The 273,157-nt window shown below is 55.2% G+C and overlaps 18 protein-coding genes across 49 annotated transcripts; 8 read left to right on the top strand and 10 right to left on the bottom strand.

Annotated features, from left to right (window-relative positions):
- Positions 1–22,745: 22,745 nt before the first annotated feature.
- On the top strand, positions 22,746–24,811 carry LOC309601515 (zinc finger protein 703-like; the record flags this gene model as incomplete). The annotated part of the gene is made up of 2 exons (XM_082334552.1): positions 22,746–22,958; positions 23,381–24,811. 2 exons carry the CDS (start codon positions 22,746–22,748, stop codon positions 24,758–24,760), a joined length of 1,593 nt encoding a protein of 530 aa, XP_082190678.1. The 3' UTR covers positions 24,761–24,811.
- A 14,193-nt stretch (positions 24,812–39,004) lies between these two features.
- On the top strand, positions 39,005–53,282 carry LOC309601846 (erlin-2). 12 transcript variants are annotated; one of them, XR_014230595.1, is made up of 13 exons: positions 39,005–39,164; positions 39,271–39,352; positions 39,757–39,803; positions 40,282–40,343; positions 41,224–41,349; positions 43,324–43,397; positions 43,822–43,880; positions 45,129–45,220; positions 45,566–45,655; positions 47,951–48,030; positions 49,146–49,547; positions 52,146–52,437; positions 53,211–53,282. XR_014230595.1 is itself a non-coding variant. In XM_082335031.1 (11 exons), exons 4-11 carry the CDS (start codon positions 40,292–40,294, stop codon positions 49,353–49,355), a joined length of 783 nt encoding a protein of 260 aa, XP_082191157.1. In that variant the 5' UTR covers positions 39,005–39,164; positions 39,271–39,342; positions 39,757–39,803; positions 40,282–40,291; the 3' UTR covers positions 49,356–52,087. The 12 variants fall into 12 exon arrangements, 7 of the variants coding, with proteins under 7 accessions (XP_082191157.1, XP_082191156.1, XP_082191159.1 ...); XR_014230596.1 differs by having other exon boundaries at positions 49,146–50,764; XR_014230597.1 differs by lacking the exons at positions 52,146–52,437; positions 53,211–53,282 and adding an exon at positions 50,577–52,087.
- Positions 53,283–53,699: 417 nt separating this feature from the next.
- On the top strand, positions 53,700–58,769 carry LOC309601847 (pyridoxal phosphate homeostasis protein-like). 3 transcript variants are annotated; one of them, XR_014230600.1, is made up of 9 exons: positions 53,702–53,847; positions 54,287–54,394; positions 54,635–54,670; positions 55,266–55,341; positions 55,520–55,654; positions 55,848–55,990; positions 56,636–56,734; positions 57,068–57,994; positions 58,229–58,769. XR_014230600.1 is itself a non-coding variant. In XM_082335038.1 (8 exons), exons 1-8 carry the CDS (start codon positions 53,752–53,754, stop codon positions 57,203–57,205), a joined length of 831 nt encoding a protein of 276 aa, XP_082191164.1. In that variant the 5' UTR covers positions 53,702–53,751; the 3' UTR covers positions 57,206–58,769. The 3 variants fall into 3 exon arrangements, 2 of the variants coding, with proteins under 2 accessions (XP_082191163.1, XP_082191164.1); XM_082335038.1 differs by having other exon boundaries at positions 57,068–58,769; XM_082335037.1 differs by lacking the exon at positions 58,229–58,769 and having other exon boundaries at positions 53,700–53,847; positions 56,636–57,162.
- A 5,954-nt stretch (positions 58,770–64,723) lies between these two features.
- LOC309601845 (adhesion G protein-coupled receptor A2-like) lies at positions 64,724–88,571 on the top strand (the record flags this gene model as incomplete). Of its 2 annotated transcripts, XM_082335029.1 has the most annotated exons (19): positions 64,724–64,941; positions 73,391–73,462; positions 77,775–77,846; positions 77,951–78,022; positions 78,302–78,373; positions 78,484–78,647; positions 78,724–78,937; positions 79,437–79,601; positions 80,193–80,394; positions 80,484–80,633; positions 80,767–80,928; positions 81,103–81,312; positions 81,385–81,586; positions 81,836–82,044; positions 82,182–82,309; positions 84,315–84,438; positions 84,604–84,749; positions 84,937–85,026; positions 85,315–88,571. In XM_082335029.1, 19 exons carry the CDS (start codon positions 64,724–64,726, stop codon positions 86,525–86,527), a joined length of 3,885 nt encoding a protein of 1,294 aa, XP_082191155.1. In that variant the 3' UTR covers positions 86,528–88,571. The 2 variants fall into 2 exon arrangements, with proteins under 2 accessions (XP_082191155.1, XP_082191154.1); XM_082335028.1 differs by having other exon boundaries at positions 84,315–84,749.
- A 562-nt stretch (positions 88,572–89,133) lies between these two features.
- Positions 89,134–92,245, bottom strand: LOC309601830 (transcription factor IIIB 50 kDa subunit-like). The gene is made up of 4 exons (XM_082335005.1): positions 92,081–92,245; positions 91,351–91,410; positions 90,682–91,003; positions 89,134–89,976 (listed from the first exon to the last, which is right to left on the bottom strand). The coding sequence occupies exons 1-4, from the start codon at positions 92,232–92,234 to the stop codon at positions 89,265–89,267; spliced, it is 1,248 nt and encodes a 415-aa protein (XP_082191131.1). The 5' UTR covers positions 92,235–92,245; the 3' UTR covers positions 89,134–89,264.
- Positions 92,246–93,153: 908 nt separating this feature from the next.
- Positions 93,154–108,646, bottom strand: LOC309601857 (rab11 family-interacting protein 1-like; the record flags this gene model as incomplete). Its single annotated transcript, XM_082335062.1, has 6 exons — positions 93,154–96,337; positions 98,347–98,452; positions 99,632–101,971; positions 102,952–103,747; positions 104,233–104,675; positions 108,300–108,646. The coding sequence occupies 6 exons, from the start codon at positions 108,644–108,646 to the stop codon at positions 96,119–96,121; spliced, it is 4,251 nt and encodes a 1,416-aa protein (XP_082191188.1). The 3' UTR covers positions 93,154–96,118.
- A 2,842-nt stretch (positions 108,647–111,488) lies between these two features.
- LOC309601481 (prolactin-releasing peptide receptor-like) lies at positions 111,489–114,202 on the bottom strand (the record flags this gene model as incomplete). The annotated part of the gene is made up of 2 exons (XM_082334507.1): positions 111,489–112,122; positions 113,790–114,202. 2 exons carry the CDS (start codon positions 114,200–114,202, stop codon positions 111,489–111,491), a joined length of 1,047 nt encoding a protein of 348 aa, XP_082190633.1.
- Positions 114,203–119,920: 5,718 nt separating this feature from the next.
- On the bottom strand, positions 119,921–126,979 carry LOC309601584 (beta-4C adrenergic receptor-like; the record flags this gene model as incomplete). Its single annotated transcript, XM_082334685.1, has 6 exons — positions 119,921–120,006; positions 120,352–120,445; positions 120,711–120,830; positions 120,940–121,022; positions 121,251–121,351; positions 125,685–126,979. The coding sequence occupies 6 exons, from the start codon at positions 126,977–126,979 to the stop codon at positions 119,921–119,923; spliced, it is 1,779 nt and encodes a 592-aa protein (XP_082190811.1).
- A 14,370-nt stretch (positions 126,980–141,349) lies between these two features.
- On the top strand, positions 141,350–148,581 carry LOC309601909 (eukaryotic translation initiation factor 4E-binding protein 1-like). The gene is made up of 3 exons (XM_082335172.1): positions 141,350–141,550; positions 146,635–146,805; positions 148,179–148,581. Exons 1-3 carry the CDS (start codon positions 141,403–141,405, stop codon positions 148,208–148,210), a joined length of 351 nt encoding a protein of 116 aa, XP_082191298.1. The 5' UTR covers positions 141,350–141,402; the 3' UTR covers positions 148,211–148,581.
- A 6,462-nt stretch (positions 148,582–155,043) lies between these two features.
- Positions 155,044–157,302, bottom strand: LOC309601895 (nodal homolog; the record flags this gene model as incomplete). Its single annotated transcript, XM_082335140.1, has 3 exons — positions 155,044–155,196; positions 155,295–156,085; positions 157,050–157,302. 3 exons carry the CDS (start codon positions 157,300–157,302, stop codon positions 155,044–155,046), a joined length of 1,197 nt encoding a protein of 398 aa, XP_082191266.1.
- Positions 157,303–158,683: 1,381 nt separating this feature from the next.
- LOC309602034 (set1/Ash2 histone methyltransferase complex subunit ASH2) lies at positions 158,684–169,163 on the top strand. 2 transcript variants are annotated; one of them, XM_082335319.1, is made up of 17 exons: positions 158,684–158,835; positions 159,505–159,574; positions 160,356–160,501; positions 161,298–161,386; positions 161,752–161,846; positions 161,976–162,071; positions 162,292–162,387; positions 162,632–162,707; positions 163,412–163,429; positions 164,766–164,859; positions 165,230–165,447; positions 165,668–165,835; positions 166,194–166,387; positions 166,812–166,904; positions 167,230–167,328; positions 167,651–167,710; positions 168,128–169,163. In XM_082335319.1, exons 1-17 carry the CDS (start codon positions 158,693–158,695, stop codon positions 168,233–168,235), a joined length of 1,863 nt encoding a protein of 620 aa, XP_082191445.1. In that variant the 5' UTR covers positions 158,684–158,692; the 3' UTR covers positions 168,236–169,163. The 2 variants fall into 2 exon arrangements, with proteins under 2 accessions (XP_082191445.1, XP_082191446.1); XM_082335320.1 differs by lacking the exon at positions 163,412–163,429.
- Positions 169,164–169,329: 166 nt separating this feature from the next.
- On the bottom strand, positions 169,330–174,641 carry LOC309601534 (steroidogenic acute regulatory protein, mitochondrial). 4 transcript variants are annotated; one of them, XM_082334582.1, is made up of 11 exons: positions 174,278–174,348; positions 174,078–174,199; positions 173,366–173,494; positions 173,182–173,271; positions 171,838–172,010; positions 171,145–171,258; positions 170,753–170,880; positions 170,512–170,670; positions 169,895–170,079; positions 169,623–169,716; positions 169,330–169,532 (listed from the first exon to the last, which is right to left on the bottom strand). In XM_082334582.1, exons 4-11 carry the CDS (start codon positions 173,250–173,252, stop codon positions 169,425–169,427), a joined length of 1,032 nt encoding a protein of 343 aa, XP_082190708.1. In that variant the 5' UTR covers positions 173,253–173,271; positions 173,366–173,494; positions 174,078–174,199; positions 174,278–174,348; the 3' UTR covers positions 169,330–169,424. The 4 variants fall into 4 exon arrangements, with proteins under 4 accessions (XP_082190708.1, XP_082190705.1, XP_082190706.1 ...); XM_082334579.1 differs by having other exon boundaries at positions 174,078–174,641; XM_082334580.1 differs by lacking the exon at positions 174,278–174,348 and having other exon boundaries at positions 171,838–172,014; positions 173,182–173,494; positions 174,078–174,088.
- Positions 174,642–174,700: 59 nt separating this feature from the next.
- On the bottom strand, positions 174,701–185,126 carry LOC309601866 (G protein-coupled receptor kinase 5-like). Its single transcript, XM_082335083.1, has 16 exons — positions 185,008–185,126; positions 180,177–180,272; positions 179,916–180,028; positions 178,996–179,073; positions 178,662–178,762; positions 178,496–178,588; positions 178,352–178,415; positions 178,137–178,277; positions 177,868–178,058; positions 177,747–177,784; positions 177,433–177,522; positions 177,130–177,338; positions 176,911–177,048; positions 176,692–176,829; positions 176,466–176,597; positions 174,701–176,381 (listed from the first exon to the last, which is right to left on the bottom strand). Exons 1-16 carry the CDS (start codon positions 185,057–185,059, stop codon positions 176,262–176,264), a joined length of 1,794 nt encoding a protein of 597 aa, XP_082191209.1. The 5' UTR covers positions 185,060–185,126; the 3' UTR covers positions 174,701–176,261.
- Positions 185,127–186,693: 1,567 nt separating this feature from the next.
- LOC309601842 (U6 snRNA-associated Sm-like protein LSm1) lies at positions 186,694–190,090 on the bottom strand. Its single transcript, XM_082335023.1, has 4 exons — positions 189,958–190,090; positions 189,499–189,567; positions 188,403–188,518; positions 186,694–187,195 (listed from the first exon to the last, which is right to left on the bottom strand). Exons 1-4 carry the CDS (start codon positions 190,001–190,003, stop codon positions 187,025–187,027), a joined length of 402 nt encoding a protein of 133 aa, XP_082191149.1. The 5' UTR covers positions 190,004–190,090; the 3' UTR covers positions 186,694–187,024.
- A 144-nt stretch (positions 190,091–190,234) lies between these two features.
- Positions 190,235–194,945, top strand: LOC309601839 (BAG family molecular chaperone regulator 4-like; the record flags this gene model as incomplete). Of its 2 annotated transcripts, none has more annotated exons than XM_082335018.1 (4): positions 190,235–190,318; positions 192,224–192,484; positions 192,848–193,075; positions 194,170–194,945. In XM_082335018.1, 4 exons carry the CDS (start codon positions 190,235–190,237, stop codon positions 194,671–194,673), a joined length of 1,077 nt encoding a protein of 358 aa, XP_082191144.1. In that variant the 3' UTR covers positions 194,674–194,945. The 2 variants fall into 2 exon arrangements, with proteins under 2 accessions (XP_082191144.1, XP_082191145.1); XM_082335019.1 differs by lacking the exon at positions 190,235–190,318 and adding an exon at positions 190,814–190,881.
- On the bottom strand, positions 190,879–218,264 carry LOC309601840 (phospholipid phosphatase 5-like; the record flags this gene model as incomplete). Of its 6 annotated transcripts, XR_014230589.1 has the most annotated exons (12): positions 204,748–204,856; positions 206,092–206,238; positions 211,142–211,227; positions 212,601–212,663; positions 213,128–213,293; positions 213,898–214,208; positions 214,558–214,728; positions 215,127–215,251; positions 216,025–216,088; positions 216,341–216,431; positions 217,822–217,930; positions 218,200–218,264. XR_014230589.1 is itself a non-coding variant. In XM_082335020.1 (7 exons), 7 exons carry the CDS (start codon positions 218,262–218,264, stop codon positions 214,039–214,041), a joined length of 795 nt encoding a protein of 264 aa, XP_082191146.1. In that variant the 3' UTR covers positions 213,438–214,038. The 6 variants fall into 6 exon arrangements, 1 of the variants encoding a protein (XP_082191146.1); XR_014230592.1 differs by lacking the exons at positions 211,142–211,227; positions 212,601–212,663; positions 213,128–213,293; ... (5 more) ...; positions 217,822–217,930; positions 218,200–218,264 and adding exons at positions 190,879–191,764; positions 194,527–194,652; positions 194,941–195,394; ... (4 more) ...; positions 204,276–204,485; positions 206,700–206,788 and having other exon boundaries at positions 204,577–204,856; XR_014230590.1 differs by lacking the exon at positions 212,601–212,663.
- LOC309601838 (triacylglycerol hydrolase DDHD2-like) lies at positions 200,405–211,240 on the top strand. Its single transcript, XM_082335017.1, has 17 exons — positions 200,405–200,731; positions 202,007–202,197; positions 203,077–203,166; positions 203,544–203,664; positions 204,699–204,788; positions 205,999–206,134; positions 206,778–206,986; positions 207,133–207,203; positions 207,392–207,511; positions 207,724–207,819; positions 208,290–208,412; positions 208,519–208,674; positions 208,755–208,857; positions 208,941–209,105; positions 209,989–210,151; positions 210,445–210,563; positions 211,119–211,240. Exons 1-16 carry the CDS (start codon positions 200,545–200,547, stop codon positions 210,533–210,535), a joined length of 2,112 nt encoding a protein of 703 aa, XP_082191143.1. The 5' UTR covers positions 200,405–200,544; the 3' UTR covers positions 210,536–210,563; positions 211,119–211,240.
- Positions 218,265–221,952: 3,688 nt separating the features above from the next.
- On the bottom strand, positions 221,953–267,717 carry LOC309601837 (histone-lysine N-methyltransferase NSD3). Of its 8 annotated transcripts, none has more exons than XR_014230587.1 (25): positions 267,527–267,717; positions 258,217–258,944; positions 254,554–254,622; positions 253,937–254,096; positions 253,340–253,494; positions 252,006–252,509; positions 251,070–251,196; positions 246,973–247,073; positions 244,490–244,535; positions 243,765–243,895; positions 243,072–243,200; positions 242,267–242,393; positions 241,652–241,849; positions 240,882–241,052; positions 236,349–236,498; positions 233,821–233,977; positions 233,026–233,228; positions 232,443–232,555; positions 231,330–231,599; positions 227,692–227,808; positions 227,160–227,301; positions 226,459–226,565; positions 225,889–226,093; positions 223,456–224,261; positions 221,953–222,182 (listed from the first exon to the last, which is right to left on the bottom strand). XR_014230587.1 is itself a non-coding variant. In XM_082335011.1 (24 exons), the coding sequence occupies exons 2-24, from the start codon at positions 258,898–258,900 to the stop codon at positions 224,020–224,022; spliced, it is 4,308 nt and encodes a 1,435-aa protein (XP_082191137.1). In that variant the 5' UTR covers positions 258,901–258,944; positions 267,527–267,717; the 3' UTR covers positions 221,953–224,019. The 8 variants fall into 8 exon arrangements, 6 of the variants coding, with proteins under 6 accessions (XP_082191137.1, XP_082191138.1, XP_082191139.1 ...); XR_014230588.1 differs by having other exon boundaries at positions 221,953–222,179; XM_082335011.1 differs by having other exon boundaries at positions 221,953–224,261.
- Between the last annotated feature and the right edge of the window lie 5,440 nt (positions 267,718–273,157).

The following is a 273,157-nucleotide window of genomic DNA, read 5'->3' as shown; positions in this document are numbered from 1 at the left end:
AAGAACCAAAAAAGCTTTGCCCCGGGACAAGCTGCTCGTCTTCACTGGTGTCTCAGCGCGAGAGGGGAGGCAGAGGGGCAGGAGGACGGAGAGCGTCCGGAAAGCGTTTCCAAGGTTTGCTGCAAACCCTGCACCAAGGAGCGAGCTCGGGGCTCGAGCTCGGGGCTCTCCCCACCCCAAGCAGAGCAAAAGCCTTCGCTGGCTGCCCTGTGCTGGTCTCTGCTGGGGGGCCTGCCCCCAGCCCCAGCCCCCCTGCCCTTCCCGCGGGGGGCCGGGGCGGCGAGACCCTCATGGACACCCATTAACCCAGGGAGCTGCTTTTATTTGGGCTCCATGGCACAGTCCCCGGGAGATTTATGGCCTGAGTGCCTTTGATGTGGGCTCCTGATAAGCATCAGGAATATTTTCGTTTCATGACAATGTCAGCCAGTGCGCTCTGACTGAAGGGGGTTTATGGGCAGCAATGTTTCCTGCAGCTATTGAGCCGGCTGCCACATTCCTAGGGAAGGCCGGCCGTTAAAATAAAATCGTAAAACCCCCTCTGGAAGGCTTTATAAACAGAGGGAAGCTTCTCCTTTAAGGGAAAGGATTGGGGAGTATTTCCATTTCAATCAGGGGCATCTCTGGAACAAGACCACAGCCAGGGCTGCGCAGAATTTGTCAGGGGATTAGCTCAGGAAAAGAGGGAGTGCAGGATTTTTCCCCTTCGCACTCACTTGGCTGTTATTCCAAATTAGGCTGTTCGTGTTCTGCTCGGAGGAGGGTAATGAAAACCAGAAGGGAGCCGCGGCGAGAGCCTGGCTGGGGGCAGGGGATGGGGACGGGGCGCTGGAGGCATCCAGGCGTGCACAGGGCAGCCCGGGCACCCCGCTCCTCGAGCAGAGGGTGGGCGGCCCCGCTGCCGGCCTGGCCCCAGCGTGCAAGAGGTACACGGTGCTGCATGGTGCTTCGTGGTGCTGCACGGCGCTGCGTGGTGCTTCATGGTGCTGTACAGCGCTGCACAGCGCTGCATGGTGCTTCATGGTGCTGTACAGCGCTGCACGGCGCTGCGTGGTGCTTCATGGTGCTGTACAGCGCTGCACGGCGCTGCGTGGTGCTGCTCCTCTCCTCCCCTCGATGCTCTGCTGGGAGCAAACCCAACGGCAGGAGAAACCTCCACCTCGGGTGTATGCAGCACGACGGGCAGGGGGGTCCCGCATCGCCCCCGCCATGGCCTGGCTTTCCCACCGCAGCAGCCTCTGCTCACTGTCAACTGCTTCCCACGTGATTTATTTGAGGTTTACGCTCCAATCTGTAATGCAAAGCCACCGAGCGCATTTCTTCCGCCTTGTAATTAAGGCCCCCACCGCTGAAGCGCACACCTGGTATAAACAACTATAAAAATACACATGTGCAGCGCCAGCACTGTTTTTAGGTGCTGGGAACACAGCCCGGCACCGGGTGCCCGTCTGAGAGGCAGGCGAAAGCGGCTGTCCCGTCCTGAGAGGGGGGGACACGGCTGGATCAGGCCTTACACAGCCACTGAGGCTGAGTTGCAATTTTCCCAGGGTTTTTGGGATGCATTTTTGGGCAGGAATAGGTGTCCCTTCCTCACCCATCCTTCCCGGACATCCCGAGGAGCTCTTCTTCTCGAAGGGCATAATTCCAGGGCTGAGCTCCGGGCTTTAAAGACAAATGATTAATGCCTGATAGGTTCGAACTGCCCAGTGGTTGGGAGATTTATATAGCAATGGTTTTCCTGAACTTTACCAAAATACCATGGGCTGAAGCCATGAATACTAAAGCACACCGTCATTTGGGGGCAGTGAGAGCCCCTCACCCATGAGCCTCGGTGGGGATGGAGGGGAAACACCCGGGGCTGGCGAAAGCCCTTCGGTCGGGTGGTCGGAGAGAAGGAGAGCAGCAGCTCCGGGGGCAGAGGTTGCCCTCATTTCAGGTCCCAACTCTTCCTTGTGCCGGCTGGGAAAAGGGAAGGGGTTTCTGTGTACTGACCGAAGAGCATTTATCGCTGCCAGTGAAGGCATGGGAAGCAAGACCAAAGGGCTGCTTCTGGCTTTGAGCAATGTGCCCAGCTGAAAAATAGAGCCTCTAACTGAGGCTGAACGCTGCTGGAAGAGCCATGCCACTTCTCCTTAGAGGAGATGTCTCTCTGATGGCCGTGGCACCGCGCACAGCCTTGGCGTGGGGCTCCCTGCTGAGAGAGCAGCACCCGCATCCCATCCAGAAAGGGATCGGGCTCTGTCCTGGAAGCACTGGCGGCTCCATCCCTCCATCCCCCTGCTCAGGAGGCTCTTCCAGAACCTCATTCCCCCGATGATTTTAAGCTTTCTTCTCATTTCCAGCCTAAGTCTTTTTCATGGCTAATTTATCCCTTCTGTCCTTGTGCCAACATTGTCCTTTAACTTAAACAACTCATCCCCCTGCCTGGTCTTTACCCCCTGTGTGTTTATAAAGAGCGATCATTTCCCTGCTCAGCCTCCGTGCTCGCGGATAAACAAGCTGAACTCGGCTGGTTTTTGGTTGCTCTTTTCCCCAGCGCTGGCAGCCGCCGTCCTGCCGCCCCGCTGTCCCCGGCCCCGCCGGCCAGCCTGGCGCAGGACGAGACCCCATCCCCGCGTCCCCCGGGACCTCCAGCCCCCATCCCTCCGGCTACGGCAGCAAGGAGGGAGAGGTTTGGGGTGGGAAGCGTGCCTGGGAAGAGCCGCGTGCCGATTCCTACTGGCACCAGTGTGAGCACCGGCGCAAAGACTGAAACGAGATGGAGATGGGACGCCCTGTGCTCGGAGCATGGGAAGTTTCCCAGCCTCCCCGGCAAGCAGCACAGCAGGACAAACAGGTTTGGTGGGTGGCATGGAAAAGAAAAAATGGAAGGTCGGCCCCAGCATACCCTGCCGGCGTAAGAAAGTCCCAACCCAGCGCTGCTCCTCCTGCGAAGAAGCAGGTGCTGGGGCGATCGCCAGCCGTCCCTTTGCTGTTTCCCCAGAGGGGATGTCCCCACCGACATCGCTTTCTGCCAGGTCCCACCGGCATCGCTTTCTGCCAGGTGGTTTTGCAGGGCTTCCCATGCCCGCCCCGGCCGCAGGAGCAGGACAAGGCTCCCGGCCCAGCATCCCTCTGCCTCGGTCCATATTTCACAGGAGAGCAGATACCCATTGGCCATCTCACGGTAGAAAACCAAGAACTCAAAGCAATTTTAAATGAACTTTCAAAATGATGAACAAAGAGCCCTTGTCCGTGTTATACAGCAAATAAATCACATCAAAATGATAGTTGTAATTCCCAAAAGTACACAGAGAATTGATTTTCCGATGACATTTATCATGATAAACCGGTGCAGCAGCATACAGGCACATCTTAAGTTGCAGCTGGTTGACTCCCTCCCATTTATCTCCCATCCCATCTTCGCTGGCCACATTTGCACAGTTGCACAAGTGATTATTGCTCCTAAGGACAACAGTCCTGGGGCCGGTTTCAGCTCACCCCGTGCCAAAGCTCGGGCTGGGTTTGCCTTTCGCCCCACGCTGACTCAAGCCTCAGCCGCAGCGGGCGCGGGTACAGGGCGAAGAGGCGTTTTAATGGCTTGCCAAGCACAATGCCGGCACAGGCAGGCTCCCGAGCCATGCAAACTATTTCTGGGTGGACATGAAGCACCTCTGGATTGCAGATCAAAAGACCGGTTGAATCTGGGTTGGTTTAAGCCGCCCTCCAGCCCTGGGCTCTGGAGAAACCTCCCAGGACGAAGTGCCTGGAGCAGCTGAGCTGGACACAGTGTGGGGGCCGGGAGGGTCCCGCCCTGCCGGGGGGAAAGGAGCAGGGATGTGCCAGGTCCTTTGCCAGGGGGAAGGAGCAGGCATGTGCCAGGTCCTTACCTAGCAGAGCCCAGCAAGCGAGGACACTGAGCTGTTCGTGTTGCAGCGGGCAGCAGGCAGGCAGGGTTCTGCCCTGCAGAAATGCCCCAGCCCGCGGTGGCCGGGCCGATACCGCCATGAAACAGCCTTGGTTTGGTTTTGGCTCTTGCCCAGGAACCCCCTCGATTCCTGCGCTGCTGGGGCAGGACGGACAGGGAGCATCCTTGGCCGTGCTGGGCCCCAGGCATCCCAAAAAAGAGCTGGAGACACAGCTGGGCTTCTTAGCAAAAACCAAAACCCTTCCCAAAAACGAAGGACGTTCTCCCAGAAAGCGAAGCCAGCTCCATTAGGATAACATTGCTTTCAATCCCCAATCAGATTTTTAAATTATCTCTGGCCGTGGCGGTGTATATATCTCCCTTTGTCAGAGCCTCGCCAGCCTCTCCCGCTCGCCTTTATTTGTCTTGCTGCTGTTGCAGCGAAAATGTATTGGCTTTGCAGTTAGTGATTACACGTCATCACATACCCAATTTATAACACCATACCCCAAAGAACAGATGTAATAAAGCCAGGCCAGGAAACAGCAATGTTATAAAACAGAGCAGTCAACTCAGAGGTCCTTGCATGTGTGCAGGAAAGAAAATATTATAGACAGTGGTTTGGGGAGGGAGGGGTGCGGGGAGGCAGGGGACTCGTGTGCTGGGGACGGGGGTGGCACATCTGCGTCTCACTGGGGTGTGGACGGGGGGATCGGGGGTGTTCAGTCCCGAAGCCGCTGCCTGGGGTGCGGCGGCCGAGGCAGGAGGGTTGCGGGTGGGTTTGGGGGGGTTGCAGCACCCAGGTCTGGCTGGGGCGGCTGCTGCTGGATGGGCAGAGGGGTGACACGGCTTTGCCTCCAGCCGCGCAGGGGTTTCTCCCGGAGCCACACACAGAGTCAGGGTTTCCTCAGTCTTAGTCCCGTGCTGAGCCCTCAGCCCCCTTCTCTCCAAGGGGAGGAAAAGCGAGGGGGGCTGTTGTCTCCAAAAACTTTGATTTCCCCACCGCTGCCTTCCCCTGAAGCCCCCCAAGCCCCGAGCTATTGCACCAGGAGACACTCTCCAAGAAGACTTGCCCAAAGCAACAATTTATCTTCTGTTATTCACGGGCCAGGGAGACACGAACTCTCGCAGCGGGACCGGCTAATCACCGGCAGAGATAGAGGCAGCCCCATCCCGATAGCAGCATGGCGGCAAGGGGCTGATAAACCGGCAGCGGCAGGAGCGGGTCTCCGGCGGCCAGGCTCCCACTCCGAAAGCAACAGCGCCTCATTATCGGAAAGTTTTTTGTTTAATAATCCAGGGTAATAAAATGCACCTCTGGAGGGCTTTGCCCAGATAAAGGAATGTAAATCGGTGATAGAGTTTTGAATTTAGTTACCACAAAGAACGTGTTAAAGCCCATTGTTCCCCAAGCCTCCGCCAGTGACCTTGGCCATGTCTGTGCCGGCGGCTGGGGCCGGTGCCGCTCCTGCACCCCCGGGACGGCTGGAGGGAGGGATCGGCTTCCCAGTTGGAAGGACCCCAGGCTTTGCTGGGGAATTGGGGGGGGTCCCAAGGAGCTGGGGTCGGCCACGCGTTGGTGGTGGCAGCAGGACCGCCGGCGGACATCTGCCGGGGTGATGCGATTTATCCAGTGACAACAAAGGCAGAGCTTTGGGAAGGGGCTGGGGGAAAGCCCGTGTGCCCTAAAACTGGGTGCACCCAAATCCCCGAAGCACCAGAGGTCTGCCCGGCTGCAGCCTCATCCAGGGACTGAAATACAGAGCCCCGAGGCTTGCTGTAGGCTGCTGTTAAGAAAAAAGGAGTGAAAAACAACAAAAAAAATCTGGTCCTAGATTGTATATGTTTAGAAACTGATGTTATGCAAATTAGCTAGCTTCAAAAGCTAATCACTTTGAAAGGTCAAAACTCACATTCATAATCGGACTAAACAAAAAGCTAATTAGAGGCCTTTTGTGTGCCTAAATGAGGCCAGAGAATTCCCCCTGCTCCCAGGGGCGAGTGATGCTCAGGAGGGCTCTTGGCAGGATTATTCCTTCCGCGAGGTATTTACTAGTAAAACCCTCTTGCCGAATGAATGGAAATAATGATACAGAAATGGCACCAGACCCGAGGCGTGTATTAGTGTAACATTAAACTGCCGTTATGGACTGAAGCATAAATTCGAGAGAGGCCAGAGCTGGAGGGAGATGCTCTGAGCCAGCCCATTCTCGGGATGCAGCTGACACCCGCCACGTCCACCCCGGGCATCGGACGGCTGCTGCCTGCGGGAAGCACGAGGCAGGCAGCTGCCTGCACATGCAGGGGAATGGCGATGCTCTGTCCCCTCGCAGACGATGCCCAGGAGCCCGCGTCCCCTCCCCAGCTGCCCACGGCTGGGGGGCTCTGCGCTGCTCGGGGTCAGGAGAGCTCCGCGAGCAGGGGCCGGCGGCAAGCTCAGCTCCACCAGTCTGCACCCGTTGCAGATTCGTCCCCTTGGCTCCGCCGGTGTCCGGCGTGGTGCAGAGCAGCACACGCAGCTACCGCGGGCACCGCACCGGCTCCGGCGCCTCCCCCACGGGACCCCCCGGCCGGAGCCGCGGGCCCTCCAAGTGCATCTTAATGCTTCCCCAGGAGCAGCCCCTGGGCTCACCCCGGCTGTCAGCGGCACCGTCACTCCAGCTGGTCCGGAGCGCTGGATTCCTGTTGCCAAGATATGGATTTGGTTTTAATAACAGTTAGTGCAAACATTGTAAATTTACTGCTGCTAGAGAGAGTTTTTGAAAACGTCCAACTCTGGCTATAATTTTTCAATCGCACCAGCTGTTTGTGCTCTGCTCATACCTGACATGCTGCTTTGAAATAGCAATCACTGTATTTATAAGAAGGGAAGGACTCATAAATATGTCAGGAGTGGAATATACAACGCCATATTTCACCATTTTCTATTTTAAAATTGTGAGTTATGGCTACAGAAATGTGGTCCCATTAAAGGTGATATGATGTATTTTGTGTCTTGTTCAGGAGCCCATCCATCATTGAGACAATAAAGAAAACCGCACTTACTTTTTTTCCCTGTCGTCTGTAATTTATGATGCCCAAAAAGCTGTAACCTTTTGGCAGGCTTTGCAGAAACTGCTGCACTGTTAGCAACTAAATAACCTTTTATAAGGTTTTAAATGTGTTGCTACAGTCTCAATGCACTTGCTGTATTGATCCAGAAGATCCTGCAAAAAAGGGGAGAGGAACATGATCTATAACAGGATCGATAACAGTATATAGATTGTTGAAAGATGCTTCTAATGATTTTTGCCAGCCATCATCTTTCAATGTGCTGCTCCCCATCTTTTAGGCTTCAGTCTTTGCTCAAATTAATTAACCTTGCTCAGCGTCTCAGCGTGCCAGTGCTCCAGACAGACTGGGAGCACCACAACGTGTTTTCAGCCCGCGGGTTAACCGGACAGGGTGGTGATGATAGCACGGGCGGGGAGGCCCTGGCAGGGAGCAGCACCCCAAAACCAACCTGCAAACCCAGGTCCAGCCTGGGGAAAGAAGGATGGGAAGAAACGGGGTGTGCAGAAGCAGCCCTCCTTCTGCCAGGCTCCCACTGCCCATCCCTGCTTTAGGGAACGGTATTCTTATTTTTTTGCCCTGGCAAGGCGCTGGCCCTTCAGCTGAAGCACGGGGCATCCATCCTGCTCTGGGGGCTGGGACCTATGAATTGCACCCAGAACCTGACGCCACGCCGGGACGCGGGGCCCGCCGGCAGCGCGCCGGCTGCCCACGCTCCGGCTGGTGGGTGCGACGGGTCCACGCCGCGGGGTTTAATCATTAACCCTCGGCCCGGGTTTTAAAAGTGCTGAGTGGAAAGCAATTATAAGGCAGAAGTCTCCATGTTCACAGGGCTATTTAATCAAAAATAAAAGAGAAGGGAGCTGAAGTGGGATGTGCGTGGCTGGGCATTGACGGCGCGCTGCTCCCAGAAAGCACAGCTCCGCTTACCCTCCCCGCCGGCTTCCTCGCTTTGTCATTTATGTTTTCCCCCCAAAGCAGCCACCAAATCATTATTAACGTTATAAATAAAATGAGAGGGCAAGTTATTAAATGTAAAATATGTGGAGTCCTCCTCGAACTCACTGCGTAGTTCATAAATATGATGGCTTAATTTCATCTGTAATCCAAACGGCTGATGAAGCATTACACAGCTCTCTGTTAATTGAAGTTGTTAACAAAGCTGAAGAGAGAGATTATTATGTATAGACTTTTATCCTTCAGGGGTATCATCATAACAGATCATAAATGGAAATGAATTCATCGCTCCCACATGCCATTGCAGGAGCCCGGCGTGCAGTTTTATGCCAGGCGGGTGGCCGGCGCGGCCCCCAGGGATGGGATAGAGGAGGGGTCCCATCCGGGAGGGTGCCCGTCCCCTCCCGCAGCCCCAGCACCAAGCCCCGTGCCCCGGCCGGCCCGGCCTCGCCCCGCAGCTCTCCTCCCGGCACCTTCGGGATGAGCTTCCCGCAGTCCGGCTATCGGTTTGCAAAGCCCCTTGGAAGCCTTTAGCTGTGATGTGCGATCATTGCCATCATCTGGGGCACGCGATATATCAGTGAAGATGGAAAATCCATTCCCTCAGCCGATATATCCCGGCCGAAGCGCTCACGTGCGGGAGGATCCTCCGAGTTCAGGCCAGTTAATTTACTGCAGGGCACGAGGCGAGGTTCTGTGCGGGCACCCAGGGCTCAATATATTTCTGGGCTCCATAGACAAAGGGTCATTACTGTCTCAGACCAGAGCGTCTATGTTCTCAGCACGTTGCTTAAAGTAATAATTGCTTGGCTTCTAGTTAGTGATGGGTTGGTTGTGTTATGGAGAAGTAGCTGCCCGGTGTTAAAAGTTGTATGGCAGGAGAATACCCCTTCCTGCGGCTTTTCGTGGTTGCTCTTTATACCCTGCTTCTGCCCAGCCCTGGGAGATGCTCTCCCAGCGAGCGAGAGCCAGTGCCCACCCCGGCCCCCCGACTTCGCCCTCCCCGCGGCGAGGAAAGCCAGCCCAGCCTGTGTTTCTGGGCTGCGCTGCTTCCAGGTGGAGTTATGAAAACACACAATGCCGTTTCCTTCTCCTGGATCCCATCGGCTTTTTCCATCCAGCACGTTATCCAGGAAATTCTCGTCTATACCTTTGAGGAGTTACCGTGATTATCTGGAACACGTTACTTGCACACAGCAAATGCAAATTAATGTAGTCTTCACATTTCGCCGTGGCAATAAAGGGGAATGTTGACATCAGCCTGAAAGTAGAATTAACTTTTGCATTATGTGGTGTGAGAGCGAGGTGTTGAAACCCGTGTCCGAGACTTTCCAAGTCACAGTAAAGAACTGTTCTGGCAGCGCTGCAAAAACACGGCAGTGTTTCCAAAAGGCAGAGGTAAGCTGAGTGGTCTCTCTGTTCCAGACTGGATTATTGCTTCTGCTGGGCTTTCGAAACCCTGCCATTTTGTCTCGTTACCTCTAATGTGCTCTTTGGTTTATTGCAAGCTCATCTCCTTAAGAAGAGAGAGTTACAGCGCTGTCAGGCTCTGCTACTCTCCGATAAAGAGCCCGCTCCGTTCCCAGCAACATCAGCCTCCCCTCCCCGCCGTAATCCCTCCAACAACCCTCCTTTCATCGCAGCCACGGGAACCCTTTGAACCAGAGCAGACAAGGGCTGGAGGGACCAATCCTGCCTGGGCCCTGCCAGCTCCTTCGCAGCCATAACTCCGGCGGCTCGGTGTTAACACCTTGTTCGCGGCGGCGACGCGCACGTTACCGGAGCCCCTTAAATCACACGCCGAGGCTCAATAGGAAGGGACAAGGCTAAGAACTGTATTGATCCCTTCTGCAGTGCACGGGCATCCGCTGCGCTCCCAAATCCCATGGCGAGCACAAAACCTGGCGTGGAGCGGCCGTCGCCGCCCTGGCAAGGGCGTCCCTGGGGCTTTGTGCCCCCCTGATCCCCATCCCGCTCGGGGAGGTCGGTCCCACCACGGACATTTCGGGTCCCGGCGTGCGGGGGACGGGGATCTTGGGCATGGCTGTCGGGCGATTTCCGTGTAAAAGTGGGTCAGCTCCGATTTTCTGCCACCGGCCGTGCTGGGGCGAGGGCCAGCGGCTGGGCGAAGGGCGGCGGGAGCGGTGTGAGGCTGATGGGGATGAGAGCAGGGGCTGCCGAGAGCCGCGCTGAGCAAGAGCGGAGGGCGAGAGCGAGACCCGCGTGGGGACGGGCTCGCTGGGTCAAGTGGGCTTCACTTGCTCAGCAATTATATCCCATCCTTCTCTCCTCGGAGAGCTGAGCAGAAGGGTAAATTAGCCTGCGTGATTTGAATTAACCCCTTGTCTGCTCCAGCCTCGGTACCTGCGATGCGGGAGGCTGTTTGCTTAGCAGCATCCCACCCCAGGGTGGGAGCCTCCAGCTCCGTCCAGCACCATCCTGCTCTGTCCTGGCAGGGGACGGTCTGACAGGTCCATCGCACGCGACTGCTCCGCTGCTCCGCAAGCAACGCTGCCTTGCGACGAGGCCTGCTTTTATCCCTGTGCTGAGCCGCAGGGGCTTTGCTCTCGGTGGCTGCCTGCACGGAGCAGGGGGGACGCAGGGAAGGGGAGCGGGAAGAGTTTGGAAGAGGATCGCTGGACGTGCCTGTGTGCACGGGGCCAGATGCTGGCTGCAGGCTCGGCTTGGAAAGCACTTTCTTAATAAAGAGCGAGTTTAGTTTCATAGCCACGAAGGGCGGCCGTGTCGTTATTCAGCATGGGGCATATGAAACAGGTCGTTCTGCTGAGACCCTCAGGAGAGAGCAGAGCGCAATAACAGGAGGCTGAAGCGGCTCAGCCCCAGGACCGGGACCACCGGGACCAGGGGTTTGCAGGTGGTGCCAAGCGCGCAGGCGCACAGCGAGCACCCAGCCCCGCATCTGCCGAGAGCAGAGGCGAGGGGGCACCCAGAGCACCCCAGCACCTTTGCATGGGATGGGGGAGATGTGGGGACAGCTCCGGCTGCCCGCGGGGGCTCGTCGTGGCCCTTTGAGGGGGCAGAACCCCCCTGCCTGGCCGGGTAGGCAGCGCTCCAGGACAATTCGGGCTGAGCGGGCTGTGAATGAGGAAGAAGGGAAAACAAATGATGCCAGCAGCAAGTGAAGGAAGTGTAGGAGCATTATGTAAAATATTAAATTTAATGCTATTCCATTTTCCATCTCAGTTATTAAATTAACTGAGAACTATGCTTGCACTTAAAAGATTCCTGTCATATTTTATGCACACGATGATCTCAGAGTAATTCGTGTTAGAAATATGTCATGTTAAATTACAGATACCAATAAACCTTACTTAAACTCAGCATTGATCATGTGTGGGAGATAAACTCCGCAGGGCCAGCTCCCCCCCGGGTCGTGCACCCCCGGCACTTCTCCCCACGCAAAATGCACCTGGGCGGGAGCAGCGGGTGACAGCAGGGATTTGCTTTCCCCCCTCCCACCAGCACCAGCATCTCCCACCGTAGGGCTCGCAGAGTCAGCCGGGCACGGCGGGACGCAGGCACGGTGCTGCTTATCTGCTGGGGCGAGCGGGTGTTGCTTGACGTGCGTGGGAGAGCCGAGGGCGCCGGGCAGGGGTGAGGGGTGATGGCTATCCGTGGGGAGACGATACTGCTTATCGGCAAAAGATTTCATGTCGCCATATCGAATGTGGCACGGTGGGAGTCTGTCTCCTATTTGGTGTCACCTCTGCTTGCACTGGCCCTGTCTTTCCAGCTTTCCCCTTCTCGCATGGGTGGATGGAGCGATGGACGCGGCAGCCTCGCTTTCTCCGTGCGCTTTGCTGGGCCACGTAAAACCTGCTCCTGCTCCAGTGCTGAATGTGCCACTTTTCCGAGGGCCGAGGTGGCACCCGCGCACACAGACACCCCCATCCCGGTGTGATGGGGCTGCAGCAACCCCGAGGAGCTGGGGGCAGCGAGCGCTGTCATGCCCCTGCTGCAAATGGGGAAACCAAGGCAGGGAGGTCAGCCCCTGGGATGCTGCCCCGGTGGCACTGCACGTGTCGGGGCAATGCTGCCTGCTGAGGAGTGCCCCCCGAACCCCAGCCCATCGCTGCAGGACAAGTGGTTGCCCAAGAGCCAGTGGGCAAGTGGGCAGCAGCGGGCAGGCGGGCTGCCCCAGGCTGTGGCACAGTGCCTGGCTGGCCACGCTCACCGCGGGGCTCCCTGAGCCCTTGGAGCCGGCATCCATCCTCGGCACAGGCAGGGCAGCCCCGGCTGACAGCTCCGTGCCGTGAGAGCGAGCCAAAGCTGCATTATGAGGCGCCAGGCTCGGCGGGAGAGGAAAGGTGCTAATAATAGGCCTAGGCAGACAGGGGAGCAGCTCCCTCCCAGCCCAGGGTCCTGCTGCCGGCTGCAGGATGCGACCTCTAGTCATCAGCCGCCTGGGGGATGCTCTCCTGGTCCAGGACCCTGTGCGTGGAGCAGACCCCTCCACCAAGGCGTGAGGCCAAACGCCCCGCCAGCTCAGGGACTGCCAGGCTCAGGTGTAGAGCGGTGCAGGTTCTGTTTTGCAGACAAGAACGGTACAGACGTGCTCAGGGTGGATATGTGTGCTTGGTCCGGAGGGTCCTGGTGGTGCCCCTGTGCCGCCCACAGCCCTAGAGGTGGATGGACCCCGCTGGGGCTCTGCCATCAGGGCAAAGCCAGCGCATGGGGACTGCAGAGCCCTCGACGGGACAGCAGGACCAAGCTCCTTCCCAAAACCTGGCCTGCAGCCTCCCTGGGACTCGCCCCGCTCCCTGACTTTGCTCTGTGGTGCTGCCCTCGTGATCCAAGATTCAGCTTTTCCTTTATTAAAACAGTCTCTGCCTCTGTGTGCAGGAATCACAAGCTCCGGCTGCCCCGAGGCTGCTCCTGCCACAGCACAGAGGCTTTTCAAGAAAGTTTGGCTTCTGCCCTCCCTTGAATAGAGCCGCTTGTTCTCGGGAGCCGGTGGCCCTGGCTGCCTTCCGCCCGCTGCTGGGCTCCAGCACCCTCCTCCTCGCCAGCCCGGCCGTTTGCTCCGAAGCCTGGGTGCCAGAGACGCAGCGCATCCGGACGGATGAGGGCAGAAGCCCCAGTTGCTCCTCAGTCGTCTTCACCTTGAGTGACCTGACAGGAAAGCCCCAGTGTCCCCGGGGCCCGGTGCTGCTAATCCAGACCCAAAGAGCACCCGAAAGCTCAACCCGTTGGTTCCTTTTACCGTGTGAGCTACCGAGAGGCTCCCCACGGTCAATCCCTGCCGATGGTCACAGGCTTAAACGCGACCTGCCCAGCGCACAGCAGGGTTTGAACCCTCCTGCTAAGGACGTGGTGGCTATCAGCCCTCCATGTATGAACCTGGGGCTGTGGTGCAACCATCCCTATCGACAGCAACTTTCCAGAGCCGCCAGGAGCCATCTTTGGAGCTGCTCCCATGTTGTCTCAGCAGCCAGACAGGTGCTGGCAATACTGGTCTGGCGCTGGGTGCCAAGCACCCACAAGCCGGGCGCTGAGCTCTCCGTACCACGCAGCTGAGCATCCCTGGTGCCAACACAAACCAACATTTGCCACGGCCACATGGCACCACCAAACCGCCCGCGTCGGCAGCCGTGACCTTGCAAAGCTCAGCTCTGGTGGGAACCCCAGCCCCGCGCCGGGCACCCCACGGCTGCCGGGGCCACGGGTACCCCTCGCCGCAGCCGCCCACCGCCAGGGAGTAATTGGGTGCAGCAGCACATGCTGCAGGGCTGCTTTAATCCTGCTCCAGGTGGCTGCAATCCAGTGCAGGATTTACAGTGCCCTGACCCTGAGCTGTCAAGAAGGAACAGCCAGATTAATGGGGTGGGCGGGTTCGTGCAATAATCGTTTGTTTGATGTGACAAGCCTGATAGGCGTTGATTTACTTACAGACTGATAGGCTTTTAATTGAGCACCTCCGTCCCAGTCACATCAAAGGCAGAGGTTGACAAGGGGCCCCTTTTACCAAAAGCTCCCAGTGACTGACAGATCCTGGATGCTAATTCTCCCGGGGAGGGGGTTCCCTCTTTCTCTCTTCTTGTTTTTTCTTTTTTTCTCTCAGGATCGGCCAGGCGGGTGCAGAGAAAGCCCCTGTTCTTGCAGGAAGGGGTGCCTCTCTGCCCCCTCCCCATCACGCTTACCCAGAGCCCTCCGGCAAAGCCAAACCCTCCTGCACAACCCAGTCAGGCTTTTGTCCACCTCTGCGAGGCGTTTTGGGGTCCCTTGCCTCCTCCCCACTGTTGGCCATGATGCCCAGGCTGCTGCAGGCAGGAGGGCACCCGCTTCCCCGCCGCACTGTCCCCAGCACCGTCCCCATCACGGAGACGCTGCCACCTTGCAGCCCATCTCATCCCTGGGGATGCCCTTCCTCCGCGGGGGGCTGCCGAGCGCTCCCCTCCTGCCTGGCTCTCTACCCCCAAAACTCAGGTCTTGGAGCTTTGGGGTGGCTCTGGATGATAGCCCTCCCAAAGAAGAGGAGGGATGTATCCTGCTGGGTTGCCGCAGGCTCCTCGCCGGCGCGGTGCCACGCTCCGTGCTGGCACAGACAGGGCTGGGGGTCAGGGTGCACCCGTGCGCATCGGCACCGCACCTTGCACCCATCCCCAGAGCCAGCAGGGTGGCCCAGCGCCCTCGCCCCCATCACGGCACGCTTCGGACGGGACCACTGCGGCACCAACAAGAGCAGCCCAGGGCGGTCCCGGCGGTAGTGACCGTGGTTGGGTACGCGGCACACACCCATCACCAAACCCATCTCTGGGTCCAGAAAACGGACAAAAGACGGTTTAAATGATCTGAAAAGCAGAAGGCAGAAGCCAGTCCATGGCTGGTTTATCGGTGATTTTCTGTGTATCAGGGTGGCTGACCTGCCTTACCCGTACGAGAGCTCGTGGGATTCAGTTACCCACCGAGAAAGAGATTTTGCGAATTAGCTGTGGATGGGCAAAGAGAGAGAAAGTCCCGGCGGGGCGAGTGCGCGGGCACGCGCGTGTGACCGCGCACGCAGAGCCCGTGTGCGCCCATCGACCCACCAAACGGATCATGGAAAAGCCAAAGGAAAAAACCCCCGAGTGGCTCAGACATTTTGTGAAAGACTTATGGGAGATTATACTCTTAATGGGAAATTTAAGGAAGCGGGTGTAAATCACAGCTCTTTTCTCTAACCTGTGGTGTGGCATTCGCCTGAGCCTTTGGGCTGGATTAGCTCTGTATATTTATGTTTTAAAGTCTGATGTGTTTTTCAGTATCTAAATATAAATTATTTTTACTGTATCAATGATTAAATATTTTTCTTTGAGATCATAGAGTCCAAAAAAATAAATGTTTCTGAAAAGGCATTCAAAAATTTTAAAAGAAGAAAAAAAAATCCCTCTGAGAACCCCTTTTGTCATTTGCAACCAATAAAAATGCCTATTGTTATGAAGGGCTCATAAATAATCTGATTTTGGCATGCTTTCATACCATACAGAAAATGAATAAATTAAACTTGATTTACAGCCTTTTTCATTTGTATTAGAGCTGCTCCAAACATTTTATGTAACGTACGTGCCAGATGAGCTACACCAAATGGTTTGAGGCTCTGGTCCTGATATTATAGAAATTAAGTTGTTTTAATTTGCATAGTTTAATTAACTAATACTGGCAAGGAAAAAAAGAAAAACAGAGGTAAAAGTGATTTTTTTTTCCTCTGGGTGTCTGAGGACTAAATGAACCCACCGAGGCAGATCCCCCAAAAGCGCTTGAGCCGGTGCCAGCGCAGGGAAACGCCCGCGTCCCCGCAGCGCTTTTGGGGGGGCCGGTGCCGCTGGCAGCACCCGGCCGGCCCAGGGCCCCTTCCCACTGCTCCCATGGTGAGGGACATCGGGGGTCGCTGTCACCTCCCCATTTCACAGATGGGGAAACTGAGGCACATAAGCTCGGCACCATTACCGTGATGTTAAGTAAGACTGGCTCATCGGGGAAAATACCCCAAACCGTCCTTACTAACAACCCATCCTTGTAAAGGCCACCACTCTGATTGCGGCGGCAGAAAACTTAGAAATAAACAGGCCAAAAAAAAAAAAAAAAAAAGCCTGAAGTAAAGCCGCGGTGACCCAACATCAGCCCCGCCGCCCGTTTCGATCCGCTGCCCAGCCCCGCGAGGAGAGCAGAGCTTTCCTCCCCTCCGAAGCACTTTGGTAAGTGTGGGATGTTCTCCTCCCCCTCCTGCAATTTATCCCGGAGAATTTCACACCAGGAAACAGCTTCATTACATCAACAACAGGAAGACCCCACTGATTTGTCACACAGAAAAACAGCTGTTAGTCACACATCAAGGGAATAGGGGAGGAAAAAAACCCTCACCTTTTTTTGCTTTAATGTTCACGCCGTTCTTTAATGTTAATCGCTCTGCAGAGGAAAGCGAGCTACCCGGCTATTCAATAAGTAACCATCACCCAGTGAGTATCAGTTAATATCTAAGTGTCTTCCTGCTTTTCCTGCTACATGATTGCTTTGGAAAGAAAGATTAATTCCAACTTTAAAAAAGAAAACACTATTCTTATCATTGCCAGAAGTCTATATGGGTTTAAAAAAGAAAAAGCACTTGCTTGTCGTTTTACATCTTGCAATTTTGTCAGTTGTTTTAAAACATGTCTCCTGTAATAAATAAGATCATTTTTATGCACTTGTTCTGCAGCTAAAAGCGAGGCCTCAGCTCGCGCGGTGCTAGGGAGAGGTGGGACTCAGAGACGGGAGCGGGGCAGGGAAACCGCTGACTCGGATGCTTTTGCTCCCACGGAGACAGCTGGAGGGGCCGCGACTGCCATTGCCTCAGTTACAGGGTGGCTAAGAGAAGGTGATTTACCTATAAAATAGCAGGTATACAACAAGCACCGACACGCAAATAAAAGCTCAGCTTTTAAGAAGCCTCTTGGATCCCCATCCCGCCGCGATGGCCGTTGCCGTCCCCTGACTCCCCGCCGCCGGCTCTCCTGGGCTGGGACCTCGGTGGGACCCGACCGGGGACCCGCCGGAGCAAAGGCTGCCCCTCTGCCCTGTCTCTCTTAGCAAAGCTCCCCGTCCTGCCCTGTTGAGGCAGGAGATGGTGCCCATCCGCTCGGCAGGGCCGCCAAACCTGCTCCCCGCTGCTCCCCGCGCACCCCGGCAGCTCCCGGGCAGCCCCGCTTTTGCCAGACGAGGAGCGTTTTCCCAGTTTCCCTTAAACCACATCCAGCAGTGATGAAATGGGAAAGGCGTTTATTCCAGCAGAGCGAGATGCTGGAAGAGTTACAGCGATTTAAATTCATGTCTTATCCCACCACAATTTCCCGTGCAGGCTGCGGCGGTCAGATGCCTCTCTCCTCCTCCATCCGCGGAGTCTGGACATCGCTCCTTGCCCGCTCCGCACCCCCGGCTCCGCTCGGCCTCGGGATGCCTACGCCCGGAGCCGACATCAGTCCGTGCCACGCTGCGTAAAACACGACACGAAGAGCAACCTTCCGCATATCAGCAACACAAGAACACGTTGCAAAACTGGAGACGATTTTTCTGCTAAAGGGTAGGGCGAAAATAGAGAATAAAAGCACCAAGGGCCAGACAACGTGTTGTCCGCAGGTGCGCTTCTGCACTGTTACTGGCTGCCGACACAGGCAAGTGAAGGAATACGCTTGACTCCCTGGGAAAAACACTTTCTTTTGATGCAGGTTGATAATTTATGTATTTAATGCCGTGGTTTGTATAACGACCGCCTCAGAAAGCAATTTCCTAGAAGTCACGACTGCTGCCCTGGCCGTCACGAAGGGCACGCGTCCTGCGCAGGCGGCTCTGCGGGCAGGGCTGGGACCGAGGGGGTTCCAGCAGTCCCTGCACATCACTCATTTCCCAGCCGGCTTTTAAAAACTCCTCTTTAAAAATACCTGGGGTATCGTGTGTGCCTACTGTCCTGCACCACCCAGGACTGGTGGGACGAGGCTGGAAAGGGCCCGGGGAGCAAGGGGCACCCCCGTGGCGTGTGTCACCCGAAAGCCCCGCCAGGAGTCACCCCAAGTTGCTGAACGATCTTAAATTAAAACACAATTCCCTCTTCCACGGCCGTGCTTCGCGGGTTGCAAAAACGTCAGAGTCCATCGGCGCTGTTACGGCTCCGCGCTGGGGATACGTCCTTGGAAAAATAAAACCTCTTTAATAGCAGCCCAGGTGGGGCAAGCCCTGATTAGGGAGCAAAATATCATTAGTCATTTCTGAAAGCACTCACGGAGGCTTTTTGTCTTCTTTGGCTTTACTTTTATTCAAAATATTTTGCTTTTCATTCAGTGCCTGTGTTATTTTTATTTGGCAAGTGGTCTCGTTTATTTTATTTGAATATCCTTTGTGGCGGGCAATTTCTAAGCAGAGGGTCAGACTTGTCGTGGAGCAGAACTGAACGTGACACAGGGAAGTTTTATTTTCTCTCCCTCTGGTCTCTGTTTCCCTTAAGGAAAATGGGACCCACACAGATTTTAGAATTAAGAATATAACCAGAGACATCAACACTGAGCAGGATTCATCATTACCCATGATGACCCTTGGATGAAGTTTTAATCCGGCAAGCACAAGCCGAATCTAGAAATGTTCTCTGGATGTCCTCCGGAGCAGGATCAGGCCTTCGAAATGACCGGGCTCTGGGGAAGCGATAACCGCAGCCCTGGAGGCATCGCTTCCTCGCGCCCGCCCTCCCTTTCAGCATCCCCCGGGGGAGCCGGCCTCGGGAGCGCTGCCGCGTCGCCGCTGCTCTTACGCACTTGTCCCACCTTACTTTATGTTATTTTGTTAAGGCCGTGTTGTTGTTGGCGTCCAACTCGAGTGACTTTGAGGAAAGATTTTTTTTTTTCTCTTTCCTCCTTACTTGAATGGCTCCTTTGAAAGGCAGCGCCTCTCCGTTTACATCCCCGCTGTCCGGATTGAATCAATCTTGCGGTCAGCGTCGGGAGGGGGAAAAAAAAGAAGAAAAAAGCCTCACAAAGAGGGAAAATTGACAGGTCCGACCAGCGGCGTGATTGATAGCGGTTGGAGAAGCGGGTGCGACATCGGGCTGCACTGGGGCGATGCCGGCGCTCGCTGGGGAAATCCAGCAAAGCCTTTTTTCCCAGAACCCGGAGCAGACGGGCTTGGTGAGGGGTGGCCGTATGAACTTAATAATAGCAACACTGTTGGAACATAAAGCATCTGTCAGGAGTTAATATGATTAATTAGAGGTGTCTGTCTCTCTCCCTCTTTCCCCTCTCCCTCTCTGGGTAGGCAGGAGGGACCTGAAACCCAAAACCAGGGAGGGCGGAGGTGGGTCCGTGCCCTGGCGCTGGCCGGAGCGGACACCCAGCCGAAGCCCCGGGAAAGCTGGTTCCTCCCCACCAGCCCCGGCTCCGCTGCAAGCAATCGCCGTGCAACCTGCTATGGGCAAATGATACGCCTTCAGCCAGAGGTACATGAAGGAAAACACGAAAATGTCAAACATCCAGAGTCATAAACGTGCCGGTGGCACCCCACGCCGTCAGAGGGATGGGTTACCGGGCTCTCAATAGCCGATTTGTTCCAGATAAGCCTTAATTTTAGCAGTGCAGCGATGACATCTACACACTCATCCCTCCACTTTTCCGCACCCGAGCCGGCAGATGGGTTCAGCGTGTGCAGGGCAACACGTGGCTGCCTTGCGTTGCACGTGGAGCATCCTTCCAGCTCCTTGCCTTCCTTTCCTAAAGACGCCACGTTGCTTTTCTCCAGGCCAAAGGTTTTCAGTATTCGCCTCACCCCAGCCCCCAAAACTTTCTCCCATGACCCCCCATCCCCACCCCTTTGCACGTCTCTCCCCAAGCCCCCGTTCTCCCACCGGCTCCCAGCCCAGGGGAGCAGCTCCCCGTCCCACCATGACCCCGCAGCCGCTGCACGCTGGACGTCGCACCAGGCTGGGCGAGAGCTCCAAGATTTAACCTCAGCTCCTCATGGAAAGAGCCTGGCTGACCTCCGTGGGACGCTGGATTTCAGTCCCCCCGCTGCTGACTGCGGAGCCCCAGGGGTTTGTGAATGTAATTCAAAGATGTCTGGAAAGGTAACTAGAAATAGGACGTTAATTGTCAGGAAGCTTAATTAGTTATACAGCGGGCTGCAGCATCACTGGCAAAATTTTAAGACTCTGCAAACCAAAGAAAATAGAAAAGCTCTGAAAGAATGGAGTATTGTAGGTACGTAAGGGAATTGCCGCTTTTGGTGGGACCCGGGTTAAGATCGGCCCCATTCGCCGCGTTGCAGGTGCACTGGATGCACAGCCGATGGCTGCGTGTTTATTGATGGGGTGAAACGATCAGTGGCCGTTTGGTCCCTACCCCAAGAACAGAAAATGCTCTGTGGCAGCCAGCGCTGCTGCTGTTAAAATACTTGAAATGCTGGTGACCGCAATACATGCAAAATAAAAAAGTACGTATGCAACCTGTGCTGGCCTTTCAGGTTTGGGCAACACTGCTGTCCCACCAGCAACCCCAGCACTGCCCCAGTTTGCACACAGGTTGTCGCTGGGACCGGCAGAGACATCGAGCTGCCGCTGCAGGGAGACGGGGGCCTCGCTCTGCCCCACATGGGTGAGCACCCCCAGGCAGGGCGCCGGCAGCCCTCGCCTTGTGTGGCACCGGGGCGGGACGGGGCGCAGGGCCTGCACGCCGGGTGCTGGGTGCAGGGGTCGGGCTGGGCGCAGGGGCTGGGGAAGGTTTGGGTGCAGGGCAGGCAGACTGGGTGCAGGAGCCATTGCAGCAGCCATGGCAGCCAAGCCGTGCCATGCCATGCCATGCCATGCCAGCTGAGCCATGCCATGCCATGATACGCCATGCTGGCGTGCCATGCCAGCTGAGCCATGCTGTGCCATTCTAAGCTGTGCCAGCAGTGCCATGCCAGCCAAGCCATGCCATACCATGCCATGCCATGCCATACCATGCCATGCCAAAGTGTGCTAGCAGCACCATGCCATGCTACGCCACGCCATCCCAGCTGTGCCATGCCATGCCAGCTGAGCTGTGCCATGCCGTGCCATGCCGTGCCAAGTCATGCCAGCCATGCCATGCTCTGCCAGCTGAGGCATGCCATGCCAAGTTGTGCCAGCAGTGCCATGCCATGCTAGCTGAGCTCTGACATGCCATGCCATGCCAAGCTGTGCCAGCAATGCCATGCCAGCTGAACTGTGCCATGCCATGCCAGCTGAGCTGTGCCATACTGTGCCAAGTCATGCCAGCCATGCCATGCTCTGCCAGCTGTGCCATGCCATGCCAGCCGAGCTGTGCCATGCCATGATGTGCCATGCTATGTCATGCCAGCTGAGCTGTGTCATGCCATGCCATGCCATGCTCTGCCAGCTGTGCCATGCCAGCTGAGCTGTGCCATGCCATGCCATGCCAGCCAAGCTGTGCCATGCCATGCCATGTCATGCCATGCCAGCTGAGCCGTGCCATGCTAGCCGAGCTGACCGTGCCGTGCCATGCCATGCCATGCCAGCTGAGCCGTGCCATGCCAGCCGAGCTGTGCCATGCCATGCCATGCCATGCCAGCCGAGCTGTGCCATGCCATGATGTGCCATGCTATGTCATGCCAGCTGAGCTGTGCCATGCCATGCCATGCCACGCTCTGCCAGCTGTGCCATGCCAGCCGAGCTGTGCCATGCCATGATGTGCCATGCTATGTCATGCCAGCTGAGCTGTGCCATGCCATGCCAGCCATGCCATGCTCTGCCGGCTGTGCCATGCCAGCCGAGCTGTGCCATGCCATGATGTGCCATGCTATGTCATGCCAGCTGAGCTGTGTCATGCCATGCCATGCCATGCCAGCCATGCCATGCTCTGCCAGCTGTGCCATGCCAGCTGAGCCGTGCCATGCCATGCCATGCCATGCCAGCTGAGCCGTGCCATGCTAGCCGAGCCGACCGTGCCATGCCATGCCATGCCATGCCAGCTGAGCCATGCCATGCCAGCTGAGCCGAGCCGTGCCATGCCATGCCATGCCATGCCAGCTGAGCCGTGCCATGCCAGCCGAGCTGTGCCATGCCATGCCATGCCGTGCCATGCCATGCCATGCCAGCCGAGCCATGCCATGCCAGCCGAGCTGTGCCATGCCATGCCATGCCGTGCCATGCCATGCCATGCCATGCCAGCCGAGCCATGCCATGCCAGCCGAGCTGTGCCATGCCATGATGTGCCATGCTATGTCATGCCAGCTGAGCTGTGTCATGCCATGCCATGCCATGCTCTGCCAGCTGTGCCATGCCAGCCGAGCCGTGCCGAGTCACGCCAGCCATGCCATGCTAGCTGAGCCGTGCCATGCCAGCCGAGCTGTGCCATGTCATGCCATGCCGTGCCATGCCATGCCAGCTGAGCCGTGCCATGCCAGCCGAGCCGTGCCATGCTGTGCCGAGTCACGCCAGCCATGCCATGCTCCGCCAGCCGTGCCGTGCCATGCCGGCCATGCCAGCCGCGCCGTGCCGAGTCACGCCAGCCACGCCACGCTCGGCCAGCCGATCCGCGCTAACCGCGCCGTGCCGCGCCGTGCCGTGGGCGGCTCTCCCCCACGCGGCGGCGCGGCGCGGGGCGGCGGCGGCGGCTCGCCCCCCCCACCGGCGGCTCTCCCCGCCCCGGGGGCCCGGCCGGGCGCGGATTGGTGCGCGGCGCCGGCCCCCTCGGAGCGCGGCCGCCATCGGGGCTATTTGACGTGTCGGTGGGGCCGGGGAAGGGTTTCGTCTCGCCGGGGCCGCCGCCGCCGCCGCTCCGCCGCCCGCCCGGCCCGGCCCGGCCCCGCGGAGCCCGGCGCCCCCCCCCCCCCCCTTCCCCTGCCGCCGCCGCCCCAAATGAGCGGTGCCCCCGGCGGGCCCCGGCCGAGGACCCCGCCGAGCCGCGGAGCCGCGGGCGCCCCGTCGCCCCGGCCGCCCCCCGCCGACCCGCTGCGCCAGGCCAGCCGGCTGCCCATCCGCGTCCTGAAGATGCTCAGCGCCCACGGCGGCCACCTCCTGCACCCCGAGTACCTCCAGCCGCTCTCCTCCACGCCCGTCAGCCCCATCGAGGTCAGTGCCCGCCGCCCCCGCCCGCTCCCCCGGGGTCCCGCCCGGGGCTCCCCCCCCGCGCCCGGCGCTCCCGGCTCCTCCCGGCCGGGCTCATCCCGGTCCGGCGCTCCCGGCGCCTCCCGGCCGGGCTCTGCCCTGCCCGGGGCTCCCGGCTCTTCCCTGCCCGGGGCTGCCCCCCGAGCCGCTCCTTCCCCCCCCTCCCGCTGCAGCCCGGCTCCCCCCACCCCACCCCGGTCCTTCTCCCCGGCCGGGCGCATCCCCCCCCGCCCCGTCCCCGCCATCCCCCGCGCCCTGGCTCGGCGCCGGGCCCGGCCCCGCTGGACCCGGGGTTTTGGGGGTGGGATGGGATGGGGGGGCGGGGGGGAGGCCGGGCCGGGGGCGCCGTCGGGGTCCCCCCCTGACCGGCTCCGCTCCGCCCGCAGCTGGACGCCAAGAAGAGCCCGCTGGCGCTGCTGGCCCAGACCTGCTCGCAGATCGGCAAGCCCGACCCGCCGCCCTCCTCCAAGCTGAACGCCGTCGCCTCCGCCGGGCTGCCCGCCGCCGAGAAGGAGCCCGCCGCCCGCCCCGCCGCCCTGAAGCCGGCGGGCAGCGGGGACGCCCCGCCCGAGGACAAGTCCAGCTTCAAGCCCTACTCGAAGGGCGGCGGGGAACCGCGCAAGGAGGGCGGCGCGGACAAGGCCGGCTTTCGGGTGCCCAGCGCCGCTTGCCCGCCGTTCCCCCCGCACGCCGCCGCCTCGCCCGGCGGCTCCCGCGGCGCCTCGCCGCAGCACGCCGACCCCAAGGGCGCCGAGGAGAAGAAGGAGCCCGAGGCGGGCAAGCCCAGCCCCGAGGGGACGGGCGGGGGGCTGGGGCGCGGGACGGCGGAGCCCGGGGCGCACGGCGAGCCCCCCTCGGGCCGCAAGTCGGAGCCCCCCGCCCTGCCGCCCGCCGGCCATGTGGCCCCCGTCTCGCCCTACAAGCCGGGCCACTCCGTCTTCCCTCTGCCGCCCTCCAGCATCGGCTACCACGGCTCCATCGTCGGCGCCTACGCCGGCTACCCGTCCCAGTTCGTGCCTGGGCTGGACCCCACCAAGCCGGGCCTGGTGGGCAGCCAGCTGCCGGGGGCGCTGGGGCTGCCGGGCAAGCCGCCCAGCTCCAGCCCGCTCACCGGGGCCTCGCCGCCCTCCTTCATGCAGGGATTATGCCGGGACCCGTATTGCCTGAGCTACCACAGCGCCTCGCACCTGGGCTCCAGCAACTGCTCCAGCTGCGTGCACGACCCCGGCAGCCTGAAGAGCGGATACCCCTTGGTGTACCCCACGCACCCCCTGCACTCGGTGCACACCACGCTCTCCTCCAGCGGCACCCCCAGCCTGCCCGGCCACCCCCTCTACACCTACGGCTTCATGCTGCAGAACGACCCCCTGCCCCACATATGCAACTGGGTGTCTGCCAGCGGACCCTGCGACAAGAGGTTTGCCACCTCGGAGGAGCTGCTCACCCACCTACGGACCCACACGGCCCTGCCGGGGGCGGAAAAACTCTTGGCGGGTTACCCTACCTCCGGGCTGGGCTCCGCAGCCTCCTGCCACCTCCACCTCCCGCCCGCCGCCCCCGGGAGCCCCAACACGTTACCCGCCTCCCTCTCCTTGAGGAGCCCACACACTTTGGGACTAAACAGGTACCACCCCTACGGCAAGAGCCATTTGCCCACAGCCGGCGCCCTGCCGGTGCCCTCCTTGCCGGCCGCCGGACCTTACTACTCTCCATACGCGCTCTACGGCCAAAGACTAACTTCAGCTTCTGCACTGGGATATCAGTAACTACGGCAGCCCCTTCCCCGGCTCCAGCCTCCTCCTCGCCCCAGCCCCCCCGCTCCCTCCTTGGACTGTGTATTTATTTACTGTATGTTAGCTTAAAGCTGGGAATATAAGTGCATTAATACACCAATGAATCAATGGTATGCAAAAAGTCTGTGTCCAAAAAAAAAAAAAAAAAAGAAAAAAAGAAAAAAAAAATCCTTTACTTTGCAGGTGTGGGGCTTTTATTTTTCCCTTCTGTTTCTTTTGAAAGATTTTTTTTTTTCCTCCCCCTTCTTAATTTCCCCTGAGAAATTCTTGCATGACTCCTGACACACAAGGAAAAAAAAAAAAAAGCGCGTTTTTCCTCCTCCCCCTCCTCGTTTATCGTTCTGGGATTCTGTTCCTCTGCATTTGTAAAGTTAACAGATGTAATTTTTTTTTAATTTTTTTTTTTTTAAATTTTTTTTTTTTTTTTTCCCCCGCAATGACTTGGGGGGCGGCTGCGGCGGCCGGGCGAAGGCCTGGCCGGGCTGACCCCCATCCCACGCCGAGGGCTCTGCCTCCGCGATCGCCGCGTCCCCACCCGCGGCCGGGCCCCGCCGTGGGAAGCAGGACCGTGCCCCCCCCCCCCCCGCCCCGGGGGCCGAAGAGCGGCGGCTGCAGCGGGCAGGACCGGGGCGCCCCTCGGCCGGAGCAGCGGGAGGGCGGCGAGCGTGGCGGGTGGATGAGCTCCGGCTTGGTAAGTCTTATTTTGTTAATAAATGACTCTTGGTTATATCCACCCTGTGGTGTCTTCTCTCGTCCCTCCCGGCGCTGCCCGGGGCCGGGGGGGGGCTCCGTGCGGGGCCGCGGGCTCCCAGCACCATCTAGCGGCGGCGGTGGCGGCGGCTGGTCTCGAACCCGCGGCCCCCGGGGCTGGCGGGACCCAGCCCGGCACCGAGCGCGGCCCCGCCGCCTCCCCGGGCACGGCCGCCCGCCCCGGGCCCGGTGGCGGCTGCGGGGCGGGGGGGGTCCCGTAGGAGAAGAGGGGCGTCCGGGGCCTCCTCCGTTCCTTTTCCTCGCGTGTCTGTGTTTCCCGGGGAGGAAGGCGCCGGGTTTTCTCGCGCGTGGCGGAGGAGGGAAGGTTCGAGAAGGCGTTGGAGCTGAAATCGATGCAAAAAGCCCCGGTCCCCCCCTCCCGAGAGGCTGCGGGGAGCGGATGGCAATCCCTCTCGTAGCTGCAGCCGCCGCAGGAATTAAGTTTTAGGGACGGGAATTGCAATAGAAACGGGGTCCCGCTCCCGCGCAGGGTGTGCGTGGGCGGCCGAGAGCTGGCGCGGAGGCTTGTTCCCCCCCCCCCCCCGTTTAATCTTTTTGCTGTCTGTGCGAGGAGAGCGCGGAGGGGTTGATAAATGGCTCCGAAATTGGTATGGCTCCCATCCCTCCTGGCAGGGATTGCGAGCTGCCCTGCTGCGTCTGCCTCCGCCGCGCGCCGAGCCTGCGGCAGGCAGGGAAGGGCAGGCAGGAGGGCGGCCGGGCAGGGTGCTGCTGCCTGCCCAGCTGCCCACCCCACGCCCCAGGGAAGGGGCTCTCCCCAAGCTTCTATTCCAGTAGCACCCCAACCTTTGCAGCAGGACCCCCAGCCGTGCCCCCGCTCCCCCTTGAAATCCCACATGTTCCCATTGCCCCACATCACTTTTTTTTTTCCTGCTGTTGAGTGCTTTACTCCTGTTGCATTTTGGGTGAGTCATGCAATTAATCCCCATTAATTGCCTTCTCTATATTGCCTTATGCCCTGTGTTTAAATTCCTTTGTGTCCTTTGAGCCGAAAAATAATGCGCTTAAAACAGGGACTTGTTTTGCCAACGGGATTTTTAGTTTTCTGCCCGTTCCTGCGAGCGGGGCCGTAGGCGTGCGGCCGGCGGGGAGGGCCCTGGCTGGGGTCTCCTGCTGGAAATGGGAGAGGCTGGTGGTGCTGGGGACCGGTCTCCCCTCGGCTGGCCGAGGGGTGGGCAGCACCATCCCCGAGCTCCCCAAGGCTGGGGGGAGGCAGGTTTTGCGAGTCCGTGGCTACCTCTTGCCCTGCTGTGGATGTGGCTCGTGTCCGGCTCTGCCCAGGGTCTGCCCGCGCTGGCCCCGCTCCTTCGGGGTGGGATGTTTGCAGGATGAGGGCCTGGGGTTTGCAGGACTGGGTTTGGAGCAGAGGGGGTTTTGCTGCGGCCGTTTGCTCTGCCCGGTGGGCAGTGGCAGGAAAGAGGTGCCAGGCCTGGGCTGCCGCGACCGTGCCAGTGTCTCCCGTCCCGGTGTCTCCCATCCCCGTGTCCCAGCTGGCTGCTGAACCCTTTGGCTCTGGGCGTTGCAGCTGATGCTCCCCATGGAGCAGGGCGTCTCGGGGCGACGAGCAGAGCACTGGCGGGGCAGCTCCTGTGCTACCGTCCCCTCTGCCGCAGAGCTACGCGGTGGCGTTTGACGACGTGCCGGGCCCCCCTGCCCCTCGGGAGCATCGCTGCTCCCTGGCTGTGGCCCCCACTCCCACCGGTGATGCTGCTCAGTGTCGGCCTCGCTCGGGTGCTGCCAGTCCCCGGTGTAAATCACGGTTCCTCGGCTGCAGCTCCGAAATGCCGTGCCTGTCGCGGGTCCCTGCCGTGCCATTTTGTTCCACCGTGCTTCTCCCTGGCTGTAGCCAGGCGTCTCCGCCGCCAGCGCTGCTGGAGAGCCTCGTGCCGCGGGGCGAGAGGGCGATGCCGTGCTGCCCGCGGATGCACACGAGGCACGATAGCCTGGTGCAGCCGATGCTGGCTCTCGGGGCTGCTGGGGCCATGCCAGCCGGTGAGGAGCTGCCATGGAGCAGCCCGGACAGGGGGCGAGGGCTTGCAGAGCCTGCCATCCTGCCGGAGCCCTTCTCCCAGAGCAGGGCAAGCTGCCGGGTGCATCCTCCCCTTACGGCAAAGGTCCGTCTCCCCTCTCCCCGCAAACCCCTCCTCGCGCCAGGATGCTCCCAGCTCCAAACCCGAGCCCATGTGCCTTCCCTCCACCGACGGTGGGAGCTGGATGCTTCTCGGATACGTCCTGCTGTGCAGAAGGTTCCCCGAGGAATATTTTTTTCCCCTCCCTAAAGACTGCAGCAGCAGGGCCAGACTGTGTAAACACTGCAAAGTATCATCTGATAGCAGTCGACACTCGGGGGCTTTATCTGCTAGGGAATGATTGTGTTGCCAATATATTAAATAACTCCCTATCTAATGTATGCCCAGGTTACTGCAGAATTCATTTTATAATAAGAGCACTGGGATGCACTTTATTAATCATTCTGTCTAACAACCTGCACTTCACAGTTTCGGTTTGATTTGATTCAATCCTGTCTTTCTGCAAAATATATGGCTGAGTGGGTCGGATAATGTATGGCTTAATTTAGAGTTGTATGGGTTTGAATTACCATTTTCATAATGTGCTGTGCATTAATGTGTTGCATCATTTATACAGAAAAATGTGCGAGGTTTCAAACCTCTCCGGGAGGCAAAAGTCACCTAAAGGGAACGCGGAGCGACAAAAAAAAGGCCCTTTCAAACCCGGCTGGCAGGGGGTGGTTTGGGGTGGGAGGGCAGGAGCTGGGATAACACAGGTGGGTGCTGGACACGGGGACGGCGGGTTTGGGGCTGCACCCGCGGCTCCCCTCCCTATTGCACAACAGCAACTTCTCCAGCTTGCCCCGAGCTGCCGGGGACCTCCAGCGCTTGACTCGCCGGTGACCCCGGTGCCGGCGCTCGCCGCAATCGCACCCGCCGTCAGTCACCCCGCGCCGCGAGGAAAAAGCTCTGATTATCCAAATACAGTCATTAAAGGGGAAATGTGTTTTTAGGACTGTCAGAGTGATTAATGAGGGTTAGCAATCCTTGCAAATGCACTTGTTTAGTCTAACTGGCAGCCTCTATTTTCCTATTGATTTATTGCGGCAGTTGCCGGGGCTGCGGTGTGTGTGGAAAGAGCCGGGACGCGCCGGGACTGTGCGCTATTTAAACGGCGAGCATGCAGGGCTGCGCGGTGCGCGGCGGAGGGGCCTGGCCGAGCGGCACGGCGCGCTTTGCTGTGCTGGGCTGTCGGAGGCAGCCGAACAAAGGCAACATTATACCTTGTGCTGGGGAAGGAATGACTTGGACGCACATGCAGAACAGCTCCGCCGTGCTGCGTGCCTTATAAATATCCCCGTTTGTAAAGCCCGAAGCCCATCTGACCACAAATGATCTGTCCACCTAATAAATATGTGAATGAAAGAGCAAGGCCATATTTTTTTTGTTGTTTTCCTTCCTCTCCTGCACGCAAATCCCCGATGGCTTTTAGGTGATGCAGAGGTGTCTGCCCGCAGACGTACAAGGCGTTTCAGAGACCAGACCGGAGCACAAAGTCTTCGAGGGCTGGTGCGCGCCCGCCAAGAGGAGGTCAGGTCAGGATGCAGAGGCAAGGGCCGGAGCAGAAGCGATGGTGGGTGGATGAGAAGTTTCTCAGCTGCATAAAGCAGCTTTTCTTTCCGCGTGAGCCCTGGTGGAAGCCCTGGAGAATACGGGCTCTGTGTTTGTCCTCCCAGCCGGAGCGGTGCGGACATCTCCCGTCCCCCCGCCAGCATCCCCGCGCCCAGCCCGGAGGTCAGGGGTTTGCTTTGGGGTGATGCTTCGTGCTGCGTGTGCTGAGAGCAGACCCGGAGGGACAGACCTGCGCCCAGAGACGGCCCCGGTAGCCAACGCCACCGGCGGCAGAGCTCCTGCTGCCCGGGGCTGCGTGCTGGAGCCGGGAAGGGAGCAGCCGGTGACACGGAGCAGATGGGGCAGCCTGGGGGCACCGGGGTGCCAAGCCACTCCCCTGGTTTGCAGCCGTGAGCGTGGCCCCGCGCCGGAGCCCAGCGCTGCCCTGGCCCGTGGTTTGCCTCCAGCCAGTTTCAGCAGCGGGACAGCACGAATGACGGGAGGCCTTGGAGAAGAGCAAAGCCCTCGGGGTGCTCAGGGAGCTCCCTCAAGCCAGAATAGTGTGGGCAAGCGCTCGGGGTGCTGCGGTGACCAGGAACGCTGCAGGTGGGAGAGGGCTTTCATATGGCTTTGAAGCCACTGCTGTCACCTCCCTGGCCATAAATCGGTGTGCGCTGCGAATCCTCCTAGCGGCACCAGCGTTAGCTTGCAACAGCGATGCATCGACGTCTTCCCCACCATACCAGGACACTCGGTTTTGGCTGGTCACCAGTTACCCCACGGGAAGTGCCCAGTGTGACCCATGGCCACGGCTCCCCCTTCTTCTGCAATGTCTGGTCCTGGGTGCCGGAGCCAGCCGGCCTGCGCCAGCTCAGCGTGACGGTCCGGCACGGGCGCGGGGCCGCTGGCAGGCTGCAAAACACCCCGGTCCTCGGTCTGAGCCCAAGCCAGCGCTGGGCTGCAGCCGTTCCCTGCAGAGTGCAGCCCCGCTCATGCAGATTTACACCGGCGCGCATGTAAGCGATACTGTTCATTACTGTGATGCATGGTTAATAGTTATCTCTCTGTTTATTATCATGATGAATAACTGAAGAGTCGTAATTCTGTATACACAAATGTTTCAGCTAAATGCTCGCTGGAGAATGCTGGGGGAGACGCTCGGCTGACAGCTCAGTTTACAGAGTATATTCCTTTAGCTCAATTCACAATAACAAACAGATTTCCACAGACCATAATGTTTTCTAAGACGGTGTTTATGGAAACCTCCCAGAGCAGCTTTACCATGACTTCATCCCACCTTCCACTGCGGTGCACGAGATGGGATGGAGGGATGTGACCTCTGCAAGGACGGACCCACGCGGAAGGTGCCTTTGCAAAAAGAGACGGTGGGACGCCGCTGCCGCGCCGGCAGAGCTGACCTCGACGGGCTGAGCAGAGCTGGGTGGCACGCTCGACGCTGCGCAGGGTGCAACGCGACCTCCGCCAACGCCTTGTGGTCCCAAAGGGGTCATCCCTCCCGGCACCGAGAGCCAGAGCCCTCCCAGCCCGGCAAAACCCGGAGGCAGCTGAAGGACATGCAGCATCCCGGGCATCTGGCATCTTTGGGGGGCTTTATAACCGCCGGTAAATCCGGCCTCCTGCAACCCAGCTCGCGGACACCCCGCTGGATCAGGGAACTGAAATGGCCTTTTTGTGTCCCCCACGCCTGCAAGAGGGCAGCTCCCTGCTGGCACGCAGGGCCGCGCCGGTGCCGGTGCCCGCCGCAGCAGCTCAAGCATCTCTGCCAGCCACCAGTGCCTTACTGGGAGAGGGAGATGCTGCTGCTCCAAAGAAAAAGGGACCGGTGGGAGCCTGGAGGCACTGGTGCCGCCTCTCCATGAGCAGCTCCCGCAGGAGGGGTGGTTGGGGGGGCTGTGAGAGTGGAGGACAGAGGAGAGGGGGGGACCGAAGCATTTAAAGATGTGCTGGTTCTTTCTTGCTGAGCCCTCGCTGCCTTCTCTGCGCTCCTCTCCTCCTGGGGAGCGAGGAGAGGGGAGACTGAAGCACCCAAAAGATTTGCTGCATTTTTCTCTCCCGGCTTTTTCCCTCGCTACCACCCAGGCCCGGCCGATGCCGCACTCCTCTCCCTCTTTCCACCCTAGCTGGGCTGGGAGCAGGGAGCAATGAACCCTTTCACCGTCCCGGCTTATGGCCAGTGCCCGCCCAAGGACGGGGCTGCCCATCGCCCCCTCGGCGGCGAAGCCGGCGGCAAGCCCGGGAGCCCTGCTCCGCTGGGCAGAGCTCCTGTAGAAGTGACTAATTGTTTCTGCTGGAGCAATGGTTACCTTTGCAGGGTTTCATTCCAGTTCCCTGCACAGGCTCAGTGACGTCCACAGGGCTGGAGCGGGACGGTGGCCAGGTCCTCCCTCCGAGGTGGGAAGAGCCATGTTCCGTGGAAAATGTCTCTGACATGAAGCAAAGCGCGAGCCGAACTCGCGGGGAGCCGCTGAGTTGTCACAGGCGTGGAGCAACCTGAGGTTTGCAAGAAAATTATTGCTCAGCCTGCCCCAGATAACGACCCCTTGCATGGCAGAGCTGGGCAGGAGAATTTGCCGCCCCGGCTGCTGGGAAATGGAGCCGAAAAGCCCTTCGTTCCTTCTGGGGTTTCTGCACGTCTCCTAGGCTCTGGCTGAATTTTGTATTAGGAACAACGGCTCGGGAAGGGCTCGCTGGGTGCCCCCCTCGCCCGCTCCTCCAGCTGCAGAGATGTGCTCTGCCCTGATTGCCGCGCTGATAATTCACCAACTTTTTTGACTTGTGTGTGCTGGCGCGGCACCGGCAAGGGAATCCTGCGACACGCACCGGCGGACCCCTGCGCCCGCAGCCCCCGTGCCGGCTCCGGTCCACTGCTGGCTGATGAACCTGCCTGGCTTCTCCGGGGCAGAAAAGACGGGATTCTCCCCAGGGAGCACCGTAAGGAGAGCACCAGGCTGTCGGCAGCCGGTTTCCAGGCGTCCCAGCCCCAGCAGTCGGGTCACTTGCTGGTGCATCCTGGTGCGAGGCAGAGCCCGCAGCCCTCCCAGCCACGGAGGGAGCTCTCGCAGCGTTGGGGTTTATCCTGTCATTTTGGGGGTCTGGCTCACACTGCTTGAGCACTGGGGGTTTGCATGCAGCACCCAGCATGCTTGCAGATGAATTTGGGGGGAGATGGAGGCCAGGGCAGAGCCAGCGCAGGGCTGGCAGCTCCAGGGGCTTGGCAGGGAATGCTCCGTGCGGGCCAGGGCACGGGGAGAGCTCGGCACCGAGCCACGGCACAGCCAGAGGGTGGGCAATGGGCAATGGGCACAGGAGCCCCTCTGGCTCCTGGCCTTTTTTTGGTCCAGGTTGCCCCCCACATTGCACGCTGACACCCGTCTGCTTGCGCCCCAACACGGCACGGCGATGGGCTTTTGGGGAGAGGGGCCAATTTTCTCCGCGGTGCGAGCACGGAGCGAAGCGGGGTACCAGGGATGCTGTTAGCATCCCACATCCCACCACCACCCCGGGGTGCCCCTGCTCATCCCTCTCCCCCGTGCCCTTCTCTCCGCTGCCGTGAACGGCCCTTTTATCTCTTGTGTAGGTACAAATGGAGCTGTCAGATGCGATCAGCCCCACAATATGACAGGTTGCGGGAGCCGGGGCCCCTCGAACAGAGCAGCCTTGTCTGTCAGAGCCGCCTGACACTCCCCATAATGGCCAGATGGATGAGACTCTGAAAGTAGGGCCCGGCGCGTTTTCAACTCTATTTTGGGTGAAAACACTTCTTGAAAGATCTTGAAAGGAGCTGGCAGTTTAGTAGTTCAAATGATTAATGAGCACTGGCTCTGCCGGGTGGATTTCTCGCGCCGTGCCAGCAGCTGGGCTGCTCCAGCGGGCCAAGACACGCTGCACTCCCCCCGACTCCCCCCGAGCCCCCCGCGCCCCCCGGCTCCCCCCGAGCCCCCCTGGTTTTCCCGGAAATGACACCAACGCGACAGGCCCCGCATATGGAAAAAGTTAAATATAAATTACTGCTGAAAGAGGCCTCGCTGAGCGGAGTTAGTTAAAGATGTTTATGGATTCAGAAACATGGGCCTGCATATGTATTTAGGGATGACAAATGTGATTCAATAAGTAAGGAATTTCTCCGTGGGCTGAGGCGGGACCCGCGCGGCGCGGGCGCTGCTCTGGGCTCTCCGGCTCGGCCGCGCCAGCGCCATAAATCGTGCAGACAGGCTCCTTTTTCCTTCCTGGGCAGCTCAGGGTTTATTTTCATTTTTTTCCCGGATCAGACCAAGTCGCTGCATCTCCTGCGCTTGGGATGTGACGGGACCCCGCCATGCCTGGACCCTCCGCGTGTGTCCCCTGGGGCGGCTTCGGGGGACTCGGGGAAAACCTGATGGATGCTGCGAGTGGGTCCCTGGAGACTGCACTGTCCATGCCGCCACCGGTGCCAGGCACGTCCCCATCCCCAGGCTCTCCCGTCCCCCTGGAGAGCCGCGCTCGGCGGAGCAGCCAGACCCTTCAGGACTGTCAGCGGATGATTAATGACCAACAACCCCGAAACTGCCCCGATTGCCAGTTTGGGTGTTTGACCTGGTGCTTAATGAGTTCAGACATACTTCTGCAAGCCACTTTACACGGGCAGCTGGGCAGTCTCATGGAGCCCAGTGGGGCAGGGGCACGTGCGTGTCCCCCACCCAAACTGCCCCGTGCTCCGCGCTGCTCCTGAGCGTCTCGTTTGGGGTGTGCAATGTCGGGGACCACAACAAACTAGTGCAAGAAAGCCCTAAACTAAACTCCAGCTGCCGTGGCGTGGGCCAGGCAGGGATGCTGGGTCCATGGCAGGGATGCTGGGTCCCGAGGAGGGACGCTGGGTCCCGAGGAGGGGTGCTGGATTTGGGGTGACAAACCCCAGCGAACCTGCAGAGACGGGCAGCACAGGAGCCGGCCCCTCGGCTCCCCCCGGTCCTGCCACCTCCGTGGGGCTCGCAGGGAAGCGCCTTTCGGGGGGTCAGCGCCTGGCCGGGCTTTTGACCGACAGCCACATTCCTTTGTCCTGATTTTATTCATTAGCAGCGTTTGGCCTGGACACAGAGACAGCTAATGAGGGACTGAGTTTATTGCAGTTTGATTTTTCTGTTAAAACAATACAATAAAATAAATGCACTTGGAAATCTGGTATGTGTTTGTACATAGTAGATTTATGGCTCTGGAGGCTTCCAGAGAGACGCAGCCTTTCATTCCCTTCCTTATTGGAACAGATCATATTGCAGAGTTTAAAGGGCTCTGGAGTTGTGATTTATTTGAAGGGAGAAACTAGGGAAATCCAACTATCTGTTCCCTGGCTCAGATCATCCAGTAACTCCCCGGCCAAGGGGACGGATCTGCACCTCCTCCACGGATTTTTTTTTTTTTTTTCCTCCTGTCGCTTACATTATCCCGCTCTAAATATATCACCGAGACAGGGCTGACTCCTGACCTGGGCTTCAGCACCTCACCGAGGCTTCCCCAGCCCTTCCCGGAATCCCACAAATAAATCAGCCTCCTGGAGCCCTTTCCGAGCAGCTCCGTGCCGCTCACGGGACGGGACCTGCGTGGGGCAGGCACTGCCTTGATCCAGAGCAGAGATCAAAGAAGAGGTCTTGTTTTTATCTCCGGAATTGGGTGATAAATCTCTGCCACCGGTCCCTGGTTCCTTTCGGGGGAGCCCCTTCCCCTCCCTCGCTGCTCTCCCGGCATTTGCACGGCCCCTGGGCAGAGGAGAGCGCAGCGGCTTGGATCCAGGTCAGGATTCATGCCTGAAAGCCTTTTTCATGCGTTTCCTAACCCGCCAGCCCCTGCCTTGTTCCTGCGGCTCAGCCGGACCCGCCGATGGGGGGATGATGCTGCAGCTCCTGCATCCGAGCGGGACCGTGCTCCGGGCTGGGGCTGCCATGGCCGCTTCCCTCCCACCCTCACAGAGGAAAACTGGGGTTTGCCCCTCTCTGAGGTTTCCTGCACCCCAGGGATGAAGTTGTGGGGCAACTGGAGTATCACCACGATGGCTCGACACTCGGTGCTGCCATGGTGCACCCCAGCACCATCCCAGTCATCCCAGTGGTTCCCATCGGCAGAAACAGGGTGAGACTGTTTGCCCAGCCCGAAAATGAGCTTTTTCTAAAGCATTTGGCTTTAGAACTCTCTGGTTTTGGTGCAAAACCCCTCCTGCCCCTCCCTGGTCCTGGGCACCTCCAGGACATTTGGGAATGACCAGTTTGGGTCCCGCCAGCAGCATTCATCCTTCCCTGTGCCGTGTTGGGAGGCCCACGGGAGGAGATTTCCCTTCTCCTCTGCCATGACCATCTTGGCTGGGGGACAGACGAAGAAAAGGAAGGTTTCCAGCCCAGGGGGGCACCGGCTCTGGCAGCCGCTCTCCTCCTCCCGCCCCTGCTCCATCTCAGCTTCTCCAGCCCATGTTTTTCACAGGGTATTTTCTCCCCCTGCACACAGACGGGCTCTGTTTGCCATTAGCTTCCCCTCCTCTGCCCTAGGAGCTGATCCGAGTGCTAATTCTCACGCATGTTTTGGGTAAATCTACTTTCTTTCCCGGGATGAATTGTGGTTTCCAAGCGCCATTAATCATTTCCCTTTAGAAAACAGCGTCAGGGGGCTGGAAACATTGCTCCTTTATTTACTGGGAGGATGACCTGGCACGCTGGCGCCCAGCCACGGGGCTGGCGTCTGCGGGACGACGCAGAGCAAAGCCTCGGGGTGAGCTCCCCTCCGTTGTGCCGGGATGGCGGCGTTGGCTCCCACTGGGACCGTCCCCCCCCGAGGACAAACCTCCCATCCCTGAGGTTAGGGGCGAGCAAGAGGATGGAGGACTTTCCCGAGAGCCTCTTACCGGAGGGGTCGCTCCCCAGGGAGCTTGTGTGCACCATGAGATGTGTCGTGGCGACGGCAGAAATGCCAACCCTGTTCTCTGCCTGCCCCAATGCCCCTCAAAATGTCTGGGGCATGAAATCAGGACCCTCCGCTTATCGCCCGCTGGCGGGGCTCGGGTGGGCAGGGAGTCAAAGGAAACTTCTCCTGCCCCGATTGCAGCGAGGGTAAAGAGGTGCAGCAAGCACATGTGAACGGTTTCCTCCTTTCCAGCTCAGGACTGTCAGAGGATGATTAATGGCCAATGCTGCAGAACTGCCTTGATTGCCAAGTGCTGTATTGTTAGCACTGACATGTAACGAGCCCGGACATACTTTAACACAATTCTGCACCGTAATCTGCAAATAACGTTCGATAGACTTAATTTGTTAAGTATTTCCCCCCTCACAGTCCCTCTCCCCACCTCCTTTCCCTTTCAAAGCCATGTCAGAGCGGCCAGGGGCCCGGCCGAGCGCCCCGCAGCCCCCCAGCCCCGCTGCAGCCCCAGCGCTTGCCGGGGATTGCCCTTGCCGGGCTCGGCTGCTCCTTTAGGTTTTGGCTAGGGAGCAGCTTTCTCTCTTCTCCCCAGCCAAACCAAAAGTCAACTTTTTATGCACATTCAACCCTGTGCAAATTCAGTCCCCTGCTGCCGCCGCCGCGCTCCGGTGGGAGCTGCAATAGTTACTGGCAATTTTGGGGTTCCGCCAGATGACTTTGGGGCTCCCCAGGCCAGTAAACAGGTCACCACGCCAGCTGGCACCGAGGTGAGGGGCCCTTGCACCCGGAGCGGCTCCTGGCTCCCAGGTAAAAGCCCCGGCAGAGCCACGGTGAGTTACAGCAGCTCACGGAGCACGATTCATCCTCCAGGCACTTTACAAACATCGTATTAAATAGTTATTTGGCATCACGGTTAGCGAAGGGACGGGTTTGCCTTTTAAAGCAGCTTCCCCCAGGAGTGCCGGAGCGGCCCAGCCCAGGGAGGTGAGTGGGGCTGTGCCGGAGGGTGCTGGGAGCACCGATGGGTGGGGATGGGGATGGGGATGGGATGGCGATGGGGATGGAGACAGGGATGGGGATGGGATGGGGATGGGGATGCAGATGGAGACGGGGATGGGGATGGGATGGGGATGGAGACGGGGATGGGGATGGGATGGGGATGGAGACAGGAATGGGGATGGGATGGGGATGGAGATGGGAATGGGGATAGGGTGAAACTGTTGAGCAAGAGCTTTCCACCCCACCGCTCCGGCTGCACACGGAGGTAACCTTAAACGCCGAAGCAGGAACCGTGGGGACAGAGTTTTTCCACCCCTATTCACAACTGTCAGGCGGTGATTAATGGCCAACAGGCTCAAAATTGCCTTTATTGCCAGCCCGGCATTGTTACTTGTGACAGCTAATGAGGTTAGACAGACTTTTACACAGCGCTTTACGCGGGTCCCGGCGGAGCAGCCCCGGGGGGTTCGGTGCCCCGGGCGGGGGGACCCTCCCCGCTCCCCAGCAGTGACCAAGCCCGGGCACGTCCCGGGGGGGCTGCCAACCTGCCAGCCCCGGGTCGGGCCCCCGCAGGCAGGCTGGGACCGTGCCTTAACGAGAGCGCCCAGGGACCTTCCAACTTGTCTCAATTAACTTCGCAGTAAAACCCGCGAGATATTTTTATACGGGCTGCGCTGCAGCGGGGCGGGGAGGCACGGGGCAGGGATGAAAAAGTTTTCAAGTGCCGGAGAGAAGTGAGTGTAATAAACCATTTGTTCATATAAAAAAGCCCGTGCTGTTAAAAACCAGAGAGCCGCGGCACAGACACCACCGAATGTTCCTGGCTCCGGGTCCAGAAGTAACGAATTTTTTTTGCCTTTTTTTTTTTTTCTTTTTTTCAGGATTATTACAAATAATATTTACCTTTGTGCTAGTTCACATCTTGATGCTGTTAAACACGTGGCCGCAGATGGTTTCCCATTCAGGGTAATGATATAGCGCCGATGTTATGAAGCAAAACCTCGCCTGCGAGCCAGAACACCCCACATTTAAAAATCTATTACTTTTCAATATTATATGAATGTATTTTGCTTCAGCTCAGAGCAATTTCCTAGTTTACCCTTATTAAACTGAGAGGGGGCTGAGCAGAGGTTCTTGATTTATGAAACACATACTGGATTCATTAAAACCTTTAAAGATTTAATACATTTTATCAGGGCCTTAAATCTGGGCAAGCGTTTTAAAAAAAAAAAACCTAATACAGGGTGTATTTCATCTCTGGCACCCTTTTGCGCTTATTTAAGAGCTGTAAAATTTGGATTGACAAATATCGCGGATATTTCATTCCTTATTTCTAAACGGCGCTGAATCCTCCTGACAGGTTTGTTATATATAACCCTCGGAGATCTATCAAGTGTAAAGATCAAATTATTCTCCTTTATTGACATTTTATACATCTCTCCCATGTTTTTTAAGTCCCCTTCAACAATTATAAAGGTGGAAGATTTAATGTGTTTCCGCCCGGCCTGTCGCTTTTCCCCTTATCGCCCCTCCGCCTGCCCGAACAAGGCCCAGACGGGGAGCGGGGGGCTCGGTCGTGGCGAGTGGGGGCCAGGGGAGCGGGGCCACGTCGGAGCCCATGGGGGGCCAGTGATGGCCGCCACGCGCGAGCCAGAGGTCAGCGCAGGGGAGAACCTGCCGTGGGTGCCTCCCTGGGGGCAAGGCCCCCGCGGGGCCGGGCGGAGCGCCCCGCCACGCCGCCCTCCCGCTCTCCCCCGTCCTCGGAGCGGGGACCCGGGAGTGCGGGGGTGCGGAGCCCCCAGCCCGGCCCTGCGGGGCGAGGGGCGCTGGCGAGGGCGGGTCTCGAACCCGCGGCCCCGAGGTTCCCGCGCCTCCACCGCCCCCTGGCGGGGCGCCGCCGCGGCGGAAGGCGCGGTCGCGCTGTGATGACGTCAGGGCGACCGCGCCGCCCGGGAAAGCCGCCGCTGCCGCCGCCGAGCGCCGGGCATGGCCCAGCTGGGCGCCATCGCGGCGCTCTCCCTCAGCTTCCTCGCCGCCGCCTTCCTCTCGGCCATCCACAAGATCGAGGAGGGGCACATCGGCGTGTACTACCGGTGAGGCGGGCCCCGCGGCCTCCCCCCGCTCGCCCGGGCGGGCCGGGCCGGGCCCTGGGCAGGCCGCCTCTCACGGCCCTGTTTCCTTCCTTCCTTCCTTCCGCAGCGGCGGGGCGTTGCTGACCTCCACCAGCGGGCCCGGCTTCCACCTCATGCTGCCCTTCATCACGTCCTACAAGTCAGTGCAGGTGCTGCTGGGCCGCTGCCCTCCCGCCCGCCGGGAACGGGGCCTTGCCGCGGGGGTTGGGTCGGGCTCCGCGGGTCTCCTGCCGCCCCCGGCTCTGCGGGGGCGCGGGGTGGCGGCTTCAGAGCCGCTGTGGTAAACGCCGGGGCTGGGTCGTGGTGGCGGCGGCTGGCGGGGGGGGCTTGTGGCCGGTACCGGGGGAGAAGCGGCTCTCGGGGCTGTCCCGCTGAGCTCGGTGTGAGAGGCCGGGTGAGGCAGGTTGGGCCCTTGCTTTTAGCCGTTCCCCCGAGGGGTGCAAGGGGGAGACGTGGGCAGAAACCTGCAGCTGTTTTATATGCTTATAAACAAGCAGGATTTGTGCGGGGAAAAGCCTGTCTCTTAAGCCTCTTTTCTTAAACCTCTCTTCAGACCACGCTGCAGACAGATGAGGTGAAAAACGTTCCTTGTGGTACCAGGTGAGACGTTCAGCTGCTACCCCCCGCGGTCCTTCCTTTTTGCTAGAAACCTTTCAATCCTTTCCCTTTTTCCCCCACTGCTTGCTCCAGCACACTTTAAAACATGTAGGTTTGTTTTCATGGACTGGTTTTCTCACCACCACCGCAACTGACATCAGCGAAAGGCTCTGTAACGCATCGCCCGAGCTGACGAGCCCGGCTGGGCTCATCCTCAGTGTCTGCCCTGAGTTTTCCAAGCCTGGGCCTGCATTTCACGATCCAATTTCTGGAGACAGGTGTAATTGAAACCAGGAGCCTGGCGCAAGGAGTGGGGCGCTGGGGCTTTGCCGGAGCGCCGCAGCGGTGCTGCACGGTGGATGCCGTGCTCAGCCCGCTAGAGGGGAGTGTCCTCCCCTCAGAAGCTGCCCGGCTGCACAGGCAGAGCACTTGGCCTCCAGCAAAATTAATTTTTTTTTTTCCCTTTTTCTTTCTTTTGCAGTGGAGGAGTGATGATTTATTTTGACAGAATTGAGGTGGTGAATTTCCTCATCCAGAGCGCAGGTGAGTTCTTCCCCTGTGACCCAGCAAATCCCGCAATCCGGTGTTGTTCGTGCTCCTGCTAGTTTGAGATGAGGTGAAGAGGCTGTGGGTGGTTGCGCTTTGATTTAGAGCTGGGGTGTACCCTGGATATTCCCCTGTGTACCTTGTAAAGCCCCGTACTTCCTGGGCAGAAACTTTAAACCAGATCTCCCAGACATTTTGTGTGTTTATTATTTCTTGCACGTACTTGTTCTGTGCTGGTAGTTGCTTCACTAATACCTGAATACCATCCATTGCTTTTATTATTTGTATTATTGTGGCTCTACTAGGCTTTATGCTTCAGTGAAGAACTTCTGATTTGACTAATGACGTGTGCAAGAGGTAGGGGAGACAAGGTGTCTGTGAGCAGAAGGCTGGCTCTGAGGCCCAAGGAGAATGACCTGTGCAGCCCTTTTTCAAAATTCTTTGATTTTTAACATTCTCTTGGTTACAAGAGGCATAACTGCCTGGCTCATCGGCGGCCTGCTTCGAGACCTCTGTTTTATGCCAGCTGCAGGATGCCCTTCCCTCGTGCACAGGCCACACGGTCTCTGTATTCTGCAGCTCGGACACAAGCTATGTGTGTTTGTCAATAGTGTAGAGAGGGCTGTTATGAGTTAGATGGCCTTCTCTTTACAAAGCATGCAACAGAATATTGGTTAGGGTGTTAGAAAAGATTAGCAATAAGTAAAACTCCCCTGAACAAAGCATTTGTGGTGCAGGCTTCTCTTGTGGGTGGATTCCTCATTTCAGATTGGCGCCGCGTCCCTTGCTGCTGTGGCTGAGCCGTAAGGTTTTCACCGTGAGTGCTCAGCCCAAGCCGAGACAGCCCGGCTGTTAACACCAGTTTCTTCTTTTGTAGTATACGACATAGTGAAGAACTACACCGCTGACTATGACAAAGCTCTCATCTTCAACAAGATTCACCACGAGCTGAACCAGTTCTGCAGTGTCCACACGCTGCAGGAGGTCTACATTGAGCTGTTCGGTGAGCTGCTCTGACCTTTTGCTGTTGGGTTGATGGCTCCTTGAGTGATGTTTCTGATGGCTCTTTGCGTGGTCGGTTGGTGCAGAAGTCACTACTCCCCACTGATGGGCTTTTTACCTATTAATCCAGTGTGGAATCCAGTTTTTAATCCTGTTTGGAATCAGGATTGTTAACCAGCTACCGTCATTTACTCCTTGTTGTCTTTTGGTGCTGAGTGCTTCAGTATGTTGCAACAAAAATAATCCAAACCCAAACCTGCCAGTAGGAGCGGAGGCCTTTAGGGAAGAAGGGAGCTGTAATTCTGCAGCGTTCTTTGTGTGTTTAGCAAATGTGACTGGTTGAATCGTTGCAGGGTTTGCTAGTTCAGATGGAAAAGCCGGTCTTCTGCTCTTTGCTGTTACAAAAAGTGTGAGCAAGCACCCCCCGGCCTGTGTGTTTGATTAGCTTTGTGTCACGCACATTGCTGCAATGCCCGGGCGCTGCGAGTGAGCGCTGGAAAACAGGAATGCTTGGCAAGGGCCTGCTGACCTTCCCTCCCTCGCTTCAGGCCGCTGGGAAATCAGGCAGCCCAGATGCTGGGAGAAGGCATTGCAAGAGACTGTCTGAAGAAAAGTTGTGGTTTCTTGGTAGAAATAAACCAGTCACTGCCAGTGCTGAGTGTTTTGTTTATGGCTTTGGACTGACAAGAAATCCCTGCCAGCGTTTCAGCACTACAGCAGTGCTGACTGCGGGCAAAGCGTTGCTGTAAGTGGTTTTGGACCCCAAATGGACAGAATTTGTGCCTGAAAGAACACAGGGTGTTTGCAAACTCCTGTTCTCTGTTCAAACTGGGCTTTTCAAGAAGTCTGGCTTTCCACTTTCTGACAGGCCTCTGCACAAAATGCAGAACTGGGGCTCGGTTCCCCTCCAGTTCCTTTATGGGACTGCTGGCGGGTGTACTGGTTGTTTGCCGATGGAGCCTCCAGATGTCGGCAGCCGCTGACAACAACTGCTTGAAATGGACTCAAAGCCACTGATTTGCACAGAAGGAACTTGTATGAACTCCCGTGTAGCTCTTTGTTTGAGCTGCGCGCTTTCTGGCTCAGGAGTTCTGAAATGGGGCGCAGCCCGTTTCGAGCAGACGTACGTCATCCTCTGCCCCCGCAGCTGCGAGCAGGTGCAGGAAACTGATAACAGCTGTTTCCGAAACTCCTGGCTGAACTTCGTTATGAGCGTGAGTTCCAGAGAGCTAAACTGGGACCAAAGCAAATAATCAAGGAGTGCGATGTGATCGCTTTCAAGGCCATTACATTTTTATGTTCCCTTTGCACTTCTCGGCAGGCCCCAACTGGAAACACCGCTATCCTTAGAGCTTTTCATTGAAGCAGGGTTTTGGTTTGTATTTCCTTTTGAAATTTCTTAGCTACGCTGGAGTTAACTGTTACCCGTTGAGCCAAACAGACGTTACCGATGGATTTTTTTTTTTTTTTTGGCAGCCTATTAAAATAACTAATGCAGCCATTTCACATTTCTGCCTTTCCATTTTCTTCGTCTCCTGCTGGCACAGATGCAGTTCCTAATCAGTCACGATTTAGCTGGACCACGTTACTTCAGGATGCACTTGGGAAGATATCAATGGAGAAGTGCGTTAGGGCACAGATTCTTTGTTGTAAAGATGCTACTTCTGGCTCGGAAAGATTCCAAACTGCAGGTTGTGGGAAACTGGGAAGAGTTTCGTTTTAAGCTCTGCCATGTTCCTGTAGTCTGTCCCAAGCGTTTGCCGCTGGTCAACGCTGCTTGACGTGCTGAGAGAGATGGGAACCTGCCTTGGGGTCGGGGATGGTTTTTCTCAGCCCAGCACTTCTACATCAAACTTATATTTGTATTTACTTTCCAGGAATAAGAAATCTGAGCCGTTCCAGCTAATTCTGTACGTGTTGACAGCAAGCTGCCTTGCGGGGTTTTTAGTTACCTTTCTTTTTCCCCCCCAATCAGATCAGATTGATGAAAACCTTAAACTGGCCCTGCAGCAAGACCTAACGACAATGGCCCCCGGATTAATTATACAGGTAATCAGGATTCCACTTTGAGATGTCTAAGGTGCAGATCATAAGGAGGGGTAAGGGCTAAAAGGAAATAGGAAGCTGTGGAACTTTTTTAGAAAATTGCTTTATAATACAGACTTTGTTTAACTGGAGGAATGAGAACAGTATCCTTTCTGTCCCCTCTTAGCTTTGATGTGTTGGGTTTCTTTTGGTGTTCTTCTGGGTACTGCTTTAGCCAGGTTATAATCTCCTGTCACGTCAGGAGATGGTTCAGTCCTATGTTTGCTCTGTGGAGTTTGGACCTGGTCACAATTGCTGCAGGACGCGAAAGCTTTGCGTGGCAGAGCATGCCCTAAGCGTTAGCTCCCCCTTCTTCTGCAGCCTCGGGGACCATTTGGCTTTTGCTTGTTGGCCGCTTGCCTATGTTTTCTTCGGTTTCTCTTTCCAGGCAGTTCGAGTAACAAAGCCAAACATCCCCGAAACAATCCGGAGGAATTATGAGCTCATGTAAGTGCCTGAGACTCCCACCTTTGTGTTACCAAAAAGAATCGGTCATCCAGATTAATGTGTTTTCACAGCATGCAGTGATCGGAGTGCCCTCTGCCAGGCCTGCTCTCAGCCTCGTGCTGCCGTTCAGAAAGGGTCTGGTGAGGCTGCACCAGATGAGCACGTGTCTGTCACTGTGAGTGGCTGGCAGGTGACTGCGGAGTTAGAAGGTATTTCTCCATTTTGAACACTTGAGCGCAGAAATTATTTGCCCAGGGGCTCCTTCCTCTTGACGCTGGCCCTATTTTAAAGAGGCCTCCCAGAGCGTGTGAGTGAGTGGCAGGTGGATAGATTCCACCACTAATCCTGTTGTTTGACTAGGATGGAGAAACTGTTGATTCAACAGGCTGAAGACTTGCAAAGCTTTGAAATAACTTTCTTTAATAGCACTTGACATACTGATCCCTTTTCAATGCTCTGAGCCAGCTGCCTTCTCTTGCACTCGATCATTCAGAAATGCTTACATTCTCTGAGCGCTCTGCCAGCAGAGCCTGTGTAGGCCAGAATAAGATCCCTCCCGTCCATCTTGCTTCTCTAGCATTTCATATGAGCTTTTGGTATCGTGGTAAGTCATGTACGGTATGGTCGTGATAGGTAGAATCCCGATTAGCCTGTTATCTGTTGCCATAAATACAGCAGGATATGTGTTGAGAGAGACTTGTTCTTGGCCCTAATCTCTCTTTCCTGATTGGGAGCAGGAGCAGAGTATTTTATTTATATACACACTTCTAAAACTTCTTAGTGTGTGTACAAAACAGTAAGATGGAAAAGGCTTTAGCAGGTAAAATGCACAGAGCCATTTGATTGAATGAAGGGCGATTTCAAAGCTATATACTTCCAAACGAAGGAGAATAACTGTCTGTGAGGGCAAGACGTTGACAGGATTTTAATTTCTTTCTTTGTTTAAATAATTTCCTCATTAACAGTAGCCCAGAAAACTTAGAGATGTGTATGGTCTGTGACCTGCCTCTTGTAGAAGGCGTTACGGCAGCCCGCAGGGAGTGTTTCCCACTGACTTGGCTGAAAAGTCTTCCTGCTATGGAGGGGAGGAAAAGATGCTTTGATTTAGGAAAAAAGCTCTGTACATGCCCTCACTTTCCTGATTGCTGCCTGCCCTAAAGACGTGCCAACAGCTCATCCTGGAGATGTGGTAGGCCCCACCGCTTCAGTAAGCTCACGTTTTGTAACTGGCTTCTTCTGGCTCGCTAGGGAGAGTGAGAAGACAAAGCTGCTGATTGCGGCACAGAAGCAGAAGGTGGTGGAGAAGGAAGCAGAGACGGAGAGGAAGAAAGCCCTCATCGGTCTGTATATCTTTGCTCGAAGGCAGTAACCGTAGCGGGGTGTGGTGGGGTAGGCAGCAAACAGAACCCAGACACCGGGAGGGATGCACCGGGTTCGCTTTTGGGTGATCTTTCTGCTGCATCTCTTTGCTGCTGATCTGAAAGTCTTCCAGAGAAACTCAAGCGTTTCTCAGGTGGGTTCCAGCTTTGCCCACAAACGGAGACTGATGGCTTCTGAGGGCTGAAAATTCCTCCCTCAATTTATTTCCACCAAAAGGGGGTGGTGAGGACTTCCACGGGTGAAGTTGCTTCTGGCATTAGGAAGACTGCGTGACGACAATGCGGATGCGTTCTTTTTCATTTCAGAGGCGGAAAAAATCGCACAAGTTGCCGAAATAACTTACGGACAGAAAGTGATGGAAAAAGAAACGGAGAAACGAATTTCGGAGATTGAAGGTGAGTGGTGAGCTTTCCAAGAAGTAAATGTTCCATGGGGAATTTTATCTAAAGATCCCGAAGCAGTTCACCGTGGAGTTCAGTAGTTCTTGAAGTGCGTGTATTGACTATGTTCTTCAATCCAAGCTGACATTCACAGGGGTGAAGTTACTGGTCTGAAGTCTTTCATTTTAGCCCACGTATGTGGTACCTTATGTATTGCATTGCAGTTCTGAATAAATGGGTCTGAATACTCAGATTCTGCAGACGTTTTCGCAGCGTATTTTGCATCGGAGTTTTCAGGGGAGCAGATCAGTCAGGATAGTAGAAGGCGTTCAGGATACTTGGGCAATGACAAAGTTAGTGAAGCTTGACTCCAGATTCTTAGGTGATCCTTCATATAACGTAAGGGCAGGAGGTATAGTTGTCACAAGTACGGAGAAAGGGAACGGCAGGCTGGTGTCCTCCTAAAAGAAGTCATGCCGGGTTTTGGATAATGGCTGCAGGCTCTTACAGAGAAGTGGAAGCATCCTAAAATATTACTGTGCAGTCTTGTGGGGGCAGCCATGTCTCTTGATTATCTGCACTAGGGTAGGGCTGTGGCAGCTTTCTATCCTTTTCTTGCTTAGGATTGTTCTAGAACCTCTCTCTTTCTTGGAGGGAAGAAGAGGTATGCAAATTTAGCTTTAGTTTTTTGTGTAGCGTGAAATATTTAGAAAGCAAAGTCTGGCTGTTGCACACTCTGCAACAGCAGGGACCTCTTATGTAGCTTCCAGCTCTTAAAGGTTGAGAGAAGGGGAGGGGAGCTTTTTCTTTTGAAAATGTAGTATTTTGCTTTAACCAATAAATCTGTAATATCTCTGGTTAGTTTGCATTTTTGCTTTTTTATCCTCCTTTAGCTTTGCAGCTAACTACTTTTAGGAACTAGGATTGACCAGAGGCAGGAATAGGAATGCTTCTTTGCAGACTGTGCTTCTTCAAACTCCCTTTCTCAAGGTGATCTTTCTAGGAGGTTGTACTGTTAAGTTAAGAAGATGTCCCCCCACCCATCCGATACAATGCTTTGTCAAGGAAATTCCAGGACATGAAAAGGGGTCTGCATTTCCAGCTCAGAGTGGCAAGGCCTTATTTTTCAATTGCATTCATTATAGGCCCTGTCAAGCTTTGCAGAAGGCCACCGAGGAGCCAATTAAGAGTTTTACAGATCAGCAGCTTCTCATTAAGAAGCTCTTCACAGAAATAGAATGGTTTTTATTTCTTATAAATGTGTGTCACCGGGTGTCAGGCCTTCAGTTCAACTTTGTGCTGGCAGAGGATTCCTGTCTCCCTCGTTCTTTCTAGTGTCTCTGACCACTCTTTTTAGCCAAAACAGAGGAAGTCGTGGGCCAAACCATCCGATTGCTTACATGATTTTTAAGTGTAGCAGCTCCAAGGACTCCCTGCTAGTACAGGTAAACAAATGGTTTATCCGGCTGTGCAACTCTGAAAGCCAGACTGGTGTGTATTACAATCATGTGGCTCCCTGTCATAGAAGGAATATCAAGAGATGACATCAAACCAGCCAGACGACGCTCATCTTAGCCTTAACATAGTGGCCTGATATCATATCGTTATTATTTGGATAGGTAAAAAGTCAGAAGGAAAAAACGGAATGCAATGCAGAAAGGGGAAGCGTTTCTGTCCTTAAACGTCTTTGCCGGGAGTCAGGAATGTCAGTATCCTGCAGGATTAGACCCTTTACGCAATTGTTGATATTGCAGAGAAACAGCTCTCCGACATCTGTCCAAGGGGCAGAGCCTGTAAAGGTTAAAATCGCCTGCCTCTACGTGCCAGAATCTTAACCTCAGTATCCCAGACAAAATCCCATCTGGGGAGTTGCTTTCGCAGTCACAGGCTTCATCTGTGGAGCAGTCTGCTGTGCTGTTCTTGGAGTCCTGTGCAAACGTCGTGGGTAAATACCCCTTTTGCAGTGGAACAGTTGCTGCGTTTTCAGCACGAGAGTTAGCGGCTGGCTAGAGAAGAAAGAGCATTCTCAGCCCGCGTGACAGGGGTAGTAATAAAAACCTTATGTTTATAAAATGCTTTGAGGTCTTCAGCTGCAGATGCAATTTACTTATTTAATGCTATCATCCTGCAGCGTTTTAGATGTAAATTGAGATCCCGTTTCTGGGTTTCCCATTTTATTCCCTCTTCCCCTTGTTGCATCCCATACAGTTTAGATGTGGTACTGGCCACTTTAAGAAGTTTCCAGCTGCAAATGGTGCTAACGTGGCTGGAAATAAAAATCTGAATACGACAGCATGTGTTTTCTTCCAGATGCTGCATTTCTTGCAAGAGAGAAGGCAAGAGCTGATGCCGAATGCTACACTGCTATGAAAGTAGCCGAGGCTAACAAGGTATTGTGATTTCCTTACGCTGTGCCTTGAAGCAGGGCTCCTTACATTAGGCCGTATAGAAGCGCTCAGCAAAAGAGCAGTCTGTCTTCACTGTTTGCTTGTTGTGTCGCGTTGTTTAAGTCAAAAAGCAAAACAAAGCCATCTCCCCTCGGAAAAACTTATCATTGAGACTGAAACAATTAGATCCTTATTTGCAAATTCATTTTCTTCTCCGGACAGATAAATTTGTGTCAGGATACGTGAAATATCTGGTCATCTCTGGAGACAGCTCTGCTAGGCGCTAATGGGGCCACGGCTCCTTCTGTAGATAGGGTATCGGTTTCGGTGTTGCCCTTTCACACCGTTGTAGTCAGAAATGTCGATTCGTTCCAATCTGCAAGCTGGCAAGCAATCAAAGCAGGGAGATCTCTAGAGTGACAGGCAGCCTTAGAGTAAACAAGCATTCAGGTAGAGAACAAATGGAACTGAGCTTATACACCAAACTAAGCAGCCTGGCAAAGCCTTGGTCCTGCAAAAGAAAAAAAAACCAAACAAAAAAACCCCTGGAAACAGAAATTATACGGATCGAACGGCTAGGTTTGTTATTGCCACAGCAAGTTCCCAGGACATCCCAGCAGGAAGACTTTCTGTTTTGTAAGGGTCAGTGAGAATGGCCAGAGGTCTGGGATGTTTGTGCACAAGTTTCGTCCCAGTTATTCCATCCTCTCTGTTATAATGTCATTATCCTGAACGAATGAGCCCTGCTTTCCGAAACAGACTCGTCAATCTGCTCTCTGGAAAAAAGCCAGTTGTATTTCTCTTTCCAGTAGCTTGCGTTGCGAGGGCTTTCAGTGAGTTATGTGCTTTCGAGCATCTCCATCTCTGGTACGTTTGGATTGAACATTTCCCCAGCTGCTTCCATCACTTTCTCATTTTGCCATTTAGTCACTGGGATTTAGAGCTTTGCTTAGACGTACTGAAAGAGAGCTGCCTTCTGGGCACTCCGTCTTTTCGGCTGAAGAGAGGATGAGCATGCGTGCTAGCGTTGTGGAAAAGTGGATGCCTCGTGCACTCGTGGCAGAAATTTGCTTTTGACTGAATCCGAGCTGTTGGTGATCTGTTTTCTTTTTGTGCAGCTGAAGTTAACTCCCGAGTACTTGCAGCTGATGAAATACAAGGCTATCGCAGCAAACAGCAAGATATATTTTGGCAAAGATATTCCCAACATGTTCATGGACTATGCGGGAAGCCAGACCAAATTTGCAGAGGGACTGGCAGAAGGGATCCAAGAAGAGGATGGGGCAGGAACCAGTGAGGACACAAAACTACTTCATAACGTCAACTGAAAAGAAAGATTTCTATTTGTTTTATATCAAAAGAAACATGAACTGGGAAGTTCCTTTTTGTTTTCCCCCTTTGCTGTACTGAAAGAGATGGATCAGACTTAATCCTTTCAATCTTTTGTATGACAATTAGACACAAAGACTTTGGTATTTACGGGGTGCGTTTTCTGGTAACTTCTAAGCAACCAGCTCCAGGTATGTCCTCTAGATGCACCTCTCTCTGCTCTTGGACGTAGAGACCGAGTTACTCGGGAGAGGCTAGCTAGGCTATCTGTTCTGCAGCCAGCTTAGATGGGTACTTAATTTTGGATTGAGGTGGTTTGTAGCAGTTGGAAGTAAAGAAACGTTGAGGTTTTGGAGGGAGGGGAATTGCTGCTACAACTTGTTGTTTTGGTTTTTTCTCTTGTTGGAAATTTCGAGTACTTTATTTCAAACCCCTTTTAAAGGTGCTAGACTTTTGTACACTACGCGTGTCTGTTTGAAGGCCCGCACCTCGTCCAAAGGGCTGGTTACTGCCCGTGGTGCCGGGCGCTGGGACGATCTAACAGCCTGTGTCTGTGCTCCAGGTCTGTCCTGAGTGCAGGGTGTAGCAAATGCACAAAACCACCTTTTGCTGAGGTCTGAGCCGATGGTTTTGCCTCGGTGGGGCAGCTGAGACCGCGTGCACAGTGAGTTACACCAGTTCAGCTGCAATCCTGCAGGTTACCTAGTTACCACGGGGGGGATCTAAGCCTTAGACCATGTGTCACGCAGGTAGTGGCCCAAACTGTTCGTTTTCTGCATCTTAACACTGGTTTTTTGTTTTCCATTTGTCATATTTGGGGAGGGCGAAGGGGAAATCTGTGTTTTGAGGCTTTTGCCAGCGGTTTCGCTGCTCGGTGCGGGGCATGGGCCTGCTGGTGGCGGCAGTGTCCTGCCAGTGGGTAACTGGTTGATTTTCAGTGAAACCAGACTGCGAGCGTGGTACCCGGCACACTCGTCAAAGTTAGAAAAACTAGGGAGAAAAGAATTTTTGTCTCAGGGACCCTGACTTTGCAAAAAGCCTTGCTGGCGAGTAACTGCTTGAAGGACTAGTCCCATAGTCGCTACAGCACGTTGTCTGCCTCTGCAAGACCAACTGGATTTCAGTGTTTACAGTCTCTTATTAGAAAGAGGACGTTCAGGTAAACTGAAATGACTGGAACCGAGTTACTGTTGGGTTTGCTTTTTTTTTTTTCTGAATAGACCTTGTGAAAGGAAGATTTACTAGTAGCAAAGGACACGCAACATCATACTGAAAAGTCACAGGGCAAAGAAAAGAACCTCTTGTCTCCGAGCTGTCCAAAGATAAATTTTTCGCTCAGAACAATGCTATGTAAGGTACCTTTCACTTCGGAAAACTGATTAATTCTTCACATGCCAGATGCAAAGAGGTAATAGGGTTTTGTTTTACACACATGCAAAACTTGAGGGGGTGTTAAAGACAAAAGTTCAGGCCTGGAGAGAACATTTTTTTTTTTTTTTTTTCCCTCTCCCTAATCCATCTGCCACTTGGCAGGAGAGCCTGTTTATTAATTGCTGTTATAATTTGCGGCCAACATACTAGTATGAGATGATGCAAATGTGTTAACTTAGTTGTCAGAGACCAGCCTATTGCATTTACAATCTTGTGCCCCGAACGCTTGCTACGTACTACACTTGGTTTCACTCTTCAGTGTTTAAATATGCATTAGTCTTTTTAATAAGGCAATCACACTAAGATAGAAATCTGATGAATTTCAGCTGCTGGTTCCAGTATTTTCACTTCAGTTTTCTTTTCCCTGTTAGGAGAGTCACTATTGATACTTTAAAATGTAAAATAAAAGATAAGCGTCAGTTCTTGCTGGAGAAGAGTCCCACCTCCTATGCGTCTTCTTTCTGTTTGTTGGAAAATACAAGCTAAGGGAAGTTCCATCTCCAGACCTATGCACTACATTAGACAACACAGCAGTCAAAAAATTGCATCAATAAGTAGGCTGTGATATCACTGACTTTTATAAATAAGTCTCTGCAGGAAGATTATGAACAGGGAATAGCAGAAACTTAGGAAGGAGGTAATAGGACCTAAACCTTTGAGGATGATCTCCTTTGGGATTGTTTGACATTTCACGTTAGAGATTTCCGCTAGTAACTAAAACATACTTTTTACATGAGTATTTTTCACTAAGAAAAAGACCCAAATTAGCCAAAGTGGTGGCATAAAGTATGTTTTTGTATGACTTCACGGTAAGACAATAGTTTGGAATAAATAGGTCTTAATGATTTTTTTTAATTGAAGACATTACTGCTAAAGTATTCCTGTAATTTAGTTAAATTGCAATAAGAGTAAAAAAAGCAAAACCAATATTGAAATCATACAAGTCTTCACATGCCAAAATCCATCGTTGCATTTTCATTCAGGTTTCTTCATTATATGTATAATTTCCTTCATTTTCCAGAGTAGATCTGTCACTACATGTAAACCTTTATTCCATCTATCTCTAACTGATGTTTTATCCTAATTTCCATAATCTGAAATCTTGAAATGAAGATCTGTATTTTAAAACCACTCTGTATAACCAAGAAAATACAGGTTTGTGGTACTGCTGATACCTGAGAATTGCTGGCGGGAGGATGGTAATGCTTTACCAGTACAGTCTTTGATCTTCTTATGTATTGAATAAAAAGCCTTTTTATTTTGGTATTTGCTATGACAATAAAATGGCCTTCAATTTTAATACCAAGTCTTTTTTTTTTTTTTTTTCCCCCACGGATAACCTTTAACACAACGCGTAGATATATTTGCAGGGGAAGATTTACCAGGGGTAACATCAAGGCTGCTGCCGCTCCCATGGGAGAGCGTGGAGATGTGGGATGCTGGCAGACGCACGCCTGTGCCGCTGCACGGTGCCGGTTCTCCCTTTCCAGTGAGCAGGAGAGAGGAAAGCAGAGCTCCAGCAGAAGAGGGGCAGAGGTGTCCGTGTCGGCTCAGCTGAGGAATGCCGCGAGCGTCTTTCAGACCCACTGCGCTAACCGGATTGGTGAAAAATACGATAACAAGACTTCAGCGGCAAATACCTAGGATTTGGTAAAGTTTGCAGAAAATCATTGTCATGTTTTAGCAGACAAAGGGCAGGAACCTTCTGGGTATTTTTAAAACAGCTGTGTAAATACTGTCATTGCTCAGAATATGGGGAGGGAGAGTAAGTTCTGCACATTAAGGCAAATATTTTAGTTAATGGGTTCCAGCTGGCAGTTTCCCATTCTTTCCATCCGACTTGCCGCGATAAAGGCTGGCATTGTCCGCGGCGCTGGGGCCTCCCGCGCCCCGTGGCTTCTCCGGCTGCGTGGCTGCCGCGGGTGGCTGCGGAGCTTTGTGGCCGCGCTCCAAGCGCTCCCCACCGCCCGTCCCGGCCTTCGCAGCTCAAACCGGGACTGCGAAACAAGCGGTGTCGCCTGCCCTGGGTTCATGAGGTTTTTTTTTTCTGAAATAATTGAAATTTGCACCCTAGGAAGACTGCTCTTCTCGCGGGTGGGAGGAAAATAATTTTTTGGGGGTGAGTTGTGGACTTTTGTTTTGGGGGTGTTTTTTCTTGGAGCATGCAAGGTACGTGGGTCAAAATTAGTTCTGCAGTATGGTCGTGACGGGCAGTACTTGCCCGCTGAACAAACGAGGCCGCTGGCTGCCAGATTTCCTTTCCAGTCATGAGGGCCAAGGGTTTCTGCGGATGCCTGCCTTGGAGCCGAGGGAAGGTTCTCGCCCAGACCTCTCCAAAGCTGCAGCTGGTAGCAGCCGCCTCCTCTCCCCGCTCACCTGCAGCGGGGATGTCGGGGTGTTGACACCGCTCTCGTTTCTTGCAGCCGGGACCCCCAGCTCTCCCGGCCGCCCCTTGGAGCAGCATTAGGCCTGCGCCTCCACCCCAGCCGTCGCAGGTAGGGGGGTCTGGGCAGGTAGGGGGGTCTGGGCAGCGCCGGGCGGGAGGGGAACAGCGAGTCAGTCCCGTTACCCGCGGCACGGGTGGGTGCCTGCATTTGTCCCCAGTTTTGGCCAAAGGCCACAGAAGGCCTGAGGGGAGTGTGCGCGCGGCAGGCAGCCCCAGGCAGGCCCTGCGGCCCAGCCTTGCCCCTCAGGAGCCCGTGGAGGCTGGCGGCTGGCCCCAGGCGGCTCGGGGAGCGGGGGCTGCCCCGGGCTGGGCCCCAGCCCTGCGGCCGGGCCTCCGCGCCGCTCTCCGCGCCGCCCGCCATGGCGCCCGCCGACCTTCCCAACATGGCGCCCCCGCCCCGCTGTCCCGCCCCGCCGCTGCCATTGGTCGGCGGTGCGCGGCGGAGCGATCCCATTGGCCGCGGGGAGGGGGAGGAGCCGGGCGCGTGCGTGGCGGAAGGCGGCGGGGGCCGGCCGGGGATGTGGAGAGCGGGCATGGCCGCCGGGGACGGGCTGGGCCCGGCGCTGCGGGCCGTCACCGAGCAGGTGCAGCAGGCGGCAGCGCGGAGGCCGCAGGTGAGGGGCGCCGGGGCACGGAGGGGGCCGGGGTTTCGGGGGGGGGGGGGGGGGGGGGGAGCCCTTACCCCGCTGGCGTGGGCCCGCTCGCCATGGCGGCAGGTCCTCCGTCACCCTGGAGACAGCCCCCCAGCACCACAGGGACGGGCCCGCCGTGGAGGCGGCTGTCTGTTCCCCCCAGCAAAGGAGTCTGGACCCCCTCATCGTCCTTAGAGATCGACCTCCCCCCCTGCTAGAGCCAGGCCCATCACCCGACGGAGGGACGGGCCCCCCAGCACCGTGGAGGTCACCCTGACCCCCTCCCATGGCAGCCCCAGGCTGTGGGGTGATCTGAGCTGGGGTTGGGGGGCCTGGCTGGGCGCTGCAGGACACTGGGGAGAGCGTGGAACAGGTTGGAGCCTCCCCTGCACGTCCCACTCACCCTTGGGTGCTTCTGCAGGGGCTCCCGGCTGTGCAGCCGCGGCTGGTGGCCGTCAGCAAGACGAAGCCGGCAGAGATGGTGATCGACGCCTACAGCCACGGACAGCGCAGCTTTGGGGAGAACTACGTGAGTTGGCTGGGCCCCATGGGTCTGCGAGTGGGCCCCCACGCCGAAGGCAGGCGCCGAGCAGCCCAGTGCGTGTGGCCCTGCGTGTGGGGAGCTTGGCTTGGTTATAGCATCAGGCCCCTGGCCTTGTGTTAATGAGGCGCACGTTGGTCCCAGGAACACCCGTTCCAGAGAGACTGTTCTTACGGTGCAGGCACGTCTGGCATGGTTTTAACGAGAGATTGTCTTGAATTCTCCTAGGTTCAAGAGTTGCTAGAAAAGGCATCAGACTCCAGAGTAAGTACGCAGTTCCTTACGTGCTCGCTCTCCTTGTATAGGTGTGTCCTGAGAGCTGTTCAGCAAAAGTCCTAGTTTTTGTTAGGGATTTGGCAATGGAGGCTGTTTGATCCTTGTCTTTTCAGATAGATGGTGAGGTTATTCTTAGCTCTTTGCCTCTGCTCTGTTCCCCCTCCTTGCCTTGCTGGCTCCAGAGGATTCTGTGAATATGTACGCCTTATTCATAAAGTATTTTCCTGAACAGTGCTTTACCCTTTGTGCTTTCTGCTCTAGGAGATGCACAGTCCTCGTTTAAAAAAAAATGATAACACTCAGTTTGGGGAAAATATCATTTTATGACTGTTCAGTTACAAAAGAGCTTTGCCTTCCCCATGCACCGTGTCATGCTCTGCAGCCGCAGCCCCGTTCTTCTCCAGACTGTGAAGCAATCATCTCAGTACACACCACAAGCACTGCCTGAGATATGTCTTTCATGGTAAACAAAAGAAGAAGATTGGGTGTCTGGTATTTTTTTTGCAGGCAAACTAAGACTTAAGTACTGTGGGGAGGAAGAGGGAATTGTCATTCAAACCTCGCTGTTCCTCTCTGCTTTCAGATTCTGTCGTCTTGTCCAGAGATTAAGTGGCATTTTATTGGTCATCTGCAGAAAAATAACGTCAACAAGTTGATTGGTAAACCCTATTTAATTTTATGTGCAGTGACCCTGTGGGCAATAGTCTTCCAATGTTCAAATAATAACAACCTCATGTACGTTAACTCGCCAATGCCTGTCTCTGTGAGTGAGCTGAGTTGTAGGTCCAAAAATTTCTGTGGCAGCAGAATTGCCCTCAGCCTGTGCTTTCTCCCCAGCTGTCCCTAACCTGTTCATGTTGGAAACGGTGGATTCTGTGAAGCTGGCAGACAGAGTCAACAGCTCATGGCAGAAAAAAGGGTTGTCTCAGAAGCTGAAGGTCATGGTGCAAGTTAACACGAGTGGAGAAGACAGTAAGTGGCTTTTTCTGATGATATGCAGGTTTGTCCTGCTGACTTGATAGAAACAACCTGAATGGGATGGGTTGGCTTGCGCTCTTAAAATGTTTATCTAAGATGAAACTTGATCATCTGTTGGCTTCTGCCTGGCTGCGGGGACGGGAGGTCTCTGGCAGAGCTTGGCACAAGTCTCCCTGCTTTTTGCCAGGTAAGCACGGCCTTCCTCCCGGAGACACCACAGCTGCCGTGGAGCACGTCATCAACAAGTGTCCGAGCCTGGAATTTGTGGGGCTGATGACGATCGGCAGCATCGGGCATGACCTTAGTAAGGGGCCAAATCCTGACTTCCAGGTAAGATTTTCTGGAAGAAAACGTCAACTGTTGACTGGGCTCCCGTTACAGTCTGCTGTCTGTCCCAGCCCAACCAGTACGCAGTCAAGCTGTAAGTCTGGCTGCAGATTCTCAATGGAAACACCGTGTTCAGAGTAGTACAGTCCTCTGAAGGGTTGGTATTAACGCAGGTGTTAGGCTCATTTCTGCAGAGGCCAGGTGCCCATATGTATTTGGTTCTCTGAAGCCGTAGCCAGGATATCGGCAGGGCACCTTGCGCAGCAGTTCTTCTCCTGGATGCTCTGGTCCTGCTTTCAGATGAGGTTTCGGTCGGCCTTCCTTTGCACGCTGTGTGCACAGGGCCGCATCAGGCAGAGGAACTGGGTCTGCGTTCCTCGTCTGTCGTCCTGGTGTGATAATTGGATGTCTTCAGGAGATGTGTAGACTTGTTCGTATGTGTGTTGTCAGTAACGTAGCCTGTAATGGGAAATCTCCAGGCGCTGTTACGATGCTGCAGAGCAAGCTTCAGTGGGAAGTGTGGGAATTGCACGTTCTGTGTGAAGGAGGCTTCAAAGGAAGGCAGCAATCGTGATCTGTGAAACCCTGAAACTGAGCTGGCGTGGCTGTCAAGCATGTGATCCTCTTTTCTTTCCTCCTCCCTTCTAGATGCTGCTATCTTTGCGGCGGGAGGTGTGCGAAAAGCTGAATCTCCCCATTGAGAAGGTGGAGCTGAGCATGGGCATGTCCACAGACTTCCAGCACGCAGTAAGTCTGGTTTCCTTCTGCCACCCCTTCTCTCGGGAACCAAACATTCCAGCACCAGCAGCAGGCACCCCAAAGTCCAGCCCAGGCGTCATCCAAACGGGCCTCTTAGGCCTTGGATGGAGATACGGATGGTGCTGTTCCATGAAAAACAGCTCTCCTGGTCCTGGGATAGAGTTCTGGGGATCAAAACAGCCCCTAGCCGTAGCTGCGGATGGCGAGTATGTGGGGAAGCATCCTTCTGTGACATGGCGAGCATCGAGGTTGGTCACGGACTGTGTTGGCGGGAGTGGGTGGCCGCCCTGCCCTGAGCTCCTCCTTTCTGTCTCTTCGTAGATAGAGGTTGGATCCACAAACGTCAGGATTGGAAGCACTATTTTTGGAGAGCGGGATTATTCCAACAAAGCAGTCAGTGGCGAGGCCCCTGCTGAAACTAAAGGCAAAACGGAGACCTTGACAGCGCAGGGTCATTAGATGGAAAAAAAAGTGGCCTCGACAGAGGACAGATGATGGGAGACCTCACTATGCATTCTCACCTCCCTCCGTGTCGGCACCCGATCGTGATGGTGAGAGGGAATTCCTCATAACAGAACAGAGGCCAGAAATGCCTCGTCATTTATTGTGATTATAGAGTACCCGTAGAAACTGGAAATTTTTATAATCAACAAATGATAAGAGAATTTGTGATTGAAAGTGACTGTGGTATCTGGGCTCCTTCAGGGTCACTAAGAACAGTGACTTTTGGATAACTGGGTTGAACAAACTAAATATTTGTCAGGATGGAGTTGCTAATGAGCAAGATGTATCTGCAGCAGTGTCGATGATTATGTTTTCACTGAGGACTAAATTCTTCATTAATCAAGTTATAATCTTGCCAGAGACCTATAAATGTTCCCCCAAATAAAAGTTTTGCACGTGATCGCTACTGAGGGATGCTTACGTAGAAACTGTGATAGAGACGTACTGCGACACCGGAGAGACGATATCCATTTAAGCGGAGGAAGGATAACAGGCACCCAAGGATGGATAAGGAGCACGGTTGCCAGCCTGAGTTCGTGGCGTAATGTTTTGGATGCAGACTGCAGGTGTGGGAGTGTCTTTTCGGCTGAAGTTTATATCTGTCCTTTTCAGGCTGACGCTGCTGACTTTTCCCATTGGTTCCGCGGCCGCTCAGACCTTCTGGGATGCTTTCAACCTTCCCCTTCCCCTCTTGTGAAGTGGTGTTGGGAGTTATTTTCACCCTGTGTCGTAGTTCTTGATGCTGTAAGTTCTTTTTGGTCAGAACGGGGTTTTTCTGCAAGGTCCCTGGTCTACCATCAGCTTGCTGTTGCTTTCCAAGGCAAGTCACGTAACCCTTTGGTGCCTCCACCATCCCCTCTACATCTGTGTGAGGAAAACAGCGCTTGCTTGTCTCACAGGGCAGCGGCGAGCTTTGCTAGACGCCCTTTGGGAAAAGTACTTCAGAAAGTAAGGTATTATTATTCCACTGTGTTCTAGGTTCCTGAAAAAAAATCCAGCCGCCCCTGACAGAGCTTCTAGGCGATGTCTTAATATCTTAAGTGCTGGTCTAGCCTTCGCTTCTCCTGGAAGAGGGAAACGACTCTTTCACTGCAGTAACTGCTCCATTCGGGTGTGAGCAGAAGCTCCTGCGTTGTCACGTGCTATTTGGCCAACGGTAGCTGCGGCAAGTCTCTCGTAACCTGTGTTACAACTACATTTTTGGGCTTTTGTGTGCTGCTAAGAGGAGGAGACATTGGTTGCCAGCAGAAACCTCCTTCCCAGGCTTTGCTCTGTGTGCGTGTGGTTAAATCTAGCTGTTGGTTTGACTCTCTGACTGTAAACGCTGAATGTAAATGAAAAGAGTCAGCTCTAACACCAACCCGTCGTAGCTCCGTGGTTTAGAAGCAACATGCAGTCGGAGCTGCCCTCCTCGGCACTGCACCATGTGTTGTTTCATAGTCTATTAATAAGAAGTGGTGAATTTTAATACCATCTGTGCCAACTATAAAGCTATTAAAGATGTTATTTTTATGTTCCAGCGTCGTGAATAAATGTCCTGAGTTGTCGTTGAAGCTATTTCCCTAACCTGGAGCTGCTGTTGAGCGAGACTTGCTTGTCTCGGGATGGAGGGAGGAGGGTGGCTTGAAAGACAGCTGATACAGAGCTGGCAAAGAAAGTGAAGCTTTCTTTGATCAGAAGGAGGCAAAAAAACCCCTAATTGCCGGGTTGGGCGAGATGTCAGATGGCGTGAGCTGTTTCTGGAGAAGCCCTCTGGGTGGCACTGCTCCCCAGGTCCGGGGCAGCGCTCCTGCTCCACCGGAGGAGGGACAGCGGCTCCTCGGCTGCTTGCGGACAGGTAGGGATCAAAAATGAGTCACAAAAATAACTTTATTTTCCATCGGGTGGTTGAAGTGAATCCCTTCCTCTTCCACCTCTTTCCTCCCAGAATTTCAGCACCGTGCCCTGACCGCAAATCCTCGTGTTTGCAAGTTTCACAGCACTGAAAGCCTTTCGTTTATTTTACAGAACAAAGTCAGGACGCCCGTTCTCCTAGCTGAATTTCATTCAAATGTGCAAAGACTGCTGGTGTCCCTGCAGTGTTTGTTTGCTACTTGTACAATGTTGGCTAGAGCCCTCCATAGCACATGAGGGATGAAAGCGATCTCCCTGAGCTTGCTGAGCCTGATCGGGGACCCCCTGCTCTGCTCCCCCCTCGCTGAGCGCCCTGTCCCGCCGGCCTGCGGCTCCAAAACCGGCTGCGCTGCCGCAGTTCCTTCGCTCCGAGCGCAGAACCGTGGGGCGGGTTTACGTCGAGAATTGTCTTGCGTTGTGGCTCACGTCCCCTCTTGCTTTTCCTCTCTCGGGCATTTTGTGCTTATTTCCTGAGTTGAAACTGGACGCTAGCCAAGCTTAATGAAGTAGTAAATGGTGTAAACTGGGAAGCGAGTGTGCACGGGTGCTGTAGGGCAGGGCAGGGCTTGTCCTGGCTTCCGTGCCCTGGAGCTCTGACTGCACAGCGGTGTTTAAGGAGCAGACTGGCTCACGAAAGCGTGTGGTCTTCTGGTTTTCTGATCTCCCTGCATACTGCCTGCTAAAACATTTAGGGCTCCGTCAGCTCTGGTGGTGGCCTCCTGCCCGAGACCGTGGCAGAGCAGCGTGCGTCTCGGTGGTTCTGGAGAGCCGTGCGGCGCGGCGCGGGGGACGCTCTCAGCTGAGGGACGCCCCTCTCCCATCCAGCCGGATTGTGGCCGGGCCGCGCAGGTGGCCTGCGGGGAGCGGCTTGGGTGCTGCGGTGGCCGGCGTTGGGCTGTGACAAGGTGCTGGAGAAGAGAGGAGAGCAGTTTGAGCTTCTGCTCCCTTCTTCTGCAGCTGTTTCTCTCGCCCATCCTGCTCCCAACAGGCTTTTTTCTTCTGACTGCATCGAGCCCCAGAGCTTTGCCATGCCCAAGCCTCCCCGAAGCCGGTGCAGCGGGCACTGCCCGCCGGAGCCTTCTGTTCCTCCTCGGAGGGTGCGGAGCCGCGGTGTCGGTGACGCCGGACACCTGTCTGGGGGGAGCGGGGTGCGGACCACCCACTCCTTCCGCAGAGGTCACCCGGCAGATGGTAACTGTTGGTCACTGGAGTGGAGCCAACGAGCCGGAGATGAAAGGCTCCCTGGCCTCTTAATGAACCACTCCCCGCTCAGGCACCTCGGCCCCCTGCAACACAAGCTTTATTTACATCTATTAAAAGCACTTGGCCGGTTTATTGAAGCAGCAGTGCTCTCGCTCCCCGCTCCTCGGGGCAATGTCACTGTCAATATTTGCCTTGGAGGAATGCGTCCAGCAGACGAAGGCTTGTTCTGCGGCCTCCTCCCTCGTGACTTACAGCCCTCGCTGCCGGCCGATGGCGCAGGCGCCGTCCCCTCCCGGGGCGAAGGCACGGCCGCGGGTTTCCCAGCAGTCCCCTGAGGTGACACTCATTTCCACGCCGTCCCTCGGACGGGGGGCTGGCTAGGCTGACCCCCCCCAGAGCCGTGCCGGCGCGCGGAGCAGGGCTTCACACGCGCTGTGGAGAAAAACTCTTCTCGGGGGATTGGGGAGCGTCTGTGGGCAGACTTGGCTGCCTCTAAAAGGAATAAAGCTGTCAGTTATGCTGGATGGGGTGATGTGCTGCTGCTTCTCCTTTCCTGGCTCCTGGGGAGATTGGCTGGCTGGCTGAGGCCATCCTCATCCTCGGGGAAGCGCCGGTGCCGGAGCGGCAGCCTCTCCTGTTAGAGGCACGCTCTGAAGTTGCTGAGCTCCATAGGCTCCGGTTACCGGCGAGGTGAGAGTCCAGGCATCGTTGGCTCCCCTTCCTCCACAAAGCCAGGCTTGATTTATTTTTTATCAGATAATATCCTTTGTGTTGCAAAGTGTCTGGAGCCGAGCTTGGCCTCCCTGCCAAATCGCAGCGCGCAGCAGATGTGCGGGGAGGCGGCGGGGGCCGAGCGGGGATGGGCTTGGAGGGACCCGAGAGCGTCTGCTCCCCGATGCGCGGCACTGGGTGCCATGGCTGGGCTTGCTCCCGGTGCCTGGCACCCCGCCGTCTGCGGAAGGCGCAGGGTGCTCGGCTTCCCTGAGAAAATCAAGAGGTTTGGGTCAGTTCCCTGCTCCGCCTCGGGCTCCTGCTGCGGCCGGGGATGCTGCGGGCAGGTGAGAGCCCGGGGGTGGTGGGAGCAGCTCGGCCCCACGGCAGAGCCCGCTGCAGCCCTTCAAAGTGGAAAGTGTGTTTATTTCTGGGATATCGGGTTTCCGGCAGGAAGGCAGGCAACTGCCAAGGTTTTTATTGGATCCCAGTGAAAGGAATTGAGAGTCCTGTGCTTGTTGTCTTTCCCTCTGCCTGCAGTGGTTAAGGAGCATTTTTACCTTTGAATGGGAGCGAGGAGCAGGGGGATTTGGCACCCGGCACGTCCGTGGTGATGGAGTTTCAAACAGGTTGCCTCGTCTCCCGGGCAGGAGGCATCAGGAGGGATTGGGGCTGGGAAAGCACGGAGAGGGGCTTGGAAGTAGTTGAAAGAACCTGAACTCCGTCGGGCTTGAAGCATGTGGGAAGTGTTGCTTGAGCTCCTCTCCTCATAGCGGGGCTGGGGCCGGGTATTTCACATTTGTTACTAGTTTGGACAAGGTTTTGACTGTTCTTGGAGGTAATTTTATAGGAGACTGAAATTCTGAAGACCACGTACAGTGGCTTGATTGCTTCAACGTGTCGTGGAGACAGCTCCAGAGCTCTGATTGCCCTTGGATGCTGCCAGCACTGACCAACATCCTCCTGGGCCTGAGGTCCGGGCCAAGTCCCGTTCCTGTCCACGCACGGGGAGCTCTTGGCTTAATGCTGGGGTTTCCCAGGGCCCTTCTTGCCCAGCTGCAGAGCCGCTGCCCCGAGGAAGGGGCAGAAGAGGAGCAGCGGCTGTGGTTTGGATCAGGGTCAGAGCTGCACTTGGTAGGAACACGAGTGTGAGCAGCTCCCCTGGTCTCCGTGCGGAGGAGAAACATAAACGGGCCGTAAAGGCAACGTAGAATAACCCGGGGGTGAGAGTGCTCTGGAGCAGCAGGGCCACCCGCGGCGAGGTGCGAGCCCGGGCTCTGCTCGAGGTCCCTCCAGCCGCTCGGTGCCGAAGCCTTGGGCCGTTCCCTCAGGGATGAGGCACCGAAATCTTGTGCCTTGCTCCCAGCTCTTGCGCTGATGGGCACAGAGGGGAGCGGTTCTGCATAGTGGCTCCTAGGGTCCTTGCAAGCACTGGAGTTCTTGGAGACACGGACTTCTTAATTTAGGGCCTGATCCAGCAAAAGAAGGTGGCTGAGCCCTGTGCACTGCGGCATTTTGGGGTCATGTCTCTGTTTGATGCTAGGTTTGGTGTGCTATGAGTGCCTAACTCGGATGCCAGACAAGCAGTCTCTTCTCCATGTTGGTGGGGACACCCAGTGGAGCAGCGGGCTCCAGCCTGCGGGCTCATCTTCTCCAGAAGAAGGAGAGAAAAGCCCTCTTGCTTTCTGTAGTGTTTAAAGTGGGAGGCAGAGCTCACCATTTTGGTTTTTGGGAGGAGTTTCATGCTGTGCAGATGCTCGCAGGATCTCTGAGCGGATACTGGGCACAGGCGCTTTCCTGTTGCTCTTCCAGCTTCAGCTGCAGGGTCTGGGACCAGCATCCTGCAGCGCTGCGCACGGGAGGGTCATTTCTGCAGGGGAAATTTTGCTCAGTGGAAAAAAGGAATAAAAAAAAAAAAAAAAAAAGGAAAAAAAAGAGGGGAAGATGTGGGTACGCTGTTGATTCTTGGTTTTTTACTAACAAGATGATGCTGGTCTCCAGGCCCCTGGGGTCCCACGGCTGACCCCCCGGGGTGAGGGGGTGGGAGGTCTGCGGGGGGTGCGACCGGTCACGGAAGAGCCCGTGGGGCCACCGTCCTTGTCGCTGCCTGGCGGGAGGCGGCAAGGGCCCGGGCAGGGCCGAGTGCGGGTAGGGAAGAGCTGGAGAAACGAGGCAACCGCTGGTTAAGCGCTAACGAGCTTTGCCGGACCCTGCGCTGCCCAGGCTCCCAAACAAAAGCGCATGTGGAAACAGCTTGGGAGTGCGTGCTGATGAGTATCTCCTCTTTCCGACGCCCACCGCCAAAGCAAGATGTATTTATTTGGAGAAAGGAGTAAATTTCTTTTCCCCTCCAGGAACTATTGGTCCTGGAGAGAAACCGCATTCCCAGAGCTGTCCCTTGTCGTCCTTCCATGACCTTCTTCCTCTGCTCCCTGGCACGGGGTCCTGGAGACTTCATTGCCTGCTTTTGATCCCTTTTGATTTGAAGCTGCAGTGAGCCGTGGCCTCGGAGAAGCCGAGCCCTGGGGGGAGAGGGGGCCGGGGGCAGCGCAAGAGGGAGCAGGGATGAGGGAGGGGGGAGCAGGAAGGAAAATATTGAACTTAGTGTGAAAAGCAGTGAAGCAAACAGGGAAGGCAAGAAGGGGAGAGTGTTAATGGCGGAGCAGAGGCCAGGAGGGCAGGGAGCAGCGCGCCCGCGAAGTGAACTGTGTGAGTTTGTGCGGGGGGTTCCTCCGTGGCGTGGGGGCCCGGCAGGCGGTGGGAGGCCACAGGAGGGCTGGTGGGGCCACGTGCGTGCCACCACCCTGGGCGCAGCACCCTGCACTTGTCGCAGCTGGGATGCTACGGCGAGGCATCGCATCGTGGCCTATATGGACCACGTGTGCTCTGGACCCTGCTGAGGCCCAGGGCTCCAGCTTGGGACCAGGCGGGGCTGGAGCTTCTCGCGCTCTGGGAGGATGCTCTGGAACACGGGGGCTCCAGCTCTTGGTCCTGTGGGACCCCATGGAGCTCCAGCTGCTGTCCACGGGTGCTCCAGCTCTGCACCGTGCAGGACTCCATCTCTCTCCCACACAGGCTGCGGCTTTCAGGACCACTCGGAGCTCCAGCCCCGGTCCACGGAGGGCTCTCTCTCTCTCCCACGCAGGCTCCGGCTTTCCAGGACCTCTCCGAGCTCCAGTCCCTGTCCACAGGAGCTCCAGCTCTGCATCGTGCAGGACTCCATCTCTCTCCCACGCAGGCTCCGGCTTTCCAAGACCACTCCGGGCTCCAGTCCCAGCCCACGGGGGGCTCTGTCTCTCTCCCACACAGGCTCTGGCTTTCCAGGACCTTTCCAAGCTCCAGCCCCGGTCCACGGGGGGTTCCATCTCTCTCCCACGCAGGCTCCAGCTTTCCAAGACCTCTCCGAGCTCCAGCCCCGGTCCACGGGGGGCTCCATCTCTCTCCCACGCAGGCTCCCGCCCGCGGAGGGGGGCGAGGGGAGCCGATGCCCTCGGCGGGGCCGGGGCCGGGGCGGGGCGGGGCGGGGCGGGCCGGGGGAGGCGCCAGGGCCGGCGGCGGAGCGCGGCGAGCGGGGGAGGCGGCGCCGCCGGAGCCGCCCCGGGGAGCGGGGCGGCGGCGGGGGGCGCGGAGCCGGAGCACCGGAGCCCGTCGCCCGGGGCCGGGGCCATGCGGCGGGCGGCGGCGCTGGTGCTGCTGGCGGCGGCGCTGAGCGGCGGCGGGACGGCGCGGAGCTGCCCCGCGCAGAGCCTGGGCTGCAAGTGCGCGGCCGAGCGGGCCAAGGCGCCCGGCGGCCCCGCCGCGCCCCGACGGCGGGTGGTCTGCAGCGGCGGGGGGCTCCCGGTGCCGCCCGAGCCGCGCCTGCTGCCCGACGGCACCGCCACGCTGTGAGTACCGCGCCCCCGGGCATCGCCTCCCGCCCCCGGGTATCGCCCTCCGCTCCCGGGCATCGCCCCCCGCTCCCGGGCATCGCCCCGGGCCGCTCCGGCCGGGCGTCTGCTGCGGCGCGGCGCCTGCGGAGCGCTGGGAGCCCGGGCGTGGGGAGCGCTGAGCCCGCTCGGCGGCCCCGGGGCGGGGGCCGGAGCGGCGGGGGGACCCCCGCATCGCCCCACGCCGGCGGGGACCGCGGCTCCTCGGCCGCAGCCACCCACGGGCGGGCAGGTGCTGGCGGGGACGAGGGAGACGGGGGGCAAAGTCCCGCGGTGTCGGGGAGCGCGGCGCCAGCGGTTGCTTTCTTCGCTTACTTAATTATTTTTTCACTTCGTAAGTGAATCTGCAGCAACAAAAGCATTGCTCGGTTCTGCCTAACTGTTTAAATTGCATTAACGCGGGGTGTTGCGGCTATAGAATAACGGAAAGGAGCCCGCTCTCCCCACGGCGCGGCGGCAGCACCAGTTTAAAGCATGGACGTGAGCTGGAAATCCAGGAAACGGCTCCTTCTTCACGCTTCCCTCCGCCGCGCTTGCTGCCCGAGTGCTGGGGGAGGATGTTTTTGTTTGAAAGCGACTGTTCGCACTGGAAATATTTGCTGAAAAGAGATCGGGAGCAGTAAGTGGGCTTTGGGTTTGCGCAAAGGGTCTAAAGCTGCCGCTTGCTGCCTAAAAGCTTCCTTGCGCCCTCGGTGCCGGGGAGGGTTGGGGTTTCGGCCGGCGCTGGCAGCCGGCGCGCCTGCTCGCTGCAGCAGCGGATTGCAGGGTTTATTTATAACTCCGGAGGAGACGTTTGAATTAAAATCTGGTTTGGAGGGCAGGGCCGGCAGCGCCGTTGCTGGAGGGAACGTGGCTTTCACCCGGAGCGTCGTCCCACAAGGGTGCCGGTGTTTGCCTGCCCACGGCCTCGGCTCTCCGTCGTCTTCTCCTCAGGCGGGTTTTGTTGGATGCTGCGGGGGATCGGGGATGCGCGGGGCTGGGCTGGGGGCTGCCGCGCTCCTGGTCCCCTCCGCTCTCACGTGCTTGAACCCGCTTTGCCGCGTGTCTGCTTGCGCGCTGGAGCTGCTGCTATTTCTAAAGCATCTCTCGGTCCCCGTGTGCCGTGCCGCTGGCTGCAAAGGGGCTTCGATTGGGGCTGGCGATGTCCGCTTTGTGAAAACGGAGTGGCTGCCGAGGGGACCCGGCTGGTGCCACCGTCCTGCCCGGCCGTCGCGCGCGTGGAGCACGTTGTGGTGCGCGCCTGTGCTGAGCGGGCGCCACGAGCAGGGGCTGAAGTGCAGCCGTCGTAATAAAAGTGTAAATCATCGTGGAGCAACAACACGCGGCTTGTCCTGAGCTTCCCCTTGGTGGGGGACGCTGGAGGCTGCAGGGCAGGTGGAGGCTGGGCTCTCCGGTCGCGCTCTTCTTCAGGCGGGCTTTGCTCTTCACTTCTTGCCTCCTCTGGCCCTTTCTCGTATGTCAGCCCCTTGCAAATACCCGCGGGGACGTTTGAGTCCCTTGCCAATTTGTCTTGGGAAAAGCATCCGATTAGTTGCCTCCTCTCGTGCTTTCTCCAGCATGAGCGAGTGTAACCGCAGTGTTGAGTCCCACTGCAGGCCCATGCCGGCGGAGTGGCCGAGGTGGGACAGAGGGGTTTGGAGCCGCCTGTGCCGGGGCCGGCTCCCTCGGCGGGGCCGGGATGACCGTGCAGAAGCATTAGGGCATTACACGATCCCACTAAAACGTGACATGAAACCTACAGGCGCAGGCAGAAACCTACAAATATGCGGTGACCCTGGGCTCTGCTCTTGCGCAGTAAACGTGATTTATTCTAAACCCTTTCCAGATGGAACAATCAAAACCAGAGGCTCCGGCTTCGGGAGTGTCTCCTGGAGCTGCTGGGGTGCGGGCAGGGAGCGGAGGAGGCAGCAGGGCCCGGGCAAGTGGCAAGGGCTGCACGTGCCGTGGGGGACACCCCGCTGGGGACAGCCAAATTCTGAGCCCTGTGGGTGAGCCGGGTCCAAGCAGGGCTCCTCCGCGTGCCCCTGGGATGCTCGGGTCCCGTCCGTGCCCCAGGGATGCTCAGCATCAGTGTGGCCCCAGTCGCAGGAAACGCATGGTGTGTTTTGTGCAGAATAACGCTTAAAAGCAGAGCCGTCTTCTAGGCTTCGGCCGGCCTGGCCTGGAAGGAGGCGTGCGTTAGCGCTAACGAGCAGCGTTGATGCTGCGCACGGGGGGAGGCTGCCGACGCGGGATTGCTGCTGTCCCGGCCGCAGCTCCGGCTGCCGGGCGATGGCTGGAGATGCGTGGGCGGCTGGAGGAGGTCGGGCGGCTGGAGGAGGTCTGCCGCTCTGCGGGTCCCTCACCCCGGCTCTCGTTTGGCTTTTTCCCATACTCTCAGTTTACTTCTTTATTTATCTTTAATTATTAGGCCTGCGCTGAGGAATCCAAGGCTGCCTCCGTGGCAGCTGCTGCTTATTTACCCCCCACGCCTAAGAAACGTTCGCTGGCATCGCAGCCTGCAGACGGGCAGAGCAGGGGACGAGGGATGCCCGTGGCCCCAGGGACCTGCCCTGCAGCCAGCCCTGGGCTCGGCTGTGGTGTCCCGGCATCCCGGGGGATGCGGTGGTTTCTCAGGGGGAGCCGTCTGCCGAGCAGAGCCATGGCTCCCTTTCTCTTCCCTCAGCTCCTCGCAGGGATCCCTGCTTTGGGAAGAGAGCAAACCGGAGCCGAGGCAGTGCCCGCAGATGTGGAGCTGCAAAAATTAACTCCATGTGGGGAAGGCGCGGTGGCGAGAGGCAGACCCGGCACGGACGGGGGTGCTGGGAACCGGTGGCCCTGCTCTGTCCTGGTGGCGGGTGCGACACCTGGAGCTGTGGCGCTGGAGCCCCTCGAGCTGGCGGCAGGACAGGGAGACGAGGCACTTCGGTTCTTGCCTAAATATCCACAGCTGTCCCGGCCGTGTCCCGCCAGTCTTCGGTCCTGCCTGAGAAACTCATGCCATGGGGAGACCTGGGGCTGCCGGGACCGGTGCAGGCAGAAGCGCTGCCTTCACGGTGGAGCAGGCACGGGGAGCCGGCATGGGGACACGTGCGGGGTCCGGCGAGCGGGGTGATGCTCACAGGGGTGCGATATCCCGGTGCAACCTCAGCAGACGTTACAAGGTATATGCTCTCTGACACCCGTCCTGTTTTATACCTAGAGGTTAATTCTTGCCCCCCAGCTCATCGTGGGGAGGAAGGAGGGATGCCAGCCCTAACAGATTGGCTTGTCACCCCTTTTTGACTCGTAGCCCTGCAGAGCTCACCCGGCTGCGGCTGTCCCAGCAGAGCTTGCACCGATGCAACCTGGGGCCCAGCGCTTCCCCCAGCCCCTCCATCGGGGTCCAGCCTCCTGGGACCGTGGTCTTCCCGTGGTTTGGGGCCGGGGGATTTGGCACCTCTCGGGGACATCCCTTCGGTGCGGCTGCGAGGTGCCGGGGCTCTGTGTATTAACAAGGCTTTAATTCCCTCCCCCTCCAGCTGACCCCTGTGCTAATCGCCTAATGGAAAAAGCACTGTATCCCTAACGAGACCCAGATAGCCGCGCTGGCCGTGGCCAGCCCTGCTGTCACACGGGCGGGAGCCGAAACCTCTTCCAGATGTGGAATCCCAGCACAGGCCTCATTTATGTGCACAGCTTGATTGCACTGAAATTACAGATTGTCTGCAGGGAATAGAGGGCTTTGACTTATGACCAATTTCCAGTTCTACTTGAACTCCCCTCTCCGAGGCCAGTTTATCCTGGGCCCTGCAGATGGTTTCTTTCTCAAACCTTTTTCAGCTTTTTATTTGTTATTTATTGGGCTGCAGCTCCGGCAGGTTTGGTTTTTCCGGGGTTGCGGTGCTGCCCGGTGCATCGGAGCATCCCAGCCCTGCCGCCCTGCGCCGGCTCTGGAGGTTTCGCCCTCTCTCCGGGGCTTATTTTTGCTGTGCTAACAAAAGCCGAGTGTTGGAACAATAATTTTCACCATCCAAAATAGCCTGGCATGACGTGAGGCTGGAGGCAACGCCCCGGGCACGTCGCGGGGAGGGCAAGAGCCCCCGAGAGCCCAAAGTGGGGAAGGGGTGGCCCCGGCCATGGCGGGGGGGGGGGTCTCCGACCCCCTTGGGCTGGGAGCTGTGGGGTTCCCCCTGAGATGCTGCTGCCTCCAGAGCCCTTCCCGGTGCCGGAGCCTTCGGCACCTCTCGCCAGTCCCGGGGCCCCTCTTTTCTCTTCCTAAAATCCCTCTGCAAACCAGCGAGCTCTGCTCGGGGCGCAGCCTGCGCCATATCTGCTGCGAGCATATGCTTTGAATTAATGCACTTGGAGAGCAAAGCGTAGCCGGCCTCCCCACCCCCACCGCAGCCCCCCCTTATTAACCTCTGTGCCGCTGCCTGTGCCTTTCCCCTGCCTGCCCGGGCCGGGGAGCCACCGTCTCCCCTCATCCTTTTTTGGTTGGGTCCAGAGGAAGTTTATTGTTTCAGCAGCCCAGTTTCTGGAGCCGTTATTTATCCAAGTGGATTCCAGCACGCTTGAAAAAACAATCTTGTTTTTTTCGCTTTTGGCTCCTCTTTTTGCGATGAAAAAAAGAAGAAGGGGATCTTTCTATCTCCCTGCCTGCAACCTCGCGGGGTCCGAGCCCTGAGAGCCTCGGTGCGGGTGGGTTGGAGTGAGGATGCTGAACCCCTTCCAAGGCTGAATCCCCCGGGGACAGGAGGATGCTCCTCGAGGGGCTCCCTCCCGCCGCCCCGTCCCCGCCTGCGGCCACGCATCCCCCCGTCGTTTCCGTTTGACTCGACACTCTGGTCCTTAATCCCCGCATTGTCCGCAGAGACTTTTCCAGCCATCTCTCAATTAGCCGATTATTGTCCCGGCAGCGGGGCTGTCCCCGGCGGGCGATGGGAGCCCACCCGCCCACGCACCGCAGTGCAGGAGGGTCTCGGGGCGGCTGGGTGGGCTGAAGGCGCCGTTTTGGGTGGGAAGATGCTGGAGCGGCGCGAGAGTGGTTGGGTGTTGAGGGCTGGGGGCGTGCAGGGAGTCCCCGGCCCTTTGCACCGCGCCAGGTTGAGGGGGTACCTCTTGCCGCGGTGTTTACCGGCGCTGCCGAGGTGAGGAGTCCCAGCCTGGGCCGGAGCCAAGGCACAGCCAAGTGACGGCTCCTGAGGAACACAGCTGTGCTTTCATGGCCTGCCAAGCTCTGCGGACGGCTGGGACGTGGGGGCACCACATCCCCTCTGCAACCCCCGGCCCCGCGCGGACCTCAGCGAGCATCTGGGGAACCACCGCAACCCCTGCCCGAGGCGCTCCCCAGCCCACCGGCGGCAACAGCCACCGTGGCCACGGTGAGCCGGGGAGATCTGGGGGGCGGCGGGGTTTGCTTCCAGCCTCCCATCCACTTCCCTCCCCAGCCGATCCCTCCTCCTGGCCGGGCATGAGAGCGGGGGCAGCTCTTGGGGTTTGAAATCCGTCTGAGGGGTTCGGATCCGGCCCCGGTCCCGCATGCTGAGAGCTGGGTCCCAGTTCGGGGTCCTGCTGCCCCAGTGCGGCTCAGGGGCTGCTCGCCCCTGACCCCCGTGTGTTGGGTCGGGGTGGCCTCGTGGGCACGCTTATTCCATCATATTTTGGTGTTTCTCGGTTAATCTCCTGTAAGTGGATAGTGCACAGGGCTCTGCTGCCTGCGGACGCGTGGGGCCGGAAAGTCCCGTGGAGCCTGATGGGAACTTCCTGGGAAAAAAAAAGGAAAACATTTTGGAACATAATATCCATAAAAGTAGCAAAAACAAAATAAAACCGTGTTTGAGGATGAGAGTTGTAACAGGGGAACGTGACCCTGCTGGCTTCTACAGGATAGGGAAAAGAAGAACCAGGAATGCTACTCGGAAAGTTTTATCAGGAAGAAAACTTTCAGTTGAATTGTTACCGTCAGTGCAATTTTTGTGTGCCAAACACTCATTTTGGTCGAGGACCTCTTTTCCTTAAGGAAGGGCGGACCAGGCACCGAGCAGCGGGGTGTTGCAGGGGTAGGCAGTGCCTGTGGCTCGCGGTGCCCCCGTGCCGTGCCGGGGTCCTGGCTGTTCCCGCGCTCCCCAACAGCCGCTCCCAACAGGCTGACGGCTCCAGGGGTGCCTTCGCCCTCGGCCGAAGCACGCCATGGGGAAGGCGTCCTGCGGCTGCTTTCCCGGCCGTCGGCGGGCGGGTTCCTGGCCCGGCCGCCTGGCTGCAGATCACAGGGGAGGCCGATCCCATCGGGACCGCGGGAGCGTTGCCTTTTAAGGCGGGGAGTTCTGTTTTTATGGCAGAGGCGCGGATGGTCCCAGGGGTTCGCGAACAAAGCCAGCATCCCTGGCACCGGGGCTCAGCCCTGGGGGCGGCCAGGGGCTGCATTCCCAGCTGGACGCAGCTCTCCGGTGCACTGGGCCCCCGGTGCAGGCAGCCAGCTGCCTGCTCTCTGCCCGCTGCGCTGGTGGCACATCTGTGGTTGTAACCCCCTGCAAAGCCCTGGGAGCCTCTGGCACAGCGGAGTCCAGCTTGCCCGGGGTGCCCAGTCCTCCCTGCCCAAAGGGGAGGATCCATCCTGGGTGGGTGATCCTCCATCCGTGGAGGATCCATCTCCATGCTGGGGACCCCCCTGCCGCCCCAGGCCGGGACGCAGGACCAAACACAGGAGGTGTGAGACTGGAGTCTCGTGCACTCATCTGTTTTCTGCATTTGCAGCTCACACATCCCCAAAGGGTTGTTTCAGCAGGGTCCAGTGTGCACCCCAGCTCAGCCCCTGAGATGGGGGGGTTCTGCTCACCCCTGAGGTCCCCCCGTGTGCGCGCAGCCTGCGGAGGCTTTGCAGGGTTGTGAAATCCATTGCTGCTGGAATTAAAACCTTCTGGAGCTGTTGGGGCCAGCACGGCTTTGAGCAACAGCTGACGCCGTGATGGGGAATCAAGGCATGCCATGGGGCTGCCGTGTCCTGGAGCCGGGGCTGCTCCGGGAGCGATGCTGCTCCGGGAGCATCCCTGCTGCCCTCCGCTCTGGGCAGGGTCCGGGGCTGAGCCGGCCGCTGTCTGGCACCAGTGCTCGCTGCTGCTGTGCTGGGGCGAGCGGAGCCCCATGAAAGCAGGGTCCCTGCAGGGAGGAAAGGGTGAGATGTGGCCCTGGCCGTCGTGGCTGTGGCCGCCAGCGTGTGGAAGCAATTTGCAGGCTGGCGGGGCTGCCGGCCGCTTCCGCTCCCCGCCGCTGGCCGGGTCGCGGGGCCCCGTGGACACGGAGGTGCCCGGTGGCGGCTCCTCATTAGCACAGGATGCGGCCCAGGGCGCGGGGCTGCGCCGCCTGCCCCCAACCCTTCCCTCCCCACCACGCTTCGAGGGTTTGGTAGCTGCCCCCACTGCAACGCAGCCCCCCGAGCCGGGTCCTGGTCCTGCCCGCTCCCCGGGCAGCCCCGGCATGGGAGTCCAGCCAGGGAGAGCTGAGCGTGGCTGCCGGCGGCTGCCGCAGGGTGGGCGTTCGGAGGGGATGGAGCTCTGCAGCACACAGCCGCCATTCAGCCTGGCTGCAGAGCCCGCCTGTGTGTAAACAGCCCCGGCTCCGGCCCTCAATGAGCCCTTTTTTCCCCACGCCTCTCCCTGGCCAGGGCTGCAGGGTGCCCTCCTGGCCCCAGCTGGCGGCCGTCCCCCTCTGTTTTTGGATCACGTTTGCCAGCAGGAGCATCACCGGTGCCCGCGCAGACACCCGGGAGCGCTGGGGAAGCACCTCTGGTCCCCAAGAGCTGGCTCCCATCCCCAGGCCAGGTCTGGCTCTGCTAATTGCCCCAATGCGCTTTAATGAGCTCCTGGTTGAATTGTTGGGTGCTTGTGCCCTCCCTCCCTCTCCTGTCACCCCGCAAGGGCCCCTTTGGCCGGCAAAGCTATTTACTTTGGGATAAAATCTCAGCACTGGGAGGTTCCTGGGATGGCCGTGATGCTGTGACCGGAGGGTGGTCAGGCTGGTAGGGGGCAAGAGCTGAGGGTGCCATGGGGTCCCCTCCTGGCTGCAGGTCCTTGGGGTGCCCTCTCGGTGCAGGTGCTGGGGTGGGGATCTCGTCACCCACACGTGCAGCTCCTTACACCCAGGCCCAGGTACAGGAGCGATGCCCCAAGAGCCGGCACAGCCCCGGGCACCTCCAGCCCGGTGCTGCCATGCATGTGGACCACAGCGTGGCATCCTGACATGGCCATTGCATCCCATGTCCCCACCCAAGTCATGCAAGCCTGTCCCTGAGGCTTCACCATCACCACCACCGCAGCGGCACAGCCAGGGCTGCTGCTTCTCCCAGTGGGTCTGGCCGTCCCCGTTCCCCCTGCAGCCCCGCAGGTCACCGATGGGGCTGCCCAACAGGTCGAATAACAGGGCTGCCCCTCTCCCTCTGCTCTTCCCACAGGCTGCTGAGTAACAACAAGATCACGGTGCTGGAGAACGGCTCCTTCTTCGGGCTGCGGGCTCTGGAGAAGCTGTGAGTGCCCGGCGGGCGGCTGGGGGGTCCGGGCAGGAGGGGTGGGCAGCAGGGCGCAGGCAGGGCTTCTGCAGGGTGTGAGCCGGCAGCACCGCACAGGTCCTGCTCCCAAAGTCGCTCCTGGGTGCTGCAATGGGGCCAGGGTGCGGGGTTTGCCACTGGCACCCGCGGGCGTCCCGGGGACCCCAGGAGCCGCACTGGGGCGGGAGGCACCGGGGGGGCCGTACTCTGTGGGGGCCGGTATGAAAAGCGACATTGTCCCCCTGAACAAAGTCAACTTTCTTATCTCTCCATGAAAGGCATCTCTATGGAGGGAGCTGTAATAAGGGGAGATTTATGGCCCCCATATGGGTTTGATCTGTAGGTATGCAGGAGCGGGGACCGGCGCACTGAGGGCGTTTTGTTCCCCACCGTGGCCCCGCGAGGGTCTCGCGCATTCCTGCGCCGGAGCGGACCTGGGCGGGCGCCCGCTGCGGGACGCTCACCCGGTGTGACAGTGGCCTGGCTGCCGGCATCCGCGGGCATCGCGCACCGCAGCCTGCCTCGGTCCCGGGCATCCTCTGCAGCAGGCGGTGCCGGGGCTGCGGTTGTGGGGTCCCCTTCTGCTGGGCACCGGTCCCTGCCTTGCAGCGCCTGGCCCGGCGCTTTCCTGCAGGGCATCACTCTGGGTGCAGATGGGCAGGGGGCGGGTGGCCGGGTCAGCAGGGAGGTGAGGGCAGTGGAAAGTGCAGGCAGGGGCAGGCAGCATGCCTGGGGCTGCGGGGACTCACCGGGCCAGGTGCTGACCGTGCCGTGCTGCAGCCACACTGGTGCGCTCGGCCGGCGGCGGGCCTGGGGAGGGTTACAGCCCTGCCGAGGGTTCGGCACAGCCCCGGCACGCTGGCCCTGCCAGCCGGGGGGCTCACAGGGGGAGAGGGGGCTCCCCAGGGGCAATGGGACCCACACCGCCTGCGTTTCATTAGCCCGAACAAGGAAGCGTTTATTAACAGAGATCTTGTTCAAGTTACAGGGTGTGCACCTGCCCCGGCCCGCAGCGGAGCCCAGCTGCTCCGGCGGGCGTGGGGGCTGCAGGGCCACGCCGCGTGCTCAGTGCCCACTCGTGGCATTGCTCTGGGACGTGCAGCCTCTGGTGGGTGCCAGCCCCTGGGCAGCACCCGGTGCACAGCGCTGTGCATGGGGTGCATGGTGTCAGGTGGGGTGCAGGCACCCCGTGGTGCACGGTGCCTGGTGCACGGCACTGCGGGTGGCGTGCACGGTGCTAGGATGGGGAGCGGGCATGACAGCACGCAGTGCCTGGTGCACAGCCTTGGGGCTGGTTTGGGATTTTAAAGCCATGGAAATCCCTGTGGGACTGTTCTAGAGGTGAGCAGGAAGCAGCCGCCTTGGGGAACCTGTGTCCCTGCAGACCCATGCGGCTGAGTCCTCCCCAGTGCGGTTCCAGGCATGGGGTCGTCAACTCCTGCCTCCTGGCACCGAGCTCTCATTAGCAGGAGGGATTAATGTGCGCGCAGCCGGGGCCGCCGCGGGCGCTGCGCTCACCAGTGAGGGCTGTGGTGGAGCTGGGGGGCCGGCATCCTGGGGGACCGTGGCTCTGCAGCCCCCGGGGTGCCCGGCGTCCCCCTAAAAGTCTCCGTGCTCTGGGAGAGCAGCCACCCCGTGTCACCTCCCGCTCACCTCTGCCGTGCCGAAACCCCGCGCGGGTCGGAGGGGGAGCGCCAGTACGGCCGGGGGGGCCGTGGGCAGCGCTCCCCCGTCCCTGGCCGGCCAGCATCGCACCATGCCATGCCTGATTGCTCTCGACAGGAACCATAATTGTTTTCATCGGGTCGGTCCGGGGCCACGGCGCAGACGTGCCCCATGGAGGCTCTGTGCTGGTGCAGCGGGGACTCGGTGGAGGCTCTGGGAGCTTTTGGGACCCTATGCCCACCCCAGCTGCCCACTGTGGGTGCTGCGGTGTCCCACCATGACAGAGGGGAGCCATTCCTGGGGTGTCAGCGGTGTGCGGGGTGCCCCCATGCACCACCACCCCTCCGGGCTTGCAGCTTGGCATCTCCAGTGATTTGTAGCGGCGTAATGAGATTAATGAGTCTGAGCGGGGCCGGTATGCAGCCGGGGCGGCCGCGCTCATTAGCGCAGCCCCGCCTGGGAACGTCCTGCCCTCCGCCGGGGCCAGTGCTTCCCCCCTTGGGGCTTCAGGCTGTGAGGGGGCTCGGTTGGGTGACAGCAGCGATGGGGATGGAGTCTGTCCATTTGTCTGTCTACACTGGGCTGCAGCGGGTGCTGCTGCACACAGGGAGCTGCTCGTGTGGCTGCGGGCTCAGCCCCAGGGTGCTGGGCTCCTTGTGGCTGCACCAGGCTGGATCAGGCCCTCTGTGCCAGGGTTTGCTGCGTGCATGGAGGCTCGCTGCCTCGGGGCAGGAGGCGGTTGCTTTGCAGGGTCCCCAGGAGTGCGTGGTGGCAGGGGGGTCCCGGCATACACGTGGCAATGGGGGTCCCCGTGCACACGTGGCACTGTGCCGCTGCCGGCTCTGGTGCCTGCAGCACGTCACCCCGCCGGGGCAGGGGGAGGAGAGGGCTCGGGATCGGCGGAAACGCGAAGGCAAACAACTGTGGTGTGGAGAGAAGAGCCTTATCGTAAATCAGCAGCAGCAGCCCCGGGCCCCCGGCCAGCGGGAGGAAGTGACTGAGTGAGGAAGGCTCCCCGCCAGCCTGGCCGTGAGCCCCCGGGACCCGGCACGGTCCCCAGTAGGTCCCATCCCTGGCCGGTGGTCCCTCAGCCCCCGGCTGCACACCGGCCAGGGCCAGGGGCGCTGAGTTTTGGCAGCGATCGTGTTTTGGCTGCTGCGTCCCTGCAGGCCGTGCTGGTGGTGTGTGCTGGGTGGGTGTCCGGGGCGCGGGGGTCCCTGGGGGCCTCTGGTGGCCCCCAGCGGGGAGCAGGGCTGGTGCGGATGGTTTCCCTGGCCACGTATGGACGGGTGTTTGCAGGACGGGTGTTTGCAGGTCGGGTGTTGGTGCGGCGGGTGTTGGCGGTGTTGGCGCTGCAGGTGAGTGGAGCTGTTCCTTCAGCACCGGCGCTCACCTGGCCCCTCTGCCTGCACACCTGCCTGCACACCTGCCTGCACACCCGGCCGGGCACCCGGCCATCGCAGCTGCCAGGACATGCTTTTGCCTGTCGGGGAAGGCCAGGGAAGGCAGGGGTGGGCAGAGCTGTTGTGTTGGCCAAGTGGGGCCGGGATGATGCCGGCCGGGAAGGCGTCACACCGCGTTTCCCTTCCCTGGGGTTTGCAGCGCAGGGGCGTGCACGCCCTGCACCAAGCCCTGCCCGTTTGGGGTCAGCTGGGGACCTGCAGAAGCCACTTGGGTGAGTTTTAGCCCGGAAGGAGAGCATATCCCTGTGTTTACGGTGTGCAGGCAGCATCGCCCGTGGTCCCTCTCCCTGCGTGGCCCCTCACATCTCGCCGGTGGGACCCCTGCGCCCCCCTGTGTCCCCAGGTCCGCTGGAAGGGTTTGCACAACTCCCCCGTCCTGGGCTCCAGCTTGTGGCCTTGAAACAGGGGCTGCGGTTCATGGGGTGTCCCCAGGGCCGCACGCGGAGCAGCGGGTGACCCAGCGATGAGCACCGTGGAGCCTGCTATAAATAAACACAGCATTGCCATATGGTTCCCATTTCCTCTCCCAGCCAGCGCCAGTGCTCAGCAGGAGCCTCCTTGCCAGTCCGTGGGGCTGGATGGAGCGGCCAAAGCCACCGGTGCTCCCCGGCTCCCCGCCGCGCCAGCGGCCGCCCCGCACCGGCGCATGCCTGGCGTACTTCTGATTAGATACGTGCCTCCAATCAGGCTAATAAACCAAACGAGCTTCCCCCGGGTTGCAAAGCCCTTCTGGGGCCGTGCTGGCAATTGCAGCCTACTCTTATCCCGCTTGCAGGAGATGATAACTTGTCGGTATACGGCTGCTCTGGAAACAACTGTGCAGGAGGGGATGGCGGCCACCGCCAGCATGCATGGGCATGCGATGCTCCGCTGTGCATGCTTGGAGCGTGCAGAGGGGCTGGCGTCCCCCCTGCGAGCGACGGGGAGCCTCGCGCCTTCTCTGCGCCCTTTGGAGAGATAACGAGAGGGAAATGGGATGGAAAGCTGCTAATGAGGCTCCCGCGCAGGGTTTTGCAGCACCTGGGGCTGCCGAGGAACCCGTGTGTGGGAGATGGGGGCTGGGGGTTCGGGGTGCGCTCATGCCCTCGGCCCCACTGCGTTGTGTCTCCTGTGGACGGGGCTCCCTGCTGCACACCCTGAGGGCTGTGTCTGTCTCCCCACAGGGACCTGAAGAACAACCTGATCAGCACGGTCCAGCCGGGCGCCTTCCTCGGCCTCCCCGAGCTGAAGCGCCTGTAAGTGCTGGTGCAGCCCCCCCAGGAGCACCCGGGGCCGGCCTGGGGGGAGCGGGGCCAGCGGGGCTTCCCCAGCCCTGACGGCCCCTCCGCTTGCCTTGCAGGGACCTCTCCAACAACCGCATCGGCTGCCTGAGCGCCAGTGTCTTCCAGGGGCTCCCCAACCTCCTCAGGCTGTAAGTAGCTCCCTGGGGACCCCCTGGCCAGCCCCATCCCCTGGGTCCCAAGAGGAGCCCCCACCCACTGCCCTGGGGCATCGCTGGCAGTTTTGCACCCCAGGGCTGGCCCCGTGCCACATCCCGAGGCCAGCTCCTACCCTTTACCTCCGGATGGTGCTGGGGCTCGCGGGGCTGCAGTTGCCACGTGCCCACCCTCCTCAGGTGCCTTTGGGAGGTGTTGCCGCTCCCAGCAGGTCCCCGGTCCCCTCCATGCCGCCTTTCTCTCCTGTCCCACAGGAACATGTCCGGGAACATTTTCTCCAGCCTCCCGCCTGGTGTCTTCGATGAGCTCCCCTCCCTGAAAGTCGTGTGAGTTTGTGCCCCGGGATTTTGGCACCCACAGGGTGTCCTGCTGGAGGGTCTCAGGGCTGGTGGCGTGCCCCGGTCCCCTCGGCACCCTGTGACACCGGCCCTTGTAGGGACTTTGCCACCGAGTACCTGACGTGCGACTGCAACCTGCGCTGGGTGCTGCCCTGGGCTCGCAACCGCTCGGCGCAGATCTCGGAGCGGACGGTGTGCGTCTACCCCCGGCACCTCCACGCCTTCCCCCTGCGCAGCGCGCGGGAGAGCCAGCTCCGCTGCGGTGAGCCGGGGCCGGGGCGGGGGCGGCGGCGGCGGGCGGGGGCGCGGGCTCACCCGGCCGGCTGTGTCCCCCGCAGCGGGCGCCCCGGAGCTGCACACCCACCACCTCATCCCGTCGCTGCGCCAGGTGGTTTTCCAGGGTGACCGACTGCCCTTCCAGTGCACCGCCACCTACCTGGACAACAGCACCCAGATCCGATGGTACCACAACCGTGAGCCGGTGGAGGAGGACGAGCGGACGGGCGTCATTGTGGAAGAAAGCCTCATCCACGACTGCACCTTCATCACCAGGTCAGGGAATGGGGATGGAGATGGGGTTGGAGATGAGATGGGGATAGTGATGGAGATGGGATGGGGACAGAGATGAAATGGGGACAGGGATGGAGATGAGATGGGGATGGGGATGGAGATGAGATGGGGACAGGGATGGGGATGGGATGGGGACAGGGATGGAGATGAGATGGGGACAGAGATGGGGATGGGATGAGGATAGGGATGGAGATGAGATGGGGATGGTGATGAGATGGGGATGGAGACGGGGTGGGGACAGAGATGGAGATGGGATGGGGATGAGGACAGGGATGGGGATGGGGATGGGGATGGGGACAGACACTCGTAGCCGCAGGGCTTGCTGGTTTGCAGGTACAAAGTGCCGTGGGGGGGCTGCCAAGCATGGGCACCTCCTGTGCTTCATGGTGTGTGTCCCCACGCCCCCAAGCTTCGGGGGACTGCTGCTGTGGGTTTGCTGTGGGGCAGACCCGCCATGCCAGCCCATCCCCTCTGCCCGCAGCGAGCTCATCCTCTCCAACATCCACGTCTCTGCCAACGGCGAGTGGGAGTGCGCCGTCTCCACCTCCCAGGGCAACGTCAGCAAGAAGGTGGAGATCGTGGTGCTGGAGACCTCTGCGTCCTACTGCCCTGCCGAGCGGGTCACCAACAACCGCGGGGACTTCAGGTAGGGACCGGCAGTGGCGTGGCCACGGGGTGGGTGCTGCGGCGGGACGAGGGATGCACGTGGTGCGCGCCACATACAGCAGGAGCGGTGCGTGCCGGGGCGGGGGGCTCGCCGCAGGTGACTGGGCGTCTGGTAGCGATTAGCGGCCGCGGGGAGCGTGAGCGCCTTTGAAGGGCTTCCCGTGCCGGCGGCGCAGCCCAGCTCCAGCGGCAGAGGTGTTGGAATTTCTCTGGCACGAGACGAAAGGCTCCGGGCACCCGCCGTAACCCCGGCGGGGCCATTACTGAATATAAATTACTGGTATAGTCAATGTGGCTTAAATTAGCAGTGCCCCCCCCACACCCACTGCTTCCCTCTGTGCTGTGCTGAGCTGAGCGGGATATGGGACTGGGGAGGGGGCAGCTTTCTGGGGAGCATCACCCTCAGCCCCCCCGGAGCCAAGGGGAGGCAGGGGCTTGTTGGGGGGATTTGGGGGCTGCGGTGCCCACAGGCCGTGGCGTGGTGCTGGGCAGGGTCCGCACGGGGGGAGTGCAGCAAGAGAGGGCCGTTGGTGGCGAGTGCCCCGCAATCACTGTGTGCCCGCGCCCGCAGGTGGCCCCGCACCCTGGCAGGCATCACCGCCTACCAGCCCTGCCTGCAGTACCCCTTCGCCGCGGGGCCGGCCGGCGGGGGCTCGGCGGCGGAGAAGCAGGCGTGGCGGCGCTGCGACCGCGCCGGGCGCTGGGAGGAGGGCGACTACTCCCACTGCCTCTACACCAACGACATCACCCGCGTCCTCTACACCTTCGTGCTGGTGAGCCGGGGGGCCGGGCGGGGCTCGGCCGTGCCGGGGGGGCTGGCGCAGCCGGTGACCGTCCCCCCCGCGGCCGTGCCGCTCTGCAGATGCCCATCAACGCCTCCAACGCCCTGACCCTGGCTCACCAGCTCCGCGTCTACACAGCCGAGGCGGCCAACTTCTCGGACATGGTTGATGTCCTCTACGTGGCCCAGATGATAGAGAAGTTTATCGGCTACGTGGACCAGATCAAGCAGGTAATGAGCACTTCTCCTGTCCCCTGCTTGTCCCAGCCCTGCCAGTTATTTTTGGGGTGGAAAAGCATGAATTGGGGTGTTTGCCGCTGGGGATGGCAGTAGCTCTTTGCGGAGCCGCTTGCTGTCCTCGCAGCTGACGGACGTGATCGTGGAGATGGCCAGCAACATCATGCTGGTGGACGACCACATCCTGTGGATGTCGCAGAAGGAGGAGAAGGCTTGCACCAGCATCGTCCGCTCCCTGGAGAAGATCGCCGCCCACACGCTCAGCAGCAACTCCCAGCACATGGCGGTGGTGAGTGGGGGGCAAGGAGGGGGCCTGGCTGGAGATGGGAGGCTGAGGAGAGAGAAAGAGGTGGCTGGGCTGCTGGTGCGGGGTCTCTGCCCGTGCTGGGGGGTCTCTGACCATGCTGGGGGGTCTCTGGCCATGCTGGGGCTGATGGCCGCTCTGCGGTGCTGTGCCTGGCAGAACTCACGCAACATCGCCTTCGAGGCGTACGTGGTGAAGCCTGAGAGCTACGTGGGGCTGAGCTGCGTGGCTTTCCAGCGGCAGGATGGGGGTCCGGCTGGACGTCCCCCTCCTGCCGAGCGGGGGGCCGAGCCCATGCCCGACCAGCAGCTGAGGCTGCGCTGCACCACGGGGCGTCCCAACGTCTCCCTGACCAGCTTCCACATCAAGGTACGGGTAAGCTGGGGGACAGGGGGGTGCCGGTGGGGTGGCCCCTGCTCACCAGCAACCGTGCGCCCGCAGAACAGCATCGCCCTGGCCTCCATCCAGCTGCCGCCCAGCCTCTTCGCCAGCCCTGTCCCAGCCACGCCGCTGGCCGACTGCAAGCTCCAGCTGCTGGTCTTCCGCAACGGCAAGCTCTTCTGCAGCACAGGCAACTCCTCCCGACTGGCCGACGACGGCAAGCGCCGCAGCGTGGCCACGCCGGTCATCTACGCCGGGACCTGTAAGGGCTGCCTGTTGGCGGGGTCTTGGGGTGCCCTATGTGGGGCTTTTGGGGGGATGGAGCTCCATGGGGCTCCTTGGGCTGTGCCCTAGTGCTCCTGCAGAGCAAAGCCATCCCTGGGGCTCCTCATGGGGAGGTGACAACGTGCCTGTGGGATGCAGTGGGGGGTCCCCCATGCCCAGCCTCCTTTGGGGGTGCAGGCAGAGGGGTGTCTCTTGCCCTGCTCACCGCCTTTCTCTGTTGCTGCAGATGGCTGCGGAGTGGGAAACCTGTCGGAGCCGGTGGCCGTGTCACTGCGGCACCCCGGGGAGGGTGCGGACCCGGTGGCCGCGTACTGGAACTTCGAGGTGCTGGGGGGCATGGGCGGCTGGAGCGCCGAGGGTTGCCAGCTGGCTGCCCGGGAGCCCAACGTCACCTCCCTCCACTGCCGGCACCTCAGCAACGTGGCTGTGCTCATGGTAGGTGGGGGTGAGCAATGGGGTTGGGAGGCTTGCTCGGGGGGTGCGGAGCCTGCGGGCTGCAGGGGGTGGTGGGGAGGGACAGGGGGATGGGGACGGGTGGCGTGGGGTCTGACGGGCTGTGCTGTGCTGTGCAGGAGCTGAGCGGTTTCCCCAGCGAGGCGCGAGGCGCCGTGGAGGTGCTGCACCCGGCCATGTACACCTGTACGGCCGTGCTGCTGCTCTGCCTCTTCACCACCATCATCACCTACATCGTCAACCATGGGTGAGTCAGCATCTTGGCGCCAGCCTTGGCCGTGGTGATGGTTGGAGGGGCTGTGCTTGGGTGGGTGTCTCTGCAGGCAGCTGGAGGAGCTCCCCAGGCACCCCGGGAGGAAAGTGTGTGGGGATGACCATCCAGGGGATGACCATCCACGGGATGGCCCTCCAGGAGATGGGCTTTCAGGAGATGGGCTTTCAAGAGATGGCCCTCCAGAAAAGTGCTGCCACAGGAGCCCGTCTTGTGGCAATGGCTGGATGTGTCCTGCCGTTATGGTGATGGGGGCCTTGGGCTGGTTGGCTATGTCTTGTCCTGCAACGTGAGGCATGGAGGAGGCGAGTGGGACTTTGAGGGTGGGTGTGAAGACCCCCTGAGACCTGGTTGGGGCAGAAATGGTGAGCTGCTGGGGCTCAGGGATGGGGTTCCCCCATACCGGGGGCCAACGAGCCCCCCAGGCGAGGGGATAGTGGGGCAGCGGGCAGTGGAGCGGTGGCTGGGCAGGAGCAGGAGGGCCTTCCCTCTGCAAAAGCAGTGCCCCACGAGCGGCCGGGATGGAGCAAACAGGGCACTTTTAGCAAAGGGCAGGAGCAGGGCCAGCCATGCTGCCAGAGCCTCATCCCAGGCTGGTGCTGGGCTTCCTGCGGGGCCAAGGGCTCTCCCCCGCTCCTCCATCAGCCCTGCAAGGCAGCAGCGAGCAACACTCAGCAGTGGGTCCTGCTCAGAGCCCCGGGTGCCGCAGGAGCCCCTCACTCCCCGCGGTTAACACCGAGCCCACCAGGATGCAGAGGGGCTCCGGGCAATACTCGCTGCACAAGCCAGAGTGGGACAGGCCACTTACCAACCAGCTGCCTCCTTTAAAGCAGAAAGAACACAGAAATAGTTATATCTAACACTTAACGAGTACTTAATGAGATGCACGTAAGGCCAAAGTAAGAGCCTCCTGCTGTAAGTGAAACAAACACTAATGAAGCCGAGCAATGCTCTCGATCCGCATCTATTGCTCTGTTGGAAGAACCCAACAAGAACGATTATATCTAGCACTTAACAAGCACTTAACAAGATACATATAAGGCCAAAACATTCCTCTTTCTATAAGTGAAAAAAACCACTAATAAAGTCAAGCAACATTGTTAGCTAAATCTATTATCTATTTCTCAGGAAGAACCAAATATTGTATCTAACAAGTACTTAATGAAATAAATACAAGGCCAAACCATTCCTCTTACTATAAGTGAAACAAACACTAACAAAGTCAAGCAGCATTATTAGCCCACATCTATTATCTATTTCTCAGATATAACCCAATAATAAGTATTATATTTAACCCTTAACAAGCACTTAATGAGATGCACATAAGGCCAAACCGTTCTCCTTACTATAACTGAAATAAACACTAACAAAGTCAAGCAACGCTATCAGTCTGCATCTAGCTATCACCTATTTGGAAGAACCCAACAGTAATTATTATATCAAATACTTAACAGTACTTAATGAGATACATATAAGGCCAAGCCATTCAATTTATTGTAAGTGAAACCAGTATTAACAAAGCCAAGCAATACTATCAGTCCACATCTAACTACTACCCGGTTGGAAGAACCCAATAATAATAATAATTATATCTCACACTGAACAAGGGCTTATTTAGATAAATATAAGGCCAAGCCGTTCCTGTTGCTGTAAGTGAAGCAAACGCCAGCAAAGCCGGCCAGCGCTATCAGCCCACATCTCGCGATGGAAACGTCCCCTTCTCCGCATCCCAGCACCGGTGGCTCCTTGCTGACAGCCCCGTGGTTGCCAGCAGCTGTGAGTTCTTTGCCCACAGGCATGCACGGCTTCTTCATTAGCCACGCTCCATTGCCTGGGCAGGGATGGGCTGTGCCGAGCATCCCTCCAGGGCAGCGGAGGCAGGATTTGTGCTGCAGGAAAGGGCTCTCTCACGCGCTGCAAATAACGCTCCTGCTCGGGGCCGGGCAGGAGCTCACGGGTGCCCGTTGTGCCTCTCTTCCAGCACCATTCTCATCCCGCGGAAGGGCTGGCACATGCTGCTTAACCTCTGCTTCCACATCGCCATGACGGCCGCCGTCTTCGCGGGAGGCATAACCCTCACCGGCTACCTGATCGTCTGCCAAGCGGTAGGTACCAGGGGAGAGGGGACGGCCACCACACGCTGCCGCTGCCCGCGGTTGCTCTGCAATTTGCAGAGGTTTCGCCCTGCCGAGACCCGCAGGACGGTGACCGGCGGGGACACAGCCATGTCTGCAGCACCCCCCTTCCCGGCCATCGCCTCTCTCCTGCAGGTCGGCATCATCTTGCACTATTCCTCCCTCTCCACCCTGCTGTGGATGGCGGTGAAAGCCAGAGTGCTCTACAAGGAGGTAACCTGGAAGGCCCCGCGGCAGCCGGACGGGGACACGTCCCAGCCGGCCCCCAGACCCATGCTACGGTACGAACACCCCTTCCCCTCGCCCCGGCCCCGCGGGGGAGCAGAGAGCCACGGGAGCGTCCCCTGCCTCACATCCAGAGGCTGGGGCAGGACTTGCTCTGCCGTACAAGCCCGTCCTGCCCGCAGCCGTGCCGTGCTCTCCCGAGGGCTCGCTCCGGGTGTGCGGTGACACCGTTCCCCTGTGCAGGTTCTACCTGATCGCCGGCGGGATCCCCCTCATCATCTGCGGGATCACGGCAGCTGTCAACATCCACAACTACCATGACAACAACCCCTAGTAAGTGTCCCTGCTCAGCCATGCCTTCCTCCCCAAACGGGAGGCCTCCCTCCGCTGGGGCAGGGGAACCAGCAGCACTGGGAATCTCGGCAAGCTTGGAAAAAGCCGGTGAGATTTTTCCCAAGAGCTATCTATATATTGGGAAAAACCCAGCCAGGCAGCCAGCAGGCCTCTGCAGAGCCCGTGCCATCGGGGCAGGGGTGCTGAGCATCACAGTACCACACCACCTGGCTGCTGGCCGTGCAGGCACCCAGGTCTGCTCATCAAAGCCCCTTTCCTCCCGTACAGCTGCTGGCTGGTGTGGCGGCCCAGCCTGGGGGCTTTCTACGTCCCCGTGGCTTTCATCTTGCTCGTCACCTGGATTTACTTTCTCTGCACCGGGCTCAGCCTCCAGTGCCAACCGTCACGCCGGAAAGACATCCCCGAGCCACTGGAGCCACCGCCGCGGCTGGGGGGTGCCAGCGACCTCCTGACAGACTCCGGGTCCATCTCGGTCACGCTGAACTCGGGGCCACCCTGCCCGGAGGCGGACGGTGTCTACTCTCTGCAGGTGCAATTCTGGGCACTGGTGACCACCCACGCCTTGTACGTCGCCCTGTGGACGTTCGGCGCCATGGCTGTGTCCCAGCGCTGGTACTTGAATATTGTCTTCAGCTGCCTCTACGGCATCACCGCCGTGGCGCTGGGACTCTTCATCTTCATCCACCATTGCGTCCGGCGCCGGGATGTCCTCAACTCCTGGTTCTCCTGCTGCCCCTCCTACAGGAACGCCCTGCCCATGCAGGCATACGTCCACCCCGGGCTGGCACCAGAGGATGGCTCGCAGGTCTTCATCGGCTGCGACCCGGAGGCAGCTCGCTCCGGCGCCTCCTCCTCCTCCTCACCCAGCAGCACCGGCTCGGCTGGGGGCCGCTGCAAGCTCACCAACCTGCAGGTAGCCCAGAGCCAGGCAGACGCCCGCCCGGCCGCTTGCCTGGAGCCAGACCCTGCCGACGGCAAGACCACCGGCACCAGCAGGCACGCCAGCAACCTCCACGGCCGCAGGAACCACCGGGGCAGAACTAAGCAGTGCCGGGACGGGAAGCACCACCGCTTGAAAATGCTGCGGGGCCCCTCCTCGGAGCATCCCTCCAGCGAGAGCGGGAGCCTCCACAACAGCCACTCCGAGAGCTACCACAGCGGCAGGAACAGCCCCATCAGCAGCGGCTGTGCGGGGCCACGGGCCCCCCAGGACGGGGAGACGGTGCCCAGCCACTCGGAAGGCAGCGATGGCAGCCGGCGGGCGCCCAACTTCGCCGAGGCTCGCCGGAGGAGCGCCAGCAGAGACAACCTGCGGCAAGCCAACGCCGCCGAGAAGGAGGCGAAGCGCCGGTCCTACCCGCTCAACGTGGCCAGCCACAACGGTGGCCTCAAGGGCAGCAAGTACGACATCAACCTAGCCAGCGCCGACAGCGTGGCTGGGATGAAGACCGGCCTCTGGAAGAGCGAAACCACCGTATAAAGGTGGGGAAGGACCAGACGGCCGCAGCGCCGCAGCATTTTCCTCCAGGAGCCACAGTCGGAGCCGCTCGGGGCATCTGCGAGGAGGCGACGCTGCGGGAATCGCCACGTGCACTAGTGGGGACGGGCGGCACGGCCAGGGGCTCCAGCTCACCAGTGAGCTTGGCAATGCCAAGCCTGACCCGTCCCCCCGAGGAGGCTCAAAGCTTCCCGTTGCGGCGCTGGGGTCTCGAGGTGAAAGGCACTCCGTGCTCTTCAGCAGCCTGAATTGCAGCCGTACTTTAATCACTCCTGCATGTCACTTAAGACTGATCCTAAATGCTATTTTATAATATACAGAGGAAACAAATGTCTATTTTTCAAAGCTATATTATTGAATGTATATATGTATAGACAGATCAGTAAGTGATGCGAGTGCCTCGTTACCGACCAGTGTTCTCCGGGAGCGGGCATGCCCCCGGACGCTTTGGCAATAGCCCGCTCGTGCCGCGACTGCAATATTCCCGCCGAGGGGAACTACACCGGGCGCCTGTGCGATCCCAGCCTGAGCAAGCTGCTTTTGAGAGAGTCAGAGAGCAGCTTCTCCGTCTGAAATGTTTTTTTACATGCAAAAGTTTTTATCCGCGTGTGTTAGACGCCAGTGTTTAGCCCTGTGGGTTACGCGGCTGCCAAAGGAAAAGCCATATCGCAAAGCAAGCACAAGGTAAGAGCAGCCTCAGCTCAAGGCGAGGCGATTGTCTGCACTGTTTTAATGCCAGACACTAAAATCACGGCCAGAAAAGGCTCCCGAGCCCTCGGAGGTGTAAGCTATGCAATGGGGTGGCCTGGCGGAGCCACGCCGCTGCCAGGGCCGAGACTGACCCTCTCTGGCAAAGCACCAAAGAGCCGAGCTGTGGGCAGAGACCCAAAGCAGGTCCTCGTCCGTAACCCAGGGGTGCACGCTCAGAAAATACTTGGGTTTGCTCTTAGGGAGGCAGAGAAACCCCCCGGCTACCGGCCTTGCACTCGTGTAAGACGAGAGGGAAGCGCCAGGGAGCAGGGGCCATTCCTGGGAAAGTGGGAGAATGATGCCAATTAATTAGGGACCTTCCTTGGACAGTTCACATGATGCATTCAAAGGGCTGGAACTTGGATAAGCACTTATTTTTTTTCCCCATTTAAAAACAAGTCCCCCCTTTTTTCAAGCCTGCAGATAAAAAAGCCACCCTGCAGGCAGCAGCAGGCTCTGGGAGCCTTCCCCTGCCAGGTCCTGAAGGTTTCCTGAAACGAGAGGAGGTTGCGTACCCCGCAGCCGGGCAAGGAGCACCCCGTCCCTGTGCTGGTACCGTACCGTGCTGCCTGCTCCTGCCCACGCTGGACCGGGGCTGTGTTTCACCCCTCGTCCGGCGTTGAGCCCGGCTGACGCCGATCACAGCCGTAAGAGCGATGCAGAGGAGGTGGGATGGGAGCCTGGTGCCTTCTCCACCCTTTCCATCCTCCCCCCGCCTCATTTTTCTCCTCCGTACAAATGGGTTTCATTATTTAGCTACCTCCCAAGGGGTCCGAGGGCCGGGCAGGGAGAGCCACGAGGCAGCGGAGGAAAAAGCACTTAGTGGGGGATTTGTCTCACCTTCAGAAACCCTGGGGGAACCCTCACCCCTGGGCTTAACGCGGCTCTGCCGCTCCCCGCCTGCCTCGACTTCTCTGCCCAGCCGGCGGCTTAAACCACGTTCCATTAGGCCTGGTATTTAATACAATTGAAATCCTTATTGTCGATACCGCAGCCTGCACGGTCTTGCTGACGCTGAGTTGTTATATATGCTTGCTGCACTGTGACAGTATTATATAAAAAGCTTTGTATTATTAATTACACTTTTTTTTTTGTCTGTTTACATTACAAGCAAATGACATATCAACAGAGAGCTTCTTGCAATATACGTGGGGGAGGGAGGGGAAAGTATGCCAAAGAAATGTCTTTAAAGGGCTCTTTTTGCATTTTTATATAAATAGAATGTTTCTAGCAGATATGTTTTGTTTAATATATTAAAGATTTGCCAATCTGCCAACATCTACTGTTATTTCTCGCAGACTTTGCGTTCAAATACAGCAGACGGCCAGGCACGGAGAGGGCAGCAGCACTGGGCACGCACAATCCAGAGCTGCGCCTTTCCCACAGATTTCCAGCAGCTTCGCATCCCTTAATTAACCAAGGAGGGGGTAGTTTTCTCTCAGCAAGTTAAGGTGTCTCCTTGACCCTCACAAACCCATTCTGTCAAAGGAGGTGAAGCACGAGGAGGTGAAACGGTTCCCGGAAAAGCCGGAGCAGCGCTACGGAAAACCAGCACCAGTTGAAGGTGCTGGAGACCTTCCCCTGGGCATCGCCCCCGTTGTAAGCCCACGGGCTCACCGGACTCGCTCGTGATGCCGCCCCGCAGGACTGGGACTCACCAAAACACCTTTTACCAGAGGCTGCGAAGAGAGAGAATCCAGAAATCAGTCCTGGCACCTGCGCTTTTGTTTATTGCTAACAGAAATGTCACACAACCCAAAGCAGTTACTCCATAAAAAGCCCCATTTCGGTCCAAAACGTGAAAGGGGACATAGCCCCCTCCCTCCCCACAACCCCGCTCCCGTGGGCGACTGTCCCTGCAGCGTGCGATGGCTCTGTCACCATCGGGTTTCACGCTTTTGGTCCCACAGTCCCTGCTGCCCCGGTGCCTCTGGCAGCACCGTCCTCTGGACCACGCCAGAAACCATCTTCATGGCCAGGCCTTGGCCTTCCTGAAGGCCCGGATCTCCTCCGGGCCCCGCAGGTACTGCTCGATTTCGCTGTCGGAGATGGGCTCGTCGCCGGTGATGGCAGAGTCCGAAGCACTCGGGGCTGCCGTCCGCAGTCTCTTCCTTGGATTGATAAGGCAGGGCGGCAGCAAGGGCCTCGGGCCGCCCTCACGCTGGCGTTTCCCTTCCGAGGGACAGCCTTCCTCCTGCACTGCCCTTTCTGCCACCGGAGGAGAGCTGGGGGAGCCCTCGCCCGGGGCTGCGCCACGCTGCTCCTCCTCATCCTCCATGCAGAAAGCGCTTTTCAGCAGGAAAATTCGGTGTTGCAGCAGGTCCCCGATGTGCTTGACCACTGTTTTTTTGTCCACGTTAAACACCCTCAGCCACGCGAGCTGGGAGGCCATTCTCAGGAGGATCTCGAGAAGCTCCTTCAGCCTCAGGTGCGCTGGCGGCGGCAGATCAACACCCGCCAGCTTGCAGAACCGTGCGAAAGTGCAGGTGAGGCGGGCGGCGGGCTGCAGCGACTGCCATGACAGGAAAGCCGCAGCCGTGACGATGGGAACAGGGTGACGGCCGGTGACCAGCCACGTCTCACTGGCCAGCTCCACGATCTGCATCGTTCGGGAGACCATCTTTTCCTTGTCCTCCACAAACGGGGCAGGGACGTCGGCCGCGTGCTGGAATAGCCGAAAACTGCAAGAGCAAAGAGCCCATCGTTAGCACCAGGGCACAGGGAAGCCTCACCACGCAGCGCCTCGGTAATCCAGCTCAACGTGGGAGCTGGCTGTGGTAAGGTCCTTCAGCACAAACACACCCTCCTCCTGCGATGGGTTTCTGCTCGTGCTGCACTGCCCGCTCTTCAAACTGAGACGAAAGGGGCAGGAAGAGAAGAATCACAGCCCAGACTGTGACAAGGGAGGCAAAATGCCATCGCAGTCTGTAAAAACCCCAGCACGCACGTGGGCCATCACCCCCAGCCCATCAGCGAATGCCAGTCCTGCTCCCTCGGCTGCTCACGTCCACCTCCGGGCCACCCTGTTGTACTACGATCGCTGGATGGAGCAAGAACTCAGTGAAATTTGTCATTCAAGGGAAAACAGGCTGCACTCCCAGATCATGAATTTTGGATGCTGTCGTGCCAGTAGTGCCACCCAGCCTAACGGGCTCCGGGTAGATACGCTGCCCCTTAGCACGCAGGGCTGTGAGCTGTCCGAGGGAACACTTTTCCAGATGATCTGGTTTTGCCTTACAGCACTCAGCAACGACACGCCTGTGCTGTCACAGGTCACCCTGTGTGTGCTTGTGGACTTCTGCCCTGGCCACGGCTGCGTTTCGGAAGCTTTTCCACCCACGGTGTCAAACACAGGACTCTGAAATGGCTGAAAGGGGCCCCCTTACCTGTTCAGGTGCGTCTTTACCAGATCCCCCAGGCTCAGGGCCGGCACAGAGAGCCCGAGCTCCTTCTGAAGGCTCAGGTAGACGCCAGCAAACAGGTCCTGCTTTGCATAAAGGAGGGAGCAGATCGTCCCCATTGTCAGCGGCCAGTTGTGCTGTCGACAAGTCACAAAGACGCAGCAGCCTCCCAGGAGCTCCTTCTTCTCCAGACTGACCAGGTGGAAGGAGGGGTGCTGCAGAGCTCTCTGGAAGTACGACACCGCCGTTTCCTCAAACACCGTCGGGAGCTGGAGGACTTTACAGAGATCCTGGACCCGCCTGATCCCTGTGAGAAGACACCGCCCTTAAAGATCAGCTCAAGCAGCTTCTGATACACACCTCTCCTCAATATTACACTGCAGCCAGCAATCACCCTGCCCCAGGTGCAAGAGCAGACCAGCTCCTGCAGCCCCGCAGACAGCGTGCAAAGACCTCCCAAGTCCCTCAGGGCAGGTGAGGCACTTTGCTGAAAGCAGGCGCTGGCTGGAGGCAGAACTAACGGCCTTCTTCGTGCTTTACTGCCAGCTCCAAAGGCTTTTACCATTTCAGAGAGCATTAGAAACATGTTGAACCAACTACAGTAGCAGCAAGAGAGAATCGGGGTGTGAAGGAAACCGAACGGCACGCTCTTACCTCGCTGCAGGCAGCGGCTCAGCTGCTCTTTCTGGCCAGTGCTCTGGGAATACGCCACCTCTGAAAAACAGTCAGTGTTAGGCCAGATGGTCTCGCAGTGACTCTGGGAGACAGTGTCATTTAGATTTTGGGCAACCAGATGCCCACGGTACTGGATTTCAATCATCAGAACTGACAGGTCTTTGAGGCCACTAAACAAGAGCTGGTAGCGCAGGTTAAGCAATAGCGAGGAGCAGGACCCCTTAAAGCCATCGCTTCTCTACAAACAGAACCAGCAAACGGCCTCGGGGCTGCTCTGCTACACTTATAAGAGATTTAGATGCCAAAGAGCAGCTCGCCACCGGTTCCAAGCCTAAAACCTGGCAGAGAAGTGCTGTCGGTCTGACCCTATAATGGAAAATCCATGCTGGAATTTTGCTTAGGGAGGGAGGGGGAAAGCGGCTGGGCTAATCCTGGCAGCAGCCAGCATTGCCCTCCTCGCAGAGGCCTTTCTGCCGCCAAGAAACCTGCAGGCTGCAGGGCGTGGAAGGACAACGGCCCCTGGGCTGACGGAAACGGCTGCTTGGGGAGCGCTTTGTTGCTCAGGCCGACTCAGAACGGTCAAAACAAGCTTTTCACAGACAGTTTTGCCCCAGGCCGAATGCAAACGCTCTCGGGACGCTCGCCCCGCGCCCAGCCGTGCCGCTGACCCCGTGTGCCAGAGCCCCGCCGGGCCCGGGCCCGGCCGCACCTCGCAGGTGCTCCTCGTCGGTGTAGGTGGTGGTGAGGAGCCCCTCGGCGAGGACGCAGCCGCAGGCGGCGCAGACCAGCTGCTGCTGCGCGTAGTGCGCGTCCTCCACCAGCGCCGCGGAGCCGCAGCCGGGGCAGCTGCCCCGGGCCGCCATCGCCGCCGCCGCGCCGGGGGAGCGCTGGGGCGGGCGCACCGCCGCCCACCAATAGCGGCGCCGCCCGCGGTCCGTCCCGCCGTCCGCCCGGCCCAGGCGCCGCCCCCGCACGCCGCGTTCCGGGCCCCGCGAGTTCCGCCGGGGGCGACCCACCATCCCCGGGCAGGAGGCGGCGGCGGCGGCGGCTCCCCGGCACCCGCGGAGGGGAGAGGGACCGAGGGGACAAATCGGGGGGACAACACGCTCCCTCGCTCAGTGGGGAACTGCGAAATCATAAAAACCTTCCCCTCGGGAGACTCATCAGCCGCAGGTACTCGTCCCCGTCAGAGCTGTCGCTCCCAGAGCCCAGTGTGCTGGGGGGCTCTCGGTGGCCCCCCATTCGCCTTTCATTACCAGCAGAGGATGAGGGTGATGACAGCACTCAGGGCTCCTGCAGCGCAGATGGGTTTCAGGCTAAATGGCCCCAAGACAGCGGGAGGCTGATTTCCTCTCTTTTCATCTGCTGCCCACAATTTGAGGGCCATTACAATCAGGGGCCGAGGGACCAGTGCTGTGCCGGGGGTCACCTACCAGGCTCCTGGCCAAGAACCTCTCACACAATTTTTTTTTTTTTTTTTTCTTTACAGAAACTCTCGATTCTCGTGATGCGGATGAGCTCGTCCATCAGGTTTCCCCACCCTGCGAGGTGTTTATCATGAACTTCCTGCACGGGTAGCTTGCAGGGATGGAACTAGCCCAAAAATACCTTGAGGATGAGGAGTTTTGGGCAGCAGAGCTGGTCACGAGGAAGGGATGAGGCCCTTTTGAAACTGCTCTTTCAGAAAAAAAAAGACAGTGATCAGAACGCTGGATTTAAGGTATTTTTATTGTAGTGTTCCATGAAACCAAAAGGTATTTAAAAACAAACAGGTACCCAGGCTAAAAGCAGACAGCATAAACAGGGAAAAATACATTCAGATCTTTCAATAATAAAACAATACATTTGATTCTTAAGGCCCTTAAGGTGAAGCACCTTGCTGGACATAAAATGCCAGTCACCTTATGCCGAAGAAAGGCTTTAACTAGTACTGCCAATAAAAGACTGAGGTACAAGGCTTGTGCGATGCTTTCACGGCCACGGAAGTTGAAGCGTGGCTGGTGCAGGACCGTGACCCCGCAGCAGCGCCCGTGCTGCTCTGGCAGGAGGCTCAACACCTGCAACAACCGGAGAGAACAACCCTCGGGGCAAAAGCCAGATACAACCCGGGGTCCACCTCAACGGACACGGCTGTAACTGGCAAAAAAGGCTGCCAGGAGGGGATATTGCAAGTTTTAAGGCTTCATCCCTAAGGAGACCGCTAAGAGCCCGTATCACCGCTTTGTTTCTGCGCATGTAACTTCAAGAGGCACATTTTTGCCAACAGGAATGCACGCGATCCAAACTTCCTAAAATCCGTACTCCAAAAGCATCGCACGCAGCACCCTGGTGCCTCCAGCAGCCGGTGACTCAGTAGTACCCATATTGTTTTAAAATGAGGCCAGCAAAAAGCCAGAGTCCAGTCTTGCTTCCCGCGTGTCCAGTTATGACGACCGATAATACCGTTTTTGATTTTTGAACCGTTAAGTCACCGTTCAAAGGCACAACCGGTTTTTCTGACTCTCTGACCTAGAACATCAGAAAGCTGTGGAATAAAGTCTAGACAAGTTTATTAGTGAGGTATAGGCAAGGTTTCTTTCCAGAGATCCACAGAGGCACAAGGAGGAAACAAATTAATCCTTCATCTTCCTCACTATTTCAAGGCACGAGAAGCAGCAGCAGTTTTCAGTAAGGCCAACCGGTACCACGCAAAATTAAAACCACCAGCCAAGAGCTGAAGGTGCCGCTAAGACCTTCTGCGTTTCAGACCCTTCATTCACAGAAGAGGGTACAGCAGAAAAGAAATAACCCCTTCACTGAAAACATCTGCTCCAAATAGAAATAAAATTAGAAAAAAGTACCTGAAGTCTTAGAAGACTCTTAACGTTTAAGGCTTGTTTCAACTCAAGCTCCCCGTGAAGGAGAGCTCTGTCAGAAAAGCTCCAGACTTTGGTAGTTACTCAGTTTACAGTAATAAAAATGTAATTAACAGCATTTTTTGAATTTTCCAATAAACGTATACATCTCTAGGCAAATATATTAAACTACTCTTCGCTACAAAAATACAGTATTTGAGAAGCCTCCAGTAGTTTTCAGTGTTTTATGAAAATAGTAAGCAGACTACTAACAGGTTGATAGTCGATCCAGCTAGTCTAGTCCCTCAGTAAAGTGCTTTGCTGTAGAAAAATGGAGTGAGAAACTCACCCCTTCGAGCTAAGCCAGGAGTGACCCAATAGACCCTTTCAAATTCCGAAGGTAGGAGCGTTCGCTTTGGTCCTCTGCTACCCACTCTCGGTATTTCAACTTTCTTCTAAGCCTTTTATGGACTCTCGCAACCCTGATAAATCCCAGAGATGCAAAGAGGCATCTGATTTTTTTGATCTTTGACAAGGGCTCGCCAAAAAAAAAGCCACATTTGGTTTTTCAGTGGAGGAAGCCTGTTGTGGTGGCTGCTTGATAGCGCTATGCTGTTATTTGCCGTCCGATGAGATAGGGAGGAGACCATACCTGTCTCTATCGAGCTGCAAAGCAGCCACACATTAAGGAAGCAGACTGAGAGGTATCAATTGTCTAGCAAAACCAGAACTCTTTCTCAGCTACATAAAATTGTCGTTCCATTCTGAGCAGCAAGTGACAAAGAAAACCAACTCAGATTCGAGCACTAGCGTTGTCACTGCTCCCATCCCCAGGGGAGGGCGATTTGGTTCCTCTCTTGGCTGTATAAGGAAGGCACGAAAGAAAGCACTGTAAGACTGATCACCTTTGAAGGTCATTCCAAGGTAAGCCCCAGCTCCAAAATCGAAGGTATTCAAATTCAATAAACTGCAATGGCGTAAAAGAAAAATCATCACAGAACTCCCATGCAGCAAGATGCACGGGCCATGCGTGCGTACCGTGAAATCCACCTCTTTAAGACTACAGATCAGAAACCAGGCGCACCTTTGCCTCCTTCATTTGAACAACCTTCCAATCGGGAATTTGAAGTCTGTAAGAGAACAGCTTCTCATTTAAAATGCACCTTTGGCCCAAATTCATTACTACCATTCCTATGGTAGACAAATGTACCATGACATCTCAATGTTTCCTATACCAAAAAAACCTGTAAACCTTCCCCTCGGAGAACTGCTTTGAAACAATATGTACTTTACGAGATTAACTAAGCTTTGCTTCTTCCTTTCCAATCTAAGGTTTAACTTGCATTGAACTTTTAGGGCATTAATTACTTTTAAAACACAGCCCACACAGCCCTGGTCTGAAGCACACATCTTTGGACTTCTCCAGTGTAGTTATCAATATTTTTTTTTTTAAAAACAATCAAATCCTCAAGCTCTATGGTACAAGATTTTATATTGCACTACAACTTAAGATATGGAAAGAAGAGTAATTGATCTATCAAAGCTGCTACGAAACAAAACCATTAAAAAAAAAACTTCATAAAGGATCATCAGTGCCTTGCTGGCAAGCAAAACACATCAAACACCCTTCATCCTTCCTATCGCAATCAGCCTTTGGATTAGACGCCTGAACAATCTTCCCAAATAATGGAAAGAAACCAAAAAAATAAATAAGTTGACTCCACTTCTGGACTCCATATACAAGACCTGATGTGACTACTAATCAAACAGAGAGTTGCTCAAGGCAGAAACAGGAAAGAGGTCATTTTCTGTGGGCAGCACAACCGGTACCACCTACTTCACATCGTCTCCTTATTAATCAAACTTCACTGGCGGGAATTCAGTCCTTTGTTCAACCCACGTCCCGAGACCTTTTACATCTTTCCAGCTTTTTTGTTTCCAGACGTTGAGACACGAAGAATGTTTGGGGTTTCTTCCATGACTCTGACAAGCAAGTTATCGATGTAGTCTTCAAGCTCACGCACCTGGAGATCTTTCTTGGTAATTGTATCCTTCTGTTTCAAGACCAGCTGGATCAGCTCATCGTGCGTTAGCTGAGCATAAGCATAGGCGGGATCTGAAGGATCATATTTCTTTGAGAGAGAAGAAAGGCAGGGTCATTACAGACATACGGGCATTTCAAAATAGCAAGAGAATGATATCTGGTAGCTGCCTTGTGGGATTTAAAGAGCCAACAAACAACTTTACACATGGTGTTTGCAGAACCACAGCTGCTCTTCAAAAGTATTACTGTGTTTTGTATCTTTTTAAAAATAAGTTCTATCCAAACGACATTTCGGACCATCAATCATTAGCACTTTAGGATCAAGAGCAGCAGGCTGCCCAGGGCCAAGCTGCGCAACGGCCAAGGCGCTAACAACAGCAGAGAGGCCGGCAGGCCAGCCAAGCTTTCTGCTACGAAGCACCTTTCGAGCCATTGGCAAACCTCGCCTGGAAAAATTCATACAAAGCACTATCTACTCGTGAACTTCCAAGAATGCCGAATAGCCTTTTGAAAGTATTTGGAGGAAAAAAGAGCAACTGCCTCAGAGCAAGCGTGTGCTACTTAGGGCACAGCCACACAATTTATAGAGCTTAGGCAGTCTTCTCCAGAACAGAAGGCAGGCTCAGAGCGAGACAGATGTTATGGACCATAACCAGGCCATCGGTTTTAGCACAAAATCTTAGCATGATGTCAGCTCTGTAATTCAACTCTTCTCCGATTTATTCTGAAAGAATGTCACGCCGACTCCAGGCAGCAGCCCATCTAGCTTAGCGAAGACGCGTGGAAGTTACAGCCGTGCACCGTCAACTCCCATCGTTTACAGACGAGCACGGGGACAGCTATTGTTTAAAACACACAAAGACCAGGAAAGCCAAATTTGGGTTCAACAGCAAGAAACACCCACCGAGGCCTTTGGCGTTTCCCTCTTATTGTAGTTATCACTGTGAAAACTTTTTGGCTTCTCCAAAAAGTCTGCTTTTAACCTTTAAGCAAACTTGACAGGTACTTAGCAGCTTCTGCCAATTCCTCCAGCTACCTTCTCAGACGCTAAACCAGAGCGCCAGCCCAGGCTTTTCTTTCGCAGGGAGTACGCATACAACAGGCTCGTGTGACCACATCACGCATAACTTCTTATGTGGAATCAGAACGCCACACCAGAATACTAATTATACGTTTTCAACTCATTCAAAATAGCAACATGTCAGTTTGAATCATTTAACTCGCATTTTCGTCTTTTCCACTTACACCAGAAGGAGGCACTGCAGTTATTTTGGTACTAACTTTTCATTTTCCCCAAAAAACCCTTAGAGACAATAACGGTACCCAGGGTTTTTCCCTTCTGACGCAGAGACGCTTCTAGCCATTCTGATCAACACGACTTTTAAGCTATGCCTCAAGCCTGGAGGTCTCTTTTGAGGCCAAGATTATGCAAAAAACTCCTTTAAATCTGAGTGATTATGCAAGCTGCACGGCTACACTTTTAGGAAGCAGCTGTGCTTTAACGGCAGGCGCCTGGCCTCTCAATCTGCACAGGATATTAATGCAACACATGACAAGGCACCAGCCACCCTGAGGTTACTTTTCTCACCTTCTCGGCTTTAAGAGCCGCATACTTATTTCGGGAAGAAAATGAGCTTTGGGGACTCATCACGTCTGACAATAAACAGTGACTAATTTGTCCAGTCTGTGGTGCAGATCCAAGTTACACAGCTCCCACACCTCACCAACGGGACCCAGGGGTAGCACCACCCGCAAGTCACCCGTTGTTCCTGTAGCAGCCACCTCATGGCTCACACACATCCTGCTCACCTCTGGGGAGTCAGACAGCACCCCGCACCCCGCTGAGGATCCCCTCCACAAACAAGAGGCACCAATTCTATTATAGATCAGTTTGCAAGAAAAAAAAAATATTTCAAGACCGTCCCCACCTTTGGGGACTGACAAAAAGAAAGTTCATGCCCCCCACGGTCTAATAACCACTGTTCTTTTTCTGCTCAGGATATACGAGATATGAGCCCAGGCAAACTATCTTGAATACACAAACTCCGTTCAATTTACTGCTTAAGCTTTGGTTTAAAGCACCACTTTCCTCCATACCTTCACGTTCATCTCGAGCAGCTTTTCGTTCATAGTGCTGATGACATTCAGGTTTTTACTTTGAGAGCTATTTGCTGTGGCATTCATCGGCTTCACAGGATGGAGTCTGCAACATTAAAAAAGGTTAATGCTATCCAGGCAGTACATATAACACCAGCACTACACAGATCTTCAGACTAAAAACAAATATAGCAAGAAATCGGGAAAAATTCCTACCCTTCTCTATCTCCAGAGAGATAAGAGATTCAGCTTCGGGAAGACAAGGCATTTCTGTCTAAGCTATAGGCTTTTTATAAGCATACTCCAATTCTCTTTCTACTATCTTTATTGACCTAAGGTATTAGAGATAAAGAAGCAGTAACAAGGGAAATACATCCTGAATGGTATGTCACAAAAGAAAAGCCAGGTTGGTCTACATGAGAAGGCAGTACACAGCAGCAGTTACTCTGATCTCTCACGCACTAGTATTTGAGCCTGACTTTCCTAACGAGAACATATTTGTGGTTCTTGCAACATATAAATACTTCTACTACCCTGGGACAAGCATGTATTACATCTTTTCCAAGCTGAACTTATGCCATAAGCTGCCAAAAAGTGCTATCTTCATTTGCTCGAGCAGGATTTATATCGCCAATTTTAATACAGGAAAAAAATTTTACTTGTATCTCAGCAAATGCTGGCCCAGAGGCACCCTAGACCCTAGACGGAGTTCTGCAGATAAAGCACTGAGGGCTGACAGGTCGGCGGCACTGTTCCTCGGACAACGGTACCCCAGCAGGCAGGAGGAGCTGCAGACAGCTCCGGGAAGCAGCCACGCGTTCTTAGGAGAGGCTTTAGCTGCATCGCTTGCTGCGATTCACTTCGAGGCTGAGGAGCCCAGTTCTGCCAGGAAAGGAAGCATCCCAGTTTATCAGGCTTCCTGTGACCATTCTCCCGTTCCTGAGCAATGTATGAATTGTGGTCCATTTCCCCAATTTGATGAAATGACCCTATTTCTTAAACTGTGACCAAGTTTCCCTAACATTTCCCCTAAGAGGTAGCATTGTGATGAATGGCAGGTCCCCTCCAGCGCTCTGGGCGTCCCGAATAGCTATACAGATTCGTCTGGTGCCAGCAATGACCCTATGCTGGCGTGACAGGACCCAGGCCCTGACAATTCCACGGGACGGAGGCAGTTAAGGCTGTACGATGCCATCTCACTGCAAAGCACAGTAAATTCCTGCAGAAAAAGCAAGGCTCACATCAGCACTAAGACACTTTCTGTGTATTTCCCATATTCTCTCACCTGTGCTTAGGAGACACGGTTTCACCACTCTGCTGAGTTTGGTTAGGATACGTTTCAGAGGGTGAAACCCATGCCTGAAGAAGCTTCTTCTTGCCAGAATTTCCTGCTTTATCTGCGAAGCCCTCGGCTGTTGGCTTTTTCGGAGACTCTGCTCTACGACTTGGGGTGTCAGAGGGCAGAGAATGAGAGGAAGCGTAGGGCTGGGAAGGACTTGACAGGGAGGAAGAGAAAACAGAAGGCTCAAAGAAGTCACACTCCGCACGCTCCTCAACACCTGCGCTTATTTTCAGTTCTTGTTTCTCAAAACGGCAATTATGCTCCCTGGAATGAGACATCATACCTAAGCCTGAGTCAGCTACTTGGTTATTGACACTGTGAACATCTACTCTGGCAGGCAGCAGGGGTGGTTTGCTTGGCTTACAAGCACCAGGAGTGCTTCCTCCTCCTCCTCCTCCTGGAGCGGCCGGGGTTACGTGGGCTGCAGCAGAGCTATCAGAGTGCTCTTTCAGTTCTTCGTGCAAGGGCATTAAATCTAGGGACTGCTTTCCAGTCTCCAAAACGTTTTTATCACCTGCAGTGACACCACAGTTCTCCTGACAGTCACCCAGCAGCTCGTCATCGGAGCCTCCTTCTGGAATAACTGGAAGACCGGCCAGTTTCGAACCACGGTCTCCAGCAATGGGAATGGCAGACTTTAAATTTGTAAGACAGTCAAATAAATCGTCATCACCTTCATTTTTTAAATGCCTATTACTGCTGTCATCTCTGAGCATCACTGGTGGAGTGATAGTCTCTAATGAGCCACTTTGGGGGAGGCACCCACAAGCACCTGAGGCTTTATCATCAGGTAGCGGGAGCCCAGGCGCAGATTTTACGCCATTGCCTGAAGAAGGCACATCACTTAACTCATCAGCCTGAGAAATCAGCGGGCAATTTTTCAGCGTTAAAGGCAGCCGTGGTGCTGGCTTTGGAGTGACTAACACCTCACTGCCAGCCCTCCCTACATCGGCTTCCCAAGGGGACGGTGTGCAAGCTCCCAAGGTTGGTTTGGCAGATCCTACTTGAGAAAGTGAGTCATTTTTATCAAGTGGAGTTGCCTGGGGCTCTAACGTGGGCGCACGTTCTTCTTGTCTCTTTTCACCAAAGATCTCCTGCTTCTCATTCAGCTCACTGTCGGGGGAAGGTGGCTGTTCAGCACCGATCTCTGGCAAGAGGCTATTACTACACTTTGAGAGAGATGCAAAGTGTTTGCCATCCTTTGTGTAGAGTTCAGTATTTACGCCACCTACTTCCACACCACCCTGAACAGCGGTCTTGCTGTTTCGGATGGGACCTATGCTGTCACGAGAGAGTTTTGACGATGGGTAGCACCCTGCGTCCAGTTCATGAGCAAACCCTGCTTGCTCTTCTGTTGCATTTGAACCTGTCAATAACATTTCACTGAAATCAGAGCGCCGCTTTTCACGTTCCTGCCCACCCAAATCCTCATCACCTGATGTAACACCCTCCGATCCGTCAAGGAGAAAGGAGATAGATTTCCTGTGGCCTAGCTCACTTCTTTTCAAAGAAGTCTCAACCTGAAGCTGGGGAGAATTGCGCTGCTTCTTTGGAGCCAGACCAGGGTTGTCAGAAAGGGTGCCGAGAGGGTTTGACACAGCTTTGACATTACTAGTTAAAGCCACATCCGAAGAGCTCCTTAAAGCATCGCGACCAGAGTGTTTCAGCTCAGCAGGGTGTTCTGCTGAGGAACAATCTTCATCACAAGGAAGGCAGAAAGGGGAAGAACTAGCAACAGCTTTGAGACCCGGCGCATCTGGTTCCCACCCGAGCTTGGATACAAAGGGATTATTGTCATTAAAATGACAATCAGAGGGGAGGGAAGGTGCGGGTGGGCGAGAGAGACCCCGGGAAGCCTGCGTATCAGAGCTTTCAGGACCCTGGCCCCGCGAGCTCTGCCCCCATTCAGAAGCAAAAGGATTATTACCACTACCAGAGACCTGCCCGGGAAGAGGCGCTTTGGGAAAGGAGGCTGCAAGATGATGGGACGAAGGGGAACGGGCGATGCCTTCAGGATCCAGGGCTGCGGATGCCCTGCCCCACTGGGAAGTAAAGGGGTTCTTGCCATTCAAAAGCTCTGCAGCAAAAGGAGGAGGAGAAGTAATAGATGCAGGAGAACTAGTAATGTTTTCAGAGTCTGGCACTTTGACTTTTTGTCCCGTTTTAGAAATAAAAGGATTATTGTCACTACTGATACGGTGTACAGAAAGAAAAGCAGGAAGGGAATCAGGTACAAGAGTAGGAAGCGTGGCTTTGGTTTCCTCCTCTGAAGACACGCCCAGTCTGCAAAAAGGGACAAAAAACTCGCATGTCACTTGCGGATGCAACACAAGGCAGGAACAGACAAGCTTTAGCACCAGACTCCATCAACTCCTAACCCTGGAGATGACTTATGCTTGCAAGAGACCTCAGAGCCTATCTGATAAACTTTACATACGTAAACGTGTCTTTACAAAGCACTCAATTTATGTCAGAACATTTCTGCTGTAGAGTTTGCAGAGGTTACTGAGGTGGCTGCTTTTAAGCACTATCTCGTCTTTTGCACCCCAAGCAATTTCGTTAGTATGTAAGACACTGCATATGCAAGACGGTTAAACATGAGAAGCACTGAAAATAAGGAGTCAGACAGACACAAAACATAGCCTTATTAGTAAGACACACCCATATATATATATAAAAACACACACACTTTTTTTTAATATATATATATATAAAAAAAGGATAAAGGAGCAGAATTTCCGAAAAAGCCTTGTGTACAAATTCACGCAAGTGTCCTTCATGTTGCTGTGAACAACGCCAAAAGCAGAAGGGCTCCAAGGTTAACACTTTTGAAGACCACAGCCAAATACAGCAGAGAAAAGTAGAGATGTTAGAACTGGTATTTCAGCCCCTGGGTATGTTCAAGCCACACAGCTCAGAAGAATGTTAGCTTTTGCAAAAGATCCAGCAAGAAAAATCACCCCTACAGTACCTGCGAAGATGCCTGCGCTCAGAGAACCACTATTTCGGTATTGCTTATAAGGAACATCCCTTTATCAATCTCTTTTTCATACTAAGAAAGAACTCGGAGTTGTTATTTGTTATCAAGGGGCCCAATGGCTAGCTGAAAACCACCAGATACCCTGCAGGGCAACGCTCTTCTGCCACACACAGGATGCCAAGTGGAGAAGTGCTGCTCTGCGGCAGGAAGCAGCTTCGTTAAAGCCTGCCACCGCCGCTGCACATCGCTATTTATGTCAGCCTCTGAAGCAAACACGACTGACCTGGGCTTGACAGCTTTGGTCTTCGCCGGCGCAGCAGCTTTTTCAGGTTTCCGTTCTTCCTCGAAAGGGTTGAGCGGCTGCTTATTTGCAAAGACATCTTCTGCGCGGTGGCTGTCTTCTGAAGGATTCCCTCTGCTTAAATCTGCTGGAAGTTCAAGATCTTTGGCCCCTTGTTCACTCTTTTCTTCTGGAACTTTGTTTTCCTCATCCTGCAGGGTCCTGTCAGGAATATTCTCAGCTTCACTGGTCTTCACTGCTTCCTTCTTCCCTGTGACCAGAGAGAGCAAGGCAGACTTTTTGTGGTCTGTTTTTTTGGTCTCTTTAACAACCTCGACAGTTGGAGGAACGCTGGTTTCCAGGTATTCTTCACTGCTAAGCAATTTGTATGACGGCAAAGTCATAGATTTAAAGGTCTCCAAGGATGCAGACCCAGAGAAAGCATGACTAGGAGACGTTCTTCCTGTCTCTTCAGGTCCTTTAGGAGATCTGGAAGACAGGTTCTCTTCTGAAGCAAAGAGCTGCTTCCTCCTGAAGTTGTGAGGAGAGGGGGAAGAGGCTGGAGTGTTGTCCTTCGTCGTGCTCTCTTCCATATAAACGTGACTGCCATTGATACACAGACTAGACTTGGAAACAGGATCGCTTTTGGATTTAAGGCCACTGAACAAAGAGAGCCCTTCTTTCTTGGTGTGGCTAGTGGTGACTTGGTTTAGTGGCCTGCTGTCTAGAGTTGCTGTTTTACGAGATTTAAATACAGGAGAAGGAGAGGACTTCTCTTCCAGGGCGTTTCCAAAGGCTTCTGGAAAAAATAAACAGGGAGAAATTCAAGATGCAAGAACATCCTTTCCTCTGACACTCGCTACTGACAGCCTCAGTGCTTCACAGTCATTAATGGATCGCAGCAACAGAAACATCGCAAGTGTGACTATACCAGCCGCTTCCAAACCTTCTGGGCCCCCTACCACTGCCAGCCCTCAGCGTAACGGATCGCACGCGCCATTCAATGACCTAAAACCACCGCAGATCACTTACTGCGAAGCTGCACCGCCAACGCGCGCAGACATTGCTCATGCAGCCCCACGGTTTCTATGCTATCCCAAGGTAAGCTCAGCCGCGAGTGTCTAATGTCCTACGTGCATACCCACCACCGCTGACAGAAGTGACTTTCTATGGATTCGCTCAGTATGAAGACTTTAACTAGTACTCTAAGAAGCGTGAGAAGTACAAGCAAACCTTTGGAGAAAGGCTTTGTACTTCATCGGCGCCGTGAATGCCAATACTCACTTTCCGAGGTTGGCGAGGTCTCGGACTCCTCGTCATCCCATTGAGACTGGAAGTCGCTGGGCCGAAGCCGAACCCTCTCGGTGACGGGCTGCTGCGTTGGTAGGACTGACATGGACTGGGAGAGGGAAGTCTTCTGCAGGCCAGGTTTGGAAAACAGGGTTTTGAACTTTGATTTCTTCTTTTCCTTCTCGACCGACTCATCTTCGCTGTCAGCAGGGGAGTGAGTCGTGCTGGGAATGATCGCCGACGCCGTGTCGGAAAGGCCGCTGCTCCTCTTCCCCTTGATTTTGTCTTTGAGCTTGCCAAAGGGAGAGCGAGACTTGTCTTTCATGGACAGATCAAACATACTGGCTGTCATGTTGCTCCTCATAAACTGGATATCCACTTCAATCTCCCCTCTCTCCTTTTCCTTCTTCCCTGGTTTGGAGCGAAGCTTGTACCACCTGCAGAAACAAGGACGTTTCTTTTACAAACAAGTTCTTGAGAGGCATGGGTAATTTAGAACAACAGAGGGTGTTTATGTTTTAAAAACCAAATAAGCCTACAGTGTAGAAAAAAAAAAGCAAAGCCTTTAATCTTACAACTACGTCATAATCATATGGCCCCAGGTGCCAAGGAAAACATTTCTTATCGTAAATGGAAAGTTATTACTAAAATTTGTTTGAAAACCCAGACCAGGAAGGGTTAAAAAAAAAAAGAAGAAGAAAAAGAAACACAGCATGGAAATCCTGTATTTCAGCTCAGCCACTCTCTTCTGTGCTTTTATCTGGCTTCCCGAAAGACGCTCGCAGAGGCTAGGACTTTGAAGTAGGTATGAAAGAAGCAGCCTCCGAGAGCTGAAGCTGGGACCAGAGAGCTTGCGCTCCCGCCCCATGCCCTCATACCTTTCATTCCAGCTTCTTTTCAGTTGCTATCTTAATGCCTCTTAAGCTAAGGAACCCCTAATCAACACAAGGCGAGCCAAACCGAGCCTTGCAGACCGTCTGGGGATTTCCACTCACCTCTGCAGGCTCGTGACTGGCGTGCACCAGGAAGGACATTCATTACAGACAGAACCTTACCCCTTTCTGAAATGCAGCTCCAGCACATTAAGCGCTGCGTGTTAACTGCGCGCTCAGGGTATCCTAAACTGCAAAAACACCATCCGCATGCCGCTATCACACGTGCTCAATTACCACTCAATCACATTCGAACCACGTTAGGGCCGGCAGAGAAAATTATCAGCACTGCACACCAATACTTTTTTGTCTCTTGCTGGAGCCGCAGACTTCCCGACTCCACAGAACTGATAGGAAAAGCCGCCTGGAAAACAGTGGCTTCTTCCTCCTCACCAGCTGGTATGTGAAAATAAAGGGAGAAAACAGAGCATGCAAATCTTCTCCATCAAACGTGCACTTCATTCCTTTGAGGGTGCACTGGAAGCAATGGAAGAGAATGGGAAAAGGCAATTTGCTTCAGAGAAAATTCAAAGCTAATGAGCATTAACTGAAGGAGATGAATTCAGAAATCTGCTACAGAGAAACACGTGAGAGGGAAACGAATGCTCAAGCACCACGCTACAGTTAGATGTTCAGACCTGAAGCTTCAAGACACCAGCACCATGGAAGGGAATTTATAAGGAGATGTTAGGTTTTGTCAGGTCCCTAAAGATGCAGTCCCGCAGTGGCAGCAGCAAGGGAAGCACGAATCCTTTGCCGTTAATACAAGCCAGCACCAGGCACTTTTGTTCTAAACCGCGTGATTTCTAGGAGCGTCCCGCATTTGTACAGTTCCACAACAATTCATTCTGCGCGCTCTCTGCCCCGGGGAAAGGGCAGGCCCTGTCCGAATGGCATCCAAAACACAAACTATGTGTTCAGCGAAAGGCAGCTTAGCCCTGAAACACGGCCACCGCTTTGAGATTCACGCCGCTACGTCCACGTCAGAGCGGCGGGAAGTAAATAACGTACTGATAACCTCCCCCCCAAAACTACAAAATATAAAATCTTATTAATTTCATTTATTATGTTAGCGCGCACCTGTCAATCAACATGCATTTAGATTCCAAATAAAACCAGCCCTTTACAGGTATACGTCAGCAGGACAGCTAAGCGATGACAAAAGAAACAGGCTCCAAATAGAAAATGGAGGGCTGGGGGGCAACACGGGCGATTGGAAATATCAGAAGTTTTTCCAGGAGCATCGAAGCTGGGGTCCATCCCCCAGCCTCTACTTTCCTTTGGCCCAGACACAAAGAAAGCAGCCCGGGAGGAGGCGAAGCGCTCCCCTCGCAGGGCTGGCTCCCCGAACTCTGCTGACTGAGGGCACATCACGCTACGCAGTGTCAACACATTAGCGCTTGACACAACCTTAATGAGAGCCACCTTATAATTAAGGCTTCACAAGCGGCGACGGCTTTGTCAAGAAAGACGACGCAGATCTTTGGCCAAGCCGGTGTTAATACCTGCATCTGCTCTGGCGAGCGAGAAGAGGAAGGTGACTCACCGGCCACCTAAGCCACATTACAAGGCTGCTGACTCCCAGTAAAACCCTCCCAGTAACCACCCCTGGGATTTCAGCGCACCGTCCGGGTGTTTATGTTCAAAGGAGCAAGGATGACACAGAGCTGGCACTCGGCATTAAAGGAAAAGTCTCCCAGCTCGGTGTCCTGCTGATAACAGTGAAGGCAGCCCACATAACACTGAATTATCTACTCTTACACATGCTTAGGCTCTGCTAAGTATTTATTAAGAAGAATACATAAACAGCTGGCTGTAGCCTGCGTTCATTCTCTGTCGGACGGAGAAGGCATTTCAAATACATTAAGTTTCTCGGGTCAGCCTGGCTCTTCCCAGTGTACACTGTTAGCACTCGCATGTAAATATTTAAAAATCAAAGCCAAGTGCAAGGCAGGACTGGCTGAAAAAGCGCCGGCCGTGTTTCCGTGGGGCCAGCCTGGCAGGCGCAGGTGCCGGGACCCCCGGCTTCTTCCCAGGGGCAGGCACCCCGGAGCTATGGGGGACTGACAAGGTCAGGAGGGACCCTGCCCCGAGGGGTCACCCCGTGGGCCCTCGTGGGGCTTGAGGGGACCCTGTGGGGCACAGGGGTCCCTCACCAGATTCCCCCTGACCCCTGTGGGGCACGGGTGTTGCCATGGGGCACAGGGGTCCCTCACCAGATTCCCCCCGACCCCTACGGGGCACAGGGGTCCCCATGGGACACAGGGGTCCCCACCAGAACCCCAGTCTCCTGGGTAGCACAGGGGTCCCCATGGGACACAGGGGTCCCCACCAGAACCCCAGTCTCCTGGGTAGCACAGGGGTCCCTCAGCAGATTCCCCCACCCCATGGGACACAAGGGTCCCCACCAGAACCCCCAGTCTCCTGGGGGGCACAGGGGTCCCTCACCAGATTCCCCCCACCCCTACGGGGCACAGGGGTCCCCATGGGTCACAGGGGTCCCCCACCAGAACCCCAGTCCCCTGGGGGGCACAGGGGTCCCCACAGGACACAGGAGTCCCCACCAGATTCCCCCCGATCCCTATGGGGCACAAGGGTCCCCATGGGGTGCAGGGGTCTCCAGCAGAACCCCAGTCCCCTGGGGGACACAGAGGTCCCCATGGGGTGCAGGGGTCCCCACGAGACTCCCCCCCACCCCTATGGGGCACAGGGATCCCCACCAGAGCCCCCAGTCCCCTGGGGGGCACAGGGGTCCCTCACCAGATTCCCCCCACCACTACGGGGCACAGGGGCCCCCACCAGAGCCCCCAGTCCCCTGGGGGGCACAGGGGCCCCTCACCAGATTCCCCCCACCCCCACAGGACACAGGGGACCTCACCAGATTCCCCCCACCCCTATGGGGCCCAGGGGTCCCCACCAGAGCCCCCAGTCCCCTGGGGGGCACAGGGGTCCCCACCAGATTCCCCCCACCCCTGTGGGGCACAGGGGTCCCCACCAGAGCCCCAGTCCCCTGGGGGGCACGGGGGCCCCCACGGTGCCCGGGGCCCCCCCATCCCTCTCCCCGGCCCCCGTGGGGCACAGAGGCCCCCCCAGCCCCAGCCCCGGCCCCGGGCCCGGGCCCGGGCCCACCTGCTGTGCCGCCGGCCGCCGTCGGCCCGCAGGGCGGCCAGGTCGACTTCGGCGCGGCCCAGGAACTTGTCGAGGCCGACGAGGGCGCGATGCAGCACGGTGAGGCGGAGGGCGGCGGCCCGCGGCGGCGGCGGCAGCTCGAAGGTGGCCTCCTCCCGCCAGACCGGCTGCCCCTGGCACCGCTCCGCCACCGAGGTGGAGAACTTGTCGCGGCCCAGCGCCATCACGGTGTAGGCATCGCTGCCGCCGCCGCCCGCCGCCGCCTTGGCCCGCAGCCCCCGCGCCCGCAGCACCGTCACCTGGACGTGGGTGGGCGCCCAGGCCGGGGCCGGGCCCGGGCCTGACATGGCGGCGGGAGGGGAGCGGAGCGGGAGCGGAGCGGAGCGGAGCGGAGCGGGAGCGGCGGGGCCCGGTGCACTGCCCGGTGCGCTCCCGCCCCGCCCGATCGCCCCGCCCCTCTCGCGAGAGCACGGGGCGGGGCCGGGGCGAGGGGGCGGGGCCTGGGGCGGGGTGGGCGGGGCGGGGCTGCTACAGGTGTGTACAGGTGTGTACAGGTGTGTACAGGTGTGCACACAGGTGTGCGCCGGGGTGTACAGCGGTGTGTACAGGGGTGCGCACAGGTGTGTACAGGGGTGTGCAGGTGTGTACAGGGGAGTGCAGACAGGGGGGTGTGTGTGTGTGTGTACAGGGGTGTGTGAATGGGGGTGTGTGCATGTACAGGTGTGTGCAAACAGGCATGTGTGTGTACAGGGGTGTGTGTACAGGTGTGTGTACAGGTGTGCATACAGGTGTGTACAGGGGGTGTGCAGGTGTGTACAGGGGTGTGCAGACGGGGTGTGTACAGGGGTGCGCACAGGTGTGCGTACAGGTGTGTACAGGGGGTGTGCAGGTGTGTACAGGGGAGTGCAGACGGGGGGGGGTGTGTGTGTACAGGGGTGTGTGAATGGGTGTGTGTGCATGTACAGGTGTGTGCAAACAGGCATGTGTGTGTACAGGGGTGTGTGTACAGGGGTGCGCACAGGTGTGCGTACAGGTGTGTACAGGTGTGCATACAGGTGTGTACAGGGGTGTGCAGGTGTGTACAGGGGTGTGCAGACAGCGGTGTGTGTACAGGGGTGCGCACAGGTGTGCGTACAGGTGTGTACAGGGGGTGTGCAGGTGTGTACAGGGGAGTGCAGACAGGGGGGTGTGTGTGTGTACAGGGGTGTGTGAATGGGTGTGTGTGCATGTACAGGTGTGTGCAAACAGGCATGTGTGTGTACAGGGGGGTGTGTACAGGGGTGCGCACAGGTGTGCGTACAGGTGTGTACAGGTGTGCATACAGGTGTGTACAGGGGTGTGCAGACAGGGGGGTGTGTACAGGGGTGCGCACAGGTGGGCGTAGAGGTGTGTACAGGGGGTGTGCAGGTGTGTACAGGGGTGTGCAGACAGCGGTGTGTGTACAGGGGTGCGCACAGGTGTGCGTACAGGTGTGTACAGGGGGTGTGCAGGTGTGTACAGGGGTGCGTGTACAGGGCTGTGTGTGTGTACAGGGGTGTGTGAATGGGTGTGTGTGCATGTACAGGTGTGTGCAAACAGGCATGTGTGTGTACAGGGGGGTGTGTACAGGGGTGCGCACAGATGTGCGTACAGGTGTGTACAGGGGTGTGCAGGTGTGTACAGGGGAGTGCAGACGAGGGGGTATGTGTACAAGGGTGCATGTACAGGGCTGTCTGTGTGTACAGGGGGTGTGAATGGGTGTGTGTGCATGTATAGGTGTGTGTGCAGATATGTACAGGGGTGTGCAAACAGGCATGTGTACAGGGGTGTGTGTCCGTACAGCTGTGTGTATGTGTACAGGGGTGTATGAATGGGTGTGAGTGTGTGTACAGGTGTGTGTGTACAGGTGTGTGTATGTGTACAGGGGTGTGTGAATGGGCATGTGTGTATGTACAGGTGTGTGTGTACAGGTGTGCGTACAGGTGCGTGTACAGGGGCGTGCGCTTTTGTGCACATGTAGGGCTGTGCGTGTCTGCACAGGGCGGTGTGTGCGGGTGTTTGGGGGGGTATACAGGTGCCTGTGCATACGGGTGGGTGCGTGTCCAGGGGTACAGGTGTGGGGGTGTGCAGTCCAGGGAGCTGTAGGGTGACGGGGGTATGTGCAGGCGGCGCAGGGCCAAGCCGGCTGACCTGTCCTGGCACCGGCTCCGTCCCCTCGCCCACTCTGAGGCTGCAGGAAAAGTACAGGCGCTTCTCCGAAAACAACCTCGCAGGAGAAACGCCATTTCCAACACCCGATGTGATGAGAGCCGCGTGATTCATTTAATGAAACGGGCAGCTACTTACAGCCGTCACTCCAGCAAAATGCTTTTCACCCCTTCCTCGCGCTCCCACAGGCCCCTTTCCTTCATTAATTTAGAATAATGACACGAGGTCCCGAAGCGAAGCACACAGCCTGCCGCCCCTCCCGCGGGCCAGGCGCTGTGTCCTCCGGGAGCTTTGGTCCCCCATCCCATCCCATCCCATCCCATCCCATCCCATCCCATCCCCTGCTCCCTGGGAGCATCCACCCTGCACCCAGCGATGCTGGCGATGCTCTGGTCCCCCCCTCACCTCCTCCGAAGCCCGGCAGCCTCAGCGCGAGGCTACAGTGGCCCGTCGGACCGCAGCATCTCAGGGTGACTTGCCAAGCAGCACGTGCCGGGAGCAGCCAGCCCCGGGGCCAGCCCTGGGGACGGGGATGGCCCTTGGGCCGCGCGTGCTGCCCTGGGGGGCTGCCCGCAGCCAGGAGGGGAGAGGGCAGCCCTGTGTGGGTGCAGCCCCTGCCCCCCGGGGAGGTGCAGGGACCCTCATGGGAAGGATGGGTTTTGCTGGGGCTGGCGGGGCCGTGGGTGCAGAGCCGGTGACGGCTGGGGCGGCTTTGCAGGGAAAAGCTGTAGCAAATGCATTTTTGCTCGTGCCAGCTGCTGTCCTGGGGGCAAAGGGAGATCAGGGCACATCAGGAGCCAAGCCAAGCACCCCGACGCAGGGCAGGCATAGGGAAGGATGCTGCAGTGAGTGCTGCAAACCCCTGGGCAGGCAGGAGGACCCCATTCACCTCCGGTCCCACGGCAGGACAGGCGTCCCCAACCCCTCAGCAGCAGGGAGAGCTCTGCTGTGCACGGGACGAAGCGCACGGCCGTGGAGGGTCCGGGGAGCCAGACCCCAGCCTCAGAGCATGCCTTCGGCAGCCCTGCAGTTCTTGGCGGGGATGATCTTCCTCTTGCAGGCGAACATCTTGCGGAGTTCCCCGCGGAAGCGGTCGTGCAGCCAGGCGTAGAGGAAGGGGTTGCAGCAGGAGGAGCTCATGGCGAACCAGTGGCAGAGCAGCTGGATGAGGAGGAAGTAGTGCTTGTTGATGAGGTTGATGTCAATGTCCCGGATGATGTTGAAGACGTGGATGGGGAGCCAGCAGACCCCGAAGGCCGCCACCACCAGCACAATGAGGCGGAAGATCTTCCTCTTCCTCAGGCGGTCGAACTCGGCTTGGCTCTGCGTGGGGTGGCCGGGCACCACGCGGTTCCTCAGCTTCACCGAGATGCAGATGTAGGAGAGGGAGACGGCGGACAGGGGCAAGATGTAGGTGACGATCAGGGTGCCGTAGGCGTAGGCCAGGCGCTGCGTCTCCTTCTCCATCCAGAACTCCTCGCAGATGGCGAAGCCCTCCTGCTGAAACTCCACGTGGTACGTGTGGGCGATGGCGGGGGCCACCAGCCCGCAGGAGAGCAGCCATATGCCCCCCACCACGGAGATGCAGCTGGTGACCGAGATGCGCTTCTTCAGGGGGTGCACGGTGGCGTAGTACCTGCAGGGAGAGAAACTGGGGAGCCTGAGCCCCAGACCATTCCCCCACAGCCATCCCGGCCACCCCTGCGGTGCTTCCCGGACACTTAGCGAAGGCAGAAGGGCCGGCACGAGGGGCTGCGGGAGGCAGAGCCCCACCGGCTGCGGGAGCAGCTGCTGGGAAAGGGCTGGCTGGGGACAGGGGGGACAACGGCGTCCCCTTGCCCTGCCATGGGGCCCATGGAAGCACCAGGTCGATTCTGCTGTTTCGGGAAGCGGGGAGCCTGGCGGGGCCAGGCACGGAGCATCCCCCCCGTAGCCTGGCTCCGAACCTGCCTTGAGGACCACAGGCAGCACTGAGTGAATAACAATAAAAGCCAGCAACTCCTCTTTTACTTCCTCCTCCCCTGAGCATCTTCCACTCCTCTCCACGCTGCCTCATCTTACAATCAAGGGCTTGCCCTAAGTGAGCTCCTAGCAAGGTATCTTCAGTGACCGTAATTTGATTTTATGCAGCTCCTTCACATAGTAAATGCTCTGCCCCCGCGACAGCCCGTGCTGGCTGCTGCTTGGTATCGCGGCGTTTGCTATCGCAACAATTTGTATTGCAACGTTGAATATTGCAATGCTTGGTAGGGCAACGCGCAGCCCCGTTGCCCGTGCAGAGGCAAGCGCCGACAGCCTTTCGGCGCGTGCTTTGCTCGAGGGCTCACGCTGAAGTCGAAGACCAGCAGAGCCCCGGCGCGGCCACGTGCTGCCCCGCATCGGAGCTGGAGGATTTGGGCTGAAATCAGCCATTTGGGATAAATCCCAATGACATTTTACGAACACACTGAGGACAGCATAACCTGGGGGCTGCCTTTTTAGCAGGAGAAACATAAGCAAATCGTTTTCGCCCAAAAAAAGGGCTTTGTGGAAAAATAAAGGAACAACGCCAGCACTCCTGGGGACATCTCAAGCCCCCAGCGAGGGGAGCACGGCTCTGCCAGCAGTCCAGGCTTTCTCAGCTGTTCCGCTCAAATCTTCCCTTTTTATTTTTGCCCTTCCCATCGTGGTCCCGCCCGCTCTCCCCCAGGGGCAGAGGCAAAGCAGCGCGAGAGGCGCGAGAGGCGCTCCCGGCGCTGCCGGAGGTGCTGCTGGCATTGCACCCTTCCCCGCGGCGTTGCAGCATCTTTTATAAGAAGAGATCTCTGTGGAAACGTGGTTTTGATAAACCACGCCACGTCAGCCCCTGCCCAGGTGCACTCAGGGAGGCACAAGTGCTCTCCACCCGGGGGCCAGAACACAGCGTGATTTGGGTGCAAATTTATCCAGCAAAGTATGAAGAACTGGGTGCAAACTCCAACAGCCCTTTTGGGAGAGCCACGCCGGCCGGGAGCACAGAGCTGGGCGTGGACGCTCTGGGTTTCGGTAGAGATGGCTTCATACAGGCAGGCTCAAAACTGCACAACATTGCTTCCCAATGCAAAAGAGCAGCCAGCCGAACACCCTCACTACGCTTCCTCCGCCCGAGGCCGAGTCCCGATGCTAATGAAAAGGCTGCAGAGAGACTGCAGAGATCCCCTGGGTTTTTCCTTTTCCAATTTTGAGTGTTCGGCACCTAACACCCTGAGCCGAGCGAGCAGTAGCCTCGGAGGTACCGGGAGGACACATCTGGACCCCCACCCCCCCTGCCCCACCAGCACCTACCTGTCAACCGCGATGGCCGTGAGCGTGAAGACGGAGACGTAGACCGTCATGGGCTGCATCAGGAAGACGAAGTAGCACAAAAACTTCCCAAAAACCCAGCCCTGGGGGTTGAAAGCGTAGGCCAGGGTGAAGGGCACGCACGTGGCGCACATCAGCATGTCGGAGAAAGCCAGGTTCCCGATGAAGAAGTTGGTGACGTTGTGCATCTTCTTGGTCTTGCAGATGACGTAGAGGAGCAGGTAGTTGCCGAAGATGCCGACGAGGACGACCAGGGCGTAGCAGGGGATGATGAGGGGTTTGAAGGACTGGATGAGCTGCACCCCGGTGAACTGCGCGCTGGCGTTGGAGCCGTTCTGCAGGGCGAGCTTGTAGATGGTGGCGTTGGTCATGTCCCTGTCCCCATCGGGCTCCATGGCTGTGGCTGAGACCCGAGAAACCCCTCGTTTCACCCAGCCTCGGCACCCCAAAATCTGTCGGTTGCAGGTTTCAGGTGTCCGTGGGGTGCATCCTGCTCCTCATCACAGCTTTGCTGGGGCTGTCCTCCCCCGCAGCGGTGCAGGATCCTGCCCCGCACCCAGCGAGGCTCCTTGGGACAGCGGCTTCGTCCTGCAGGCTCCTGGGGAGGGAAATGGAAAATCAGGCTCGGAAAAGGGGTGATGCGGTGAGCAGCCCGGCGTCGGGAGGAAGAGACAGCCCCAGGCTCAGCAGCAGTCATGGCTCAGGGGGGAAGAGGAGAAGGAGAAAAGCAGCAGGGATGACCATGGGCTCGGGGGAAGGACTTACCAAAATCTGGCCTCATCAACACCCTTTTAAACGAAGCTTTTGCAGCACTCCTGCCTCTGCCCCAGCCCAGCCGGCGCGGAGAGGCAGCTGCTGGCAGGAGGAAAAGGGAAGCGGCAGCTGAGCCAGAAAATAGCTCCTAATGTTTCTGGAAATAACAAAAGACATTAATGGATAAACAAATAAAGATGCTCTGCTACTTTTGCACTGCCTCGAAGCCTCGTGCGCCTGCACCCTGCTCATCCATCCCCCTAACGAGATTAACCAGGCTCTCCCCAAACGCTAACTCTGGCAGCAGCCAGCCTGAGTTTCATTGCTGCTCCAATTCAGGGGGCTCAGCCAAGGTATTTTCACAGACCCCGGCACGGTCCTGCCGAAAGCAACGTTTTCATATAATCAGCTGTGAAGGCAATGGGACGGAGGGCAAGGAGGAAATTCAGGGACAAAAATTAGATCGGTCTTGGCAGACAGGTCCCTGCCAACCCGGGCTGCCTCCCGTAGGCAGCTGGGTCCTGCCAGGAGCCCCTCGCCTGCCGCCGGCCTCAGTGGAGCGCAGGCAGCATCTTTCCCATCCCTGGCACGCAGTGCTCGCTGCCAGACCCCTGGGACCCCGGGCACGCAGTGCTTGCTGCCAGACCCCCGGGACCACCTGCCCGCTGCAGCCCTCTCTTGTGGGCTGCTCCCACATCCCCTGCCTCCCTCCTGCCCACTGAATCATCTCACCATCCGCTGCAGTCCAACTTTAATTTCCTGGGCTATTTCCATGTATTATCTCCCACTCTTTTCCAGCACAGGACTTGCCACCCTGTTTATTTCTCCCTGTACTAGCTGTTATTTTCCCCTTAAGCCCTCACGTACCTGATCTAGTAAGACCGAAACCCACCCAGCAGATTTTGGAAGTCCCCAGGGGAACCCAATGGAGAGCTGCACCCGGCCACAGTTTTGTGACGCATCTCACCAGCCCCCCAAAAGCTCCACAGTCTGAATTTGCATTAATGGGGTTTTTAGATCAGCTTCCACGCACCCTGCCTGCTTCACCCCACGCGTTTGCAAGGCACCCCACCTTAAAGGATGCACTCGGAGACAGAAGAGACGTTTCAGAATAAAACCCCTCTTATCAAACGTTTACCACTGAATCCAAAGCCGTGCAACCGCCTCCCCCCGCAGCCAGCCCCGCACCGCTCTTTGTTCTGCTCGGGGAGGGATTTTGCCAGCTGAGCATCAGCAGGTAAAAATCCCCCTGTAAAAAAATTACCGCATGTGGAAGCCCCCTCCTGAGATACATCCTCAGCCCCGCACGCGTCCCCAAACCAAGGGCTGCTTTTCCAAATGAAGCACTTGCAGCAAAGAATTAAGTTGTGCCGCCCAGCAGCGGTTAAAGGCAGCCGCCTTCCTGCGGGCTGGGCAGGCTCCTGCTCGGGGGCTGCAGAGGGGAGCGGACCCCCCGGCCGGCTTGGCCGCGCACCCCATCTGCCTGCTGTGGCCATCCCTGCTGCTGGAGCGGGGACGGATCCTCCAGCCCTCCCGACGAGGAGGGGGACCAGGGCAAAATAATCTCAGCTGGGGCAAGTTTGATTTATTTTAATTTATACAATTAAGACAAGCTTCTCATCCTTGGTATGGGTATTGAGACATCAGAAAATGTAAATAATTAAAAGGTATTTGGGGAAATGCTCCCCCCATCCCCAGGCCTCCTCCTGCCCATTCTGCCCAACGCTGGACTCCTGAGTAACGGGGGGTTCATACCAGAGCCAGCTGGGCACGCACCCGCACCAACCGGGCACCCAAGGATATTAACAGGGTGCTCACGCGTGCGCTCACCGGGTGCTCAGGTTTGCACTACTTAACCCCTCATGCAATTAGTTGGGTACTCACGGGTGAACCAATGTGGTGCTCATGCGTCAAATAATTGGCCACTCACGCAGAAAATGTGTATTCCTGCATTTATTAATCAGGTGCTCATGCAAAAAGGCAGGAGAGGCTGCGACTTTTGCCCAGTGGAGGTGCGGGGCCACCCCTGAGCAGGGGAAGGCACAAACCTTTCTGCACGGGTAAAGCCTGGGGCGTACAGGTCTCGCACAACTCCCCTAGGCTTTAAGGTATGAGTGCGAACATCTGGAGGACAGGCACACAGCTGGAGCTGCACAGCACCGGGTGCCCAGCAAAGCCATCCCAAAACGGCTCCCAGCCCTGCCAGGCTGCCATGCTGCGAGCGCTCGGGGCTGTCCCATGGCTGAGCCCAGGACTGTTGTGCCCATCGCCCTCTGCATCCCCCTTCTCTGCCAAAACTCTGCTCAGTTATAGAACCATAGAATGGTTTGGGTTGGAAGGGACCACCTAGTTCCAACCCCCTGCCACAGGCAGGGACACCTTCCACCAGCCCAGGTTGCTCAAAGCCCCATCCAACCCGGCCTTGAACGCTTCCAGGGATGGGACATCCATAACTTCTCTGGGCAACCTGTGCCAGTGCCTCACCACCCTGAGTGAAGAATTTCTTCCTTAGATCTAATCTAAATCTCCCCTCTTTCAGTTTAAAGCCATTACCCCTTGTCCTATCACTGTGTGCCCTTGTAAAAAGTCTCTCTCCAGCTTTCTCGTAGGCCCCCTTCAGCTGCTGGAAGGCTGCTATAAGGTCTCCCCGGAGCCTTCTCTTCTCCAGGGTGAACAACCCCAACTCTTTATTCCCCAAAGAAAATCTTTAAGCCCCCAGGCACTGACAGTCCTGCGTTTGTGGCGCAGGCTGGCTTCCATCCTGCGTATGACTGCTACGAGGAGCTCGGGGCTCCCTCGCAGCCGGGTCATCCTTGCCCCAGAGGGAACGGAGCCCGTTTTGGTGCTGGCTGGGCGGACACAGCACCAGCCGCACACAGTGCGCCCAGGGGCCGCATCCTGCGCTGGGGCCCTCCCCAGCCGGCTGGGCAGGCGTGCAGCCCCACACGCTCTGTTTGTGCCTGTTTTGTCTCCATGACATTGAGACTCTTCTATTAATTACCTGGCAGTTGCCATGGTTATGCCAAAGCCCTCCAGGAGATGCTGCTGTGCAGGATGCCGGACGGGGCGAGCGTGCCGCTGCCAGGGGCTGCGGGAAGGGGGACAGAGCATCTCCCCAAGCTCCCACCCTTCCCGCAGCCGGGGCTACGCCAGCTCCAGCCCACAGACTGTGGCTCTCCAGGCTCCATGCTGTATTTGCAGCAGGGCCTGTGCATGCTGTCCTACAGTAGCTCATGTTGGGTGACAGCTCTGTCCCTGTGCACCCACTGGCAAGCACCCAGGAGTTAGTCCTTGCACACGGCGGGACTCCCACCGCTCTCGGGAAGGCACCGGCAAGTCAGCCGGCACCACGGCAGCTGCTTGTGCACTTTGCTGCTGGGCGCTTCCCTGACACGCGCTAGGAGTTGAAGAGACCACTGTGCAAATTCACTGGCACTGACCTTAATCTGCTTTCTGTTTCTTTTCTTCCTGGATTTCTTTATAGGGCTTAATCTGCACTCAGCGAGATGCCTTAATGGAGCTGCGGGATCACGCCGAGCAGCCAGCATTCAGCAAGCTTTCCAATTAACAGCACGTTTCATTCCTGCCTGAGGAATTAGGAGCAATGAATTCATCAGCCTTTATTCCTGCTCCTCTGTGGCTGGCACCCCTGCCTGCACCCAGCAGCTCCAGAGCACCTCTGGGACAGGCAGCGGGTGGGCTGCATTGCCCCCAGGCTCACGCACGACGCTCTGACCCCCAAGGGGCACCTTCAACCCGAGCAGCAGGGTGCAAGGGAGAACAGAGACAGGTCCTGGAGCTGATCCCAGTGGGGAAAAAATCAACCAGAATCACTTGTTTCAATGAGAAATGCAACGGTTGTGGCTCTGATCCTCTCTCCAGAAGCAGCACACAGTCTTGTGCGCTGGGAGCAAGGCAAGGGCAAAGAAAAGCAGGATGAGTTAATTGCTCATTATAGCTTTGCTCTTCCCCTCCTCTCCCCCCTCTCTCACCTCCAGAGCTCGGGGCTGTGCGCAGCGGTGGCTTTCTGCTCCCCAGCCCAGGGCACACCTCACCCACGCGCGGGGACGGGGCTCAGGGCGCACACTTGCCTTGCAGGAGATGATGCCCGAGAAAGCCCTTCCCAGGGCGAAGGCTGCGTGCGATGACCCTGCGATCCTGTCCCCTTGTGTCCCCGAGCCTGGGGCCGGGCACAGCCCACGCTGGGGCTGACGCGCTGCCAGGCTGCAGCCCATCAGGGCTGGCAGCTGGTTTCACCCAGGCCCATCTCCAGCCTCTCCCAAACCATTACAGCGTGACGACAGCAATCTTCCCTCCGCGCGCTGATCAGCTCTCATCTCTGTGGCTTTTTCTATTATAAGTGGGGGAAAATAAAAAAAATAAAAAAAATAATAAAAAAAAAAGGACTTGTGTGCTTCCTTCCCAGCCCACCCCACCTGCAGATTCAGGGCTCCTCTTTAAAGTCAACCTTGCTGCCAGCTAATATCATGCATATAATAGATTTGGGCAATTTTTTCAATTAGGAGTTTTAATTATATTATTTCAGTGGCTGCTTGTTCTGGGTGGCTTTTGGCTGTGTTTCCTGGACTGCCATGAAGACGGCAACACAACTTTGTCCTGTTGATCCAAGCAGGCGATGATCAGAGCGATTCCTACCAGGACAAAAGGACCCTTAGAAGGGAGCGTGCGGGATAATTGGTGCCAGGGCTGCGCAGGGGGGACGCGAGCACCTCGGCCTCAGAGCATCATCTCCTCCCCTAGAAGGGGTGGCTGAGCTTACGTGGATACGCAAGCCCCAAGGCAGAGGGTGGTGCAGCCTTCCTCCTCCAGACACGCTGGGGCTGGGAGAGCCCCTCAGCCCCTGTCCTGGCAGCGGGTAGGGCAGGGCGGCAGGCAGGGCAGCAGGCAGGGGAGCTGGCACCTCCCTAGGGGCTGCTCGCTGGGATCCCCGGCCCCCCAGACCCACGGGTCAGCAGCACGACCCACAGCACCAGAGTAATCGCACACATGGAATGAGTTTTCCCGAGAGGAGGCAGGGAGCCGCCGGCAGCAGCAGGGACAGGACAGCAGGCGAGAGCAGGCTAGCACAGGACCACCAGAGCACAGTCCAGACCAGCTCCGGGGTATTTGCACTTTCCCATTGTTATTGCAATAAAAGAGGAAAACAGAGCATTTCTGGGAGCACGGAAGGAATGGAGAGGGCAGGAAGAGGAGACAAGGGATGATATCCAAAGCCCAGACAGTTTGAGTCCCCCTGTAAAGATCTGTCCCATTCAAGGATCATCCCAGCGCAGGGTGTCCCCACCATCACGCCAGCTCCACTCCCAGAGCTGCGAAGTGTTCTCTGAGCTGCAACTATTCTACGATGCTCTAGCATCATCCTCATCACCTATGTCTTCCTCCGAGAGCTCTTCCTCATGGGCTTCGTACTTGGCATCATCTTCCACTGAGAAGAGGAGACGCAGGGCTGCAGCGGGAGGGGGAGGCGAAACCCCCCGGCTGCAAACACAGCCAGCAATCCCACCCCACGCCGGGACTGGGAACACGGACACCATCCCACCCCGTGGCAGCAAAGGCAGAGCGGAGAGCCGGCACAGACCACTGTGTCGAGCCCACGAATGCAAACAAGCCCTAAGCCCCGCCGCAGACCAGCGGTCCCTCCGTCCCCGGGGCAAAGCAGCCCTGTCGAGGGCACCAGCTGCCACTAAAGCCACCGTGGGACCCAGGAGCATCCCCAGCGCAGTCCCCAGCCCACGCGCTCGCCCTGGCCGTTGCAGCCCAGTGCACTCACGGGTGACGTGCTGCCCGCTGAGATAGACGGGTCCAGCTCCACACTTGAGCACGAAGGTGACGGGAGGGACCAGCTCCAGACCTTTGAGGCTGATCTGCAAAGAGTCGGAGCTCAGAGCCCCCTGAGCCCAGCCCGGGTGGGCAGCAGCCCGCATTAATCCCTGCAGCACCATCGCAGCACGAGCAGCTCCTCTGCACCAGGGAGGGGCTCACAAGCAGTCGGATGCACACAGCCAGACTGGGAAGGAGCCCCCAGTGTTGCCCAGAACTTTGACCACAGCTCGGTGGAGACCAGGCTCTTGGGGTGAAATTATCGCCCCGCAGCCAGGGGCTGCACACCAGGTGTTTGGCTGCCCTTACCATGGGGAGCACCGAGGTCCGCAGCGCCGCAATGGGCACCGGCTTGTGGTCTCCATAGGTGTTTTTGGAATCAACGGCCACCACGTGCAGCTCATCCCTGGCCTCGGCCCCCAGGCAGATCTGCAGAGCCAAGCAGAGACCCCATGGCAGGGAGCCCGGCTGTCAGCCGGCCCCGCTGCTGGGGCGCAGGCTCGCTCCGACGGGCTCTTTGGCAAGCCTCGGATCTCACCGTTCTCAGCAAGACCAGGTGCTCCAAGAAGTCATCATCCTCCTTCACCACGCAGCTCCGGGTGCCCGTGTTCAGCTGGCAGCCTGCGGGGACACAGCATCATCCGTGCGCGCATCTGCTGCTCCCCCTGCGCAAGCCTCAGGTGAGCCAAAAGCAAAGGGGAGGTTTCCTGGGTGCCCACACCACGAGAAAGGGGGAAAACACACCCTGTGCCCACACCCCCCGGCTGCCCGCAGGGCACAGCCGCTGCCCCCCAACTCCCTCCTGCCACTGGGTCCCACCAAGCCAGCCCGGGGCGTGCAGCTCCGTACCCCATAGGGCAGCAACAGGCCTCTCCTCCGACAGCAACCTGGAGAAGGGAGAGCTGCTCATCCTCCACAGCGGATCCAACACTGGCAGCAGGAACCAGCTCCTGGAGAACAAACCCCAGAGAAAACAGCGTTTGGCTGCTCTGCAGCAGCAACACGCAGAAGAAACATGACTTAGGAGCACTGAGAGCAAAATCTCCAGTCCCAAAAGCCCAGAGCTGGGACAGCAGCACGCAGGCAGCTTGCACCAGGACAGCAGTTGGACCAGCTTTCCTTGGGCAGGATAGCATTGCTAAGTGAAGAATAAAACCACTTAGCTACTTTGACATCCCCTGGGAACAGGAAAGGCCAGCTAAATGCATTTACAGACAAAACCAGCTCTAAGAGGAGAGCAGCCTCTGCAACAGGGGAGCACCGTAAGCAAAGGTAGCACAGGACACTTGGTGCACCCTCCCAGCCCAGAGCAATTTTGGCTAACCAGAGCAGCTAAAGCCTTGGGGAAGCATTTAGAGAGCACTTGGAGGCCTCTAAATGCCACACAAGCATCAAGCACTTTGCCAGCATTGGTGTTTAACCCAGCAGCACAACCCAGCACGGGAACTGGGGTGTCGGAGGGAGCTGCCCCCTGCCCAGCAGCAGCCCCAGGGGACCACAGGACACGTCCCTCCCCGCACGCTGCCCAGCAGCCCATACCCAGCCAGGCAGAGGAACAGCACCAAAAGAAGGAACACCAACACCTGGCACCTGCTGCTAATAAAGCAAAGGGGGACCCCGAGGGAGGTGCAGTTCAGGAACGCAGCGCAGGTGCTTCGGGAGGGCAGGAGGCTCCCCCCAGCTGGCACCAATGCACCCACCACCCCTCATCACCGCACACCCCCCAGGAGGACCTACAGCAAACAGTCAAGCTTGAAGGCAGAAGCGGCTCCACTTGAGCAAACTTTAGCTTGAGGGGAGACAAGGATGCCAGCCCTGGGAGTGGGACATGCAGGGACCTGGGGCCCCCCGTTCCCTGGGACAGCCCCGCTTCACCCCCTGCCCAGGGGTTTGCCTGTGGTTTGGGAAGTTCTTCATTAACACGGTGGCTCCTGGGGGGCTAAAGAGCAGCTCCCGGGCTGGTGTTGGCCTGTGTCCCCTCAGTGGGTCACTGAGGGTACCCCAGGGATGGTGAGGCCATGGCAGGGCTGGGGGACACACAGGACCTGCTCATGCTTGGGGTCTGCTGCAGGGATCAGAGACCACCCCCCAGGAGCCATCAGAGCCACCAAACCGACATCTGATGTTGTAAAATGGAAACAGTCACCGAGAGCTGCATTTTTCTCTTTATTCAGTGATTTCATCCTTGCTGGGTATTAACAGCAAAATGCGCCAAGGGAGGATCCTGGCAGGGGAGACCCCAAGCACCCCAATCCCTGGGGCTGCAGCCGGACCCCGCAGGCTCCATGGGGGAGCTGGGACTTCCCCAGCACCAGGAGGTGGCACTGGGCACCTCTGCACAGGCTCCTGGGGAGGGACGGGGTGGCCAGGACAGCTCGGGGGGCTGCAGGTGTGTGGCGTGCCCCAGTGCTCCGGGCATCATCCCAGCCCAGGCCTCTCTGCCTCTCCCAAGCAAATGTTCACACTGGTAAAAAACTCTTGATTTATGGTGGGATGGAGGTTCCAGCATTGCCAGGCTGCTGCCCTTTCGGGGTGCAGGGAGATGTGGCAGGGCTGGGGGCTGGCACCGTGGCACCCCCAGAGCACAGCTTTTCCCTGCCTGCCCGGTCAGCCAGTCCCTGCCAGCCACAGCCCCGGGAGCCCGGGCTGGGGATGCACGCCCGAGCCTCGGGCAGCCCCTCGGGAAGGGCATGTGGAAGAAACATCCCTCTGCTCGGCACAGATTCGAAGGCATCACACAGTTTCGAAGGTTTATTTCACACAGAGGGTGGGGGGAGACAAAACAGGACAAAAACTTTACAGTCACCGTGACATATTTACAACCAACATCATCCCCAAAAGTCACCATGCGGCAGCGTGGCGTGGGCACAGCCAGGAAGGCGAGCACCCGTCTGTATGCACACCCCGAGCTCTGCTCGCACCGCAGTGTGCACGGAGGAGCTGGACTGGCCCTGTCGCCGCTTCCCACCATGCTGGCAGCACAAATTGGTTTTAAAGCTAGAGTTTATCACCTCCCTGCCCTCACCCCACTGCCCCACGTACCCAGCCCAGCGTGCAGGGGCCTCGGGATGAAAACCACCCCCCTACAACGCTCTCCGTGTCTGACCCCGCTGCTGCTCCTCCAGCTTCATCTGAATAACTCCCCCATCCCTGAACGGCACGGAAACATGGACATCTGCCCCGAATGGAGAAGGAGAAGCAGGAGGAGATTTAACAAGAGCATAATTCACATTTTTTGCCCAGTCCCCCCTGCTTGGAGCTCCCCTCGCTCCCCTGTGCTTTTCCTTTGCTAAAGGTATCGCTGCGGCTCCCCGGATCGCACCCAGCCCTGGGAATGCAGCGGCTGGGGCAGGGATGGAGCAGAGATCCTGGAAAGGGCTCATGCTTGCAGGAGGCTCTTCTCCCTTCCCTGACAGGCTGTCCAAAACCTGGCTGAGCCCAGGACGATGGGGTCCTTTGGGAAAGCGGAGCCGCTGCCCACCGCATCCCGATGCCAGCTGCGCCGGGAAGCACCCCCGGGGTGGGAGCTCGCCTCCCATCTGCACCAGGAGCACAAGCACGTCCCTGAGGCTGCGCTCCCTCTTGGCGAGCAGCTCGGGAGCTTTCTCCCAGCTGGCTCCGGCTCTCCAGCACCAACAGCACGGAGGAGCTGGCTCTTCGGGCCCTGCTGTGACCACAAGCGCTCCTGAGGGAGAGCTCCTCTCCTCTCTGGGTCGGTGCCTGCACTGGAGGGTCCTTCCAGCGCCATTGCCCGCAGCACCGCTCCCCCGTCCCCTTCGCAATGCCCGGCTCTGCAAGAAGAGGGTGGGACGTGATGCAGCATCACCCACCGGGCTCAACCCTCGCAGCTGCATAGTGCCAGGGACAGGGACCCAAAGCCCCGGGAGAAAGGGGAGCAGCATGCACGGAGGGGGATCCAGGACTGGAGCCGGGCAAAAAGTAAGGTCTGGAGCTCCAGCAGCCTGTAAGCCAACGTGGCAGAGACAGCTGCCCCGATGGGGGTTAAAGCATCCCGGGGCAGGCAGGGAGGTGTCAGCAGACGGCTGGGCTGACGCCAGGCTCACGTGCCCCGAAAGCGGGCAGCTGCCTGCGGGCTGGCCAAAGGCTGCGCTCCCCCAGGGAAGGCAGCGGCCAAAGCGGGCAGAGGAGATGCTGCAAGGGATGATCGCCCCAACCCCGCCGCAGCGCCGGCTGAGGGGGAAGCACACTCACTCTCTTCCCGGCTCTCGGCTGCTCGCAGTCAGATGGAAGGACCCGCTGGCGTCTCTCTGCCGGCAAACCTTAAAGAGCAGAGCACAGTGCGTGAAGAGCCCAGACCTTTCCCATGATTTACCGTCCCGTGTTCCTAGGATGGGTGAATCCTTCCTCAAAACATGGGACTTCAGGAAACACTTTCTGGCACCTCTTTCTGCACATCTCTGCCGACAGCAGCTCTGCCTGGGTGTGCTGGCAGGAACCTCTCCTGCCTTCGGGCGTCAGGAGGGGTTTCGGACCAGAGAAAGCTGGGTAAAATCCACAGTAATCAGAATAATTCAAATTTTGTCATACTAATAAAAATCTCAGGGGGGAAAAACACACGCTGTAATTTGCAGAAGGAGGTATAAACCCGTGTAAGGGCGGAGGCAGCGGGCTGGCGGGGCAGAGCCATGGCACAGGCGTCCCTGCCAGCCCTCTGCCCCGGCACAGGGCTGCCGGCTCTGGGAAGCCCATCTCTGACCACAGGGCTGATGGCAGCATGGGACAGAGAGCGATGAAATAAATTTTCTTCCCAGAATAACACTCTGTCGGAAGACAAAGTGACCCACAGAACCCAGGCTGGCAACAGCAGCCCCCCGGCTGCCTCACCGTGGAGGGTCTCCCCGCGTTTTCCTTCTTTAACAGCAGAAAGTGGGAGCCGGGGGAGAAGGGGGGGAGTCCCAGGCTTTGGGACACGTTCGTGTTGGGCTGATTTGCTTCCCTATTCACCACCAGCGTTTTCTTTACCCAGGAATCGCAGACCCCGTCCTGGTGGGCTGGGGTGTTCCCAAGGAAGGGACAAGGTGGGACTGGGCTGGGACCCCAGTTTTGCCCCAGGGGCCGGGGTTTTAGGGCAACCTAAAGGCAGAGGGCAGTGGTTCCCAGCCCCGCACCCCAGCGCCTCTCCCATGCACCCCGGGCACTGCCCGCCCTCCGGCTCCGCGCTGTGCCGTCAGACCACGGCCCCGCCATCGACAGCCCCCCCCGGTCGCACCCCACAGGGCTGGTCCCCCGGAGCCCCAAAAGCGAGCACCTGCGGGTACCTACTCGTCAAGCTGTGAGCACAGCGTGGTCTGGGTGCCCTGCGGCCGGGACTCGCCCAGGGGCCGTGGCCGGTGGCCGCCACCCTGGGACAGGCTGGTCTCCTCCGTCCGGCTGCTACAACGGCTGCTGCTGCCGCTGCCCCGAGCCTCGCCGTCCTCCCCGGGGCACCCAGGGGCTGCCGCTTTGCTGTCCTCCGAGGGACCCCCCCGGGGGCTGAAGGCACAGGGGCAGCGCTGCAGGTCCTGCGAGACGGCGTGGAGCCGGCGGTCGGCACGGCGCGGGCAGCAGAGCAGCTTGCGGAAGGCACTTCTGAAGTCGGGGCTGCGGCAGTAGATGATGGGGTTGAAGGCTGAGTTGACGTAGCCCAGCCAGTTGAGGAAGAGGAAGAGCTGATCCGGCACCAGCGGCCGGCAGAAGACCTTGATGATGTTGGCCACAAAGAAGGGCAGCCAGCAGAGCGTGAAGGTGCCCATGATGATGCCCAGGGTCTTGAGCGCCTTGTGCTCCTTGATGGCCAGCAGACGGGAGGGCCGTCTCCGCCGGCCGCTCCTGGAGCTGGGGCTGGGGGGCTCCTGCAGGAACCTCACCTTGTCCTTGCCGATGAGCTGGACGTGCCGCGTGGCCACAGCGAAGACGCGGACATAGACGAAGATCATGACAAGCAGGGGCACGTAGAAGGAGATGGTGGAGGATATGATGGCGTAGGTCATGTTGGTGACAAAGTCGCAGCAGCGCGGGTCGTTGTAGCAGCGCACCGCCTGCTCGTCCGCCCTGTCCCGCCACCAGTGGTTCATGATGGGCAGGAAGGAGATGAAGGCAGAGATGGCCCACACCAGGCACACCACGGCCCGCGCCCTGCCCTTGGTGACCAGCGCCTCGTACTGCAGCGGCGAGGTGATGGCGAGGTAGCGATCCACGGCAATGGCGCACAGCGTCTCGATGCTGGCCGTGACGCACAGCACGTCCAGCGAGGTCCACAGCTCGCACACCATCGTCCCGTAGGGCCAGTGGCCGCTCAGCAGGATGGTGGCCCCGGGCGGCACCACCAGCAAGCCCATGATGAGGTCGGCGCACGCCAGCGAGGTGATGAAGACGTTGGTCATGGTCTGCAGCCGCGGCGTCTTGGCGATGGCCACGATCACCAGCAAGTTGCCGGCCACGATGACCAGCACGGTGAGGCTCAGGGCGGCCCCCACCGCCCACTGCCGGCTCAGGCTGCCGGCCCCGCTGCAGTTGCCGCCGCTGCCCAGCGCTGCCGCCCCCCAGGCGCTGCCGTTGCCGGCGGGCAGGGGACTCATCGCGGCCGGGCTGGGCCGGGGGGCTCGGGTCCCGCACCCCCGACGTGCGCTGCCCCGCTCCCTCCCCGCGGCCGCCGCAGCCCGGAGCAGCCCTCGGGGCGGACCGGCGGGGCTGCGGCGGGGCCGGGCTCCCCTCGGCGCCGCTCCCCGGGTCGCTGCTGGGAGGAGGAGCCTTTAAAGGCGTGGGGCGGCCCCGGGCTGCCCCGCTCCGGGGATCAATGGAAGAAGAGCGGGCTGCGGCACCGCCTCCACCCCGGCCGAGCACCCCCCGGCCCGCCCCGCTCCCCCCGGCAGCCCCACCTGCCTCCCAGCCCCTCGCCGTGCGCCCCTCACCGTGTCCTCCAGCCCCTCACCGTGCGTCCCGGTCCCACACCATCCGTCCTGGTTGCTCTCCACGCACCCCACGCCATGCCATGTATGCACCAGCCCCTTGCCATGCGCCCCTCACCGTGTCCTCCAGCCCCTCACCGTGCGTCCTGGTCCCACACCGTTTGTCCTGGTTGCTCTCCACGCACCCCACGCCGTGCCATGCACCAGCCCCTCGCTGTGCGCCCTGCACCTTCTCTCTGCACCCCTCGCCCTGGGCTCCAGTCCTTCTCCGCACACCTCAGCACCTTGCCCTGCACCCCTTGCTCTAAACCCCTGACCGCGCACCCCAGGACTTTGCTATGTGCCCCTCACCATGTGCCCCTCTCCGTACAGCCCTCACTGCGCTCAGGCTCGCCCTGGGCAGGACAGGCTGTCCCTGCTGGGGACAATGACAGCTCTGTCCCCCCAACAAGTCTTACGAGGAGCGGCTGAGGGAGCTGGAGGGGCTCAGCCTGGAGAAGAGGAGGCTGAGGGGAGCCCTCATCGCTCTCTGCAACGGCCTGAAAGGAGGCTGGAGCCGGGGGGGTCGGTCTCTTCTCCCCAGGAACAAGCGATGGGACGAGAGGGAACGGCCTCAACCTGCGCCAGGGCAGGTTTGGGTTGGATATTGGGAAAAATTCCTTCCCCGAAAGGGCTGTCAAGCTTTGGCACAGGCTGCCCAGGGAAGCGGTTGAGTCTCCAACCCTGGAGGAATTTAAAAGATGCGTAGATGTGGCACTTAAGGACATGGCTTAGTGGTGGACTTGGCAGTCCTGGGTTAATGGTTGGACCTGATGATCTTAAGGGTCTTTTCCAACCTAAACGACTCTATGATATCAGCAGAAGGATGGCAAGATGACAGCCCCACTCCAAATGACGACATCCAGGACATCTCACAGTCGCTATTTTACTTCCACATTTATTGCCCAAATCTCCTTCCTGGCGGATGGAGGAGAGCGGGCAGACCTTTGCTCTTCCCCCTCCTGCTTTCGGGTGGGTGCTGGTGTTTCAGACACCCCCACCCACAATTCCTTCTCCACTCACACATGGCAGCTGGGGGCCACCTCAGACTGGAAGGCACTGGGCTGCTCCAGAGCCCCAGCCCCACCACTGCCCCCAGCGCCGCTCCTGCTGAAGGCCCCTGGGCAGACTCCAGAGCGGGTAATTTTTTCACTATCAGCTATTTATACAAATACTGGAACTTCTAAGACAGGCGCTCTCCAAATATGGCATTTTGAAGTTTCGGCCAAATGGGGGAATGTTGACAAAGAGGAAAAAAATATGTGTAAAAAATTATCCAGTTGGCATTTTTTCCCATTCATGAGCTAGCAAAACAGAGCCCCGTTTTTACAAGCTTGATCTTTACAAGCCAGTTTTGGTTTTTCAAAGGAGTCAGATGAGGGCTTGATGCAACCCCTTTTAACTCCCAGCTCTGGCATTAATTGCTGGCTTGGACCAAGCCCTGGACTTGCTATTTACAGGGCGATTTGCCCCCCTCCACTGGAACCACACATGGCACAAACGAGACGCATGCAGGAGAAGTCATCGTCTTTTCAACACAGCTGCACGTGCAACTCCAGCGTGCACCGGCACACGGAGCCGCAGCTGGATTTTGTGTCTGAAAAATAAAGCAAGGGCATCTGTGGGAATGTCCATGGATAACAAGGGCGTGGGGCTTGGCTCCATGGAGCTGGCAGAGGCCGGGCACGGGGCAGGATGACCAGCTCTCTTCTCAGCTCTGCCACCACCCTGCTGGGTGGCCAGGGGCTGGTGGCTTCCCACCCATCCTCACCTCTGCTTCCCCAGCAGCCCCGGCCACCCGGTGTACGCCCACCCGGCAGAGCCGGGCTGTGCGCCGGCTCCCGGGCACCGAAAGGGCTGCAGGACTCAGCCCTAGAGGTTTTAAGGTGTATTCTTCCACAAATGGTCCTTCACGGCATGTTCAGACCATCTCCACACCACCGTGCCCTGGAGGGGAGCACTCCTACCACATTCAAAGTGAGTAACAGACAGACACCCCTGCCCATGGCGGGACAAACAGCCGGGCTTTCTCAAGGTGCTGAAGCAGGCATCCAAAACACCACTTCTGATGTCTTCTCTCCAGCACTTAAATGAGGCTTTTCCTCCCACTCCCAGACAGGATTGCTCGGCGCCCTCCCTTCCCAAGGAGCCGACTCGACTGGGGAGAGGAAGGGAGAGTCCCGGGCATTTCATCAAGGCAGGGGAAGTAACGTGGCTCGGTATCTTTGTCCCAGTTTTACAGCTGGAAAAGCTGAAACCCAGAGATGCTGGCTCTCGCACAGCCCTGACCTGCATCCCCACTGCTCTAGGGCCTCGACCCGAGCCCCTGCGGTGCTGGACACCCCAGCTGCACCCTCCAGCCCGGGGCTGAGGCACCAAGGAAAGCATCCTCTCCCCTTGCCTGTCCCTGCCACAGGCCAGAAACGCTGGCCTGGGTCCCTACCTGCGCAGCCTCCACCACCATGGGCAGAGGGAGGCAGAGCCAGCCCCGGAGAGACCCTATGGGGAAGGGCTGGCCAGCGGGTCAAGTGGCTGTTTAGAAAATTCTGGGAAAATATGTTTATGCCATGGATCAGAGCAGCTCCTTTGGCTGTTGCTACAGAATAAACAATGGATATTTAAAAATACTTCTTTATACATAGAGAGAGAGAGTCAGGATGGATTAGGGAAGATCCCTCCCTGGGGAGAGCTGGGATGCAGGGAATGGGCAGCGCAGCTCTCCTTGCACATGGAGCTTCTGGTGCCCATGGATGTGTTTGGAGAGAGGAAACAGATGCCTGAGCTGGTCCCAGACCCATCCAAGGGGGCACAGGGTCTGCCTGGCCATGGCGTTAGAGGGGCGAGATGGCTCCAGCAGCAGCTATGGAGCCCTTTGCAGAGGGTGTTGAGCAGCTCCAGGAGGATGCCTCATCACGGGGCAACTTCACCTGCAAACAGATCCTAGCACCAGAGCAAGGTGCCTGCAAGGTCCTGGATTCCTCCAAAGGTGGTGCTGAGGGCAGAGGGCTGCATACCAACCTGCAGCATCAGGCTCCCCCACACCCGCTGATGCCCAGCACCACCCTGGCAGCGAGCAGGAGCCATCCCTTAGACCAAGGGCTTCCTCCGTGCCAGTGTTTCTCCTGCAAGGAGCTCAGATACCCTTTTGTAGATTCCTGAGGAAAAAATTTGGGATCAGAGACAGCTGGACACAAGCCCACATTTCTCCAGCAGGGGCACCAGCATAGCCCCCCATGCAGGGCCAGGGGAACCTGCTTTGGCCAGCCCTGGCATCCTGACCCTGTGTCAGGTGTAAATCACCCTCCCCTGATCTTAAACAAAGTTTTCACATGCTGGCACTCCTGCTTAAGTGGATGTAAAGCCCCTGCACTGTTTAATCCCTGTCCCACAGCCTTATCCACCCCAGCCAGGCTGCATGCACACAACATCCTAATTAAGTGTTTCAGGTTCACACATATGGCTCTGGTTCTACTAATCCCCCTCACCGAGGGTGTGGGTGAGGCATGACCCCAGACACGTAAAGCAGATAAATCAGCGCCTGGCATTTCGCAGATAGAGGGGAGCTTGTGACGGCTGCAGGAGCTTGGCAGACGGGAGCTCTGGCTCCAGCCCGCTTAGGGGAAGGGCAATGCACCCCGAGGGGTGACGAGCTGGTGTCGGTCGCAGTGTCAGCGCTGCAGCCTGCCTTGGGGCTGCAAAGTGAGCCAGAGAGATGGTGGAGCTGACCCTGTCACCTGCAAACTGGAGAGCCAGACCTTGTTCAAACCAGAGGTACCCCAGCGTGCCTGTGCTGATATGCACCGGGATGAGGCTGGATCGTTTCCATCTGCCCAAGAGATGGATCCAGCCTGGGCAAGTGGTACACGAGCCTGTGCACAGGCAGCTGGCAGGGAGAAGGGTGCCAGGTATCAGATCCTTGCCCAAGCTCCCATGACCTGCCACCTCAGGCATTAGGCATAGTTTTAATCCTCTATCCCTCATGTTCAATTCATAATTCAATTCATGTTCAATTCACCCGTGAGCTCACTAAAGCTGGCTGGACCCAGAGAGGGCAGGCAGGCACCAAGGAGGGGCTGAGGCCCGATGGGAGGAGAAGAGGGACTGGGCAGCAACAGGCAAGTGCCAGTTTTGCATCCCAGCGTCATTAAATGCAGCACATTCAGACTCTGCCAAGGCTGAGCCAGGCTGATGCCACGCTAGGATAAAACAAAAGCTTTTTATAGCTGGGAACTCTTGCTCCCTCTCTCCCCTGACATGCTGTTTACATACTCGCCATTACAGAACAAGTGATAAAAACCAGCCCACGGCAGGAGTCACAGCAGCATTGCTGCTCGCTGCCATCACTGCTGCAGGCACACCGACGGCAGGGACACGGGCATCCCCCTCTGCCCGGGGCCTCACTGCTCTCCCCTTTGGTTCACCCTTCCTCAGCGTCCCCACTGCAGCAGAGGGTCAGAAAGCAAACCCAGTGCAGCAAGCGATTGCACTGAACTGCCAACAGAGCATGTAAGGGGTTTTGCCTGTCTATCCCCAGCCCTTCCCTGGAGCATGGGTGCAGGGAGTGGAGCAGGGGGGAGGCACTACTGCACCCAGAGAGATGCGGTTCAGCTTTGCACCAGTAAGAGACGGTGCCAGAGCCCCTCTTGAGCCAGGCTTGTGTTGCAAAGCATTGCCTGTCCATGGAATTCAGAGCCAGAGCCGTACTGGCGCAAGTCCCCAGCCCAGAGCAAAGGGCAAGGGCAGCCGGAGTGGTTCACCACCACAGCCCTGGGAGAGCTGCGAGCCCCAGCACCTCTGGGATGGGCAGTGCAGCCCTACAGCTTCATCAGCACTCATTCCCCCACCAGGCATCCAAAAAAGTTTTCCAGGAAAGCACACATACTCTATGCCCTAGCTTAGCCAAGGCAACCTGAGCAGCCACTAGAGCCCTCAAGAGCTTCAAAATGTGATTTACTTACGCAGACTCTCTGGGGAAGCACCCAGGCAGGTATAAGGCAGCAGGCTCAGGCTCTGCAGGCAGGATTATCGCTGCTGAGAGCTGCCGATCCACACCATCTAAATCCTGCCAGTCCAGGAGCTCACAGCATCCCCCTCTGCACAAGGGCTCTGAGCAAGCCCTGCCCAGAGACCCCACAGACCCACACCACCCTGCAATGCTACGATGAGACAGCCCCTCTGCAGCAAACCCACCCGGGCTCGGAGCCATCCACAACTCAAAGCCACGCACCATGTCCCTACCTGCACCGGAGCAAACCACCGGCCCCTGCAAGGCTACCTGCCATAGCACTGGCTGCTACCAGGGTCCCACCACCTCCCCAGCCTCTTTTATTCCTCTATCCCTAATCCCTAAATGCCTCCCAGGTGGAGGGGGCTGCATCCCGGTTCAGCATTAACCCCCTCTTGCCGGGGGGGCTGGCATAGCCGAGGGGTGAGATGGGGCTGTCCTGGCTGCAGGGAAGACCCTGCCTACCCACCCGGGGCCATGGGGGATACCTGGGGACAGCGCAGGAGGCCGGCGAGGACCGCGTGATGCTCTGCCCCCTGCCCAAGCAAGAGCTGCTCAAGGAGCATCGTTTTACCCCAAATCCCCTTGGCCGCCCGGTGCAGCGCGGGGAGGGAGCCCGGGGTTCGGCGGGGCGGGCACAGGGCCAGGCCAGGCGCTGGACTTTTGGCAATGGATCCTGCTCTGCCTTTAATGTCCGCAGCGGTAATTAGTCTGGGGCTCTCCGCACTGAGACTTTAGGAATAGTTTCCATATCGGATTCACGAATCTTGCTTTGAAGTTGTTTGGGATTATCTGTCATCATGCTTCCTTGTCAGCACATAAACACGCTGTGATGAAGCTTTAACCCGCTGGGTACTGCCTGTCCCAGGAAGGCTGGAGGAAGCTGGACATAAACTCGCAGCTCTATATAATCTCTCCTCCCCTGGTAAATGCAAGCGCAGCTCTGGGAGCTGTAGCATCGTGTCAGCCGGGGCTCAGGCACAGGCAGCTGCAGGAAGGGAAAAATTCTCTGTGTCAGAACAACAAAAAATAATAAGAGTGTGCTGTTTCACTGACTTTCATGCAAGCTGCTGGTTTTAGAGCCTGGGTTAGTCAAGACATGCTTGGTACCCACCATACTTGTGGGGTTTCCCTTTGCAGGGCAGCATATATATCACCTTTATGGGGGTTTAAGCAGGGTTTGTGCTTTGCATCTGGGGCAGCTTATCACACATCTCATAGCTCCTTTGACCTGGCTGCTGCCCTAGAGCAGCCTCCCCAGCAGCCTGTGGCAGAGCACGGGGGCTAATCCTGGTCCCCTGGCTGGCACACGAGCCCCACGAGCCAGCACATGAGCCCCGGCTCTGCCATCCTGGCTCGGGGCAAGCCCTGCTTCCCGCAGCGGCGGGGACAGGAGCGTCCCGGCGGGCTCTGAGCTCCTGCGTATTTGGGAGGGCGAGCGGCCATCTCACACGCTCACATCCTGTTTTCCAAGCGAAGCTCCTGGGAGCAAATGCATCGATAATGATGAAAGAGGCAGAGTGTACGCTGGGTATGGAGAAGGTCAAAGCCCGCTGCTGGCTGCCTGCGCAGGCAGGGCTGAGGTCACTCCATTCGCTGTTTATTAGCCCGTTCCCACAGTGTTTTGCCCTACGGACACACAGCTTCAGCGGAGGGAGCCGTGGTTCCCTCCGGCATGAAGGATGGGGCCGCGCAGGGCTGGTGGGATCCCTTCTCCTCATCTGGGGCACCCCAGGGTGGCTTTGGGGGGACAGACGGGGCTGGAGAGGTGGGAAACCTGGCACGGTGAATGCAACTTGTTACCCTCCACGGTGGTGAGCAGCATCGCTTCCACCGGAGAGGAGATGGAGGCACGGATCTCGTTGCTGGGGCCAATCCTGCCCTGCCCAGAGCGGGCAGCCCCGAGGCCGGGCACAGCCGCTTGCCATCCTGGGGCTGCAGCTCTTCCCGAGGTTATGGCAGCGTTGTGAGAATTAGGGAAAGGGGCATCGAGATCCTGAAACCCAGCCAGTGTCAAAGGCTAAACTAAAGCAATCTCAGGTCCTTCTCCTGCCCCCCAAATCCCTGTGCAATTATGTTTTCAGATTAAAAAAAAAAATCATAATAAAGCTGTTTTCTTTCCCATGTTGCTGTGGGGAGAGCCTGAGGCAGCAGCAAGAGCAATGCCTGCGGGCAGTTATTCCCTATTTCTGACATTTTTAACGCACCTCACAGCAGGGTTTCGTTTCCGACATTTCCCATCTCCCCCCCGCTGCAGGTACTTGGAGAAATGAGAGTCCTTGTGCTGCCGCCGGGACCTGCAAAGGTTTTACACATGTTTTCACAAGTCCTTCTGCATCGTTTCTGGTTTTCCTGCAGCTATTGCTAAAGAAAGACGGGGTGGGGGGGAAGGAGGGAGAAGTTTGCAATAACACTGGTATGGATTTCACAAAAAGTGTGGAAACTCGTGAAAAAATGTCAGCAACAAAAATAACATCTGAGATCAGCTGTGCTTTCAGACAGAGGTTTCCGAGGAAGAGTGTCCCGGCGGTGCAGCAGGGTGCGGGTCCGGCCCCGCTTTGGGGAGAAAAGGCTGTTTTGGGGGAAGCGGGCCAGGGATGGGGGCGCGGGTCCCGCTCTCCTGCTGGCGGGGAGGGAGCGAGCCTCGGCAGCCCCGAGCGGAGCCGCCTGCCAGCCCGGCCACGGCCACAGCACACCAGTCAAACCGCCACGTGCCACCTCGGTGTCAGACCCCCAGTGCTGCTCGTGTCGCATCCCCCTGACCCTCTTCTGCTGCCTTCCCTGCCCTGGGCACCATCCGCTGAAGCTCCAAATGGTACCCCCGCCACCTAACCGCATCCCAGTGCTCCGGTCCCCTCCTGGGCCTGACCCTGCACCCGCTGCACCCGTGCAAGGGCTCGCCCCTGCTTGCGCAGCTCCCGGGCTGTGTTTGTTCCAGCCCGCGGTGCTGTTTGCAGGGCGGGAAAACAACAACAACAACAACGACAACAACAAGGAGGAGGTCAGACGCTTCCCCTCCGTCTCTGGCCCTGGGCTCCACGGTGGCTCCCATGCCATGGCGGCTATTTTTAACCCGTGCATTCCTCCTGCCTCCCTGGTGTTTCTCAGAAACCTCCTTCTTGAGGGAAGCAAATGGGGAAAAGGTTCCTCCCCGCCGGCTGCATCCTGGAGCTCTGGTCCAGGCGCTGGGAGAAGCGATTGCCCCAGCACCCTGTCCCCTTGCCCAGCCCACCGAGACAGGGACCCCCGGGGCTGCGAGGGGCTCCGGGTCCCTCTGCCCTGGCAGGTGAAACTCCCTCCCCCAGACCGGGAGCTGAGCAAGATTTCACAGCTCCGGGTGCCCTCGTCGCCGCCCAGAGCCATCTTTCACCGCCCAGCTCCCTCCCAGCCCGGCTCCAGCACCCACAGCGCCTTCAGCCCGGCTGTTTCTCTTGGCGTGCTGCACAGGCGGGTGCTTCCATCGGTACACGGTTCACGTCACACTCAGAGCTCAGCTTTTACGCTTATGCAATAAGCACTGCAAGCAGCTTGTTGTTTCGGTAACTCCCGGGTGCCTTTGGCCGGGAGAGGCGAGAATATGAATGGGGAGGTCCTGCGGCTGCAGCGAAAGTACCAGAGAGGTGGGAGTGAGGACGAGGAGGAGGAAGAGGAGGCAGAGGCTGAGCCGGTTTCCAAACTCTGACTTTCAGGGGAAGGCAGAACCTGCACTGGCAGCTCAGCCTCACCTCCTGCAGCAGACCTGCCGGAGCATCCTGCTTCCCATGGGATCCGGCACGGCCGCGGGCCAGCCAGGCTGCTGAGGGCAGGTTACTCTCGGTGCAGGCAGGGAATGAAAACCTTTCCCCGCTCCAGGCATTTCTGTCGTTGCGAAGGGCAGCGGTGGCTTGCCTGGGCAGGGCAGGGTGTTGTAAGAGCGGGGAGCCTGCCAGCAGGAGCTGCCGGGATAGCAGAGGGACCAAGCGCCTCTGAGGTCAGGAAAGATCCAATGAATATTTTTTTTCCTAACTGGCACATGGGCCTTTTGGCTCCCAGAAGTGACCTGAAGCATGAAGGAGGAGGGCAGCGAGGGGAATCCAGGTGCTGGGACCCCACAGCTGGGGTGGCTGTGCAGGGAGCTGCGTCCTCTCCGCAGCCTGCCCAACCATGCTGCCTCTCGCTTGCTTCTGCCCTGGGGAAGAGCCCAGGATCCGTACCGAAGGGCAGGCGAATTGCTCATGAATGCCTGCTGATCCAGTCCAGCTTCCAGCCCCATCTACGGAGCCGGCTGGAGGCAGCCGGCACGTGCGGGAAGGGGCGAAGGCAGCGGCTGGCACATGGCAGAGGGATGCCAGGTGCCGTGCAAAGGGCATGGATGTGAGCCTGCAGCCGACGGGCAAAGGCTTCCCTCCCGATCCAGAGATGCATCCCAGCTCCCGGGGGTCTGACTCGGTGCCATTTGCTCTCCCTGCTCCGTTTTTCCCCCCTGGAGTCATTTCAGCCAGGTTTTCCCCCTGCAAGCAGCCAGAGACCCCCAGCCCTGGGTGCAGGAGAGCCCCTGCGACCCCTCAGTCTGGGGCAGAGCCTGGTGTGGGTGCGAGCAGAGCCGTGGCTCGTGCGAGACGCTGGTGGCAGGCATGTGGCCACACTGTGCCAACCTGCAGGGCTGTCCCTGCCTCTGCCAAATTTCCTTTGCAAGAGCGTGAACCAAACAGCACGTCCCAGGGGTGCATTTTGGGGTGCTGAGCACCCCTAGCAAGTGCCAGCCGTGACCCGTGCCCAGGGGACAGGGACACTGGGGGCCACCGTCCCGCCGAGCGCTGGTGAGGGTTTGGGCGGAGGTGCGCTTCCCACGGGCAGGATGGGCTTGTTTACCGGGGGCAACTTTTATCTGCACAAACAGCTCTTGGGCGGGCAAAGTGGATATGGGTTTGTCGTTATCTCCGCCGGCAATCGGAGGGGAATGTAAACACGGATGGGGTGGAAATGCCGAGGCACGGGGACATCCTCGCCGGGGGGTCACCACGATGGGCAGCAGCACCCGGGGACCCACCATCACCCCGTCCTGCGTGGGGCTGGAGCTGGGTTTCCCAGCCACGGGAGAGCCGGGGTGCGGCGTTGGGCTGGAGACAAGCCCTCCCGTCCAGGCAGACGGGGAGATGATGGATGGGGCGAGACGAAAGCCGCCAGTCCCCGCTGCCCACCATGCAGAAGTTTATCCTCCCCTTCATTTATTTTCTTCCTGTCTGCAGCAAAGCCTCCCGTAATCAGCGGCCCGGTTAGTATTGGTGGAAGTGCCGCCGGCGATAGCCGGGGATGGGCAGGAACTGCCCCAGGAGCTGCCCCTCGCTGCCCGTCCCCGGGGGCTGCTCTCACGCCAGGGGCCGCAGGGCAGCGGAGAAGGGGGCTGTTCCCCGCGGCAGCCCCCGGCTGTTGTGCGCGCAATGCAAACTTCAGTATTTCATGACTTATAAGACATGTTTTCCAAGAGCCGCCAGACAGATTTCCCTCCCTGGGAGCCTGCTAGGGGAGCAAGTGTTTTACAAAAAGCCAACCCTGCTCAGCTAAAAGTGATTTAAAACAGGTCAGCAGCAAAGACTGCAATTGCTGATGAGCAGGCGAAGAGACGGACACCTATGAGAAGCACTTCGGCTCCCGATTTAGAAGGCAATAAGGCGATAACCTGGTATCACACGCGGATGATGAAGGGCTTTCCAGCCCTGTTAGCTGCCCAGGGAAAGGGCAGATAAAATGCCCTAGAGATGAACATACTGTAACCAGCAGGTGCTGGTAGCGCGGGCAGGCGAACACCGGGGCCCGATGCCTCTTCCCTGCCTGCCGGCGCAGGGCGGGCAGCACCAGGGCAGCAGAGCTGGCAGCTGGGGGCATCCCACGACCTCCCTGTCCAGGAGCATCCCTGGTCCCTCACATGCTGCCAGGAGCACCGAGCACCTGCAGGCATGGGGACGATGATGCCATGGCAGGGCTGGGGTCCCCACGTACTACTTCATCTCTTTTTTCGGTGGTTGTCGGTGCCGTTCGCGTGCACAGAACGGCAGAGAAATGCCGGACGTCCCAGCAACAGGCGGCACAGGGGTCCTGCCCGCCCCAGAGACATCACTGATTTATTGCCCCAGGGCTGGTTGTTCCCTGGCTCTGGGTCCAGGTGGTTTCCCCTTTCTTTCTTCTTGCGGTTTTTTTTTTTAATCTCCAGCCTGTGTGGGAAATGGGAGACAGAGACGGATGAGGAGGAAAGGCTATTGTTAGGGCTCTGGGCTGTGCATCCCAGAACCGCTTGCTCGGTGCCAACTGGTTTCTGGGGAGGTCTCTCCAGTGGGGGAGATTGTATCAGCAGAGTCCAGGAAGGACGTCGCTGCCAGCCCGGGAGAGCAGCGTGTTCTCCACCATGGGCTGGAGCTCTGAAGAGCTCAGCAAAGGCAGCGAGAGCGGAGCACCCGCATCCTCGGTCCGGGATGGGGACTGGCCATCTTAGAATCATAGAATCATGGAATCGTTTAGGTTGAAAAAGACCCTTAAGATCATCAAGTCCAACCGTTAACCTGGCACTGCCAAGCCCACCACTAAACCATGTCCCTAAGCACCACGTCTACCCGGCTTTTAAATACCCTCAGGGATGGGGACTCAGCCCCTGCCCTGGGCAGCCTGGGCCAGGGCCCGACAGCCCTTTCGAGGAAGAAATTTTTCCTAATATCCAACCTAAACCTGCCCTGGCGCAGCTTGAGGCCATTCCCTCTCGTCCTATCTTGTGCTGCCCGGCTTGCTGCAGCCTTTTGGGGTCTCCTGGGCACCCCAAGTGCCACGTTGGAGCCCCCCCGATGGGAAGATGCCTGCAGGTCTCATGGCATGGAGAAGCCGTTTCTGCAGGACAGAAAGAGTCCGGTCCCCTGGAGGGGCATCTCCAGAAGGGGCATTTCATGGGATTTTGAACACCCTGGAGGGTTTCCCCCCACACTTACCGTTACAGCCAGTCCTTGCCCGCACCCTGACCCGGGGGTCCCCCAGGCGCCGAGGGCAGACACCCCGATGAAGCGGGGACTCGTGGCCCCCTGCTCCGCCCCAGCCAGGATGTGCCCTTAAACCCTGACCTGCCCCCGGCTCCTTGACCCCGTAATGGTCCATTCTCCGGGAGGAGGAGGAGGAAATGGCAATGGACCTTGTTATTCGGCGGCGGGATGCCTGGCTGGGTTGGGGGTCACTGCTGATGTCATTTGGCATGGCCGGATATGTTATTTTCCTGCCCCAGCACTTGGTAATCGATTCAGCAGCCGGCACAGGGCGAGGGCTGCCTGCCTGGCACCGCAGGCTGCCCGGGGTCCTGGGGATCCTTGGGGAGCAGACCCCTCGAAGCGTCCCCCTCCATCCCCCAGCCTGGCAGGAGACCCCTGCCCTGCTCACACAGATGCTGCCCTGGAGAAAGGGCTCAGAGCCCCTCGGGGACCCCCAGCACCCCAGAGCTGGACCATGGCTCCGCAGGGATGAGGTTTCATCCCCCAGGGATGGGGCAGTGGTTGGGGGGGCCGTGGGAGCTGGCTCAGCCCTGGCTAGCCGGGCTTGCCCGAGCCAAGCGTGGGTCGAAGCAGGCAGGGAATGCCGGTTTGGCCGTGTCCGGCTGCAGGCCCATGGCCAGGGTCCGGCACGGCGTGCGGCAGCTGAGCTCCATCTGTTGGAGCCGGGGTGATGGCGGGGTTTGGGCAGGGCAGGGGCCGGCTGCGTCCCACCACCGCCTGGGCCAGGAGAGCAGCCCAAGCCCCTTTCCAGGGACTGTCACTGCCACAGCCCTGGCCACCACCACGGTTTTCCAATGGGCGAAACGTGGCTGAAACAGTGCTGGCCTCCATGCTGGCTCCCTGCGTCCCTGCCAGCAGCAGATGTCACCATCGGACCGGTGTCCTGTGCGGGTCAGCAGAGCTCTGCTCTCACTGCTGGGGGAGCAAGGAAGAGCCAAAGGGTTTTTTCCAGCCGGTACCGCAGCTTGCGATGGGAAAACAAGGAGCAGAGGCAGGGTCAGGCCCTCGGCTTATGAACAGTGCGGGGTCGGCATCGGCTGCCTTGCGTGCAAAGCACCGGGCTGGGGTAGCGGGGGCACTGGTGGGGGTCTGCCCCCTTCCCGGCCATGCCACCCTCCTGACAGGCCCTCTCCCTCCGTCCGGCAGGCAGGGCTGAGCTGCCGGCACTCATCACACTTGTGAGCAGGGCGGTCCTGCCGGGGGGAGCGGGCCGTGCCCTGCCCAAGGATGCTTGGAGAAGCTTTGCGCCAGGGCTTCACCCCCGGGTGCCCCAGCTCTCCCCCCTGCCAGCCCGGGGCTCCCGCCCAGCGACCCCAGCCCACCCTGCTGCCCTCCCTCTGCGCGTCAGCTTCCCTCTCAGTGCTTTATTTAATAAAGTTTTAAGAAAAAAACTGGGTTTTTTTCCACTGCCCCGAAGCTCGGGCAGCCCCGGCCGGGGCGGTCCTGCTCCGGGTGCGGCCCAGCGCCCCGGGGGGCGGCGTGGGGGTGCCGGACACGTGTGTGGCCCCCCCGGCCCCCCCCTGCTTTTGGTCCCTGCCCCCCCCGGAGGTGGCAGAGCCATTTGGGACGGGGGTCTGCCACCCAGGCGGGCTGACATCTGTCCCCGCAGGGTTCACACGGGGACCACTCGGGACCTCCCACGGCGGCCACCCCAGCTGCACGTCCCGCGTGGGGCTGCGGGGGGTCCCTAACCGGGGGTGGGCACCCCCGGGGGGCGCAGGGACCCCCGTCGGGAGGGGGCAGCGCTGTCAGCATCGCCCTGCCGACCCTGTGGGGTCACTGCATGGCGCTGGGTGGGGGGGCAGGGGGCAACGCGCCCCCCAGGAGCGGGGGGCACAGGCGCTGGGTGCCCCAGGGTGGGGGCACCGGACCGGGGGGCACAGGGACCCGCCGGGCTCCTGGGCGCACCTCGCCCCGCCCAGGCCCCGCCCCCTGCCCCGCCCCCGTCCTATTTCCCGTCGCGCCCCGCGGCGGAAGGGGCGTGTCCGGGGCCGGAAGCGGCGGGCAGGGCGGGCAGGGCGGCAGCCGGTCCCGGCCGCGGCGCCATGTCGGGCCGCTGCTGCCAGGGGCAGACACCGAGTCGCGACATCCCGGGCCCCGGCAAGCGCCTCGCCCTGCCCGACGGTGCTCCGTTGCCTCCCGGTGACTACAGCACCACGCCGGGGGGCACCGTCTTCGGGACCACGCCGGGCGGTGAGCGGCGGGCCGGGGCTGGGCCTCTCGGGGCGGGGGGGTGCTCCAGCGGGAGCCCCCCGGGTGCCGCCCTGGTTTTGCGGTGCGAACCGGACGGGCCCTTGCGTTGGCACGGCGGCGTGTGGGGAGCTGGGGGGCTTCTGTCGCGGTGGGGGGACCCCGCCTTGGCCCCGGGGACGGGCGGGGGGGAGCCTTCGCTTTGCCGGGGGGCTGCGTGGGGACCCGGGGCCTCTTACTCAGGTGGGGATGGAGGGGGGCTCCCGCTTTGCCCGGGGGTTCGGCTGCGGGGCTGTTGCTTTGGGGGGTGGGCAGGGACCCCCGTTTGGCAGCAGCGTTCTCGCTGCGGGGGTGGCTCGGCCTTGCTTGGGCCTGGAGCTCCGTGTGCTGCCCGGGGGGGGTCCCCCTTCCCCGGGCCGGGGTCTGGCTTAGCAGGGCCAGGCTTTTCCCTGGAGCTTGGCCACTGCTGTGGGGTGAGGGAGAGCAAGGGAGCTGGGGGGCTCCCACCTTGCCAAGAGGGTGCCGGGGCCGGTGCAGCGAAACAGCGTCCTCCTGGGTGTCCGTGCTGGAAAACAAGGCTGCTGTTTGTGCTCTTGGGTAGCCTTGCAGGGAGCAAACCCCATTTGGGTTACTTATTAATTCTGATCTCTAATATTTGCCGTTTCCTCTGGCAGTAGGTAAACGCTGAGGCCTTTTTTTCTTTTCCCAAGTTGCTCTAACTTCTGAAAGTGCAGTGCTTCTCTACTGCAAAAAGAGAGTGGGTCGGTTCCCTCTTTCTTTGCCGCAAGTCTCGTTGTGCAGCCCCGTTCGCTGTGCTGTGTGTGAGTACCAGGAGTGGTATCTTTTAGGGATTTGGTCTTCAAATAAAAATAAACTGATTGTGAGAGTTAGCGGCGCTTGCTCCCTGCTCGGAGTGGAGGCAGCTGAGGGGGCTGCATGTACACAGCCTGCAAGCTTAGCGTTTATCTTGGCTGCGCCTCGCGTGTCTCTGTCCCTGCGTACTACAGCAGGGACATAATGCGTGAAGCTCCCTAAAGGGCTTGTTCATCTGAAAGGTTTTGCGTCCACACCGCTTGCTTGAGTGCCTGTTTATTTTGAGTAGTTTGGCTTTCGAGACAAGCGGCTGCTGTTCCAGATGGTGACACCAGGCACCAGACCAGTTGTGTGTATTTCCAGCTACGGCAGCTGCCTGCAAGAATTTTTCCATATCTTTAAGAATTTTTCCCCTCTGCTGCTAAATTAAAAAAAAAAAAAAAATCAATGTGAGCTGCAGGAATGATGACACTGTACCTGAAGTTCAGCCAAAAGAAGAAACTAAATGGGAGGCAGTAGAGTTTGTCCCTCAGACCTACTGGTCTCTTTACAGCACAATATTTCAGGGGTTAAAATTCAGAGAGAAGGGGGAAGTTGGCATTGCTGACTCACTTGTTTTTTTGTGTTTGTGCAGAAAAGCTTGCTTGGGGAACTGAAGTTCTTGTGTTATTTTTGCCATATGTTCTCACTTCTCTGAAAGCAGCAAATCACTGAAGTACTTAAATACTACTTGCAGTAATTATGCCATGGAAGACAGAATGCGAATGACTTTCTCAGCTATATTCATGTGCTCTGAGTAACAGAATAGAAACGAACAATTAACGGTGCTGTGCAGGGTAATGAGCCTTCCAGGATTACCATCTCTGTTGGAGAGTTAATGAATGTCTAGAGTGTGGAGGAGAAACACAAATGCTGTTTATTGTTAGGGTGTGTGCACCTGGCAAAATCCACAGTGCTCTCGTGACTGCGTGGTGCTTTAGTCTGTCCCCAGCCTGTTCGAGGACAGCTCGTGCTGCCGAGGCCCAGCTGCAGGCGCTGGCCGGTTGCCTTCAGGTGTTGGGTTCAGGTGCTAAAAGGAGGAATGATTTAAAACTCCCGAAGGACCTGGGGGGGCGGGTGTTAGCCTTGGGTTGTTGGTCTGCCTTCGTGGTCACTTTGCAAAGAATTCCTTGTCCTGCATGGTCTGGAAGAGCTCGCAGGAAAACATTATCAATACATTTCACAGCAAACTCCCCAGATGAATGCACTAAAGTGTCACTTTAAAGAGTGCTGGGGCCAGGCCAGCTTGGGCTCGGAGCCTCTCTGCTTCCTGGGCTGGGCTCTCTTCATCCATGTTCTGCTAACCCATCTAGCCACTGATGCAGGCAGAATACTTTGCATTGCTCCTTTGTACGTAAGCCCTGACTGCTGTAGAAATAATCTTGTGTTTCAGAAGCGCTTGTTTTAGGTCCTTTTGTTGTAAATGTTCAACGCATGTAGACCACTGAAGAAAGTCTGCGATTTCCTGCAAAACAGTAGGTTAAATCTGAAGAATCAGAAGAAAGAAGCAAATCAAGTTTGTCATGCAAAACCTCTGACTAATTTCAGAGAAGAATTGAGGACTGTAATCTCTGAAGTCATCTCTTTGGCTGTAGGCAGCGCTGGGGATGTGAGCGATGGGAAAAGGGCCGGGTGCCAGAGCTAGAAACCCGCGGCAGCAGTGCTGGGTGACTGAAGGCTTTTGAAAAGGTCGTACTCCGCAGCCACGGTACGCTGAGTTATGTGCACAGCACTGAGATCAAGTTCTTGGGCGGGTTGCTTTTGAGTCTTCAGAAGTGTTGAATTGACATCCTAAAATACAGTTTGGATAAGAGAGGCCCATCCGAGGAGGGCAGGCAGTCACCTCTTGTGGTCTAAAGTGTCCTCCTTCTAATCCTGGGAGCAGCACAGCCCACCGTGGGACTGACGTGAGTGAGCAGAGTTTCACCGTGGTTTCTGAGCCTTCATTTGGTGCCAGCAATCGGAAAAAAGGACTCGATTTTCCCTTTTCAGCTGCTTTCACAGGTCTCTCTGGGCTCTGTGATCACCGTTGGAAGGGATGGCGGAACAAAGAAATTCCCTGTCCTCTGCCAGCACAGGCAGTAGCTGTTTTTCTTACAGCAGTCACAGTGGTAAAAAAAAAAAAAGCAAACACTATGAAGAAGCACAGAGAGCGTTAAAGAGATGTGCGATCTTTAAGCACAGTCTGTTCTCAGTATTCCCTTTGTGCCTGTTCTGGCTCCTCGCCCGCTTGCTGAGGGCACGCGCACACATTGTCTTTCAGTAAAGCCCACGTGCAGTAGTAGCTGGGGAATCCCAGCGGCTCGGTCTGTCATGAGCAGAGATGCATGGCGAGCTGCAGCGCTCGTGGCGCTTGCTGTGAGTGGCGCAGAGCGGGTGGCGATCTGCCGTTTGCAAAGGAGCTGCCTCCGGTGCTGCTGCTCGGCCACGGAGGTGTTGGCTCTTTCAGCGGGGATGGGATGGCTCTTAGAGCAGCACAGCTCACGGTGCCTGTGCTCCATCAGGGAGCAGACAAGGAACAAGGTGTGGTACTGGATGCTTCTTCAAACCTAGTGTTGAAAATATTCAAAGTGAGCCAAATTCTCATCTGGAATTCCCGAGTTGCGCAGTGAGGCAGTCGGGTGTTGAAGCTGTGGTATAACCAGGGCTTTCAGGGAGCAGAGCAGTTCCCATGGGGTGTAGTCCTTCATACTAAATACTCTCCCTTCCAACAGGAGGAGAACTGCTATTAACTCAGCTTGACATCTTGGAGGCCCGTTTATGGCCTGGGGCTGTGCCTGTTGACAGCGGTGGCTGGGTGTCCTGCTCTGGCTGTCTGCAGGGTGTTTGCTGTCGTAAGCTCTGGGCATGTGACTGCCGGAGGAATGTGAACCAGGCGTGGAAGCTCTCATCCGCCTGAACTGTGCTCTTAATACCCGGTACATGAGCTGCAGTTCTAGGAAACCCCGTCCTCGCCTCTGTAAACCTCCCAGGAATTTAAACTCCACTTGCAGGCCTGCCTGCTAAACTCAACTTTGCCTGCCTTCTCAAACCCAGCGAACTGCTAGAGCACGGTTCTGAATTGGGTGTGATCTCCCCTTGGATCTAGTGAAGCAACTCAAATTCAAAATCTTTCAGTGAAAAGGCTTCCAGCATTTTGTGAGCTCGTTTGCACAACTTTCTTGAAACATGATATCCAGCTACATTACTTTATAGCCACGCTTCAAAATAAAGTGGTTTTAATGTTCCTGGACAGATGCTAATGGAAGCTTGTTTCCCTGCGCGTGTGTATTTTTAAAGTTTTTTGCAGAGTACCCAAGGAGAAATTGCCTTTCCCTCTTGCAGGAGCAGAGCAGTAAGGGCCTGATCCAGAGAGGAGGTTTGCAGGCCTCCTCTTGAGGGAAGAAAAAACTGATTTTTTCAGTACTTTCTGGGTTAAGGCTGCGGTCTGTTTGGAGGGATCCCATTTCTGTGTGTGGTTTTTGAGCTTTTTCCAATGCAATTCCTCTGTAAGGAACGGGCTGTTCAGTCCAGTGGTATTCCTAGAAATCCATGCCCAGAGCTGAGCTGTGCTCCCGTAGAGGCTCGCTGTAATGTGCTGGAGCTGGCTTGTTCTACGTGGGGCAGGGAGAGTAGGATGTGGTCTGGTTAACCATTAAAACAGACGGGCATTAACAACTCTGTTTTCAGGCCTTTTGAAAGGTGTATGTACCTGGGCTGGACAGGCAGCACCTGGGCTGCAAAATAAACGCCCGTGCAGGAATTTTCCTGCTGGGCAGTGTCCAGGGTGACATAAGGAGGCGGTGCTACGTCCTGTTACCTGGTGCGTGCGCTTGTGTCCACCTACAGTTCTCAGCCCCGGACAACTTAGAAAAGCCTGTTACGTTTATGAGCTGAAATGAAATTCAGTTTACTGTTTCGTTGGGTTTTGCTGTGACCTTGAGTTAGATCCAGCCCCTTCTACCTATCGCGTGCAGCGTCAGTCTGGACTTCGGAGCCTTGTTCTCTCTGTGCACCAGACCAGTAGCATTAGCTATTACTTGGGTACCTGCCTCTTTCATACTTTTTTTTTGGCAGATACAGTGTTAGTTGTATCTGGCTTTCTTGTAAGGTAGCACAGAATGAACAGAGTAAGTGCTAAATAACAGGCACCATTTTAAATGACTCCTGTTGTACACACCTAGCTGTGAAGGTGGCCCAGCTGTATTTCACGCATTCAAATGCTGAAAACTGACAGTGTTGTTCTCTCCCTCCAGGTACCAGGATTATTTATGATCGTAAATTTTTGATGGAGTGCCGCAATTCTCCGCTTGCCAAAACACCACCTTCTGACCTTCCGGACATTCCAGGTGTTACAAGCCCAAATGTGGAGGAGTTGAAGATTGAGAACAACCATGTCCAAAACTGTGATGAGAAAGTGAGCGCAGGTGAGCGCATGCGAAAAACAAGTGATGTGCACTGCTGGTGCCTAGAAATACCACAGTTTACCCATGGACTGGAGCCAGGAGATCCCTATAAGCTATGGTCAATACTCTGATAACTTCTTGCAAAATCAAAGTGTGCTTGATGTTATGGGGTAATTAGGTTCTCATGGGTATTAGGTTCTGCTGTGGTCCCTGGTAATGTGATGTTTCTTTCAATTAGTTAAATGTAATTTGTCATAATCAATTTATTCTCACTAATTTTGCAATTGGGAAGCTGCTACTGGATTAATAGTCCTGTGGGGAGAGAGTGGGTGCAGTGTTGCTGCCTCTCTATCCTGGCCCATTTTGCAGCTGCTTTGCATTTTTGAAAAATATCGGATTACAATTCAGAGTAGGACTTGCTTGGGGTTTTAATATCAGCCTGGGTTGTAAATTCCTTCTGCCTTTTTTTGACTCTGAGACTTCTGGTGTGCAAGTGAGCTCAATTTATGTAGCTAGGATGCAATACCTGATTTGTATACATCAATTATCCAGTAGCCGTTGCTCTCTTTAGGGGGTTCAGCAGAAGCTTGCAGGTGTGCGTAAGGTAGTGGTTAGTCCACAGGAGAACAGAGGTCACTGGCCACTTTGTGCATGTCAACACTTAACTAAAGGCACTGTAGTAGGAAACTGAGCAAGTATTGCTCTTGAACAGTTTTTTTTAAAGCTATTACTTCTTGAAGCAACCTGAAACTACCAAGTATGACCATCTTCTGTCTAAAAATAAACATCTGAATGCTCATTAGTTGGCTAAGCAAAATCTTTCTGGAGTCAATATGGCTTAATATTTTTTGTTACACACTGTTGTGACCTTTAGTGGCTCACTGGATTCTCTGGCAAACAGAAAAGCAGGCTGCATGCTGGATGCCAGCTTGGTTGTGGCTCTTCCAAAGAAGCCCTGTCCTCAGGAATAGATCATCGCTGCTCACGTTGGCATCCCATCACACTGCCTGAGCTGTGGTAACAGCTGTACAGAGAATAAGTTGTGAAATGTGCTTTTGTGTCTTTGGTAACAGAAGCTTCTACCGGTGATCGTCATCAATGTTATTCTTTACATTCCTTTTTAGAAGGAAAGCCAGGGGTAGAAATAAATTAAAGGGCATCTTCTCTACTTCTGCTCATCTGTCTGCGAGTAAGATCCCCACTGTGGACAGAGCTTACGTTTTGCTTGTACAAGACGGTTTTCATATCAAACTTGATGCCTGGATGCAGCTTTTAGGTCCAAACCACTGCATTTCTGAAGCACAGCTGATGGTTGTTTCTTCAATAAAATATTAGGTATTTAATGTGAAACTTTGAAGACTCATTTGTGTGGTTTTTTTGGTCCCTCTCAACAGGCGAGGAAGAGCAGTTTGACATGGACATCTAAAGCACGTGCCCTGAGAGTGCTTATCCAGTGAAGAACCAGGACTTTGTCTTGAGGATTCCCACCAGCCAGGCTTCAAAGTAGCCCATGCCTTGAGTGCCTTCCCGCTTCCTGGGAACGGCGGTTTCTTCCCTTCCGAGAACAGAGCGTGTCCTGTTAGAAGGACCGAGTCTCGGCCTCTCCGTGTGGGTGCGAACACCCAAGCGCAGCCCCTGCTGATGATGGGCCTTGGAGTGCCGGAGGAGACACTCTCAATGATTGGTTTTTTTTGTTTCCAGTTTTATGCTTTTGTTAATCATTTTAATACTGTAAAAGTTACAGAAATGCAATATAAGGGAGAAATAAAAATCATTTTGAGTCTCCTGGTATGGAGATGAATGCAATAAATATGGCTTCTGTCTGTTATTCATTCCAGCAAGGAACTAACAGCTTGTTGCAGAAAAATCAGTCGGCTTGTCCTGTGTATAGCCTTGAGATAAGCACTCTGGCTTTCGGGGGAAACCCAGAAGCGAAGGCTGAGATGCCTTAAGCCCTCTTGGTGAAACATCTGTGTATGTCCCACAGGCGACACCTGGTCACTGCAGCAAGTTTCAGTGTGCTCTGAGTCTGCTGCCAGAAATAGTTAGCAAAAGCTGTCCACTGCGTGTTTCCGGGTGGTTCTTTTGCGAGGGCATGGTGTGGGTGGCTGTGAGCTCCTTTTTTCCATCCCTGACGAGGGGCAGGGTTCAGTCAGGCTACAGGTGGAAGCAGCTGAAATCAGTTCAGAGAGGGGCCCTGACCCTGAGCTGCCTTCTCCTGCCCTGCCGGGGAAAATGCGGAGCCTCCTGCTGCTGTGCTGCAATTCCCGCTTCCCAAAATAGCGGATCTCCTCCAGCAAGTGAGTGCTTAACTTTTCTGCTGGCTTTTTGATCCATGCTGAAACTTTTCTGCTGATTTACGTTTGTCCTTTTTATAACTTGGTGTACAGGGATTAAGATTTCACACTGAGCTTTGGAAAAGAGAGGGTTTAGCTGGTAGGTTGGAAATACGTCTGGTTTTGAGAGGGAAATTTTCATCTGAGAAAGTAATTTTACTGCGGGAGCGTTTGACTTGAGCCCCCAGAGGAAGTATCTACGCTTCTGGTCTCAGCGCAGTTTAATAAATGCGTATTATGGAGCACTCTCGTACCGCATGGCAGCGTTACTGCTTTAGGGATGCTGCTGCTGGTGGCATCTCGTGGTGGTGGTGGCTGAGGCATCTCGAAGGAGGAGAATGCATATTAGGACATGGCCTGAACCCCCGACTTCCTAAAAGACAATGAGTGTCTGTTCAAATCTGTTGCAGTAGATAGCATTTAAATATCTGCTAATTAAGCTAAATTGTGACAGTATGATATGCAAGCCTTTAATAATGAGTAACAGAAGAAACGGAGACAAAGCAATTGCTGCAGATAAACTTGCATTTTTTACAGATAAGATTAAGTGTTTCTCTGAAACCTTAATGGGAACAGATTCAAATTTATTGCCCTCAGGTGTCACTTTATCAGTATGGCAGCTCCGTACCAGTTGCTGGGTTTTATGATGTGCGCTTAGAGAGGAGCTGCTGTCGCCTCTGACTTGTCTGTCTTGCCAAATTAATATTTTCAGCTAGAAACAGCACGGGGAGATTGCGGTGCTGCTGGCAGCGTCGTGCAGCCGTTCGGATCCACGTGTCCGCAGGGCCTCCTGCTCTGGTCACCACATCACAGCAACCTCCAGCTTTGTGTTTTGGGGGAGGCAGCAGAAGACTTGGTTTTAAGAAAACTTAGACTTGGTTTTAAGAAAACCTACCGTGTTGATGTTAATTGGTCTAAAGCTGGGTACTTTAGGGTAGACTAAAAACGCCATGATGGACTTGTGGGGTGTTTGCAATACCGAAGTCTATGCGCTCGGTGCTGAAGCTTGTTTGCCCGCTCTGTCCTAACCAAAATGCTTGCAATTATTGCCTGAGCGTGGGTTTACACCTGAAAGAGCTGTGTTGGTGTAACCCTTGGCAAACGGGTCTCGGTGGGAAAGGGGCTCTCTGCACGGGGTGGGGGTTTACCCCTCTTACTCTCCTGAAATACCCTTCCACAATTACGACACCGGCTTTAGCTGCCGTTACGCGGGGGTGAGGTTTCGGGGGGGACGTGGTGCCCGGTGTCCCTGGCTGCCCCGGGCGGCAGCACCGTCCTGGGCCCCTCTCGGAGGTGCCCCCGCCGCGGTGCCATCCCGAGCGAAGGGCTGCACATCCAGGCGGCTCTTTGGGGAGAAACAAGCTGGTTTCAGCCTTGCTGCTTTTTTTGCTATGAGTTTCTGACCCGCAGTGGCCCAGAGGTGAACAGGAGCCTCGTGGGGCTGGGTGCGAAAGTGATGCACGTTTTTTTTGGAGTGAGTGTCAACTATTGCAAGCGATGCTTTTAAATTCTGTTCCCTCCCACCCCCGTACTAGAGGGTAACAAGTGTTTAAGTGTTAAGTATTTTATCCGTGCTGTGACAGCTTTGCATCGGTATCTGCGTGCTTATGTAGATCTGGGGAGAGCATCAAAGCGCCAGGTGCCTCCGACAGCGATTCATAGCCGATAATTCGGAGAGAGGGAGAGCACCCTGCGAAGCACCCGGGCCAGGTGTGAGAGGGGGTCCGGGAGGGTCAGGGCTCCTGCTGGCTTCCCGGTGCGGGGCCCTGGGGCCAAGAGCACGGCAGCGCAGTCGCTGGGGGCAGAGCGAGTCGCTACCGAAGCTGTGAACGCGTGATGCCGTGACGTGGCACTCGTCTGCATTCGCTCTGGTGCGATCTGTCCCAAACCCGTGCCTTGAACGTCTCCTCCGCCCGTGGCGTGGGACCGCGCAGTCTCGGCATCCCCTGCTCCTGTCCTTTGCGGTTCACCTCCCTCCCTTACACCCCCAGACGGTGCTGCGCCCTTCAGCCCGGCGTTTTTGGATCCATCTCCCGCATGCATTCATGTTTCTAGCGCTCCAAGCTTGCCTAAGCCACGTAAGGCGCAGCTCAGCGTTTCCAGGGCAGATCCCTGCTTGCCCGGGGTTTGTTCCTTGCCCGGCACTTGCCCCAACGGGCTGAGGAGCTGCTTTTGCCGCAGGCTGAGCCCCGCGGCGAGCGCAGGCTGCTGCCTGGCTGCCCTTGCAGGCACGGCAGGAGGGGAGGCAGCCGTGGGTGGCTGCCTCGCACAGCTGGGACGCTCCGGGGAGGTCCGAGGGACAAGTGTTGGCTTTGTCATTGCATTTTCTGTCCCTGCCCCTTTTCGTCTCGAGCAGGGCAGAGCAGCATGCCTGTGTCCTGCTCCGCGTCCCGGTCACGGGACGAACAATATTTGCCTGACCCAGCTAGTGCCTTAATCCACCATTTGTACAAATATTACCCTGGGCCTTTGATAAGCCCTTCGGTCTGTTTGCTCTCACTCACGCTTTCCTCGTCCATCCAAAGTAAACCTAAATTTACCTCCCGAGGCGCGGGCAGCAGCGCAGGCAGGTGGTGGCTGCGACTCGCTGCTTGCACCCAAGTCTTGCAGCATGGATAGGCAGCACTCCCATTACGGCCAGGGTGCTTTTCCTGCCAGAAAACCTTCCCTGCATCGGGAAGGCTCCGTCCTTCCCATGCCAATGTGTAAGGATGCTAAAACCAAGCCAGTCCTTCCAAAAGCAGGGACCCTGCCAGCTCCCCGACACCCTGGGGCGGGCAACAAGATGCTCCGCTGCCTCAGCACTCGCTGTAGGGCTTCTGCTCTGCAGCAAACCCCCCCCTGAGAAACTGGTGCAAAAACCGGTCCCTTCTGCCCGGGTGAGGCTCACAAGAGCATCTCTGAGTGGGGAGACAAGAGCAGGGTCTGGCCGCCTGCGCCTGCCGGGCCATTCCCTGCCCGTGCAGCGGGAATGGGGTGAAATCCTCCGCGTCCCGTTCCTGCGGTCCCACCGCCCGCGCAGTGTCCCTGCCCCAGCAGCCTCTGGCCCGGCGATGCCGAAAGGTCACCCTGGAAAGGTGCTGTGCCCCCGCTTTATTGTCCTGCGTGTCTGGGCTCCTCTGTCACGCAGCTGATGTGTATTGGGGCAGGAGAAGGGCCAGGCGGCAGAGCTCGCTCTGCTCAGAGATTAGGTCTCCGCTCCCAGCCCAAGCCTTGCAAAGCCAGGCTCACTAGCAGATACCTTGCCTAAGCACGGCGGTGCAGCTTTATTGTCGCCATCCGCACTTTGATGTTTTCCTTACAGCCCTGGAATCTCAGCCTTTATTTTTCCACCCGGCTCTTCCCAGGGAACGGCTGCCTGCCTCCCCCTGCCCCGCGACTTTTGAACCCGCTGCTCGATTTTAAACAGGCTTGATGGAGGGGCAGAGGTCGCAAAGATACAGCTCCCAGCAAGGCTGATGGACGCAGGGGGCTGGGGGGCGAGGAGCTGCTGAGCGTGGGAGAGTGAAACCTCCTGGCTTCGCTGCCGGTGTGACAACGGGTTTTGAGAGGGAGTAGCAAACCTGCGGAGGAAGAGGCGAAAAAAAATTTAATTTTCTTTCATCAAGAGCCCAGATTGCCAGATTTCTCTGCACATCTGCCTCCTGCCAGGGGTTAGCCCCACGCCTCCTTCGCCCACCCTTGACAGCTCCTGCAAATGACCCTCTAATGACGGGATGGTCCCAGTGTGAAATGCTGTCGGAATATGTAAGCGGCCCAGGGGAGGGCCTGCGCGGGGCGGGGGGCACCAGACACCCTTTGTTTATCCGCCGGCTGGGATGTGGATTGGGGATAATCAGGCTGGGCCTGGGATGTGGAGTCGGGGCTGCTCGTCCCAGGAGGGGAGGGATGGGGATGGCCACCTGGGCCACCCGCTGCCAGCCCCGACGCTTGTGGTCCCGCTCGTCCCCTCCGCCGTGCCGGCCGTAGCCGGGGGCCGGCGGTTGGTCCCCACGTGTGTGCCGTGTCCCCATCCACGGCCGTGGGAGGGGGCAGCTGTGAGCCTGGGGGAGCCCGGACCCACGGCCGGGGCTGCAATGGGGGGGTTCGGCCAAACGCGGGGCCGGACCCTCGCTGCCCCAGGAGGATCGTCCCCCCCCAGGGCTGGCACGTAGTGGGGCATGGTCATCCCCGGGGGCACTCGAGACCCTGGGCATCGTCTGGGGCTGGAGCTCTCCTGCTCCGACTCCCAGCCCCATCACCCCTTCGGGTGGGCGACCCGAAGGAGAGCTGCCTGCACCGGCCGCTGCACATGGCTTAAAATTCATTGCTATTAGGCCCTTCCCCTTATCTCCAAGGGGTAAATAAAGGTGGAAAATCCCCTTAGCCCTCCTCTTCAACGCCTGCAGGTGCTTCCCTGCTTGTTCTCGAGCAACCCCCCATCAGGGAGGCAGCAGCTTCTTTGCTATCTCACGCCAACTTTCCCGTGCACGGAGCTGTTGAGCATCTTTTGCACCGTTCGAGGGGACACCCTTGCTCTAGCAAGCTACGGTAGCAGCCCACTCGCTCTGGGCATTACCGCCCGGCATTGCTGGTTTTGCTGGGCAGCGATGGAGCAGGCTGCAGCCAGAGACGATGCCGGGCAGGGAGAGCCTCTGGGTGCAGCAGATGCACAGAGAACTGGAGGGAATTGCACCCTGAAAGACCATTTGACAGCAAAAATGGGCTGTGGAAATCAGCAGTCTACCAGGCATTTTTAATATATATAATTTATTGATGAATTATACAACCACAACCCTTTCACTACCGCTCCATCCAGCGAGTGGTGGAAAAGCTTTGAGCAAAGCCATCGTTTTACAGAGGAAAGCAGCACAGGAGCCGAGATGTTCAAGGCTGGTAGGAGGGCTGGCGGGGGCTCAGACCCACCAAGCCCGACCTCGGGGCTGCCGTATTTCCAGAAGCACCCCACTTGCCCATGCAAACCCTCTCTGGTGAACAGATGAGGCTTTGGAGAGGGACTCAGGAGCCCCAGGTCTTTTGCATGGTTCCCTGCATAGTCCTGGGCAAGGAGCACGTTTGATAGGTCAGCGGTTGGACTCGATGATCTTAAGGGTCTTTTCCAACCTTAACGATTCTATGATTCTATGATGGAGGTCGCCGCCTCCCTGCCTGCTGCCAGCCAGCTCCTCCCGGGACCGTGCTCAGCCCCGCGGCTCGGGGCAGGCTGAGATGAACCCCTGCCTGCTGCTGCCCACGTGGCGCTGCCGGATGGGCGCTCTGGACACTGGGCTAACACATTAACTTGCCTTAATTGTAATAGAAATCTGATAGAGTTTTAATAAAAATATAATAGAAGTCTTAAGAGAAATGCCTAAACCCCAGGGGAGATTGAAAATCCCGATGGTGCAGGTGCTCAGCATGGCCGGACACCGGTGCTGCAGTGTCCTGCCGAGAGCCTGCAGCTACCAGCAATAGCTATCACGGGCAAAAGGAGCGTCGTCGTGGGCAGCGTGTCGTGGCAGGGAGCGATGCTGCCGCCGCTCCAGCCCTGCGCCCCGGCTCCTGCCTCTGGGGAGCAGCACCAGCCCTCGGCTGCCCCGGCGCACGCCGGCCGCCAGCACCGCGGCTCCTGGCTAAATGCAGCCGTCAGGCACCCACCGCCTCGGTGCTGCAGCGAGGTGTCTGACGGCCTTCCCTGCACGTAGCCTGGATCCGTCCATGCGCTGCAGCCATGTGGTGCTGCAGAGCCGCTAACACCCAGGCACCCCACTCCTCCTCCCCTGGCACAGCCAGGGCTTTGCCAACCCACGGGCACGCAGGATTCGGAGGCGGCGGGGGCTCAGGGATGCCCTGGTCTGCGCGTTGGTCGTGGGTTGGGCGGCCAGTCCTCGGGGCCACTTTCTGGGCAGAGATGTGCCCCTTCCCAGCAGGAGACGAGCTGCCCTCAGTTGCAGCCGCACTCCTCGATGATCATGTCCTCGTGGTGGCGGACGACGATTTCGCCCTTCTCATAGTAGAGCATGGAGAGGGGACTCATCCTGACCGGGGAGCAGGCGGGGCAGGGCACCTGGTTGGGCTTGTAGAGCTGCAGCAAACTCTGTGGGGAGACAAGGGAAGGGCAAAGCATCACCCCCTGCCGCGGGCCGGCGGGGCTGGGGGTGCGCGGGGGGAGCGGAGGCAGCAGCCCCCTCTTACCTGTATGTAGGCGTGGTTGGTGGGCTTGAAGGTCTCGTCCACGGGTGACGGACACTGCCCTTCGCACCGGTAGGCGTTGTACTTTTTGGGGTAGACGATCCAGCTGCCCCAGCCGGTCTGCTCGAAGTCCACCATCATGTCCACCCTCCTGCACAAGGACCTGCCCTCCTCCCCCGGGACGGCAGCGGCAGCGTCGCTCACTTTGATCCTTTGCTTCTCCTTTCTGTTCCTGCGATGCCGGCGGGTCCCCGCGCCCTGGGAGCCGCTGTCACGCATGACGTGCTTGGAGGTCTCTGCTGTCCTGATGAGGCTGTGGTCTCCCGGAGACTTGTCCCTGGAGAAGACGAGCAGCAGGACTCCGTCCGTCACGTCCTGGGGCAGGGCTGGCTCCCCGTGGCCAGCGTCACTCGAGACGGGCAAGCGCGTCGTGGCAGTGGCCGGGGTGGCCGACCCACTCGCCTCCCACTGCTCCCTTCCCGCGGGACTGCGGTGCCCAGGGGCCACGGCTTGGTGGAGCCAGGACCGGAGCAGGCTGGTGACCTCAAAGACTTTCCAGGAGGCCTGGGTGGAAGAGGGGCTGCCGGCCACGGTGCCCAGAAAGAGCTGGTGGGCGCAGGTCCCGCTGCGCCGGCACCTCCGCCGCCGGCTGTGGTAGATGTCCAGGGAGACGTCGCGGGCTGGGGAGAAGCCGGGCAGGCGGACGCGGAGCTCGGCCAGACTCACCTCCTGGCTGCTGGAGAGGGAGGACATGTCGAAGGAGAGCGCCCAGCGGGAGCCGTTCTGCAGGGAGCCTGAAACCCAAGGGGCAAGGTGAGGGGACCACCGGCTTTGCCAGGGAGTGCCGGCGCCGGAGGGGACGGTGCCCTCGTGTGCTGCCGGGGCACGATCCCTGCGTGAGAGCCTGAGGGTCGGGGGAAAGCAGCCAGATCCACCCCGAGAGCCAGCGAGAGCACCGGACAGTGCCGGTCCCGGGGAGAGGGATGCTCGGGGACCGTGTGAGTCCCTGGACAGGGATGCCCAGGGACGGTGCGGGTCCTGGGGACAGTGCGGGTCCCAGGACAGGGATGCCTGGGGACGGTGCAGGTCCCGGGGACGGTGCGGTCCCAGGGACAGGGATGCTCCAGCACAGTGCTGGTCCCGGGGAGAGGGGTGCCTGGGGACGGTGCGGCTCCCGGGGACAGTGTGGGTCCCAGGACAAGGATGCTCGGGGACGGTGCGGGTACCGGGAACGGTGCGGGTCCCAGGGACAGTGCCGGTTCTGGGGACAGGGATGCCCGGAGACGGTGCGGGTCCTGGGGACAGCGCAGGTCCCAGGGACAGGGATGCTCGGGGACAGTGTGGGTCCCCGGACAATGCTGGTCCCAGAACAGGGATGCCCGGGGACGGTACGGGTCCTGGGGACAGGGATGCTCCAGCACGGTGCCGATCCCGGAGAGAGAGATGCCTGGGGACGGTACGGGTCCTGGGGACAGGGATGCTCCAGCACGGTGCCGATCCCGGAGAGAGAGATGCCTGGGGACGGTGCGGGTCCCAGGGACAGTACCGGTCCCGGGAACAGGGATGCTCCGGCACGGTGCTGGTCCTGGGGAGAGGGATGCTCGGGGACAGTGCGGGTCCTGGGGAGAGGGATGCTCGGGGACAGTGCGGGTCCTGGGGAGAGGGATGCTCGGGGACAGTGCGGGTCCCGGGGAGAGGGATGCTCGGGGACAGTGCGGGTCCCAGGAGAGGGATGCCCGGGGCCGCGGCCCCACTCACCGTGCGGGGAGAGGCTGAGGGCAGCGGCGGCGGCGGCGCGGAGCGGGGCGGGAGGGGCGCGGAGCAGCTGCAGCATCAGCGGGGGGCAGCGCGGCGGGGCGCGGGGCGCGGCGCGGGTGGGTGCGTGGGTGGGTGCGTGGGTCGGTCCGTGGGCCGGTCCGTGGGCCGGGGCGCGGGTGGGAGCGCAGCCCAGGCGGAGCAGGGCGAGGGCGCAGAGCGCCAGCGCGGGAGCGGAGCGGAGCGGGGCCCGCATGGCTGCAGGGGCCGCCCGCAGCCGCCCTATTTGTACAGCGGCCCCGAGCGCCGCCCCGGGCGGCCCCGGCAGCCCCCTCCCCGCCGCCCCGGCAGCCCCCTCCCTCCCCGCCGCCCCGGCAGCCCCCCCCCGCCCGCCCTCCCCTCTTCTCCCTGTCCCTCTTCCCATCCCTCCGTCCCCAGCTCCATCCCTCCGTCCCTATCTCCATCCCCATCTGCCCCCCGCCGTCCCTCTCCACCTCCCCCGTTCCTCCCTTTCTCCCTCCCTCCTTCCCCCCATCCTTCCCTCCCTGCCTCCAGCCCTGTCCATCCCTGCCTCATCCCTCCATCTCTCCATATCCCATCTCTTCTCCCCGTCCCTCTCTCCATCCCTCCCTTCTGGGCTCTCCGGCCCTGCCCTGCTCTGCGGGGACACCGCTGTCCCCCGCACCCTGCACTGCCTGGCACCTGGGACCCCTGGCCCCAGCGCCTCCCCCCCAGCAATCCTGTCCTGCTCCTTGGAGAAGGGACCAGGACATGGGTGGCCATCGTCCCCGTCACCCCCTCAGCCCCATCCAGGCAGGGGCTCTGCCCTGCTTGGTTTCCCCTTCTCCCAGCGCCGTCTGGAGCAGGACCAGGGGAGAGGGTGCTGAGCACCCACCGCTCCTCCCCGCTGAGGGCACGGGGTGCGGGACAGGACAACGGGGCCCGCACCGCTGGGCGCAGGGGGATGCCAGCCGGGCAGCCCAGGGGGAACAGCACCATCCTTGGGTGGGCCTTGCCCACGGACGGGCCTCGGGGGGACCCGGTGCGGCTGGGGCCAGGGTGCTGCTGGGCCAGGCAGAGGGATGCGACGCGTGAACCCTTCTGCCATGAGCCTTTAATGCTGCAGAGCGAGCGAGAGCGGCCGTGGGGACACATGGCCGCGCGTCAGCCCCCGGCACAGCTGTGCGGCCCCCGGCGGTGTGAGCGGCCGAGCAGGGGGGTCCCCCGCCTCCGCCGGCCCTCCCAGCAAGAGGCTTTCGCAGAGCGGCGGCTGGCGAGGGGCCGCTCCTCCTTTCCGGGGGGAAAGGTGCTAAATCCTCCCACGGGACCCCCTGGCGTGGGGCCGGGGTCAGAGGGGAGCCCACGGCGGCGGCGCCGGGGGCCTGGGACCTGCGCTGGCGTGGGGTTTATGTGCCCCCGAGTCAGCCCCGCACCTAGCTCCCAGGCTTTGGCTGGGTGACGTCACGGCGGAGCAGGGTGACGTCACGGCTGCCCCCTACCCCCCGCCGTGCCCTTCCCGGCGGCCGCCGGCAGGTGGCGCCGCTCGGGGGTGGGCCCCACCGGCAGCCGTTGCCCTTTGAAGGGGGGGAGTCTCGCGAGAGCTGCGCGCGCGGCGCCTTCTCGCGAGAGCGGGGCGGTGAGTGAAAATGGCGGCGGCGCCAGCGGCGGCAGCGGCGGCCGCGGCCGGGATTGCTGCTCCTGCGCCTGAGGGTGCGGAGCCCGCCCCGGACCCTCCCGCCGCGGAGCCTCCGGCCCCGCCCGAACCGGGCGCTACCGACGCCGAGACCGGGTATGTCCCTCCCTGCCCGCGGGCAGCAGGCCCGAGCCCCCTCCCCGCGCCCCCCAGCCCTGGAAACCGTGAGGGCTGTGGGGGACCCCTTCCCTTCCCCTCCCCTTCCCTCTCCCCCCCTCCCCCGTTACCCTGGAAACCGTGAGGGTACCGGGGGGGGGTCCCTGCCCCCCCCCCCCCCGGGATGCCATGGGGTTCCGGGTGGTCCTTCTGCCCCAGCGACACCGGGGGTGCCCAGGGTCCCCGGCCCGTCCTGTCCGCGACGGCCCGGTCCACGCTAGGCTGTCCCAGTCCACGCCAGGCTCTGGGGCCAGGCTGTCCCAGTCCACGCCAGGCTCTGGGGCCAGGCTGTCCCAGTCCACGCCAGGCTGTCCCAGTCCACACCAGGCTGTCCCAGTCCATGCTAGGCTCTGGGGCCAGGCTGTCCCAGTCCACGCCAGGCCTTCCCAGTCCACGCTAGGCTCTGGGGCCAGGCCTTCCCAGTCCACGCCAGGCCGTGGGGCCAAGTTGCCTCAGTCTGCACCAGGTGTTCCCAGTCTGCATCAGGCCATGGGTCCAGGCTGCCCCAGTCCAGGCCATGCCAGCCCCCAGGGCCAGGCTGTGCCCCACCACAGTTAGGCCAGGGCTGAGGTGGGGGCCTCTCTCAGGAACTCATTTCTGCTCTTGCAGGGGAGATGCCGCCCTGGTCGATGTCACCACCGCTCTGGAGACAGAGTCCGCCAATGGAAAGGACCCCCTGGTAGGTGGCTGCAGGCAGCCAGGGCTTGCTGGGAGAAGCCCAGTCCATGGGGGTGAGTTCTGCAGGGCCGGGATGGGTAGAGAACGTGAGAGCACCCAAAGCTGAACGCGCAGCCTCTCGGTGAGGATGCTGCCTGGCCGCCCTTGCCGCCGGACGCCACAATTTGCTTGTCCCGGCAGCAGAGCAGCCCTCGTGGTGGAGTCTGTGCAGGTCTGTGAGCACTGGGGATCCTGGACTTGGAAGTTGTCCTTCTCTCTTGTGCGTCATTGCAGGCTGAGGTTGAGGCTTACCCTTGGGATACCTGTTCACCAGACTGCTAGCCCTCTCCCTTCTTTTTTTTCCTCCCCTCACCACCAGCACATTTTCCCAAAGGATTCTTATTTGCTGTCTTTGCACAGATGACGGGGGAGATGCAAAGGCATAAGATAACCACGGATTGTACGTGGTGCAGAAAAAGGGCAAGTGTAGAATTTTTTTTCAGAAGAGAAAATGTTTCTGTGTAACGAGAAGGACTTTCCATCCTGCTAGCTCCAGTTTTAGTTCTTTAAAGGACCATTTTGGCAATTAAATCCTCATCTGAGCATTAAATCTGACTAATTCTAACTAACCGAATCTACAAAATAGTTCCCGTTCACTCACAGCATGGCTGTGTATTAAAGGAAAAAGAATTTATTCCCTCTAAACTCTCCTGTCTTGACAGGCTATTGCACAAATCCTCTTTCCTGTCTGATTTGGTCAGTCTTTACGCCCGTCCAAGTTTGCTGATCTGCTCTGGTTGTAGGAAGCTGCTGGGGACAATTCCGAAGTCTTGGATGCTCAGGCAGGCTCAGTGGATGAAGAGAACGGACGGCAGCTTGGAGAGATAGAGCTGCAGTGTGGCATTTGTACGAAGTGGTTCACAGCAGACACGTTTGGCATTGATACCACGTACGTAAGCTCCGCCTAACGCTGGGCATGAAACTTTGGTTAGCAAAAATGGAAGTAATTAGGGTGTAAATTCCCTGTCCAGGTCCTTGGACACTTGGAAACCAGTCTGTTATGCAAATAACAAAAGCTTTACCCAACACGGCAGGAAGTGTTTCTGTTTGTACGTCTCAGCTTTAAAAAATTCCTGGTCCAGACCTCAGGACTGTCAGAGCCACCCTGGGACGTAGTGCCTTAGAGGCCTGTAAATGTTATTTGAAAAGCAGAGGGGGCTTCAACAGACATTTTCAATTGGCGTGAACAAAAAAGCAAATCTTCTTGTAAGTGAAAAGTAAATTCAGCTTTTTTCCTAGAACCTATGTGGGACTGACCTTAGGCTTATTAAAAACATAACTTTTTTGGTTGTATTTTGTCCCTAAAAAGTACTCTAGACTTCCAGTTAAAATTAATTGGCTCAGATGGAGCTCCTTGTCCAGAGCTTCTGGGTTGTTGCCTCTTGTTTTGCTGAACGAATTCCAGGACTTCTCTAAAACAAGAAGATGACACTTAGCTTGCTTACGTTTTTCTCACGAGCTTTGTGGCTTTTCTTGATGCCCGTGATAAACCTAATTTGATGAAAATATTATTGAACCTGTAAGATGTTTCTGGTTTTGGAGAGAGAGAGAGAGAGAATAATTAATTTGTTAGCCTGGAATAGTGACTTTCTTAACCCGATGTAGTAAAGAATAATGACTTTCTTAACCCGATGTAGTAAGTAAGGTGCGCACCAGAATTTCCAAATCGGTGTGCTCTTTTCTAGATCGTGTCTGCCTTTCATGACCAACTACAGTTTCCATTGCAACGTTTGCCATCACAGTGGGAACACGTATTTCTTAAGAAAACAAGCAAGTAAGTGTAAAAGCACGTTTGTTGCGATTTTCTGCGAGATAATCCTAGAGGCTTCATTTTATCTAAAGTCGGTGGGAGGGTTCTGCTGAAACTTTTCAAAAATGACCAAAAAAATCCCCTATTGGCAACAAGCATGTGCGGCGGCTTCTAAAAACGTTCTAAAAACGTTTTGCTGCTAGCTTAATAAGATGGTGAAAATCTCCTGTTTAGTGAGGGCTGCTGAGTTAGGACAGAACCTGTGACGGTTTTACTCTTATTCAAGATAGCACGGATGCTGCGTGGCTAGTAATCGCTGTGTACGTGGGTGTATGTTTGATTTTCCCCATGAAGTGTAATTCTAGCTCTGGTATATTGTTGTTTTGAAGATCTCAAGGAAATGTGCCTTAGTGCTCTGGCCAACTTAACGTGGCAGTCGAGGACACAGGATGAGCACCCGAAAACTATGTTCTCAAAAGATAAGGTACGGCTGTTCTAAAAATCATCGCGGATTTATGTAAGCTGTGATTTCAGGGCAGAGCAAGTTCAAACAAATATTGGCAGCGAGGCCTTCAGACCCACACTGTTAAGACTTTATTTTAATTTTTTACAGGATATTATCCCATTTATTGATAAATACTGGGAGTGTATGACAACCCGACAGAGGCCTGGGAAAATGACTTGGCCTAATAATATTGTCAAAACTATGGTAAGCATTCAGAGCTACATTCACGGAGGATTTTCTGTGAACGGCGCAGTTGTCTGACATTCGTGTTTGCTTGGTCTGGACTTAGAGCGAAATGGTGAAGATTCTAACGCTTCTTATGTAGTTGATATACGTACTAATAGTAAATACTATGATGTAAACGCTTGTTAATGACCTTGATATGGTCTTACCCTGTGTAACTGAAACTCCTCCTCTATTTTAGTGTAAAGAAAGAGATGTATTCTTGGTGAAAGAGCATCCGGACCCAGGGAGTAAAGACCCAGAAGAAGATTACCCCAAGTTTGGACTTCTAGACCAAGTACGTAGCGAGGGATGGAAGGACGGTGTGCCGTGGGGAGCTGGGAGGAAGGAGCAAGGGTTCTTTTTGCCGGTGGCTTACGCTCAATCAAACGAGCAAAACTTAGCCAAGTCACGCTGTGAGCCTCCGTTGTGCAAGCCACGTGTTGGAGTGCTCCAGCACCTGCGAGTGCCGCGTTCAGGTTTTGAGTGGTAAGTTTGACTGATGTGGGGGTTTTATTCTTATTTTTTTTTCTCTCTTGCAGGATCTTGCCAATATTGGTCCTGCGTATGATAACCAGAAACAGAACAACGCTGTATCCACAAGCGGAAGCTTAAACGGCAAGTTCTTTAATCAGGCAGTTTTTGAATATTTGGGACTAAGCTGTATTTTCCCAGTCCTGTAGCTGGGTGTCTCTGCAGTTACGTCAGTTGAGATGCTGCAGTTAAACCTGTCATGTGAACTCAGGTTATGCTTATTATGTTCAAGACACGTTCAGCCAGTCTTACCAGGGCTTGCTATAGAGATAGATAAACTTAACCTTCTTGGGAAGGTTCAACTTCTTTCTTCACGGCGGCCAGCTAAATCAAGGTGCTTGCAGGAAAGCTGAGCTTGTCCGTTTTCTTCCATGATGATTTTAATTTACCTGCTTGTATTATTCAGAGTTCCTGTTTCCCTCCCTCTGAGCTTCGAAAGTAGTTGGGGAAAGTATATATCATTCCTTATAATCACTGCTTGCATTTTACTGTCGTTCCTTTTTGCGGAACGGCAGCTGTGCTCGCAACTTTGCCTGGCTTGCTGAGATTACTTACGGTAATCTTACTGGAGCAATATTAACTGCCGATGAGATTTCTTTGTGTGCAAGGCTACGCTGTTCTGTATTGAACACATTCGAATAGCACCGAACAGGAGGTGTTTTGGGCTTTTTAAAAAGGTTATAGATATCTAAGGCTGCGTTGTCTCCATTTCATGCACTGTTTTTTTTTTTTTTTTATTTAATTTCTGGAAGATTGACAAATATGTGGTGCCACTTCTGTTCTTACAGGTGGAGCCTCTTTGGGAGGTGAATGTTTACCTTTCAGCTTCTAAAACTTAAGTATTATTGTTTGCAAAGCTTTTTTGCTCAATTATCTTAGAAGCTAAAGTCAATTAAAAATCAAAAGCGTGCCCTGATGTGATTGCGATAATACCTTAATACAAAACAACAATTTCACTTTTTAATCTTTAGCAGTTAGAAGCTTTTACTTATCATATTCTGCCCCACTTGACTGGTTTAAAGTTTTATTTTCACTTATGTTTATTTCTACTTTGTATGATTTGACCCGATATTGTGGTAGCTGTAAATCTTAATGCCTCAATAAGCGGTCTGAATCTGTGAGCTGGTATGATAATTGTGATTGTTTAGGCAAATAAGCGATGACAAACCGGACAGCCTAAACGTTTATCTGCGCTAAAACTACCAAGTGCAGTTGAGATCGTGTCATGTTTGTGCAGAATATGGTATTCCTTCGGTGGTGCGAGTCCCTTACGCTGTAAGGGAATGCTGATCATTTAAAAGCTGACTATGTTTTTAGTTCCGACACAGTATGCGGTTCGCAAAGGTGTTTATCTACAGTACATAAAAATTCTATAGTTTTCCTTGTAATGATAAAATGCGTATGCGATTTAATGTATTAAAACGTTATATTGGTTTGATTACCTTTGGCACGTAGCTTTTTCTATACCATGGTTTTATTTACGAGTAAAAATCGGGTGCTGTAATACGAAAGGATACGCTGTTCAATCGTAGCATCGATTTTGGTAATACTGAAGAGAAACACCTCTATCGCTTTTCGTTTTTCCTCGACTTAGGTGTATTTTATTTTCTAGATGGAAATTTAACGTTAAAGTGCTTACTGGTGTCAGAGTGTTTCTCCAGCATAGCGTGCCACCGGGATGACGACTTTGCTTAAAATCAGATGGTGCGCGCTGTAGGTTGGGTTTTCTGCTGCTTTTGCCGAAAGTGTTTGAACTGTGACTGGAATCTCCACGAAAGCAAAAAATAATGCTTTTGAAGTGGATCCCAATGCTGCTGTCTGTAGAGCTTTTGATGACAGAAAAGATTCTTAATTCTCCCCCCAAAAGCTTGAGTTGAGCTCATTTCCTTGATAAACCTCACTTAGCTTCCGCTCTAAATTTAGGCCGTTCAAAAGTTGCCTAGAAGCTACGTAAAAGTTCTGGATTTTGCTGTGCTCCTTTTCAATAACGTCCGTTTCGCATGTAACTGTGGAAGAAGGTACCCGAGCTCGTGAACTGCTTTGAATTTGGCTGCTTCTGCCCCTTTCTGTTTGTGGAGATTCCATGCTCGCGGGCCCTCTCTGCTCATCGGCTGCTTAACGTGCCGTGCTTTCTGTGTTAAGGGGGAATCGCCGCAGGAGGCAGCGGGAAGGGACGAGGAGCGAAGCGTAAGCAGCAGGACGGAGGGACCACGGGAACAGCCAAGAAAACCAGAAGGTAAGAGGAAAGATGATGCGGTGGCCCAGCGATGAGCGTCTACAGCGAGGCGTTGCACGCGAGGCAGAGGGACAGCTTTGCTTTTGATGCTGCCTCCTGCCTCTCTCTGCCCTCGGTAGATTTTTGGGGAATCATGCCATAACCCTGCGATGTGATTGATGGATCACGAGCTAGAAATTCCTTGAAACAGATGAGTCTAGGCTCGTTTCTTCGATGCGTATCTGCTCATTTCGCATAGACTCTTGGAAGCCAAGCGGCGCGCAGGCCGCGAGCGCTGCAGGTACAGCTCTGTAAGAGCTTGTCCTGGGCTGACTTGTGACTGAACCGCAGCCACCGTGAGATGCCAACCTGTAGTCTTTGTGTTTCACAGTGACCCGTTGTTTTCCGCTCAGCGCTTACCACCCCACGGTTATCCTTTGGAACACCCCTTCAATAAAGACGGATATCGCTACATCTTGGCTGAGCCTGACCCCCACGCACCTGACCCAGAAAAACTGGAGCTAGACTGTTGGGCAGGAAAGCCTATTCCTGGGGACCTCTACAGAGCCTGCCTGTACGAACGAGTCCTCCTAGCGCTGCACGACCGAGGTACAAAGCTTGCGAATCGTATGCCGGTTGCATAGCCGGCTCTTCTTACGCTGGCCGTCTTCTGGAACCTCGTATTAGCAGTTGTTGACGTTTCAGACCTAATTGCTTTAAGAGGTGCAAATGTGAAATCCGCTTCTGTATGTTCGCTTGCCTTTTGACATCACCGCACGTTAGAAATCGCAGAGGAACCGCTCATATCTTCTTCTCTCATCTACCGCAGCTCCTCAGTTAAAGATTTCTGATGACAGACTGACCGTTATCGGCGAGAAGGGCTATTCGATGGTACGAGCCTCGCACGGAGTGCGGAAAGGAGCGTGGTACTTTGAAATATCCATGGATGAGATGCCTCCGGACACAGCTGCCAGATTAGGCTGGTCACAGCCATTAGGTAAAGAATTTTACCAAATATTTCTTAGCAGTGGCTTCCAACTGGTTCCTGTGTTTCTTTCCCCAGTAATTTAGACCTAAGGAGGGTAAGTCACGTTCAGCCTGCCTGCTTCTTCGCTGCTTTTCTGAAGGGGAAACTCTTTCTGCGGGCGATCAAAACCACGCAGAACTGCAGTACGGGTGGATCCTCTGCGCTGTTGCACGCTTGGCCTCGCTTAACGCTGTAGTCGACGCGTTTGTACTAACGGCAGTCGTATTCGTTAACCGAACGTCGTTGCTGTTGCAAAAGTTGAAGTGGGCCGCGCAGAGGTGCTCCTGCTACGCTGTGCGCGTTCACGAGGAACCCTTGGTTTCCGCAGGGAACCTCCAGGCGCCTCTGGGATACGACAAGTTCAGTTACTCCTGGCGCAGCAAAAAGGGAACAAAGTTTCACCAGTCGATAGGGAAGCACTATTCATCTGGCTACGGACAGGGCGATATACTGGGATTTTACATCAGTCTTCCAGAAGACACGGAGACGGCCAAATCACTGCCTGACACCTACAAAGATAAGGTGAGGTGTGGAGTTTGCTGTCGGATTAAGCGTTGGCTAGGTGGACAGGTGGAAAACGGGTTGCTGTAGCCTCGCTTTTGCCCCCTTTGAGCGCATCCTTTCCATCCTGCCTCTGGGTACCACTGTGGTTCGTAGCGGGGAGGTCCAAAGCGTTAATCTCGAGAAAACAAAATACCCAGAGCCACCCAGAGGTTCTGCAGGGGAAGACTCTGCACGGGCGACTGAAGGAGATCGCCCACATCTCGTTTCATAGCCTCTTCCCCTCCTGGTTCTCAAATATTTGAGATGTGTGCATCATTCTTCACGGGTACTCTGACCCAAGAGGCACGCCTGTCCCAGAGCAGGGCTCCTGCAGCTCTGCCGGTCTTTAATGTGTCACTAAGGGTAACCGTTTTTCTGAAGTGGTTGTTTTCTAATATTTCAGGCTTTGATCAAATTCAAAAGCTACTTGTACTTTGAAGAGAAGGACTTTGTGGACAAAGCAGAGAAGAGCCTAAAGCAAGCGCCCGGAAGCCAGGTAAGCTAAACGTTGGTAGGTGGAGGATACAGAACTGCAGGAAGAGCGGAGAGCCTGGCTTATTGTGCCTATTAATCGCTTGCATTTAACGAGCACAAAGGGAGGCTCGTGGTTAGCTCTTCATCAAAAACAAGAGTGCTTTTATTAAAGCAGCGCTAAATGTGACCTTAGCAAACCCTTTGCTTGCAGCGGTAGCGCATTACCTGCTGCCAGACAAAGGGGAGCGTAGGTTAAGCGGCCTCTTGAGGCTTGCTGTGTAGTGCACAAGCACGGGCCCGAAAGCGAGCATCAATGGGAAAAAACCCCTCTTCGTTTTCCTCTTCAGATAATATTCTTCAAGAACGGTGCCAGCCAAGGAATTGCCTTTAAAGACATCTTTGAAGGAGTTTATTTTCCTGCTATTTCTTTGTACAAAGGCTGCACGGTAAGTCACATATATCTTGGAAAGATAATGCCAAGTCTGTCATGGTTTTAGCAACGCATAGAGCACGGGCACTTTGGGAGTGTGTCAAGCAAGTGATAAAAACGGGAATGATTTTAGTGAAGCGACTCTGGAACGCCGCTGCTGTTCACTTGGGTGATGTAACTTTATCGAACCGCTGCACGAACGCTCTCCTTTCACGCCAAGGACGTTTGTTCACGTGGTCTTGCGCAGGGTGCGGGTAGGAGGGGATGAGGACTGAAGACATTCGCCTGTTTGTTTATTTTTTTTTCTTCTGATGTAATGACAAATGTGTCTTCCCCAGGTTTCGATAAACTTTGGGCCGTATTTCAAGTATCCGCCTAGAGATATCACTTACCGTCCGGTAAGTAATAACTGGAGCTCTTTTTCCGCCGCCCCCCCCCCACTTTGCGATAGCCTCACAGTATTTAAACAAAAGGCGGTCAAGCCTTTGTGGTGGGAGTTGATTTATACCAAGCCTCTGTCTGTTCTCTCCAGTCTTTGTACTTGGGTAGTGTAGCCAAAAGGATTGTATTTAAAAATATTTAAGGACAGATAGCTCAGTTGTTCCTCTTGACAGATGATAAGACTAGTTAAAAGGCCCTGTGTTGCCCTCTTACTGATGTAAGAGGGCTGAATTCTTGGAAATTCCCCCCCCCCCCCCCCCCCCCCCCAAATGTTTTCAGGAGGGAAGCAGTCCTGGACTGCTGCTGTACAGCAGCGCTAGCCCCTCTTTTTTGTCCTGAGCCTGTGCTCCAGCTGACCGACTGTCCCTTTGCAGATGAGTGACATGGGCTGGGGTGCTGTCGTCGAGCACACGCTGGCGGACGTACTGTATCACGTCGAGACAGAAGTTGATGGGAGACGAAGCCCGCCCTGGGAGCCGTAAACAAAGCAGGCGGCGCGGCGTTAACAAAAATGACACCGTGGGTATCCAGCCAAGTGGGTTTTATTCGAGAGGAACGTGCATCACTCGGAGCGAGCAGCCAACAACCCAGCTCCTGACGGCAGGCGCTATGTGTATATTTGTTACCTGCTGAGGATTCCCACTATGCTGGAGTCTAAGCGAGTGCAGTTGGGTATGTATTGTGCTATTTGCGGGCATCTCTTGGAGTCTTCAGTAACTTTGACAGTGTAGCTAGCTGAAGAAGCAAGTGTTGTGTTGAGGTAAACTTCTCCCGTGACGTGCCTGGGTTGTAACAGTCGTTTGTTCAGCAAGAGCAGGCTGTATTGGAGCTCCCTGCCGCAGGTACGCTCGCAGAAGCAACGCTGACACTTCTGCTTCTACCGTCTCATTGTAAACACCAGCTTCCAGCCAGGAGGATCGTGTTGTTACAAAAGACTACTGCATGTAAGACTGAAATTTGGGCTTCTGTCCAAAAGGTATTTTCCCCCTCCCAAACTGGAAACCAGTTTCACAATAAAGCCTTTAACTCTTACTTTGGTGGTTTTTTTTTTTGGTCTTGTGGTGACTGGGATTTAAACCTGAAGTAGCTACGCTTGGGCAATCTCCCCTCCTGCTCACTGCACTGGCAAGTTACACAGCTTTGAGTGAATAAATACACGCACAAAAAGTGTCTGCTGTACAGGACAAATAAATTAGAGCCGCTTCCCTGCAGGGAGTAGCATTTCTGGTGGCCTAAGAAGCGCTGCACTGGGGGGAGGGAGGGGGGTAAAAAAATTTGAGGTGAAGTCCTGCGTTTGCCCCACTGAGCATGCGCTGGGCCCCCTGCCTTGCCAGCCAGGTGTCTGGGAGGGAGCTCCCTGTAACTAATTAGCCGAGGCTTTATTAATAGTAGACACCACTAAGTCCAGCTCTAGTCATTTATTGACACTAAAGGAGCGCAGGAGGCTGCCGGGGCCAGCACATGCAGGACTTGACCCCCCCCCCACCAACTTGTTGGTCCTGCCTTGGCCCAGTGAGCGTGTGCTGGCCCCGGCAGCCTCCTGCGCTCCTTTAGTGTCAATATATTAATACAGAAACTAAAGCTTTAATAGTAGGTACCACTAAATAAATACATTTAAGGCCTTGGCTAATTAAATTGCGTCCGACTTTACTCCACCACTAGTCCGTGCGGTCAGCAGTCCACGGCCACCGTCCGGGCCAGGCGCTCCCGGAGGTGGTTGGCAAAGTCGACCTGCGTCTGGGACAGCACCTGGTTGATGATGGTCTTCGGCAGCCAGCCCTGGAGAGGAGCAGACGCAGCCCGTGAGCGGAACCTGCCTCAAATGCAAATCCGGCCTCGAAACCTTCGCCGCACCGCTTAACAGCTTACCTTCAGGTCGATGCTGAGGAGCCACGTTAGCTTGGTTTGCGAAGGGCTGCCGGGCAGCGGGCGCAGGATCATGCACGTGGGGCCGTTCTCAGCTCTGCGGGAGCGCGCGGGTTAGAAAGCAACGTCTGACTTTTTGACTTTAGCCTCAAAATTAAAAAGCCGTGCTGAATTGCATTCCTGCTACCAGCCTAATTACTCTCAGCCCATACCAAAAGCTCGCGTGTGAATCCGACTCGTTAAACACCCTGCAAGTCAACGCACAAGGCGGTTACCTTATAAATCCCTCCTGCTCCGGCATAGCTCCGTACTGCGTGGCCATGCCGGCCAGGACGCAGGTGGAGCCGCGTCTCTTGGAGCACCGGACGCTCACAAAGTCCCGCGGTCCGACAATGTTCCCGGGGGTAGCGGCCGCCTTCTCGTGGGTGATCACCGTGTCCTTTCCAATCTTCTGGAGAATCTGGGCAGTTCAGAATTAAAAAAGAATGTTACTTTGAGGTATTTACTGCAACCTTTAGCTAAAAAGCTGACTGCGTGTTCAAACACGCGCTCTTACAAAAAGAACTCTATAGTGAGAGAAACTGCAAAACGTGCTTCAATCCCAGGCTACAGGTTTCAACTCCTGAAAAGGGAAGGGCTTTCTCTCATTCCAGACAAGCTGTGGAACAGCAAAACGCTCTTCCCTGCACGTTGGGGTACGTGCGATCTCTCCTCCAGTAACAGTACACGTTTACCAACAGAGCTGGTGCGTTCCCTACGGAATAAGCAGCAGGCAGACTCGCTTCTGCTGCCACCGCAGGGCGAGCTCTATCTTCCCCGCTGCCTGCTACGGGCAGAAAGCCTGGCTTCTCATTTCCCAAAGAACGGGTGGAGAAATCCCTGCGCTTCCTACCTTGACTTCTTCGACGTTGGGATTCCAGTCTCCCATCTGCTCCATGTTGTCCACCAGCTCACCGTACACTGCGTCCAGGGGCTGGTCCACCACCACCTCGAGCCGGAACACCTTCCCCACGTCCGGGAGCACCTTGCTCAGCACTTTGTCTCCGTTATCCTGGGAGAGGGGAAGGTAGAATTAAATATCACAAATATTTACAGGAGGACCGTGTCGTTCTGCTGCAAAGCAGAGCACCTACCACCACCGTCTCCGTCTTCCAGCCGTCCTGGTCCTCAAGGATGCTGAGTGATTTCTGGAGGGCTTCCTCTCCTTGCTTGATGTAAGACATTTCCATCTCGCTGAAGGGCTTCTCCTCCAGCCTCGAGCCTGCACGGGATCAGGCAAAAGCAGGAGTGAGCGCAAGAACATTGCCCAGCCGACTAACACATCGTCACACCAGAGCAGCTTTATCTGCAGCAAATACACTTCTCCGTGCCCAAGGGCTGGGGAAGCAAACTCAATTCCCTGCCTTCGCCGTTTGTTCGGCAAAAGCACGGGCGACCCACGAGCAGGTTTCCCTCCCGAGCCCTGACCCGTGACGGTCACCACCCGGCAGAAAGGGCCAGACCCCCCCGTCTGCTGGTCACTTACTGAGCAAGGAGCTCCTTCTGCGAACCTGGTGAATCCACGCGCCGGGTCCCGTGCCGCGGCAGGCGAGCTTGCTCAGCTCTTGGCTGATGGCGACGGCGGCTTGTCTTCTCAGACCTGCGAGCAGAGAGCGCGTCGCTCACCGGCTGCTGGGCTTTGCTCTTTTTTTTTTTTTTATTTTTTTGCAATTTAAACGTACAACATCATTGAAAAAAATCTCTGCTTGTCTCCTGTGACTTGCTACCTTCGCTGAAGTCCCTACAGGCACAGAGAGCAGCTGACTGCCATTGCACCGCTGCGGGACAAAAGCTGCCCTAAGCCGGGCTTTGCTGCGGGTCTGAGCCACGCAGCACACAGCGAGCAGAAAACAGTCGTAAAAATACCGAGGAGCAATCGTGCTGGTGCCCAGGAAAGGCCGTAGGCAATGGAGTGAAAGAATACAAAATCCTCACGGCCAGCAGGAGTGCTGCCTACAGCTCCCTCCGCGTTCAGCAATGGCACGCAGCCGCCCCCCTCGGGCCCCAGAAATGGGTCTGGCGGCAAAACGGGTCGTGGAGACAGTAAAACACAAAACCCAGAAAGCAACAGGGCACAGAGTGGGGAGAGCATCCCCGGAGACTCCGTCCTGCGGCGCTGCCCGGCGCAGGCAGCCCGTGGCTGCCCCGGCCCCGCGTCCCGGCCCCCCGCGGCCCTCACCGGTCATGTTGCGCAGGTGCCGGTAGGAGATGGCGGCGCAGAGCTTGAACGTCGCGGGCAGCATCTCCCTGGTCGGGCAGGAGCCGTGGGCTGCAGGCAGGCGTCTCTGTGGCGAGCGCTCCTCTGCTCCAGCCCTCCGGGTGCTCGGCCTTAAATACGCCCGCTGAAGGATGCTGGCTTGTCAGCAGAGAGATAAGAGCCATCACTTACGGCGGGGCCAAGGCCAGACCCGGCTCCTTGCGCATCTGCCGGGGGCCGCGGGTCACCGCCGGCGCGTCCGGCGAGCAGAAGCACGCACATGGGCGGGTGCATGCTCACACACGGCGATGCCGCCCGGCCAGCCCCTGTCCGCGGTCCGGCCATCTCCCGAAACAAGATGAGGGCAGGAGAGCGAGGCACAGCCTCCCTGCTCAGCTTGTACGCCGCTCTGCGGGCGATCCCTGTGCCGGGGACAAACCCCGCTGCGCAGGGACCTGGGGTCCACGGCACGGCCGCCCCCGCATGGATCATCAGCCATGGATAACAACCCGTTATGGCAGGTAACAACGGATAGAGGTGGATAACAACGGATAATAACACACAGCACAACCATCCCGGAATAACCGGAGCCAGGCTCAGCCCAACCTCAGCTAACGCCGGACAGGAGAACCGGGGCAGCCTCCCCCCGCGCCGGGGAACCGGACCCCACCGCAGAGCCCTCGCTGCGGCCGCACGTTAAAGCCCCAGCGCACGAGACCGAACCCCGCGGGCAGAGCGGGACCTCCCGGCACCGCTGGCGCCCGCGAACGCGCACGGGACCGGTGGGCACCCGGGGTGGCTGAGCACGGCAGGGTAGCACCAGGGATGCTTTACGCGCATCGCACGGACAAGAGTGTTTCGGTTGGCGCGCAGCCCTCCCCTTTTGCCCCACAGAGCCCCACGCTAACACAGCCTGTTTCTAAGTATAATATATAAGTAATATAAGTAATATCAGTATATTAAGCCACTGAGCCTGGGGCTGGGAGCGAGGGGCAGCCCCCGTACCTCCCCCAGAGGCCAGTTTATCTGCCGCAGGGCTGGGAGCGGCGGGCAACGGCAGAGCAGCGATAACGCTCAAGGATGAAATGACATTTCTGGGATGAGTTACGGCCCCGGAGACCAGCGCTCCCAAGAACCCGTGAATCACCAGCTGCTTCCTTTGACGTCAGCCCCTGCACCCTCCTGCGGAGAACCTGACCTTCCTCCCCGCTGTTGCAACAACTTGGCCAAGGGGGAGGTCAGCCGCCCGCTGCGCCGGTGCCCCGGGGAGCCCCTCGCCTCCCCCAGCCCACCCGCCGAGCCCCCGAGAGATGATTTGGGTCCTACCTGCCACCCGGGAATGGTCCCGCTGCTCCCCGGGACAGCTCCGCTCCATCGCCGGGGCTGCTGTTCTCCATCACGTGCACGAGAAGACACCTTGCATTCACGTCGGCGAGGCGCAGTTAGACGGAGATGCTGGTGGGACCAGGAGGAAGCCAGAAGCTGCGCCATCCCCTTCCCGAATGCTCACTGGGAAATCCCCGCCGCAGCTGCGCTCCCGCTCGCCGACCGGTGCTGCAGCCCCGCGCAGGCGCGATTCCCGGGTCCCTGCCGCAGCTCTCCCCCCGGGCCGGGCTTCGTCCCCCCGGTCCCGGCATGCCTGCAACAGGGTTTGAAATCCCTGAGCTGCTGCCAGGAGCTTCCAGCTCCGCAGCCTGCAGCTCGTGCCAAATGCACGCCGAGCACCGACGGGTCTGCGGTGTCCATGGAGAGCGGGCGAGACCCTCCGGCAAGGTGGGCAGCCCCCGGTCCCCGCTGCCCTGCCGGCGAGGCAGCCGGGGTGCTCTGGCCTGGGGACGCAGCAGCGGGGACCGGGGTGGCAGGGAGACCTCCTGGCTGCAAACCAGCCGGGACCGCTGTTATCCCAGATGGAGCAGCCGCTCCCGGGCACAAGGCCTCGGCACAAGGACACGCTGTTGTTTGCAAGAACCAAAACAGCAGGCAGGGCCACCCCTCCGGCTCCAGGCTGGGGGGGCTGGAGGGGCACGAGCCCCTCTGTGCCCCTTGGGAGGGGACACGCAGGGACAGTCACGCCGTGCCATGGCACGCAAGGCAAATGCTCCGGGTGGCCGGTCCCCAGAGCGGCACGCAGAGACCCACAGCCTGCTGGGAAGCTGTGCCAAAAAGGCACCTGAGTCCCTCAGGAAGGTCTGGTTAACTGGGACCCCCACCCCGACACTCACCGGCTCCCGACACCACCTCGGCATCTCCTCTGGACGTCCCTCGGGGGTCCCACGCCGTCGCTGTGCCGCCGGGCTGCCCGCTGCGTCCGCTGAGCCTGCGAGGAGAAGGGACGGCAGCCCTCCTGCGGCACCGGGGATGGCACCGGGAGCAGCAGCGGTGCCGCAGGCATCGGGGATGGGATTCAGGTCCCAGCACCTACCTTGTGCACTGGGAAGGCGCCTCTCCGTCGGGGCAGGAGGGAGCACGGCTGGTCTGGCTGGCCGACTCCTTGCCTGCTCCAGCACCGCTCGCCTGCTCAGGGCAGGATGAGGCCCCGGCCACAGCTCGGACCTGCCTGGACCCATCCAAACCCTCGGCTGGCGATGCCGAGCCGGGCGATGCCGAGCTGAGGGTGCTGGGGGCAAGGGGCTCGCACCCGCGAGGGGATGCCCAGGAAGACGGCACAGCCCCGCTCCGGGACAGGCACCCAGCACCCTCCCACCCACGTCCCATGGGGGCAGGAGGAGGGAGAAAACACTGAGGGAGGCAACACAGCCAGAAAAGCCCCCACAGCACCCGCTGAGCCCCCGTCCCCCATGAAACGCCTACTCCCGCCCCCCAAAACACCCCCCGCGTCCCCAGGCAAAGTCACCACGCAGCTCCGATTGCAGATTTTAGCTTAAAAATGTACATCCAGGCGCTCAACGTACAAATATTTACAACAGCTTACAAATGTACAAAACCGGATTGAATGTAAACCAAAGGCGCCCGAGGCAGAGATTCACCGGGGCCCAAAGGCACGGGAGCCTGGGTGCCCGCAGCATGGCCCCCCCAGCCTGCGTGCACGGCCCCTTGCACACCTACACACGCCCACACGCGCTGTCCTTTGCACACACACACACGCTGCCTCCTCTCTGCACGTCCACACGCGCTGCCCCTTGCACACCTACACACACTGCCTGCCCTTCGCACGTCCACACGCGCTGTCCTTTGCACACACACACACGCTGTCTCCTCTCTGCATGTCCACACGTGCTGCCCCTTGCACACCCACGCACGCTGCCTGCCCTTCGCATGTCCACACGCGCTGTCCCTTGCACACCCGAACACGCTGCCTGCTCTTTGCATGTCCACACGCGCTGTCCCTTGCACACCCGAACACGCCGCCTGCTCTTTGCATGTCCACACGTGCTGCCCTTTGCACACCCGAACACGCTGCCTGCTCTTTGCATGTCCACACGCACTGTCCTTTGCACACCCGAACACGCTGCCTGCCCTTTGCACATCCACAGCACTGCCCCTTGCACACCCAAACATGCTGCCTTCCCTTTGCACGTCCACACGCGCTGCCCCTTGCACACCTGAACACGCTGCCTGCCCTTCACACGTCCACACGCGCTGCCCCTTGCACGCCCACATGCGCTGCCTGCCCCTTGCACACCCACACGTGCTCGCTGCCCCTTGCACACCCAGCCCCAGGGGTGCTGTGCCCTTGTGCACCCCGCCAGCCCCAGGGCAAGGCTGGGGCACCCCGAGGCTGCCCTGAGCTGGCCCCTGAGGACGGAGGGAGGCCCCCACCCCACACCCACCCCCAGCCCAGCAACATTCGGGAAAATTCCCTTTTCTGAGCCCAATTCACATTGTGGCGGCTGGAGCAAGAGGGGGGAGGCTGTGTCCTCCCAAGGAGGAGGCTCTGCAGGGTTGGCCCCGTCCCTCCCGCTGCGGGGACCCCGCGGCACGGCCGGGGTGAGTCAGGGGCACCCCTCGCTCCAAGGCTGCCTTTGTTTCTATTTGGAGAGCGCAGATAAACCCGCAGCCCCCCTGCGCCCGCAGAGGCCGTGCACTGAGCCGGCGATAAGATAACGGGCTCAAACGCAGCAAAAATAGGTCCCTTCCCTGGCCCCTTCCCCAGCAGCGGCCGGGGGGGCGAGGGGGGGTGGTCCTGCAGCAGAAGCCCCCGAGAACAGGCTGGATATGCCGTGGGGCTGGGGGAAAGGGGCTGGGGAGCTGCCAGGGTCCGGGTCTGGCAAACCCTGCTCCCGCCCCAGTGCCCCTCCATCACCCCCTGCCCGCGCCGGCGTCCTGCCTCGCCTCCGCCAGCATCCCCGGAGACCCCGGCCCTGGTCCAAGACAACCCTGAGAGGGCACAGGGGGGCCTGGGGGCTGCCCGGCCCCGGTGGCTCCCCCCGGGACGGCGAGAGGGGTCAGGATGGTGCCGGTGCCGTGGCCGGGGCTCGGCAGGCGGAGTTGGCCGTAGGAGGGTGCGAGTTCACGGCGGCCGGGTCGGGGGGGTGGATGGTGGTGCCGATGGTGTACTCGGCCGGCTGCAAGGGACAGACAGACACCAGGCAGTGAGCCAGGGGGGTCTTAGGGAGACCCCCCCCAAAAAATACCTCCCCGTCTCTTACATGGCGTCGGAAGAGCCTCTGCAGAAGGCTCCGCTTGGGGGGCTCGGGCAGCTGCCTCCAGTCCAGGTCAGGGGAGCGGGTCCCACTGGGTCCGAACACATTGAGGTCCTTGAAGCACTCAGTCTCGATCATCTGGGGGGGTCGGGTCACCGGGGGGACGGGCATGGGCAGCCCCGGCGGTGCTGCAGCAGGGCCGGACCCCCCCGGTGCCCCGTGCTCCCGGTACCTCGTTCTGCCAGGGGATGGAGACGCTGCCGGTGGCGAACTTGGCATAGAAATCGTTGTCAGTTTGGTCCAGGTTGACGCCCTTCACCGTCGAGAACTGCTCGATGTCCAGCACATCCTTGCAATAAACCGCCCGGGGCTGCGGGAGCCAGAGAGGCGTCAGTGGGGGGAGCGGGGCCGGCCCCCCACCGCGGCTGCCCACCCCTGCCCTGCCCCTTACGTCCGGCACGAAGGAGGGCGTCATGATGCCGGCCTCCAGGCGCTTGAAGTTGATGGTCCTGAAGAAGGGATGGCGCTTCACCTCGGCCGCCCCGTCAGCCCCGCAGCCCAGCCGCTGCTTGGGGTCCTTGGCCAGGAGCTGGGGAGGGGGACGGGCAGTCACGGCGAGGGGATGGAGCCAGCCCCGGTCCCCGCGGGGACCAGCCGCTCCCCAGCTCACCATCTTGCAGATGGCCCGAGCATCCTCACTGAACTTGTCCGAGTACAGCTCCTGGTCCTCCTGCACCCGCTTCTCCACCTCCTCCCTCTTCACCCGCTCCTTGCGGGCGCGGAAGGGCGACTGCCCCTCGATCATCTCGTACACCAGGCAGCCCAGGCCCCACCAGTCGGGGCTGAAGGTGTAGCGCTCGTTGTTGATCACCTCTGGGGCTGTGAGGCACGGCCCCAAAACCGTCAGCGGCCAGGCTCACCGTGGCACGGGGACCCCCGGGCCAGCCCGGCCGGCGCAGCCCCCCACGCTCACCCATGTAGCCGACGGTGCCCACGCGGCCGCGGATGGTCTCGCCCTCGGGGATCTTGATAGCCAGCCCCAGGTCAGAGATCCTGATGTGGCCTAGGGCAGGGAGCGGGTTGAGGGCATCATCCCAGGGAAGATGTCCTCCATGGAGGGCAGCATCCCAGACCCCTGCACGGAGGGCAGCATCCCAGGGAAGGGCCATCCCGCATCCCTGCGCGTCCTCCCCAAAACACAGCCAGAGACCCTCCGGGAGGCGCACGGAGACCCCTCCCCAAAGCCAAGAGCCCAGGCAGAGCCAGACCCAGTAGCTCCCTCCTCACCATCATCATCCAGCAGGATGTTCTCCGGCTTCAGGTCCCTGCAGGACAGATGGACGGATGGCTCAGCACAGAGCGGTCCCATCCGGCCGCCCCGCCGGCCCCGTGCCCAGGCCCCGCTCACCGGTAGACGATGCCCTCCTGGTGCAGGTGCTGGAGCCCGCAGCAGATCTCCGCCGCGTAGAAAACCACGCGCTCGTCCTCGAAGCCGGGGTTGCCCATGTTGTAGATGTGGAACTTGAGGTCGCCGCCGTTCATGATGGTCAGCACCAGGCAGAGCGCGTCCTTTGTCTCGTAGGCGTACGCCAGACTCACCTGCACGCCCGCCCCGGCCGTCAGCGCCGGCCCCGGCCCCCCCGGCGCCCCGGCCCCCCAGGAGAGCGCAACACGCACCACGAACCGGCTGTTGACCTTCTCCAGGATCTGCTTCTCGTTCAGGGCCATCGCCTCCCCTTTCCGCTTCTTGATCCGCTTCTTCTCCAGCTTCTTGCAGGCGTACATCTTCCCTGTGGCCCGCACCTGGCAGGCGCACACCTTGGGGGGGACGGCGGCGGGGTGAGCCCCTACCAGCCCGCCATCACCCCCCGCTCCTCCCGCGGTGGCCGTACCTCTCCGAAACCGCCCTTGCCCAGGATCCGGTACTGCCGAAACGTGTCCTTGGTGACCGACTGCCTGCAACGCACAGCCCTGGGCACGTCACCCCCTAGACCCCCTCCCAAGACCCCTCGGACCCCCCCAGACCTCCCACTCACCTCTCCAGGTACTTCCACTGCAGGAACCGGTCGAAATACATGCTGTCCCGGTAGTCGGCGAAGGGATCCCCGCTCAGGTACTCGTGCAGGGGGCTACGGGGGGAGCGGGGACGGTTGGTGTCGCCCGCAGCCGCCCCGGCCGCCCGTCCCCGGGCAGGGCACTCACCGCAGGCAGCTGCTGAAGAGGTCCTTGCAGGGGCTCTTCTGCAGGTCCTGCAGGCACCGGCTGGCGTGGGGCTGGCCCACCTCGGGCAGGAAATCCGGGGACTGCCGAGGGGAGCAGACGGATGCGCACCCACACCCCGGCTGCATCGCTCCCGCATCCCACCCGTGATCCCGGCTGGGTGACGGGTGCCGCTGGGATGCCCGGAGAGCAGGGATGCGGCTCTGTGGCCAGCAAGGGACCCCCCTACTCCCCCTGCCGCTGCCCCTGCTCCCATCCCATCCTCGCCCCATCCTGCTCCGGCTGCCTGGGGTGGGGAAAGCCCCCCAGGACTCACCTCCTGCTTGAGGAACCGGCCGATGATCTCCTCCCCCATCTCCTTCCGCTTCTCATCCGGGGAGAGCTCGTAGTCCGCCTGGGATGCCCGGGGAGAGGAGGGTGCTGCAGGCAGCGGCACCGGGCACGGCTCCCTGCCGAGCCCCCGGCCGCCCCAAACGAGGCCCGTCTGCCCCAGCCGTGGGGTGAGGGAGCTGCCTGCCCCCATGCCACAGGCAGCTGCCTGCACCAGGGGCTCAGGGTGGACTGGCAGCCCCAGGGGGTCTCCCACACGGCTCCCCGCAGCAGGCAGGGGAGCGAGCTGCCAGACCCAGGCCCGCTGCAGCCCGGGCAGCTCTATTTATTCAAAAAGGGGGGAAAAACGTCCTACAAGAGCTCTGAGAGCCGGCACAAGCAGGGGCCGTTTTACAGGCACGTGTTTTCCATTAGCAGCCCCCACGGCTGTTGGTCTTTGCACATCCGAGAGGCTCCGGCTGCTCCCCCGGCGGCCCCCCGGGCAGCCCTGGAAAGCCAAGCCTGCTGCGCAGGGCACGCACCCGCTGCTGACACAAACCGTGCCGTAACGGGAAACACGGATCATTTTATGAGGCTCCTGTCTCCAATTCGCCAGCATCTGAAATCTCCTGGCACCGGGGTTAACCTTGCAGCAGGCATGGATGGATTCTCCCGCAGCATTTTGAGCTTGCTGGGATGGAAAGCCCCCTTCCTCCAGCATGGCCCAGAGAGAAACCCGCAGCGCACTGGGATGGGGTGGTCTCTGCCTCCCCGGGTACCGCTCCGCAGCCACTGCCCTGGGGCTCACGCTGCAAACCTGCCATGGGACTCAGCAAAACCCCGACCAGCCCCATCCCGGGAAAACGCCTGTGCACGTCGCCGTCCCCAAGCAGAGCCGGCACGGTGGCATCCTGCGGGGTCCCTCACCACGGCGTCCAGGAAGCGGATGCAGCGCAGGAGCTCCGGCCGCGTCTCGCAGAACTGCCGGAAGAGCAGCCGGCCGATGGGCTGCTTCTGGCACAGGCTGCCGTAGTCCTGCTCTGCAAGGGAAGGCGGGATGTGCCACGCACCGTGCTGAGCACATGCCGCGGCCCCGCGCCCGCCGTGTCCCCAGCACGGCCGCGACCCGGCGCCGTGCCGGGACCCGCGAGCCGGTTCTGCCGGCTCCCGGCGCCCTCCCCGGCTCACCCAGGCCCTTCCGCAGCTCATCGCACTGGCTGATGTGCGGGAACCGGAGGATCTCCCTCCACTTCTTGCTCCTGCCTTTCCGCTTGCCGCCACCTCCTGCAGCCGGGGGGAGAGGGAGAAGAGGTCACGCTGGCAGGATGGGCATCGCTGCCCCAGCCCGGCCGGCGACAGGGGGAACGGGGCAGCAGAGCCCCTGCCCAGTCCTGCAGAGTTGCCCAGCTTGGGGTTTCCCCTCCATCCCATCACTGCTGGTCCCCAAAACCCATTGCTCACCCACGTACCCACACACCGCCAGCACTGGGGCTTTGCGCAACTCTGAAGCCACGTGGGAGAACGCCCTCAGCCCTGGAGAGGGCTCTGACCCCCAAGGGGACCCTCGCCCTGAACAGCCGAGGGGATCCCCGCCCGGTCACGGCTCCCAGCCCCGCTCCAGGGCAGGAACGGGATCTCCTCGGCATCGCCCGGTGCCGGGGGAGGCCGAGCCCGGTGGGTGCAGGCTTCTTCCCCAAACAACGCCACGGCCCTGTGTCGCTCCCTCCCACAAACATCTGGTTTCCTATCTCCCCACCAAACCGCTCATCTTGCACATGGGGCTGCAGCAGCCCGGCCTCTGCCTCCTCGGGGACGGGGACTCTCTGGGGACGAGGAGGGGGCAGAGGCATGGCCCCACAGCAGCAGCCGCTCCTCCCGGGCTCGCAGGCAGATGCTTGGCGCGTGAAGTCATCCCTGCAGGGACCTGACATCAGCGCAGCTCTGAGCTGGTGGCCGGCCAGCACCGCCCGCCGCCGGCCCCGGTGACGCCGAGGCGAGCCCGTGAGACGCCGTGGTGCTGGGCTCCGGCCGGGCCGGCGTTTCGGCCGGGCAGAGCTTCCTGCCGTCATCGGCTCGCTTCCTCCAGCAGGAATCGCCCCGCGCCAGCCAGCGGAGCGGCCTCAGCGGCGAGGGGGCGCGGGTCCCCGGGCACCTTGTTCACCCTGACACCGGTGGCACAGGGTCCTGAGCACTCAGCACCCAAGGAAGAGGAGCAGCCGCTCCCCTCGCCCCGCGGTGCCCGGGCTGGAGCCCCCCGGGTGGCTGGCAAGGGGGTGATGCCCAGACAAGGAGGAGCCATCTGACACGGGCGGCCCAGGCAGCCCCGACCTCGCAGGGACGCCCAGAGGCTGCGGCTTTGTGGCCGGGCTCAGCGGCACGCTGCCCACGCAATTCCCTCCCTGCCTTTTCCACAGACTCTGCAGGTACCCGCCCCGGCACACCGCACCGCCCGACGCTTTACGGCGCTCCTTCCAAATTTCAACTTGTTTGCTGCGACGATGAAAATAAATTAATGCTCGTCACCTGTGCCCCAATGCATCTCCCCCGGCTGAGCCCCGGGGACGCGCTCTCGGCTGGCCTCTGCCGGAGCTCACTGCGGGCTGGGACGGTGCCGCTGGGGAACGGCTGGGAGCCGGGTGGGAAGGAGGAGAGCTGAGCACACGGGGAAGTTCAAGGCAGAAGTGTTTTACCTCCACACATGCTCCTGCTGCAGCATCCTCCTTCCCCGGTCGGGTCCCCCTGCGGCGTGCCAGGCACGGCACAGCCAGGGTGAGCGGGGAAGAGCACCACGTCCCCAGTGCACGTCCCATCCCCAGGTGAAACTGCACCAAAATCAACCCGTGGCAGAGCCACCCCAGCTCCACCGAGGCCCCAGGGCAGCGGGGCTCGGAGTGGGACCCGCTCCTCCACCCGTAGTGTGCTCGGGCAAAGCAAAACCCATCCCGTCCCGTGCCCAGGGCCCCCAGCCACCACCCGCCGCAGCGGGTCCCACCAGGACATGGAGCTAGAGCCTGTGCAAGACCCAAAGACCTCAACGTAAAGGGGAAAAAAACCCATATATCACATACAATCCTTGTGCCAAGCTGGCACCCGGGCAGGCGGGAGCCCCGGCGAGTGCTGTCTGCTCCTGCCGCACACGGCTGCTCCCGGGGGTTTCAGCTCCCCATTTGCATCCCAGAGCATCAGGCTGCACCCCACGGTCCTGGACCTGTGAAGCGGGGACCCCCGTGCCACGGTAGCCCAGGCAGCTTTCCATGCTGGCCAGAGGCAGAGACATCGTTGCCATCTCCACTACAGGCAGTGCCCGCACCCGCGCAGGCAGCGCATGCGTCCCTGCGGGCAGGTGCAGGCACCGAGCCCCGACCCCAGCCCGCCGCGGGGCAGGACCACCCCAGCCCACGTCCCGCAGCCCCCTGCGGAAGCGACCCTGCCCTCGCCTCGGCTTCCCAGGGTGGAGCCGGATCCCGGCAGCCGGCGGAGCCGCACGAAGGGCTGGCAGCCCTTCCTGGCCCGGCGCGGGGCTGCAGGCAGGGCAGGGGGCCTGGGCACCGCCACCCTCCCGCCAGCACGGGCCCCTCGGTGCTGGGCAGCAGAGCACCGACGGGGACATCCCGGCCCCTCTCCCGCAGCATCTTCTGCAGGGTCAGGGCAGCCGGGAAAGAGGACACGCGGCGAGCAGCCGGCAGCCGTGCTGGGGCATCCCACTGCTGCCTGCTCCCTGCCCGTACAAACGAGAGCCAGTCGCCTGCAGGCAGCAGGAAAGAGAAAACGAGAAATCGGCGCTCGCCTCGGCCCTGCTCCCCGCAAGGGAACCGCGCCGGGAAACCCCGCGTGGACGCTGCCGCTGCCGACCGCGGCAACCAGAAAAGCTGCTGACAGCAAAATAAAACTGTTCCTCAGCGGAAAGGAGCCCAGGTACCGAACACCGCGGCACCCACGGGGAGGTGCGTTACACCTGCGGCGGGCAGGAGCGTGTTCCCCCAGGTCCCCCGTCACCAGCCGGTGCGCGGTGCGACGGCACTGATGCCCAGCGAGGTGCGGACCCGGCTGCCCCCGCCCCGGCGAGCCATAAAGCCTTACTCACCGCCTGTTATCTCCTCCGTGCCTGCACGCTCCTGGGTTTTTATCCCGGGCACTTCCGCGGGCGGACAAGCCCTTTTGCCTCCCTGAGCTTTAGGAGCCCTCGGGGACATCAGCGCTCCCTCAAAAGCTCCAGCAGCCCCAGCAGAGAGCTGGGCACGAAGCCCAGGGCGGCCAGAGACCTCTGCAAAGCCCCTGGGTGCACAGCATTAAGGGCCACGAGGCCGAAGCCAGGGGCCCCGCAGCAGAGCAAGGCCCCTTCGAGGGGCGCAGCGGGCGGCAGCAGCTCGGGGAGCCCCTCAAACCACCGAGACCCCGAACCCGCAGCCCAGCTCGGTCCCGGCACCCACCCACGCCGCGTCCGAACGCTGGGTCTGAGGCTGCCCGTGGGATGGGACTGCTGCTGCCAGCACCCCCAAAAGTACCGGGGGTGCAGGGCCGCCTGCCCAGGCCAAGCCCCCCCAGCATGCCCTAAGGACGGAGGAATTTGGCCAAATACAGTTACAGGTGGTGGCGACGGCTGCTCCGGGGTGCCGCGGCTGGACCACGCCGAGCCCCCCGCACCTTCCAGCACGAGGCCGGCCTGCGACCCCCAGGCGTGGGGACACCCCAGCCATGGCCAGCGGGGTCTCAGCTTTCTGCTGCGGCGGCTCCAGTCCTCCCCACGCCGCCGGGGAGGGAAGCTGCCGCCCGGCCGGGACCCAGCCCTCGTCCCTCTCTGCTTCCCGGCTTCCGGAGCCTCTCGCAGCCATCGCACACCGACATTAACCCGTTTGGCGCCCGCGGTGGCAGAGCCCCCCCTCGCTCCCGAGGCCAAAACCCCCTTCTCCAGCTCCGGCTCAGGCGAGGCTCCGGCTCAGGCGGGCGGCCATGGTGCATCCCATGGGACAGCAGCAGGGCCCAGCCCCACGCAGGGAGCATCGGTGCAACCGCCTGGCCGGCTGCTCCACGCTCCCAACGCCAAACCTCTCCCTCCCCGGCGAGGGCACCGGCACCTCTCGGGCCCCTGCGGCGTCTCCGGTGCTGCTGGAAGCGACCACGGTGGGGGTAAGGAAACTTTTAGAAGACTGGGATTTAAAAAAAAAAATAAAAATAGGCTCACCTCCGAGCGGCCCCGCTCCCTGCCTCGCCCGCAGGGCTGCGCCAGCGCTGGTGGCTCTCGGGGCTGTTTGCTTTTCGGTCACAAAGGTTTAGCGACGAGGGCGCCGGTTTTCCAAAGGAAACCAAAAGCAAACAAAGGCGCCCGCGCTCCCCCGGGAACCCGTGCCAAGCCCCGCTTTCGGAGGGGCGCGGACGCCCGCAGCCTTTCGCCCCCCAGGCCTCGCCCCAGCTGCCAGCGGGGCTCAAACCGGGGCGGCGGCACCGGCACCACCGGCACCACCCCAGCTCCGCCGGCGCACCGGCAAGGCCGTGTTTTTCCTGGCAGCGCCCGTTTCGCTCAGGCCTGCACCGAGCCGTCCTGGCACCAGCAAAGTTTGGCTCGCGCGAGCCCCATCCGCACCAGACGCGTCCTGCTGGCACGGACGGACAGACGGACGGATGGACGGACAGCGCGGCTCTCAGCCGACCCGCGTCCCGAGCCCAGCACACGCACCGCTGGGGGAAACGGCACCTAAATCGCTTTTTACGTTCTCTGCCCCGCGTCCCTGGGTCTGCAGGGTGGGTGGGACAGACAGACGGACGCGTCCCCCAGTACCGGGGCAGCCGTCCCCCGCCGGGGGCTCGGCGATGGCAGCCGGGACGAGCCCAGCCGGCCACCCCCCGCCCCGGACGGAGGGGTGCCGGGGTGCCCGGGGAGGGGGTGCGTGGGGTGACCGGGGCCGCGGGAGGGTGCGCGGGGAGGGGAGCCGGGATGCGGCGTGGGAACGGGGAGCGGGATGGGAAGAAGAAGGGGAAGGGGGAGCGGGATGGGAAGAAGGGGGGCCGGGGGGCTCGGTACCTTCGCGGGCCTTCAGCAGGACGGTGTTGGCCACGATGTTCTCCAGCTCCATGGCGCGGCGGGGGGGGGCGGCGGGCGGCGGAGCAGCCCCCCCGCCCGCACACCATGCCCGGCGCGGCGCTGCCCCGGCCCGGCGGCGCGGGGCGGTCCGGTCCGGGCACCTCCCGCCGCAAATCGGCCGCCTCCGGGGGGGGGGGGTGTGGGTGCGTCACCGCCGTGACGTCACGGGACGCCCCCTGGCGTCACGGGCTTATGTAAGGGGCAGCGCCGCGCCCCGCCGCACGGGAGCGCTCACCCCGCTTTGGGGCTCCCCCGGTTTGGGGGGCACCAGCTCCTTGCACCACCCCCCCCCGGGGTGGGGGCACCGACCCCCGGACCCCCGCAGCCGGCTGCACAGCAGCCTTCCTCCTCCTCCTCCTCCTCACACCCTGCAGCCCCCCAAAACCAAGACCCCAGACCCACCCGCAGCACGGGGCCGGGACCCCCCCGCCGGGGCGGCCCTCGCCCAGCCACCGCCGGCATCGCCGCCCCGACCCCCCCCTCACCCCAAAACACCCCGCTGCCCCCCAAAGCCACAGGGGCAGAACAACGAAACCGAAAAAGCCGTTTCCTCCCGGCGGCGATTTTCCAGCTGCAGGAGCCACCGCCGCCTCCACAAAGCCTTGGGTTCCTTTTCATTAAAGCAAGAAATTGCATTTCCTTGTTTACACCTTTTCTACCACCAAACTCGCCCTACCCCACTCGAGCCGACACGAGCAAACACAACAGGGAAGACGCCTTCGCTCCCCACAAGCGAGAAGCCCACGGCGCAGGCCGCGGGGAAGCGCGTTTTTGGGGGGCCGGCCCCGTCTGCGCTGGCCGTTTGCTTCCCCGGAGGGCTGCAGGCGGAGCCGCTCGTACTCGGTGGGTGCACCAGCGAGCAGAGCGGGGCTCGTCCCGCGGAGAAGCGAGCCGCTTTGGAAGGGAAAACCCACTCGTGGGGACCCCCTCTGCCCGCCCCCCCAGCACAGGCGCTCCCCCGAGAGCGCGTTTCACTCCACGGGGAAGCGAACCGAAAGGGGTTTCGCAGGGAGAGCCCGCGCCGCTCGCCGCCGCCGAGGTTTGCTCTTTCCTGCCTGTGCGCAGGAGGCTCCCACAGCCTGGCAGCTGCCCAAAGCCAACCCAAAACCAACCGCTGCCGCTCACCGCCACGGCGCGGGAAGGCTCCCGCCCGACGCCATCACCGAAGAGCATCGGGACGAGCTTGACGCGAAGGAGTCTCCTACCTGCTGCAGCCGCCGCGCCGGCTCCTCCACAGCACGGAGGCGAGGAGACGCTGCCGGAGGGGAGGCAGAGGGGCTGCCGGCGCCCCGGGTGCAGCAGGGCCAGCCCAGCTGCGGCGGCTCTTCGTCAGTGGGTAATTAGTGGGCTCAGCTGCAGGGGAGCAGCCGCAGCCTGGCTGGGGGGAGGCAGCAGCCCTTCTCGGGGTGCGGGGGGTACCCAGGTCCCGCTCCCCATCCCAGAGGGAGCGATCTCACCATATCCTTAAGCTTTTCCTCGGAGCGAGCCCAGCCCGTGGCGGGACCAAGGGTCCCATCTCCCCCCTGCACAGCGCCCGACCGGGACAAGGGCTGGCGCGAGGGCAGTCGTCCCGAGAGAGGGGAAAGCGTCAGGTGCTGAACACAGGCAAAACCATCGTTGTTGAGATCTAGGATTTATTTACACGTCAAGGAAAACTCTCACCCAGAGTCACGTGAGGAGGAAAAAGCAAACAAACCCAAAGGACCAAGCGATTTGCCTCCTGAACACAAACGCTCGCGCTCCCCAGCGCGCCTGGCCGCCTCCAAGCGCAGCCAAACGCCTTCGTTCCTCCTTCTCCGTAAGGAGAAACAAAAGGCGTGATTTTTTTAGTTATCTGCGCCACAGAAAACACAATCTGAAAATAAAAACCGCCTTTCCAAAGAGATCTGCCCACGCACGGGCGATCACAAAGCACCCCTGGCTCTGCCACGGAGGGAAGGTCCGAGGGGCCGCACATCTAGTACTCGTCCAGGGTGTCCGCCCGCGGGACAGAGAGGCCCCGCTCCTTCAGCGCCTGCACTTTCAGTTTCTCCGATTCCTGCTTGGCCTGCTGCTCCACCCGCTGCTCCTCCAGGATCTCCTCGATGGAGACCTGCTGCAGAGGCGTGTCGCTCTCCTTCTCCAGGTCCTGCAAGAGAAACAGCCCGTTTAGCACCGCAAGGCAGCCGCCGTGGCCAAGACACGCAGCTCTGCTGGTGGGATGCTCCGGGCACCGCTCTGCCCGTGGGGCAGCTCGGGGCTGGGCCGACGTCGCCTCCACCGAGCGCGCCTCACCGGCCAGGCAGCACCGGTCTGCAGCGGCCAAAAGCCAGCGGGGACGGCAAAGGTCTGGGGCGGATCCGCACCCGCGTCTCCACCGGGACGCTGACACGCGCACCCCTCCTGCGCTCGGGCTTCGGTGCCGTCCGAGCGCTTCCTACAAGCGCCTGGCTGGGCTCTGTGCCCCGGGGAGAGCGGGCATCGCTGCGCCATGGACGATGGGCTCCATCGCTCTTGCCAAAGTTGTTGGAGCAGGACGGTTCCCGAGGCGAGCACCCAAGCTCAGGGCTAACTAGCTCAAAGGCGGCCCGGGGATTTGGTCCTGTAAACGCTCGCGTTCTCCCTGGGTCACGGATTTGCAGGTGCAGGACGGTCTCCTCCAGGCGAGCCCCAGAGGCCCACGGACCATGGTGAGCCCGTGCCCACACGTCTTTCATGAGTCCCGTCAAGAGGTGATGCAAAACAGAGGTGCTAGCGGCACCCTGACGGGTGGGAATGCGGGCAGGGACCCCCAGGACAGCCAGGGACACCCGGGCCAGCTGTGGATGGGAGGGGGCTGCCAGGAGCAGCCAGGCTGAGCTCAGCCCAAAGGGCCGAAGCGAACAAGACGGCGCTCGACTCCTCCCCAGCCCATCCCGGACGGTGTCCCCCAGTGCCGAGCCAGCAGGGAGGTGACAGCCCCCCAGGCAGCCACTCATGGCACCCTCCAGCAATGCCGCACACAGGCCAGGGCCTCCCCACGTCTCCCTCCGCTCGCCAGCCCACGTATCGCTCTTCACCCCTCACGTCGTCCCAGAGGAGCTGCAGCTGCATGACGGCACCTCTGCCCCCGCTCGCGGATACGCGAGGGCGTCTTCCCGACGGTTCAGCCTGAACCGGCCCCGGGAGGGGACAAATTTCAGCCCCCACAACGGGACAGTGACCGTATTTCATGGCAGACAGACAAGACGGACACCCAGCTCCGGTGGCCGCCTCGGCGGTGCTGCCTGCGTCACGTCACCACAACCACCACCAGCTCAGTCCCAGACCCGGGCCGGCAGCAGGCAGAGAGCAGGCAGAAGGAGCCGCTTACTTACTATCTCCCCCAGCAGAACAACGTTCTCGCCTCTCACAACAAAGATGCCTCGAGGGATGTCCCCATACTTCTTGCCCACATGGATGCGCTCCACAGTCTGGTGCAACACCAAGTTTGCTGCAGCGATCAAGAGAGAGAGAGAGAGAGAGAGAAAATAATCCATATTTCACTGTGTTTTCTAGCTAGGGTGTCCCATCCCAGCCAGGCAGAAAACCCAGAGCAGCGACGGCACCGGCGCTTTCGCGCAGGTCTCCTGAACCGGATCACCGAAGGCACCGACCGTCTCCCCGGCTGAAACGCAGCGGCTGCAGCGATGGACGCAGCACTTGGGGAGCAGCAGAGCAGCTCCCGCGCCACGAGGCAGCCTCTGCCCTCCAGCTGCCGCAGCCTGCGCAGGCAGGGCAGGCAGGACGGCGAGCTCAGACCCGAGCCCACCCAAGCACCAGGTGCAGACGACGGCAGAGAAAACAACGGCGTTGTTGGTGCTGTGGGTTCCGGGCAAGGACCAAGGCACTCGGTCGGGAGCACAGACATCACCCGCGCGTGTCCAGGGCTATTTCTGCCCAAAAAGGGATGCCAGAGCATCAGTGCTGGACGCAATTTGGGCAGCGGGAAGCACCCAGTTCTGAGAGAAATCTCTGTGAAGCACCAAGTCCAGGGGGACGCACAGGCGGGCGTTTAATCCACAAGACAAACGTGCCCTAAAAACGCGACCTGGAATCACATCGCTCTACGCACAACGAAACCGATTTCTTTCAAAATTCACGTTGTTTTTAGCCAAGGAAACGCACGCTCCTGGTCAGGACCGGCAGACGGTGGGGCCGTTACTGCAGGCGGCGCAGCCGCTGCGCTAAGCAGGGACCACGAGATGGGTAAATCTCACCACATCCAAACTCTCCCTTTACCGTTAAGCCACTGTTTGGGAAGGGAGATGCTCCGGGAAGCGGGACGGGAGCCTCGCCCAGCTCACGCGAACGGGTGCTGCGGGGCTCTCCTCCTCCTCCTCGCCAGCCCCTGCGCACGGCTGGCACCGGAGCGTGTCCAAAGCCCGGCCGAAGGCTCCCGCAGCCCCCCGGCAGCCCCCGGTGCGGACGTACCGAACTGGTCGATGCTGCGCAGGTACCCGATGAGCGTCCGGCCGTCCCGCAGCAGGACCAGGTGCTTCTCTGCGGGAAAGGGAGAGCGGGAGGGTCAGCCCCGGCCACGCGTGGGCATTAGCACCCCCCACAGACACCCTCCCCCCAAAACGACACGGGGAAGCCAGTGATGAGCAGTTAACCGCCCCAGCAGCGCGAAGGGGAGCGAGGACGCCTTCTGCAGCAGCCCCACGCGGGGCCGGTGCCCACGGCGGGCGGCAGCCGCGGGGAACGGGGGGTCCGACCGCCCCACGGCGGGCGGCAGCCGCGGGGAACAGGGGGTCCGACCGCCCCACGGGGGGCAGGTCCCCGGGGAAAGCCGCGAGTCCGCCCGCCGCCCACGGGGAAGAGAGGGGAGCGGCCGCCCCACGGGGGACGGTGCCCTCGGGGAAGGGGGTGCCGGCCCCGCGGCGCACTCACTGTCGATGTCCTGGATGAGGCTGGCCGTGCCGGGCATGTAGTTCATGGTGCCGCCGCGCCGCCCCCAGCGGAAGCGCCGCCATGAACCGGTGCCGCCGCCGCCCCGGAACCTCCCCGCCGCCGCCGGGCGGGGCCCACCGCGGCGCTGCCCTTTTAAGCCGCGGGGGGGGGGGGGGGCTGCGCGGGCGGGAGGGCCGCTGATTGGTGGGCGGCGGGGCGGGACCTGGCCGCCGATTGGCGGCGGTGACGGGCGGCGGGGCCGGGCGGGGCGGCGGCCATGGAGCCCCGCGGCCGCGCCGCCGAGCCGGGCCCGCCGTGGCCCCCCGGGTCCCCCCGCCCGCCGGCGGCGGCGGCGGCGCAGGTAACGGCGGGCGGGGGGGGGAAGGCGGCCGCCCCGATCCCGGCCGTTGAGCCGAGCCACCGGGGCTGGAGCCCGCTCGCCGCCCGTCCCCGAGGCGGCCGGGCCGGGACCGGGACCGGGGCGGGGGCGGGGGCAGCCGCGGTCTCCATCCCCTGGTTGCGGGCCGCCCGGCGGGGAGGGCAGGGCCGGACCCTTGTCTCTGCTCCCCCGCTAACGGGCCGCCGAGCCCCCCCTTACCGACACGACCGGGCCGGTTCCGCCGCCGGGGGAGGAGGGAGCCCGGCTCTGCGGGTCAGCGCTGCGCCGCCGCTACCGCTCCCCCAGCACACCCGGGGCAGCGGCGCGGAGCCGTGAGTGCTGTCCGGGTCTTTAAGCTCAGCTCTTACCTCCTAAAGCCCGACTTAGTTATTTTTCTCCGCTCCCGTGGCTTGATTTCCAAAAGGATCCGTTTGCCTTAAAAATCCGCTCTCTCGGCCCACGAGGCTCCGGCGGGGGGGTCCAACTGGGGAAAGACACATAGAGCGATGAACGCCGTCAAGCTCTACCTTCATCTCCAGTTCAAGGTGACATTTCTAGGGCACGTATTTTAACGAAGAGATCGCCGGGGAAACGCCGCCATCGCCGGCGGCTTTGCTGCCCGGACGGCCGGTGAGAGCTGGCCATGGCCGGGCCCGGCGTGTCCCGGTCCCGGCTAACCGGCCCCTCACCGACCGGCAGGCGCTGCCTCTCCCCCGGCGCGAGCGCGAGGCTGGAGGAGCCGATCCCGGCCACGTCCCCCTCTTCCAAGGCTAAAGACGCCGGCCACATCAACGGCGGCGTTTGTACGACAGACCCCACCGACGGAAAGGAGCCAGCAGCGCCGGGGCGGCAAGCTCGGGGCAGAGCGGGGAAAAAAGCATCACCCGTCCCGCTGCACCCCGGTCCCATGATTTGCCCTTCTCAGGATCTACTTGTTGTTCTTATTGCAGCAATAACTCTTTTTTAGGGGCTATTGCGTAAATACTATCTGAAGGGAAAGGCTTTACTCTTTCCAAAGAGGTTGTCTGCTGTCCAGACATAACTGTGGTTTGTTTTAATCCCATGGGACGTGTAGGTTTGATCCGGCTCTTTCATAAATCCCGGCACGCGGGTGACGCAACCTCTCCTCCGTGAAGCAGCTCGCGGGCAAAAAACTGCTTTGCCCAAAGCTACAGGGAGTCATCCGTGAGCTCCTGAAATCCTAACGCTTAATTGTTGCCTCTGTGGTTAGATGGAAGCTCACGTTCAATACGCATTGATTACTTGAATGTACTCCGATAAAGTCTCACAAACCTTCTGGACGCACAGACCTTTCATACGACAAGTTCTCCAAGCCGGCTGCTCCTGCGGCTGCGGCTCGGTGATCCGAACACCCTCGGGCCCCAGAACTGGTAGATCTCGTCCGCTTGCATCATTTCTGTTTGCAGACTGAAAGAGGAAAGGAACTTTCCTGGAGTATTTTTTTCATCTACCAGTCGGTGACTACATTGACGGGGTTGAACCTCCTAAGGGCTGCCTGCTGGGAGGAACTGTAGGCGTATTTCTGAGCAAAGCTTAGCTGAGTGCAGCATGGTTAAGCTTAGCGTATCCCCTCTCTTCCCACCCTCCAGACAAATCCATCCCCCTGCAATGCCCCCGACGCTGCCCGTCTCCCCGAGCGTGCTGCGAGGGCAGTGGGACCAAAGCGTGAGGCAGACAGTGGCCAACACCAAGCCACGTTAGAGCAGGAAAACTTAAAACTGGGGCAAATCAGCTTGGGGACAAAGGAACGGCCTAGTAAACGCTGCAGGAAGGGTCAGTCCTCTTTCCCCGGGCTGCTGCTGGGCCGGACCAGAGCCCCCATGTCCACAGCCCATCACCTTTCCTCTGCTCTTCCCTTCTCCCCAGGCAATGGATTCTCCCTACGCAAACGGAGCCTACAGCCCCCCGTACCCTCCGGCTCCCGGCGCTGCCCCGCGTTACGCCGGCCTGCCGCAGACACGGGGGTACTATGGCTCCGGGCCCCCGCGGACCCCCTACCCTGCGGAGTCTGCGGGCATGTACCGGCCCCCGTCGCCCGCTCCCCCCTGGAGCTACGCCCCGCCGGACTGCCCTGCCGAAGGGTCCTCTCTCAGGAGGCAGCACATTCCCGGCTACTCCCCACCGCAGGTAAGAAGCCGGGCACCGGCCACAGCAATTTCCAGCCCCGGTGTCGGTGCAGCTGCCGGGCTTGCAGTTCCCGGGGCACAAGAAGTTGTTTTATGGGGCTGCAGCGGAGGGAAAGCCCACAGTGCCTCCTCCGATGGATCCGTGGGTCGTAATGGCTGTTGTGCCTTGAGCAGCTTGCCCTGCCTGGTTTTCTTCTTATAAAAACTCGTGGTCACCCCATTGTCCTGAGACTCTGAGCTTGTGGGCTAGGAAAGCAGGAATCGGGCAGCAAGCCTGATGCTGCAGCAGTTCCCAGGGCTGTCTGGAGGGAACGGTGCTCAGAGTGACTCCAGGGGTAACGCCTGTACCTCCCTTTTCTTGCAGACCCCGGGAATGCCCATCCCACAGTATCCATACGGAGACAACAACCCAGGGGTCACGCCGCAGCCCAGACCCCCGGAGGAGACGTGGGCTCCCCCCACCGTCTATGGGGTGCAGCCGCGTTACGCGTGGCCCGCTGCTTCGGTGCACGGGAACCTCTTCGGCTCCGATTCGCACCCATCCTGGACCAGCAGTGGAGCTCCTTCCCACCCTCCTGCGTGGGACTCTAAGGTACAGCCGATGCTTCCACAGCGCCTGTGCTGGGTCCCGGCTGCGCTCAGACCTCCTAGATTATAGAGCTTTCCTCAAAGCCTGCCTCTGTCTCCTGGGAATGCCCCTTTCTCTGAGCACAGTTGGTTTAGGTAGAAACAAAGCAGCAGGTATCCAGAGTACTGCCAGCAAAATCTATTTGCATACCAAAATCCACAGCTGTCATTTCAGAAAGGTACTGGAGATACCAGACGTCCCAGGGCAGGTCTTGAAATGGGTCAAACCTTGTCTTGCTTGTCCAGCTCTTTTTTCCCAAGCAGCTAACGCTGTCAGAAATCCTCCCGCAGAGTGTGGGACTAACCTGCGGGTCGGTTTGCAGACTCTGGTATTCCTCTACAGGTGCTTGGTTTGGGCACGGTCATCCTCTACTGAGGAATGTTTTAAGCAAAAAAAAAATCTAAGGAGATGATGCATTTGGTGGGGTCCGTTCATCTCGGCTTCCTCTGGGTTTGCTCAGGAGTCAAATGACTCTTGGCAGCAGCCCTGGCACGTGCAGCAGCAGCCCTGATGGGGGGATGTGTGGATTCGGGGCTGGGGGCTGCTGATATTTGGGAACGGTTCAAAAGTGTGCTACCTGCAGAGAAGGGCCTTCTGCAGAATATCCAAACGGGACCATGTTGAAATCTATTTAGCATCTCCCCTGGTCACGGGTAACGAGCGTTCAGTGGCTCACACTGTTTCTTCTAGACACGTGCCTCTTGCCGGGGATCTGCTCTTTAACAGCCAGGGACGAGCGTGGGTCCCGTCTCCCTCTTTGGGACTTCTCGCAGAAACCAGCCCGCTTGGCAGGACACAGGGTGCCAGCCCGCAGGGACGTGATGTGTTATGACATCACGGTGTGTGACAGTCTGGAAAATGCTGCCCATATCCCTGGTAACATCGTGCATAACCCGGTCTGCCCTGTCCTCCCAGGCATGCCCACCTCAAAGCAGTCACGGTGTCACCTGCTGCCCAGTTCCCTCAGCCCTGCCTGCCTGTGGAGCGCAAGATTAAAAACCTGGCTTTAAGGGAAACGCACTTAAAGATTTTTTTTTTTTCCCCCCTTCTGACTGTAGGATACTGCTTACGACAAACCTGAGCAAAGTACGAACCAACACAACTACTATTCCGATGTCAATCACCAGCACTCTGGGACAATGAATGACCACAGGCCAGCCACTCCGCTCAACGCCAAGCCATCCCCCTCAAACCCCAAGGTGCAGTACAGCGCACAGCCCCAAATGTACGACACTGCATCTCGGAAGCTTTTGCCTGGGAACCGGGAGGCTGGTTTTAAACCTGGTGACCAGCCTTCAACAAATTCTGCAGCCAGCCAGCCAGAGATTCAGAGAATCCTCCACGTTATGGGGGAGGCTGAACAGCTGGAGGAAGAGGTGGATGAATTTGTCGGAAAAAAGACAGATAAATCCTACCGGCTTTTGGAGGAGATGTTGACCAAGCTGCTGTTGGAACTGGATTCCATCGAGACTGGTGGCCAGGACAGTGTTCGGCAGGCCAGGAAAGAGTCCGTCCACAGAATTCAGGCCATACTGGAAAAACTGGAAAGAAAGGGATTGTGAAAGCACATCAGCCACAACACACAGCCTGTTGTTGAGGTTCCAAAGAGTTTTAGTTCTGTTAAATCTCAGCTCTTTCTGCTACGCACTATTGACAATGGAATAGCAATAAGCCCCGAGTTCAAAAAACAAAACAAAACCACCAAAAAAAACCCCAAACAACCCAACCCAGAAGCCCAACAAATAACTTGGCAACAGACAAATTAAGAGAGGTCTGAAACAGCAAACTGAATTGTTTGTTTGTTCCAGGCTTTGGAAAAGCAGCACCACCTGAGGTACTTAGGCTGTAGAGGTCTCCGTGGGGATGCGCATCCTCTTCATCAGCAGGAAGAAAATCACTGTACAAAGTTCCCCAAACCAGAGCCAATCTCGAGGTGCCTCCTGCAGCCACAGCAGTTCTTTAAACAGCTGGAAGACTTGTCAGATGTGGTCACAACGGTCCTGCAACGTGCAGCCACAAACCAAGACTCTGGGCTTGTCAGTCACTGCGTGTATGTTCAGCTTCAGCTTCCTCGCCATAAAAACTTGTGTGTCGTCGTGGGGTTTTGTTTGGTTTTAGTGCACTCAAGTAGCCACACTGAAGTGCTGCAGAAAGGGACCACGCTGGCAGCCCAGGCGATGCAAGCCGATGTCACGTCGTGCTGCTCCTCTTCTGTCGTGACGAGCCAGTCCGTGCCGTCCCCCGCGGACACGGGAACACAGCCTGGAAATCTCAGTTCTGCCACTGAAAAGGACAGGTACAAGCAGAGGAACGATGTCAGAGCAGAGCAACCCGAACCGGCAGGATGCTTGGAAATGCTTTCCAGGTCACTTGGGTAAAAATCCACTTTTTAATTGTAACGTCCTTCCACATACTGCGAGTTTTGTATCCACTGCAACGCCATACTCGTGGCACTGTACAATGAGGAGGGGAAGGGAAGGGCTCAGCCTACTGTTAACCTTCTGGTTACAACATGTGAAGTGAATCATTACTCTGTGTGACGAGATAATAAACCCTGACAACTTTTAAATGTCATTTTGTAATTAAGACGTCTCGAAGTCTCTTTTCTTTAAAAAGAAGTTGTGGGCGAGGTTGTGTAACTTAGACCTGCCTGTAACCAAAACACCAGCCAGGCTGTCTCAGCGGCCGAGGTTAGGGATAAATGCAGCAAGTTACCCCTGAGAATGCCTGTTTGGGGGGTGCCCCAGTGGCCCCCATCGCCTCCCAAGCGGTGCAGATGCTCCAGGAGCCTTCAGCCGTGGCCCCAGGGCCGGTGGCCGTGTTTTGGAAGGGGTCTGGAAGGGGTCTGGGCACGCCTGAGGCTGGGAGCGCCCTGACCGTGCGCTCTGCGGGCTGACGGCCAGCCAATGTCCCGAAGGCACCCGGCAGATCCCACATCATTCCCAGACGGGGCTGCGAGCACGGGACTGACCTTTGCAGCTCGTTGGATGTGTCCGTGATCATGGGGCGGTCAGCCTGCAAAAACGGCCCCGTCCAAGCCAGGAGGGAGCTGAATGTCCTGGGATGGATAAATGCTTGCTTGCTATTTCATTTCATCCTCTTGTCAGGCAGAGAGCAGCCAGGCCAAGCTATCCGTGCTTCGGATACAGCATGAAATCCCACTTCTGAGAATTGGGGGCTATACTGGGAGATAAAGCAGATGACAATAAACAGACTGATGTCCTGTTACTATACTGCGTACAGAAAGCAACGGCCCAGCCCCAGTGAATACCCCCTTTCTTTCTCTGATAAAGGCAGCAGTGTCAGCAGCATCTCCAGGAATTAATCCGTGCTTTGGATTTGTTTCTTTTTTTGTGAAAATACTCGTGGCAGGGACGGTTTCCACACAACCAGCCTTGCTACCAGTGGCTCTTGAAATGAATGAAGAGCAGCACTGTGGTGTCTCTACCCCTTTCATTTTATCTTATGGTTGAAAATCTTGTTAAATGCTGCCTCTAATGTCCTGAAATCTTTCCCAAGAGACTGTTGTGGGCTCACTGACTTAGCTTGATACAGTAATAACTTTATTTAGGTTTTTTTGAAAGGGAATATGGGCAAGAAAAACCATCAACCACTCTGAAGAAATGCTGGGTGCGGGGGCAGAAAGCTGAGTCCTTGTGCTACAGGATTGCTAGCGGACTCAACTCCAGATTCATTGAGTCCTATTCTTCTGATCCTTTAGTATTTCCTGCAAGGCTTGTCTATACAAGGCTAGGAAGGAGGTGAAAAAGTAAAGAAGGAAGGTAAGTACCGAAAGAGAGCTAACTTGTCACTTTCTAGAAAAGTCAAGAAGTGAAAAATGCAGCCGGTGGCGCAGGATGAGCCGCTGGGCTCGCAGTACCCGGGTGGCAGCCCAAACCACGCTCTGCAGCAGGCAGAGGCTGCGGGGCAGCCTGCGCTCTCGGGAGGCGAAGGGAAGCTTGGAAGGACAGCTCTGGTGATGCGGGAGGGGAGAACAGCCTCTGCTGCAGTTCTCCTTGGTGCACAGGGCATCGCTGAGCTCTGAAACCACCCGTACCCGGCTCGAAGGCGCTCCTTTCTGCTGGAGGTTTGATCCCCGTTAACTCGTAGTGGGGAGCGGAGCCAGCCCTGAGGAAAGGTGTGACCCCCCCCACCCGCCGCTGCGCTCTCCAGCCATTTCAGGTTTGGCGCCAAGTCCAGGCCACCGTCTCACCGCGTTTGGGCTCTCTAAGGAATTAGCGAAGAGCTCATTTCTTCCTCTGTTCCCACATTTGTTTTTTCATTTGGTCGGCGTGGCTGTTGAAATGAAGGTTTGGATTCCCTTTGTGCAGGATCTAGGCAAAGTCTGAAACATGTTGTTGCAAGAGATGGTGTGCGTCAGTCGTGCTTCAGCAGAGAAAGTGAAATCGTTCAGCTCGTCAGCCGGTGCACATTGACTTCTACAGCACGGAGGACTGCTACAGCTGTGAAGGACAGCTCGCGGTGCCGGCAGTCCTGCACACCCCTCCGAACAGCAGGGTCTCCCCCTGCTTTGCCTCATCAACCCCTTTATAAAACCACACCAAGACGGGGCAGAACTGCAGCCTGGCTTTAACCCCGCACACACACCCCTGCGAGCTGCTACAGGAGCACAGCGGCCACCGCCCCTGGGGCAGGCCTCCCTCCCCGCTACCGACGGGCTGTCACAGCTCCTTCTGCGGCTGTCACTTGAGCAGGGTGGCCACGGACAAACAGGGCAGCGATGCGTCAGCCCTGCTGCTTTTTTCAGGTTGGCGTTATCAGCAGAAGCGCTGCAGCAAGTCGCTGCTTACAGGTACACGAAAAGAAGCAGCCCGCGGCCGGCTTCAGTTAGTCTGGAATCTGCGGAGCTGGCTGAAACTTTATTTTCTGTATTTGTTTCAGTAGCAAGAATCGCATCAGGAACAAAACTGCATTGTTTATTGCATCCTGTTTGCTCTAGTCCTCGTTTCCCTCCCCTGTCCGTTGCCAGGGAAAAGGGGTAAGCCGGTTCTAGCTGTGCGAGGAGGAGCGTGGAGCAATCCTGATACCTTGTACGCTCAGTAGCACTGCAATGCAGTCAGCGAGGAGAGAAGAGAAAAGCGTACACTCAGCTGCTCTGTCACCAGTGCTCTGTGGACTGGGACAAAGGTTTCCCACTGTGGAGACGTGGTAAGAACGATACCTTTAGCTGTTTGTAAGAAAAACTGAAAGTATGTGCGTGGCATACGAGCCAAAGTCTGGGAGGAAGGAGGGAGGTGGGTTTCTGAACCTATCAAGGTAACGTATTCCTTTACAATATTTCCTCTTCCGGAGTTTAAGTCCCCGCGTGTGGGAAGGACGTGGCAGAGCGTTATGTAAACCTCCAGTTAAAAGCACGTGGAAGAACATTAAAAAGTGGGCTGAAATGGCAGGTTATCAGTTCAGCGGGGCTGGGTATTTGAACAGCTCCGGGAGAAGACGCGGCTGCGTAGGACGTTTCTGAGTCCCTCAGGCAGACGCTGGGTTTTATGTGTTTCCCCCAAAGCTGAGCCTAACAGAGCAGGGATCAGGGCGTACCTTCCGCACCGCAGCCTGCAGAAAACTCCCGCTGATGTAACCGCGTCCGTCCCCGCCGCGTCCCCGCCGCCTTCCGTCTCCTTCAAAGCAGGACCAAAGTGGGTCGCGGCTCGGACGGCGATCTGAAAGGAGAAAAACGCTTCAGCAGAGGCGCGGGCAGGAGCTGCGTCAGGTCCGAGCCGGCGCGGGCCCTGCGCAGGCAAGGCTGCACAGACAAGGTTTGCAGCCATTTGCTCTACAGATGCAAACCCGAGGATTTTAGCGTTTCTGGCCAGTCAATCTTCCCAGCCAGTAACCACCGTGGCGGAGGTGAGCACTGGGATGACAATTCCTGGCAGCTGGTTTATCTTACAGCATCCACCCACATCACAAAACCCCAAATAAGAAAGCGTGTCTCTGTATTTATCACGAGGCTCATCTCTACAGAAACCAAACTCTTATTCCGGGGATGCCTGTCGCTTCTGCAAGCAACACCCACCATCAGAAGAGCGTTTCTCAATCCCCACTAAGGCGAAAGGGGCATGGAAAGATTGCAAAACAAACATTAAATCAGCATCTCGTGGGTTCTGCTCTATCCCCAAGTGTTTGTCCACGCCGCGCGTGGGAGGCGACTGGCACGAAGGCACGTGCTTCCCGGCGATGCTGCGCCGACACCACGCACCCCTGCCCGCCCGCATCCGGCTTCGGGGTGCGATGCCCGGCCTGGAGGCAGGACTTAGGCCGCAGAGTCCTAATTAGCGCTGGCGTCGCCCGCCTGCGATGGCGTTTGGGCGCAGACCCACCCAGGCCGCTGCCAGCTGCGAGGGCTGCGCAACCCTGCCCAGAGCTGCGGCTGCGGGCAGGGGCTGTGTGCACCGGGGGCAGCAGGCAGGGCTGCAGGCAGGGCTTTCAGGCAGGGGTTGCAGGCAGAGCTGCAGGCAGGGGCTGCAGGCAAGTCTGCAGGGCAGGGGCTTTGTGCACCAGGGGCAGCAGGCAGGGCTGTAGGCAGCGGCTGCAGGCAGGGGCTGCAGGCAGTGCTGCGGGCAGGGGTTGCAGGCGAGTCTGCAGGGCAGGGGCTTTGTGCGCCGGGGGCAGCGGGCAAGGCTGTAGGCAGCGGTTGCAGGCAGGGGCTGCAGGCAGGGCTGCAGGCAGCGTTTGCAGGCAGGGGCTTTGTGTACTGGGGACAGCGGGCAGAGCTGCAGACAGGGGTTGCAGGCAAGTCTGCAGGGTAGGGGCTTTGTGCACCGGGGGCAGCGGGCAAGGCTGCAGGCAGCGGTTGCAGGCAGGGGCTGCAGGCAGGGTTTGCAGGCAGGGGCTTTGTGTACCGGGGACAGCGGGCAGGACTGCAGGCAGGGGTTGCAGGCTGGTCTGCGGGCAGGGGCTTTGTGCACCGGGAGCAGCAGGCAGGGTTGCGGGCAGGGGTTGCGGGCAGGGGTTGCAGGCAGGGGCTGCAGGCAGGCCCCGCTCCTTCCCCGCCCGCCCCCGCCCGTGACGGCAGCCCGGCGGGGCGGTGCGGGGCGGTGCGGGGCGGTGCGGGGCGGTGCGGGGCGGTGCGGGGCGGGCCGTGGAGCACCGCCCCGGGCTGGGCGGTCGCCGGGGCCGGCAGCGGGGCCTGCGCTGCCGCCCGGGCCGGGCCGCGCCGCCGGAGGAGCCGCCCCGGGAGCGGGGGCCGCGCCGGCAGCCAGCCAGGCCGTGGGGACGGGGGGGGGGGCGCACACCCACGGACACGCGTGGGTGCGAGGCGGAGGCGCCCGCCGCGTCCGTCCCCCCGCCACCCCCGGGCCCGCCGCGACAGGAGGGGATCTGGGGGGAGCGTTTTCCATTTGAGACGGAACCGGCGTTTCTGAGGCTCTTTAAATCCACCCACTCGCGTCTCCCGTCGCGTGTGGAGGAGCATCATGTCCGCTCCGCAGCAGCAACAGGCGCAGCCCCCCGCGCCCCCCGAGGCTGCGGAGCCGGACGCCGCGAACAGATACGAAGCGGTGGTTCCCCACTGGTTTTACTGCAAGGTCACGGACTCCCGAGAGCGATGGATCCCCTTCAGCACGCAGGACTCGGAGAGGCTGGAGGAGGCTCACGGCTCAGGTAGGGCGAAATGACGCTTGGGCAGGGGCTGCTCCCTCAGGAGCCGCAGGGAAAACTCCATCCGCCTCCACGGCACTGCTTGCCTTCAGCTCCCGTCGCTTCTATTTTTAAATTGCCCTTTGATTTTAAATACCTAGTCCCTGCTTTTAAAATCGCCGTAAGGGACTGGCCCGGTAAGGTCAATGGGAGAGCATCAGGTGTGTGCTCAAGGGAAACGCTGTCCGGGTATCAGAGGGAAATTCCCTGAACACATCCATGGCTTCCACCTGGGATGCAAAATTTTCCCTCGGGAATTTTAAACTGGGACTTTTCTTGGCAACGTGCCTACTCCTAGAGCTGTAAACGCATGAATAACTACGCCGTTTGGATGCATCGAATGGTCTGACCTCATTCGTTTGATATATGCTCTAAATTCTATACAATCATACTGCAAAGCACCCTTCTGGTGCGGATGGGAGAGGGCCCAGCAGGACGGCAGAAATCCCGCTGGGGAGATTTCTCCCGTGCGGACGCGTGGTGCTCTGCCTGCCTGCCTGCTCCCGCAGGCTGCTGCCCAGGCAGCGGGCTCTGCTCTGCGCGGCACCGCTTGCCACGAGGCCCTCATGCCGCCAAATATCGCCCGTCTGCGGAACCCACTGCCGGGGCTGTCCTTAAAGTGGAGCACCGATTGCCCAAGGGCTGCTGCCGTCCTCCCTCTCCCAGGAAGCTTCGGATTAGAGGCCGTGCCGCCGGTCCTCAGTGCCGCAGCCGAGCCGAGCGCAGCCTGGCGCGGGGCGCTCTGCCAGCAGCCTGACCAGCGGGTAGACACAACTCATTTTAAGAATTTTAAGTCTGTATTGGGATCTGCGCGGAGTTCTCCGTTTTAGAGAGGAATGACTTAGAGACCTGGAGACCCGCACCTCCACCAATAAGCAATGCACTTCCCAGGGCCACAAATTCACGTTTTACCATCTAAGTGAGGCAGGAAGAGTCCGTGTAAGCCTGTGCCTGAACTAGAGAGGAAGATAGTTGTAGCTTAATGCCTTCATCTTACCTCCTGCCCCTGGGGGAAGTCTGACTTGGGGCATCTCTCCTAGGATGCTGCCCGCAGACGCTGTTCTCTGTGCTTGGGTACGGAGAATGTCAGTGTCTACTGCTGTTGCTCACACATGCTCGTGTGTGCTGCCCCCAGAAGATGCTCCAGCTTCATCCCTCTGTTCTGGCGTGGTATACAGCTTTCTGGTAGCATGCCTTTCTGGTCCTCTCGCGATTAATTTCAGGCCTTGGTTCCTGCAGGGAGAGACAAAGAAGATCTGGTTGTCCCAACATCGGGGGGTAGGTACGACGTGCATCTGAAGAAGAGGCAGCGTGTGGCAGTGTACTGGGAGGAGGAGGTATCTGAAGTGCGTCGCTGCACCTGGTTTTACAAGGGAGACAAGGACAATAAGTATATTCCCTACTCGGAGACCTTCAGCAAAGAACTGGAGGTAAACGCGCCCTTCCTGGTAGCATCCATCTCGCCGAGAAGCATCTTGGCTTCTCATTGTCAAATACTGGCCCTGATGTCCCAAACTCCTACAGGGCAACTGGCACCACAGTCACGCCTGAGGACATGAACTCCAAAGAGGCTTTGGCACGGCGTTTTCGCAGCTGATTAACATAACTGTAAAGGCTGCCGCCGTCTCCCTCCCAGCCTGCTGTAGCTGGGCGGCCTCCCCTTCCTCCTGCCGTGTCCAGCCGTGTCAGCATCCTCCCGCTACACGTTTAAGCGCCTGGGTGCTCTCAGCACACCATGCGGCTCTGGCCTTGCTTGCAGCCTCGCTCTCACAGCTTTGCTCTGTTTTTTTCCTGACCCTGCCTGCTCTAACTTCAGTTTGATTCTCCTCGTGAGAATCATCCTCGCTACGCTCATAGTTTCACCAATGCCAAGGGAGTCGTGAATGCAAGAAAGAGAAATCATCGTTGCAGGGACCCACTGAACGCTACGTAGAGTTAGAGACTTCAGTGGTCTGTACTGTTAATGGCTGGAGACTTGTTTGGAAAGATATATGTGTAGAGATATATAGATATATGTATAAAAATATACATCTTTACAATAATCTGTATTCTGATGTACCAAAAAATACAATTCTAAGTTGATGGGGAAGTCTGCTGCTGCAATTAAAGTGGGGGCTTCTTGGAAACCCTCTAGCAGGTGATACTCAGGTGACCCTGTTGCTCCTCCAGCTTGACCTGGCTGATTTCCCTGCCTCTTTCGCAAGGCGCGTTGATAACAGATATCGTAAAATGGGTGGGGAACGTCCCAAGTGGTTGAATATTCATGGGAATACCTTCAGCTGACTGACGGAGGGTGTTCTTTTCCTCAGGAAGCTTACATGATTGCTGTGACCCTGGATGAGTGGAAGAAGAAACTGGAGTCCCCTAGCAGGGAAATCATTATCTTGCACAACCCAAAGGTGAGGAGGGCCTGGTGTGTTGACCAGCAAGGACATCCCTTCACTTCTCTTGAGGGCCTGGCTTTATGCTTTAGGCTCTGGCTTTATGCTGTTTCTTTTAACCATGTCTGCTGAGAAATCAGTTCCGTCCAAACGGCATTCCCCTCACCTAGCTGTGCCAGAGTAGAGGGCAACGCCAGCAGAGAGCCTGCTTCACACCTCATCGTTTCTTTTCAACACATCTTTCTCTCTCTTTGCGCAAAGGGCTCGTACAAGCGCAATTAAACATCGCGGTCTGGTACCACCCCGTATCACCTACCAGCTGTTGTAGCAAAATTCTCCTCTGCTTAACCATGGTATGCAGCGCAGCTTAATGACAGGCTCTTCTTGTTTACAAGCTGATGGTGCACTACCATCCAGTTGCCACCTCCGATGACTGGGGCTCAACTCCTACGGAACAAGGTCGACCTCGGACTGTGAAGAGAGGAGTAGAAAACATCGCTGCCGAGATCCCCAATGGTGAGCTCGCTTCTCCCTCCCTTCCACCCATCCGACGCGATAGGGTCTGTTTTCCAACCTGTTTTCTCAAAAAGACTGACAGAAGCTCCCATGATCCTTTAAATCTAAGGGCACATCTAAAAATTTTGTCCCGAAAGGAACTGAATGGTTTTCAGAAACCTTCCTAGCAGCAGAGAGCCTGCAGCGTAAACGAATGCACAGGAGGCAGACGTGTGGGGAGAAGGCCGTGCGCTTCCAGCTCCTGCATTGAGACCAGAGCTGTTGAAAGCACTGCAGTGCCTGAAATTACCCCTGAGGTCTTGGCACGTATGTTTGTAAAGGAGGAGTTTCTTTCTGCGGTAGGGACACGGGGGTTTATCACTTACCTACATGCAGGTGACTTTCTGGCACACGTGCTCTCCCCGTCTCTGAAGCTGTGCCTCAGCTCTGCCCACTCCCAGCTGTCCCAGAGCTCCCAGTCAGGCCTCAGGACTTGTCCCCATGGTTAGGACAGGCAGTTACTCCCATCTAACCCCTTTATTTTCCATGTGTGCGTGCCTTCAGAAAAGTACCTATGCAAACTAAAGCGTGTGGGAAGTAGAGAACAAGACGTAACTCCACCTGGTGCCTACCTGAGAGATGCAGCTACGCCGGGGCCGGGTAGCTCAGCAGAGCAGGCTGGGCACAGGGCAGCTGGACCGAGTCCTCCCCACGGCCGGGTGGGTGTGAACTGCGAGGACCATCCCCTCCCGCTGAAGTGAGGATGGTGACGGAAGGGGGGGACGAGCCGCCTCGCCTTCCTCTACTGTCCTGTCGATCCGGATCCCTCCCAGCCTGGGCAGCTGAATTTAGCAGGACAAACAGTTCAGAAATGTGAGAAATCCCACTACCCTTTAGGCATAAAATCGAGGCACTCACTCAAGGGTTTTTTACCTGGCTGAGGTGAGGATGGGAGGCTCCACTCTCCTGCAGAGCACGTGGTTTCAGCGGGTCAGTTCCTCATTAAGTGATGCCTCCCGCAGGGCCTGTGCTCTGAACTCTTCTTTCCTCCTTAGGAGAGCCGCTGCAAATCGATCACCTGGTTTTCGTGGTGCACGGGATCGGCCCAGCATGCGACATTCGGTTCAGGAGCATCATCCAGTGCGGTAGGTGTGGAGCCCGGCCGGGGTGCTCTTTCCATACGCTGCTTTTAGCGGAGGCAGTAAACCCTCATCTGCACGGACAATGTGAAACACTGTCAGAGCGCATTCAAACCATGCCGACACTCACGTTGGCAAGCCGCATGGTCAAATTTGCTGACTGCAATGGGGAGCGTGAATGCAACGCTCACTAACCCATTGAATCCTACCATCTGGAAAGGTTTGGGCAACCGCTTTTCATCACTGTGTCTTGCTGCTGCTCAAAATAGTGAGTTTCCCAAATTGGATACAGATTTTCCAAGTAACTGTCTAAACCTGCTAAACTAATTAGTAACCTGCTCAGTCAATTGCTACGGGTTAATCTCACTGGGTAAAATCTACCAGGCGACACCCCGTCCAGCAGCCTCTGGAGTGATTTTGGACCAAAACCAGGGGCGCTGCTTCTGGCTCAAGAAATTCCCAAGCTGCAAATGCCTGGAGGTTAGGAGAGCGTGCGAGAAGTGTCGCTGGTCTTACACACTCCCCTAAGCAGCCACTGTTATCAATATTGGAGACGGGGTACTAAACCAAGTAACTCTGGTCTGACCTGTTCATTATTATTTGCCCAGAGTGCTTCAGTTCTGTAGGAGAGGGGATCGCTGAAACTGCCTGGAAGCCTGACATGATTTAGCTTGTAGAAATCAAGGGAGCTGAGATTTTTCACAGACTGTGTTTAGTTCCTATAAAATATACCTTTGCTTTAACGCAGCTTATTCTTCTATATGTTCATCTGATGAAACTATTTTCAAGGCTGCCGACCATTTGAAATGAAGAAAATCAGCCTTTCTCCCTCAGAACTGAGTAATTTCAAGTTCATCTCCTCCCTTGGGACTCCCTTTCTAACACATGCGTCTTCGCAACAGATTTATTTTTTTTCAATTCCTAAAAGTACCTTTCTTATTCTGACCGCTGTGTTAAAGCCCTGCCCATGTGGAAAGGAAGCTTGTTACAGATGGGACAGTGAAATCCAGTACACACGCACACATAAGGACGTGGAGCCTTCCCCTGATCTTGTAGTTAAAGATTCAAGGTCTTAGGGTAGCAGCAGCAGATTAAAGACCCTGGTGGGATTTCCCCTGGTAATGATCTTTTCTTTTATCTTATTAAGTGTTGTTGATGCAGCAGGCTTGCCCTGTAGCCTGGTGGATCTCGGTAAGAGTTCATGCTCTTTTTCCAGTGAATGACTTCAGGAACGTTTCCCTAAGCATGCTGCAAGCGCACTTCAAGAAAGCCCAGGAGCAGCAGCAGATCGGCCGGGTGGAGTTTCTACCTGTGAACTGGCACAGCTCCCTCCACTCCACCGGGGTGGACGTGTAAGTGTCCCTGACAGCCGTCTCCTCTGGTGCCAGTGTCCGTGGGAACGGCAAAGCACACAGCCGGCCTCCTCCCACGTAAACTCTGCTTTTTCTGGTGGTTACTGCAAGCAAAGGGAAAGCTGTGAGTGTTTAGGGCTGTGAGCATGCAGGGGTAAGCAGGACAGACGGGGTCCCCTAGAGCACCTCCGTGCCAGACCCCGTCCCCACCGTCTTTCCGCAGCCCGCTTTTGCAGAGCACAGCAGGTGCCTGCTCCGATCAGCATCCAGCCGGAGAGGAAAGGCTTCTGCCTTTCCCTGGCTAATATCGGGAGGGACCGTGGACATCCACGCCTTGCCAAATGCCTCTGGAAACTGAGTACCCAGTTTCTGCACTCAAGCACTGCTCCCCCCTAGGAAGGGGAGAGAGCAGGTTAGGCTCCTGCGGAAGGAAGGCCAGGCTCCTTACTCCTGCCTGGAGTGCTGGAGCACAGGCTGTGCTCTGCCTTCGGTCTTGGCATGAGCTGAGGGCCTGGATTACAACATTACGTCCTTTGAGACGGTGGCAATCCTTCTCTGAACTTACATTGTGCTTTAGAAACGCGGTGGGGTTCACTGGCACCCCTAACTGCAATTCCCTCTCTCCTCTCTTCCCCCTCCATAGTGACCTGGAGCGAATCACTTTGCCGAGCATCAATCGCCTGCGTCACTTCATCAACGACACCATCCTGGATGTTTTCTTTTATAACAGCTCCACCTATTGCCAGACCATCGTGGACACGGTGGCATCCGAAATGAACCGCCTGTACCAGCTCTTCCTGCAGAGGAACCCGCTCTTCAAAGGGGGGGTCTCCATTGCGGGGCACAGCTTGGGTAAGGGGTTTCACCCGCGGGTCCCGCGAGTCTCACCGTACCGCGGGAGCAGGGAGGGTACTGGTCTTTTGTCCCAAAAAGGAGATGGCTCGGGGCTTCTCCCCGATGAGATGCTGATGCTCTGTCTGCCTGCACCTGGTTTCTAGGGTCACTCATTTTGTTTGATCTCCTGACGAACCAGAAGGCCGCTCCCGAGGAGGACGAGCACAGCAAAGAGGTACGCGCTCTCCGGCGGCGCGTGGACCCGTGGGGTGCTCCCGCAGCGTTTGCACGGGTAGCTGCGCCGCTGCGGCGTCACACCGACCTCCTGCTTCTGCGGCTGCCTGGGGAAGGGGGAGAGACTCCAAAATGCACAGGACAAAATAAGTGAGCAAAAAGCGTGATCCCCGATGGCTCTATTCACAGGGGTCCAGGACAACCTCAAGCAACAAGGGTATTGAGGAGGTAAAAGAAATCCTGAAGAAGCTGGAGTTGTCCGAATATTGTGATGTTTTTGAGAAGGAGAAAATGGACAGGCAAGCACTGGTAAGGAGCTCTCCTGTTTTGCTGTCTCTTGTGTTTCTTCTTTGCTTTTCTTCCCAGTCCTCCCACCCTATGCACATCTTCCTGGTACTGAGTCACTCGCACAAGAAACGTCTCTGAGGAGTGCAGCAGGAACAGAATTACAGAGAACAGAAATACCTCACCGCACACACCTCTCTGCTCCTGCACTAATATCTGGGTTGCTTATTTTCCAGTTCTTGTGCACAGAGAAAAACCTTAAAGAAATGGGAATTCCCTTAGGACCAAGAATGAAGATACTTCATTACATCAGCTCCAAGACGGAGATGCAGGTTTGTCTTCTGCGTGGCTTGTGTTCATCCAGGTCGCATCCCATCGCGCTCAGGCAAGGACCAGCCTTATGATCAGTCCCCGAGCACCCCGACCTCCTCGTTCCTGGCCATCCTTGCTCAGGAGGCTCTCACGGGCTTGTGTTTGGCTGGGGCAACAGAGCTGCTTGCTGCTCCTGCGTGTTACGCTGGCATTACCCTACTGCAGGATCACTTTATCCCATGGCCTGTAAGGGTGATCACAGAGCGGGAGGACTCGTTAATGGTGGTAGAGACTGAAGTTGGTGCTGCTGGCTAGAGAGGTGGCTGGCTGGCGTAGGATGATGCTGCCAAGGCTGCCCCGGTCCTGGAGGATAAGGGATGCTGGGCAGTTCGCTGCCTCGCGTACTTGCTCACGGGTGGGTAGGACGGGCCGTGGCGTGGGCTCGCTGCAGGAGCCGCGCTAGCGGGGTTTCCCATTTGTGTTGCTGCAGGACCAGAGAGCAGCAGCTCCCGGGCACAGCGGGGAGCGGGGAGCCAAGCCCGAGTCCCCATCAGACCCGGACAGCACAGACGATGACAAGAATTGCCAATACCGAGACGTTGGCTTAGGACAGGTAGCTACCGAGCTTGACACCATGCTCTAACTGCAACAACAAGGTGCTCTTAACACCAGCATGGAGTTTGTCTCATGAAACAAATCTGAATTTCCCTCTCTCCTAGGTCTCAGCAAACTATCCTCAGCTAAACTACAAGCCCACCATCTTCTTTGCTTTTGGGTCTCCCATCGGGATGTTTCTCACGGTGCGAGGAGTGAAGCGGATCAACCCAAACTACAGCCTGCCCACCTGCAAAGGCTTCTTCAACATCTTCCACCCTGTAGGTATAAGAGCCAGAGCCTTCCTGCGTGAGACACGCAGAGCGTGAGCCCTGGCTCACTGTCCCCCTCCTCCGTACAGTTTGACCCGGTGGCGTACCGGATTGAGCCCATGATCGTCCCAGATCTGGAGTTTGAGCCCATGCTGCTGCCCCACCACAAGGGCAGGAAGAGAATGCACCTCGGTAAGGGAAAGGGCAGCCCCTCTCCCCCTGCCCCGGGCAGCTGCTGCAGCCCCAGCCCGACGCCGACCCCTCCTGCCTTTCAGAGCTGAAAGAAGGGCTGACTCGCATGAGCGTGGACCTGAAGAACAACTTGCTGGGGTCCCTGCGGGTAGCCTGGCAGTCCTTCACTCGAGCCCAGCTGCCAGCCGTCGAGGCAGCGAGTACCGACGCCGAAGCGGAGGCCGAGGCCGGCACGGAGAAGCAGCCAGGTGGGTGGTGCGTGCGGGGCGGTGGGGAGCCGGGGATGCGGCACTGCGAGCTGCCCACGGAGCAGCGTGCGCGGGCTCCCTGCAGCCATGCCAGCGAGGTGCCCATCCCGGCGTCCAACCCAGGCGCTGCTGCCCTCTTCTCTGCTCAGCAAAGGGATTGCCTTTGAGCTGCGGATGCACTTGGCTCTCCAAATGCCGTGGCCTTCCCCCGTTACTGCCTGATGAAGGGGGAGAAGAGGCAACCTGCCTGGTCAGTAACGGCCTCCTGGGGGTCTCAGCACACCACGTCGCTTTGCATGCCTGCCAAGCCTGTCACCCTTCTCTAGCTGCCTCTTGCAATAGTTTTCCTGGAGAAGTCTGGAGAAGAGGAGACTGAGGGGAGACCTCATGGCAGTCCGCAGCTTCCTCACAAGGGGAAGAGGAGGGGCAGGCGCTGATCTCTTCTCCCTGGCGACCAATGATACCCAAGGGAAGGGCAGGAAGATCTGCCAGGGGAGGTTTAGGTTGGATATTAGGAAAAGGTTCTTCACCCAGAAGGTGGTGGAGCACTGGAACAGGCTCCCCACGGAGGCAGTCATGACGCCAAGCCTGACAATATTCAAGAAGCATTTGGACAACGCCCTCAGACACATGGGGTGAATTTGGGGGTTGCCTTATGGGGGGTCAGGAGTTGGACTCGATGATCCTTGTGGGCCCCTTCCAATTCAGGGCATTCTATGATTTCCAGGAGAGAGCCCTGGGGGAGGAAGGACCGAGCACTTAAGCTGCCTCTCCTCTGCAAGAGCCCACAGCGGGGCGAAGGGAGGGCACGGTGATGCTGTTGTACTTTCATGGCTGCTCGTGCCCCTTGGCTGAACCACATTGCTCTTCTTCATTCCTTCAGAGACAAAGCCAGACGAGAGCCCCACAGCAGTGAAGGAAGAGGCCTCCCTCATAAACGTGGGGAGGCTGAACGGAGGGAATCGCATAGACTACGTGCTGCAGGAGAAGCCAATAGAGAGCTTTAACGAGTATTTATTTGCACTACAAGGGCATCTCTGCTATTGGTAAGCTTCTGCATAACCATAAAAGCTTCAGATTCACGTCTGATGTAAGCAGAACGCCATCATTTTTAAAACCAACGTAATAAGAAAAGCCTTAACTGAATAAACAAGATATGCTCCTGCCTATAATGCAGGCACAGCGGGTGGGTGCGGAGGAGGGAGACCGGTGTAGTTCTCCTTGCCTAGTACTGCCTGCACTTGCTGAGCACTGCATCTATCCCATAACCATCACGGATGTCCTGGCAGAGCGGAGGGAAGTGTCCCCCTCTAATTCCCATGTCCTCCTCCTCCTCCAGGGAGTCGGAAGACACCGTTCTGCTGGTTCTGAAGGAGATCTACCAGACACAAGGCATTACACTGGATCAACCTTTGCCAGGGAGCCAGTGAGCAACCTGTGCTGTTCTGGCCGCTTGATGTAAGTCCTCTTGCCTACACCTTCCTTCCGAATTTCCTAGGACACCTCAGGGGACGTCTGGTCTCTTTGAGGGCATAATGTTCCTTATTTACAGCGCTGGGTCCAAGGCAGGAGTTTGCGTCGGGTTCTTTCTTTGGCCTGTCAGCATGTTTGGCTTCTTTCCTCTTATCCTGCACATAAGCACTACCAGACACGAGGAGAGCTAATAAACTGCTGCTGCTGACGATAAGGGCAGCAGCAACTCTGCACGGTTATGATCAGTTCAGTCCACCAAGGGAACGACCAGATGCGTGGCCCGTAGTCCAAGCCTCCTGGGCTAAACGTTTCTTATAGACAGGTAGCGAACCAGAGCGTGGACCCTGCGGTTCTTGCAGGGGTGCTTTCACCCTTTGCTGCTAATTTCTGGCCGAGGGTAGACTGGGGGTAAGGCGCATCCTTATGTTTTCTTGCCCTCAAAGCCTAACGCTGGTAATCGCTGGGTATGGGAGGCAGGGCTGGGTGGGTTTCAGTCTGCCTGAGTGCAGCTACTCCTATGTTCTCCTTTTGCTTTCTTAGATCCAATTCAACTGAGTACTCACCAGGAAAGTCCAGATTTCTTCTCTGCCTTCCTCTCTCCTCTGCTGCTGTGTCTCCCGCATGCCGCTTCCCAAGTACTGGCTGCTACCTGGAGATAAGGATGATTTTCCTCCATTTTGGGTAGGGGCGGGGGGAAAAAATATCAAGGGGAAACACTTCTGCTCAAACACACCCACCACTCGCACCATGACTCCCTGTAGCAACGTGTACTTTCAACCCTCCACCTTGTAAGTTATCACACTAGCTCCTCTAGCACCGAAGCAGACTAGCTGTCTGGGCTAGAACTGACACGGAGGGCCTGACTCCGCTCCTGGCATAGCGAGGAAACTCGCAGCTTGTGACCTTGAGGAATAAAAGCCTTAAACACGCAGCATGGAGAGAGCTATAGCAGCCTTGTCGGGCGAAGGAGATTGCTGACTTCTCCCTGCCGTAACACAGAGCACCAGGCGCAAGGACTGCGGTCTTTGGGAGGTGAAGCCCAGGGCACAGGCGTCTGCTGTTAAGCGAGCAGGAATGCGTCTACCAGCCATTCTCATCTCCTTGAATTGCTGCTGCGTGGTTTGTGCACCCATGGGTCGTGCCAGGCAGGACTGCCCCCATAAAACAGCTCGTGAGAGCGGCACGTTCGTGCGCACCTGACCCAGGCACTCCTGCCTGCTGTAGCGACTTCTCAGCATCCTCACCCAGCACGCGGCGGCCAACAAACCACGGGCCTCCCCGAGGCCCTGCCTGCATCTTGCGTAGGACCAAGCTGGCGGCCAGGTGTAACGATACGGGAGGAAAGCTTCACCTCCAGGTCAAACTACAGCTGTACTGGGGGAAAGCAGCTGCTCCTCAGCAGTGTCCAGGCCATTCGGAGGCCTGGAGGGACTCTGCGCTTTGCAGGGGCGTGGAGCAACGCTACCGTCCTGCTGCAGTGTGGCTTTCAGGGTGGCTACAGGGATCTCAGGCCAGCCAGGCTCCAGTCATTGTTTTTGGCTTTAAATAAACAAAATGCAGCCAGCGAAGTCAGAGCCCAGATCCGTAGAGAGACTGCGTCCCAGTGACCCCACTGAAGAAACGACACCGGCTCTGCAGGCGGCTCAGCCTGCAGGCGCCTGCGGCGCGCTAGCTCTGCGCCCAGGGGGACGGGGCCGAGGGTTCCCCCCTCGCACCCGAGGGCTCCCCCTTCGCACCCAACCCACCCCGGCTGACTCCCTGGCTGGGCTGAGGCCGCGGCCTCGGGGCAAGGCAGAGGCAGAGGCTTCAATCATGTGTGAGGTCGTTGCTGTGACAGCCTTTGGAAAGAGCCAGACCACTTTCCCTCCCGCTGACTTTTGCCCTGCATGGGGTAAGGAGCCTTTTTTCCACAGCCTGTTTGTTTGTCCTCTGTTGTGCTACATTATTTGCACTATTTGAAAGGTTTTGTTTGCAGCCTACAACCCTCCTCCCATCCCAAAGGAACTGAAGCTGTTCTTTTACCTGACTGCAGAAACAGACACGCTGCTCGGTCGGCGCCTGAACTACTGATTGCTAAAGCATCTCCTACAAGAGTAGGAAAAGGAACAGTCTTAACACGGGACACTCTCATGATCAGCTTTTTAAGTTATGCACTTTGTTAAAAAAAAAAAAAAATGAAGTTAAATACATTTTAAATGTTATTTAATGTCTTTTCCAGTAAATGCCAAAATAAATACGTAGATGACTGTGGTGTGTGCGTGTTTGGGGGGAGAGGGAGGGAAGGGGTTTGAAGAATTCACATGTGCACAACTGTAGGGGAAAGTAAAGCGATTTCTGTAACTTCTGTTGAAGTTGCAGGGTCGCAGAGGGCTTATGTGGCCCAAACCGAAGATGACGGGGTGGCGTTTTCATTACTGTCATGTCCTGAGCCTGGCAGAGGCACACGTGCCTCGCTCTGCTACAGCCTCGCCTTTGCTGTTTGCACGTACACACACCTGATGAAGAATACACACACCTACGGAGCAGACTAGTGACAAATAACTACTTACAACAGTCCTGCCATACAGCTGCGCCTTGGATTTCTCAGCAGCACTCTACCCCTCCATTGTCTGAGAAAGCAAACCGCGGTGTAGAGAAACAAGCACCTCTGAGGGGATGCTTTCAGACACCATTTCGTTTTCTGCTGAGTGTCATCTCTTTACAACCGTATTAAAGCTGCAAGGAAAGAGATACAAAATAAACACCCACCTAGAAACCCCTGCAAGCACGCCAAAGGAAATGGTTTATACAGCAATAAACCCAGTCCTTGAAGTAAAGTTTTTAGTACCACAGCTCATTAAAAAAATTAAACTCCTTTATTTGGTAAATCAGAAGAAAATCAGGGCTAGCACAATAACACAAACAATAACCATGCTAGTTTCATCTTCCCTCTCCCCCACTTAATCCATGGTTAAAGACTGCAACCTTGCATTCATTACTCCAGATTAGCTCAGTTGCAATTGAAAAGACGGACTTAAACCCGGCGCCAGGAGCAGGTCCTCCATTTCGACGTACGCTTCCCACGGGAAGGGATGGGACAGCTCGGCTGGATCGAAGGGAGACGACTGATGGTGCTTTCTGGACTGGGCACAAGAACGCCCACCGGACGGGGCACACCAGACTGTCACGTTTTTCCAGTTCGCGCTTCAGCACCTTTCGTACTCAGGCTGTCCTCCCGCAGGCTTGCGCGCCTCGCTGGCTTCGCAGCGGGCCCGAATGGAGGAACGCCTACAAAATTCGGTTAACGAAGCAACACAGGCCCCTGTGCAGGACAACTTACCAGCACTGCAGGGAACGCCTGCTGGGGTTTCAGGTTCATCCTCATTTGAGCCACTTCTTGCAGACCAACCTCCCCAAAGCCTTCCCCTGCCCTAGCACTCCAGGAGCAGCAGGAAAGGTGCCGGCAGGGCAGAGCCCATCGCTATATATCCAGGTGAAAGCTGGAAGCTGCGGGCTTTCCTTGGGGCGCTGGCAGTTGTCTGGATTTGTGCAGAAATGGTTTGTGGCACATAGAGTCCATCAGAGGAGGGTAATACTGCCTGTAGCAGAGGTACGCAAGCACGAAGCCGATTGCTGAGCCAACCAACACATCTGTGGGCAAGACCAGAGGAGAGTTAACTTCCCTTTACCCTCACAATCCTCATCAGTGAATTCTCCAGCAGGCAGCTTTTCAGCCTGCTCAGAGCTGAGCTGGATTGGCAACTTGACCCTTGGCTATAAAACTAAGCTTTCCACGTATTTCAAAAACAAAGAGAAAGGCATCATCCCCTTGCAGGCAGCAAAAAAATTACCAGCGGAGGAGTAATCAGAAAACCCAGGTTGCCATCACGGGCTCTGAACTCCTCTGCAGAAACACGGACCCTCCCCGTGCTCAGAGTGCCCCCGCTCAGGGCACCCAGTTGTGCCCCCCGTCCAGGTCCACAGGCAGAGGCTGACCCACCTTGCCAGTGGTGCTTGTAGTCGCAGGTGCGGGACACGGCGATGAGGGTGGCGAGGAACAGCGGGAGGAGGAAGGCACAGAGCCGCAGAGCCCTGCCTCCCCGGCCGGGAGCAAAGCAGTGCAGCTTCCCGGCTACGTAGAAGGCAGAGAAGGCAAGACCAGCGAAGGCGACTGAAAGAGAAGCGCGTTGCTTCAGAAACGGCTCCAGGCTCCGCTGTGGGGCCTCAGCCAGACCGTCACCCTCTCCCCTGCTGCAGTGGAGGGGCTGAAGGAGGACGTCTGTCCTGCCCACATGACCCAAGGGAAGCACCAGATTGTGAGCGAGAGAGGAGCTGTAGAAGCTGGTACTTGGCAAGCATCCCTCCTCCCAGGAGTTACAGACAGCTTCAGATTACATTTGTCACCCCATTGCTTTGCAGAGGTAAAGCTGAGGCCCCCAAACAGGCCAATGAATGTAGTCAAAGCCGTGGGGTGCATGAAAGCAAACCAAAGCTGCCCTCCCCACGGGCTTCTGCTCACCGCGGTTCACTGTCTGGGGCTGCAGCAGGTAGGGGACATGGAAAACTTACACGAAGCATGTCCGCTGGGGAAGCTTTTGCGCCCCTCAGTCACTATGCCAGGGTCGCCTGTGCACATCAGCTCCGCGTTCGCTCGTCCGTCTGGGAAGCATCGATAGAAGAAGTCTGGCCGTGGCCTAGGGCAGAGAACAAAGCATGTAGCCCTCGGGTGTGCAGCGCTCCCAGCACGGTGCTCAGGAGACATCTGAGCACACAGCCCTCCCGTGGAGCACCCGCGTCCGAATGCAGCTGCCAGCCACATCGCACAGCTCCCTCCATCGTGCAAAGGGAAGGTGGCATGATCCAGGCTGCAAGAAATGCAAAACTGAGCGTCGCACCCCGCTCCACTCCTGCCTGGGCAGGCAGGGCTCAGCAGACGAGAGCCAGGCTGCAGCAGCACACCCTCACCAGCCCGCTGCTACTCGGGCAGGACCCGGTTTAGCCCCTGAGGATTAGCACTGCGACGATCCTCCCCATCCAGCCCAGCGGAGCAAACACCTTACAAAAGCCAAATTCCCACGTGGCCTCACGCGCCCCGGTCGCGCAGCCTGTGGGCACACCGGAGCAAACCTCTCAGGCTGCGGCTCGGCGCAGGTAACTTTTTGCCACCCTGACCACATGGCCCGGGGAGATGAAACCATCCCATCCGCTCCCTGTACGCGTGCCAAAGTGCTCCTCCCTGGCACAGGCCTGAACAAGTCCATCTAAATGATGCCTGGAGACAGCAGGTCCCCACCAGTGTTTGTTCTAATATTCAATTGTCTTTACAGCTAGAAAAACCCCATTCTTTCCAGGCTGAGTATGTCCAACTTCAGCTTCTGGCCCTTGCTCCTGCTATTGTAGCTCTACCGCTGCGCAGACGTGCCTCCCCTCCCCGCACGGCGCAGCTAGGAATGAGCCAGTTTCTCACCTCCCCACAACGAGCTTCAGAGCATTTGTAAAAACTCCATTCAGGGCGAGAGCAAGGCTGGCAGCTAGGAGAGAGCAGAGAGGTCACGTCAGCATCGTCCCCACCTGAATGCGCAGCTTTGATGCACATTCAGGCACGGGCAGCGCTCAAACTTCAGCTAGAGCCACACAGCTCGGTTTTGGTAGCCCTGGCACAACACTTGTGCCCCAGCAAGAGCAAAGGGCTCATCTGTGAGACCCCCGGCTCACAGCCACAGCAGCAGGGCAGACCCCCACCCCTCGGGGGCTGCAGCTCCCCGGGATAAGGAGGAGCTCACCAAGGCAGGCTTCCCGCGTGTCGTCTTGGTCGGCATTCATGAACACCCTTGCCAGGACAATGAGCGATAAGGGAGACAGAAATGCGATGAACTGCCACAAAATGAGAAGATTGTTAGGGGTCTGTTAGCGAAGCAGATTTAAGCACTCTCACCAGAACACAACAGCAATTGCTCACAGAGACGATACACTTTCCTTCCCCAAAGCCAAGCAGCAACCTGTCCTCTCCAAACACTGCACTTCTCTCAGAAAGCAAAACCAACCCCAGCTGCATGTGCAGCAAACCTTGACTAACCCTGTGCTCCCCAGAGCACGGCCGCTCCTCCTGTTTGTCATCCAACGGCAGCGCCTCACGTACAAAAGCAAGCCCATGGGCTACTGGATGTTGCCTGTACCGAAGCATGAGAAAAAAACCAAACCCAGGCAGCATAAATAATGCAGTGCACTAAAAAGCCCCTCTCTGCATCCCACTGCTTCCCGTGCTTTACCCACTGAGCGCACACGCTCAGCAGAGCAGCGGAGCCGTCCCAGCACATCCCCAGGCTCTCAAACAGCACCTCTGGCACGAGCGTGCCGCTTTGGCTGGCTTGGCGTCGCTCCTGCCTGCCGGCATCCCTTCACTCTATCGGCCACAGCACCTCACCTCTCCCCATCCCCGCGAGCACCAGGATTAGCTCTTTGTCAGCAGCAGCCGTGCTGCTCGTCAGCAAAAAATACAGGAGCCGCTGATTCAGAGAAAACCAGTTGTCATTCACAACATCTCAGCGGCGGGATTTCAGCCGGGGGACGTCCACGGCGGGTCCGACAGGCTCCCGAGAAGTCTGCCACCACCTGAAGCCTGGTCATGCCTCACACTGCCGAATCCAAACGCTCCACCAAGGTTTTGTCCTTTAATGTTTAGTGCCCACGTCTTACAGAAAATTAAAAGTGCTGTTTGCTAAGAAAGCTGATGCTTGCCCATCCCAGGAGCCACAGCATCTCACCGAAACAGCCCTGCTTCAGAGGAAGAGACAACCCCTTCAACAGAATATTGCCTACCTGAAATGCAACAGCTTTCTATCAAACCCTTTCAACAGGGTCTAGAGACCTGGGGAAAACATCTTCACAATAAAACTATACTAAAACTTTGCTGAGAATAGCTGCTTTCAAGCAAAACGTTCCCTGATAGCGAGAGAGACGCTGTCCTCCGTGGTCGTAGTGACCTGGGTGTGAAATCGATCGTGACCAACGGTGACAAGTCCCCGCCAGTTTTTATCAATTTAGTTAAAATCCCAAAGACAACCCTGGACGGTAAAGCCTAAAAAGATGGCAAAAATGACTGTAAATGGCGTCAGGTTTGCAATAACAGATTGCACTTTCAGTAACACGCGTTAAGAACTACAGGTAGTGGCAATCCAAGTCTTTCAGCTGGTGGCTTTGCTTTAAAAGGAGAGTTTGTAATGAGAGAAAAAACTGAGTAAACGCAGGAAACGGCTGAACTTACAAACATGGGTACCGTGGGTACACGATCCACCTCCACGTACGGGTTTTTATAGAGCCACATCTCTTCAGGCTGTACCACACGCTGAAACGGAGGCAAAAACTCCATGATCCTGGAGAGGGGAAAGGAAAAAACCAAACCAACCAACAAACGCCCGATTGCGGGCAGGCTGCGGGCACAGCCCCCGGGAGCCCGGGCGGGCCGGGCTCTGCCTCCCCCCGCCGCCCGGGACGCGGGGAGGAGGCCGGGGCGAGGGAGGGCTGAGGCGCCCCGAGCGGGGGCGAGCCGCCCCCGGGGCCGGGCGAGCTGCGGGAAGGCCTCGTTGGCCCCCCCGCGGGCTGGGGGCCGGGCCCAGGACCCCCCCTTCCCGCCCGCACTCACAGGAAGGCGGCCAGCAGCAGGGCCCGCACCGCCGCCTCCGCCGCCGCCTCGCCCGCCCGCCTCATGGCCGCCCGCCCCGCCGACGTGGCGCCGCCGCCGCCGCCTTCCCCGGGGCGGAGCGGCCCGGCCCGGCCCTCCCCTCCCTTCCCTTCCCGGGAAGCCCCGGGGCCGGGAGTCCCCTCGTCCCCCCCCGAGGGCTCCGGAGTCCCCTCGTCCCCCCCAGGGCCCCGGCTCCCTCAGGGAGAGCCGCAGGACGGCGTTTCCCTTCGCGGCCTTCGCCCCGCTCGGCCGGCGGGAGGCAGGGAGGGAGAAGGCTTTCGTCGTTGGAACATTCAGAACGATTTATTGAAGTCAACCTCAAGCAAAAGTTCAGATCAGTGGAATGTCATTAAAAACCTTTCCAAATGAATCCTCACGGAAGCAAAAACACATCTGAATTCCAAAGTATTTGTAAAATAAAAAAGGCAACATCTCAGTAAATATAATGTACAAAAATTATATGTTCCTACCATCACACACATTCAGTAAGAAGCTAAAATATTACAGGCAATTCTAGATACACTATAACTAGTTGACAGTAAGCTATCTATATACAGGTTAACCAAGCTTTACAGGTTTCACACTATGCAAGAGAACATAGGCCGAACAACAAAACCCCCAAAATATCGTATATCTCAAAGTCTATGCGGCAACATCAAATCATAATACAGTAATGCCCCAGTGGAACATCGCCAGGGAATTTAACACTACTTCGTTAGTGTCAAGAGCTTCTAGTCAACTTCCAAAAACTCTTAAGATATCGACTTCAGTGAATATTGATGCTTTGCTATTAAAGACTCGAGTGATTTCGTTAAAATAACATTTCACAGAATCTACAAAGTTTGTTACAGATAAAGTCTACAGAAATAACAACTCTACAAAGGTCATCCTTACAGAGAAAGAGTACGTGGGAATGGAAACGGAATCTGCAGGTATCTGTGTTGTGCAACATCGCTCGCGTGGAAACAAGCGGGTTCGGTCCCTCATGGCACCCCCAGCTACGCGCACGCCCCGACGCCGGGCGAAACCCTTCCAACCGAACAAAAACCCTTCCTACCGAACAAAAAAACCCTTCCGACCGAATGAAACCCTTCCTACCGAACGAAACCCCTTCCGACCGGCCAGCTGGAACGCTACGTTATCACCTCGTTTTCTGCGGCAACGCCATCGCTTCGTTTGGAAAGTGACACCAGAAATGAGATACAGCTCGACCAGTGAATAGGAAACTCCCCCCCCCTACCCCAATCCAGTCTGTTTATAACCCAAAAGCGAGCAAGAACTGCTTGGAAAGGGTCCGGCGCCCGGCTGCGCTAGGATGCCCGGAGAGGACCGCCACACCGCCATCTTGTCTCCGGCGGCGGGAAGAGCTCGGCACGGCAGCTGGCTCCGCACAAACCCCCCGGCAGCGGGTACCGCGCGAGAAACGGTGACCGAGTGAATGGCTTTGGCAAATTCACACGCGTTTTCCCTTTTTGATTTCACATTAATTACAGAAGTCTTCTATGCAAAGCACAGAGTTTCAGCTAAACGACTCCCCTCTCTCCAGAGCAGTGAGATAGCCCCTCACAGGGGTAATAACGACCTGAGCTTGCCGCTCAGGAATAGAATATAATAGGAAACAGCTTTTTTTTTTTCTTTTTTTGCCTTTTTTTTTCTCTTTTTTCCTCAGAACAACATCGTGAATACATCCAAAGTGTAGGAGTGTATCGTAAGTGCAAATGTTTTTGCTACACAAAGATAAATGGTAGGGAAAAGTTCATGGAAAACGGAAAGCAAAGGGACAGCGTTCCTCCGAGGTCGCCGTCTCTCACGCAACGCGCTCCGGGAACACGCACGCGTCCGAGACAGCCGCTTTGAAAACCTCTCCCGTTTGCCAGAGATTCACTGTACAGTGGGAGCGGAAAGTAACTTCGGGGAGGTCAAAGACATTTTCAATGTAGTATACAAAAAAAGTTATGTATAAATAAAAAAGCTGTATAAGGAACCGCAGAGCTTCAAGTACATTAAACCCTGAATTCAATGAGGCAGAGGTTTCAATGTTAAAGTGACTACTTCGTACCAGCGTTGGACACCCCCCCACCCTCCTCCCCCTCCCCACCCACATATTTCTGTAAAGTTTCAATATATACAGACTTTATGCTCATTGTTAATTACGTCTAGTAATTGTCTTTCCCATTCTATCCTGAAATTAAGATACAAGAAGTTTTTTAGAAGGCCAAAATTAAACATTCCAGCCCTATTACTCCATGTTAACTGATTCTCTAAGACCATGGTGGTGACCAGAGAAGGTAATTTGCCCACAAAATTGCCTTTAACGTTATCCTTCCTGAGCTGCAAATGCCTTCAACAGTCTATCGATAGGACAAATCTACGCTAATAATCGGAAAGCTACAATAACTAATGCTTGCACCAAGTATTTAGAAAACGGCCGTAACCAGCCGTCGCACCACTTGGCCACGGTCTGCAGAAGGTCTGCGCCGCGCTAAGGTGCGAGCGGTCGAGTAAAAGCTCCGGTAAACCACCAAATCCCGTTAACTTTGCGGAGCAGCTCGGACGCTGCGTGCTCCGGGGAGCGCGCAGGCGACGGAGCCGGAGTCGGGTGCGTGGGGCTGGCTCAAAAATATAAAATGCAAGTAAGGGAAAAAGCCTGATGGTGCCTTCCAGTTAAGGAACAACGGACAGTCTTCAACAGCAGATTTAAGTTCTCAACCGAAATCACCAGCAGTTCTGTGGATTTCTTCCAGGCCTCATCGTGAAACGACCAAACCACCCAATATTACTTAGCTCATTTTAGAGACCGCACAAATTTAATTCAGCAGCTGGACTCTCCCTCTGCTGAGGCCAATTATCAAAACACAGCTGTTAAATCTTCTCCTTACAAAGGAATTGCATCATTGTTCAATTCAGTTTGCGAAAATGTGGTTAAAACGCGGGCATACTTTAACATTTTCTGTTTGGCGTATAGAACAAACCCCCTACGGTTACCAAGATACTTTGAATTAGGTATCTTCTTTTCTCAGAACGTTAAAGCTTTTTGAAAGATTCACCTTCTCTCCAATAGCGTGAAATCCAGTTCAGACTTTCTGTTCCTAAGCATGTACAAGCTTATAAGCCAATCTCCTATTTTCCCTTTGAAGTCCAAGCCCTATTATTAATCTATTTTTGGTGGAAAAAAGGAGCACCTGTAAGAAGTTCGAAACCAAAGTTAACCAAGACATCAAGTGGCGTGGCACAGGAGTAGCAGCAGGCCTCAATTCACAGCATTTTACAAGTTTTTAAGCCTTCTGTGAACCTTCACACGTTCTGCGATACTCGGCGCACCGGCACGTCACAGCAGGACGTCTCACGTGGCGACTGATGGTCCGTGGCTCGTGTCACACGCTCGCGAGGGGGTCCGGGTGCCACCGCACCGTTGCCCCCCCGGTCGGGAAGTCACCACGGGCACAGAAGGGAAAAAGCACGTAGGTGCACTCGCACGATAGCATATTTGCAATATTCAGAATGCTCTAAGAGAAAATCATTTGAACATTACCAAGCCTAATAAATAATAAAAAGTAAACACATCGGGCCTTACAGACACTGTAGCAAGAGCCATGTTTGGAATTTCTGAAAATAAGGTTAAACACCCCCAGTAAGAGCTTAAAAAGAGACATTTATCACACAAAATGTTAAGAAAAATAAAATCCTTTTTGTAAATTTTTTTTTTGTAAAAAATACCAAAATATAGCACGGCTTTCAAGCAAGAGTAGTGTTTCAGACATTCACTGTAGTACGAACCACAAGATGAAGTGCTTTATAGATCCCACTAGCCCTCCGCACCATAAACTGACCCCCAAGATACCTGCACGGTTACGCCGCCCAAGACCCCCACAAGTCTGTAGGAAAGGCATCTGCAGACCATTCAGAAGATGAACTGCCAGATCAGTTAAATGGCGCAGCAGCTGCTTAAAGAGATTGTAGTGTATTTTGTAATTTTACAATTGCACACAAAAAAATCCCCCCCCCCCCCCCCCATAAATTTGAGGACGAGAAGGACAGCAGCCAGCGGCAAGACATGTTCTAAAATCCCACATGTACTTTCTCAGCCTACTACTTTCTTGAACTGAGAAGTCACCATGTTCCTTTGGGTGATGGAAGCAGTTTTCCAGAGACAAGGTTCTTAACTGAAAAGCTTAATTTAGCCAGATACCAGCAACACTTGATATTAATTCTTTTCCTTTAGGACTGTTTTCAATACCCATTAGCAAAAAGCTAGCACAAAGTTAGCTAATATCAGTATGCTAGTCAAAAGTACACTATACCGGGGCAGGGGGAGATGCACAGTGCTTTGTAAGACTGGGGGCTAGGGGAGAAGATTCACCGAAGACTAACTTCAGCCTGGGGAAGCGAGTTCCCCCAGGCTCCTTGCAGAAGAAACGGAGGAGGATAGGTTTTCAAAAGAAAATCTGCAGCACGAGCCTACCTAAGCCACTTCAAAGGCCTCGCCGAAGGAACCTGTCTCTCCACTGCTTAACAGAGGAAACCCAGGAGAGAACTGGCTCATGAGGCTAAAGTTGGGTGCTGTGAATGCGGCCCGTTACCCAGACAGAAAATACCCTGTTCATTGAAGAAGTGCTGAGATTTTTCTTAGCTCCGTTAACAATGAAGGTTAAAGTCAGGAGATCTCTCTCTCTCTCAGCAAAAAAAATCTGAACGTTCAATCAAAACAAACATGCACATGGGTTGGATTCCTTAAGGAATTGCCTTAAGCCCAGATTTCCTTTGAAGCTAATGGGAGGCTGAGAAGGTGGCAATAAAGAATCACGCTGATATAATTGCCACAAAACAAGTGCAGGCTTGGCAAATGACGAATACACAGGCACGGACCAATCCTCCACCTAAAGAAGTCAACGGCAGAGCTCCCACTGGCAGGATTAAGACTTCAGTTCTGAGTGTGCTGCAGGACGTGACCGAGGCCGGGAGGCTCTCCTAACTAGGAAGGTTTTCCAAATTAGGCGGGATAAAGAAATGACCATTGTGCAATTAATTAAGCTCTTTCTGAATTTCCACCTGTCTGCAAACACCGATTACAGCTCTCAAGCAAGGAACCATGATTTCTTCCCTCCTTCAACAGTGCTAGATCTCGTATTACAAGCACTTCCAAGAAGTCATACACCCGATTTCTCATAGGAAAAGCTTTACAACAATATTCATAAGTTAACATGATATATAACCTACCTTCTCAAAATGCCTTTAAAAATAAGTACTGGAATGGAGGCATTTCAGGGTCACCTGGTCTGAAACCCACATCTGTCTTTATGGCATCTCAATGTTACACAGAGTGGGGAGGCTTTATTCTTTTCATAAACTAGACATAAAAGTTACGTTGGCTTTGCTGTTGTGTTTTTAAAGACACGCTGACTGATCAAAACCAGATCTTCAACACCCTTTAAAAATTAAATAAATAAATATGTTGCTATGCTTTGCTTTCTACACTCAAAGAACATATTTTAAACAGAATATTCTTTTCACTGCCAAAAGGTCTACGTTTTTCTTTGAAGGCCAAGACGTTTCTGGTTTCCAACAGTAAGAGCTGCTGTAGCACATTCAAGGGTAAAAGAAAGACCGAACAATAAAAAACAAACACCACTGCCTGCTTCTGCTCGCTAAGAGTAAATGGTCCCGTTCCCAGTTCACACACGACGGCTCCAATGACAAAGACTGAATGTGTCATAGCAGTCTCTCCAAGTTCATCGCCTGTTTGCGCCTCTTCTCCCCTCCCTTGTTTGCGTTTAACCAAATTCACTCCTTTGCTTCTTCTACAGGATTCTGTGCTTCCAATTTGCACTTTATCTTGCTCCAGTACTCGGGTGCCACGGGAGATTTGGGGTCATGTGCGGAGCAGCAGAGACGGCCATCCAACGCTGATGCCACCAGGGCTCCCTTCTCGTGATCTTTACAGAACGAATGAGGGCAAAACTCACAGAATGAAACTGCAGGATTGCTACAGACGTCGCACTGATGCCACGGACATTCCCACTTTCCTGAGGATGGGAGGGAAAGGGAGGAGAGAGAGACAGAAAGCTGAAATTAGTGCGTTTCAGGGACAGCACTGCCCTTTAACCCTTACTCCGTGTTGTAATTGCTCAGATGAATGCAAAGAAAGTTCAGAAAAGTCAGCTCTTACTGTAGCTGCTACTTCTGCTTCTCATTTACAAGAATCCGAACAGTTCTTAGTCATTTTGCTTTTTTTAGGCCTCACTTAGAATCATGGAATCGTTAAGGTTGGAAAAGACCTTTAAGATCATCGAGTCCAACCGTTAACCCAGCAGTGCCAAGGCCACCACTAACCCATGTCCCTAAGCACCACGTCTGCCCTTCTTTTAAATCCCACCAGGGATGGGGACTCAACCCCTGCCCTGGGCAGCCTGGGCCAGGGCCTGCACTTGGCTCAAAACATTGCTGCATGCATAAACAGAGCTTAAAATAGTTAGCTCAACCTCCTCTGGCATCGAGACACCAAATATCCTTGCCAGATAGTTTGTTTTGTACATTTTTCTGATTTGTGAGCATCTCTTATTGGTCCGGACACAGTACTCGCTCAGACAGGTATCTCCAAATTAAGTTTTAGTTCAACTGCAGTGTACTTTAAATGCGTTAATTTTGAGAAACAAGTGAGAAATGGCTCAGAGAAGAACAAGTTGTGTAAAAATACATTTCAGCATAAAACCCCCCAGATGCCCCCAACCATTCAGACATGTATTTGTATGACCATGTGCCGAACTCTCAGACTGCAAAGGTATACTGAACACAGTGAAAAAGGAAAAGCAAAAGCTTCTTGCTGCTGTGTCCAAGCCTCGCTCAAGTCCCTTTTGGCTGGGTTACTGTTGAGAAACAGAGACTTCAAAGAAAAGCAAAGCCAAACAAAAAACCCTAACTCACGTTGCTCTTGGTGCTGAGATGCTACCATCTCTTTCTCCAGCAAAGAAGCTATTTGGAGGATAGCTTCCATGTTTCTAATATGCTGAAAAGGCACGTGACAGATTCAACGTCACTCACGGCAGTCTTTTGGTTAATTTAATCGTAGACTAATCTGGACTTCCAATTATTTTCACCAATCATATGATTCTATGAGAGTCTTTGGAATCGGGAAGCTTAAAGAGATAAGGACTTTCACAAAATCCTGCAATTGGATTAAGATGTTGTATTGCTGAATAATTTGAGCCCTGGCTACAAAAAGCTATGCCTTACCATGGAAAAAGTCAAACGGAAGATATGTGCCATCAGGATACAGCAGGTAATTTAAACACATTTACTGATTAATCGAGCCCTACACATCATGCATGCTATGTCAGTGGTTTGAACTGTCATTTGATTTGCGCTTGGTGACCCTGGGACATCAAGATGATGCTTATAGTTCAGTCAAAATAAGAGGAGGAAATTTGATCCAAGAAAAAGATGCAACAAGAAGAACATTAAAAAGTATTACAATACCTCTCTGTCCATCGGTTCTCATTTAGGAACACTGCCACCTGATGCGTTTCTAAAAGTGAGTGGTATTGCAAAAGCAAATATGCTGCCTTTAATGGAAATGAATACTGCGTTTCAGCTCAAACATTGTCTTGCTGGAGGAAGGAAAAGATGACTAGGAAGCCATACGATTGCTCTTACCAAAAGGTGGTTGAGTCAGGTTAAGGCATAGGAGGTGGTATGCTTTGGGACAGTCCTTTTTATCACACATGACTAGCTCTCCCCCATCTCCGCACTGGAAACAGTTGTCTTCATGCATCTGCTTCTGTTCTGTTTTTATTTTCCGTTTCTTCTGCTTTAATTTTGCATTCTTCACCTTCTCTTCATTTGCTGTTGCAAACGCTGTCTAGCAATTACAAAGATCACAGCATACAGTCACTTTATAAACCCCTTGCATTAAAATTAATTTAATCAACTTTGGGTTGTTATTATTTGCATGGACGATGCTTAAATTAAATCCACTCAAAAAAGTTTTTAAGCTATAAAAGCCAGAAACGCCCATCCACGTGTATCTGAATTAACACAATTTGGTAAATTAACTTCACCCTAGACACAATAGCACTACAGTGCATAACTGTCAAATCTTCAGAGACCTTCAAGGGTGGAAAGTATTACATAGCAAAAAGTTAAATAAAACGACCACCTCTCTTTGCCCTACTCTCACTAGATCTCTGGATTTGGGAAAAGAAGCTCCAATTTTCATCCACGTACCTTTGGACGCACTCCTAGGAAACCACTGCAGTTTTCTGCTCCACAATGACATTCGGTCCTACCATTGCCCAGACAATCCAAATTATAATTAAATGTTAACTCCATTCCTAAAATGTAAAGAAAAACAATTCACCCACACAGACACCGAGGACAGACAGGCTTGTGACAACGACACGTCATTAGCATTTTTCTCTTCGTGGTCTGCGAGATCTAGCAGCAGTGTGTTTTAAAAAGGGCAAGCTTGAAATAGCGCATTGATTTCGTAAACTTTGAAAGCGGCAAATCCTGCCTAGATCAGACGTGAGCCTAAGCACTATCTAAGCTACGCTATCATACAGACCCAGTTAAAATGACAGATCAGGTAAAACAACTTAACATGGAAAGATAATACCACACCAGGCAAATATTGGTGAGAGCGTCAATGCTGTGGTAAGCGTTCACGTGACAGAGTTAACACCGTACTTAGCAGCAAACCCTGTCGTTAGCTTTAACAGTAGCTTTCAGCTTCAAACTGCTTCTAACTACAAGATCCTTGCTAAAACTGGAACTCAAATATTTGTCTCCAGTCCAATGAATGACAAAGTTCCTACAAACATCACTGGTATTAAATAACTTCAGAGAAAAAAAAAACACATGGCCAAGTTAAGAACGTAGCCATTTCAAGACAAAAGTATACGTGCAAAATAGTGCCATCTTTTTACCTGCAGGAATATCGCAAAGAGCAAACAGTCCAACTCTAATGTCACCATTCACTGTCCATTTCTGGGTTTCACAGTTTGGATTACAACTATGGTTCATAAACCGAGAATAATTCCCCTTTGGGCCAGCATCTATTATCCGGTCCTTCAGATAAAAAGACAAAGACGTATTTAGTACTTACAAACAAAAAAAAGGTTTCCTGCTGACAAGTGACTACTAGTGGCTAAGGCAGCAAAAAATATGCTTATTTTGAATTAGTTAAAAGCGGTAAGTTTTCCCTGCAGAGTTAGTTTTATGAAAAAGCGTCTGAATATTTGTGCTTACAGAAGTGAACAGGCACAGAGTGCACAACCTAAGATAGAGGCTGTTTCACCTCTTCACCCGTTCATTAAAGAGAAACACAGATGTTATCCTCCTACCCACACCTGAGTGTCAGTAGGAGGGTACCATCAAACACGGAATGATGCTTCTGCCAGCGTTTTGCCCCTGCTTTCAGCCATAAACAGTTTATGTTGAACAAGACATAATATTTACCTTCGTGACAGTTAACATATAAAAATTGGTTACACTGTTTTCATGTGCACGTTTGATCCGCAATCTGCACTCCTCTTCGTCAATTAGCTCGCCAACATATTCATTCACAAATTCACCCTGAAAAGGAAAACAAATATAAGAAATCCGTGCTTACTACTTATGATGATGAGAAAGGGAAGCAGCACAGAAAAAAGCATTTCCTATAAAAATATACTCTAATCATCGCAAAAACCATTAAACTACAACCATCTAGCAGGCAAGACGTGAATATGTGCACCAGGTATTTGGTGTCTAAGCAATAAGCCCACTCAAAATAACAAGGCAGCAGAGCCGAGCGCTGTTTCTGTATTCGCTGCACAAGCCATACTCATCAGTTCTCTGGAATCCCGTAAAGTTTCACGCTTCCTTTGAAAAAAGGACAATGAGACAGTATTCACAGACTCCTAAGGAAACGTGAACAATGGCAAGTATTTTCACTACATACTTCACTTTTATTAGGACTTTTAATAGTTAATAAACTCAGAACATTTGCAGTAACAAAGTTTTAACGAAACACAGATGATACAAAAATTGTAAATAAAAAAAAAAAATTAATTGCTAAAAAACACGTTTAAAAGTAGCCCTGCACGCCGACAGCATGTTCCCAACTTTTACGTACGGGAATTCAGAAGAGCTGGGCCGTGACTGATACCTTGATACAAGGGAGTCAATAGTCAGCACTCAGCATCGCTTTATCAAGACAGCCAGGTGCTGATGGTTTACAACACTGTTAAAAACAGCTATTTGAAATGCTCAAATTCAAGCGTCCGAGGAGCACCTGATATTTCAAGACAAACTCTCGTAACGCACAGCAGTAACGTGTTAGCAAGCGCTACGCGGTCAGCCGTGCTCGGGGCAGACGCCTGGGCTCCCGAGCGGCCCCGAAGGACGTGCCGGGGCTCCGGGCAGCAACGCCTGTCCCCACGTGCCCTCGCCCGCAGCCGTCACAACCCAACACGGATGAAGAAAGTGGTAAATGAAAGGGATAAGGGTGGAAATCAGGCAATTCGGTTCATGTTTCTGAGAGCTAAGTCACCGAAGTGGCTCAGAAGCCCGGCATTCGTTAAGACTGATTTACAGTTTGGAATAGTCTGAGTCTTATCTAACACACATTCACTCGATAAAAATCACTTAGATGCTTCTGAAAATTTTAGCCCAAATCAAAGGGGAAAAAAAACCAAAGTCCCCTCATCGCCAAGCTGCTTTCAGTTCCGCCTGTGCGTTTGGGAACACCCGGCCAGTTCAACAGAACCACCAACCGTTTTCAGTAAAGCTCTTACAGGACACAAATGCATTAATAAAGTTTGCATATTAAATTCACAGGAACTCTACCATAAAAAAAAACCCCAAAACCTGCTATAAAAATTCACCAGGTCCTTGGGACAGCAGTAATCGTAGTGTATCGAAAGGTTTTTAAACACAGCTTTTCCCCCCGCTGTTCCTCTGGCTGCTTGTTGTCAAATCAGTCGAGCGTGTGTAGGTTGAAAAAAGTCCCAAATGCAGTCAGAAGTTTCCACCTAAAACCGAGGGTGCGGCGAACGGCGTCCTCACTGAAACAGGCTGTTAAAAGACCTCCAGTATCACCCTACTTACATGCATGCCTGTCACAAACCACTACATAATATTTCTCTATCTCAGTTTCTAGAGACTGTAAACTACTTTTTAAAAAGCCAAGGAGGTAGACGTCTAGTAAAAATGGACAAAAGCAAAGAATTCACAGTTGAAATTACTATACATAAGCCCAAAGCTTTCATCTGGACATCGCAGGACCTCTTCAGGGGAGTATCCTACACCTGTGCACAGGGTTAAATACCACATTGCTTAACGGTAAAAGAATCAATTCAGGATCTCCCTGCTTTTTCTGTACTTTCTGATCACACTGGGAGCTAAACATGTCATATCCCACAGTGATTATCCAATCCAAAACATCACAGCAGGATTTCCAGTCCGGAGAGCAGCCACTTTCCCTCTACAGAGCAGAACAGCGTCATCCTTGCATCAAGTTCAAGTCCACCAAAACTAGGGCCTGTGTCCTCGTGATGAGAAGCTCCGGGATATTGCTGCTGTTGAGACGAGTGCAAATTCAAACTGAAGAAAATACGAAGACAACCAAGAGCAAAAGAGTTCTCTAGAGCCGAGTCTCGAGGACGTGGGTTACACGACAACAACAACTTGTCCTGAAGTCTTAAAGTGTCCAGTTCCCTCCGTGGGCATAACTGCATCTTCTGTTCTTCAGGTATGCTCAGCCATCTCCTTGTTCAGAAACAACGAAGCCTGCATGAGTAAGAGCAAAACACACATCCGTCCATCAGATCCATTCCTTTGCCGGGCAAGTTAAAGCAGAGGTGAAATCCAGGCCAATCATCCTCCTGCTTGCCTCGAAGTACAGCAAGATTGCAATCCAGCTAGACGAGGATTCGCGCGCTTAGCTATGCGAGTGTAAGATTTTGTTTTTCCGCATCAACTGTTGCGTATCCCACCAGAATCCCAGACTGGCATCCCCAGTAATGCAATGTGCAGCAACACAGCGTAAAGGAAAACCAAAGTGATCCACGTGGAATGGCTTTCTGACAGTCAGGGAAGAATATTCCCATTCCCCCACCTCGCTGACTGCACCCACTAATGCTCTCAAAGACGCCATCCATTCTAGTATTTAAGCCAAAGTCCGTAACATTTCCCGAGGCTAGTCAGTCCTTGCTGCTTTTTGTTATAATAGCAGTGTCATTTCCATCAACAAAAATCTCTGTATCTTCATCGTTCTTCTCTGCCTTCTTGAACTTCTAAGAACCTTTGAAGTTTGTTGTCCAATGCAGCCTGATCACCTCCAGTGTTTCACGAATCCCCTGCGAGTTCTTCTGAAACGAATTCAGGCTGAAGAGCTGAACGCCAGGAGGGCGAGGAAGCTGACTCGTTACCAGACGTCTGTAAGAGTAAATACCGCAAACTCCCCCGCTCCAAGCAACCCACTAATGGGAAATGCCGTCAGCGTGCTGCTGTGCAATAGCACAAAAAGAAGAGGCAAAAGGAAAGACTTAAGAATAACCCCCTGAAAAGGGGCTCACACTTCCAGCCGACTCCACCCACCCTTTGAGCTTCTCTCAGATTTTGTGATTGTCATTTGGTGGCTTATGATAAGGACAAGGGGAAGAAAAGGGGGGAAAAAAAAAAAAAGGAGAAAAACCAGGCAACTTATTTTGCCAGCCCTCTAAGATTTTATCATCTTCAATGACCTCATTTAGGGAAAAAAACCATCATTCAGACTACTTTTTCCCAGACCGCTCTCTCCCTTTTTGCCCGGTAGGCAACGAGAACACACACGCATGGGTCTTTGTCCCTCCACCAACAGAATTCACAAACGCACAGTCACCTGAACTAGCTTTTCTTCTGTAGGTATCGAGGTTAAGACGCTTCTGTCAAAACAGATAAGCAGATCTCACCATTACTGCTTTGCCTACAGAAGTTTCGTGTCTTTAACACAAAGCACGCACTTGCGAGTGCTGAAATTTTTGTATGCATTCGCTTAAGGTGCACAGAGTTGCAGTGTTTTCACACAAAACCACACTGATGGCTATCACAACCTTTGTCCTTTGCAATTCTACCTTTTTAATGCTCCGTTTTGTCCTGAGACCCCATCCACGTCGATCGGTTTTTATTATTTCAGCATCAGGGTAGAGTCTTTTGGTGAAACACTGGTTCTGACATCGCTCTCCCGCTGGGCACACCTGGGGATGGCACTCGTACTGCAGCATCCTGTTCAGACACTCTGACTCCAGCCCACAGGGGTTCTCGTCCGATGGCTTGCAGTTACAGCGAGGGATTTCTGACAGATCGGCTACCTGAATCTGAACCTTCCCTATTACCTTGTTGGACTGTGGAACAAAGGGAAAAAAAGAATAAGTGAAGATGACAGTACACAAAGAACACAAACTCAACAGCTTTATTGGAGGCCAGTCATCAACTGAGACAAGAAGGCAAGAAAATAATGATTACACTGTTATTTTTCTTCCAGACCCTTTGGAAGGATGGTGTGTCACAACAAGTATACTTCCCGCAATTCAGAGCGGACACATGGATGCACTTTTGCAGATGGCATCTGCTGCCACTCAGCTGCCAACTGAACTGGGGACGTACACTGCTCAGAGAAGGCAGTGCTAAGCAATTAACGTGAAGAACATTAAAACTCCTGACTCCAGGCAGTACAGCAGGAGCCTCTTCCCAGTAAAACGACTGGTTCGGTAACTCAAAGCACACTAAGTTTATGAAGTACATCACTGGTGTTATTTCTTCCAGGTAAAACGAAAAACGTTAAAGAAACAACACCAAGCCCTATATGTCCAAAATTGCTGGCAAGAGTTAGACTCCGTAGTCCGCACTAGGGTGAGCAGTCGGTATTCCTACTAATACTGAGTTCAGGGTTAACGATGTTGAGTAAGTTGTAATAGCCAGCATGTATCTAAGACACACGACATGAGCTTGCAACCAGCAAAATTCTACCTTAGGTAAAACTGTTCTTCAGCCGTTAACTCTCTTGCACAAATACTCTGCTAAAAGAACGTTTTATGGTACTAGAAGACAGAATAAAAGACTCTTGAAAAGAACAGCAAAGTGATTTATCTGAATGTCCTTAAGCTGGAATTGTTGCAAATATTGGTTTAAATACATAGCTTACCAATGCACAGCGTAAAAACAGGAAAAAAAAGAAGCCAACTCACTTTAATGTGTTTATAAGGTGGAGGTTTCCTTGAATTCCTTTCAATTTCTAACGCCTCTTTGCTTTCTCTTTGTGCTTTCAGCTCCTGGAAGCGCTTTGCCGCTTCTTCAAGTGCTGTGCAAGGGAGTTCAAAAGAGAAAGCAATTAGCACCAGCTGCTGTTAATCAAATATATACATGTATGTATTTAATTTTTTTTTTTTTTTTTTACAAGCTAGAAATAGAACTCTATAAACAAAAACACAAGCTAAAAATGAGTTATTGCAGTATATCATGAATCTATAATCAGGTACTTTTCAGTAGGTACAGAGATACTGAACAACGATCCCATGCAGCAGAGCCCAAGCTCCATCTTAACGTTTCCCAGTTTGCGGAAGAATCGAACTTGCCCACAACAATATACAACGAGTAGGCACTCAAAGAAATATATTTTTATCTGCAGTCAAGGGATCTACATAATGTTTGCAATTTTACGTGAACACAGAACACTAGTCACATAATATTCCCATGCAGGTTAAGTGGTGATGGAGACACAAACACGTGGAATTTTTGTCATAAACCACTATAAACTTTGTTTGATTTTACCTTTCTTGAAGGTCTTGTTAATACTAGTTTGCCCCTCAGCAAAGCTTTTATCTCCTTCAACATAAGGGAAAACTCTGCCCTGGTGTACCCAATAGTAGTCATGTGAACCAAAGAAAAATACTGGGAAGTCCCCGATATCATGTTTGAGGCCCTGTATGTTGAGAGGCACAGACCTGGGATTGCAGATCTCTGCTGGCCACCACCTAAAAAGTAGGAGAAAAAAAAAAAAAAAAAAAAGGAAAAAAAGAGAATATAAGTTCCTTGAAGCCTTAGCTTCTGAGTTTGCCTAACTGGATCGGGAAATAAAAGCCAGTTTTCCTTTCTTAAAGAAACGAACTCCTTCCTTATGCATTCAAGGCTCCCTTTAGCAGTACTTGGGAAGCACCAAGCAAAAGACAAGAAAAGTTCTTATGCCAGATTTCAGAAAAGCCTTGTAAGAACAAACACGGCACAAGAGTGGACTTCTAAGATCCCCTACAAATGCTTGTACTCCTGCAGGTGACTAACAGCAAACACAAGCTGGGACACCTTGGTTCTATAAGACAGCCCCTGGTTTTCCGTATCGCTATTACACTCTACAGAGCAAATGTAAGTGCAATCAGGTATCCATCATTGCCTGAAAAAAGCAGGAGAATTTAATCTCAAGGGTGACATCGATGTCTGACACAAAGCAGATGAATTATTGTATTTCTAGTTCTTGTTTACAAAGACTGAGCTGCTTTGAGTTATCTTCCTGTAATTCTATAGTACATTAAAAACACCCAAAGCATTAAAACCCCGAAATAGCGAACTTGCCTGTAATTTCCAAGCTTGACCCAAACAATCTGCTTGTAACGTAGCTTCTTGCCAGCTTTACAGTCATTGCAATTCCAGCATCCTTCAGGCATTTCTATGTTGAGACACTCGGGGTGAAAGGAAGCTGGGCAGGATTCACAGCATAACAGTTTTCCACCTTTAAACAAAGAAACCCTGCTTGGTTTATAGAAGTAAGGATTTGCTTCCCCCTGTGCACAGCAATTGACATTCATTTTCAATCATCCATTCTACGTTCTCGTTTGCCTCACAGAAGAAACGGCAAAAGAAAGGGATCAAGTCAAACTTAACAATGTTGGTTAAAAAAGACCGTGCAGTGCAATCGTCTAACGTGCAAGTTGTGATGCTTAACTGCAAAGATACACACAAAAGCGGCTGAGTATTTTTTAAACACGAGGTAAGTTGGCGGGAGAAGCAACATTCCCGAATGAAGCACTGCATCTGAAAGCAGTGCCGTTAGCCTTTATTCCTTTGGTGATGGCCACAACTTTGGTTGGTTCCTTTGGTGATGGCCACAACTTTGGTTGGTTCCTTTGGTGATGGCCACAACTTTGGTTGCTTCCTTTGGTGATGGCCAAAACAACGACAAATAACCACATTTTTAAGAAACGTTTTTTCAATCAACATTGTTATGACTGAATCCCTCAGCAATCAGTTAGTGTGCATTAAAACACCCCGCAGCCTATAGGTTGATCAATGCTTTTCTGTACCAAGGACATTATAAAAGAATGGTAGCAAGTCTGTTTATTCCACAAAAAGAAGTTTACCAGTATGAGCACAGTACATAATGCAGAATGAGACACCACGCAAGTTGTCCCCATCCCAAAAGTTCCTTTTGCGCACAAAGGAAATCTTAGCGCGGTGGTTAACGTGAATTGCTGAAGTTTACACTTATTTGGACAAAAGTTGTTTTGGCTGGCTTATATTTTGGCAGATGTATTAAACGTGGAGAGCCACAGCACATCTCTAAGCCACCCTCAGCAGACAGAGCAGCTCATACAATAAGACTCGATACATTACACGTATTGTAATATTTTATATATGCACATATATAAAATATAGATACACGTTTTTATAGACAGATAAACTTTTAAAAAATTAACAAGTTTTTGTGTCCCAGATGGAAAATCTGGGAGAGACTTGAGAGTATTTAAAGCAGTTTTCCAGCACAATATCAAAAAAAGTGTGAACTTTCAAACATTTATCAGAAAATCTTGTCCACCTATAGACTTTCAAAAACGTCACTGCATTAATTGATTGTTGCATGTCACAATAAGCATTCCTTAAACAAATCAGTTGCATGACCAATACTGTATTTCCTCTGCTAGAAACGGCAAAATCCAACCGTATGGATTTTCCAGAGCTGCCCAAACCCGTAAGAAAATTTTAACTTTTAAGAGAGTTTTTTGCAAAAACGTTATTTCAGAGGAAATACAGACCCAGTGTAAATTACTGAAACGTTATCCGACATGGTAAAATGCCAAGAGATGCAAAAATCAAACAAAATCAAATGCAAAACTTTCAGTGCTAAGCAAGAAAAAAAACCAACACTTTGCTCTCAGGATGCATTAGTAAGATATTGCTCAAGCTAAGCAGAGGGCTCAAAATAATTTTTGTTTTCAGGAATTACAGGAACTACTGAAAGCCATCAATCTAGCAACGTTCAAAATAACCTAACTTGAGAATGGTTAATTGGGCACCGTTTCTGAACACTCTCGGGAAATCAAATTTCTGTGGGGAATAAAATATTACATCTGAGTATTTTATACAGACAACAGTTATCTCCCCATGAGGTATTCGGAGATGCTACAGCACCACCCACACCAGAAGAAAACGCTCGCTCTCTCCCGGAGCTGCAGGGTTTTCCGCGCGGGGCAGAAAGCCTCTCCTGCCGCTCCTACGCGCGGCGCTGCTTCAGAAAGCCAGGAGGGGAAGGAGCGCCGGCTGTCCCAAGCTGGCGGAGGTGGAACACGAGGCCCAAGGGCTAATGGACACATACGCAGGCAAAACCTCGCTGCCTTCCCGCTTCGGACATCCTCTGGATGGCAACAGGACCCACCCGCGTTCAACCTGAAAAATCCTCTCCCCTCCCAGGCTCTGCGTAAGCTACCTAGAAGATCTGAAACAGAACACCCCCCCCTCTTCTTCCATATATAAAACCAATTTTACATCATCCTCGTAAGTACTGAACTGCGACAGTATCAAGCTCTATTTGCCACCTCTTCACATTACTGCGTAAATAGCTTCCCCGCAGCTGGAACAGCCTAGGCCAGGTACAAAGTGATTTAACCTCTTTCAAGGAGAATTTAGCGACAGTAATTATTTTAAGCCCTTTTGTAATAAAAAAATTGCCAACAACATGAACACACGCTCACAATAATCAATGAGTGAAGGTTACTGAAAAGCAGTAAGTGGTGCTGGACAAGCAGACATTTCTTGTTTGATTTAAAGAGAGAGAAATAACAGAAAAAGCCAAAGTAAATTAAAGAGAAAGAAACTATTTTGGTTACCTTTCTCACATTTCTTTTTGGAAGCTGACGAAGGAGGAGGAATCATAGGTAATTTCATCAACTCAGCACGATTTGATTCATTCAGTAGGTAGTGGGACTTATAGGCATATGAACTGAACAGGGGGTCTGAATGATCCTGCACTACCAACCCTATACGAAACAAACAGAAAGAGATGAGTTGCAATGAAACTACCCATGATTCCATAAAGGAGAAAAATAAAATAAATTGAATGAACACCTCTAATGCATTTATGTGTGAATGAAAAAAAAGATAAAATGAAGAAAAAGAAAAGTCTGACAGAAAGTTTCTTCACTAAGAAAGAGGTTATGTGTTTGAGAGACTAAATTAAAATGTAGCTGGAAAAACCTACGATGAATAAGCTGCTTCTAAGTGGAATTTCAGTTGTGCTTTTACCCTTAATCTGCGCATTTATAGAAAAGCACAAGAAAAGCAACCAGTTTTGTATCTGTGTGAGCCACCCTCCCTCCCAAACGAAAAAAGCAAGCTCATTTGAAGAGCTGGGGGATGGCAGTCACTGCAGCCAAGGTCATGCCGTTAGCTGGGGCTACAAACTGAAAAAGCAGACGTCGTATGGAACTCCCCATCCCACTTACTACAAATCTGTCTCTAAGATCTTATCTGTGGAAGTGTTTTGCCTTTATAACTGTGTCGGGAAAAAAATAACAAGAGGGGTCAGTGATTCTGCAAAGCACCAGAGGGGAAAGAATGGATCAAAGTGCTGCCCTACGCCATTTGTTTTTAAGTAAAGCTCCACCAACCCTGCCCTCCCACAGCTACCAAATTAAACACTTTGGAGCAGTCAAGCACTCTGTTCTCCTACATGCATTTATTTCAAATGATGCGCTTGCATTTCTCTATCTTTCTCCACCAAGAAGAGTTTTTCTTCATTGCTCCAAAGAGCCAGGCAGCCCAGGCGAGAGCCCCATCGCTACAGATCAGAAGCATTTGGCCAGTAATTCATGGGAAGAGCAGAGCAACTGAGACCCAAAGAAGCAGGAAAGATGAGCTACCAAGACAGCCACCAATTCTTTCCCTTGTGGGACACACGCAGAGCTGAGGGCTGTAGAGAAGCTTTTGAACTGGGGTGCCTAAAAATCTGCTGTGAGGAGAACGGCATCAGCCTACCTGGAAAGCACGTCCTCAGGAGGATTCATAAAACAAGTATGACCTACACATGCGGGTATGTGAACTACAATGTGCTTAATGAAGGATATTTCAGGAAGGTGAATAAGAAGTCTTAAAATATACCGTATTTCAAGTACCTCGTGATAAGCAGGTTTGCATATTTTATGGATTGTCTCATATCTACATTTTCTCACTTCAGTAATGCTTTGCATCTAAACACAAAGTTTTTCCTTCTGATATCAACTAAAACTAATTCAGTAACCGTTCTCACATACAGATGCCCAAGTATTTCTAAAGCATTCAGTTCCCCATTTCTTTCTGAGCAGGTACTCTCAGCGCTCCTGCCACAGATGCTGTCCTCACCTTATGTCCCTCATGCTGACCACATATGACTAGACAGGACTCAATTCAACCCATCCGGGGGAGATTGCTAAATGTAAACCTCGCACAATCTTTCTTCGGTGAAGCACACTGGCTCCTGATTCCAGCTACGCCTAGTAGAAACAAACCCCACAAAAATTTTCTAGAAGAACAAGTACATAGAGTTGCTGTAAAATACAGAGGATTCAGTCAGTGGTAGCGGTTTGTAACTTTTCCAGTTCTCATAACTAAGACTCAGTGAATATACAGGACGGGAAATTCCATCTGCTGGGGTTCAGAGGTTACTTATATTGCCAGAAGAAAATACAGACTTCTGTAGCGTCATCTCTGATGAGGATTATATATTATATATATTATATTTTATATATATATATTTTTTTTTTTATATATATATATATTATATACAGGTATAAACAGAATTACTAAAACAATGTCAAATGTGTGTGGGAGGAAAAAAAAAAAAAAGAAACCAAACCCAAAAAGCATGAAAATTTGCTGCTGCACTTCATTTACTTTTTTAGAAATAAATGCAGGTCTGCATCTTCAGCAAGCATAAGACTCCCTTACTGTAATTCGGTTTTGGAATTCTACTCCTAAATTCTGATTTCTGTGCCCTATACATAAGATGGATGCCAAATAGCAGGTCTTCCTTTTCATAAAGCTTTTAAATAGGTTCTACCCAAGAGAAGTGGGAGGCCTCTGTTTTACACCTTTGTGTCACAGACTCAGTAGCCAAAACTTGGAGAAAAAATTCCCAAGGAGATTCACCTTCACATGCACCTGTAACAAACTATTGCAGATTTATCATCTAGAGTAGGTTCTTCTATGATATTTGGATCTTAAGCCAGCTTCAAGCATCCGTAGTTGCTGGCCACAGGCTTAATAAAATACAACTTCAAAGAAATTTATTTAGCTGTTTTGTATCATGCAATGGATTTTGATCCTACAGCTTAATAGTGTTTTGAAATTGGTAGAAAACAAAATATTTAGGATAAATCCAACGGCAGAAGCCTGCCACTGCTTTCCATTCACATCTTAGTACAGAGACAGCTTTCACAATTGAGATCAGCGACATTCGCACCAGCACAGTTCTCTAAGGGCTAAGATCCTATGACCTACCTCATGCCGGAGCAGAGCAGCAGGACGAGACATCATCCTACCATACAGAATTCTTCACATTCATACTTACAGGGGCAGACTAAAGCCACCGTTGGACCTTGCCAAGAGATATTTCTAATCTGACATTCAAACCAGGGAAGATCCACAGAAACTCTTCTGTCATAAACCTATCTCTGATCCTGGTACCAGACTGACTCCGGACAACTGAGATAAAAAACATAAAACCAAAGTGCTGAAAATATTATGGAACTGCTCTACCTACCACAAAAATAGTTTTTAATGACTCTACTCTAGCTCTAGAAAACAAACAACTTCTTTCCACGTATTTATGTTGGGCTTTTGGGTGTTACTATTGGTTAAATTAATAATGTTGAAGGATAGGCATTCGTTTTTCTCAGAGTTAGCATCTGATGCAGAATGCCCCAAAGCATCTACCTGCTAACAGAGTGCTACGTCACACGTTTTCAGCTAGCTCTGGTTCAAAGACACAGCAGCTGGTTTGTGTTTGTTGTTCAGACTGTGCATTTGTACACATAAGAACACTATCAACCAGAATTAAACACAAAACATATATAAGGCTACCTAAAAACCTAAAATAAAAGAGCATAAAGACACATATGATGTCAAATTTGCATGTGTACATTTATGCAGTGCTGCTGTGATTCACACCACGCCTATCCTGGTTTGGGGTGGCCCCAAAACGTTTAAATAAGCCCACAAAAGGAGAACCACTGACCCACGTTGTAAACCTCTTTTTACACATTTGGAGGAGCTTTTCCAATGCTCATTCTAAAACTGCTTCTTTCTGAGCTTCTGGATTTTTTAAAAAATTTTATTTTAAACTTGATTCTTTGTGATGGCTCCTAAATTACTTGGAAATGAGGAAAGGGGAAGAAAGGAGAGAGGCAGAAAGGAAATTATTCTGGTACCATCTCTCCCTTCCTATTCAGAGGTCTTTAATTACTACTCTGCCCTTCCAAATTCAAGGCAATCTTTCCCATACTAAGCCTCCAACTGAATGAACACAAGTGAAAACAAGTAACCTCAGGGCTCATCTCATTTTCACTTCCTTATTATTGACTTTCAAAGCTGCTGAAAAGAATACATCCAACATAAGCTATATACTGTATAAGACACATATTATTAATCAAACACCTAACTGGGTCACTTCGATTCATCTGAGAATAATGGTATTTTTGCATCGTGCGACTAAAGCAACTGATGCACCAAAACTTTTCAACCTGCTATCTGGCAGAACACTAGTGACTTAAGAGCCATAAAAAGCAACAAGTGGGGAGGGGAAAAAAAAAAAAAAAAAAAGGAAAAAAGGAAAAAGAAAAAAAAAAAAAGAGAGAACTTTGGCGTATGGAAAATCCCGGCATGAAACTTGTTTCTACGGTACTATAAATGTTTTTCTTTCAAAGTTCTCAAATGTGATGGTAGTCATAAATTAAAATGATTTTTTCTAGTTCATGAGTAAATCCTACCTTTTAGCCTTAAAAATTTAAACAGTTTTAATTTGTGAGTGGTGAAAGAATCCCCTTCTGCTTAACAGACAGTGAATAATAACACAGCATCCATTCTCAGCTTGCAATGGCTGGAATTGGGGGCTCGGCATCCACTTTTTCCTACTGGCAACACAAGTAGGCCTTCTGAGTACCTATCGCTGTTTCTGAATATCAAATATTACGGACCAAAATAGCAAGTGGAAGTCTCATGAGAACTGTTGACCAAAAAAAAAAAAAAAAAATAATCACAGGCAGCATTTAAATCCCAGAGAGCCCTAAGGGAGTTTTTTCTTTATGAAATACATTATTTTTATCACTAAACTGCACAAGTGACCACAGAAGAACTATAAAACAGGGGAAAAAAACAAGTGTGCTCACCTCTTGCACAAACGAAACAAAAGCCTACATTTACAGCTGATGAGGAGTGATTCCTTTTGGAATGGTTACTACAGATGAGAATGTGGGATGACACAAACAAGCTTCCTGCAGCAATACAGCCATCTCCTGAGTGATAGGCAATGGGACATCTGAAACATCTCACCATGCGACCTGTTTAATATAAATGCAGAAAAATGCACCATGTCACCCTGGAGTCAGGATATGGTAGAAGACACCACAGACAGATGCAAGGCTGATTTTTATTCCAATCAGAGGACTAGATTGAAAAGAAAGATTTACATCTTTACAAAAAAAAAGTTTCACAAAAGTTAACTCTTAACTTGCACTTCAAACTCTGTTAAGAAAAAACACATGGTTCTAATCATTCTAGAGTCTACTCGTTTTGTTTAAATATTTTGATTAATTTCTAAAAGGATTCTTTGTTTCTTGAAAAATAATTGTTCTGAAGACCTCTACCAACTGTCTTTTAAAAAAACCCATTCGTGGCCTTGCACTGCTAACCCCTGGCTCCCATTAAACCCAGCAACAAAAGATGACTCGAGCGTTGTGGATCCAGGTATACCTAGACAGCGGTCTCAGGCTGCTAGCTGTTTTCCCACCCACGACAGATTTAAATTCATGACCTCGTTAAGAAGGAAACCCTTGTGCCTTGCTGCACACTGCATTACAGACGGCAGAGTTATATTCCTTGTTATTCCGATGACGCATTTGAGTTTCCTCCTGCTGTTCAAAGGCAGCTCTATCCTCACCTTTGCTTGCTTTATGAATATCCTTATCCATCGAGCAGGCAGTACAGCAATGCTGCGGGCAACGAAATCCTCGCGACTCGAACAGGGCAGTGGCAAACTTGCGAACACAGGCCTCGTGATAAAATTTACCGCACGTGTTGACGGAACAGCGCTTCACATCTTTGCCAGGAAGTTTGCACGAAAAGCACGTATGCTCTCCTTGTAAAAGAAGGAATAAGGAAGCCCAACTGTAATGGCCAATTCTTTGAGATACAGATGTTGTTAAAAGAATTTCTGAAGTGAACAGAGTTACGCTGGTTTGAGCAACACAGGCTCCTTCCCTTCAAACAGGTTAAGTTGGTCACTATAACCCGCAATAACTATATAACTGCTGTTAACATAAACATCCTTTACTCTGAGTAAAACTCTAAGCAGTTTATTACTTTTTTTTTCTTGCCAGGTACTTGCTAAGTGGAAAATGAGAATCTGGCCTCAGAGGTTAAAAAAGTAACAGAATAACCCAAACGCAGTCCCAAAACCTGGAAACTTCCCGTCTCGGTTTGTTCTGACCAGAACACAGCTCCTCAGCAAAGCCGCAAATCCCTCCTCATTTTTCAAAGGCAGGAACGCACTCACCGTTTTTACACTCAGTGCAGATGAACTTCTCCTCGGGCATCGACTTCAGGCCGAGACACTCCATATGAAAGACGCTGCAACACTCCCCCTCGCAGGACACCAGAGACTCTCCTGAGCTCTCGCAGATCTTAAACAAACAGACAGCTGTCAGAAAACAAAGGGTACCTGACATACTTAAATGCAAATGACTACCAGATGCTAACAAAGAATAGGCTGAAATCTCTGCAGAGCGAAGATAAGGCAGGAGGACTGGCCTACATCCCACCGCCGACCTGCTAAGTCTCTGGGCTGAAGACAACCCCAGCGCTTTCTGCATCTTGCTCTCGTAACAGCACGAGCCTGGACAGAGACAGGAGAGGCACTACCGGATCCATCTGGACTCCTCGTTTTCTCACGTGCCTGAGGAGCGAGAGCAGCTTGTTCCCTTACTATCGACCAGGAAACCGGCCGGAAGATTCCAGGATTTTCTCTCCAAAATACTGGAAAATTCTCTCTCTGCCCTATCCTGAAAGGCCATCTGAAGTCTTCGAATGGAGCAGAAAATGGCATCTACCTTTTCTACTTTTGCTTGCAGGTACGGATTAGACACCACTTTCTAGCTTTTGAGCTTTCTAGCATGCAGGAGGGCTTATGAATCATTTCCAGAGCACAGAAACTCCTAAAAGCCTTGATATTTTATCTGAGATGTCGAATTATGAGACATGGTTAAAACAAAGTAGTGCAATTTGAAAAGTCCGTCAGCTCAAACTAACAGAAACAGATGATACATCTTTAGTATTCACTTCTTTACAGTACAATCATTTACCTGACAAACAGTGTCTTTTTTATTTGTTCCAGTTCCTCTCCTGGATAAGCTAGAGTCTACCGACTGCACATCAGAAGCATCAGCATCGGCCGTAGCTGATGGGCTGTCTGAACGTTTTCCAAAACTACCCTACAAAGAGGAGAAATCCAAGGCACTCAAACAAGACACTTTCAAAGGACAACCACATTTGGAAAAAAATCGTGAAGTCACCCCTGATTAAAAGATCATTCAATACATCAAGAGATACGAAGGTCCTTGAAAGCTGCTGAACTTCGTTACAATGACGCAACGAATGCTGCCTTCTTGACATATCTTTTACCTGTACAAGCAAAAAAACCATAAAGATATCTATTTTACTTTTTCCAGACACCTCTCAATTTTACACCAAAATACGGCGGCATCTCCCAGTTCCCAGAGAATCCAACAACCTTCCAAAAGCAAACCGAGTCAGCGATCTAAACCAACGTTTTGCCTGACAAAGTAGGAAAATCCATAAAGAAAGACTGTATCTTTTTTTGTATCAATACAATGGAGGGGATTAGACAGAAAAAGACTGGGCTTTATTTTTTAGACAATAAAAGACATGGAATTTGTAGAAAATGGTGTTCACAGATTTAGCAATGTGCAACTGAAAAGCCTATTATACTGACAGATTAAACGAACAGGTCCCTGTGAGAAACAATATGCCTTTACCTGTAAATCATTAAGTCCTCTTGAATCAGAGTCAGATGTATCTCTGTAAGCTGAGCTAGTCAGTTCTACATCAGTTGAGGCACGACTCCTTTTCTTTAAAGGTTTACAAGAATCTGAAATCTCGCTGGCACCTTAACACAACATACTAAAATTAGTTTTAATATATGTTCTCAACTTTTTGCTTAAAATTAATAAAGGAAAAAGAAAGATGAGAGACAGCCTGAAACCGTACTTTATTTCTAGCCTTAATTTTCAGTTTGCAACTTTGATCCTCGTTTAGTTCTTCCCGAAAAGCTAATTAACTGAAAACCACCTTAGGAAGGCCTTCTGACAAACTGCGGAACATGCTGACATGGTGGCGGAAGCTACTGAATTGTCTATAACAGAGGATAAACCCTTAGGAGATTACCTCTTCGTCATCCATCTGTAACATATGGCTAAGCAAAGACTTTCTCTTTTTTCAATTAAGGAATGTCCAGACGAAGGACTTATGTGCTTACAGCACATTAACAAACACTCTCTTTCCAACCAGCAATGCAAAAGCGAGCGAACAACAACAAGAAACCCCCCCAGAAAACCCTCACAAGAGAAATTAAGACCAGCATCTATCATGTTCATCAGCAGAAAGCGTTAAGACCTCTGCGGTTTTATACAGAACGAAAACCGTTGCCGAAGTGTGATGAGCCAGGAACTTTTAATAAAGTTTATTTTGGTGTGTAACTCACCTTTCTGCAATCCTGTCTTCACTGCTGTCAGTGGAACCATTTCAACCTGTTTGAATAGGAAAATCCATAGTTAAAACCAGAGGAATTTTTCTCCCTAGTATTAAAAAGAAAACATTTAAGTTTAAGCGATTAGCATCTCTGAACTCAGATGTAGTCTGTCATCCCCTTCTTAGTGTGAGCCTTCTTGTCCTGTTGGATTTAATCCTAGCTGCCTACGCTGAGCACCAGGAGACAAGGCAGCCATACGTTCACTAGCAAGGTCCTTTCCAATCACTCCCTTTGGGCATGAAGATGACAGGAAAGCTTTATCCGTGTCCAGCGGGCAGGAGCGGGGTTCGTTTTGGCAGCCAACCCTGCTGCTTTTGTAAAACCCCACACCTGTGTAAGCAGAAGCTCCCCTTAACAGGTATGACGCTCGGGTTAGTGAGACACTTAATGCACTGCCGCTCAAGGCGCTTCCACCAAGCAGGCACTCCTGAGCTCCTGGGAACGGGCTGTCTCTGTATAGAGTGCTGCAAGGCGCCCGGCGATGGCGAGAGGGACGTCGCCCGCAGCGTTGCAGAGCTCTATACAGCTGGAAACTCAATGGCAGCGTACACTTAAGCAGACAAGTTTACAATCTTGCAAAAGCGGTTCAAGGTCTCGATCCTATATCGGAAGGGTAAGTTTAGAAACTGTTCTGCCAATGGACGTGTAACACGTGAGAATTTGGCGACTGCATAATAATTATAGAAGGAAGCTGTTGCCTAAAATCCTGTTTTTAAGGTTAAGAATTACAAGTTATTTCTTTACAATGTGGTTACATATGCATGTAGAAACACATTTAGTAAATATTTAAGGATTATTCTATAATTTTTTTAAAAAATATTTTATTTTGTTGTACAATAGGTAAAAACATACAATAGAAGGATTTGTATAGGATACATTTCGTAATACAAATATAAAATCTAAACAATCACTTTTATTTCTCCACTAGTCACTGTAACAGTAGCATTAACATTTTGTTTTTCCCATTAATTGTACTCGTTCCAGTTATAATTTTATACCAAGTCGTTGCAGACTAATTTGGGAATCAGTTGCAAGAAAACTTGACTTTGGGTAACAAATATTGTTGCATAATTGTAAGAAGTTAGTAAGATTTTTTTTTTTTTAATATAACTTAATACATTCAAGGTTATGCGCATTACAGTGCATCTGTGTTTAATTTTTAGTCATATACTTTTCCTGAGAAAAGCACTTTAATGTTCATAGTCTTAGTTAGCTAGATAATATAAGCAAGCAAAGCTAACTGGGATCCATGAAGTTCATATTGTTGGTTCTTATACCTTTGTTAAATTAAGAAACATTTACAAACATAAAACAACTCATTTGAAAAGAGGGAGGCTGCAACACCTCATGACGAGAGGCTTAAGGGACTACGTCAGGTATCTTACGCCCAACATTTAAGTTGCTTTAAAGTTTCAGCGAGAAACTTTCTAGAGTTAGAGCATTCTTCTGCTGAACACAGATGTAAATGCTATGGCACCAAAAGAAAAACATGAAAAATAAAAGCAACTGGGTCCACTTTCAGTCTCTGAAGTGAATGAAGTGCAAAACAAAGTGTAAAGGGCAAAGAATAAATTAAAATAAAAGATAAAAGCAATTTTTCCCCTTCCCATATAAATCTTTAGCCTGACTGTCCCTTTTAAAAAATTCTCACTGGTAAAAGCTATCCTATGAAACATTTTTATATAAAATTCTCAGGTTTCAAGCGGAGAGGCCCTTGAAGAAGGAGGATCAACCATGGAAGGAAAAGAACCAACAACTTTGACAAACTTGTTAAAAAAGCGTATTCAGTTTTTAACATTATCGTCCATCCACTGAGCTTTCCTACTCATTTCCAGGCAGAATTTTTTATAATTTTTTTTAAAGCAACAACATTTGTCTGTCTGACATCCAGATTAAAGGAATGCCCTGTACATGTTAGATCTACTTAAGGAAAAAAAAAAAACGTATATCCCAGAAGATCTGTTTTGCTGATGTCTGCCAACATAAAAGTCTGACTATTCACCTTTAAGTTAAATCATTCTTAAAGTCCATTTTCAAAAGTGGTCAGATTAATCAGTCTAACTTCATTTGAAAAACAAAACCTCAATACAAACCAGCAGCTAAATCAAGAGCAAAAGGAAGGAACCTGGTGGCAATTCCATCAAATAGAAATTACTGAAACAAGATCATTTTGCTCATAACAGAAATCTCAAAGGAAACATGGCAGGTTCATTAGGAGTCTTGCATCATTGAGTTCCCATTTTCCATAGCCTGACTGATACTGTGAAGATGCCAGTAGCAGAGTCACAGCAATGGTATTGACAAGGGGATTTCATGAAGGATAGTCCAAAACGAAACCCGATGGGGAAAAATGGAGAAAAATAAAAAGGCACCAATATAAGCCACAACATTTATGAATACAATATATTTTAACTCTCTACATGGAGGAAGCCAACCTGCTCCTTTTTGATCTTCTTCTTTGGCACAACTTCAGTGGATTTCTCAGACTCTGAGCGGGTTCGAATCGATCTTCTCTGTTGCTTCTTTTCTATAGAACCTGAAGAAGGAAAAAAGGTTTCCATTATACGATCCCTCGTATTTCTGAGGTACAGCAAGATGTTCAACACCAAATCAACAGATAAAGTAACGAAACCAAGACTTTTTCCTCTTTTGAATGTTTTATTTTTTAAATTCAGTTCCAAGCTATTTGCCAACTGGTGCTGTGGTTGCAGATAACACGTTCTGATTCCATAGACAGAGAGATCAGCTTCAGAAAAAGACACTAGTAACAGAGCAAAACAAAAAGCTGGGATCCAGTTTAGGGCAAACAGATTTGTCATAACACACCTCTCGAGCACAGTCTTCACTTTGGTTAATTTTTAACCAAATAGTCCATCTCTGGTGTTTATGGGAAGGTATCCACAATCAACTTCTTGAACTAAAACAAGCTAGAAATTTAAGACGCAAAAAGCAGCTTCCGAGTTTTCGCTCAAAACACCAGTTGCGTGCCCCTGCTCTGCGGGGAGAGAGCCTTCTCTCAGAACTGGCCAGCACAAAAACTGAAAGCAAGAACCACGCTGTAACACGTGCCATCAATACAAAATCTGAAAGCTCAACTGAAGATTTCGAGAGGTGAAGAAAAACTCAGCACAAACAGAAGCAGTGATCATGAGGTGTTATGGTAATTAATGGAAGTGAAAAACAAGTTTTTGAAAACATTACCATGGAAAACAAACTCAGATTAATGAAGGTTATTATGACATTTCAAGAGATGAAGTAGGAGCTACTGGGTTTTTGACAACGAAGGGTGGCAAAATCAGAAGACCTTTCTACGCTGCAGTTACCTCCAAAAAGGGCACACGGAGAAACATGGGCACAACACTTAACGCCACGTGCAACTTTTTAAACAAAGTACACACTTAGAGCTGTACTGACAGAAACCTGAAGTTTGAAGATTTACAATTATCTGCTGTGAAGCATTATTCTTGTTTTTCAGTTTTGGGTGTTTCACCTAAAGAAAACATGAATGTAAAATGCTTTGTATTCTTCCAAGTAAAAATACAAACTCTTGGGACCAGGAATTCCCTTACTGATAGATAATTCGCTTACAGACAGGTACACTGTTAGACGTTGGAAACCTGCACCTTCTTGTTAGGAGAGAAAATATCTGGAGAGATAGGCAGGCTTTCATCAGACGCTAAAAGAAAGCCTTTCAAAAGGACTGCAGAAATAAAATGAAGATTCATCTTGATTAATCAGATGAGCATTTTTATCAAGGTTGCGTGGCTCAGTAACTAAACTTTCCAGCTGAAAAAGTTGTCATTTTACAGTAACTGAGGGAAATTTTACAGTTTCTAAGGGAAAAAAAAATTCGTTTTTCTTCAAGGGAAAAAGAAGTTTTACAGCACATTAACTAATGAATAATAGCAACGAGTTATTAATAATTCAGAAGTTAATAACTCAGCTCAACGTCCTTCAGGTTAGCACGTGTGTAACTTTGGGCTCCAACGAGCCGCATCCTTTGAGAGGCGCACACAACTATCGTGGATCTCGACACTAAAGCTAGGGGCCACCTTTCGTCACCTTTGTGTTCAGCCGAAGCTCTCTGAAGCAGCTTAAAGTAAATTCGAGCAAGTGTGACCAAACAGTTCATTTAATCAATATCGTATTTTCTCCCTGTGCTGCCCCACTGTAGTAAGGGAAATAAGATGCAAGGCCTGTATCAGAGGAGAAACTCCAGAATCAGCACATCTAATATTGGCTGAAAGCAATACTGATCAACGCAACGGGCACTTTTTCCTCTTCCCGCTCGCCAAGGATCCAGTGCATCACCTCCACAATGCTCCTATCCCGTCTTCGTGCATATTTGGATCCAGAGTTTCAGGACAGATTTCAGACCAGCAATCTACCTCGCTACTGGCCAGGTCAGGTCAGGTTAATCCTGCTTCAGCTGCATGTGGAGACCAGAGGCACTATGAATTCTCATGGTTGTTCTCTTATTATCAGATTTCAAGTTACAGAATTATTTTCCCGGCATTATGGAATTCTGTATATCTAACTGCAGGTTATTAATAAGGACTCCCAGAGTCATTCTGTAAAATACTTTACCGTAAAGGTATTCTGAAGTTCCGGTGACCTTAAATTTGAAAAAAGGACTTCGCAGTTATGTTCCATGAGAGGGGACCAATAACTGTCTGGACTTTGGAAATGGCTTTGAAAGTGACTGTTTGGAGTGTATACTGAAGTAAAGCTCATGCACTCTATAGGGTGTTATCAGGTGGAGTTTTACGTATCCAAAAAACCTAAGAAAATGAAAAAAGAGAGGCTCAGAATTCTCACCCCCCTACGTCTGAAGAGCCATTGTGAAGGTGAAGCCTTTAGTTCCCAGGTGAGAGAAACAAAACCGCCATCACCTCTCCTGCTGCAAGGAATTAAAGTAGCAACTGTTTGAAAAAACTGAAGTAGCTACAGCAACTAAAAATGGAAAGCAGAACCACTGTCAACACCACCAGAGGAAACCCCACTCGCACCAGCATATCCAGAGTACTCAGCCTGTATTGTAAAGTCCCCAAATACAGTCCATAAAACAACATATATAAAAACGAGCCTACCTAAAAACTATACAATACAGAAACTGAAGCATGTTTGCAGAGGACAGTGATCCCATGTATGTTGACCACTGAGGTTTCTGACTTGGAATCTCATTTATTTTACGTTTGGAAAGGGAGAAATAACCAAACAGACGGACAGTTAAAGCAGAAGTGACAGGTGGCAATAATTATGAGATTTTTTTCCTCAAGAAGAAAAGAGGGGTTTTAGCATGTGTACTGTAATAAGTCTTCCATCTTTTTTTGCTTCCATACCATGAGCATTTGTACATCCTACTGTGATAGAAAACCAAGGTGTTCTGCTGCAACCTAAAATTTACTTTTACATACCTGATGTAAAACTAAGTATGCTTGAGACTATACCAAGGATACGATTACAAGCACAGGTACAAAACATGCAATAGTTAATGGATTTTACATGGCCTGTACAAAATCTGTAGCTGAAAAAACAGAAGTCACTATAGGGACTGGAGGAACTTGAAAAGCTCTTGGTTTAGCATGACTCAAACCGGTCTCTTTTCAGGAACCTCCATCCCTTCACCAAAGGGTATCTGTCTCCTCTTGAGGATGATAAGAGGACATACTGCAGACACATTTCTGCTGGCGGGGAAAAGCTCAATCCCTTTGGAAGAATTCCCATTAGAAATTTCTCAAAAATCAGAACAGGAAAAAAAAAATGTCGTTTTTCTGTTCCAAGTCTAGAAAGCACTCACCCAGTTTATCTTTCTCATTCTTCCCTACTACCGTACTACAAATTAAACTTCAAATAGCTTGTTCCAGGCTTTCCCTTTTCAGTCTCAAGCTCCATTATTTGCTTCAGTGGTTCTTCTCCCTCAGGCATAATACTTCAAAACTTAGTGCTTTACGGTGGGGCCCCTAAAATGCCTTCAGAAGGCAAGCGTTATCTCATTTTGCTGATGGGAGTTAGTTGAAGCAGCTTAAAAAAAAAAATCACTATCCTTTACAAAGGTCATGCAGGAACTCAACAACAAAGTCTAGGAAAGCACCCATCCTGATTCAGAGCCATTCCTTACTGAACTGTGCCACTTCCACATTCTCTTCCTTTGATCTCAGCTGTTGTATTTTACATTTGGTGCCAAAAGGCATTACAATGCTCTGCTAACACACTTCCACTATGCTGTCTTCTAAAACAACTTGCCATCTGCTCTCCACAAGGCACCCATCCTTCTAATAGGTTGACTTAGATACTGCAAGTTGCAGCCGCTAAAAGTTCAGAGGCCAAACCAGCTAATCCCATCGCAAAGACATCCTGTGTTTCTCAAGCATCTGGGCTCATCGTGTGTTACACTAGCCATGCTTGTTACAACTATCATGTAAAGAGAAAGATGTTAATAATCTTTTTTAACTAATGAGAAGATGTCACGTTTGATAATTTAAATGCTAGACTGCTAAAGTTCAGACAAGGATTCTGCAATTTTGCCTACCTGTTGACCCAGAAGTTGTTTCAGGAGAGGACGCATTTTGCACTGCTGCTTTTTCATTTCTCTGATTTGATGAAGAATTAAGTTTCTCTTGTCCTTTGACGCTTATTTCTGTTTTGTTACCAACTCCCTTAAAAACAAAAAGAAGAAAAGATTCTCTTGACGTATTTATGCATGTGTGGTTGCTAACAGGCAGACTGATCTACTCTTAACTCTCACAACAGAAACATTCACTGCTCTTCAGTGCGACACATACACGTGATGACATCTACTACTGAGCTGCTTCCTTGCAGAACTTTCCAACCCTCTCAATCTCCCCTTACACACTAGGCAAAAAAAAATTTCCAGTGACTTTTCTAAACATTACCTTCTCTCTAATGCTTAGGATGAAATAAATACCCTCCAGGTAGAGAGGCAGAAGAAGGAGGCAGAGAAATAGTCCTAAACTTTTCCTTACACTGACTGTGAGAAGCTGCTGTGCACCTGAAGGAAGCTAGGAGGCAGAACTCATTTTAAAAGTCTGGTATACAAAACGTAGTTATTACTTTTTAATACATTATTAACAGTTTTGTCATCTGTTTCCCACAAATACATTGATTTTAAGATTTACAGAGAATTTCTGGATTATTTCAACTAGGAAACTGGAATTAAACAGCTTTAATATTTTGAATGTGTTGTGAGCAAAAACGTGACCATCTGTAGAGAGCTCCTCTGCCACCAGTCAGAATGGTTACTGCCAGAGACTTTGGGATGCGCTGAAATTAAGGGGTCAGTGCACTAAAAGATTCCGTTGTCGCATCTGTCTTTTGTTAGATTTTCTCTCTCCAATGAAAGGCACATGTATTTTGAAAGCTTGGTGGACACAAGTTTAAGCTCCACAGTAAGACAGACTTGGGATAATTTATCAAGAAAAGAGGAGTCACTACACAGAGTACATACCTTAGTGGAATAAACAAACTGATCGATGAGTTTTCCATCCCCAGCAGCATTCTGAAGGGCAAAAACCTGTTCAATTTTAACAACTGGAGACATGTTACACTTTTGAAGATCCAAGTTGTGCATGGTTATTGAAGCTGGTAAGGATTTTCTAGCTGCAGCTGTTTTCCATGCGATTTTCACAGGAGGTGGCTCCTCCTCTTCCACACTCGACTGCCTCCGTTGGCTTTGTCTTCGCACCTCAGCGTTTGAAGGCGATGCTGCTACCACGTTGGCATGTTCTGGCTGGGTGTTCAAGGCTGGCTTCGGTCGTCGGTTTTTCTTGGTCTCCGATTTAGAAGCAGCAGTCTTTTTGGCTTTTGACAAAACCTCCTCTGGCTCTTTGTCTATATAAATGAAGGTGTATTGTTCTATCCTTTCTTCCCGAGTCATTTTCAATGCTTTCTCAGCATGGGCAATACCAATATCCCACTGAGCACGCTCTCTTTGCGGCCTTGGTTTGCGAATCTTAAGGAACAAAGACAAGCAGCTAATTACACTGAAGATTTTGCCACGTATAGCGCTTAAAACGCAATCCTGAGGTTCTTTAAATCTCTCAGGCAGCATATTTAAGTTCGCTCTCCATTTACAGGGTATTTTTTGAAAGGTGGACAGTGAATCCCCTGCTCAGAGTACAAGCAGACACTCGAGCTGGATCCTTACGACCATCACAATTAACAGTGTCTGCCCTGAGTTACAGCTTCACTAAAGACAAGAACAGGCAGCGTTCAAGCCCGCCATTCTGTTATGAGACACAGAATTAATCCTAATTGATCTACTTTTAAAATCCTCCTTATTTTTCTATAAGCAATCCTTTCCTTCCACATCAATATTTTGATTAGCATAAATATTGACTGAAGTAGCCCATCTACACAGTAAGTAATTTCTGTAGCTAACACTTCCTTTCCAATAAAACAATGGAAAAGAACATATCCACTAGTCTCAGGGGCTGGAAGAGTGTCCTTTAAAAACCGTATTTTCCAAAGAATGGGTTAACAGTAAACACGCAGACACTGTTTTTATTTAATATTCTAATACAGATGTCAAATTATCTCCAATGCCCAGGATGACTACCGTCACGAGGAACCGACAAAGTAGGTTCAGCTATCAGCCTTTTCACACGTAAGTCGTAAGCGTACGGAAACATTTTCTGTATCTTTGCGAAAAACACTTCTTCCAGTGAAATTCAGACAACCCTTTACAGGGTAAAGTACCACAGTGTTTCGGAACTGCCCCACGAGAGTTTCACTTACACAGGCACTGTAGATAACCCTCTACACAATTAGCGTTCGTCATACCTTCTGTTTCTCAGAGTGGTTGCTGGCTTGCTTAGCAGCCTCAGCCAATAATTGCTCATACTGTTTGTGTCCTTTGTACTCTCGCACCCGCTTCTCGTGCACCCACGCCCTCTCTGGCTGGTTGCTAAAAAACTGAACGTGGTATTCACGGGCACCTGAAAACGAAAAATTTCTAGTCAGCAGTTTTATCCACATCCCTTTGCTGGTTTAGCTGACGCCTTCCTCCTCCACATCGCTCAATTCCTGCAGGTGGAAGTACCTAGCTAAAGTTCAGAAATAAGACGGGCCGAGATTTAGAACAGTTTAAGATGGGAAGATAAGTATGCCTTGCCCACATCGAACACTCTCACACTTATCAGCATCTTCTCATAAATACATTGACTTGAGAAAAGTGGGAGCATCTGTGCACAAGCCCAGTTTTCACAGGCTCATCTGTAGAGGTAATTTAATAAGTACTAGTTTTATACATTTCAGGAACAGTGCTGTTTAGCATACGCACAAGCAGAGTTCATCCTGCAAAGGGAGTTCAAAGATATCTTTAATAAAGGAACAACTACAGAAACTCGATATATTCTGGCAAAGATCGTCCTCCCTTACCTCTTGTATTAATTTTGGTATGAACATCAAGCTGTGGATCACATGAAACCATGCAAGGCCACCACGGGTACGTTCCCACCTTGGACCAAACCAGATCGCCAACCTGAAACTTGATGTCATGGGGTACTTGTGTTGGAAGAGAAGGCAAGAACTGCTGGACCTACAAAGAAAATGCAAGCTTCAAGCCACAGAAGACAATTTAGTGCACTCAGAGACACAGACGCTATCCATAGGGACTTGTTATTTTTCTCTCAGGTATCCCTGACGTTTGATAATCCAACACGAGATAAACATTTCTTAGAAACGTGACAGAAAGGCGTTACGTACAGCTACGGTTTACACAAGATAGTCACTGACAAACCAAGACACACAACAGCAACCTCCACCACCATCCCAAAAAACTTGCTGCTTCATAAGCTGATTAAGAAAGTTGCTTTGGGGATAAAATAGAGCAATAAACACCGTACAACGAGAGATGTTTTGATGCAAAATGATTAGTAAGAGTTTCAAAAATGGCAACTGATTTATCTGACAAATTAAAGGATCCATGTAATAATTAGTCCAAAAACAGTAACACACTAGAAGTTCAAAAAGTGTTAATTAATGTATGTACTAACCGGGGTTTCCTCCAACACTGTATCTTCTCTTGGTCTTTCTGATAGCATGCTAAGCCTCTCATTTTGTCTCTAGGAAATGGGTAACAATGAAGAGAAAAAAGGAAAAACAAACACAAACAAGGTAAGGGGACAGTAAAACAAAACAAAAAAAGCATAATAATGAAACCAGGCAGAAAAAATAATTCACGGAGAGAAAGGCAACCATGAACCCAGAAAATATGAGTAAGATGACTCCTTAGGCCCAATTCAAAACACAGCAGCATCACAATCAAAAAATACCTTGTTTCCCTACACTGTTTACATTACCATCACACCTACATACAGCAATGTTCTCCTCTGACAGGTGACAGAAGAACATACACTCAGGGACAGCAAGCCCAAATAACTTCCCACTAAATTAATATACAACTTCAAAGAAACAGAGAAGAACATATGAAGGATATCCATAGTAACGTGATGAGTCTCGCTGTACACCAGTTATTTACAAAAACTACATTACAAAATCATATTAAATATACCATACGAGAACTGTAGAATCGATGTTAAATTGCAAATAGTTGACAAATATATTTGGAGGATCAAAAGTCAACAACATAAAGCCTACGGTGCATTTATAGGCCAGGCTGAGGGGCACACGCAGTCTGTTCTGGCAGAGCAGGACAGGAAAAGGTTTCGACAGAAGAGGGATCACCACCGACCAGAAGCTAGCATCGTCGGTGGAGTGGCCATGATAGCGGGATGGCACAGCAGGTGAGAAGATAAGAGGCGGGCCGTGAGCTATCTAATGAGACAGGGACCAGACATTTGCTTTTACCACAGCAGAGAAGTCACTAGTCAAAGGACTCAAAGAGCAGCAAAAAGAGGAGTCGGACACACGCAGTGAGAAACTAATAATGCTGTTAATCCAAATTACACCTAGCTCGTTTAAAACGAAGACCCCGTGTTAGGCAATACGGCATGCTTCAGCTCAGAGAAACTAGGAAACACACATGTAAACATCATCTAGAACAATTAAGGTCAGTTCTGGCATAGGCCAGCATCTCATTTAGAGCTGTCTGTAGAAAACGATCGTTTAAACCGACCATATCAATATTTGCTGGGCAGAAATCATACCTCCCTGGTACAGCAGAAAGCACGGCAATGACTCCTGCCTTTCTTTTGCTCCAGTGAGTTAGTGGAAACTTCACCTCTGCCGGCAGAGCCAAGCGGATTACACAGATCGCAAAGTTCCAGCTCCTCGCAGAATACAACTAACGAGCAGAGTGACTTATTCTTAAAACAAGTATCCAGAGCTTAAAGTTCAACAATGTTTTCATAACATTTTCATTTCAAATCAGCCTTTCAAGTATGAGCGTCCCCCGACAGTCAGTGGGTTTCCACAGAGATTACCGTGTCAGAAAGAGGAAACAACTGCAGGTCACCGCACTTTCAGATAGCCACGCCGAGGAGAAGAGCGTAAAACAACTGTTGTACCAGAAGTTTTGTTTGCTCCTATTAAGATGATCCGAAGTCACAAGTCTCATATCATTAACGCTAAAGATGACGAAAGCGTACATGATGAACATACACGAAGATGAAATTGTGTAGTGGAAAGCCAAACGGTGGGAGAATGAAACTGAGACTGCAGTGGGTAATTCATAACGAAAACCACTAGCACAAAATCCTGTTCATGTCAGAGTGATCTGCTGTCTGAAACAAGGGCGAGTGACATGAAAGAGTTCATTGCAACAACGGCTTTTGAAAGGAAAATGGAAGCTACATGGAGGACAAAAGCAAGACCGAGACGTCTGGCGAGTTCTGGATGACACGTATGACTCGGAACTTGAGAGGCAAGGTTTTAGTTCAATCTGGGAAAGACAACATGCTGGGCAAGACAGAAGATTATGTCCTCATGATAACCAGGTAACACCAGTCAAACAGAGGGACAGGCACAGCTGAAGCTTCAACAGTAGAATCAGGGTCTCTGGTAAGAGGGAGGACAAAACGGTAAGGCAAAACACACAGCCTGATGCGGGGGTGCTGGAAGTCTGGAGAAGAGGCCAGAAAGCCTGGATAAAAGACCGTGTCTTTAGCCGAACTCTGGAAGAACCAAACTCACTGAGATTTAAGTGAAACTTGGGGGGTAAACGTATGATTACAGCAGCAAACAAAGGACAGGTGGACGAACAACACAGGAGCAGCGGAGGCATTCAGCAAAGAGCTGACCGTGAGAACAGACCCCTCTTCCTACCTCCATACGCAGGTATGAAGCGCGAGGGAGGTGCCGGTCGGGATGCCGGAGCTGCCTCCTGGCAGCAGCTGGCCACGTCGGCTGCTACAGCCACTTGGAACTGCCTTCAAACAGCAATTCCGAGATCCAGTGCAGCCACCCATGGCTCGCATTTTAACTGGATAGTCCATTTCAAGTTTGGATTACAGGGTTTATTAGATCTTACTGAGCTTCATTAGAGTCAACTCTGGTAAACAAATATAGTAGAAGCTCAAAATCTTGACAAATCACCAACCTGACCTCTGGAAGAAGTCCGCTTACCAGAAGGGAGAGAGAACAGTCATAAAACTTGTAAATATTCCTGGTAAGGGGGGGTGGGTGTGAAACCAGCGTGACTTCCATTAAAAATAACACCACCACCACATCAAGCATATGAACCTGCTATACTAGATCAGAGTCCCGATCCCTACAGGACAGGATCTTCTCCCAAACCTACCAGAAGCAAGAATCAAGGGGGTTCACAGGAACTTACACGAAACTCAGCTATATACTGTAACAGCCCAGACCGGCCCGAGCTGGACAATCTCCATCCTGGCCTGATATGGCAACTTCCCCATTCCTGACACTTGCCACCCCTCTCTGCTCCCCATTCCCCTCAAACTGAGAAATACAGAAACCAGTATCACACAGCTGGCAGGAATGAGGAAGAGAAAAAGAAACAGAAGTAATGAAGTGGCTTATAAAACTGAAGAAAAAAGAATAGCTGAGAGTACCGAAGACCGGTAATTTGTGTCTCTACTTCCTGCAATCTACGTTAAACCACATATATATACACACCCTGTATACGTCCAACCCTATTACAAAACTTGACAGAAATGGTAATAGACATCAATATTGAATTTTCCCAAAGTTTGTCGAGTCAACTGGTCCTTCTAATTCGCCTACTATTTTAGAATACTAATTTCTACTGGCTTCTACATATGCTACATCGCTCTGGGGTTTTGCACATCATCACGACGTTTAGAATATCTTTCAAAAATTTATTAAAAGCTGCAGTGCTGAATACTCAAGTTACCCAACTTTCCACTGAATAACCCAGCATTACTTTGACAGGCAATTTTAGGAATGTGTACACTTGCATGCTTTTGGCCAAACGCTCCATCTTCAACACTGTCCAAAGCGTAGCAAACTCTGAACACGCTAAACCACTAAATAATATTAAAAATATTATATAGCATTTTCTAACATTTATTTTTATATGCAGTCTTTTACCCAAAACTGTGTTGTCCTAGAAATACAGATCCTAGTAACCTAATATGAGTATCTGACAAGTAAATAAAGCCTCATGACTTCAGGTACGTATACAACTAAAAGTAAGGAAAAACACTGCCCAAGACGCATATTCCATCAACAATATCAGGTATACAGATGGCTGAAACTATTATTCCACTTACATTTTGCTCCTCTGGTTCTAATTTTGGAATTTTGTGCGACTTGCGCTCTTCCGATCGGGAAGAGTCATGCTTGCTACTTTTTTTCCTTTTCTCTTTTCTCCCTTCATGTTTCGCCTTAGCATACTCACTCGCTTGTACTTCATTTAAAAGGTCCCCACACAGAGAGGACTCAAACAATTCCCTGCCGTTCTGGATAGTTTTGGTTATTTTTAATTTGATCTCTGGTGAGCCAGTCTTCTTTGGAATCACCGTTTGTGAAACTGAAGGTGGTGGTGGAGGCGGCGGCTGCGGAGGGGAAGGTTTTTCCAGAACTTCGTGCGGCCTTGCGTTAGAGTTTTCCATTTGGTAATACTCTGGGGGACTAAAGTTTCTGACTGTACCAAAACCATTGGCTGAACCATTGGGATATTGACTGTACGTCTGGTATTTGGCTTGAGGTTCGTACATGTTGATCGTTGGTGGGTAGCCATTCGTGATGGGTGGAAGGTCCTCCGTCGTGGGCGTAGGGTACTGAAAGCCTTGCTGCAGGGCAGTTTCGTATGGCGTTTGTCCACCATCTTCAGCAATGTCACTGCTGGCATCAAAGGCATCCTCTTGGCGGATGTTGGCTGAGTCAATGAGTTGAGGTGGTTGCTGAATTGTGTTTCCCATGATCCCTTGCATGAAAGAGAAAGAGAAATCCATTGTTCTGCTCCAGCATCCTTAGCTTTCCCTTTTTCTCATAGGGCCTAAAGGCGGGGGGAGGGAAATAAGAAGTCAGTGTAAATCGAAAAATAGTAATTAAGCGAATTAAATTGTTGAGGAAAAAAAAAAAGAAAAGAGATCTAAAGACCAATTTCCCCCTCTCCATTCAGCAGCCACCCTCTCATGGATTTAGAGAAGACTGGTATTACTGAATCTTTAAAAAGGGCTCTTCACACATTTCTGCAAGAACAGCTTTTTTACATGACCACTTTCTTCTTTTCCAAGATGTTTAAAGAAATGCTGTAAGTACCTACAAGTGCTTAAAAACTAAGAGCCCAAGTGTTACAAAGTCAGAATAACGATGCTAAAATTCCAAACACTCTCTATAGCCCTCCTAGTCTGGCGCTAGGAAGCGTTATTCTAACACAAAGCAGTAAGACAGCCGACTTTGAACCTCAGGCATGCAGAAGACACCAAGTTCTCTTGCCACCATGGTCACTGCAAACTGAACAAGCCAGAAAAACCACAGGAAGACCACTTAAACGGGAGAGAAGAAACCTCTTCTCTGCCTCCCCGCCTCCTTGCCAAAATTCGAGACAGATGAGCAGCCCTTAGGCCAGCGGGAGACTAAGCCACGGGCTTTTCTGAGCAGTGGCACGATTAAAGGGAATAGGCCGTTCCACCTCAGCTGCTGGGAAAACCAGTTCAGACTGTGCGACAGCCTCAGGTGGGGTTTCCCAACCTCCTCCCTCACCAGCAAAGCGGAGCAGAGTTTGCACCGGGTGGCTCTCAGCAGCTAGCGAGGAGGGTTATTCTCCGCACTCCCCGCCCCTCCACCTTATTTTAATATTAAACACTTAGGGCTTAAACGCTACGTGGTTTGGAGGGAGAGAAAAACAGCCTCAGTACCAGAAGATCTCCAAAACCTGAGGTTATTCACTGAATTAGATTACAGCTGAGAAAGCTGTCACACACACTTTCAATTTTCCGTTGCATATTAAAACACCAAGATCAGACTAAATCGAAGTTAGATTTCCAAAACTCAACTGCTGGCTCAGAGAAGGTTTTGGCATTCACCTAAATAATATCGATGTTCAACAAGAAGACATATACAGTGACCTAAACTTCAGGTAAGAAATACAAGTTTGTTTTCAAGCAAGGTCAATTTAGCCCTTCCAAAGTAAACATAGCTCTGTATTATTTATTCTGTCTCTGCGTAGGCATAAAGGAGGGTTACTGTGCCCTTTTGGTCAGGGTTTGAAATGACATTAACACATCCCACAGATACTTCTCATAATAAGAATCTACATATAACCCTGCCCACATTAAATTCTCACCCTCCCCATGCAACGCATCTCAATACCTTATCTAATAGTTTTCAAAACACTAAGAACACTTCCCTCCTCTGAGACTGCAAAAAGAAACTGAAGTTACAACAGCAACCAGCAAGAACCCGACCAGAATTTTGCTCTATGTTTTGTGGACTTCATACTCGGATTATATTGATGTTTGTATTCATCTTTACTGCCCCGTGCAATCAACTAGGGGCACATTTGTCACCGTAATTAAGCGACTTAAGGAAACAATAGCACAACGCCATGTAGCAAGATTCACTAACTGCAGTAACTGTTAAATCTCGTGGCTGTAAAACCACCTCTGCTCTCCAGCAGCTCGCTGCACATCAGCCACAAAGCCAACGCAAGAACGTTACCGCCGAGGCGGCAGCGTATCCGAGGGACGGCACGTGGAGCGAGCAGGATTGCGTACCAAGGTCAAAAACACAAAACCACCACCCATTCTAGGAAGAGGAAGTGGGACTGTTCGTACTATTTACCAATTAATTGTTACCTTACATCTGCCAAACCGAAGAGCAAACAACAGATTTCGCACACAAGTAAGAAACTGCACCCTAGGCTGCTCTCACTTGTTACTGCAACCTGGTTCAATCTTTTTTTTTCTTCTGAATGCTTAAAAGAAAAACTTGTCTTGAGAAGCTGCAACAGCACTTCAGTCATCCTGGCACATCCATTGATCGATGGGCAGAGTCAAAGCAGAAACAGTTTAAGAAATTTTAGAATTACTCTCGACTTCTCAGTTTTTTATTGTTGCTGTTTTCTTTTAACAGTAATTAAATCACTTTCTTTTACCCAAATACTCTGAAAGTAAGATCGTTCGTTTAGTTTATTAGAACTAAGCACCAGAAGGTTAAATAAGGGATCTGTTAAAGTATATCATGCCAGGACCCAAACTTTGGTGTGGCCACAGCAGAACGATAAAAAGCAAAAATCAGCCTGCAGAAAGCAAAATTCTATAAAACAAAAACATACACAGCATTCTGTGCTTTGTTAAAAATATAACTTTGCTAATGTCACATGGCATTCGAATCATTATGCTTTATGTTGTCCTGCTTATAAGTCCGACTAAGAGTGGAAACCGTGCAAGTTTTGAGTCCTGCTGGAGGATGCTAATCCGATGTGGTAAAATAATTTTAACGCTTTTCATTTCTCTCTTGAGAGGGAAGAGAAAGGATGATAATTCATTTAAAAGACATTTTTTCCCCAGGTACAGGTTCTTTGGCCTTACTTACAATGTCAAATATCGAGGCAGACTACTCGCTTGGTGAGTAAGTACTTCATGATGTAAGAGGAAAAAACCTCACTGCCACTACCACAACAACTAATCCTCCTCCAGCCAACACCACCAGATTTAGAGCCTCCACGAACCCTCATTTTCAAATCAGCAATGGATCTTTACGTTCAGAAGACTGCCTTGAAACTGTCCATCTGTATAACCATCTTCATCTGTATAACCACCTTCTAGTCCTACAACTCAGCAAGTACAGACTGACAACTTGTGCCTCAACTGTCGCATCAGGGAGAAAAAAAAAACAAACCCTCTCTCGCACTGCTGTGACCCGTGGGTTACGTGATTTGGTTATCCAGCTCATTCCTCTGGCAGCGGTTTAATGGCAGGCCGCTGCGATCGACATTACAGAAATTCTGATCTCTTGCCTGGCTGGTATGTTGAATCCACTAAAATCTTCCTTAAAGCCTTCTCGAAAATTGAGCCCCACCAGGTGAGGCTGCATACAGAACACTAGAAAGCTGTTCATATAACCCACAGCCGAACATTTCAGTTTGAGAAGCACTGAAATTGTACAACAGCCTAAGCAAAAGGTTTCTGCCCCAAAAAGCATTACCCTATCCCATCTCTTTGAAGTAAGAACAGACCTTTTCCTATTACATTGGCAACTTTCAGTCTTTCCTTAAAAGAGCTTCCACACTTTAAAAAGTGGGGATATAAACCAAACTTTGTGCAGCATTTCACTAGGACACCAAGGTTTATTTCTTCTCTGGGATGTTACATGCATATATCTGGCCGATTAGAATGTACTGTATTAGGCTGTTCATAGTCACCCGTTCTGATTCCATCTATAAACATCATTCAGAAGTTGATGATCTACAGACTGCCGAGTGATTTAACAAAGACTGTTTATGAGCCTCAGCCCTGTTCCTAATAGGAAGGACTCCCTGTCACAAGGCTAGAGCACTAAGCCATGACAACACTACAGGCTCCTCGTCACGGTCACGTCCGTCTGGGTCTACAGTAAGATGCAATACTTGATCAACGTAGCCAGCGAAAGTCCTTACCCGTACACAGACAAAGAATGCTCTTGCCAGGACAGCTTATTTTTCTCAGAAGGGCTGAAGTTCAGCAGCAAAAATGCGGTTTTGCTAGTACTGAGAAGGAGAAGTAAGTTCTCTGCTGATACCTTGGTACAACTATCCCACCAAAGCGGTATTAATGAGATCCAGACACAGCATTAACAGAATTCAAAAGCTGCGTGACTGTGTCTGGTCCCTCTTATCTCCTCCACATACAGCCCTCCAGGTCAAAGTCTGCCAGGCTGTATCACTCCTCACAGCAGCCAGTCCCCAGCTGTGACAGTTCCTAAAGCCGGCAGTGCACTCCCTTCCACAGGCACAGCGGACTTCATTTGGGTACGCGACAAAACTTGGGGATTAGTGAACTTCAAAGCACTCTACTTTTACTGGTAACTCCTAAATCCAGTGGGAGAAAATAGTTGTGATTATTTTTTTTTTAAGTAATTCCCCTCTGGAGCTCACCTGTGTAACACGGTCCTCGATGCTAGCCTATGCTTCTGTTGGGACAATTTGTACACCGGCCTCATTATCTTCCTAGGCAGGCTGCAGAAGCAAGGATTATTGCTTCACTGAATTGCTACTCTCAACAGTCTTAAAACACAAGAGGTTGTTCCCCCACAGAGCTTACATCATCGAGAGCTTCTTCCTTCCACGTCTTTCGCTGTCATCACGGTTAACACACCCAGATTTTCCCACCCTTCTTCCTTTCCAAAACTCTGCACCGGTTTGTCCGTATCTCAGTCGCTGCCCAGCGAAGCGGCATCTGGGCTGCGTTACAGCGAAAGGACAGCCCCTGGAGCTTCCAAAATAACAGAACAGAACGATGAATCCTGGACGTGTAGGAATCTCAACGTTTAAACCTAAGGAAGGATTACTTCGCAAAAGTCACTCCCAAGTTCCGATGCAAAGAATACCCCGCTGTCGTTGAAATATGAACAACAGGCTCAAGAGCCATACCCACCCTTCCTCAGCAAAGGAACACTACCTAAAACCACGAGGGAATGTGATTTTCAGTGATACGCGTTGATCTCGCAGAAAAGTATTTCAGAATAAATTCTTCTCGCTACAGCAGCGACGACTCTATTAAATTACAGTGCCAGCCTCCTGCAGGCTGCAGAATTTAGCTTCCAAATGTGACCCATAACAGATACCACACCGATACAACACTGGAACTCAACCAACAGATAAAGAAACAACTTAATTATTTCAAGGTTTATAGGAAATGGATACTTTGTAGCAGCTGGGAAACAACTTGAAATCAACAATACCTTCAAAACTGCAACTGAATTTCCTAATGAAAGAAAAAGAGTTTGTTCTCTAAAACCGGGTAGCCAGCATTCTGTACCGATCCTTTCCCACGGCTGCGGGATCTTCTGAGCGAGCAGGGAAACGGGACTGTTTACAGACACCGAGACTCTACACACGGACACTGTTTGAGCAAATATTTTCATGTTGCCCATGGGAGAGCCACAATTCAAAGTATCAGAGGAAAAAGTAAATGAAATAAAAAAATATAAGCAGTACAAGATAAGGTAGGGCAATCTAGTAGAGCTCTTACAGTGCTCCTTCTTAAATTAACACCGAGTTTGTTTCACTTCCCGTCCCGAGCTTCTTAGCCTGACCAAGCATAACTCAAAAAACCCAGTTACACCTTCAACAGTGAGTGCCCCATCATGGGAAAGTTTCAAAGAGATTAGAAACCCTCTAGGTTCACATTTTTCACCAACAATTGCACTTATCTAAAGCTATTTTTCCGCATGAGTATTTTGCAACTTCACTCTCAGAAAACAAGACATGAAGTTCTCAAATTATTGCTTTCATGCTGCGGTAGACTAAATAATAACAGACCGCTCAGATTATCACACGATTCTGAACAATGCCGATCCCATTTTCCTCCTCCCAAAGAGGGAGTTTTGTAGGTTTGCATAAAATATAGCAACAGGGTAGGAATTACCTATAAAACACACAAACATGCATCTATCCACTGTATTATTGCTCAAAAAAGTGAGAAAAGATACGGTAACTATGCAATGCGTAAGAGAAACCTCCTGAATGTCAGAAGCACCCACCGCTATTCATCACCAAACAGGAGACCAAGGTGAAAACTCCCAAGCACGAGGAGGGAGGACTCTCTCCAAAGCCTGCTGGGTGCAGCGCCCGCAGAAACTGCCCGCACCCAGCCGGAGGCAGCCAGAAGCCAGCGCAAAACGGCAGCGCTTTCCCTGAACGCCCGAGACCCCCGGGGTTCCGCGCGCCTTCTGCCCACCGCTACCAGCTGACGAACCCTGCTGGGACCAGCGCAGACGCTTGTTCATCTGAGGCTGGCTACCACCACAGCAGCGAGCCGACACAACACCTACCGATAAAAAGCGTAGAGCGCACGTATTTTAAACGGAGTTTCCACAAAACCTTTTTGAATTTGTTTTACCCTTTTCTGTTGACAACCACCATGTGGGTGGCCCTGCTTAAAGCAGCTGGGTTAGCGCTTGGTAGAGGCAAGGAATTTTACAGAGATGGAAAGTAACTGCTGTGAGAACAGAAACTGTCCTACTGCCTCACTGACCGAGTTGAAAAAGCAATACTTTGAGTCAGTCTTACATGTTCAGCAAACGGCGTCGCTGCCTCGTCACCCTGAGCTGGACTTTCTATCAACAGTCTCGAAAGCAGAAGTTCCAGGCCATCTTTACGCACAAACAACCCAGCTCCTGTCCACACAGATCTAAATCGGGGAGATTCAAAGATTTGTTCGCGTCCTACCACCCCTTCATTACCTGAGTCACCACACACATGTTTACCGCCGTTTTCTGGGCTGTTTCGTTCCAGCGTATGCCTGTATCTAACCTGCGCTGGTACTCGTCATCTCGAGGGTCTAATCCACACAGCAACGATTCTCAGCTGTTCACGGCTCTACATGTTTTACAAGCACACAGCTGTGTGGCTGGAACAGGCTAGGTTGGTTGGGATTTTAAAGTGATGCAATTGACTTCTGTCATGTTTCTATTCCTCCTCCCAAAACCTTACGACTGCCCAGCCAGAACCACGTAAAACGTACAACCCGGTTCTCGCTGCAGTTCAGCATACGCACCTGCCACCGAACTCCTCACTAGAACTGAACACACCCATGCTTTTTCTACAGTCATGTCAAAAATCACCTGGAGGGCTGCCTCGATCAACTGTAACAGCATCCTGTGGTGTTCAAATTATATGAACTGTAGACAGAAATAAAATAATTATTCTTATTGATTCTTGCAACCAGTATTTGCAGTCTGCTCTGTCCCATTTTGTTCTGGCTGTCCTTAAGAAATCACACATGGAAAGTTTCATTTACGTACGTTAAGACAATGCCAAGTTTTTCAACAGCACATAGATTCGTTAGCAGAAAAACTGTAGCCTGTGGATTTCTACTGACTTCAGCTGGACTGAGCAGTCTCTTCTGGCAGACACTGATGGTGAATCAGAGGCCTCCTGACAAACTTTAAAGCATGCGGTAAGGCTGACTACTTCCCTGTATACCTTTTGAAAGGTGGTTTGTTTTTTTAATAAATGCCAGAAGAAGTAGTCATGTCTGTAATATGGTTTTGATAAGGCCACTTTTAACAAGTTTCCCATGGTGACACGGAAAGAAACAACTTGGACAGCAGCAAAGAAAACGCCATGCATTAAAAAGAAAATAAAAAGTGGTTTGTCTTGAAAACGCGCTTAGAGTACTCATCTGTTTTTAGAGCCTCAGGATTCAAATAGGAAACGTGGAGGGAAATCTTTTTTTTCTCCAGGGAGAGTCACGGATCGATATTCACGTAAAACCAGAAGCCAGATCTTTGGCAATACCAAACACTGTAAGAGTCATGACATACTTTCACATATCAAAAGCAGTGTAGTAACTGCAACGTATCTCATGTGTATCACCTGAAACTCGGGCAAACTTACCAAACTGAAAATGCAAAACTGGGTTGTATTAAAACAAAACATAGTGTCTTTGGTCGTCATCCTCTACTCTTAGTCTGTAACTTCATAAAGCACATGCTCACTTTGTGGAGTAAAATCTTTTCAAGCAGTTTATTAAAAAATTTAAAAAAGAAAAAATCTAACTGCCAAAACATACTCTGTGCATCTCTACAGTAAGCCACTGGACAACCTAAACAGTCATCAAAACAGGCTACAATTTTTTCTTCAACTATGATTATAGGCTACTTTACATTGTCTTTTGGGTTAGTTAGTATATATAGAACTATACCATTAAGATTTTTTTTTTCTTAACAGCAAATTGAAAATCTTAAACCTGTATTAAAATTGTCGAGTGTATTGCCAGTGAAAAAAGAGCGGAGTGAGACACAGAACAAAACAGAGTACAATGCAACAGCACCTCAAAAAAAAAAAAAAAAAAAAACCGAGAAACGACAAACCCTTCGCTCATGTGCGGTTCTCAGGAGCACGCACTGAAAACCTGCTTATCTGAAGAAGCTGACAAGTACGCGGCTTGTCACGGAGACGGCAGACAGCTCCGCATCGCTTCGCAAGAGCGGGGAGCAGGCTCGGACCCCCGGTTCCTCCCCGCCAGAAGCCCTGGGGCTCGCCGAGAGCGGCTCCCCCCGGCGCCCGGGCGCTCTCCCCGGCTGCCTGCCGCGGCGGGGGATACGGAGGCGCTGGGGGCCGCCGCCTGCCCCAAACCCCGCCGGCTGGGACAAGCGAGCGGCTCCCGCCGCGCCTCACGGAGCCCTGCCCGCCCCGGCCCTCCGCGGCCTCACGGAGACGGCGGGCCGCCGCCCGGCCCGGCCCGGCCCGGCCCTGCCCGCGGGATCGCCTCGGGACGGCCCGCGGCCCACCGCCCTCTCCCCTCCCTCCCCGGGGGCCGCGCCGCCGCAGCGCCGGCAGCAAACATGGCGGCCGCGGCCCCTTTAAGCCCGGGCGGGCCGCCGCCGCCGCCCCCGCCGCCCGCCAGCGCGGCCGCCCGCCGCCCTCACCTTCAGTCTGTTCCATTCTAACTGCCCCCGCCGCGTCCGCCCAGCCCAGCGGAGACAAAGGCCGGCGGCGGGGGCTGCGGCGGCGGCAGCGGGCCTCCCCGCCTCCTCCCGCAGCAGCAGCGGCGGCAGCAGCAGCAGCAGGCCGCGACGGAGCCCCGGCCTCGATTTCCGCGCCCCCGCCGCTGGCGCCGGGCTCCGCCCCGGGAGGCCGCCCGCTCCCCCCCCCCCCGCCCCCCCCACCGCCCAGCTCCCGGCCGGTGCGGCCAAGGGGAGGCGCTCGGCGGGGCGCGGGCGGGCGCGGGCGACCGCTGGCGGCGGGGGAAGGCGGCGCTCCGTGCCGCTCTGCCCGGGTCCGGGTCCCGGCCCCGCTCCCGCGCCCTCCGCCTCCTCCGCCCCCCCGCCGCCGCCGTCGCCGCCGCCGCGCACCGCGCAGGCGCGCGCGCAGGCGCCGCCACCGCCCCCCCCCGCGCCCCATTGGCCGCCCGGGCGGCGCCCGCCGCAAGGCACGACGGGGGATGTAGTCCGGCGGGGGCCGAGGCGGCGGCCGGCGCCGGGTAAACCCGCTCTCAGTAAACCCGCGTCTAAATAAACCCGCATCTAAGTAAACCCGCATCTAAATTCAGCGTCTCCCGGGGCGCACCGCGCGTCCCGGGTACAATAGAACCCGCGCTGGGTGCCCCGGTGCCACGGAAATCCAGCCGCTGGGACGGGACCGCGCGCCCTCGAGCTACGGCTCCGCACGCCCCAGCCTTAGAATCACAGAAACGTGGAATCGTTTAGGTTGGGAAAGACCTTTAAGGCCATGGATCCCAACCGTTAACCCAGCACTGCCAAGGCCACCACTAAACCATGTCCCCAAGCACCACATCTCCCTGGCTTTTAAATCCCCCCAGGGATGGGGACTCAGCCCCTGCCCTGGGCAGCCTGGGCCAGGCCCTGACAGCCCTTTGGGGGAAGAAGTTTTCCCAATACCCAACCCAACCCTGCCCTGGCGCAGGTTGAGGCCGTTCCCTCTCGTCCCATCGCTTGTTCCTGGGGAGCAGAGACCGACCCCCCCGGCTCCAGCCTCCTTTCAGGCCGTTGCAGAGAGCGATGAGGGCTCCCCTCAGCCTCCTCTTCTCCAGGCTGAGCCCCCCCAGCTCCCCCAGCCGCTCCTCCCCAGCCTTGTGCTCCAGCCCCTGCCCCGGCCTCGCTGCCCTGCTCTGGCCACGCTCCAGCCCCTCCATGGCCGCCTTGGGGTGCGGGGCCCAGCGCTGAGCACAGCATTCGAGGGGCGGCCTCACCAGTGCCCAGCACAGGGGAACCATCCCTGCCCTGCTCCTGCTGGCCACACTGTTCCTGATACAAGCCAGGGTGCCATGGGCCCTCTTGGCCACCTGGGCACCCTGCTGGCTCATGTTCAGCGGCTGTCGACCAGCACCCCCAGGCCCTTTCCCGCCGGGCAGCTCCCAGCCGCTCCTCCCCACGCCTGCAGCGGTGCCTGGGGTTGCTGTGCCCCCAGGGCAGGACCCGGCCCTGAGCCTTGCTGACCCTCACCCCGGGGCCTGGGCCCATCGCCCCGGCCTGGCCAGGGCCCCCTGCAGAGCCCCCCTGCCCTCCAGCAGATCAACGCTCCCCCCGACTTGGTGTCCTCTGCGAACTGACTGGGGGTGCACTTGATCCCCAAGCCCAGATCGTTGATAAAGACACTAAACAGGACTGGCCCCAACACTGAGTCCTGGGGAACACCACTGGTGACCGGCCGCCAACTGGATTTAACTCCATTCACCACCACTCTCTGGGCCCGGCCGTCCAGCCAGGTTTTTACGCAGCGAAGACCACGCTTATCCAAGCCACGAACAGCCAGTTTCTCCAGGAGAATGCTGTGGAAGACAGTGTCAAAGGCTTTTCTGAAGTCAAGGTAGACAACATCCACAGCCTTCCCCTCATCCACTAAGGGTCACCTTGTCATACAAGGAGATCAGGTTGGTCAAGCAGGACCTGCCTTTCATAAACCCATGCTGGCTGGGCCTGAGCCCCTGGTTGCCCCATACGTGCTGCATGATGGCACTCAAGATGATCTGCTCCATAACCTTCCCCAGCACCGAGGTCAGGCTGACAGGCCTGTAGTTCCCCAGATCCTCCTTCCACCGCTTCTTGTAGATGGGCGCCACATTTGCTAACCTCCAGTCAACTGGGATCTCCCCGGCGAGCCAGGACTGCTGATAGATGATGGAAAGTGCCTTGGTGAGCACCTCCACCAGCTCCCTCAGTCCCCTTGGGTGGATCCCACCTGGCCCCATAGGCTTGTGTGTGTCTACATGGTGCAGCAGGTCGCTGACCTTGGATTATGGGGGCTTCATTCTGCTCCCCATCCCTGTCTTCCAGCTCTTACGACAGCATCTACAAAAAGATGTGAAGCGTACCACCAACACGCAACGCAGAAACCCACGGAGGTGAACGCGGCAAGAGGACGGCGGTTCCAGCAGCTCTGGCTGGCCCTGCTGCGCTTACTGGTGCAAGGACGGCTGCGGGCACCGAGTGCTGGGCACGGACACGCGTTCCTGCGAAGCTCAGCGTGTGCCGAGGCGTTACCGACCCCGCTGTGCAGCTGCAACCGCCCCACCAAACCATGGCGTGCGTTTGCACCGCTGTTAGGAAACACGGACGGCACGGCCGAGACGTACCACGTGCGTTTAATTACAGCCGGGCGGCATGAGGCCTGGGAAAAAAACAAATTCTGCTGGAGAGATCCTAACGTGCCTTGCAGAGCCTAGGTCTAGCTCCTGAGGTTTGGCATCTGGGTTGGATCGAGAAGGAAAATGCTGTCATCCTCAGTCGTTTCTAATCCTATTTTGGCTGAAAAATTATGCATTGAGATGTTTGCAATTAATTCCCCTCCTCCACAACCCTCAAGTCTTTCTTTTGCGGAAGAAAACACAACTGAAGTGCACACAATAAATCTTTCCTGCAGCAAAAACATTAACATGCAAGGAAAAAAAAAGGAAAATGGAAAGCAAAAAAAGCACAAGAGAATGGAAAGTAAACAAGATGGGAAGATAAGATGATGTCCGTTACCAAGAAAAAAAAAAGTCAGATAATAAACTAGGAAGAATTAGGTAAAAAGAGAGACACGACCCAACATGAAAGAGGAAGCTGGAGAGATGCGAGCTTTACGAGTCACTGAGCAAAGGATGAGCAATGATTTCCAAATTCACAGCATTTCCCGCTGCCCAGAAAGCAGAGGCTCGGAGCCCACAATGAGGAGGCGTTTTTCATGTCGGGGGGGCCCGGGAATTGCTGTAATAAAGTGAATTTAAAAAGCGATTATTCTCCTCCTTAAATACAATAAGGCACCAAAAATGGAGGTGACCTAGAAAAGGCTTCCTCTCTCTCTTCTCCTCCCTTCTGTAAATCCTAAATGCTTAATATTAAGCATTAATATTAAAGTTAATATTAATATATGGAGGGTCCTGATGTTCCTGCAGCTGAAGTAGTCCAGGGATGAGAATATATTTTCTTTCTGATTCCTTTTGACGACTAATGAACGTTCTGACAGGAATTAGTTTCTCCTCCATTTTTGCCCTGTTCGGTTTTCTTTTGCACTCCTTTTTCCTGCTCCTGAGAGTTTTTACTGGAAGCGACCTGTTGGCTGGGATCCTACCCGCAGAGCTAAGGCTGAGCGCAGATGAGGGAAGCGCCACGACACCAGCTTCACCTTTCTCAGCCCTCAGGGAAACATAAAACACCGCTTTGCTTGCCCTGTGCAGTGACTACAAGATACAACCAGCTACCAGAAGAACACGCAATCACGGTAACTAGCGATCCTTGCCAGGATCGCCGCTCACCCTGCACTGACGAACCTGTGGGGACAAGCGGTTCTGGTGCTCTGCAGGCACTCGGGACCTCACCGCCGGACTCGACGTTTCCAGCTCCAGATCATCGCACGCGGTTCCAGCCAGCGAGCGACCGCAGCTCCATCAGTAACAGACCCCAGCATTCCTTAAACGCCACACACTTGAGTGCTTTACAACAACCCCGAAGACGTACGCGAGAGAAAAACAATATTTGTGAACAATCAAAGAGGTGCTGTGTTCTCCCCGAAGAACGCTCCCCTTTAAATGCAGCGCGCTAATTGCTTCCAGCAGCTGTGCCCCAAATCCTGTTGCCTGTGTGTTTCACAACAGTTCAGCATCGACGCCTGTTCCTGGACAAACGATCTATGCCCACTGCCGTCCCCAAAAAGAAGGGGTGGGCTTGCTAAGGGGGCTCTGAGCAGCAGCTTTAAGCGGGCAGTGTCGAGGAGGGGCTCTGACCCCTCACCGCTGTAGTGACCTTCCTAAAAGCCCAGCGCTTAACGCAGCGAGGCAGCATCCCCAGGTCAGTCTCCTTTGAAACAGGAGCGTCCAGCCCTCGTTCAGGCAGGAAAAACTCTTGTAGACATAATCTAAACACGTTTAAATCACAGTTTTGAACACTGCGAAGATGAGAAGGTAGATAAGCATGCCCAGACTCTGGTCTGCATTGTCTTAGAAGCCATCTCACGAATTCACAGCGGAATACGTCCCTGAGGAGACAAAATCGGTGTTTCCAACTTCTTGAAAGCTGGAGCACTAGTGCAGCCACGCAGACCTCCCGCTCTAGCGCGAGGAACAAGGGACGCCACCTTGAGCTGGGTTCGGAGGACGGGAGCTTGTGTTTGCCTGCTCATCCAGTTTTACTGTCCTATTCTGTCACTTCCCCAGGCAAGAGCCTCTCCCAAGGGAAGGAAAACCCAAACAAAACCCTCTTCTGCGACGCCGGGGGACGTGGTCTAGCAGAACCAACTCTGGCAGAATAAAGCACAGAGGAACTAAATTGCACCATTACACGCTCTGCATTAACAACGCAGAAATGGTTTTGACAGTAAAAAAGTATTTGGATTAGTGGGGGGGGGGGGGGGATTTTTTCAGAATTTAAAGGACCTGGAGGCCAGCCCTTCATGGGAAACGTGCTTTCCAACCGATGGAAAACACAGCAATGCGCTGAGAGCTCTGGTGGCAGGCCTCAGCAGCTTTCTGTCCCGTTTCTTACCCATCTTTCCCAATTCCATTTTCTACTTTTTTAAATATTGCTCCTCAGTTTAGGCACCTACGAGCGAAGTTGCCAAAGGGTTACAAACCTATCGTGGGCAATAAAATGGGGTTTTCCCCACTAGCCGCTCAAAGACAGAAGACATTTCGAGAGACCAAGCCTCCTGTCACCTACCGAGAACGTTTCTCCGGCTGCCTGCGTGTTTCGCCAGACCCGCAGTCTTTGCCTCACAACGCGTCGGGGCTTGAAGCTTCCTGCTGACGCCGAATCCCACGCGAAGCCGTTGTCGGGCGCCGACACGCAACAGGAGGCTCTGCCCTTCCGGGCCCCGCCGTACGCGCAGCCGCTCACAGCGCCGTCTGCTCTGTGTAGAGAGACAAACCGCCGTCGCTTAAACGGGAGCTTTTCACGTAAAAGCAAAGTTTTGCGTCGTACGAAAAACTAAAGGGGTCCTGTCAACGCTTGGCTGGACGCTCAGCTACCGACGGCGTTTTCCCTTTTGACAACCCTACGACGGCAGGAAACCTCCGAGGCAGCAGCCGCCGCCGAAACGACGTCGCCGTGCGCGTCACCTGCTTA

This window comes from Platalea leucorodia (assembly GCF_965183815.1).
Source record: "Platalea leucorodia genome assembly, chromosome: W".
Taxonomy (NCBI): domain Eukaryota; kingdom Metazoa; phylum Chordata; class Aves; order Pelecaniformes; family Threskiornithidae; genus Platalea; species Platalea leucorodia.
The sequence above is the reverse complement of the archived record's forward strand: the minus strand, read 5'-3'. Positions and strand labels throughout refer to the sequence as shown.

Coding starts and splice junctions, on each gene's coding strand:
- LOC309601846 (XM_082335030.1), top strand. CDS start 39,058: ATGGCCCAGCTGGGCGCCATCGCGGCGCTCTCCCTCAGCTTCCTCGCC. Junction 43,398..43,821: donor CCCCCGGATTAATTATACAG/GTAATCAGGATT, acceptor TTCTCTTTCCAG/GCAGTTCGAGTAACAAAGCC. Junction 45,221..45,565: donor GAGGAAGAAAGCCCTCATCG/GTCTGTATATCT, acceptor TTTTCATTTCAG/AGGCGGAAAAAATCGCACAA.
- LOC309601847 (XM_082335037.1), top strand. CDS start 53,752: ATGTGGAGAGCGGGCATGGCCGCCGGGGACGGGCTGGGCCCGGCGCTG. Junction 53,848..54,286: donor CGGCAGCGCGGAGGCCGCAG/GTGAGGGGCGCC, acceptor GTGCTTCTGCAG/GGGCTCCCGGCTGTGCAGCC. Junction 55,342..55,519: donor TAACGTCAACAAGTTGATTG/GTAAACCCTATT, acceptor CTTTCTCCCCAG/CTGTCCCTAACCTGTTCATG.
- LOC309601830 (XM_082335005.1), bottom strand. CDS start 92,234: ATGGCGGCCCGGGGCAGCTGCCCCGGCTGCGGCTCCGCGGCGCTGGTG. Junction 91,411..92,080: donor CGACGAGGAGCACCTGCGAG/GTGCGGCCGGGC, acceptor ACTGTTTTTCAG/AGGTGGCGTATTCCCAGAGC. Junction 89,977..90,681: donor GTAAAGACGCACCTGAACAG/GTAAGGGGGCCC, acceptor TTGCTCTTGCAG/TTTTCGGCTATTCCAGCACG.
- LOC309601909 (XM_082335172.1), top strand. CDS start 141,403: ATGTCGGGCCGCTGCTGCCAGGGGCAGACACCGAGTCGCGACATCCCG. Junction 141,551..146,634: donor CTTCGGGACCACGCCGGGCG/GTGAGCGGCGGG, acceptor CTCTCCCTCCAG/GTACCAGGATTATTTATGAT. Junction 146,806..148,178: donor TGATGAGAAAGTGAGCGCAG/GTGAGCGCATGC, acceptor CCCTCTCAACAG/GCGAGGAAGAGCAGTTTGAC.
- LOC309602034 (XM_082335319.1), top strand. CDS start 158,693: ATGGCGGCGGCGCCAGCGGCGGCAGCGGCGGCCGCGGCCGGGATTGCT. Junction 160,502..161,297: donor ACGTTTGGCATTGATACCAC/GTACGTAAGCTC, acceptor GCTCTTTTCTAG/ATCGTGTCTGCCTTTCATGA. Junction 167,711..168,127: donor GAGATATCACTTACCGTCCG/GTAAGTAATAAC, acceptor GTCCCTTTGCAG/ATGAGTGACATGGGCTGGGG.
- LOC309601534 (XM_082334579.1), bottom strand. CDS start 174,247: ATGCCTGCGGCACCGCTGCTGCTCCCGGTGCCATCCCCGGTGCCGCAG. Junction 172,011..173,181: donor GGACCATTCCCGGGTGGCAG/GTAGGACCCAAA, acceptor CTGACAAGCCAG/CATCCTTCAGCGGGCGTATT. Junction 171,259..171,837: donor GCACCTGCGCAACATGACCG/GTGAGGGCCGCG, acceptor CTCTGCTCGCAG/GTCTGAGAAGACAAGCCGCC.
- LOC309601866 (XM_082335083.1), bottom strand. CDS start 185,059: ATGGAGCTGGAGAACATCGTGGCCAACACCGTCCTGCTGAAGGCCCGC. Junction 178,416..178,495: donor CAGTGGAAGTACCTGGAGAG/GTGAGTGGGAGG, acceptor TGTGCGTTGCAG/GCAGTCGGTCACCAAGGACA. Junction 176,382..176,465: donor AGAGGCTCTTCCGACGCCAT/GTAAGAGACGGG, acceptor TGTCCCTTGCAG/CCGGCCGAGTACACCATCGG.
- LOC309601842 (XM_082335023.1), bottom strand. CDS start 190,003: ATGAACTACATGCCCGGCACGGCCAGCCTCATCCAGGACATCGACA. Junction 189,568..189,957: donor CCTCATCCAGGACATCGACA/GTGAGTGCGCCG, acceptor CCTTTCCCGCAG/AGAAGCACCTGGTCCTGCTG. Junction 188,519..189,498: donor GCGCAGCATCGACCAGTTCG/GTACGTCCGCAC, acceptor TGATCGCTGCAG/CAAACTTGGTGTTGCACCAG.
- LOC309601838 (XM_082335017.1), top strand. CDS start 200,545: ATGTCCGCTCCGCAGCAGCAACAGGCGCAGCCCCCCGCGCCCCCCGAG. Junction 202,198..203,076: donor CCTTCAGCAAAGAACTGGAG/GTAAACGCGCCC, acceptor TCTTTTCCTCAG/GAAGCTTACATGATTGCTGT. Junction 207,512..207,723: donor AAATGGACAGGCAAGCACTG/GTAAGGAGCTCT, acceptor CTTATTTTCCAG/TTCTTGTGCACAGAGAAAAA.
- LOC309601837 (XM_082335011.1), bottom strand. CDS start 258,900: ATGGATTTCTCTTTCTCTTTCATGCAAGGGATCATGGGAAACACAATT. Junction 254,097..254,553: donor CAGTGTTGGAGGAAACCCCG/GTTAGTACATAC, acceptor TTTTCTTTGTAG/GTCCAGCAGTTCTTGCCTTC. Junction 247,074..251,069: donor AACAACTTCTGGGTCAACAG/GTAGGCAAAATT, acceptor TTCCTTCTTCAG/GTTCTATAGAAAAGAAGCAA.